The sequence below is a fragment of the Pseudochaenichthys georgianus genome, chromosome 15 (genome assembly GCF_902827115.2).
Source record: "Pseudochaenichthys georgianus chromosome 15, fPseGeo1.2, whole genome shotgun sequence".
Taxonomy (NCBI): Eukaryota; Metazoa; Chordata; class Actinopteri; order Perciformes; family Channichthyidae; genus Pseudochaenichthys; species Pseudochaenichthys georgianus.
Genome location: NC_047517.1, coordinates 9302609 through 9554193, shown reverse-complemented (window position 1 = coordinate 9554193; position 251585 = coordinate 9302609). Strand labels below are relative to the sequence as shown.

The 251585-nt window shown below is 41.5% G+C and overlaps 6 protein-coding genes and 1 long non-coding RNA gene across 9 annotated transcripts in view; 3 read left to right on the top strand and 4 right to left on the bottom strand.

The window, feature by feature from the left end:
- The window catches only part of LOC117459638 (neutral amino acid transporter A-like), a 39618-nt gene extending 37317 nt beyond the window's left edge, over positions 1-2301 (bottom strand). Inside the window, exon 1 of the mRNA XM_034100658.2 lies at positions 1682-2301. Coding sequence (XP_033956549.1) covers positions 1682-2205 — 524 coding nt within the window. The 5' untranslated portion in view covers positions 2206-2301. The remainder of the gene's footprint in view (positions 1-1681) is intronic.
- Positions 2302-9596: 7295 nt separating this feature from the next.
- Positions 9597-75829, bottom strand: sertad2b (SERTA domain containing 2b). 3 transcript variants are annotated; one of them, XM_034101460.2, is made up of 2 exons: positions 75588-75829; positions 9597-11298 (listed from the first exon to the last, which is right to left on the bottom strand). In XM_034101460.2, the coding sequence occupies exon 2, from the start codon at positions 11292-11294 to the stop codon at positions 10035-10037; it is 1260 nt and encodes a 419-aa protein (XP_033957351.1). In that variant the 5' UTR covers positions 11295-11298; positions 75588-75829; the 3' UTR covers positions 9597-10034. The 3 variants fall into 3 exon arrangements, with proteins under 3 accessions (XP_033957351.1, XP_033957350.1, XP_071061756.1); XM_034101459.2 differs by lacking the exon at positions 75588-75829 and adding an exon at positions 23848-23938; XM_071205655.1 differs by lacking the exon at positions 75588-75829 and adding an exon at positions 16998-17202.
- Positions 75830-80921: 5092 nt separating this feature from the next.
- LOC117459847 (DNA-directed RNA polymerase I subunit RPA2-like) lies at positions 80922-112105 on the top strand. The gene is given in 19 exon segments (XM_034100997.1): positions 80922-81161; positions 81974-82141; positions 89746-89892; positions 89978-90110; positions 90227-90363; positions 93551-93774; positions 96049-96220; positions 97107-97278; positions 101861-102142; positions 103564-103697; positions 104242-104412; positions 107596-107752; positions 109000-109196; positions 109269-109287; positions 109290-109396; positions 109398-109445; positions 109447-109553; positions 110971-111085; positions 111087-112105. Coding segments are annotated over 19 exon segments (3432 nt in total). The 5' UTR covers positions 80922-80984; the 3' UTR covers positions 111852-112105.
- Positions 112106-115702: 3597 nt separating this feature from the next.
- On the top strand, positions 115703-120359 carry LOC117459986 (DNA-directed RNA polymerase I subunit RPA2-like). Its single transcript, XM_034101175.2, is given in 9 exon segments — positions 115703-115762; positions 116101-116148; positions 116150-116258; positions 117511-117707; positions 117780-118030; positions 119474-119852; positions 119854-120111; positions 120113-120292; positions 120294-120359. Coding segments are annotated over 9 exon segments (1548 nt in total).
- A 5454-nt stretch (positions 120360-125813) lies between these two features.
- Positions 125814-129107, bottom strand: nanp (N-acetylneuraminic acid phosphatase). The gene is made up of 2 exons (XM_034101240.2): positions 128987-129107; positions 125814-127726 (listed from the first exon to the last, which is right to left on the bottom strand). Exons 1-2 carry the CDS (start codon positions 129074-129076, stop codon positions 127088-127090), a joined length of 729 nt encoding a protein of 242 aa, XP_033957131.1. The 5' UTR covers positions 129077-129107; the 3' UTR covers positions 125814-127087.
- A 1987-nt stretch (positions 129108-131094) lies between these two features.
- Positions 131095-131894, bottom strand: LOC139435259 (uncharacterized). The gene is made up of 3 exons (XR_011644552.1): positions 131755-131894; positions 131304-131364; positions 131095-131189 (listed from the first exon to the last, which is right to left on the bottom strand). It is a non-coding gene; the product is annotated as an uncharacterized lncRNA (long non-coding RNA).
- A 71194-nt stretch (positions 131895-203088) lies between these two features.
- Positions 203089-211979, top strand: cyp1b1 (cytochrome P450, family 1, subfamily B, polypeptide 1). Its single transcript, XM_034099992.2, has 3 exons — positions 203089-203368; positions 203477-204484; positions 210891-211979. The coding sequence occupies exons 1-3, from the start codon at positions 203352-203354 to the stop codon at positions 211504-211506; spliced, it is 1641 nt and encodes a 546-aa protein (XP_033955883.1). The 5' UTR covers positions 203089-203351; the 3' UTR covers positions 211507-211979.
- The last annotated feature ends 39606 nt before the right edge of the window (positions 211980-251585 follow it).

The following is a 251585-nucleotide window of genomic DNA, read 5'->3' as shown; positions in this document are numbered from 1 at the left end:
GAGCAGGAGGAGCGGGAGGAGCAGGAGGAGCAGGAGGAGCAGGAGGAGCAGGAGGAGCAGGAGGAGCAGGAGCGGGAGGAGCAGGAGGAGCAGGAGCAGGAGGAGCAGGAGCAGAAGGAGCGGGAGGAGCAGGAGGAGCAGGAGCAGGAGCAGGAGCAGAGGCAGGAGGAGCAGGAGGAGCAGGAGGAGCAGCAGGAGGAGCAGGAGGAGCAGGAGGAGCAGGAGCAGAAGGAGCGGGAGGAGCAGGAGGAGCAGGAGGAGCAGGAGCAGAAGGAGCGGGAGGAGCAGGAGGAGCAGGAGGAGCAGGAGGAGCAGGAGGAGCAGGAGGAGCAGGAGGAGCAGGAGCAGGAGGAGCAGGAGGAGGAGGAGGAGCGCTGTGTGTGAAGCGAACACATCTCACGTGACTCAAACCAACAGCACGGGCTAGGAAGCACCCGTCAGGCGAGCTCCATACTGTCAGGCAGTGCCACACATGCAGCGTTCTCTCCGCGTCTGCCCCGTAAAGTGGAGTTTTCCAATTTCCAATTTCCATTTTATGCTACGCTGTACTTCTACTGTACTTCACAGATCTGGATGAATGATGTGAAATCTAACCAAGTGTTGAATCAGACTTTAGTTCCACCTGGAGTAAATCCACCAGCTACCCTGCAGTCTACAAAGTACTTCAGACTAGCTGCACCTTCACCAGCTTTGAGAACACTTTCATGATCAATCATTATAAAACACATCATATATATTATTCTGAAATGGACCAATCTGCACAACGACTACTTTTACTGTCGCTACTTTCACTATATTTAGATGATGATATTATTTAGAATATGTTTCTACTTTGACTTGAGTAACATTTTAAATGCAAGACTTTAACTTGCAACAGAGTATTCCTACACTCTGGTACTTCTACTTTTACTTATGTACAAGATCTAAGTACTTCTTCCACTCTGAGTTTCTAAAATGTATCCTTTTACAGTTACATAAATAAAACCCTAATCAAATTACTGTTACATTTCTAAAGACTGGGGATAACGAGCGGGATTATACTTGTAGGGGTATATAGTTATTGTAACAGAATATAGTTTGAAAAAAAACCTGCCTGTTGAATATGTTGAAGAAGTTTTTAAGTGCAGTGTTGCGTTCACAGTACCATGGCAACGTACTGTGAACGGATTACATGTAACGGGATTACATGTAACGGGATTACGAAATTAGATACAAAAAAAAGTATTGAGAATTTTCTTAATTATTTACTAAATATCTTGGTTTCTTCTTGATTTAAGTTTCATTGTTCTGTTGTTTTACATGATACACTTAAGTAAAAACCTGTTTGTATTTATTTCTCTTGTATTTATTTGCATTGTATTTGATATTGAGGTAATCCAAAAGTAGGATTACATTACTTTTATATTGTCATACTCAGATTGAGTTACGGATTACATTTTCTTACAGGTACACGCGAACTATTTATTGTAACGATATACATTTTGAAAGTTACCCTTTCAACCTCGCATGCCTCTGATACATGGATGTAGCCTATTGGTGTGTAAAATAGTAAAGCAACAAATCATTTACCGATTACACTTTTTTACAGGTAACAAATTATTGTAACGAATCACACACTGAAAGTACTGAGCCTGTTGAACACTGACGGAACACAAGCTGTTGCGTGGTGAGTTCACGGTACCTCGCCAGGTCCAAGAAGGAGTCGGTGGTCTCCTTGTTGTTGCTGATGCTCTCCAGCCCCAGCTCGTTGGTGTTCAGGGCTCCAGCTCCCACCCCGGGTTTGATGATGAAAGCCAGGGTCACCCCGATCCCCGAGGCGATCAGCGTGGTCACCAGGAAGTAGGCGACCGCGATGCCCCCCAGTTTGCCCAGGGAGCGCGTGTCCAGGCTGGCGGCGCCGGACACCAGGCTGCACACCACCAGGGGCAGGATGATCATCTTCAGCATCCGGAGGAGCATCTCTCCGGGGAAGGCGAAGTAGGTCATCTGCGCCTTGGTGAGGTCCATGTTGCGGACCATCATCCCGAGCCCGACGCCCACCAGCACCCCGGACACCGTCAGGATCACCTGCAGGTTCTTCCGCAGGAACCCAATCAGCTTCTCCTTGAAACTCTTCTTCATCTTCGGGCTTTTCTCCACGATCATATCGGTGGATGCGGAGCTGGGCAGTGCGTGCCCGTTGATCTCGCTCTTTCTCTCCATCATTTCTCCCCTCTAAGAAGCTGCGTGGGAAGCGGTGTCTGGATCCTGGCAGCGTGGGTAAGGGTGCACACTCTCGTTCGGCGCACGTACTGTGCTGTGGGGGGGGGGGGGGGGGAGCGTGGACAGTGAGAGCCAATGGAGAAGGAGCAACGACACAGAGAGGCAGTGGATCATGCGCACAGCAGCCCGGCTTTATAGTAGCAGCAGCATGATGCAAGAGCATTGTGAGATTGCCGGGCTTTCTGGCAATGGGGCACTGGCACACTTGCCTTTATTTGGGCAATGTTATGTAATGGGACTGGAACAGCAGGTTATTCATTAAAATGGGTCTGGCAGAAAGATGGTAGTCATATATTTACAATGGCATAATGATTGCAGGTTTCACTGTAACGAGTACATTTAAAATGGAATGGTAAATGGAACAATATAATTTAAAAATGAGTTATAGATATCTACTGAAATGCTATAATGCATTTTCCAGCAATAGCACTTACCTTTACTAATCAAAAAGGTCTCTTGCCCACTTTTTGAGTATTTTCTTGACCTTTATCCTGTCTTTTATATAAAACATTATTTTCAATATGTATAGTATGCTACACTCTCCCATTGACCAAGTGCACGTGAAAGGATGCCTCCAGTCGTCGTATCTCCTGTACAACTCCATATATCCCTATAGCTTGCAGCCCTTTCAAAATTAAAGTGTTCGATTATGAAGATTTATTAAACATTGAATCTGATCTGTTGATTTATTCGTGCATATGTGCAATAGGTTTTAACTGAGGAATCATGATGATGACGTCATGGAAGAGAAATGATCATGATGAGACGCAGAACCAGTTGGGGGTCCATTCATCAGTTTGATTCGTGTGTCATTGTGTCTCTGTGTAATACTCCATGTGAGATGAGAGCTGGCCCTGTGAGCAGCAGCCTGTGTGATGGATGAGGGAGGGGTGTCAGCACCAAGGCCAGCGCTCCGCCGCCTAGAGGGCGCTGCTGCTGCTCTGAGGGAAACACCGTTACATGGAAGCTGATGGGATTCAGTTTCGGACACATTTACTCACTGCACCTCTGCTAGTGAACCACCAGATGGCAGTCTAATAAAGCTAGTTTACATACACACATCAGACGAAGTGTTTCATGAATGTAGAAAAGCCAAGTTGCAATATGTAAACTTCTGGTAATGTGTCTTTGTATTTGTTATTTAGCCTTTTGTAAAGCATATTGCATTGCTTTTTTTTGTATTGGACTATTTTTTTTACATTATGATTATTATTTGCAGATTTAAAGGTGGGGTAGGTACTTTTGGAGAAACCAGCTCGAGTGCGCTAGAATTTGAAAATACACAACCGGAAAAAATCTGCCACTTCCTTACAGAGCCCCTCCTCCGACACACACGAACGCGCACATGACCAATGAGGGCACGAGATAAATGTGTGCACAGATGGAAGGCTGACAGGCAGGTAGGCCATCCAGTCATTTTAGCTGGGCCGGCTCAGATGATTGGTCGTGATTTTTACGTACTATGGCTTCCACTGATGACGTTTTTTGTATGGATTTGTTGTCGCATTCCATGGAATATAACAAAAAGTGTTTCTGAAATAAATTACATATGCCACCTTTAAGCTAATGTTCAGAAAATTATCTTAAATGTCCAATAAAAGATCAAATCAATTTAAATAGAATACAAATATTTATATAAACACAAGAAATGTAAGTAAAACGTCAAATAAAAGATCAAATCTGCCATAAACTTTTGATGAACTTTAGATAAACAAAGAATGTACAATTGTATTGTATTGATATCAGCAGCACTTGTAACTAACGTTTGTTGTTACCCTGAAACGTGTAATATTTCTTTTTAAATACATTTTCAAAATGTATCATAAAGTTTGTAGTAAATCTGATATAGGGTTTGAGGTCTGGATAATTCACAGAAAGACGGTTTTTATGAGATATGCTTTTTGTTATGTGTCTTTTTTGTACATTCATTAGTTGAACCAACAACAACATTTATAAATGGTAATAAGTTATATTTTAAAATGTCTGATTATCTTAGACTACTTTCTGTAGCATCTAAATATTTGTTAAATGTAATTTCAATATTGGCTTGACATGTTGCCAAAGCACATTTACCATCGTAAAAGCCAAAGGTAAATAAATATAGGAGAAAAATAAAATAGTATATATGAGTCATCAAGTTAGTATTGGTAAAACTTCAATATAACAATATAACTTACAGACGAACAAAACACTAAATTAGTATTGCGGTGTGATTAAAGAGGAGTACAAAACAAACTTTTAAAATATAAATATAAATATGGAAATCTTCTGATAAAGCATTATTTTGAGGAATAATCAAGATACTATGTTTTAGACATCGACCTGCCATAAAGCAATGTGTTAGTATAATAAAATAAGAAGCATGATATTGATGCCAGCGGACAGAGAAGCAGCCTCTGTCTCTGAGTTGTCCTCACTGACCTCAGATCTGCTGTGTCTAAGTTGAGCTAACTCTCCCTCCTCCAGCCGAGACAGATTGTTCCCTCTCCCCTCACAGCTGTGCGGCCTGAACGCTGTAAATAACCACCGGCCTACAGATCAGGAGTCATGGCTGTTTAACAGTGGCAAATGCTGGCTGTGCTGCTAAAATAGATTACAAAAAATACAGGGAGCTGTTACCCAGAGGCATCAATATCCAACTCAGAGAGGATCCAGTGGGGAACCAATACTATGCCCAGCCCTTCTGAAACAACAGCTGCTAAATGACTCTTTCTTTAAGCAACAGAAGGCTTGAATTCAATTAGATTGACATGCTTTCCATGCAAATCAGCCTGTTGAGAATGTGTCCTTCATTTGTGTATCATATTTTAGCCAACGAAACCTTTGGATTTTAGCCTTTGCAGACCATTGACATGCACACAAACCTATAGCACACACTACAGGGAAGGGAAACCCTGAAATCATAATAGGGCCCCTTTATATAGCCCATACACACATGTTTACCGATAGCACACACTGGTCAGCTTATTATACATATACATGTCACTGTGTATTATGTGCATGCAAATAAAAAAACTGTACACAATATCAAAAAAATAAGGAGACAAATCAGGCTCTTTTTACAGTTTATTGTATATATATATATTTATATATATAACTAAAAAAGTAAGACTGTTTCAAATTCATTGACAGCTGTCCATTCATCTCATAAACTTTATATATATATTTGTATATATACACATACAAATATATACCATCTTCAGTCCACGTTGGATCCCTATACAGTGATCAGCTGTCTCTTTGTGTGTGTGTACTATTGCATAGAAAAAGGCACAGCTCTGAGGTCTGTGTGAAATACAGCCTTCGTGGAGAAAAACGAGTGTTTCTCCGCGATGTGACCCAACTCGTGGTCCGACAGCGCTAAAACAGATCGGTAACAAACACTGATGGACCAAGTCTCTGGAGCTCGTGTGTTGTTCCTACTATTTACATTACTTTTGGCATTGAAGCGTCTGACAGGCTTTGGAGTCTTGACATCGGAAGGTTGGAGACGGCTGTGTGTATTGCTGCATGAACGGTTCAACTTCAACTGGAAACAAAATCAAGTACAAAAGATGTAAAAAGTTGTGGCCGCAAACCCACAATAACAACAACAACATAAAAGCAGATAATAGGAACTACCTATGTGTATAAAAAATGGCTTCCACCCATAATTCCACGCTCAGATACATTCCTATCTGAAATACATTCCCGCCACACATTCTGTACACACATTTACAATCCAAATGTTCACTTCACATCAAAAATAAATATATTTACATTGAAAAGAAAAACAAGAAGAATAAATAACTTCATGGACAAAAGAAAAAACAAGCACTCCAAAATGCAAACATGGTGAGAGAAGCGTCGTCTGATCGGTGCTGCTCACACTCCGCTTTGAATTCAGTTCAACGCAGCTCATTTACATATTAAGTGTCAGATGCATGATGGGAAACTAATGATGATCCACCAGAACAAGTTAAACATCACCAACACCTCACTGCGGCCAGACACAAGGGTTTAGGGGTATTTGTTACTGAACTTCATTTGAAGGGAAACAGTTCAACGTGTTGGTGATGTGCATCTCTGTGGTGTCTTTGTGATATTGCTCCACACATGTAGATGACATTCATTCCAACAACTGAGATTCTCAGGGGTCGATAGGGACTTGGCGTGGGAAGCGTAGGTTGCTGGTTCAATTCTCAGAACAGACCAAGTGAGTGTGGACTGGTCCTTTGAGAACTAAAAGTCACTGTGTGTGCCGTGCCGTGTACACCTTTTACGATTGAGAGATTTCATTCGAATGATCCACCTTCATTCAAGCTGCGGGACACATAGTTATGCATAAGGTTGTAATGATGAAATGACAGTTTTCACAAAACTCCTCACAATTCTATGAAGCGTTTTAGCTTCTTTAAACAATGTCTCACTGTGCGCCATCACAAGTGACAATGTGTAGCATTCAACGTTCAAGTTAATAATGTCATGGTGTGTTTTAGGCTTGTTGCAAAAGGGGCTCGAATAAGTGATGAACACAAGAGGCGCTTTCACACCGCAGTACTTTTCCCACAAAGGTTCATGAGCACTAAAGAGTTCTCATGAACTAAATACCGATCGCGTTCACACCGGAATAAATTCCTGGGGGAGGTAACGGCCCATCCACACAGCGGCGTGCGCTGACGCTTGCCGGCGGGCGTGTCTGAAACTCGACCAACAACCAATCACATGAATCTCCCGCCCCTGACACACAAGCAGCGGTTTGATTGGCTAGAGCTTGTACTGGCATATGATTCGATTGGCTGACGCTTCTGCCGAGGCGTCAAAAGTTGAACATTGCTCAACTTTTGCAGCGAGCCACGCCAGCTACGCTCCACGTCGCTTCCCACGATGCATTTCGGCTAAAAGTGACGTCACCCCATTCAAAGTGAATGGGGAAGCGTCAACGCACGCCGCTGTGTGGACGGGCCGTCAGGCAAATTAAGACGCTGACGTCACTTCTTCTTCTGCTTTGGGTTTACTGGCAGGCCGCAAACAACTTCACGCGTACACTGCCACCCGAAGTCCCCGGAGTTGGGGAAGGCTTCAGTAGAAGCTGCTGGGACTCCCAGCAGCTTCTACTGAAGCCTTCAGAGTAAATCGCCAGAACCTCCTCGTCTCCACCGCTCCCATGTTTTCTTTTGTGTTGCCATAAGTTAGTCTCTCTGCGTTTCTGCGTTGGGCAATTGCTAATGCTAATAATGCTAATGCGAGGATAATAAAATGGCGGCTTCACAAAACTTTTTGGGAGTTTTACGGGGCGTGGTTTGCAATCCGCCCAGCCAATCAGACATAGGAACCTTTTTCTCCCACGAAAGTACCTGCTCTCTAGCAGGGACGGAAAAGGGGGTAAAAAGGTTCTCATTAACTCATTTTAGTTTCGGCTCTTTTTGGTGTGAACGCGACATTTCGGAACTATATCGGAACTAAAGTGTGAAAAGTACTGCGGTGTGAACGCGGCTAAGGTTTAACTTTAACTGAGGGCTTTTTTTTTACTTGAGACATTGTGCCCTGATATCCTGATATATTATCCAATTTCACCAAATGTAGCCTCAAGAAGATTGTGACACGTCACCACCTCTATGGTCACCACACAGCAAGTTTTGAAATACATTAATAAAAGATCATGTTTTAAAGAATTGCAGGGAAGACTACTTTTAAAATATCATTACATTGTAAGACTTTCGGAGGAACAAGCAAGAAAAAGCATTTTGCAACTTTTTCTTTTTTTTGTATCAACTGAGCAGCTTGAAAATGATTCAATCCAATAATCCAGTTATTAGTAGGACTGCTGCATAAATGCCTGTGTTCTACTGGCCTCATCTTCCAATCAAAATACAAATATCTGGGTGGTCTGAGTGCAGTTAATGGATTCCTAGTATGGCTGTGGATCTGTATCTGAATGTGTTTGGAATCCTCATGTGACCGTGTTTTAGATGCTGCACTTCGCCTACACACTGTGTGTCTGCATAGTAGCCTCTGTTTGGAGTATGTTGCCCCGTTGCATGATCAGGTTAACATTGTTGTTGTACTCATTGGAAATCAACATTCAAATAATTCATGAGTCAGATCTGGCCCGTCTGCTGGTGTGTGGTTAAAGAATCCATACGCTGAGGGTGAACAGTGAACAGCACAAAGCACAGACGTGAGCAGCACCCTGCCATTTGGCATATAGGGCTCTTATTCTAAACACAGGTAAACATACTTTAATACTTTATACTGTGTGTCATAATGTTGCTAATTCTGTAGGTATCAAACCAAGAAAATGCATTTCTAATTAAATATATTTGTGTCCAATGCAGCCAAATGAGTATGCTTTAAAGGTGGAATCCTCTGCATGTGACTGAGTTGATGGTGGCGCGGCGATGTAAACACGTGGGGCGGTCCTGCGGTGCAGCTCATTCGAATTCTGCTGGAACTGAAGCACGATAACTAGCCCGTAGACGGAGCTCGTGTAAAATAGCATCCAGCAGTTATGCGTGCCTGCCAATGAGGAAGAGAAAAGAAGCCCTGAACTGAATTCATGATGTGTACAAGAACAGACATTTTCCTCTTCCAAACAAATGTAACAAATAACCCGGCGCTGTGTTTCAGAGTCATCCCAAAGCGTGATTATAGCCGAGCTAACATAAAACAACACATTCCTCCTAAAACCTCATTAGACTTGCTTTACAAGAAGCCAAAACATCTGTAATAAGATAAAGATAACATTATTATTATTTGATCATGAAAAATTACCTTACTTAATAATAGTTTTAACACGATACAATACATTAAATTAAAAAACAAACATCGAAGAGTTACCTCTCTCTAGGCTGTTAAAGCGAAAATAACTAGAAAAAAGAATACTGTAAAAACAGGAATTGAAGAAGTGGTCATTTTGAAAGGCACTCATCTGCTAAAAAGTCATTGATTCAGTGTGTGTGTGTGTGTGTGTGTGTGTGTGTGTGTGTGTGTGTGTGTGTGTGTGTGTGTGTGTGTGTGTGTGGCCTAGCATTACTATACTTGTGGGGACCTAAATCTGTTTACACAGTCACGTGTGGGGACTCGCCTCCTTTATGGGGACAAAATGGAGGTCCCCATGAGGGGGATCATTCATTTTAGGGTGAAGACTTGGTTAGGTGTAGGGTAAGGGTAAGTTTAAGGATAAGGGTTAGGCATGTGTTGGTTAAGGTTAGGATAAGTCTCCAGGAAATGCATATAAGTCAATGTAATGTCCCCTGAAGTGATGTATACATGGTGTGTGTGTGTGTGTGTGTGTGTGTGTGTGTGTGTGTGTGTGTGTGTGTGTGTGTGTGTGTGTGTGTGTGTGTGTGTGTGTGTGTGTGTGTGTGTGTGTGTGTGTGTGTGTCCACTTGTATTACTATACCTGTGAGGTCAAATAAAAGGACAGCATGACTGCAAAGATCCCCCATGAAGAGAACGATCTGCCGGTCCTCGATAAAGTTAACATCAGGATTAGGGAATGAATGGAGTCAATAGAGGTCCTCACAAGTATTGAAATACAAACGTATGTATGTCTTTGTTATGTCCCGGTTACTTCATTTCCATATTTGGAAAGGCGAGCACAGTACATGCACAGTAATGTGTAGGAGTAGTTGTCATAGTAGTACTAATTGACATCACAATCGATGTTTACAATTACCGACCCTATTAAAAAAAACATAAAAACAACAAACAGGAATACGCCAAAATCATTCCAGTCTGTTGTCTGTATGAAACTGTCTGAGTGTTTCCGTGGTGACGGAGTCCGTCAGTCACGACCCCACCAACACCTCCATGATGTGGTCCAGTTCTGTCAGATCAATTTTGAAAGGCTGATTGGCTGAAACCTGGGGGGCGGGGCCACTGTACGGCAAAGCCAGCGATTTGAGGAGGTCGTCCGCCGTCACCACCGCCGACAGTTTGGTGATGCCGCCTGCCGCCACGCCCACAGCCCCCCCCGTCGTACAGGGGTCAAAGTCATACATGGACGTGTCGATGTCGGCAAACAGGACGTCGTCCAGTGCCAAGTCTGAGAGGAACCCCGAGGGGGAGGAAGAGGAGGAGGAAATATCTGCCAGGCCAGCAGGGGGCAGTGTGGGCAGAGTGTCCATCGGCCGCAGCTCGGCACAACGGGCATCAGCTAGCAAGACGCTATCTGCCTCTGGTTTAACTCCCACAGTCCTGCAGTCTCTTGGTAGGCCTGTGTGAGCAGGGGAGAGCGTTTCTAAGGGGGAGGGCTGGGTGAGTGGCGTGGGAGCCAGGGAGGTAGTCTCGGTATTAGTATTAGCTGCTGCTGTCCTTGTTATGGCTGTGGGAGGAGCCAACTCCATGTCACTCAGAGCGGAGGGTAAACAGTCGTTGGACGAGGCCGGCGCAGGGACCCGGGGGGCCGTCTGGCTCAGAAGTGCCGAAGGTAACGGGGGAGGCTGCAGCGTGGGCGGCGACATTGGAGGAGTGGGTGGGGTGGGAGTACAAAAGGCGGAATCTGTACCATCCTCCTCTAGTAAAGAGGCTGGTGTGAGGCAGGCTTCCAGAGGGGCGAGGCAGACCCCTCCATGGTTGGGGCAGGCCTGGGATGCCTGGCAGTTGGGAGGCACCATTGGGTGGGGGGAAGGCGGTGGAACGATCGCCGGCATCAGCAGCGCAGAAGGCTGGGATACCTGCACTGACAGAACACCAAAGGAAGATGGCGCCTCACGGAAGCCCTCGTCCATGGGGTCGTCGGGCGGTGGAGAGGGGGGGAGCAGCAGGGGCCGCAGGGACCCCTCCTGCTTCAGCTCGTCCTGGATGCGGCGCAGCATGTTGTTGATGAGGACACGGCGCTCCAGGCTGGGCTCCCCGAGGGGCCGATGGCTGTACAGCTTCATGAGGGAGATGTTGAAGATGGTCTGCCGCTGCAGGGTGTACGACACCTTGGACAGGCCCTCTGGACAGAAGCCGAAGCCCCCCCCCGCCAGCGACCCCTCCAGCGTTTTGCCTTCCAACCCCTCTTCATCCTCGCCCAGCTTCCGCTTCGCACCTTTACCGAACATATATCTAGAAAACACAAAATCAGAGAGACTTTAGTTACACCAGAAACATAACAAGGCAATTCAAGCACACAATCAAATGTGTTCTATATTAATGATTTTGTTCTATCAGTTAAAGATTGACTTTCAACATTTCCAAAATATATGCAAATGTTTGTCCTTTTTGCATAAAAAACTATTTAAGCATTATCAAAAGTAATTTCCATTCAGCATCCTGTTGATTGGACATAAAGTAATCAACTCATCCTGTAAGCTCTCGCGTCAAACAAAATGAATGATGTCATTCTGTAACCACAAACCCCTGTGGCATGGGGACATTTAACATACTTGTCTGTTCATGAACTATTCTGTTATTAAAAAAAGATACACCTGGCCATTGGGGTACATTATGACACATCCATTAGCCCTCCTGGTTCTCAGCATTAGATCAGAATTGTTATACAACATCTCTCGCCCAACTGAAATGTGACATGTTTACCACCAGAGAAGTGTATATACTGCAACCCAGCAGCTTAACCATGGTGATTTAAAAAGCTGCTTAAACACAACAAGCTTACTGCAATGGGAGATACAAAAAAAACATACGTTGAAACCAAGGGCAGCTGCACAGTAAGGCTCACGGCTGCATACTGTCGCCGGCACGTCACACACACTGGTTATGTAATAGCAGCGTTACCCGCTGTACCACATGGACATAGGCAATATTCAAGCCCCACCCCCTCCACCCTCCTGCCATATCGGAATTGCACATTGTGTCACTTATACCACTTTCAGATAGCACGCTGTTTGACCCACATTGGAGTCAACCTGATTCTCACTCCGGAATGCCTGATAAAGCACATTATTGTATCCATAATGTACTATAAAATAAATGTTGTTTCAGGTTCAACTGTTGGGCTGTCCATCTCTCTTTGTAACCCACACTTTATATGAATTCCCCTCAACTTTTGTCCATAAATTGGTTAAAAGACATCAAAGGTCGGTGTCAGTATTTCCATTCATGTTTTCTGTACGCCAGTTCTCCAAAGCAGGGCAGCGCCTGCCGGGTCGGGAGAGGGTGGTGAAGGACGGTCAGCTGATGCAGTTAATACAGATAGACCCATGACCCGCGCACAGAGTCTGTCTAAATGGTATATTATTGGGGGGGCTGGGAAGGGTGGTGGCACGAGACATACAGTGCATTAGCAAAGCCTTTACATAACATAGCATTTGTATTGCTTTAGCAGATCCCTTTGTTGAATCCAACGCTCTGACGGTGTCACTATTAGTGCAAAGCAAGAAAGGCAGCAAAAAGAACGTTAAATAGAAGGAAGGAGTCGCTGCAGTGTGTTTGACTCTAATCCAGGCCGACAGGCTCATGCAGCCAGTTGCTGTCTACACACGCATGCGCAGTGTGCGTCTCCTCACACACACACACACACACACACATACAACCACACACACAGGAAGTGTGAGCTGCAGGCCCAGTCACCACGACTGGTTGGTTGCCATGACAAACCGAGTCAGCTGGGAATTCACCCGGAGAGATGACAAAGAATGGGATGGGGACACTGGAGGGGGTGTTCTCGGGGGGCAGGAAAGAGGAAGGCGAGGAGCAGGAAGAGGAGGAAGTACAGGAGGAGGAGGAGGAGGAGGTGAGAGATTGGTCCGTAAAAGGTGGGAGGGCATTGAGCAACTTTGAATCCTCCTCCTTTAAAACTACTGCTCAGGGCCTTTGAGCAAAGCACTCTTCACCTAAAATGATGACGGTCGGCTAAACAAAATGACATTTGACTGATGTTTGTCGAACTCTTAGACGATCTCCTGTCTTTGCCTTGGACACAACAATGACAGTTTTTTTTCCAATGCTAGCAGGTTAGCTTTGAAGTATATTACGCTTGGGATTTGTATTTGTATCCATGGAAATGGTCACATACCAGATGCTGGTCGGACTGCTGACTGCTGAGATGATTTACAACATGAGAATGTCTATGATATTAACATGAAAAGTGTAACGGGGTATATTTGTTAGTTAATGAGGTGTTTCTTTTTTAACAGAGCCAGGCTAGCTGTTTCCCCTACTTCAAGCTATATGCTAAGCTAGGCTAACCATCTCCTGGCATCCATTGCTGACACACAGATATGAGACTGCATTTCTGATTAAACTCTCACTCTCAAAGCTAACATAATCCCCAAAATGAACTTTTACTTTAACAATCAATCCATTAGGCTTAATTAGCTAAATAAGAGCTCCTAAACATAAGACTATCTAGCAGTGTTATATTTTATTAGACACTACAACTCAGTATATTACAGAGACAGCCAACCTGGCTCAGCAGACAAAACTAAAATGATTTTCTATAGTGCTTTCACTTTATTGAGCTAAACTATAAACTAGCTAGGACGAAGGCTATCAGCTCACTGCCTATTAGCGGCAATGTCTTTCTGTCTAGATACCTGAAATAAGGTCTGTGGTTAACATATGACCTAAGATGGCTCAGTAAATCCCCCACTGGTGAATGTCGGAAGCTTCTGTGAGTCATAAAAACGGCAGTTGCTAACAAGTGTATAAATGGGACTACACAATGTCATAAAGCTGAACATTAGCAGCTTTTAGCTTAGCAGTGGTGAAGTCATGTGACCGTGATGTAGTTCTTTGTAGAGCTTATTTTCGGCAATATACCGAAATCCAATGGAAAGCTCTTTTTTTATAGGTAGCCCTGGGAACTTCTAAAAAATCTGCAGTCTTTTTCTAAATAAGGGCAAAATGAAAATACTTATGTAACAGTAGTTCTTTTGGATGTTCCTGACTTTTACCCATGCACTACTTGAGTATCTGCATTCATTGGAGCTGCTTTTGAGGAAAATGGCCAATCACAGAGTGTCAAAGAACAAAAACAGAGAGAGCAACAGAGAGAGTTTCAAAGCAGTCTGCTGCTGTGTGATTGAGAGCTGAAGCAGCTGCACATGTCTTACTGACTGACTCATGGCATGGTGTTTATACACACACACACACACCATGTATACATCACTTCTGGGGACATTACATTGACTTACATGCATTTCCTGGAGACTTATCCTAACCATAACCAACACATGCCTAACCCTAACCGAGTCTTCACCCTAAAATTAATGATTCCCCCCGTGGGGACCTCCATGTTGTCCCCATGGCGAGTCCCCACATGTGACTGTGTAAACAGATGTAGGTCCCCACAAGTATAGTAATGCTAGGACACACACACCCCCACACGCGCGCACACACACACCCCCACAGTGCAGGGCTGACATACCAGAGGTGCCCCACCCCTTACATTCCACTTCATTATCCTCCTCTTCCCTTCCCTTTTCAGTCACTATATAACCTCCTTTATATATATATATATATATATATATATATTGTGAGCTATGTGGGAATATGAACACACCAGACAAACAAACAACAGATCGTATATGAGTAGAGCAGGTACAGCATAGCTGTGGGGGAGTACTGTGCTCTGAAATGGAGCAACAGTCTTCATTAAAGGTCACTGTGACTGTAACGCGTCCAGTCCACTGTTGTCTGTCTCGCAAAGAACTGTCCTAAAAAAGGTTTTTCCAGGAAGTAAAAATAGCTCAAGGTCTCTTGAGAGCGTCTAGGCAGAGAAGCAAGCAGCTATGACTAGAAATCAACAAGCCTACATTTTTGAAGGTCAGAACTATTGCTCATATTCTTGGACTGAAGCTCACAATGGATATATTTTCAATTGTAAGTCATTACTTTTGAATTGGAATGCTACAAATATTACAAGTGAATGTATATGTTAAATGTAACTATATTTACTTCTATGAGATCTAATAAAAATGTATTTAGGAAAATGTCTGCCAGAGTGCAATATCAAAAGGATTATGTAATTATAAATATGTAACAGGGCTGAACGATTAATAGATTTTCAATCGCGATTTGAAATGATGCAATTATCAAATCGCAAAGCTTGCAATTTATTTTTATTTTTTTTTATTTTTTGTGTGTCAGTCATCCACACCAATCAGATGTGCTGTGCTCCACATGTACCAGTCATTGTTAACCAATCAGAAGTGGCCCATGACAGAAGGTGATAGACAGATTGATCCAATCACTTGCCAAGTATTTTTGAAATACTTTTCCAAATGGCTTCCAATGGAGCTTTCCTAGATGGTTTGGTGAAACAAACCATCTGAGTCAGGTTTGAGTCAGGTTCTGAGTAATGCTTCATCACATGTTTTCATCTACAGGGTGAATCTTAAACTGAAGCTTGACTTTAAAGCAACCCAACGGAAGTTTCATGTAAGTTTAGTTCTTTCACTCGTAGCTTGGGCTGCGGGGGGCTCGAGACGGGAGCATGTTGATGCGACCTTCCTAGCCGGAGATATGGCCGCATTTTACAATAAACTTCCGTTGGGTCGCTTAAAAATAAATATCGCAAATCGAATCGCAATATCTGTCAGAAAAATTGCAATTAGATTATTTCCAAAAATCGTGCAGCCCTAATATGCAATAAATCAAACCACATCATATCAGATCATAAACACATTAACTCATCACTTACGTTTAATAACTACCTATTACTTCATCAATTTATGTAATAAAAAGGTCACATGAAATATTTTCCATTTGCAGAACTTCCTCCTTTTCTCGACCTACTAAGAACGAATACCAAAGAAATTCGTTATCAATATATAAATGGCTGTTTCCAGCAGAGCGATCTGATCAAATCATTTAGTCAAATATGTCTATCATTTTGCGTCCAGCCCAAAATATCACCAATTATCCTGACCCACAGACTGGGCTGAACAATTTCTATTTGTTCTGAAAAACCATTGCTGATGATTATCTATCATTGTTTAGGACATCCACAACCTGAAATCTAACCTACAAATAAAAGGCTTACTTGTGTGTGTGTGTTTGCCAAGATCACATGAAAGGTTTATGATGCCTTCAGGGAAGGTGGCCTTGGTAGTAAAACTGTAATATCAAGCACCGAAAAAAAGAGTTGAAATATGTATGCATAAATAGAAAAGTATAAATCTAATCACAACTATACAGCAAATAAGAGTGCTTTATTCATTTAGAACAGAGGTCAGGTGTGTGTGTAAGCATGAGAGTGTGTGTCAGCGAACTGTGCACACATCAGACATGTGGGCCGAGCATATGATTCAAAGAGCTGGCTGGGGTGAGTGTGTGTGTAATGTGGGGTAGTGCGGTGCTACTGGACGGACTGCAGTGATATTATGATCCTGTAACCGGATACGCTGGTTTCCATGCCTAAACTGCACATCCACCCCTCCCCCCACCTCCACATCGGGCTATTTCAGGTTCTCTGGATGCATGGAGTATGGACATGTGGTGCACACTACGTTGCTGCTGCTGCAGGTGGAATAATGTAGCACTGTGCTGGGTGCTCAGTGTGACATGGATTCATCTCAGCATACGCATGTGCATTAAGGCGTACAGGAGCACATTAATACGGCTTCCTCCTGTCTGTAATGCACCGAGCTCTGCACATGAGGAGGACTCTGTCCAACTCACAGTGTGTGTGTGTGTGTGTGTGTGTGTGTGTGTGTGTGTGTGTGTGTGTGTGTGTGTGTGTGTGTGTGTGTGTGTGTGTGTGTGTGTGTGTGTGTGTGTGTGTGTGTGTGTGTGTGTGTGGTTGTGTGTGTGTGTGTGTGTGTGTGTGTGTGTGTGTGTGTGTGTGTGTGTGTGTGTGTTACCTCATTCACACCAACGCAACTCCGGTTCAAGCTTGAAGATAAAACGTGGCTGGGTCTTTCAGCATGACAATGATCCCAAACACACCGCCCGGGCAATGAAGGAGTGGCTTCGTAAGAAGCATTTCAAGGTCCTGGAGTGGCCTAGCCAGTCTCCAGACCTCAACCCCACAGAAAATCTTTGGAGGGAGTTGAAAGTCCATGTTGCCCAGCGACAGCCCCAAAACATCACTGCTCTAGAGGAGATCTGCATGGAGGAATGGGCCAAAATACCAGCAACAGTGTGTGAAAACCTTTGTCATTGCCAACAAAGGGTATATAACAAAGTATTGAGATGAACTTTTGTTATCGACCAAATACTTATTTTCCACCATAATTTGCAAATAAATTCTTTAAAAATCAGACAATGTGATTTTCTGGATTTTTTTTCCTCATAGTTGAGGTATACCTAGGATGAAAATTACAGGCATCTCTCATCTTTTTAAGTGGGAGAACTTGCACAATTGGTGGCTGACTAAATACTTTTTTGCCCCACTGTATGTGTCCCCGGTGCTGCCAAACTGACGTCAAATCGGCAGCGGACCCACAGAAAGTTGCTATCAGAGACAATGCCTGACGTGTTTTGGACGTAATCTCGTCTTTGTTTACATTAGCAAGCCTCGCTAACACTCAGAGTTAACCTGTAATGTGTTTAAAAAGCAGGAAATAAAAAAAGAACTCGCCTTGTGGTAAACCCGCAAGAGAAAAAACATTTGAGCTCCATACTGTTTCAGAAATAATCCTTGACTTGGTTTAAACAGGATGGCGTTTTATCACCGCAGAATTTAACTTTATCTCCGGGTAGAATTCTGATCAGGCATTAGCTCCGCCTCCTCTTCTTCTTTTTTTCAAGCTAAGGACCCATGATCCGTGTTTCTCTAACAGGGCTTCAAAAGAGGGGTTTGAGCAGTATGAGGCATGGCTACAATGGGTGATCCGTTTGGTATTTTGAAAAAAAACTTCACAGACATATTTTGTATTGATATGGCCCTACAATATAGGTTTCAAATATAGCATGATAGGTCCACTTTAAGTAAAGTGTTCATACTGGGTAGTTGATTAACTTTAACAAAAATGTTACAAACAAAACAAACATGTTATTTTATATAGTATTTCATTTTGTTGTCTTTTCCCTATAAAAACATATTTTCTTAAAATATATATATAATATAACTTACACTGGTACTAGACTTGGTTACAGTAAGTGGTCAAATACCCTAAGAATGAGCTGAAATTTATCTTAAAGTGGAACAACTACAAGGGACAACAGGCATTAGTGACGACCAAAGACCAAAACACATAAATCAATCATGTGGCTGAAAACAATGTGTGTGTGTGTGTGTGTGTGTGTGTGTGTGTGTGTGTGTGTGTGTGTGTGTGTGTGTGTGTGTGTATATCTTCTCTTGTTGTGATCATAAATGCTCACATGACAGAGGTCAGCTGGGTACAGGGAATACACTACGATCTCTTACGCAATGGCAGACCTGGTTACAAAACACCAGAGCTCCTGCTGCGCCACACGCAGCATCCCAGTAATGAAGACTCAGTGGTGCAGGATTCAACCACTACACTCAAGTAGATGAGATATAGTTAGTGTCTGCATCTTCTAGATTTTGAAGTTAGTTAGCAGATGTTGCTTTTAATTCATTTTGTGATCAATACATGTTTATTATTGAGTGCAATCCCATGTAAATTACCTATATGAATGGCTTTCTGTGTTTGATTTGCAGTATTGAAAGTTTGTAGTAGCGCTATATCTAACTATTTTCACCATCTGCTGATTATTACAAAAACATTATATTTAAAGAGGCTCCATTATGTTTATCGGGGTTTCCCCTTTCCTGTAGTGTGTTATATAGGTTTATGTGCATGTAAATTACATTACATTTAGCTGACGCTTTTATCCAAAGCGACTTACAATAAGTGCGTTCGTCCAACAAGATACAAACTTGAAGAAAACAGAATCATAGTACATCAGTACATCAGGTTTCATAGAGCTAAAACATTTCAAGTGCTACTCAACTAGCTTTAGATAAGCCAGCCCTTTATTAGTATATAAGTGCTCTGTTAATAGTTCTATCGCTCGAGGTGGAGTCGAAAGAGATGAGTTTTCAGTCTGCGCCGGAAGATGTGAAAGCTTTCTGCTGTCCTGATGTCAATGGGGAGCTCATTCCACCATTTTGGAGCCAGGATAGCAAACCCACGTGTTTTTGCTGATGGGAACTTGGGTCCCCCTCGCAGCGAGGGTGCAGCGAGTCGTTTGGTTGATGCAGAGCGGAGTGCACGTGCTGGGGTGTACAGTTTAACCATGTCCTGGATGTAGGAAGGGCCAGATCCATTCGCAGCATGGTACGCAAGTACCAGTGTCTTGAAGTGGATTCTAGCAGTTACCAGAAGCCAGTGGAGGGAGCGGAGGAGCGGCGTGGTGTGGGAACATTTAGGAAGGTTGAAGACCAGACGAGCCGCTGCATTCTGGATGAGCTGCAGAGGTCGGATGGCACATGCAGGTAGACCAGCCAGGAGGGAGTTGCAGTAGTCTAGGCGTGAGATCGACCAGAAGTTAAATGGTCTGCAAAGGTAAAATCCCTGAGTTTCTCTTGCACACACTCCCCCCCAGGATGGAGGGGGGGTGGGGCTTAAATATTGCCTATGTTCATGTGGTACAGCGTGTAACATAGTGACATAACATTGTAACACGTGCCTTTCTATTGGCAAGTCCTCCAACACATTGTACAAGATAGGCTAAGGGTCAGGACTTGCTAAGCATTGACCAATCACCACAGAGCTGGTCAGCTAACCAATCAGAGCAAACTGGGCTCTGGTTTCAGACAGAGGGTGGAAAGAGGTGCTGCAGCACAGGCAGTATGAGAAAAAGAAAGAGCTTTTCGAACATTAAATCACGGAGAGAGACATGTCACAGTAGAGACACTACATACAAACATGACCCTGAAAATTAGTACAATATGTCCTCTTTAATGTAAAATGACATTGTATGGAGCCCGGAGTAGATATTCCTTTGGGAACGTAACAAACTACACCACACACCTTCTCGGTACCATGTTAGTTAATGGACAATCCACTGTTTTACAAAAAGTCAACACCATGCATCACTTTCACAGAAGTGTGTAGTAAATCATGATGATCAACACATGCACTTCTCAAAGTAAGTGTGTGTATCTCAAATATCTGGTCACACACACACACACACACACACACACACACACACACACACACACACACACACACACACACACACACACACACACACACACACACACACACACACACACACACACACACACACACACACACACACACACACACACACACACACACACACACACACACACACACACACACACACACACACACACACACACAAGTCTATAAATAAAAAGCAGCAGAAGAGAGCAGATTTAGGTCAGCAGACGTGTGTTGATGCCGCTGAGCGCTCCACTCTTTCCACCAAGCCTCTTCAGGAGAAGGGACATAAAGCTTGACACTGACGAAGCCTCAGAAGCTACACAAATCTCCAGCATCAATGCATCTGGTCACTGGGTGTACAGTATGCATGGTAGTATCCACGGTTTCTGCTGCAGCATGTGCCTTATTACTGCAGCATGCACTACCCCAGCAGTATCTGCCTGACATTACCACGCTGCCCACCTTGTTACAGCAGCAGCTTCTTCAGTGCTGCAAGTGTCATCATTTTTGACTGCAGGCAGCACGCTTACTACTTAAGCATAATCCTTGTGAATGCAGTACAAGCCTTATTACTGCACATGAAGCTTCAATGCTGCACCGTGAGCTTTATTACTGTTACTAGTGATAGGTATTCAGCTACTATGCAATATAGAGTCCCTCATAGCATGTGCAAGACACCTGCTTATCCCGGTCAGTTGAAGCCTGCATTTTTCATATAAAAGGTCTGGTGGAAAATGATTTCTTGATTGTGCCTGCCCCAAAATGTACCCCCCAGATATTCTTGTATTGAGTTTGAAGAAACAGCAGCAAGCAAGGCAGAAAGGTAGGGGATTTGGAGAGACGACTGCGTGATCACAACAAAATCAGGCTTCTGCTTTTAGGGGTTCCCCGCTCCTGTAGTGTGCTCTATAGGAGTGTGTGCATGTAAATGGTCTGCAAAGGCTAAAGTCCCCTAGAGGGAGTTTCTCTCCCACACACTCCCCCCATTGAAGTCCTTTGTTTACTTCTGTGACATAATGACATCACTATGGAACACTTGACATTTCAGACACATTTCTATCACAATCACAACAGAGATTTTTAGAGCAGACTGGGCTCTGGTTTCAGACAGAGGGTGAGAACAATAAAGAGCTTTTTGAACATGAAAGCATGGAGACATGTCACAGGAGAGACACTATGCATATGAACCTGAACATGAGAAATGCATGTCCTCTTTAAAGGTTCACTATATGTGGATAGTTATGTAAATTATAAACCCTGTAATGATGCTGTCCTTTTTGTTGTTCTGTTTATGTTTCATGTGGAACCTACTTGAGCAGGTCTCCCTGTAAAAAGAGATCAATGATCTCAATGGGATACACCTGGATAAATAAAGGTTTGAAATGAAATGAAAAATGTCTGTTTGTGAAGCTTTAATACTAAAGTGTAAAGGGTAGGTTGATCAAAATCTAGCAATTGATATAGTCTCTTCCTTGAAATATTTCTGTAAATGAATTTGTTGATATATACCCTGGAGTAGGGCTGCACAAATAATTACATGGTATTAAAATTGCAATAGACTGGTGCAATCTTCAAATCGCAAGCACAATATTTAGTCAAATATTTCAAATATCTGAATGAAGTATTGTGGAGCTGCAGAGAAGATCCAGCATACAAACTGTATTTTACAGATGTATTACAAAATCGTGGTTTATACAGAGCTGGTTCCAAAAATCACACCACGGTCATATCAATTATTTCTTTCAATGAAATTGTGATCGATCTTTCAAAAATGGCCATTCCCCAATCCCCTTATATCCGAAATCATGGAGCAATATCAGTGAAAATAATTGCAATTCTTCCATATTGTGCAACCATGACACGTCCTGAGGGGTTCTGAACTCACCAAAGACTTTCCTCTACCCACCATCTACAGTTTGGTCTGAAGTTAGCCTTTATTGTGGGTGTTTCTCCAGATAAAGCATCAGCTGACCTGTGATCAGCTTGTGGACCATGGCACAGGAGGGACAAAGTGAAGAAGAAGAAGAGATGATCATGATGATGATCAGTCATGGTGAGAGCACACTGCTGTGTTGTGGTGCACGTTACGAAACAGAGCCCCCCCCCCCCCCTACTAAAGCTACACCTACTGAGACAGTCTCAAACACTGGAGCAGAAATCACTTCCACCACATCTCACTACTTCAGAGCAGGTGTACAGACTACAAGAAGTTGTCAATGAAGACATAATGCACCTTTAAAGTGTGCTTGCCAATGACTTCTGTGTAAACATTAAGTATATAAATGTTTTCTTTATGTAACTGCTCACAGCATATGATTAAATATGTATTAAGTTGTAGTTGGTCTATTACACTTAATTCCAACAGATGATGTATATTCTATACTGTGTATTTCAAAGTGGTGTACAGTAACTAAGTACAGTTACTCAAGTACTGTACTTAAGTACAATTTCAAGAGACTTGTTATTACAAGTACATACTGAAGTATGTCAATGTTTTGCTTCTTTCTACTTCTACCCCAATACAATTCAGAGATAGATATTGTACTTTTACTCCACTACATGTATTTAATACCTTTAGTTACTTCACAGATGTGGATGAATGATGTGAAATATAATCAAGTGTTAAATCAGGCTTTAGTTCCACCTGGAGTAAATTCACAAGCTACCCTGCAGTCTACAAAGTCATTACAACTAGCTGCACCTTTACCAGCGTTGAGAACACTTTCATGATCAATCATTATAATCAAAACATTCAATATATATATATTATATGAAATGTGGCCAATCTGCATAATGAGTACTTTTACTTTCGGTACACTAAGAATACGTTGATGCTAATACTTTTGTAATTTTACTTGAGTAAAATGTTGTACATTTTAGTACATAACATAACATAACAGAGTGTGTATTCCTACACACTCTGTTACTTTTACTTTCACTCAAGTACACGAACAGAGTAGTCCTCCCACCTCTGATATTACATGTTATTACATCATATTTACTGTTCAGATCTATTTGAATTTGAACCTATTTTATTATATGTTTAGTAATGTCCAATGCCTTGTAAACACGTTGCTGCAACACAAAAAACTTCCCATATATGGGATAAATAAATCAGTTAGTATATATGGCTCAAATAAATAAAAGTCGATTACATGTACAAATACAGGTCATTTGATATAGTTGTGACATTTAATTTGTAAAAAATACAGCGTAATATACGTGCAATTATCAATGTATCTATCGTTATTCATTAAAGCAGTAGGCCTATGTGACAAGGAGTGGGTGTATTTGGGAAATCCACTCAGTATTTAAAGGGAAAAGTTGACTAAGCAGACTTTTCTCAATAGTAATAAAGAGCAAGTGAAAGCCTCAGCTCTGTTAACTGGAAATAGTTGTTGCCAGATAGCGATAGAAGGTCACTGAAGTAGCCACACGTATTGCCACATTACCATTTAATACGAAAACTTTTTTTCAAGCAGACCCCGCTAACCACACAACACTACCCATACACCTTCACCGTATCTATTATTCATGCAGTTACACTGCTTCGCCGTAATGCATGTCCACGGATTTACTTTGCTTTTTGAAAACTCAAACGGTTTCTTACCACGTCCAGGTCCGCCGGAGTTTGAAGGAGAAACATGGAGGGTATTTAAACGGTCCCGTCGGCTACAGAAGAACAAGCCGTCCCCGCTCCCCGAGACTCTGACACACAATGGCGCTGATAGGAGGAGATAACTGAAGTGAACCGCTCACAGGAATGCTGCTGCCTTCACGCGCCGTCGGACATACTCGCGAGGTAAACTGCACGTGCGTTTATGTCCCGTACTTAGTGTCATTTGAAGCAAATACGTGACAGGATATTAGTTAATGACATGATTTGTCATCCAAATACACACAGTGTTCGATCGATGCTTCGAAGATTTATTAAAAACTATGTCAACATTGACTTCAAACGTTATTATGTAAGACAAGATAGTTTATGGTGAAAATGCACTTAAATTAAGAAAACAGTCAAATGTGTCTGTACCAAAAGGTGACATTTAAGGACAGCCAAATGCTGTGACAATTAGAGGTCAGGTCAATAAGGTGCATTTCGCCAACTATTCAACTGTTTTTATACTGATACATATATTTATTTTTCTAGTATGCAATACATTTTTCAGATGGTACATTCATTTCTGCAAAATGCAAAAATGTTCCACTTATTGTATAAAACACATTTTTAATTGGGAAATATTCAACAGGGATTAATTAAAGCGAGATTATTTCCTAAATCGGCTACTCGTACTTTTGACAGTAACTTTGCTTAAAGCATCAACTTTACTTCTGAGATCATTCTTACATGTGTAACAATGGCTTAGTAACTGCTGCTACGACAGAATCCATTTTGTCAAGGCAGGTACGTTTCCGAGGAGCACGTGAAGGCAGCAGGAGAAGCTGAAACCGAGCAGCTGCCCGGAGAAGTGGTGTCGTCAACTTTGCTCCGCCCACACGCACGCGCAGACACACACGCGCGTACACATACTCGAACACACGCTCGCGCACGCACATGCTTGATGTTCTGTCATAGTGTATTTTTCTATTCGTTTCAGTGTTAATATATATTTAAATGGTAGCAACATTTTACATCTGAATCCCTGTGTAATGCACTTTGACATGTAGGCCTACTAAGAATTTGAATTCATTGATTTGTTCTTTTATTGACATAAGAATGGTGAAATGAGTTCTTGACTGATGGTGCTGTTTGGCCATTAGAGATGCCTGTCCTACCCGCCTGGCAGCAGATGGCAGAATGCTGCCCGGTAAACTAAAAAAAAAAACAGCAGAGTCTGCTTCAAACTGACAAAAGCACCAGTGGAGCAGGGCAGAAAATGGGCATCTCAGACCATTTGTGACCGTGATGCCCCCTGCTGCACACACCCACCCAGTTGTGCTCTGAAACGTTCACAATCACAATACAACGATACAGGCGGCCAGTTCTTAGAGTCAGGCTTTGATCACTGGCTGTCACAAATAAATGGAAATACTTGTATTTCCTAGAGTCCAGGACTGAATTGTTAGCAGCGGTATCATACAAACCGTTGTATGAGGAAAATGGTTCAAATACGGCATACTGGAGAGGTGCTGGTTCAGCTCCTGGGCACTACCGAGGTAACCCGAAACTGCAAAAAATAAAGGGTCTTATCTGATTTTCGCAAAATATTTTCCTCTAGAACATTATGGAAGCATAACTCTTGTCAGTCTAAATCGGTCCCTATGTCTTTTTGTTTCCTTGACCTGTGTTGTTTACTCCGCTTTGGGACACTTTAGGCAGGTGTGGTCAAACTAAACTAAACTAGCTCGCTAACTGTGAGCTTGGTCGCTAACGGGACACTAATTTCCGAGACCATCACAAAGGAACAGCAGCTGAAGCTAAGTTCCTGGGGTGGATGCTCAGATACAAAATAAATAAACTTGGTATTCTGATGAAGGAACAAAATAAATTGCACAGGCACTTCAAGAGAGCGCCCCCTGGAGGCCATGCACGGCAAAGTAGTCGCAATTGCGCTACATTTTTTATTCCAAAGTTGGATTTGTACGACCCAGCATGTCTCAAATATGCATTTAGTTATGCAGTTTATTTTCAGACTGAAAGTGAATGTTGCAAAACAGCTAATATGCCATTTAAAGTCTTTGGCTCTCAACTCTAAAATGTCAGCACTGTCAACGCCGCTTTCTATTGGTCAATTGTGCAGAATTGCTGATCAAAGGTCACGGAAGTTCAACATGACACGAAATAACTGTGCTGATTTATTTTGGCTTTTTCAATAGATCTATTACATAAAGCAATTGTAGTGAAGATAACAGATTTAAACTGTATTTCTACCTCTAAACCACATGTGTCAAACTCAAGGCCCGGGGGCCAAATCAGACCCTTGGTGGATTTGATTTCGGCCCGCAGGATCATTTCTAATTACTATTAGATCTGGCCCGCCGGTATGTTGCACGCACACCTTCACTCCATCCTGAGGGTTTCCTCAGCTCAGAGCCTGATCCCAAACATTGATGAACTTGGACCCAAGATGAGATGCCAAGTATCTGGCTTGAACTAGCATCACAGAGCAGCAAACTGAGTTTAATGGATGTTTCCTTCTGCACTTTCTCTCACGACAACAGGGCATGTTTGGTTTTTTCTTTGAGGGAAATTGTTTTTTTGAAGCTGTTGTTGGCCTGTGGGAAAATGTAATCATAAGAAATAACTCTGGAAAAGCTGCAGATAGAGCCATAAGAAATGAATGCAACTGATTATTTAATGTTTAATGTTGTTTTTATAGGCAATCATTTAAGCTTTGTTAGTTCCAGGTTTAATATGTGCAATAAGTTCATTTCAATAAGTTTTGCATTAAACACCAGTACCCATTTTTTTATTTTGGCCCACTGTGTATTTGAGTTTGACACCCCTGCTCTAAAGAAGTAACCTGTCCTTAAGCAATCATTGGTTGAAGGTTGCAAGAGACAAACGTTTCCATCAATGGACAATAAGAGGTTTTTAATAAAAAAAAGACTAAAGTGCAATCAGTCAAAAAAAAAGACTAAAGTGCAATCAGTCAATCACAAGAGCTTATAGAAAAAATGCTGGTCAAACAACAGGGATTTTCAATATACTGGTATCATGCCAACAGCCTGAAGGGGGCGGGTTAGCTCTGTCTGTGCATTCATACACAGCTTTTTTTTGGTGAATGGAGATCTGATTTTAGTTCTGTGTTCATCTCTCTGGACTCTGAGTTGACTCATGAATGCTGAGCAGTGAGGAGGGATGGCTCTAAATAAAGATTTCAGGTCAAAAACAGGAAATGGTTCAATAAGCAGGGAAGGCAGGGCCATAGCAACACCAACTGGAGAGCTGCACCGACAACATCCCTCCCTCCCTCTATCTTTATTTATTCCTGCCCCACTTTTCTCTTATGTTGCCTTCTTGCTGTTGCTTTATCCTTATTGGCCCTATTCTTCATTTCTCTTTGCCTCATTTTCTGTATTTTTCTTCCATTCTGTCTATTCATTTAATTCATTCAGAGGTTTTGATTTTAATGAAACAACCACAACAAATAACTGTTCATTCAAACTGTATACTGTAACAGAGAACACGCCATGACACAAAATGTGTGTTTCTCCGTGCACGTATCAGGTTGTGTGACACTACCAGTGTGAACCTGACTCATGGTGGTTCACTGGTCCCAGTCATTACTCAGGCTCGGTACATGCGGCTACATGTTGCTTCTATCCATCAGCTATTGCACCTTCAGGTGGTAACACACAGGATTACTACTGTAGCCAGAATTAGTTTGCCAACCGTCATGTTACAATTATACTCACAGTGACAACACACATGCATTTTTATATCATCATGACACACACACACACACACACACACACACACACACACACACACACACACACACACACACACACACACACACACACACACACACACACACACACACACACACACACACACACACACACACACACACACACACACACACACACACACACACACACACACACACACACACACACACACACACACACACACACACAGGGCCCGTCCCCATCGCTATATTACGTACAGGGTACCCCTTGCCCGTCAGGCTTCTACAGGCAGGGCGTCCCATAGACCTTCATTGCAGACAGCGGACCCCTTGACCGTCAGGCTTCTACGGGCAGGGCGTCCCATAGACCTTCATAGACCACGTGATCAACAACGATGGCCGACCTTCGTGTTATTCTCGGTGGAAAATGCCTATTTTAAGGTTCATGTGGCCATTAAAATGCGTTTTGATGTCATTTTATGCGAGTAATGAGTTTTTATTTCTGATTATTTGTGCAGTACATGTACATGATGTTTAGTTTGCTAGTTATGATGAAGATTACTTCATGAATGTGTACACATGGTTGCTAACGTTTTTTTGGTGGAAATGTGTTTTTCACAGCAAAGTCACCCTCTGTACTTGGACTTATTGGGAGAATCGAAAGGCAAGAACATCCCAAATATTCATTTAGGTCTTTATTTTAGACCTTTAGTGTTGCCGTCTGTGAGGAAAATGCATGGGGCTCAGAGCCTCGTATTTTTAAAATCTTTTTTTCCTTCTAATTTGTTATTCTTTTCAAAATAACACACTGTTATTTACTCACCAATAACACACAATTATCCTTGCTTTTATTTATTGGTTTAATTCCATAATCTCGGTCTTTTTTGGCGTTCGTCAGGAACTGAATTTCAAAATAAAAATAACCGGAAACAGACGTAGGCATTTCGAGCGATTACCCAAGATCCTCAGCTACGCTGATTGGATGTTTTAGCCGCAAAGCATGCTGGGATTTGGTGTTTATATTATATGAAATCCGGAAAACATTTTTAAAAGAATAAAATAATACTTAATTCCGAGTGCTCTTGCTTTTCTCTTTGAAAGTCATCACATAACGGCATTGTAATACACGGTTCGGCTGCATTAAATATTACAGATCTGCCGTAGTTATTTATTTATAGAGCCCTGATGAGAAGACCTTTGGAAAAACTGAAGAAATGCCGCCGAAACTGAATACTTGACGTGGATCATACATTTATCAACAATTAAAAAACATCTTCAATTTCTCTTCACACAATACGTCTCCTTGCAGTATCAACACTAATTCGGCTGACTTTTACATTTGATATAATTCATAGATAGGTTATATTTACACCATAACGGTGCACAGCTGATATAAAAGGACTGTAGTTTTTAAAGATATTACTGATTTGAATTTGATTGAATTTTGAATGTAAGAATGTAAATACTGAGTCTGAAATAGTATAGCAATATGCTGTAAAATTATGTGAAAGCATGAATAAAACTACACATCTTCAGATGTTGTACATAGTGTCCTACACTAATAATACAAAGTTATTATGGCTGTGTGTACCTTGTGTGCACCGCCTAGTGGTTAAAGCATGTTATTGAATTATTGTTTTTATGTGTTATATTATATTTGATTAAAAAAATATTAAGAGTACATACTTTCATAGGGGGAAAGTAGAAGGTCTGTGATAGAATTATAGAATATAAAAAATCAAGAAGATACTATAAGTGATCTCTTCAATAAAACAGTTTAGTGCAGGATGTACAAAGATATTAATAGGAGGAGGTGCAAAACAGAAAAACGAATTAACCTTTATTTAAACATTAAATAACAGATTAAGGTCTTCTTTTAAATAAGAAAAAACTTTGGGGCATCTTTCTACAGATAAATATTAAGCCTGACAAAGTACTTAACGTCTAATATATTGCTTTCCTGCAATGTTAACTATGTTGAAGCACTTATTTTAACTGATATTATACACATTAATTATACTCTTATGTATGTAGATAGAATAAGAAATGTGCAGAATATGACAGTTTAATGGTGGAGGTACACACATATTGATAGATGTCTTGTAATGCACTATTGAGGAACCTGTGACCCAAGTTTTTCATTCATTGCATAACTACACCGTAGTTGTGTATATGATATGTCAATAAACCTTTAAAATCTTGAAATCTTGAAAGGGATGTGCAAAATAGCCATAATATATAGTCTTTAATTAACTATTAGTAGAGAATAACGAGTAATGAATATACTTTATTACTTGTTTCCATTCATGTCAATTGCAGATACATGTTTAGTCTTCTCAAGCACCAACTTTCAAATATCTCTCCTGATTGTTGGCATTTGACAATCACCTTCCCTGAATTTTACTCAGGTGTAACTAAAGTCTGATTTAAGGGTTGTTTATATTTCACATCATTAATCAGAATCTGCAAAGTAACTCAAATAAGTGTAGTGGAGTAAAAATACCAGGTTAACCTCTGAATTGTAGTGGAGTAGAATTACAAAGTAGCAATGAGCTGTCATGTGGGTATATATTGATGCTGCGCATTATGGACAGCGATTTTCACCCATTTATTAATTATATGTTTTACATTTGATAACACCAATGTGTTTAATACTGGCAACTTCTAATTGTGGGAAAAACGAAAACGTTCAGCAGAGACGTCCCATAGAACATTTTGCGAAACACAATAGTGTAGTGTGTAGTTCTGGGGGGGCGTTCGATTCCAGTTTTGGATAGTCTGGCGTGGTTTCGTTCCATTTCAAACAGCTGTTTGACGCTCTGCGTAACCTTGGCGCACTGCCACTCCAACATTCAATCCCAGACCTTGAAGAGTAATCACGGGGACTGTAGTCCTAAACGATAGCTGGGGATTATGGGTAGTGTAGTGTCTTCGGCCATCCTAAACTCAAAAATGTTGACAATCGCAATGATGCTCAAAATGTCCCTTATAGGCCTACGTCTGTTTCCAGTTATTTTTATTTTGAAATTCAGTTCCTGACGAACGCCAAAAAAACCCGAGATTATGGAATTAAACCAATAAATAAAAGCAAGGATAATTGTGTGTTATTGGCGAGTAAATAACAGTGTGTTATTTTGAAAAGAATAACAAATTAGAGGGAAAAAAAGATTTTAAAAATACGAGGCTCTGAGCCCCATGTATTTTCCTCACAGACGGCAACACGAAAGGTCTAAAATAAAGACCTAAATGAATATTTGGGACGTTCTTGCCTTTAGATTCTCCCAATAAGTCCAAGTACAGAGGGCGACTTTGCTGTGAAAAACACATTTCCACCAAAAAAACCTTAGCAACCATGTGTACACATTCATGAAGTAATCTTCGTCATAACTAGCAAACTAAACATCATGTACATGTACTGCACAAATAATCAGAAATAAAAACATAAAATGTCATAAAATGACATCAAAACGCATTTTAATGGCCAAATGAACCTTAAAATAGGCATTTTCCACCGAGAATAACACGAAGGTCGGCCATTGTTGTTGATCACGTGGTCTATGAAGGTCTACGGGACGCCCTGCCCGTCGAAGCCTGACGGTCAAGGGGTCCGCTGTCCGCAATGAAGGTCTATGGGACGCCCTGCCCGTAGAAGCCTCACTCTTGTGAGGGAACGTGACTTTTTGATCAAACTGAACAAATTGTATAATGTTTCCTGTGTTGAAAAATCAGAAACAGATTTGTTTGAAGAGGAGTTCGAAAGAAAAGTCTTCATTACATTTGGAAACTATAAGCCCGAAGTGAGGTGCACAACCAGAGCAATTTAACCTTTCATTATATATCTTTCATTATATCCAAATTGGAAATTTCAAACACTTGATACTCAAAAAACACTTAAAATAGACCAAAATCTGAGAAAACATCCATGTGCTGGTAGATTTGGGGAGGGTGTGTGAACAGGACAAGAGAATATTATTAATTATATTAGATATGGGTGTGGCGCCAAAGCTAACATGGAGAGAGAGGGGCAGAAAGAGGGGGAGATAGGAAGGGAGGGAGGAGGGAGGGGAAGGACTCCCCACCAAAAGCACCCATCTGTTTTCTTTCCCATTATCTTCACTTTCTCTTTGTCTCTACGTCCTCCCGTTCTTTCATTGTCTCTTTACCAGTCTTTATATCAGTGCCCTTCTCCCCCTCTCTGCCCCAAACCCATACACAGGAAGAATGGTTTATCATTACTCTACACTATTTTAATTGATAGAAATACTGGTAGAAGTGTTGGTAGAATATTTCTGTTTGCTTTCCCACAATTATTCTTTCTTCTTGTTCATTGAGGTTTCAAAAACGTGTCATGCACTTCCAAGCGGGAAGTCTCTCCTGCGGTGCTGCCATTTGAGTGAAATATGCTCCAAAAATGTCATGCCACCTTGACTCAGTGACTTAACAGTATAGTTGTTATATCTCACAGGCTCCACCCTCTACTGGACTCTATGGGTACTACCCCTTGACCTTACTATGCGAGCGTTCACCTACTGAGATATCTTTAAACGTAGCCGGCCCTCGGGCGGGTCTACCCGAGTGCGCGCGCAAGCCCACCCTATATAAGTCGGCCTCGCCTCCTGACTGTCATAATTTTCTCTTCAGCGAGCAGGATGAACAACTGAGAGAGCGAAAGAGAGAGAGAAGAAGATCGAGCAAAGAATGGAAAACTCACCAGTCCTCCAGCACCGACCCTGTCCTACGTGCACTGGCCAAATCGCAGGTGCCGATCCCCACCGCCTGTGTTTCGAGTGTCTGGGGCCTGAACACGCCAGGGACGGCTTGCAGTCTCCCTCCTGTAATGCCTGCCGGATGCTACCACAACTTAGCACAGCATCGCATGGAGCATTTTCAGGCCTACTATGTGTCACCGGAGGAAACGGAGGACCACTTGGACCTCGAGGTGATGGAGGAACAGGATGCGGCTGGGGGGGGGGGGCATTCGTTTTCGGCTTCCCGGCCGGCCCAGTTCGTAGAGGAGGAAGACGACGAGAGTCCTCTCGATGTCGGGTACGGCCCGACTTCTCCGGCGCAGCCGGCCTTCATTTTGCCCCCGTTCTGCGGGTACAGGGACATTGTGGCTGGCGTGTTATTGTCCGGAGGCACACAGCACTTAGCGTAATGCATTTCTCCGTCTGGGTGAGGATTGCATTATGGCGGACGTTCAGGGACCTCAGTAGAAAATCGGCCCTTTTTGTGTCAGCCCCCCATGGGCCGAATTTCCTTTCATGGGGAGCCTACGAGTACAACAGACTGCCGTTCAGCAAATGTGTGGCCACGGCACTTCAGCCGCTTCGCGACCATGGTATGAGGGTTTTCTTTTATCTGGACGACCTCATAGTCATGGCCAGGTCCAGGGAATGGGCAATGTTTCACACAGCCCAATTGATCCTACACCTAACCAAGTTGGGTTTAGCAATCTCATACCTCATCAGCAGGTGCAGTATCTAGTAGGGGTGTAACGGTTCACAGAAGTCACGGTTCGGTTCATACCTCGGTTTGGGGGTCACGGTTCGGTACGGGTTCGGTACAACAAGGAAAAGCAAAAAAAAGTCCCAAATGCATAATTTTTTTTGCTGTTATTTATTTGTAACAGTAGTGCAAGTTTTGGTATGAAAATAAGGAACTCTAACATTTGGAATCATTAACTGTATTACACAGTTAAAACAAACCACAAACAGTAACACACACACTCAGATGGCCATATTATTTAACAAAAAGGTTAAATAAGCTGTATAACTAAAAAGAATGTCTTGAAAATATTAAAATACATAATAAGAAAGTGTTCACAATCAATAAAAGGTATTACAGAACTGAATAACATCTCCTGATGTCAAAATATAAAATAAATACAATGATAAATATAAAACTAAATAAAATCTGTACCTTTAGGAGCAATGTCTAACATGTGTAATTAACTTGTGAGTGTGTGAGGCCATTATGCCTAGATAAAGGTACTCAAGCTTTACTCTATTTTCAAGTTTTTCTTCAAAAAGATGAGTTAGTCTACGTTGTCAGTAGTGAGGGCAGATCTGTTGGCGGTAACTATGTCACCTGCCGTCGAGAAAACCCTCTCGCTGGGGACTGAGACTGACTCGGATGTGATTGAGCATGTTTGACGTGTTACCACCTTATATATATATATATATTAGGGATCGACCGATATGGCTTTTTCAAGGCCGATACCGATTATTAGTAATCAAGGAGACCGATAACCGATATTTGGAACCGATATACATTTGCAGTAAAATCAGAAAATCTTGGTGTCAAAATGTAGAATAACACAAACTCCAACACAACTCAACACAACTTCTTTGAAATGCATGTAAGCATATATTATGTTTAATGAACTTTTAAACATCTTACAACTGGTTTCCTCTCATCTGCTATGAGTTAGAGAGAGACAAGAAGTGGGGCTGCAGGCTGACATGCTTAACTAACAATAATGCTTAATTTATTATATCAAACCAATGCCTGTCTATCTAGCATAACATCCCAATAAGCTGCTAGCAACTGCAAAACACTAGTGCTAGCTAATGTTTTGCAAACTATTTAAAGTGAGGCTATTACAGTAGAACTAACGTTAGTCTAGTAGCCTCACTTCTAATATTTTGCTAAACATTTGCTAGATACATGTTGATTAGCTAATGAGCTTCACATATCAACCTGAACAACGGCGAGGCTCCACTCGCAGCCCCCCCTCCGCACCACAGTTACTCCTCTGAGAGACGCTGCACGCACCCCCAACTCTGACTGACTTCCCGCGTCCCTGTGTAACTGGGAAGCTGATAGAATTGGATCAATAGATCGTGGTGTTTTTGCAACTTCAGCATAGGGGATTGGGATGTTTATTGAACTTTGGCTTTCAACTGATTTACCTTTGAAACACATGTATGGCTCTGCCGCTCAGCGCTGCTGCTTGCCTCTGTCTGTGTCTGCGTTCTTCGCACCTGCCTGTAATCTGAGAAGGTCCCGCCTCTCTGGCTGGCTCCCGCCCGGAAAATCTTCAGTGTTGATTGACACTTCAGTAATAGCCTATCAGATAGCGCTGTGGGCGGGACATTGCTCGTGTACAGAGAGTGGTGACTGCAGCCAGAGAAACGGCCGCATCAGAGCCAAAGCGTTATCGGCCGATACAGATAATCGGTCAAATGCGGAATATCGGCCCCGATAATCGGCCAGGTCGACCCCTAATATATATACAGTCTATGGTTACCACTAGCATACCGCACCGCTGTCGAACAACGCCGACACACCGCCCTCGTCCGATCCACAACTTGCATTGTTGTAGTCCACAGGGAACACCTGATTTAAAAGAAGCAGGTGGGTCTTGTAGCTCCTGTGTGTTGTGTGAACCAGCCATAGCTACTAACTTTTCTTCTTCATGTATTGTGTTTGTTTTGTTGTGTTTTGTTCTTGTTCTTCATTTGTTATTTATGGGCGGCTGGCTTTTAGGCGCAATACCGCCCCCTGGATTATATATAGTGTAATACTGAGTGACAGACTTTTTTCCCACTCGTAAAAAAAGGCGTATTCGCCGTGTGACTGCATGTGCCGAACCGTGACGTCCGAACCGTGACGTCCGAACCGTGACGTCCGAACCGTGACGGTACGGGACGAATACGGATACCGTTACACCCCTAGTATCTAGGGATGGTGCTCGATGCAGGCAGGCTACGCGCCACCCTGAAAGCAGACGGGCGTCCCTGCTGCGGGCTGTTTGCAGACTGCGACAGGGGGCAACGTTAACAGCTTTGACCATCATGCAGACTCTGGGTCTCATGGCGGTTGCTCACTCCATGGTGCCGCTGGGGTTGCTGCATATGCGCCGCCTGCAAAGGTGGTTTGCCGGCCTTCGTTTAAATCCCAAGAGGCACAAACGACGTCTGGTGACTATCCCCCCCTCAGTGGTGGGCAACCTCCAATACTGGTGGTCCCCAGTATATCTCCGGAGGAGAGCTCCGCTGGGGCGAGTGACCTCCTACATCACGGTGTTAACAGACGCATCCGTGACAGGAAGGGGGGGACTTGCCTAGAGAGAGCTATAAGTGGTCACTGGGCTCTGACGGAGACTCAACACAGCAACATCCTAGAGCTGCGGGCAGTAGGGTTGGTCCTCCAGCACTTAAAACCCGTAATACATGCACAACATGTGCTGGTGAGGAGCGACAACCGCACCACAGTGGTGTACATCAACAGGCAAGGCGGAGTCCGCTCCGCCGTCTTGTTGACCACAGCAGAGAACCTGTGGTTATGGGCCTCAGAGATTGTGTTGTCTCTGAGAGCCCTCCACATCCCGGGACTGGAGAACGGGGAGCCCCTGCCAGACGAGTGGGTGCTTCACCCGGAGGTGGTGAAGCAGATCTGGGCCCGGTTCGAGAGAGCGGAGGTGGACCTGTTCGCCAACCGGCGAAACAGCCACTGTACTCTGTGGTTTTCCATGGCTCGGCGGGACAATCTGCCCTTGGGGGTGGATGCGTTTGCATACGAGCCATGGCCAAGAAAGCTGCTCTACGCCTTTCCACCGCTGAGCCTCATTCTCCCCCTCCTGGAGAGGTTGAGAAGAGAACATCTGTCAGTCATCCTAGTAGCCTCAGACCGCCGCGTGGCGCCGTGGTTCGCGGAGGTGACACAGATGATGGTGGGCCATAGGGGCGTTACCCTCTCTGGGCCAACCTCTCCAGGCCAACCTCTCCAGGCTTGGCTCCTGAGAGGGACAGGCTGAGACAGGGGGGATTGTCTGACAAAGTTATCCAGACTATCCAGGCAGCAAGAGCAGGATCCACCACAGCCTGTTACAGGCCAAAGTGGTTGGGATTCCAGCGATGGTGTGAAGAGGGAGGTCTAGAGCCCTCAGCTTGTACGCAGGGCTCTATTCTGTCCTACTTACAGATACTGGTGGACAGGGGCTTGCTTATTCCACAGTTAAAGTGTATGCAGCAGCCATTTCATCCTGTCATGAGGGATTTGGCAGCAGGTCAGCCTTCAGTCAGCCGCTTATGTCGCGGTTTTTGCAGGGGGTCAGGAGGCAGCGCCCAGTAGTGCACGCCTCCGCTCTGCAATGGGACCTGCCGTTGGTGCTCGAGGCTCTGGTCACAGAACCATTTGAGCCTCTGGAGCTCTCCTCCCTGAAAGAGCTGTCATTAAAAACAGCGTTGCTGCTGGCCCTGACTTTGGCCAAGAGAGTGTCTGAACTGACCGCTCTGTCGGTACACCGAAGTTGCCTGTGGATCCAGGGTGACCATAGCGGGGCGACACTCAGGCCGAACCCCTCCTTTGTTCCCAAGAACTTAAGGAGTTTGTTCAGGTCAAGGGCTATACAGCTGGGCGGCTTTAGTCTTCCACCCCATATTGGGGACAGGGAGGCTAAACTGCACCTCCTCTGCCCAGTACGTGCACTGGCATGATATGTTGAGCGCACGGCTGTCATTAGGCGCCCTGAACAGCTGTTCGTGTGCTTCAGGGTGGGTGTGGCCGGTAAAGCTCTGTCCAAGAAACGCCTGGCAGGATGGCTCTGTGAGTGCATTGCACATGGCTACGGTCAGGCGGGGAGAGCCTTCCCCATGGGGGTCCGTGCGCACTCTACACGGGCTATGGCTATGGCTATGGCAGCCACTGCGGCGTCTTGGTCCACGCCAGGCCCCTTCATAAGGTTTTATCTCTTGGACATGTCTGGCTCCTTCTCATCGTCTGTGCTTGCTGGGGCAACACAGGACTGGTGAGGGGGGGGAGAAGGGCTGTGGGTCAGTAGGTATCTGGACATAATGCACTTATGGTTTCCCATGCTCCTTAGGGACCTGGGAAACATGGTGCGCAGTGAGCCCCATACAGGGCGGAAGGATTCTTTTTCCATGCACACTCTTTACGAGGTAAGCGTGTCTGAGTGTGCTCTATCAGCCAAGTAAACTGCGGCCCAGACTCCTCCACGGTCATGGCCGAGGGAGGAGAGGTTGCGGTGCAGTGGCTGCTAACCAAAAAGCCGGTCAGGGGCAGTGTGATGTGTTGTTGGACGACAGGGCGTGTATCCATTAGGGCTCCACCCACTGTACCCATAGAGTCCAGTAGAGGGCGGAGCCTGTGAGATATAACGATGGGTTACGTATTGTAACCCTAGTAGATAAGCACAGACGGAGCCCTCTACTAGGGGCCCTGTCTGTCCTATGCTGCTCGCTGAAGAGGGTGTAGGATGACAGTCAGGAGGCGAGGCCACCTTATATAGGGTGGGCTTGCGCGCACACTCAGGTAGGCCCGCCCCGAGGGCCGGCTACGTTTAAAGATATCTCAGTAGGTAAACGCTTGCATAGTAAGGTCAAGGCGTAGTACCAATAGAGTCCGGTAGAGGGCTCCGCCTGTGCTTATATGCCTAGGGTTACAATACGTAACCCATCGTTTCTTCTGATGCTGGTGATATAAGCATCTATCCTAATGTAACACTCAATAGCTACTCTGCCGAATTGTTATGTAATATTTAAGTTATTGAGCATTCTAAATCATGGTACACTCAAAAGGTGTTTATTATATTTGTACGTCACCAAGGGGTTTGTGGACTAGACATTTGTGTGTGACCAAAATGTTTCAACTAACTTTCATAAACTGTAAAAACAGACTCAAATGTGAATGGTCTAAGACTCAGACACTGAAAACACCAACACCCAACAATGCCATAGTAATGAATAACAATGTTACCCTGCCCTGAACCATAGTCTGTTTTACCCTATTTTTTACTCTAAATGGTTCCATCATTTTAGAAATGTACGTCATGCTGTATTAAAGACTTGGAGCAAAAGATTAAGATTAAGAAAAAATGATTCGCAAAGTAAAACATCAAGTGAGAGGTAAAGATGGGTATAGAATTGGATCTTTTTTTTTTACACGAGTTGAGCGACACCTACTGGCTGTTGGATAGAATGCAAGTTTAAGTCAACTTCACATTGGCTTCTCTTCTTTTGGCTTGGTTTTCTTTAAAACCACAACAGATCACAGGGTAGTCCTGGAACTATGGAAGACCTTCCTTTTCAAAACTAAGCCAAAACAAAATGTACTAACTGGGCAGGGTTCCATGTAACCAAACACACATTATGTTTCATTATCAATTGTGTCAGTACATGTATGGCAAGATGACCAAATTAGTTTTAGGCTGTTCTTTTAAGCATGTAACAACAATATTGATTGTGTCATTATCACGCGATAGTGGACTCGTGTAAGTAATGACCTATCTAGGCTAGTTTCATCGTTGAGTCATTCCTACTATCCTTGCAATTTTTTTGTATGTTTGTTATCTAAACACAATTTGACAATAAAGTTAGGATTCCAAACCAACCCTAACCCTACTTTAAGAATATGGCCGTTGGATACAACTGAATATGCTTTGTAAAGTTGTGCAAATGTGTCCAAGTTCATGCTCAGTTGTTATTGAACAGCTTAGGGTCTCCTAGTTAACCTTAAAATTGTACAGCTTCCCCATTTGGAACGCAGTGTCATTAACTCATCAGGTTGCTATAAATCATGATGGCTACTTGGCAGCACATCAGCAGCTTTGTATTTTCTTTCTGTCAAAATGCATCCTTAAAGGTCATTGAGATTTTAATGAGTGGGGAAAACCCAGACACATTTTGGCTAGGTTCTAGCCCTATGTATGTATCAATCCACAGCTAAAAATGGTGCCCAACAAATGTGCTATGTCCTACTGTTTGAATAACATTTATTAAATAAGTAACTTTAAAATAAATGTAGTTCTTCGTTGGAGGCAATTTGAGGCAATGAAGTCTGAAATTATTTGAAGACTTTCTTAAACATTGTTGGTTTTGGTCTTGGACCTTTGGTGTTGGATTTATCAACAAAATGGCAATTATATAATAATACCTGTGTTATACTTCAGGATCATTTAGATTTACAATAATATGACAACTCCTCAACCAAAGAGCCCTCCTTCAGTGCAAAAAAGAATTTAGGGAGATAGGTCTATATCAGGGTTTCCGCTAGGATTTTTTCTCGCCGGTCAAATGTCCGGGCAGCATTTATTTTACCGGACTAATTTGAAACTTACCGGTCATATTTCAATAATAATAATAGTTGTGTAGCAGAGTTTCCGTTAGCAGGTAATTACCGGACTATGAGCAGATATGCTTCAGTTTAAAACTCAGTTCACGGGGCTCATTTTTATATTGCTTCAGTTTATAATCGTAACAGATCGAAAAATTCAGATTCATTTTTCAATAAATGATTCAACAAACAACATAATTATTACATTCAAACAAACTACTTGTAGTAGATAACGTACATTATTCAGAAGTTTACATCAACTTTGAATAATAACACGGGAGAAACGGATCCTCTCCCTCCCTCTCTCTCTCCTGACAGCCCGTCAGTGTCTCATGCAGCTCCTGCAGCTCGCTAAACAGAGGGCGGGGCTTCAGGTGATCCTGCAGAGCTGCGTGTCTCGGTCAGACTCAGCAGCTGATCTGATCTCTCTCTCGCTCCGGTTACACTTCACTCGCGTTTATGTCCATATCGATCAGATCCAGCTCTCCTGATCGGCCTTTATAGAGAGCACCGATCAAACTATTAAGAGTGAATATCGGCCGATAATGACCGGCGGCCGATCGATCGGAGCCTCCCTAATTATTACCAGACATTTTGACCGTCAGGTTTTGAATTTACTGGTTTTTTATAAATTTTACCAGCTAAAAACCGGTAATTACCGGCTAACGGAAACCCTGGTCTATATATAGAAACTAGTAAGGGAGCTCCAAACAAAACATAGAATCAAGAAGAGGGCTTGTGCCTGGACTAAGAACATGGGTGACCGAGACAGAGAGAGAAAGGGAGGTGTGTTTACTCATGGCTGTGTGACGCCTCCAGTGTCAGGTGACTTACAGGAAATAAGTTGTTGTTCTATTCTCTTTCTCGACTCCGTCTCTGTCATTTGAGTAACTCTTTCCTTGTTTTTTTAACTTCCGGGATAATTTTTTCTCTCTATTTGCCAACTTTACTGGCATGTCGTTTATCAGACAACCCAATCAGAGTGTAAAATGTAAAATACAAGCAAGAGGTAATGCGCCCAAATCATATTAAATGATAAGTTATTTGATTTGAAAGAAACCAAAAACAAGTTTTTGAGGTTGAGTACATGATGTTGCAAATAACTCAAGCCAGCCAAGACATTATGGGACACGGTAATAACCACCTTAGACATAGAATACAGTGCTCTGTTGTATGTTTTAATGGCTTTTGGCTTGAGGCTATGTGAAAAAAGGTTTACTCTAACCTTTTACTGTGTGTGTGTGTGTGTGTGTGTGTGTGTGTGTGTGTGTGTGTGTGTGTGTGTGTGTGTGTGTGTGTGTGTGTGTGTGTGTGTGTGTGAGCTCATCCGTAGCAAACTGGTGAGCGTGACACATTCCAGGAGGACAACTCACCAATAGTCCAGCGGTAGATGGGACACAGATACCTCTGTCCAGTTGGAAAACTCAACAAAAACACATTGATGACGGAGAATTCAGTTCCCACAATTTTCTTCTTTATGGTCACAAGTTAGCTACATTCGGAGCAGCTTAAATGGGAGCAGAGGCAGTGATGGGGGAATTTGTGATACTGGGAGTGATGGTTTACAGTAAAGGTAACAGTCATTGAAGTAGATAAAGTAGTTGACTTCTTACATGTATATGTGCATTTTCCCTCCCTAATACCTTCACTGTTTTGCCCCTGATAATACATTATGCAAGTTTTTTGTGTGCACTTCAGGTCAAACTGAACTGCACTTAGAAGTCTGTGGCGGGAGTTCCTGTAGATGAAAACAGGAAGGTCATTAATCTTCGAGAGAAAGCGAGCCGACTCGCAAGTCACAGCACGAGGAAGCGACAATAGCGTTTCAGCTTTAGCTGGTTGTCCATCTTTTTTTCCCCAGCAGCCTTTTTTACAAACTCTTTCAGCATAGACAGACATCAATTGCAGTGTTGGATGTTCTGTTTTGATCAGGGATACAGTCAGAACAATGTGCTAATAGAAGGAAATGGTAGACAAAAGTAAAGAAAATAGATAAATATCATCATAGGTCAGCTTTGATTGGAAGGTAGGGGTACACCAACCTTTTATGATGTGATTAACAGATTCACATTGGATCACCTGACTGGAGAGCTCACAGCTACAAAGAAATTGTGCCCGAACCCTAAAAATACCAGCAACCGAACCTGCTTATAGTTTGAAAACTGGGATCCAGACCCATTAATGACCGAGAAAAGTCGGTCCAAAAATTGGGGAAACAGACCCGATCGGCAACACACAGCTGATTGCTATCAACATGTAAACATTAATTTACAAACAGTCAAAAAACAACATTGTGTCATAACCAATGTTCTTAGTGTTAAAAATGAAAGTTGGTAAGTATAGGGGTTTCAGGTTATTCCACTCTTTGTGATAGCATGGTGTATTCACTGTTGTGTCTCGTCAAATGTGTTCATTTCATTTCATTTCAAACCTTTATTTAACCAGATTGGTCCCATTGAGATCATAGATCTCTTTTTCAAGGGAGACCTGCAGCATATATAGGTTCCACATGTTTATGTGTTATGTCTGTCTTTTCATGTTATTTCACATCATGTCTGTCTATTTATGTCATTTCATCTCTAGTCAAGTCCCCGTGTTTCATGTCATGTCTCGTTTTCCATCTCCTGTTTTATTTTGTACTTACCTCTTGTCTCTCATTTCAGGCCCTGTTACTTCCTCCCTTTGTGTGTTTTCCCGCCCTCGTCAGCGTCTGCCGCGCCCCTGATTGTTTCCACCGGTACCCACTCACCTCATGTTTAAATAGTCCTGTCTCCCCCTGTCCTGTGTCAGTTTGTCTTGTTTGTTTCCATGGATGGTCGTGCCAGGCTTCAACAAAGAGAGGATCATTTCCAGTCTAGTCAGGTTTTGTTATTTTGTTATTTTTGTAAACTTAAAGGGGACATATCATGCTATATTTGAACAATATATTGTAGGGCCATACCTATATAAAGTATCTAAATATATATATTTTTTCAAAATACCAAACAGATCCTGCATTTTAGCCATGCCTCATTTCGCTCTATTTGCTCTTTCCAGCACTGTTTTTGCAGGGGGCTGATTCTGTGAGCTGCAGCTGACCACGCCCCCCCTGCGGGAGAGGGGAGTGTGCTTTGAGATCAGCTGCTGGGCTGTCGGAAGAGGGGGAGAAAAAAAGATCTCCGTCCTCCGTGTTTTATTCTTATAGAAGTAAGAAGAGAAGTAACGGGGCAGAAACCCTCCTTTTTACACAGCGGTCCAGACATAGACATCATACGGCGACACATATTCAGTTGCCAGTTACTTTGGCATTAGGGCAGGGATATCTAGATACTTTCCAAGGTTTGACATCATGAATTGTGCTACTTTTGAAGCAAGCAACGATGTTTTCAAATCTGTAATCAAAAAGCTTCTCAAAAACGCTATCGAAGCAGTTCCTGCCGTTGCTACGTTAGTTCAAACAGTAACAACGGACTATTTTTCTTAGCGGATGCATGTCAATTTAAATCAATACAACTAATTTTTAAATCAATAAAATCATTTTCTAAAGCCATAAAAGCATTTCAATTAATATTGGGAGTCATATCGTTACTTTTTTGAGAATGTGGCCATGTAATAAGCGGGATAATGTGCAGCGACTTGGTCATGCTTCGCGTCGGGCTCCTGATCTGCCTGTCGGTGTTCTTTTCCCCATAATGACTGCGTCGCTGCCCATTATCCCTTACATATGATTATATAGAGTCATTATTCATTTGTTTTAAAGCAGGAGGCGCAAACGCTTGCCTCGGGGAGGGAGAAAAAGAGCCACAGCGGAGAATAAACAGAAGGGCAACCATGGAAGTCTTCTTCGCTGCTTTTGTGGCAGACTACAGCGCCACTTACAGGCCTGGCATATGTACTACAGCGTCTCCAGCGCTTTCGAGCGGCAATGGCCCAACCTCTCATTCCCCTGATAGGTGGAGAATTGACCACTAAGCGGAGCACCCCTTTTGTGACGTAGAAAAGAATTCAAATCTGGATCAGTCTGTATCAGATCTGTTACATCCCCTTTCTTTTTTTAAAGATTTGGGTATAGAGGAAAAGAGAGAGGGTTGTATTTTCTGACACTTGGTGAGTTCCCTGACACACCGGGGACACATATTCATGTATAAAAGATTTACAAGAGTTCATTTTGCATGATAGGTCCCCTTTAAGTTCATCTTAAATTCTTTGTGCTACGCTTGTTTTTTCCTCCTTGTGAGTGCTTTTTGTTAAATCCAGTACCTACTCTGTTAAGAGGGAGTATCCGTTTTCTTGAAATGACATTTTTTCGTTTTGCTACATTCAAGACTGTCTCTGGGTCGTGCATTTGGGTTCTCCTTTTGTGTTAAGGTTGTGACATTTACTGTATATTTCAGCGTTTAAGTCCTCTGTCGAAGTCATGACAAACACTGTACGATCACAGCTGGGTATTCTCAGATCCATTCTTGTCTAACACATTATGTTAACAGACTGAGGCAAGGCATTGATAAATACTAACCCCATTAAGCCCCAATTAAAGATCCAAACTGGATCCAAACCTGTGCAGATCCCCGGTTAGGACGTTCACACCATGACTGATTTAAAAATGCACTCTTGTCTGCTTTGGCCTTCCAATCAGGATGTATGAGTGGACAGAAGCATTCAAGATTATTGAGAACTGACCTCAGCGCAACACAGGGTCGGCGTCATGGGGGGTCATTCGCGGGCAATGCCCCCCCAAATGAGTCACTGTGCCCCCCCCAACGCAGGGTGGGCAAGCCTTGCCACTTTGCCGTTTTTTTTTTTATTAATCATATAAGTGAAAACGTTTCCACTAAAGGTTTTTTGTGTGAAATACATCAGAAATAAAGAATACAAATGTAAAACACAGCCAGAGGTGTGCTCACTGCTGCTCTCTGATTGGTGTGTTGCTTGACCAATGACCCCCGACTTTTGTTTTGTTATCATTACGTGGCTGTGTGTTTAGATGAAAGCCGGTGGCAATCTGTTCATCTGTTACACTGATTATACAGTAAAGCCATCGAAAATAATATGATGTACAGTACAGTACAAGTAGCCTACTTCTGGGTCTCTCTGTTTCATTCAAGCTCGGCTCTGTGTGTGTGTGGCACGATCGCATTTTGTGAGTGCCCGAGCGGTAACGTGGAATGTTGTTGTTAGCATCTGGTTAGCTAGCTATGCTAACGGGTATAAAGAGCTGTTTCTACACCAAGGTGGAGGAGAGTCCTCTCCTGTCAGACTGAGAGGATCGTATAACCTCAGCTCAGTGAGGTAAGCACTCTCTCAGGCTGAAGTCGAATAGTCCATTTAGCTTAGGAACCTTCCTAAAGGAGTGAAATGACCCGGAAGTCCCTCAGTGGCAGCCATGATAAGTGCCGTTCGAATTCTCTAGAATGATGAGAATGATAGGAAAGGAGGTTTCAAACTTCCTTTATAACCTCCTTTAGCTTAGGAACCACTGGACCTCCCTAACCGACAGGAGAAGCGAAAATGCTGCCCCACAATGCCTTGCAGCCGCAGCATTTGCCGTCACTCAACAGTCGGCCGTTCACGGAAACAACCGATTATGACCGAGAAATTATATCATGAAAGTTACGGTGCTTATTAAGCATTTTAAAACATAGGTGGTAAGTTGCCAAAGTGCTTTGTTTTGAACGTTCATCAGTATTATAATCAAAAAGAGAAATATGAACGTTAGTTTTGACTGAAATTATCAAATAAAGTCAACATTTCACAGTCTTTACTGAGCTGTGTGGAGTTTGTTCAACTTTTAAAAGATGTTTGAATGGTGATATACACAGTGATAGATGTTAAGGACTAACGTTTATAATAAATACATTTGTATTGATTTTAAGATCTTTAGTTCATCTTTAGTTCATACGTATTGGGATCATTGGTATTAATGTGGACCGGAGGGAAATGGGTGACGAGCATAAGTTTCACTTTCCTTTTTTATTTCAATTCCAACTTTGGTCATGAAGAATATGTTTCTCTGTTGTCCACGTTCATAAAGCATAAAGCAACAGCATCAGAGCACGGTGCAGAGTCTCTTGATGAATCCCTCGTTCTTATTATACATCCATGTTGTAGTCCGTTGTATAGAAAACTGTAGTTTCCATGGTTCCCCCACAGCAGCAGACGCACACAATGAAGTCCGCTGGCGCATCATAAACACGTCGGATAGTGAAAGTGCATTCGGATTCTCTAAAGTACCGCAGTCTCTTCTCCTAAGTCCTTTTGAATTCTCCTATCCACTATCCCTTAACCCCGTGACGTTTCACTCAGAGGTCAAGGAATAGACGATAGGGTTAGAACTTAGGAGCTGATTTTTAAACTATCCGACTGCAGCCTCAGTGTTTAGATAGTTCACTTTAGTGTAAGTTATCTCACTGGGTCTCAAACGGTTTGGTCACCATTTATGTAAATAAGTATTTGCGAGGAACACATTTATATGATCATTAGCCTATAGTTATTAAAAAAAATAAGAGAATAAATGAAAAACGGGTATGATTAGCACTAATTACTAATAGTGATTAGTAAAATATCCATAAAGAAAAAGTAAATCTATGTACAGTTCTGTTTCATATGGATGCTGAGAGATGTAGGCTATCCATAGATCCAACAGCTTCAGCTTTGGAAAAAATGTAGAAACCACTCCAAATTGTTCTTAAATCTCAATCTCTACATGTATGGCAGCCATTAGATTCCAGTGTCTGTTGAATTTAAACGCAGAGAAATGTCAGTAGTTCATAGAATTTAAGAATTTTCAGAGCTGTATGTTGTTTCTAGGGCTGTCCCAAATACCATTTTTCGGGCTCCGGATATTCGGTAGTAATCAGTAGCGAATATTCGGGGGGGGGGGGGGGGGGGGGCGTAGTAATCAGCAGCGAACCGCTTCAATACACGTATTTCGGTGTATTCATGGCATTCATTTTGCTATTCTACTGTATTGTTGTTTTATAGTTATTTGTTAATGTAACTCAATTTGTGTTCTTTGAAATTGATAAGGATATCGCATTGTGTTTGTTACTTTCGTTGCAGTTGTATATGTCTTAAGTGTAATTTGGCTTGGCTTCCTATTTATGGACTTGCTTTTATTTTGAAGGAGAGTTAGCGCAGTTGACAGGAAGTTGTTGTTGCTATGGAAACAATGTGACGGAGATTAACGGAGAAAAGTAATATCTACATATAAAGACGGAAAAAGTAAACAATAACATTTATGGTTAAGTGTTAGCACCCCCCGAAGAGGCACAAGCTCTTACGTTGATATTGGAGATTTCAATAAATTCAATTTGAAAAAAAAAACGGGGAAAAAACAAACAAAACGAATATCCGGATAACGAAATTGAAACGCGAATAGTACTCCAACGAACAAATATTCGGATATTCGGGTACAGCCCTAGTTGTTTCATCAGCCATATTGAAACATGAAAAAGTCAGGTCACGAAACGAAGGGTCACCCTGAAACAAATAATTGGAGTAGACGTGTAGAGCAGAATACTTCCTTTGGTACCTTTGGTAATATCCTTTAAGAGTACATGAAGTCATGGTTAAGCTGCCCGTCCGATATGTGCGGAAAAACAAATAAGCTCCCCCTTTACCAACTACATTAATCAGTCAAATAAATAAGGTATATTTTGTAATGATTGCTAGTAAGACTTTGAATGCAGATCTTTCTTCTTCCACCACTTGGAAAACCCTCATCTGATTAGAGTAGGTTACATTGTAGCAGGACAGGGGAAAAACTAAACACACTCCTACAGATTCCCTGAGAAAAAGAGGAGTGGCTAATCAAGCCACCCCTGAGAGAAGCTGGAGGAAACTAATCAAGGAAATGATTGGCACCTGTGTGCTGTTAAAAGGAGGACAGCTTGTCAACAGAAAGAGAAAGAACCAAGAGGAAGTTGGATCCAGCAAGGAAGAAAGTGGATTCTTATGGACTTCATCAGAGAAATCAGGCTAATTTTGGGAGTTTTGCCACTGAACCCAGGAGCTGTTGGGAAAACATTTAACTTTCCCCTTCTCAGTTAAAACCTGCAATCCAGTGATCTACTCTGGCCTGTCACCCTCAGATAAATTATTCTCACTACACCAATATAATTTCCCCTCCTCTTGCACTCTACACCCACACACCACACTCTGGACTGGAAAAACAGAACTTTACAACTTTACTTTCACACATCCCTATCCCCTGAACTACACTCTTACTCTGATTGACAAAGGACAAAAAAGACTTCTCCCCCCCCCCCCCCCCCCACACACTCACTCACAGTCAATCCATATGATCTAAACAATCGTAGGCTCTCGAAGTCACACAAGTGATTGACTTATTTGTGAGTTAATTTGACTTATTTGTTTGTGTTTTTGTATCTATTGGATTTAATTTGTTCTGGTAAATGGTCTGTGACATGAGTTGTTTGTTTAATGTACCGATTATTATTTGGGGTTAAAAATACAGACATTTTATGTTGAAAGTGACTTGGTTGAATATTATTTTTTCTTTGTAAACTTCAGTATCTAGGTCACCGGGCTATCCCTCTGTTTCTGCGTGTTTAAGCATATACTTTTCTGACAGCTGGCTATATTAAATATTCCTCTGTCTGGCGCCCAAATTAAATGTATTTGTTCAGGGATAACACCTACGCTACAACATGAACAGTAATCTATTACTTCTTCCCGCCTGCTGCCCTCCTACACCGGAGCAGACTGGCTGAGTCAGCGCCGCTGCTCTATCACGATTCAGCCTGACAAACTTTCCCTCCCTCACCCACCCCCCCACTTTCCTTCATGAATCTCTTCATTCACTCTGAGCTGCATTCAAAACGTTCCTCGCCCCTCTGCTCTCGCTGTCAAATATATATAAACACCCCTCTCCCCACCATCTCTATTTTCTCCCCTTTTTTCGTTCTATCGACCCCCCCCCCCCCCCTCCCTTTATTTCTCCCTCCCTCCCGCCCTGCCTTCAGGGTAGCAGAAGGGAAGTGAATGGCTTCAGCCCTCCCAGCTGGTCCCATCACCTGGCAACCCAGTGCAAAACAAAAAAAACACACACACACAAAGGAGTGCATGCATGTTCTTAGACACATGCAGACAGATATATGCAGATTAATGCACCCCCCCCCCCCCCCACACACACACACATCCCCACTTTTGCTCCCTCCAAAACTCACATCCCAAAAAACAGCCAGTCAGCCATCCCGTGCAGACTCCTACCCATCTTCCCTTCCTCCAGTCCCCCACCCATCGTGCCCTTCTCCCCCTCCCCCCTCCCCATGACCCCCTCCAGACACCCAGTCCTTTGTCCACACTCTGCTTGGCGCAAAAAACATATTTGGGGAAAAAAAAACAGATCAACATGTGTTGGTCCAAAAACGAATTGGGCACAAAGCAGAGAGAAAATGCAACGCTATAGTGTTTGTGGTGCTCCCAGGCCCGGTTCTACGGGGGTGCATTGCACCCTCAGTTGAGTTGTTATGCACCCTCATTTGAATTAAAAGTGAAAAAAAAAATATTAATAAAAAGTGAAAAATATTACATATCAAATTATAATAATAATTAAAGCTGCAAGCAGCGTTGAGCGGGTCTTCGTCGTTCCGCAGGCTGTTGTCCGCACGTCGACGTGTGTGTCTAGGTGTCTCGAGGACTTGGCCGTTCGGACAAAATATTTAGGAGTTACGGCAGTAACACAATAATAACAGAATCACCCGTTTGATGGTGGGTGATCTGTCGCCATGGCAACGGCATATGATGACATCCCATGAGATGCTTAGATGTGTTGAGGGCTGCATCGTTATCAAACCTGTGAAGTGTTGGGCCGTTTGGAGCATGTTAACTGGAGTTATGAGAAAACCGTGTTTCACGGCGGCCATTTTGTTACCAGAGCAACGACATTTGACGAAATCTCAAAACTGACACATCTATGTGTCGAGGGCTTGGCGGTTAGCACACGTGTGACTTTTGAACACTTTTTCACCATTTACACAGCAGTTATAGCAATATTGTGCTTAACAGCAAGGAATGCGTTGCCATGGCAACAGCTTTTGAGGAAAAGTCACTATTGTCATATTGAGGGGTTCAGGGCCAGACCATTAACTGTCATCTGAAGTGTGGTGGCGTTTAGACCAGTTTCATAGGAGTAACAGCGACACCGTGTTTCATGGCGAGGGATCTGTTGCCATGGAAACGGCATATGATGACATCCCATAATTGACATAGAGCTGTTGAGGGCCGGACCATTAGTCAACATCTGAAGTCTGGTGCCGTTTGGAACCTTTTCCATTGAATTAGGGCAACACCGTGTTTCACGGCGAGGGAGGCGTTGCCATGGAAACGGCATACAGTGAGATTTCAGATTTCACTTGGAGCTGTTGAGGCATGGACTGGTGATATAAAAGTGAAGATTGGGGGACGATGGGACCGTGTCCATTGGATTTACAGCGACACCGTCGTTTATGGCGAGGGAAGCGTTGCCATGGAAACGGCATACATTGAGATTTCCGATGTCACGTAGAGCTGTTGAGGGCCGGACCATTGATGATAGTCTGAAGTCTGGTGCTGTTTGGATGATTTTCCATTGAATTACGCCAACATGATGTTTGACGGCGAGGGATGCGTGAGTTACCATGGCAACGGCATACATTGAGATTTCCGATGTCACGTAGAGCTGTTGAGGGCCGGACCATTGATGATAGTCTGAAGTCTGGTGGTGTTTGGATGATTTTCCATTGAATTACGACAACAAGATGTTTGACGGCGTTACCATGGCAACGGCATACATTGAGATTTCCGATTTCACGTAGAGCTGTTGAGGGCCGGACCATTGATGATAGTCTGAAGTCTGGTGGTGTTTGGATGATTTTCCATTGAATTACGACGACATGATGTTTGACGGCGAGGGATGCGTTTCCATGGAAACGGCATACGTTGAGATTTCAGATTTCACGTAGAGCTGTTGAGGCATGGACCAGTGATATAAAAGTGAAGATTGGGGGACGATGGGACCGTGTCCATTGGATTTACAGCGACACCGTTGTTTATGGCGAAGGATCCGTTGCCATGGTAACGCCAAATTAAGTAACATCAGATTTGACCTAGAGCTGTTCAGGGCTGTGGTGCTAAACGTCATGTGAAGTTTGGTGGCGTTCTGAGAATGTCAGTTTGAGTTATGACATCATCGGGTTCCATGGCGAGGGACCGCCAAAAATCGTACGAACGCGAACTTTGGCGGAAGATAACGGCTACGCCGTACGAATCAAAGAAATTCTCGTGATAACTTAAGCTCTCCCATGTGTCGCGAAGCTACCCGACGAATTTTGAGTCGTACGATAAAAGTCCCTAGGAGGAGATAGATTTCGTAGGTACGCGAAATAGGGCAAAAAACGCGATAAAATCGCGTTTTTTCGACACCAAATTCAAAATGGCCGACTTCCTGTATGTTATTTTTTACCCCTCCAAGAGGCTTTTTGGTTCGTCTCCGCACCCTAGATATGCGTGGCGAGTTTCGTTCGTTTACGTGAAAGTTAAAATAGGGGGAGTTAACGTCAAAAACGGAAGTGGGCGTGGCCTACGCAATTTGAGACGTTAAGTTCCGGGACCAATGACATACTTCAAGTTGCCGCACTTTTGACGCGACTGCAACATTTGGTGAGTTTTCACATATGCTGCGGGGGTCAAAAGTGCGTTATAATAATAATCATAACAAATAATCCGTCCAGTTTCAATCATGTTCGATTTAACATTGAGGTGGATGGGACCACCTCACTGTAGGCCGTCCGGCCTACCCACTGGGACATGTCTAATGGGCTTTTGCCCCTTTTTTACCCTGTTTTGAGGGGGTTTTGCATGGTTATCGCTCGCTTCGCGAGCGACTACGATGATTGTTACGATATCAATTATGCGATTTGCGCTCACGCGGTCTATCAGCCGACATTATTTACGAACATTTTCGGTGCTTTTGTCGGTGGTTTTCCCTGTTTTTGGCAGGTTTATCTTTTCCAATTTCAATAGGGTCTTCGCCGACCTAGGTCTCAGACCCTAATAATAAGAATATAGTTGAAATAAAATAAGTTGTAATTGTGGTTAAATAACATTGTCTGCTGCATTTATTTGTTCAATTTTAAACGGTAAGTAACGTTATTATGTCAGGTGTGCGTGACCTGTGCCGCTGCGCGTTCATCATCTGCAAGGTGCTTACACAGCAGTCAGTGATGGACATCAGAAAATGGTTAAAACAACCAGCCCTTATCGCCAGCAGTAACACTGCATCTACTGCAGGTAATAATAGTTCAGATCATGGGGACATTACTTTACCCGCGGCCACTGTCGTGGACAGTCCTCCCGCCCGACTTGCCGGCTTTGCCCGCCTCGCCCACGGAGGCGGAGCAGCCACAGCCGTCTTCGTTGCCCCAAACACCGCCACCCCTCGGCGGCCCGCAAGTGCCAGAGGACCTCGGCAAAACAGAGTCTGCCCAGGTATATTTTAAAAAGTTCCCAACTCGGGAACCTTACCCCACTGTACAGTGGGGTAAGGCACTCATTTTACAGCTCATGGTTTCAAAACAGAGATTGGCTGGAATATTCCTGTAAAAAAGATGCCATCTTCTGCTATGCATGTAGACATTTCGGTCTTGAAAGGGGAGTGATTTGTAAAATATCCATAAAGAAAAAGTAAATCTGTTTACAGTTCTGTTGCATATGGGTGTTGAGATGTATCCATAGATCTCTTCATTTTGCTCTCAAAGTGCACCAGGTTGATGCTTTTAACTTCAATATTTAAAAAAAAAAAAATCTTCCCGGGGGAGCATGCCCCCGGACCTCCCTAGAGGAGGTGAGGACCCCCCTAGAGGAGGTGAGGACCCCAGAGGGTTTCCACTCCCCACTTATAAAAATAGCACTTTACCACTGCACCCTCTCTAATCTCAGATGCACCCTGAGTCATTTTGTTCTGGAACCGGGCCTGGCTCACACGCAAAAAAAGTGGCAAGCGAGCACCAAAACAGACCTCCATTGTTATATCACATTCTGTGTGTGTGTGTGTGTGTGTGTGTGTGTGTGTGTGTGTGTGTGTGTGTGTGTGTGTGTGTGTGTGTGTGTGTGTGTGTGTGTGTGTGTGTGTGTGTGTGTGTGTGTGTGTGTGTGTGTGTGTGTGTGTGTGTGTGTGTGTGTGTGTGTGTGTGTGTGTGTGTGTGTGTGTGTGTGTGTGTGTGGTGTGTGTGTGTGTGTGTGTGTGTGTGTGTGTGTGTGTGTGTGTGTGTGTGTGTGTGTGTGTGTGTGTGTGTGTGTGTGAGCTCATCCGTAGCAAACTGGTGTGTTATAACATCAGTGTGTGATTGTCAGGCCATTCCAAACTTCTTCCCTTGTTGCAGTCAGCTGGGTGGTGATAATAAAATAGTTGTTTGAATTGTATCACATAAATGTCCCTCTGCTGAAACCACTGAAAGGTCTTTCGAAAATAAAAGTCACATAGTAATCTGTAGGTTCCCATTATCCACTTAAAGAGGATGTATTCTGCTCATTTTCAGGTTCATATTTGTATGTTGTGTCTGTGACATGTCTCCATGCTTTAATGTTCAACAAGCTCTTTATTTTTCTCATACTGCCTGTGCTGCAGCACCTCTTTCCACCCCCTGTCTGAAACCAGTGCCCAGTCTGTTCTGATTGGTTAGCTGGCTGGCTCCGTTGTGATTGGTTGACCGCTTACAGATGTCCTGCCAATCACATGTGGTGTAAAGTAAGCATTTTGAGATACTTGTACTTTACTTGAGTATTTAGATGTTTTGCTACTTTGTACTTCTACTCCACTACAGTTCAGAGGTAAATGGTGTACTTTTACTCCACTACATGTATTCAATACCTTTAGTTACTTCAAAGATTTGGATTAATGATATGAAATATAATCAAGTGTTAAATCAGACTTTAGTTCCACCTGGAGTAAATTCACAAGCTACCCTGCAGTAGTGTTGCACGGTGTACCGATACTTGAAAGGTACCGCGATACCCTGCCGTTAAAAACGTTACGATTCCTTCGTTTCATTAGTATCGGTACTTTAAGAATTACGGGGAAAAGTACTCCGGTGAGAAAGCACTGTTTTTATAAGAGCCGTGTGTATTCAGCGCTCTGCTTCCACTCCCTGCACTGCAGCCGTGCCTGCAGTCCCTCCCCTCTTAAGCACGCTCTAAGTGCCTCCCCTCTCTCGTGCACGCGCTAGCTGCCAGAGAATGTGAGAAGACGAGAAGCATGGCTGCAAGTGGGAGTGCAACTGCCGCTGCGCCTCGGCTTGTTGACAAAAAAGACGCCAGAAGCGAAATTTGGAAGTATTTTAGCTATATCTCTGACAGTGAGGGCAAGCCTACGCTACGGACACCATGAGGCCTGTCTGTAAGAAATGTATTAATTTAATACGAATTCTTGTCATTTATTTTATTTATTGTTCTCATTGTTTAAAAGTGTGTGTTATGGTTATGGTTCTGGTGTGAAATAAGGCACAATAATTACATTTAAGACTGTTTCCCTTTTTTTTAAGAAAAGTATCGAAAAAGAATCGGAATCGCAATTTTTGACTTGGTATCGGTATCGAAACCAAAATGTTGGTATCGTGACAACACTACCCTGCAGTATACAAAGTCATTCAAACTAGCTGCACCTTTACCAGCTTTGAGAACACTTTAATGATAAATCATTAGAAAACATATCATATATATATTATTCTGAAACAATTATTTTTGATTAAAAACTCCAAATCTCCACCCTCCATAATTGCACTTGCTTCAGTTGCTTGCTACTTTCAAACGGCGGTGAGAGTGATAGAGTGATCGAGTGACGCTATCTATCTTCTATCGATTAGATTTATGATTCGAAAATTATAAAAGTAGGGTAGACATGTGGATATTATCCGACTGAACAAAACGTGCATTTATCTAACAGGTTCGTTTTCCACTGACCTTATTTCGAGCTATTTTCCAAAATCCTATGGAGAAATCCCCTTGCTTTTTTGTCGAGGGAAACCGAGCGCAGCATACTTCCGGGTTTTAGGATGCGTCACTGCCACACTAAGTTGATGCGATTTGATTGGATTGTGAGGCAAGGGAAGACAGCCGCCTCTGGCTTCCCTTGGCATGGCCCTGACTAATCACAGGTTGGCAGGGGCATGACGTGAGCCTTGTCTGATTGGTCAATCCCTCCATTCTTTTTCACCAAGGGAAGCCAATTTCGGCTGGCCTCCTCTCGCAACAGAGAGTGCAATCTACTGTTTCACCATAACATCTAGAGGGGCGCTGTTTCACTATTTGTAAAATACTCAATGAGAATGGAGGAGAGACGGGCCGGCAGCAACACACAACAAAGAATTTCCGAAACTAAACAAAGTGTTTTTATTTATTTATTAAAATAACTACAATCCGAAAAAACAGGGGAAGCCTGGCTTCCCTTGGCCTCCAGAAGAAAACGCCACTGGTCGTCACCCTCTCCTTCCGGTCCACATTAATACAAATGATCCCAATACGTATGATTGTATGAAAAGATCTTAAAATAAATACAAATGTATTTATTATAAACATAAGTCCTTAGCATCTATCACTGTGTATATCACCATTCAAACATCTTTTTTAAAAAGTTGAACAAACCCCACACAGCTCAGTGAAGACTGTGAGATGTTGACTTTATTTGATAATCTCAGTAAAAACTAACGTTCATATTTCTCTTTTTGATTATAATACTGATGAACGTTCAGAACAAAGCACTTTGGCAACTTACCACATACGTTTTAAAATGCTTAATAAGCACCGTAACTTTCATGATATAATTTAATTCGTGAATGGCCGAATGTTGGGTCACGGCAAATGCTGCGGCCGCAAGGCATTGTGGGGCAGCATTTTCTCCTTTCCGCAAAGGAAGGTCCAGTGTTGCCTAAAGGAGGTTATAAAGGAAGTTTTAAACCTCCTTTCCTATCATCTAGAGCAGTGGTTCCCAACCTTTTTTCCCCAAGAGCCCCCCCAAATGACTCCTGTTGGAAGTTGCGCCCCCCCCCCCACACACACACACACAAGGGGGGGCAACAGCGGTAATTAAAGTTTAAAAGTCTCAAAAAAGCTACAACTACTGTCACAAACTGGATGAATGTGAAGTATTTTGTTAAAGGAGGATGAAAGTGTAATTAAGGAGCACTATTGGAGTGACTTTGATGGTTATTGGACTCAGGATTAATTTATTTGGATTCCCGCTGTATGAAGAAATTAAAGGACGGCGGAAGTGGAAACAATTCACAAAGGGATCATTAAACTGTTTAAAACACATGCTCAAAGTAAGCCGGATTTTGCCGATGTGTTTATGTGGATTCAAAAGTCGTAAATAATCTACAAAATGGAGGAGACCGATCTGATTGGAGCAACTGTGACAAATAATCCAACTGAAACCGGCATGGACAATGACTGTTTTAAAAATGCGCTTATCCAGACAAGCCTGGTTTGGACACTTTATGGGCAGATGAAACATTTATATTAAAGAAAGAATTATACATTTCTGTTTCTAAATATGATATTTGGCCTCAAATCATCTGAGGCCTGGCGCCCCCCCTGCGATCTTTGGTCAAGGGGGGCGCGCCCCCCAGGTTGGGAACCACTGATCTAGAGCAGTGGTCACAAATCTTTTTAAGCCCAAGATCCCCGACTTCGGCCTTGGTGAAAGGCGAGATCTACCTATTGCAGAATTGAGTGAAAAAGACGGCCCAGACAGTACTTCCAATTTGAGGCCTTTTATGTAGGCTAATTGCATCTGAATTACATCAAATCATTTAGTTTCAATTTCCAATTTGATTCAACCAAGAACACAACATAACTAACATGTCAAAAAGGAGAAATATATATATATTGACATCATACCTATCATTTTAAGTTTAATTCATTCCTTCATTACAATCTTAAATATAAATGTATGTAGCTTATTTCCCATTTGTTTGAGTGAATGAGTACATTATTTTGTTGACAGAAACAACAACGACAAAAATAACATCTTGCAGTGAGCAGATAACATAAAGTGCCATTTTAACTGTGAGGCTTATCCACTGAAGCTTCATGCAAGTGCAACATTTAACATTAACATTAAAATGAGTTATTTTCAACACAATTCTTACAAATTCTAGCATTCTTTATCCGTGAATAGACCATTGGTGCGTTCACACCGGACGGGATGCGATGTTTGGGGACGGCGCGATTACATGTAAAGTCAATGCAAAGACGCAGACAGACGCAAATGATGCGTTCGCGCGATAGCCAATCAGCGGTGAGGATCTCAGCCTGCCGTCACTGACGTTGAATCAGACAACCAAAACATCAGCCGTCAGCTGTTAGCACACAGAACTCACAGCTCCTCATATCTGTTCAGAAACTGGACAAAAGTTAAACATCAACAAAACGCAGACTGTCTGTCATGGCGAATACAGTCGCTGTCGTATCTGTGTCTGTAACATGTTGTGAGTCCGGACGAAGCAGCTACAACGTTAGTTTAGCCTGATCGATCCGATCTCCATTCAGAACACACGCATTTTTCTCTGCCTGCCGTCTTGTCTGCACACTTGTCAAAGCATTAATTCATGGTTTTTACTAACCAGTATCAGTATGTAGTTATTCCGGCATCATTTTGAAAGGTGTATTACAATTAAATCACAGTAAAATATGTTCATTTCGTTGTAGTTGGTGCAGTGAGTTAAAAAATATGCAGCATCACTTGAAGTCAGTCTATTATTTTCGGAACGACAAGGATTGTCCTAAAGAAACGTCAATCAAGTGGCACCTGCTAACGGGGTGGTGGATGATAGGCTTACATCTAAAAACTCAGTGGTTGATCACGATCGACTGGTGGGTGACCACTGATCTAGAGAATTTGAACGGCTCTTACCATGGCGGCCACTGAGGTACTTCCGGGTCATTTTACTCTGGTTCCTAAGATAAACTGACAATTCGACTGCAGCCCGGGACTTTAGCCATTGCAGACCATTTACATGCAAGTAGTCATAAAAACATACAAGTAGCATAAATATATTTCTGGGACGCTCACATGTGAATCTGCACATCCTGTACAAAGCATTACAAAATCAATACATGCTACACACCACAGCTAGAAAGTTCTATCATACATGGATGTCAATACACATTGGTATATTCTCATTGATTCTACTCTTTGTTGCATTTATATGCGTTTGTTCCATTTGTAGCTGTTCAAGGCATGACAAACCTAACCCTAGGAACCTACAGCAGCTGTAAGAAAAGGAATCAAATGGAGGAGCTATTTGGCCAAAACATAACAATGTGTCTTTATAAAAGCAGTCAGAGCAGGGCTGGAGGGGAAAAAAACAGATGGGGTGACAACATATTTAGTTTCTCCATCAGCACAGTAATTGTGAGCCAAACCAAACCTATAAGAAAAACACCGTACTCCGAGAAAGTTCAGCCCAAACGGCTCAAACAAACAAATAGAGAGAAAGTTAAATGGAGTGAGACTTTCTGGGAACAACACAATGTGGAAAACCTGAGAATGGGAACTACTTCCAGCGGGATTTGGATATGTAAAAACAAAAAGGATGGAACATCGCTAGTCCAGACTCATTTGGTATGTTGCTTGTCCAAAATGGTTTAGTTTGGTGTCATTCAAAGCTAAACCAATGTTGTCCAGTGTAATCAGGCACACTCAATTATTCAAGTATTCTCGTGCCAGTTTTGTGTCCGGTCACAGGTTGTTCTAACAACAAAAGACGGTGGAAGATCCAACGAAAGTTTGATAAAGTTATTACAACAATATATGTTGTGATGTTTTTGGTGTCCTCCACATTAATTAAGAAAAAATCTGTAAAACAACGCAAATCCAAATTTCTAAGAAGGACGTATAATCCTAATTTTCGGGTTCATGTTTGTATTTAGTGCCTCTACTGTGACATGTCTCCATGCTTTAAAGTTAAAAAAGCTCTTTTCACCCTCTGTCTGAAACCAGAGGCCAGTCTGCTCTGATTGGTTAGCTAGATAGATGTCCTGCCCCTTAGCCTATCATGTACAATGTGTTGGAGCGCTAGCCAATATAAGCCAGTACGTAGTGATGTCATTATGTTGCAGAAGTAAACAAAGGAGTCCAATGTAGGCGGTTCGGCAGGAAAGAGACTATAGGAAATGGAGAACCCCAAAAAGCATGATAGGGACCCGTTAACTGTCAGAATTGTAATAAATAGACTCAAATCAATCATAAAAATGATAGAATAAATGTTTTTGGGACCCCTAGGCTGGGTGCCACTACAACGCACAGGCTCTTTTTACCCTCATGTAACATAAAGCAGATTGTAACCACTTCCTCAAAGATCAGCCTTTCAGTACGTTTCAACTTTTTCAACTGGGTACAACATGTGTTCCCTGTGCATGCATGAGCAGCTGTGTGTGACATGGTGTGTGTGTTTATTTGTCACTCCAAGCACACAACCTTCTTCCACACGAAGCCCAAATAACGGTGCTACACACATCTTCATTGAGGGAGACACCCAAACAGTCATCTCCACAAATGCTACTCTGTGCTATTGACACATATCAGCCACTTGAATGGCTGCCAAGCTGACACAGCCCTGTATAACAAAGTATACATTTATTAATCTATAAATCACACAGCGGCTGCAAGCCAAATATCCCGATATCAGCACCGGGCTGTTAGCACTCTCTTGCCTTTTGGCTGGATGTTTTCCGTGGTGGCACTATGTTCCTTAATGTTATCGACAGCACACTGTACTGTATATAATGCTGTACAGTCTACTGGGAGCACAGACCTTCATGCATATACGTGGATATAGTACACACTTTCACACATGTTCACCAGTTTACATTTTTAGTGTCTGATGTTTAAGCAAGCAATTCATTTTTTAAATCGTAGTAAACATTATTATTTCATAGAACATTTCTCTGCAGAAAGGCACCAGTAATAATTATTAAGACATTGAGCACAGTGTAGTCGGACGCAACCTTAACTACACTTCAAAACAATTAAATTAACTCAAAACTTATGACATACATTGGCTTGGGTACCAAAGGGCTGCCGGTTCAAGTCCCGATCGTCTAGAATGTGGACTGGAAGCTGGAGAGGTGCCAGTTTGCCTCCTGGGCACTGCCGGTGTGTGTGTGCATTAATGTACTTGCTGGCCTATGTGTGTGGTGTAATGTAAATAACACCATAGTGAACATTGAATTTACCCTCAGGGATTAATAAAATAGGTCTCACTTTGTGTTACTGATAATTAGCCAAAGTTAGCATACAAACATTCATAGCTAAGATGATGACGAGCACGGTACATATATTCAGATATCATTATGACAGCTTGGTGGTTTAAATTTGATGACTCCATGAAGCTTTTCGAACACTGATTTTGATTACCATGACTTTTTCTTTCATTTGCTCAAAATCCTTTGAATAAGTAGGTATTGCATTCAATACATGTGATCAAATACAAATCATCTTGACTCTAGAAAGAAATATAGAAGTTGACTCTTTCCAAGTGTTGGTCAAACTCAAACTTTTTGTTAAAGTTATGCTTTAAATCAATTAAGGGCATTCTAAATACTGCCTTAGCTGGGCCCGGTGCTCAAAGTAAACCCAGGCTTCTCTTTTTCTTGAACAGTTTCACTTCAACACCCTCGCATATACTAAATATACTCTTTGCATGTAACATTTCAATATATTGTGCAGCGCACTTAATGCAGAAGAAACGTGCTGCTAATGATGCAGCATAGTGATGATTTGTTCTGGTTATACATGCAGCATGATGTTAAAAACTGAGCAGCATATTCTTACAGTCAAATGCACACTCACAGAGGAGAGGAAGAGTGTGTGGGCGGGGGTATTCCAACAGAGTGATGATGTAACATGGACTACTACACAGGTGGAGCAATGAGTCACTCTGCAGAGGGAGGTCACATGATAACAACTCAACATCTGTGTGAGCTTGGCTTCATGTATCTATACAAAGTGCTCAGAGGATGTCCTTTTCTCAACAAGGTCTGCAAAGAGTCCAGTTTAACAATGGATTTAGATTGTAATAATCGGAAATGATGGTAACCCTTTCGTTACATCTATCTATCCTTCTGTCAATCCATCCATCCATTCATCTTGTATATCCATCTATCTCTCCATCCATACATTCATTTATTCATCCATCGATCTGTCCAATAATCCACCCCATATTTTATCAATCCATCCATCTGTTCATTCATCCATCAATCCATTCATCAATACACCTTATAAATCAATCCATCCATCCATTTATCCATCAATCCCTCTATCTTATCCATCTTATCAATCCATTGATGTGTCCCTTCATCCACCCATCCTCTCTGATTCCAAGATTATCTATTAAAGGTCACCTACTGTATCATGCTATTTTTAGGCAATAGCATAGGTCTCAGATATATAAAAATATATAAAAAACACGTCTATGAAGTGTCACAGATCACCCATTCTAGCCATGCCTCATATCCCTCTATTTCACTTCCTGTTCCAAAAGTGCTGATTCTTGATATAAGCAGGTCTCTCTTGAGAATGAGACCCTGTGTCTCAATGAGAGTTTCACATGTATAAATAAAAAAAATAAAAGATTTTTTTTTTTTAAACTGACAAAAATAAAAAACAAGAGGGGGCGGAGTTTATGCCGGCTCATGCGGAACCTGGCAGATACTGTCTAAAATGCTGAGGTGATGAAACGCAAGGATTATTAGATTAAGGATTCTCTCTGAAACAGTATGGAGCTTAAAGGCTGTCTCTTTTGCCGGTTATACCACAAGGTGAGTTCCTTTTTATTTCCTGCTTCTTCACACACATGCTCTCTGCAGTACAGGTTAGCTCTGAGTGTTAGCAATGCTAATGTAAACACTGATCATATTACGTCCAAAACAGTCGGGCATTGTTTCTGATAGCAACGTTTCTTATAGTGCTGTGGGTTCCGCCGCCGATATGACGTCATATCGGCCGCAAATCTGGATCAGCTCCGTTGTATCCCCGTTTTTAGAGATTTGAGTACGGAGGAAAAGAGAGAGGGTTTTATTTTCTGACGCTGCGTGAGTTCCCTGACGCACCGGGGACACATATGTATAAAAGACATCAAAAAGTGCATTTTGCATGATAGGGCCCCTTTAATACTTTTCTCTTTTGCCTCTCTTTAAGAGACCTGCTCTTCTGACATCTGATCCATTTGTTCATATGTTCTTCACTGTGTGTGTGTACTGCATGTTCACTATATGAACCTCAACTCTAGACCTCTCCTGTCTGCTCGGGATCTCTGAATGCAGAACAACACTACCACAGTCATAAAGTAGCCTACTAAGGTCATTATGATGCACATAATAAACATACTTTAAGTACAGCGGAAAATAACATGCACAATATTGTAAGGAATCATGATTAATATTAGGAAATATATCGACATTCGTGGATGAAAATGTCTTCTGTTCCACTCTTGTTTTAGTGCATGACAGTTAATTGTTTAAAGGGGACCAATCATGCAAAATGCACTTTGTGATGTCTTTTATACATACATATGTGTCCCCGGTGCGTTGGGGAACTCATGCAGCGTCAGAAAATAAAACCCTCTCTATTTTCCTCCGTACCCAAATCTTTTAAAAACGGGTGTACAACGAGCGGATACAGATTTCATCCGAACTAACGTCAAATCGGCAGCGGGCCTACAGAAATGTACTATCAGAAACAATGCCCGACGTGTTTTGGGCGTCTTTGTTTACATTAGCAAGCCTCGCTAACACTCAGAGCTAACCTGTACTGAAGAGCACATGTGTTTAAAAAGCAGGAAATAACTAAATAACTCACCTTGTGATAAACCTGCAAGAGAAAAATCATTTGCGACAACAAGCTCACACAACAGGAAAGAATGAAACAGAGAGGAGACAATATAACACAAACACAGACATAGCTGATATAGCCACTGCAATGAACACACACACATTTTCCCTAAACATGTTTAACGCACACACATTTAAAGCTATACTTGTATATGTTTAAACGTCATCATCTCATGACATCTTTAGGATTAGTTAACTAACAAAGGTTAATTGTTTTTATAACCTGAGGCCTTCTCTGAACTTCATCTAACCTCGGCGTCAGCTCACTTAAAATGAATACATCTATTGATAATTCAGAACAACCATTGTCTCTCTAACTGTGTGACCCAACTCAGTAACACACATCATATGGAATACCATGTGATCTTTAATGAACATCAGAAATATGCTGTATTAAACATTCTGCTTTAACAAGCTCCATACTATTTCTGAAATAATCCTTGACGTGGTTTAAACAGGATGGCGTTTTATCACAACCGAATTTAACTTTATCTCCGGTAGAATTCTGATCAGGCATTAGCTCCGCCTCCTCTTCTTTCTTTTTTTCAAGCGAAAGACCCATGATCCGCGTTTCTCTAACAGGGCTGCAAAAGAGGGGTTTGAGCAGTATGAGGGATGGCTACAAAGGGTGATTTGTTTGGTATTTTGAAAGAAAAACTTCACAGACATGTTTTATATAGGTATGGCCCTACAATATATGTTTCAAATAGTTTCTACTTAAGCAATAGCTCACGACAGGCCGTGGTATATGCTCATTATATCACAGCTAAGGGGCGTGGTTCGGCCCGACGCGAAGCGGAGGGTCGACAACCCCCTTTGCTGTGATATAATGAGCATATACCACGGCCTGAAGTGAGCTATTGCTTTTATAAAACGGTTACCAAGTGTGGCAATATGAAAAAAAAATACACACTCTAATTTAAATAGTTTTTATTAGTAAATAATGATGTTCAAAATAAAATAGTCCCTCCGTTGCCTTCTGCGCGAAACATAGTGCGAGGTGGTTGCTATGCAACAACACTAAAAGCTAGCGAACATATTAGACAGAGAGCGTTGATCCATTATTTGGCTATTTATTTACATTCATTTGTATGTTGCCGTTTATTGTGCAGCCACTGAAAAACTGTCCAGCATCAGTAGCATGGCTTACGTGGTTACTTGTTGAGGTTGTTCTAGGTTGCTGCTCGGCGTGGTGAGAATATTGCTCCACTTTCTCCGGTCCCCGAGATTGGGCTTCCAGTAGCTCTAGAGAGAGCTTTCGCACCTGTGGCCACAAACGGTCATAATTTCTCAGCTTTGTTTCAAGACCCGCATCAGAAAGCTTTTGAATGGTGGTACTTTTCCAGTTGGTCTACCTGCTCTTCACGCAGCTCTGCATGTCGTCGTTTAGGTGCTTTTTTTTTTCTGGAGATAGGCACTACTCAATACACTCCTCGATAGTAAGACCCCCGGAGGTCGAAGTTAATCTTAAATGTTTCCATTTTATGCTTTGTAAGTTTGTTTCGTAACGGAAGAAATGTAAATATATTTATAAAACTGACAAGTCAAATCAAGCAATCTGATTGGCAGATAGTGTTTTTGCGGACCTCTTTGATTACAGATTTGAAAACATCGTTGCTTGCTTTAAAAGTAGCTCAATTCATGATGTCAGACCTTGGAAAGTATCTAGATATCCCTGCCCTTATGCCAAAGGAACTGCACACTGAATATGTTTTGCCGTTTGATGTGTATGTCTGGACCGCTGCGTAAAAAGGAGGGTTTCTGCCCCGTTACTTCTCCGCTGCTTTCTTGTTCCAGTATGAAAAGCAAACTGCAGGCAGTTTGCTTTTCAGCCTAACGGTATACTGTTTTTCTCAGACGCGGAGGGATACTGACTTGTTGTGAAAAGTAACTTACAATTCTACCCGTGGTATACGCTCAGTATATCACGGCTAAGAACCAATCAGATTGCTTGATTTGACTTGTCCGTTTTATAATGTTTCAATATATGTTTGAAACAGTAGAGCTTTAACTAAAGCTTTACCGTCTAAAATTGTCAATGACACCAAATGTGTCTGCTCAGTTTCAAGAGCAATATATCTGGGGATGATAATGATAGCTGAAGGGAGCAACAGTGAGGGTCCAGCAATACTTTCAACAAATGGCAGGTAAAGCCCACAACATTGCAGGAACATGATCTGCCCCCCCACCTGCTGTCTCACTAACCCGCATGACCATGTACATGACACATTTAAAAGGATTACTCTGAAGTTGGACTGTTCAGTCTGGAGTGAAACATGGGCTCTTTCTCTCATTCTGTTCAAGGATATTTGGAGCAGTGATGTGACTGGAGCATGGACCTGACATGTTTGTGGATAGCCTTTCCCACCTATAGCCAAAGGTCACCTTATAAGATGGTAATTTCATTGAGATTTCCACTACATTAATGGAGTGCTTTATTTGAACTATGGAACATCGAGTTCAGTTCATTTGGTTCTCTGTGAACTCATGTCTATAAACATATACTGATTATGAATGCAGAATCCGTAGGCAACAGGACAATATTTGGTATCTGAAGTGTTCTGGTTTCCCATGCCACCCCCGAACACACAGAGTGGTGCAGTGATGATGTACTTTTGTAGGCAAGCCCAGAAGTTAGCATTGCAAGGACTCCCTCGACAAAAAGCCATGGCATTTCTTTCATTGGATTTTGTTGCTATTGCATAAGCTCTGTTGCAAACAGACTTTTATAATGCTGACTATGGTTTGTTCCGTAAGGATATTCTCCACATTTAAAAAAACGGTTGTGATTGTTGAAGCGTATATCGTTAGGCTATAAACAAACTACATCAGCGTATTAGTCTAAAGTTTTTAGACACAAAGAAGCTTAGATTAACTGGGTTATTTTATGTCGTAGGTCAATACATGGAAATCTCTTAAGATTGTGTTAACCACATACCTTATTTCAGGCATATAACAACAGACATGTTAAAAAAAGTTGACTTCAAGACAAGCGAACTGGAAGAGGTAGTGCAAACTAATTTTCGGGTTTTAGGACTTATTTCTTCACCACTCAACTGGCTAATGTTTGACAAGGGTTTACCTCGATAGTAACTCAAAATTAGCTTACCAGGTCATAGACATACTGTATTTTCTCTACTCAAATTAGCATAAAATAGAAGAGGATGTCTTATTCAAGATATCTGTACCGGAACCCGGACAAAAATCCAATGGGTGTCAACTTTGGGTGAGAACAAATGTACTCATGCTTAACCTTGAGCACCAGCTGCTCTATCTTGTGGAACAACAGTTTCGAATGGCAGGCTGTAAATGAGTTGAATGGAAGAACAAGATAGTACCTGTTTTCTACTGACAAGTTTACAAAATGTGGACAGGTTTACTTTGCTCATTAGGAGAGTTAGAACTCTACCAGCAGTTTTGAGATGTACCATAGGGAGCTAGTTCTGGGTCATGAATGTATCGTCATGTGAACTCTGGATGGCAGCAGAGTTTATCTGCCAGACGGGCCGCCGTGTCTGAGCTCTAGGCAGAAACTCAGACGAACTACGGCACCTTAATCTGGATTATCTGATGAATTAGAAGCCGGGTCGCTTGTGTAATCCCGTTGACAAAGTTGTGGCAGCTTTTCAGCCATTTGATGGTAGCCAAATTATCCAGGCCAGGCATCCCAACATGGGCCAGACTGACTGAACCAGTACCATTTTTTTTTAATTACCGTTTTTTGTTAGTTTTAGGTTTTCTGTGATTTGTCCACACTTTGGTGGAACTAAGGTCTAGGGGAAACTACACACTTTAAAGTCAAAATGATACCAATTATTTTTTTATTTCATAAAGTTCACAAGGTTTTTTTATTTTTCCATCTCAAACCCTAATATGAGAGTAACTATTAAAGCTGTCAAATAAATATTGAAAAAACAGTACTTCCATCTAAAAATCGTAGTTTAAAGTAACATAAATGACTATACGTTTTTGTAGGCCTTGGAGTACCTCTAATGCCCCTTTCACACCAAGGCTTTTCCCGTTCTAGCTCCGTGCTAGAGCTTTTCTGGTTCGGAACCGGTTCTTCGGTTCAGCTCCCGCTTTGTTCACACTGCTCAGAGCCCGACTGGTGCTGCGTCATCGTTTGCGTCATGACGTAACCGTTTGCTTGCCTGCTTCTTAAAGCCAAACTGCGCGAAACCCCCTCACATCGACAACAATGGCCGATTGTATTGAAGCGCTACTCGTTTTGCTCTGTCGAAACGAAATGGAAGAAATATGACGACTTTAATACCAACTTTACAGTCGTTACATGACATTCAAACGTTTTTTTACAATCATCATCAACTTCAACGATGATTCCATAGGAGAAAGAAGGTAAATATATACGTCCTATTCGATGGTGTTAGAGCTAGCTGTTGTTAGCCTCTGCATGCGCCAAGCTCAAAATACCCAGCTTTGCAGCATTAATTACTATGGTATAGGGTTGGGTATCGTTTGAATTTCCACGATTCTGATTCCGATTCTACTTTTCGATTCCGGTTCTTAAAGGTTCTCAATTCCGATTCTTTGAGGGGCAGGGTAAAAAAAATGATAAATGCTTCTTCCACCAAAAAAATTACATTTATTCGAGAAACTTTTACACAGGTTAGTTTACAGTAATATTCACATTAATCAGTCTGTTTATATTCACTGCTATGTAACTGTAACCTGAGTACCACTGAAGCTACAACAGTGCAACAGTCCAACTTTTAAAGGAAACCCACCCCCCATTTAAAAACAGTTCTTGTTGAGAAAAACAAGCATATCTGCCTTTTCAGGCAACATTTTGAAGTAAAATTCTTCAATCTGGTGCACTTTAAGCAGAATTACTAGAGACTAGATCTAGGGGGTACAACTCTAAACTAGGGGTCGACCGATTATCGGCTTGGCCGATTATCGGGGCCGATATTCCGCATTTGACCGATTATCGGTATCGGCCTTTTTTTTATCAAATTGCCGATAAAACGTTGGCTCTGATGCGGCCGTTTCTCTGGCTGCAGTCACCACTCTGTGTACACGAGCAATGTCCCGCCCACAGCGCTATCTGATAGGCTATTACTGAAGATTTTTCGGGCGGGAGCCAGCCAGAGAGGCGGGACCTTCTCAGATTACAGGCAGGTGCGAAAGAACGCAGACACAGACTGAAGCAAGCAGCAGCGCTAAGCGGCAGAGCCATACATGTGTTAAACCGAAGTTCAATAAACATCCCCATCCCCTATGCTGAAGTTGCAAAAACACCACGATCCATTGATCCAATTCTATCAGCTTCCCAGTTACACAGGGACGCGGGAAGTCAGTCAGAGTTGGGGGTGCGTGCAGAGTCTCGCAGCGGAGTAACTGTGGGGGGGGGGGAGGGGCTGCAAGTGGAGCCTCGCAGTTTTTCAGGTTGATATGTGAAGCTCATTAGCTAGCCAACATGTATCTAGCAAATGTTTAGCAAAATATTAGAAGTGAGGCTACTAGTCTAACGTTAGGTCTACTGTAATAGCCTCACTTTTAATAGTTTGCAAAACATTAGCTAGCACTAGTGTTTTGCAGTTGCTAGCAGCTTATTGGGATTTTATACTAGATAGACAGATATAATAAATTAAGCATTATTGTTAGTTAAGCATGTCAGCCTGCAGCCCCACTTCTTGTCTCTCTAACTCATTGCAGATGGCTGCACTAAAGAAAAGGGCACAGAGAGGAAACCAGTTGTAAGATGTTTAAAAGTTAATTAAACATAATATAGGCTATGCTTAAATGCATTTCAAAGAAGTTGTGTTGAGTTTGTGTTATTCTACATTTTGACACCAAGATTTTTTTTTTACTGCAAATGTATATCGGTTCCAAATATCGGTTATCGGTCTCCTTGATTACTAATAATCGGTATCGGTATCGGCCTTGAAAAAGCCATATCGGTCGATCCCTACTCTAAACACCCATATGAAAAAGATCGGTTTACATTTTAATAATCAAATAAGTATGTGAACATAACCAATAACCTACCATAGCCAATAACAAATACATGTAACGTATTTTATTTTTGTTGTTCATTCATATCCTATTTTACTATTTTATTTATGCATATTTTTGTATCTCTCCAGTTTAAAACGATATGTCTGGTTTACTGTCCTATAGTATACATTGGAATGATTTCAAACCTGTTTTATCCCAATAATTATAAAGGAGTACCTTGGAAATATGTGTTTACATAAATTGTGATCAAAACGTTTGAGACCCACTGAGATAACTTAGACTAAAGTGAACTATCTAAACACTCAGTCCTTTACCTCACTGAGCCTCAGTCTGACTGGAGAGGACTCTCCCTCCACATCATTGCAGAAACATCTTCTTCTTCCGTTAGAGCAGCTAGCACCAGATGCTAATAACAACAGCGCCCTCCCTTTCTCCCTCGCTCGCACTTTGGCTGTGAGCTGCGGGCGCCAGATAAGCCAACATCCCCCATTTTCATCACTTACAGCGCCCATCGTACAGGGCGAATGAAAAGTGTAACCGGGATGAAAAGGGTGTTACATTTACTTAATTATGAATGTTGTTACACCAAGGCCGAAAATTAGGATGAGCACCAGCGGTCAACACTTTTTTTTCCCTTCCCAGAGCTGTCAGCGCAGCGCCTCCACAGATTTGGCGCCCTAGGCGAACATCTATAACGCCAGTGCGATGGGCCGGCCCTTATTATACATCCATGGCCGGCCCTGGTCCCAGGTTACGCTGTAGGAAGTGTAGGTACAACGCTACATTTCCCGCCCCGCCGCAGTCATACAGTAGGCTACGGCGAGCGGCGAGAAACATTTCCTCAGGCATCGAAAAGCGGAACCGAAATTCACATGTCTAAATGATGCCGTTGGAATCTAAATGTTGGAACCGGTTCTCGGTACCCAACCCTACTATGGTATAACATTAAAACTGATTCTCAATGTTATTTCCACAGATCATGTTGAAGCTGGCGGAAAGGCGTATGTCGCGTGTTATTTGGACACAGCCCAGATCCGACGTAAGCGTGACGTATGCGGTGCTTGCTTTCTAGACCGACAACTTTTTTGGTGCTTGAAACTAATCGGATTCCGGAGCTTAGAGGCGGCTCCGCTGCGGTGTGAACATGAAAAACCGGTGCTGTTCAAGCTCCAGCTCCGAACCGGCCCTGGAACCACGTTGGTGTGAAAGGGGTAAAAGTTGTAATACAGTGGGTCACTGGGCTTATTGCACTTTTCCTCATTAGGCACGTTCACACCGCAGTACTTTTCCCATTTTAGTTCATGAGAACTCTTTAGTTCTCATGAACTGTACTAATGTCATAGTCTGCTCCATCATTCACCAGTAGTTTTCCATTCACCTGTCTCACCTGTTTTCCACACCCACTCGTTAGCTCACTCTCTTTCTCTTCTGCACCCATTAGCTTCTGCCAGTATTTAAAACCGCACCTGACACACACTCTTTGCCAGATTGTACTTTGCCTCATGCTTGTCTTTCCCGTGTTTGATACCAGATTGCCTACCCGGTTCCGACCCTGCCTGTCCTCGATCTGCCTGCTCTGCCTGTTTCCTGATCCTGCCTGTCCCTCGACTATCCTGTCTGGCCTGTTATCCGACCCTGCCTGTATCTACGCTGACCGCCTCGCTTACTCCCTGACTCTCTGCCTGTCCCTGACTCACCTTCTGCCCGCTGTCCTCCGGTGCGTTAAACTGCTCGGTTGGTATTCCTCAGATCCAGTGGAATCTCCAATAAAGTCTATTACCAATTCTCCTTGGTTTCTCGAGTGCTGCATTTGGGTTCTCCTTAAGATTGTGACAACTAACTAAGTACAGATCGCGTTCACACCGGAATAAGTTCCTGGGGAAGGATTAGGCAAATGAAGCCGCTGACGTCACTTCTTGTTCTTCTGCTTTGGGTTTACTGGCAGGCCGCTAACAACTTCACGGCGTATACTGCCACCCGAAGTCCCCGGCCGGAAGTCCCCGGGGTTAGGGACTGGTTCCAGTAGAAGCTGCTGGGACTCCCAGCAGCTTCTACTGAAGCCTTCCGAGTAAATCGCCAGAACGCCGACACCTCCTCGTCTCCACCGCTCCCATGTTTTCTTTTGTGTTAAGTTAGTCTCTCTGCGTTCGATGCTAATGCTAATAATACTAATGCAAGGATAATAAAATGGCGGCTTCACAAAACTTTTGTTTTGTTTTACGGGGCGTAGTTTGCATTCCGCCCAGCCAATCAGATATAGGAACCTTTTTATCCCACGAAAGTACCTGCTCTCTAGCAGGGACGGAAAAGGGGGTAAAAAAGGTTCTGATTAACTCATTTTAGTTCCGGCTCTTTTTGGTGTGAATGCGACATTTCGGAACTATATCGGAACTAAAGTGGGAAAAGTACTGCAGTGTGTACGCGGCTAATGTGACAACCGGAAACGGAGACATAAAAGAGACGACAAAAACATTTATAATTATAAAAGTAAGATGACACTATCGTTGGCAATATGATATTCTCATAATTAATAATAATAATAGAAATACATTTAAAAATAAATAATAATAATTACATCAATCAGAATAATCCATGCAATAATTACGTTATAATCAATTAAAAACATGTATTATCCTACAAATATAATTTTCCTAAAAATTAACTTGATCACACACACACACACACACACACACGTTCTCACTCCCATCCCGTCATATATTGACGGAAGGTCAGGGCCCCTCCCCGTCGCTAGATTACGTACAGGGTACCCCTTGACCGTCAGGCTTCTACGGGCAGGGCGTCCCATAGACCTTCAAAATGCCTATTTTAAGGTTCATTTGGCCATTAAAATGCGTTTTGATGTCATTTTATGCGAGTAATGAGTTTTTATTTCTGATTATTTGTGCAGTACATGTACATGTACATGATGTTTAGTTTGCTAGTTATGACGAAGATTACTTCATGAATGTGTACACATTCATGGTTGCTAAGGTGGTTGCTATGGACGCTGCAACAGCTCCCAGACCACGTGATCAACAACAATGGCCGACCTTTGTGTTATTCTCGGTGGAAAATGCCTATTTTAAGGTTCATTTGGCCATTAAAATGCGTTTTGATCTCATTTTATGCGAGTAATGAGTTTTTATTTCTGATTATTTGTGCAGTACATGTACATGATGTTTAGTTTGCTAGTTATGACGAAGATTACTTCATGAATGTGTACACATGGTTGCTAACGTTTATTTGGTGGAAATGTGTTTTTTCACAGCAAAGTCACCCTCTGTACTTGGACTTATTGGGAGAATCTAAAGGCAAGAACGTCCCAAATATTCATTTAGGTCTTTATTTTAGACCTTTCGTGTTGCCGTCTGTGAGGAAAATGCATGGGGCTCAGAGCCTCGTATTTTTAAAATCTTTTTTTCCTTCTAATTTGTTATTCTTTTCAAAATAACACACTGTTATTTACTCACCAATAACACACAATTATCCTTGTTTTATTTATTGGTTTAATTCTATAATCTAGGTCTTTTTTGGCGTTCGTCAGGAACTGAATTTCAAAATAAAAATAACCGGAAACAGACGTAGGCCTATAAGGGACATTTCGAGCATCATTGCGATTGTCAACATTTTTCAGTTTAGGATGGCCGAAGACACTACACTACCCATAATCCCCAGCTATCGTTTAGGACTACAGTCCCCGTGATTACTCTTCAAGGTCTGGGATTGGATGTTGGAGTGGCAGTGCGCCAAGGTTACGCCGAGGGTCAAACAGCTGTTTGAAAGGGAACGAAACCACGCCAGACTATCCAAAACTGGAATCGAACGCCCCCCAGAACTACACACTACACTATTGTGTTTCGCAAAATGTTCTATGGGAAGTCTCTACTGAACGTTTTCGTTTTTCTCACAATTAGAAGTTGCCACTATTAAACACATTGGTGTTATCAAATGTAAAACATATAATTAATAAATGGGTGAAAATCGCTGTCCATAATGCGCAGCATTAATATATAGCATTAATATATACCCACATGACAGCTCATTGATACTTTTTAATTCTACTCCACTACAATTCAGAGGTTAACCTGGTATTTTTACTCCACTACATTACTTTGCAGATTCTGATTAATGATGTGAAATATAAACAACCCTTAAATCAGACTTTAGTTACACCTGAGTAAAATTCAGGGAAGGTGATTGTCAAGTGCCAACAATCAGAAGAGATATTTGATAGTTGGTGCTTGAGAAGACTAAACATGTATCTGCAATTGACATTAATGGAAACGAGTAATAAAGTATATTAATTACTCGTTATTCTCTACTAATAGTTAATTAAAGACTATATATTATGGCTATTTTGCACATCCCTTTCAAGATTTCAAGATTTTAAAGGTTTATTGACATATCATTTACACAACTGCGGTGTAGTTATGCAATGAATGAAACACTTGGGTCACAGGTTCCTCAACAGTGCATTACAAGACATCTATCAATATGTGTGTACCTCCACCATTAAACTGTCATATTCTGCACATTTCTTATTCTATCTACATACATAAGAGTATAATCCATATGTATAATATCAGTTAAAATAAGTGCTTCAACATAGTTAACATTGCAGGAAAGCAATATATTAGACATCAAGTACTTTGTCAGGCTTAATATTTATCTGTAGATAGATACCCCCAAAGTTTTTTTCTTATTTAAAAGACCTTAATCTGTTATTTAATGTTTAAATAAAGGTTAATTCGTGTTTCTGTTTTGCACCTCCTCCTATTCATATCGTTGTACATCCTGCACTAAACTGTTTTATTGTAGAGATCACTTACAGTATCTTCTTGATTTTTTATATTCTATATTTCTATCACAGACCTTCTACTTTCCCCCTATGAAAGTATGTACTCTTAATATTTTTGTAATCAAATATAACACAAATCAAATATAAACAATAATTCAATAACGTGCTTTAACCACTAGGCGGTGCACACAAGGTACACACAGCCATAATAACTTTGTATTATTAGTGTAGTACAACATCTGAAGATGTGTAGTTTTATTCATGCTTTCACATAATTTTACAGCATATTGCTATACTATTTCAGACTCAGTATTTACATTCTTACATTCAAAATTCAATCTAATTCAAATCAGTAATATCTTTAAAAACTACTAGTCCTTTTATATCAGCTGTGCACCGTTATGGTGTAAATATAACCTATCTATGAATTAGATCAAATGTAAAAGTCAGCCGAATTAGTGTTGATACTGCAAGGAGACGTATTGTGTGAAGAGAAATTGAAGATGTTTTTTAATTGTTGATAAATGTATGATCCACGTCAAGTATTCAGTTTCGGCGGCATTTCTTCAGTTTTTCCAAAGGTCTTCTCATCAGGGCTCTATAAATAAATAACTACGGCAGATCTGTAATATTTAATGCAGCCGAACCGTGTATTACAATGCCGTTATGTGATGACTTTCAAAGAGAAAAGCAAGAGCACTCGGAATTAAGTATTATTTTATTCTTTTAAAATGTTTTCCGGATTTCATATAATATAAAAACCAAATCCCAGCATGCTTTGCGGCTAAAACATCCAATCAGCGTAGCTGAGGATCTTGGGTAATCGCTCGAAATGCCTACGTCTGTTTCCGGTTATTTTTATTTTGAAATTCAGTTCCTGACGAACGCCAAAAAAGACCGAGATTATGGAATTAAACCAATAAATAAAAGCAAGGATAATTGTGTGTTATTGGTGAGTAAATAACAGTGTGTTATTTTGAAAAGAATAACAAATTAGAAGGAAAAAAAGATTTTAAAAATACGAGGCTCTGAGCCCCATGCATTTTCCTCACAGACGGCAACACTAAAGGTCTAAAATAAAGACCTAAATGAATATTTGGGATGTTCTTGCCTTTAGATTCTCCCAATAAGTCCAAGTACAGAGGGTGACTTTGCTGTGAAAAAACACATTTCCACCAAAAAAACGTTAGCAACCATGTGTACACATTCATGAAGTAATCTTCGTCATAACTAGCAAACTAAACATCATGTACATGTACTGCACAAATAATCAGAAATAAAAACTCATTACTCGCATAAAATGACATCAAAACGCATTTTAATGGCCAAATGAACCTTAAAATAGATATTTTCCACCGAGAATAACAAGAAGGTTGGCCATCGTTGTTGATCACGTGGTCTATTAAGGTCTATGGGACGCCCTGCCCGTCGAAGCCTGAAGGTCAAGGGGTACCCTGTACGTAATATAGCGACGCGCGCACACACACACACACACACACACACACACACACACACACACACACACACACACACACACACACACACACGAAGAGCAGCACATCACTGACGGTGTGAGCTTTACCATAACCTGCTTATATAATGCAGCACAACTGTAGTTCCTGAATATTGCCTTTTGGAAAATACACATTCAAAGTAAATATATGGATGTTTTAAATTTGACAGTAATTTACAAAATGTGGCATAGCCTACATATAAAAATATGACCATATAATGTAAACCACCTGTGTTCTACGGCAGTCCCACTGCCTGTCAATAGAAGGAGGATGTCGGTACAATTTCCAAAATATAAGTCAATACATTTATTTATAAATCCAATTAATATAATTATTTGGTGTGTCATATGTATCCCGATTTAAAGCACTGCTTCAATAAATACGAAACATATAACTGAAAGCTCATTCTGTCATGTATCAGATTTAATAAATAGGCGAGATCAAATAATCCAGCATTTCCCTAGTGCAGTTTGGCGGTAAAGGCAATGCGTAAGGGGATTCCACGATGCGCGTTTCGACTTGTGGAAGTGTTGACTAATTAAGACAGACAAGACTACCTGTCCGTTCATTTGACCCGTAGCCTATTATGTGTTAACGCTACCAATTAAGGAATCATTTTTGAACAATGTTTAAGGTGCTGAAACAAGGATGCGTTACATTCAATGCCAAGAAGTTAAAGGGGAACATAACAAGAAACAACCAGGAGCCCCAAACAGCAGTAAACACTACAAGAGTTAAAGGTAAAACTCTAGACACTCACCTTCAATGACACAGCCGTCCAGCACGGTGCTTAAGTAGAACAAATATTTGACAAAGATGGCTTTGGAGATGTTGTTGTTACAGCAGAAAGCTCACTCCGCTGCTGTTGAGAGGTCTACTTTTCCTTAAACTGTCCAACGCCTCCAATGTATCAAAAAGCGGCCAATGCGAAGTCATGTAAAGCAGCCAGTCTGGTGATGCATTTAGGTACTATGACACGGACAGAAAATAAGCTACGATCAACCCACTCCTCTGTCCACGGGTCTTTAAAACAGCCTACTCGGTAATATCCGGATCACTTTGGAGTGTAACTGCTGAATACGATTATAATTAAGGCTACCGCTACTTTAGCCTTAACAATATGCAGGGAATATGTAGTTTAATTCAACTTTTATCAATGGGTGCGGGAGAGTGTGTAGAAACTTTACTGCATGAACGAACAATAATAATGTATATAATGTAGACATATGCGTATAGGTTTACACTGCTTAGATTAGAAGACTTGTTTGTTTCCCTTCCAGTAGCGATATTTTTCTGACACGAGTTAAAAATGTCATTCCCCCCCCCCCCATGGTACATGAACGCAGCAGTATGTGACAGACAGGTCGTGTAGTGACTCAGAGCTGAGTCACAGCGTCGTGTCCCGCCCACACCGCGGTGGCGGCCAATAGAGATGTATGCGGAAGCGGGTACAGTTACGCAGCCCCCACACTTATTATACATCCATGCCCCACACCTGCTCTGTGTGTTTGGTTTATATCCAGCTAAATGGATACTGGCAACTAAATAGTTATATGTGTATTCATTATACAAACATGTTTGAGGCAGGGTTGGGAGGGTTACAATAAAAATGTATTCCGTTACAATCACTACGTGATAAAGATGTAATCAGAACCTAATCTAAAAATCAAAATACTAGTAACCTTATTACTCTCTATTACGTTAAAGCCAGGCAATAGGAGAGCTTCTGAATGCAGGCCACATTGTATTATGTTAGCTTAAAGTAAAAATATTAAGTTCTACATTTTTGCTTTAAAAAATGTATGTTAATGTTGTCAGTGACACCTGTGCTGTTTCTACCAAGACCACTCAACGTGTGTGCTTATCAGAAAAGTGTAAATAACAAGATCATGGTCAAATTAAAGGGTTCTTCAACTGAAATCCTTCATCATGTATTCCTCTGCCCCTCAAACATCTTCTGATTTTAAGGTTGTCTTTTTTCATTAGACACTATTACTGACATGTGTTGTCCCGCTGCGCCCCCAGGTGGTGGAGGTTGGTGTGTTCTCACTTGTACGGTTTAGTGGGATTGTTTCTTTTCCTACTTAGATTTGTTTCCAGTTGCTAACACACTAAAATGAGACATAAAGCACAATTATTTAAACTCACACTCAAAGAGCAACACCTCAGCTCAGATCTCCAAAACAAAGGAGACTTCCTACATTGGAGTAGCGTCAACAAGGGTAAAGTGTCTTGTACTATAAAGGAAGTCAAGTGTGTGCCATTTGTTTTGTATTGGTAAGTGTTTATGTAGTTCTGAGTGCAGTGCTTCAGTTTGCAAGATGTATGAGGTATTTTGTACTTACAAACATAGTAAAATACTAATAATGTAGTTGCAGTTACCAGTAATCCACTACTAATAGTATCTCCTGGGTAAAAACTGTCCTCCAGATGACACATGTAAGAACACTTTTAATAATGAAATAAAAGAACAAATAAAACAGATAACATCAAAGTATTGCTCAACATTGGCAGAGCAACAGCCGCTCAGGGCCCTGAACATCCTTACGAAGAACCTCCTGACCCTTTTCCCCTGACTGTTTCTGGCTGAGACTCCACCAGAGCCGATGTGGGCGTCAGCGGTCGAGGGTGGAGAAGAACCTTCATCAGTGGAGGGACTTTTGAGTGCAGCTCTTGTCATGGCTGGAGCAGATTTATCAGCTGCGGCTGTGCCTCTGTCAGCTGTAACAGCGTCATAAAGGACAGTCGTTGCTCTGTTTGAGTCTCCACCACCAAGTAACCTTTGGACAGTGAAGCAACGGGGAGCTGAGACCTCCTTATTTGGAACAACTGTCATGGTGTCATCTGTAGAAACAGGGGCACCAACTGAGGCCTCATCAATGGAGAAAACAACAGCTACGTTTTCTACACCCACGAATGAATCCACAGTGGCAGCACAGGCTACGTCTATTGAGCTCATGTCGGATGAAGCGCCCTCTGATGTGTCCACTGCAGGAGAATCACCATCACCAGCATAACCGTTATCTTCCTCAGATGATTCCTCTACCAGAGAGTCAACAGCATCCAGTCCAGTTATGAATGGGTCGAGCAGAGCGTCACTGGGTGTGGTTCTCCTCCGAAGATTCAGGTGCAGCATCTTACGCAGGAGGAGGACAAACCTTTGCTCATTGGTAGAGTAAACTACCATGCAGCTGGGTTCAGCTGCATGTGGAAATGAAGTCAAACATTATTTAAATTTAGAGGTAAAAACGAAAAATGGCTGAGATCTAAACCAAACCATGGGTATTCCAAACTTGTTAATCATTTACTTGTACATTAAGAGAAGGACCCTATACCTTCTGCAGGTCCTCCAGACGTCTGACACTGGTTGAACTCCCTCTGTGTTTTTGTGGAGGGAAGCCAGTCGGTACATGGTTGCCAAAACACCACCCAAAGACCAGATGTCCACTGCCTCTGTGATGGGAAGGCCCATAATAACTTCAGGAGACCTGAGGGTGGAAGACAAGCGTTTTAATTGTTGAATGTTTTACATACCATGCAGTGATGTGATTCGATTGAAAAAAAAAACTGGAACACAAACACCCACCGGTACGCAGCAGGCTGCATGATGACACCACGCTTGACTTCAGCAGATATGAACCAAAGTCAATCACTTTGACTCTGAGTTGGTTGTTTTCCATCAGCAGCATGAGGTTCTGAGGTTTGATATCAGCGTGATCACACCAACAGTCTTCAGAGACTTCAGGGCACTGAGCAGCTGCAGAGACAGAAGATACATAAAGTTGCTGCAGCTGAAAATGGACAATTTAAAACTGGTTGGTGTAAACAACTCATCATGGTACGTTAGATCACATCCACATACCTGTTGTGTGATGGGTTTGATGTCCTGCAGAGAGAGCGGGTTGCCAGGGCTGTCATTGAGCAGCTGGTGCAGATGCATGTCCAACCTTTCAAAGGCCAGACATGAGTACCATTTGTGTTCAAAGCTCTCCAAGAACCAAACGAGGTTGATTGGATCGAGACCACGGATGATTTTCAGCATGGCCAGCTGGAGAGAAAACATTAGGCATCTAAGAAACAGTTATTAATAGATGGCATTAAATGAAATGGGCTATTTAGAGTCTCAGATGATGTACCCCTGTGTGGTGCTTCTGGGACCCCTTCTGAAAGTGTCTTTGGTTTCCGTGTTGTTGCACTCAGCGACTGAACTGACGGTGCCGGTGAACGTGAAGTCCTGAAGCTGGTACACACTGCTGGATCTCAGCCTCAGATCCTGAGACAGACACATGGAGAGAACATGTGTTAAGCCACAACATTAAGTCAACATGAAGCAACACAGATGATTTTCAGATCATTTAAATGAGGGGAATTCAACAAAACGATATCAACTCAAAGGATATGATGGATACAGGTCTGCTATTCTCATTCATTTTGTTAAAAGAACGTTTTTCATGATTTTCTTCTCCTTGTGTGTGTGTGCATACTGTCTTCCTAATCTCACTGTTTTCCTGTTATTCACCTAATTTAATGAACTAATCCTTCTCTAGTACTGGAGAGATGCAGACCTTTCATTTGACCCACTACTTTCCAAAAGCCTTAAGTTTGTTAACCAAAAGTAATAATAACTCCATCACAAACAAATATATATGTGACATGTTTCAAAATCTTCAGTAAGATTAGGATTTTTGTTGCAGATGTATTCAGATTACACATGAGTTAGAAAGTGTTGTGTGCCTCACCTGTCGAGGTCCCTGGGAGCCGCATGTTTTTCTCTTTCAGAGTTGAAACTGCCATGTTTGTTATGTCACCGTTTTTGAAAATGAACACACTTTTTCTGTGTGTCCTGTCTGAGCAGTTTACACTCATATTTGTTTATCATGGTTTAACATTTTTGGTGTTTTTTGACATATAGAGACAGAGTTAGGGTATAAAGTTATATCACCACTGCCTTTTGAGGAGCACGTTTTTGTTTTTAAATAGTTTGTTATTTGTTTGTTAAATAGTTTTTATAACAACTAATAAACCCTGCAGAAATGAATGCCCAGAAACCAATGGGGGAGGGAAACAAGTGAGTTCTTCATTTGAACCATGCGTTAATGACACCACAGTTTACTAATCTGGTCCTAAACACAGTTGGGAGGGTTACCTTAACAATGTAGCTGTTGCAATTACCACTTATATGTAAAACAATGTAATCAGAAAACCAGTGCCCCCCTAACACTGATTTTGGACCCCCTGTGGCCTGGCCCCCCTGAAAATGAAAAAAATAAAATAGTTTATGATTAAATGATTTCCTGACTGACGGAATAGACGGAACTAACGCTATTTGTCATTCTAGTCGGACCCATTAAAGTGTAGAAACTGTAACTATAAGTATCTGAAATAAATATGTGTACTGAAACAAATACCAATAACTGTATTGCATTTTTCTCTTATGCGCAATTACTTCATACTGTCTTTGTCTTTTTCGTCCTGCATTTATTGTGCCCCCCTCAGAAAATAACTGGCCCCAGCCTGGCCCCCCAGTCAAATTGGTCTAGAACCGGGCACTGCAGGGAATACAGTTACTTTACATGTCCTGAATACGTAATCCGGTTACATGTAATCCGTTACTCCCCAAGCCTGGGCAGAGGGTTTTATTACATAGTTCACCCCTGCCTATTAAGTGGCTACATCTATTTAGGCTATGCAAAAGTCAATCCTCCCTTGTTAGAATAAATAATAATATCACACATAATAAATAAATCACACACACACGCGCGTGCGCGCACGCACGCGCGCACGCACACACACACACACACACACACACACACACACACACACACACACACACACACACACACACACACACACACACACCCATACACCCATAAAGCCTAAATCCAATGGTTTGATTTAATCGTTTAATATATCCCAACAGAAAACCAACCATCACAAAATACAGTTATTATTGCAAAAAACGGGCCCCTGGAATAAAAAGCTCAGAGAACCAGACATTGAAGGAAATATGTTACACCACACGGGGGCAGTAAACCAACAACAAATATGTCCTCTGCCACCTAGAAGAAGAACACATATTCCGGTGTCACGGGGATGTACTTCCTGTGTCGCCATGCACATGTGGTAAACAAGCATATTTATCCCTGGGACTGCAAGCATGGACTCTTCAACAAAGTGGAATAATTTGCCTAAAGCTCCGAGTCTAAAGAACCTGACAGAGAGGGGCTTCGGGATCCTGAACGAGACTCAGCATGCCGCGGTGCAGGACCTGACCAAAGCCCACATCGAGTCCTTCGACCAGGCTCTGACTGATGGACTGAGCCGCGTCGTGCAGGTCACTTTAACATGCTGTAAACTCAGCAGTATTCAGAGGCTTCACCTGCATAAAAGTAGCAGTACATTATTGTCACAATACTTCATTACAAGTAAAAGTCCTGCATGATATATTACTGAAGTAAAAGTACAAAAGTATTATCAACAGTACCTAAAGTATAAAAAGTAACCATTGTGAAGATAAATGGCTTTTATGTCTGTATATAACTATATTTATAAATGTGACATTTCTAGATAATATTGTTGCATAATGTAGCATTTAACTGTTGTGGACAGACAAAGTTCTGATTGACTTTTTGTAAAATACTTAAATGTATTAGAGTAGAAGTATACATTTGCAGAAAATGGAAATACTCAATTAAAGTTAAACATTGTACTGAAGCACTGTACAGTAGGCCTACTTGAGTAAATGTTCTAGAGACTTTGGTGCTTTTGCTTTAAAATATTTTTGAAATGTAGTAATAGAGTATTATTACTCCTCATACGTTACATTTTCTCAACCATACTTAAATACTTTTACTTACCATTACTTGAGTATTTCTACAGTGTGGTTACCGTATGAGTACTTTTCTTGAGTAAAACTTCTGAATATTTTTTCCACTGTATATAATAAAACATTTGTTGACAAAATGTGTTTAGCTAGGTTTCTAGCATCAATACTGTGAAAGCTAGCACCAAGTAGATTAGTTATTTCCCCACAAACGTTGCCCCTATTATAGTCTGTTTTAGTGACTGTGTTTGTTGCTTTGGAAACCCTTCAGTATTTTTCAAGGATTGTTTCTCATGTGTTTTGGGATGTGTCATATCTCTCAGGCCATCCCTCCCTTGGAGTTCACGTTCAGGAATGACAGGATCAGCTTGGCGTTTGTGGAGGCCACTCTCTACAGCCCGGTGGTCGCCAAGGGCAACATCTGCAGGGAGATGAAGGTGTTTCCTGCTGAGTGCAGGGGGAGGAGATGCACATACAAAGGGAAGCTAGTGGTGAGTCTGACACGTGTGTTAACACATGCTAACAATGATATTATCTAAACTGCTTGTGAGGTTCAGGTCAATGTGTCTCAGAAGATTTGAATGGCCTGGACAAATGGGAGACATTCTTGTCAAATATAAGAGTGACTTCACATCATCAAGTCATTTTGTATTCTGTATTTAAAAGTAGGCTATTTTAAATTAAACAAAAAAGTCATATTTAAGCAAGCCTACATTGCTACTCTTAACAAAGTATATCCCTCAGCTTTAGGCATACCAATTCTAAGATAAAATACATGTAGGACTGTCTGGCTCATAACATGACAGGGTCTTATAACTGATCTATTCCAGTACTTCTAATGTACTTCTCTTCTGTTTAACCCTCTGGAGTCTAAGGGTATTTTCCCGATTCTTAGATGTTTCCTTAAATCACCTTTTTAAATGTACTTCTTATAACATGGCACCCCATGTGTTACATATCAAAATGTTCAGGACAATCTCTGGTCTTGCTATAAGTGCAAATGACTCTCCTTAGAGCACTGTGTGATGAGATAAGTAGCTCTAAAGCTTAACATTTGACATCCGATCTTCGGAAAATCTTCAAAACTCTTGTGAAAACACAAATGTGACCTGCTCCATCGAAATCAGTCGCATTGACCCGAAGACACATTTTGAGTTGTATACACGGTTGGAAAGAGGAGATTCCTAGCTTTCTAATGATATCAGGATTGTTTTTGTACTCCAAATATTAAGCGAAATATGTCACATTATATAATGACTGTCACAGAGTCCTCATTTTGAGAAAAAGGCCTTTAAAGTTTCCTCTTCTCTGGAATCCATCGATCTGATTGATTATTAGTGGAGCAAATGATCAAAATACTACCGAGGGAAGATATTTTCGTTTGGAGGGGAAGCTCGCGAGTGTGTGTGTATACGTGTGTGCGTGTGTGTGTTTGTGTGTATTGTGTTTTTTTCCCGGGGAAAACCCTCACGAGAAACACCGGCTGTTGTTGTGCCTGCTGTGGCGTTAAATGACTCCGTTCCCCGCTTGTAATTATGCCGTTACAAGCTTCAAAGTTATATTTATCATCTGAATTTGCCGAAACAAGTTTAATATTCTGAAAGCCAAGACTCTGTTTAATTTAAATCAGATGAAAACAAACTGTAAAGGATCCTGCCGTGTTATCTATGATTACTTTACTCTTACGTTCATAATGTCAGCCGGAGGGAGGGGGGGCGGCGCTGCTGGAAGAGCAGAGTGCGAGTGAGAGGTGCCTGTCTTCGTCCCTTCACAAGCTTCAAAAATGTACTTATCGTGTGATTTTGGAGATAAAAGTTTCATATTCTGAAAGCCAAGACTTGGTTTGTTTAAAATCAAACAAAACACCCGAACCCTGAAAAAATAGTTTTTTACGTAAATCCACGTTTATTCTGGAATGAGCCGTTGCGACTTCCGACTGATTTCGATAGAGCGGGTCACAAATGTACTCATGTTATCCAATTTTTGGGTGTTTTAGATTTGGTTACAAAAGTCTTAGATGAGTCTTACAAAAGTAGTGAAATATTTGAATTACACTGTATATAAATGTGTAATTCTTGTCTAAAATGAAACTAGGTGTTTATCACTCTACTTTCACCACAGCAGGGACTTCATATTACATACCAAGGTTGTATGACGTGTACAAATACAAATTGAGCATTCAAACTTTTTTTTTCAACCAACAATTTATTATAAATATGTGTTTTTTAACCAACTGGAAAATATCACTATTTACAATCTTGAACATAAGAACTTTCAACCAACTATTCATTATAAAATTAGGGCTGTACCCGAATATCCGAATATTTGTTCGTTGGAGTACTATTCGGGTTTCAATTTCGTTATTTGTTTTGTTTGTTTTCCCCCCGTTTTTTTCTCCAAATTGAATTGATTGAAATCTCCAATATCAAGAGCTTGTGCCTCTTCGGGGGGTGCTAACACTTAACCATAAACGTTATTGTTTACTTTCTCCGTCTATATGTAGATATTACTTTTCTCCGTTAATGTCCGTCACATTGTTTCCATAGCAACAACAACTTCCTGTCAACAGTGCTAGCTCTCCTTCAAAATAAAAGCATGTCCATACAAAATAGGAAGCCAAGCCAAATTACACTTAAGACATATACAACTGCAACGAAAGTAACAAACACAATGCTAAATTATTTTCAATTTCAAAGAACACAAATTGGGTTACATTAACAAATAACTGTAAAACAACAATACTGTAGAATAACAAAATGAATGCCGTGAATAAACCGAAATACACATCTTGAAGCGGTTCGCTGCTGATTACTTGTGCCGTGTGTATCTTGACCTGGTGGCAGCCGCAGATGGAAGCCGCTGTAGTGATGCTGGTCCTTGAGCCACGGTAGATCTTGACCTGGGGGCAGGCACAGATGGATGTTCTGGCTGCTGGATATACGCCGCCTGTGGGCCACTAGGCCCAGGCAGCTGTGAAACATCTCTGTAAAACAAATTAAAATGTAGGACAATAATTACTATATAAATAAAATGTTGCTCAAGCACAAATAACAATGCCTAACAAAGTCTCATCTGTACAGAATAGTATGGTAAAATAATCGATGGCAAAAACATGTCACATATAGCCACTGTAAATGTCTCTGTTGTGGGACGAATAAATGATTATTTAAATCATCTACACCAAAATAACGTTTACACATAAAACACGTTAACACAGAGTAAATTTGCTAATGGAGAGTTTTGTCCCAAGAAAAAGTTCATGACTGTCGATAAAAAAAATACATCAATAAACCTGTTGTTCATTTTCGTGGTATTCCCCACACATTGCCAGTACACTATTACTGTAATAAAAACATCTCTAGTGAAGTCGGCAACTGTAACGTTTTTTTAGCCATTTGCTCTGTCTCTCTCTTTCTCTTCCTCACAGACGTAAACTGATCGGAGACACGGTTTTTGAACTGCTGTGAAGCCAGTTCGGCTACAATTCTTGTAATAGGTGCTATACAAATATAAAGCTTATTATTATTATTATATTTTCCCATGGTAAAGTTTTCGTTATGCACTTTTATTTTGATAGTAATAAGATCGGGACACTTATTTCGGTTTACTGATAAAGATTTAGCCCCAGAAAGCACATGACTACTTGGCATGCAAAATGACCTCATTCTGCATGTTAAGTAGCCATGTGCTTTTGTGTTAATATTAGATCATGTTACTTTGATGAGTGTTCAAGACAGCCTATATGTCTGAACTCGATCCTTAGAGTAATGTGTTACGGAGCCTTCTCTTCAATATTGTTTCCACATAACGAGCATTTTGCGCTGCTCTTTTCCAATGTGGAAGCAGAATGTGTGAAAGCATACAGCATGATGCGGGGTGTGTCTCTAGACATCTCTAGACTGGAATAGGGGCGCCCAGTACGTGAACTCGCCTCGCAGGTGCACACGCCAGCATGGGTGCGGGAAGGGGGGTGCAGCGGAGCTCCCCTGTCTGAATTATTATTTGACGGTTATTGCTGCTCCTGCTGTGCATAATCTGTGTAATATATGTAGCCAATCAATTCCACATTGTCGGTAAAATAATATTTTACATCTTTGTAGTGTGTGTGCTCGCCAGTGGCGTCGCTTGGCCTGCCCGAATGTTTTTTCTGTTGCCCCGGACAATTCTACCTCAATAATATAATACATTAACCGTGCTTTACGTGAACCTCATCATGACACGAGAGGATGGCAGGACTGTAATTTCCCGTGTTCAGTGAATGCAACAGAGGCAAGACACCAGACCAATCAGAGTTGCATGGAAATAAAAGTGTGTGTGTGTGTGTGTGTGTGGCGTAGACAGCTGATAGAACAGGGGAGAGCATATATAGAGGGGTTAACAGGTGCGATGATTAGCCTTGTAAATGGAGGGGCGTGATAGGTTTAGCTGAGGAGAGGCGCTCCCTGTCATTTAGATGCAGGGAGCAAGTATTGCCATGACGCGCAATACGGAGTGTTAGGTCTTCCTGTCTGAACTTGCGCTAAGCTTCATTTCAATCAGGAGAGACATGATGTATGGAATACATATTTATTATCGGTCACATTATATCAATGAAACATAATGATGACAGTTCATCACGAATGAATGAATGTTGTTTTGGCGATTAGGCCCAGGTTTTAGTAGGATATCAATCGGGAAGGGAAGAACCATTTCCGATGAACCCCCAAAAGAATGATGGATGAAGTACTGAATGTGAATCTTACCTTGCGGGATGCAGCGGAAATCTATGGATGAAAAGGAGAGGTTAATACGTGTGAGGATTTAAGCGACTGATGCCTCCCGGGCATCCTTCCTGGACGTACAGGGCTTCCCGGCCGTACGGGGCATCCCGGAGGGGGCATCCTGGCCGTACAGGGCGTCCCGGACGTACGGGGCATCCCGGGTGAGCGGGGACTACCCGGACGCACCGAGCGACCCGACCAGTGCCCCGGGTGCCCGGAACGTGCGAGGCTTCCCGAATGTGCGGGGTAACCTGACTTTAGCAGGGAAACATAATACGGACCGGAGGTTTCACGACCCGGACATACGGGGCTTCCCGGACGTACGGGGCATCCTGGACATACAGGGCAACCCGGACATACGGGGCATCCTGGCCGTACAGGGCATCCTGGATCGTACAGGGCATCCACACAGGGCTTCCCGGACGTACGGGGCATCCCGGAGGGGGCATCCTGGCCGTACAGGGTGTCCCGGACGTACGGGGCATCCCGGGTGAGCGGGGACTACCCGGACGCACCGAGCGACCCGACCAGTGCCCCGGGTGCCCAGAACGTGCGAGGCTTCCCGAACATTTTTGCGGGGCAACCTGCTTTAGCAGGGACACGTTATACAGACCCGAAGGTTTTACAGCCTGGACATGCAGGTTTAAATATGCAGAATTGAACATGAGCCGTGGGGCGACATACGTGCTGACATGCTAAGAACCACCACCAGTTATATGCATACGTACCAATTTGTTTAAGGTTGGAGAGACCTTTGGATAGCCAGCACGGCATTGAGGTCAGGGCGAATGTAGGATGAGAAAGCGGAGGAGGACCACCGTCCGAGTTGTTGCAGGGATGAGGACGAGACACCTTGATTGGCAGCGGAAGTAGCTGCGCCTATTCTGAAGGAGTGCCCCGTGTGTAGAAGGGGTGATAACCCGGATTTAATGAGGACTTGTTTTAAGTAGACGTTGAACTGTCGTTGTGTTAAAGGAAAATTCCCTGAGATGAGGAATAATGCGTAGCGTAGCGTAGCGTAGCGGGAGTTTATAAACCAAAGAGTAACCGCCCTTACGGGACGCTGTAATAAGTAAAGCGAACGCACCCGCAAGGACACCTGGCCTCCTATTGGTTGAGGGATTTTGACAGGATTGTTGCACAAAAGTTTCGAGCGCGCACAGAATAATTCTGAGAGCAGAAAAAGTTTCGAGCGTGCACAGAATAATTCTGAGCAGCAATATATCTGAGTGCAAGCGTACAGTTTGAGCACAAGCAGAGCACATCTAAGTGCAAGCAGGCACTATTTGAGTGCGAGGGCACTATTTGAGTGCGAGGACAGAGTTTGAGGGAAATAAATACATAAAGTATGCTCTCAAATTTAAATACCACGCTCTTGTATAAAGATAGGGAATAACCCCCATACTTATCGAGCCTTCATTGTAACAGTCGCGGGTGTACTGTGTGTTTTATTTGGGGTTAAGTACATTGTCAGAATAAGTGAGAAATGGATTTAACTACATTTACATTTTTGCATACATTAACAGTAAATATGTATTCAGTATGATAGCTGTCTAACAGAAGTTAAATCCATTTCTCACTTATTCTGACAATGCTGTTACTGCCGGGCCGCGAAATAGCTGTGAATTTATCGTAATATTTGCAGTATTATAAATAAAAAATATTTTATCATAATAATTTTTCGCATCTATACCAGTCATATTATTTCATCCAGTAGCCTAGTTAAACTTTCACCAGAAAACCGTTCAAAATGGCTTTTATGATGTTCCGAGGGATTCGGCGGCTCAGCCTGGTCTCACTCAGCCTTTTGTGCGAACGAGAAAGTTACCGTTGCGCCAAGTAGGAAGAGGAGCGTATAGGAGACAACCGTTTAATTGCAGACTGTTATGTTGATGTGGGGAAATGGCAGTGCATACATTATTTGAGATATATTTCGAACTCTGACTTCATTTTAAGGACATGTCGGCCAGGGGTGTAGAGCTATTTGTTTAAGCACCGGATTGGCAAAACAGGAGAGTAAACCAGTCTGCCTTGATCTATGAATTCATGTCCGGGACTCTCACGGTATCTGCTGCCCGCAGCTGTTTTATAGAAGGAAAGCCTCCTTCACTTCATGAAATGGCTGCAGCATCAGGAGGCAGCGGGACGTATACTCCGCCTCTGAGAAGTGCAGCACCAGCGGGTAAAGATGTGCCTTTTTACGCACCGCCTTCGCTGTGTTTACCTTCATCAGAACAGCTTAAGAGTGACTGCAGGCTACGTGTTAACCACACACACCCTCTACACACATCGAACTGCCCGATTACTCCCCCTTTTATTAGTTTTATGAAGGAGATGTCCAGTCACCAAGGCGCATGATGTGTGTGTGAACATGTAAATATGTTACTTTGTTACATTTGTTATCACCAACAATGTGTTTCGTGAAAGTAAAGCAAGTTCATAATTAGATAGACATCGTGAGGTGGGCCTATTTATTTTCGGTACAGTTTATGTTGAAACCGTTTCCATTCTTGTTCGTTTTCCGAAGCCGTGGCTTGGAAACATACTTGCTTCGTTTCTGAAGGAAGTGACTTGGAAGTACGCGACTACCAAGCCAGCATCCTCGTGATTGAGAAACCCACACACACACACACCCTGGCGACTGGACATCTCCTTCATCTCCTCCTAATGCGCCTTCTCCTCGTTTTCCCAGCATTCACTGGATTATCCGTAAATCATACAAACAAAACCAAAACGTTGATTTATCTGTTTTCCCATTTTGGTTTAAAAACTGAATAACGTCGTTTTTTTTGGTTTTCCGTTTTTCCGAAAAAACGACACTGGTTCTTTTTTAAACGTTGTTAATGTTTTGGATGCATATTGTTCTAGTATTTGTTCAGGCTGTTACATACAATTAGACTCTGTTGCTGCTGGTGGTGAGTAAATATTAAAATCAGTTAAAATTGACAACCGGTCCGCGATTTTTTTTTTAATGGATCTGCCGGTCCTTGGCACAATAAAGGTTGGGAACCCCTGGTTTAGTTCACGGAAGAGGTCTCGGATTGTGTTCACACCGACCCAAATGAACCGCACCAAGCGGCTAAACGCACCAGGGTTTGATTCAACTGGACTATACAAGGCAGGTGTGAACGCACCCTGAGGTAACGCTGGAAAGCTACACTTCCAGTTATCTGAATCATATTTCTACTCCTTATAATCGAAAATATATGATTAATTACGTAGATGATGCGCACCTCGACGCGCCGGCGGGTTAACTACAATTTTGATGGTGTTTGTTTAGGACACAAACACTTTGGACTGTTCTTTAATCCCGTTTGTGGTTTGCATAATCTCAGGCGGACGTCAGCTGGTCAATCAACGGAATCCCCAAAGGCATCATCAAACAGTCCATGGGTCAGGTGCCCATCATGGTGAAGTCCAAGCTGTGCAACCTGCACGGCTTGTCCCCCAAAAAGCTGGTGGAGCACCATGAAGAATCAGAGGTGATTCCCAACTGTTTCATCGTTTGAGGGATAATAAGGAAAGCAGGCCCATTTTATGAATCAAGTCCCTCATTTATTTTAACAGGAAATGGGAGGCTATTTCATTGTAAATGGAAATGAGAAGGTTATCCGTATGCTGATCATGCCGAGGAGGAACTATCCCATCGCCATGTCGAGACCCAAGTGGAAGAGCAGGGGGCAGGGATACACTCAGTATGGTAAATATCACCTGAGAGATGATGCTCAGTCAAATGAGAAGGGTTATAATAGTGCAGGTTCAACATTACAGCCTCATATTATTTAAAAATGTAATTGAAATCCCCCCCCACCACAGGTATTTCAATGCGCTGCGTGAAGGAAGAGCACACGGCCGTCAACATGAACCTTCACTATCTGGAAAACGGGACGGTGATGCTGAACTTCATCTACCAGAAAGAGCTCTTCTTCCTCCCACTAGGCTTTGCTCTTAAGGTAATAAAAAAGGGTTAATAAAGGTTTAAGGCTGCACGAAGAATCTAAATGTTTACCAAATCGCAATAAGGACTAGTGCAATATTCACATTTTTGAGAAAATAATATTTGTTAACGGCTAAATATGTAAAACAAATAATTAGAATAGAAATAATTTGACTACAAATTGTTCAACAAAACATTTTATTTTGGTACAGATCCTCTTTAAGAATCACACCATGATCATATTGATTTGTATTTTACATAGTCAATAGTCATACGGTGGCCGACAAGTGCAAACGCACTACAACGGCCAAAGACATTTCCGATTAGGGGAAACATGTGCAGCTTCCAAAACGATGCAAATAAAAAAACACAAATGTGTCAAAACACATACAAATAAAGAACATCTTCACCAACTTGACAACACATGCGTAGCATTTACAAAAAGTGCGGCAAAAGCTGCAAATAAAAACGCTGCAAGAACCTCACAAACCAACAGATGCTTGTTGGTATTCTGGGATAATTCTGTTGGCCAACTGTCAATGTAAATGTGCCTAAAATGTAAGTTTCATTGGCTTATTTTAACAATGTGATCACATGATTCCTTCAGATCTGCAGATTTGTTATTAGCCAGCTGGCTAACCTAGTCAACAGCAGTTGTGCGCTTTTTGCACCGCTTCAATTATTAAGCGCTTTTCCTAAATGTTGCACATGTGTTGTCAAGTTGGTGAAGATGTTTCTTTATTTGCATTTTCTTTAATTGCATGTGCTTTCATATTTGCATAATTTCTGAATGTGCAGCGTGAATCTCCCTATTGAAATGTGTTGGGCCTTTGTAGCTAATTTCTAGGCCACCATATAAATCCCTCCTATCCTGAATCATGATAATATTGTGATATTGGTCCAATTAATCAACATTTCTGTGTTCTTTAAGAAAATCGTTCAGCGCTTAACAAGATACATTTTTCAGGAAAAAGAGAAATGTTAAATATCTACATTAGGGATCGACCGATATGGCTTTTTCAAGGCCGATACCGATTATTAGTAATCAAGGAGACCGATAACCGATATTTGGGACCGATATACATTTGCAGTAAAATCAGAAAATCTTGGTGTCAAAATGTAGAATAACACAAACTCCAACACAAACTCAACACAACTTCTTTGAAATGCATTTAAGCATATATTATGTTTAATTAACTTTTAAACATCTTACAACTGGTTTCCTCTCTGTGCCCTTTTCTTTAGTGCAGTCATCTGCAATGAGTTAGAGAGAGAGAGACAAGAAGTGGGGCTGCAGGCTGACATGCTTAACTAACAATAATGCTTAATTTGTTATATCTGTCAATCTAGCATACAATCCCAATAAGCTGCTAGCAACTGCAAAACACTAGTGCTAGGTAATGTTTTGCAAACTATGAAAAGTGAGGCTATTACAGTAGACCTAACGTTAGTCTAGTAGCCTCACTTCTAATATTTTGCTAAACATTTGCTAGATACATGTTGGCTAGCTAATGAGCTTCACATATCAACCTGAAAAACTGCGAGGCTCCACTCGCAGCCCCTCCCCCCCCCTCCGCACTACAGTTACTCCGCTGCAAGACGCTGAACGCACCCCCAACTCTGACTGACTTCCCGCGTCCCTGTGTAACTGGGAAACTGATAGAATTGGATCATAAGATCGTGGTGTTTTTGCAACTTCAACATAGGGGATAGTGATGTTTATTGAACTTCGGTTTAACACATGTAGGGCTCTGCCGCTCAGCGCTGCTGCTTGCTTCAGTCTGTGTCTGCGTTCTTTCGCACCTGCCTAGAGATGGGCGAGTCATGATTCATCCGGATCATTAACCCGGATCCTAGTAATGAGCCGGTCGTGACGAGTCTCCCTCTCGATTAACCCGAGTCCTTTGAGTCCTACACCTGATGTGACGTAACAATTAAAACTATAAATTGCGTCACTCTTTAATCTCTTTATAACGTGTACAATCACATTACAACGTTGTTGTATCCAGAGATCCAGCAGACTCGTCGCCATGCACGAATCAACAGCAAATTCAGCCCCCTCCGGCTCCCGCGAGAGTCCCGTGAGCCGTGAGTCGTTGGACTCGCGGGAGCCGTGAGTGAGCCGTGAGTGAGCCGTGAGTCCGCAAATCTCTGAGTCTGCTGCGACTCGTCGAGGGAGCCGTGGGACTCGCGGGAGCCGTGGGACTCGCGGGAGCCGTGCGAGCCGGAGGAGGGGCTGAGTCTGCTGTAGATTCGTGCATGGGGACGAGTCTGCTGGATCTCTGGATCTGCTGCCTGCTATATGTTACGGCTCTGAGTCCTCGTAGGCTACTGGTCTCTCTCGATCATTGACCTGGATTCACGGATCCCGCGATTTTTCCGGCTCTAAATTAAGTTTCAGTGTAGACTTCTAACAAAATGGTCATGTTGTGCAACAGTCTCCTGTAATAATATCTGCATTTCCAATAAGGATCTTACTTGGAAACTCGTTTATTTTGAACATGGCACACAAAAAGAAACAAATGATAGAAAATTGCAAAACGGTTAGAATATATAAAATGTTATTATTATTATTATTATTAAATGAAAACACAATTGTGCAAAATTAGCTTAAGTACAGGAACATATTAAAATAACTATATACATATAATGCAAAACACTTTTTAAAATGCACACACACACACATGTTTTATTAAAGCAAAAGACACTGTGTAGCGGAGGTTAATGTAACGTTAGTTTAATATGCTGGTTAAATGCAACAACTTTTCGGTTTCACCGGTAGGATTTCTACGGTCTTGGTCATGCTGACTGACTCATATGACTCGTATGATCCGGATCTCTTCAATGATTGACTCAGAAGACTCCGAGTCCATAAAATGATCCGGATTTGCCATCTCTACACCTGCCTGTAATCTGAGAAGGTCCCGCCTCTCTGACTGGCCCCCGTCCGGAAAATCTTCAGTAATAGCCTATCAGATAGCGCTGTGGGCGGCACATTGCTCGTGTACACAGTGGTGACTGCAGCCAGAGAAACGGCCGCATCAGAGCCGAAGTTTTATCGGCAATTTGATAAAAAAAAAGGCCGATACCGATAATCGGTCAAATGCGGAATGTCGGCCAAGCCGATTATCGGTCGACCCCTAATCTACATAACATTATCTACTAAAATATGAAGGTATAGACTCTCTGTGTTTCTCCTCCAGGCCCTGGTGGACTTCACTGACTTTCAGATATACCAGGAGCTGATCAAGAGCCGCGAGGACAATTCATTTTACAAAAGCTGTGCGTCGGAGATGCTGCGCATGGTCATGGAGGAGGGGTGCACCACCCGCAGCAAGGTGCTGAACTACCTGGGGGAGCGCTTCAGGGTGAAGATGAACCTGCCGGAGTGGTACACAAACGACCAGTGTGCCAACTACCTGCTGGAGTAAGTGTTTTTATATCATCAACAGCCTAATGGGGACAATACCAGGCATGAAAATCACTCACCTTTCGGCGAAATTCGCCGTTTTGAATACAAAATAGGTCGTTTGTGTGATTCATGTAGATCTGCAATAAAAATATTTTTGGGTTTTGGGGGGGGTTCTGGGACCCGGAGTAATCTGCGGCCGCGAGCTGTTATGTGCCATCATGACACGCATGGTGTTCTTTTTTTATATATTATAATGCAGCGCGAGTTGTGTGCTCGAGTCTTCCTGCCTGTCGGCTCTGCTGCTCCGCGATGATGGTCTAGCTTCAGCTGCCACATTACCTAGGGGTGCGTTCGTTAATATTAACTGTGCGGTCCGGAGTCACTGTGGTACAGACTGGACCGCTGGTGAACAGCTGTTAGAACGGGCCATTCAGGTGTTCAGAGCAGAGCTCCCTGTCGGAGCGCAGAGCGTGATGTGCACTGAAAAGTTTTTCTGTCGCAATATTATCATTGAGCTTGCTAGCTAGCATACATTGTCACTATCTGCTAACGTTAGCTTTAGCCTTCGTTTTCTAATAGTTTTTTTTTCATAGGCTATAAACGGAGGTGGTATAAGTATAGATCTTGTACTTGAGTAAAAGTAGAAGTACTCAGATCTTGTACTTGATTAAAAGCAGAAATACTCAGATCTTGTACTTGAGTAAAAGTAGAAGTACTCAGATCTTGTACTTGATTAAAAGTAGAAGTACTCAGATCTTGTACTTGATTAAAAGCAGAAATACTCAGATCTTGTACTTGAGTAAAAGTAGAAGTACACTACTCAGGTCTTGTACTTGAGTAAAAGTAGAAGTACCAGAGTGTAGGAATACAGAATGCAGTACTTTTAGTAAAAGTACTGCATTCAAAATATTCCTCAAGTAAAAGTAGAAAAGTATTCTCATCAAAATACAGTGAAAGTAGTGACAGTAAAAGTACTCGTTGTGCAGATTGGTCCATTTCAGAATAATATATATATGTTTTATAATGATTGATCATGAAAGTGTTCTCAAAGCTGGTAAATGTGCAGCTAGTTTGAATGACTTTGTAGACTGCAGGGTAGCTTGTGGATTTACTCCAGGTGGAACTAAAGTCTGATTCAACACTTGATTAGATTTCACATCATTCATCCACATCCGTAAAGTAACTAAAGGTATTAATACATGTAGTGGAGTCAAAGTACACCATGTACCTCTGAACTGTAGAGAAGAAGAACAAAGTAGCAAAACATTGAAATACTTAAATAAAGTACAAGTATCTCAAAATTGTACCCATGTATAGTACTTAAGTTTATGAATTTAGTTACTTTACACCAGATGCCATAAAGATAGAAAGACTAAGCCTTGCACAGAGGCATGACAATAGATTTTCAAAATGCTCAACAGTGCTGCCAAAATTATAAACTGACTGCTACACAATTAAAATAAATGCTTTTATATATTTCTATTAGATGTGACCCTTTAGCGTTTCTGTTATTATTAACAGTGCTGCTTTAGTTGTTTTGACTGCTAAAATCCTCTGTTATTCCTCATTTTAAAGCCGATATTCCGTGGGGTCGGGGGGCTCGGGTCCTTGTCACCTTTTCCATACCTGATGAGTTTGCATCCCTGATAATACTTAGTAAGGAGGCCATAATATTTTTGACTCAAGGCTGAAGTTAAGTTTCTCCAGCTCTCCCCAGGTTGGCAAAAAAATGCATCTCAAAATGCATCAGATTGATGTTTTAAAATATGGAATATTCAACATTTTCTTCCGGGTGAGCATGCCCCCGGACCCCCCTAGAGGGATAATATCCTTCTCACCTTTTTCACCCCTGACCCGTTTTCATGCCTGCAATACTGTTATCAGGGTTGAGAAATGTAAAAATCATGAACATTTTTCCGCTGAAACACACAACACAAACACTAAGTTTGTATAATTGCATTGTTTGTATTTCATCATATCAAAAGCAAATGATCTGTACATAAACACCTACATTAATCTGCTTTGTGTGACATGAAAGCTGACCGCATGGTTGTGTTAATTCTCTCCATGCCCTCAAAAATGCATGATCTATTAGCTTTTTATGTAGGTTATTTATTAAAACCTAAAAATGGTCAATGAGATGTTATAAAGAATATAATGTAGGCAGCTTTAAAAACTGAAAAACAACAGATTATGATGCAAAATGTACAACCCCAAAAGTCTGTGTAATTCTTTTTGCGTACATTAAAAAAATGTAAAATGAAGAACCTTTTCTTCTGTTGTGACCAGCGAGAGCATCTGTATCCACCTGAAGTCGGGCATGGAGAAGTTCTACCTGCTGTGTCTGATGACCAGGAAGCTCTTCACGTTCGCCAAGCAGGAGTGCATGGAGGAGAACCCCGACAGCATCATGTGTCAGGAGGTGCTCACCCCTGGGCAGCTCTACCTCATGTTCATGAAGGTATGCTCACTGAGGAATGCAGAAGCAAAGTATATGTTTTTACATCTCGCATATAGGACAGGGGTGCCCAACCTTTTTTGAACCAAGAGCTACTTTTATAGTTGCCAGTCTGCCGAGATCTACCAGTCCAAATAGAGAGGGGGGATGGGGTGCTAGAGAAAATGATGCCATTTAAAAAACATAAACGGCCGCCAGCGAATCGAGCCGGCCCTTGACGACCGGCTGTTCTGTGATTCTCCAGATGGCCAGTAAAGCCACGCTCGCATTGCAGATGAGACAGATGGACTTTGAATTGGAATAAACAAAAAAATAATCATCCTCCCACTCGGAGTGAAAATGATATATTTTGGGCTTTTTTGCTTCTGCCATAATAGCGGTCTTGTGTGTGTGTGTGCGGACTGGCACTCCTGTTGACACGGACAACGTCAGCGAACTACTGCCCACTGCCCACCAGCCACGCCCCGACACATGGGGTCACACCAATCACAAAGCTTTGATGCGTTCATGTGCATTATTCTGGCACAGGAAGATTATGTTATAGGACATTAACGATAAAACAGAATATTTTTGTTCTATTTTTAGACACATCTCGCGATCGACTGGTTGGGCACCCCTGATATAGGACAATACTTGGGTTGTCATCCTTATAAGAGTTTTCCACATCTTGTAAAAGATGTGTTTTTGGAATAGGGTTATAGAAATTGCAGTAATCATATACATAAGATTGTTTCTGTTGAGATTTGAAAGTTATTTGTGTTTTCCCAATTCTACAACGGATATCAAATTTAAATGAGATGGACACATGAAGGCTCCGACAAACAGCTAGATCGTATTCCTACAGTTACATCTCTGGTTATGGATTGAACCCCTGCATTGTTCCCAACAGGAGAAGATGTCTGCCTGGTTGCTGTCTGTGAAGCTCTCCTTTGAGAAGAGAGGCAGCCGACTGAGCGCAGTGTGGACCGCTGAAAACGTGATCAAGATATTCAACATGGGCACGGACTTGACCAAACCCTTTGAGTATCTGCTGGCCACTGGGAACCTGAGCTCCAAGACAGGTATAGTGATATGAGTTCTGTTTGAGTAGGGGCTGTACCAAACGTCTTTACATTGAATGTTTCTATTGAGGGTTTCTAAAGCTTTTAATACCTGCTGTCACCATACAGCATTTTTAAATTGCCACTGAGACAGTCGTCCTTTTTTCCGATAAATTGAAAAAAGAGAAAACGGTTTCCTTTGATTGCACTTATATAAATGTAATTAATGGTATTGTTGCTGTTAGTCGGCCCTTCTAATAGACCCGTGCAGGAATAATGGATGTATAAAGAGAACTGGATACCCTGTTCATTCTCATAAAGTTGCTCAGTGGCGCATGAAGCCCGAAATGGTTTGACTGTAGGTACAAAAAGTATCCGACATAAAACACGGTGGGGTAGGTAAGTTTGAGAAACCGCCTCGAGATACACTTTTTGTTATATTCCATGGAATGCTCTTTACATCCCGATGGCAATGAATATCTTAAGTGCATTGACAAAAAATCCATAAAATAATGTCATCTGTGGAAGCCGTGGTACTGTAAAAAGCACGACCAATAATTTTAGGCGGCCCGGCTAAAATAACTGGATGGCCTACCTGCCTGTCAACCTTCCACCTGTGCACAAACTTATCTCGTGCCCTCATTGGTCATGTGCGCGTTCGTGTGTTGGAGGAGGGGCTCTGTAAGGAATTAGCAGATTTCTTCCGGCTGTGTATTTTCAAATTCTAGCACACTCGAGCTGGTTTCTCCAAAATTACCTACCCCACCTTTAAGTTAATATCCCGCTAGTGAATTTCTGAGGCTTTTTATAGCTTACAAATGGTGGTTGCTAACTAGTAGCCAAATAAGACTTAATTTCATCACGCTGACATTAGCTATGGGCTCAGAACAGTCTCATAATACACACATCAGGGTGTCTTAAAAAGTATTAAAAGTTGATAAATCAATGGGGGGTTTATCTGCTGGTGGACTACCTGAGAGATATACAGCAGGAGAACACGCCATCCACCGCGGAGAATAAACAGGACAACCATGCTCCGGGGTCTTCTTCGCTGCTTTTGGTGTATTTTGTGGCGGCAGCAGCGCCACTTACAGGCCTGGCATATGTACTACAGCGTTTCCAGCATTTCCAGCGGTCTTGTGTGAACAGACACGTTAATGAATCGAATGCGTGTGAACGGAAGACTTTTTTGCGTATTCGTTTTACTCGTGGGGCCGGAGTCTAAGCCAAACTATATCCAGTCACAGAGATCTGCTATTTTAAAGTAAGGTCAACACATATCGACCCTAAATATAGTCTACATTAAGAATGAGAAAAGTCTTAACATATATATTGTTTTTTGTAAACATGACAAATGTGTGAGGGTGATGACGTCAGAGCATCGTCCTATGTGCCGGGCTTAGCCCCGGACAGCCCCAGCCCAATTTAACCCCTGGGTATTTGTGAGGGAGCTCCTATATGGCATTACCCCGCTGAAGCTCACCAAAGTTTAATATATTTCAAAGTTTTGTCAATTGTTTAGTTTATTGGTCAAATACTGGTTTCTAATGGTTTCTGAGGAGTTTTACTGGAATGAAAGAGCACCGAGTACAGAAGCAACAAAACAGCATACTGCATTAAACCTGACCTACACAGAGAGGTTGCAGTTCATGTGGAGAGGAGGCTTCAGTAGTCTGTCTGCACTCTGTTTAGTTGTGCTATCTTACAGTCAATATAGTAAATGTGAGGTAAAGTGTGTCGCCAATGTAACCGGTTAGAACTCGAAGTTGCGATGAGGTCTTAAAATGTATGGAAAGGGTCTTAAAAGGTATTAAATTTGACTTCAGGATTCCTGCATATACCCTGACACATGCACGCAAAAGGATTCACACTTGTATTTCCGGATCCACATTTGTGTTTTTCAATACACACACAAATGTGTTCCGTTTCATATACATGTAAATAAAATCCAAATACAGAAAAAAGTTTTACATGTGTATTTTTGATTCACACATTTTTGTTTTCCGTTTAAAACCGCTGCACCTGCTAACACAAACCGCTTTCTGTGCACGGATCGCTGTGCATTCGTGTGTGGGGTTTTTGAGACTCCCCTGACGGTCAGCCGATTCGTACTTGTAATTTTTTCTATCTATAGCCAATCAGATGTCTCCTCAATTCTCAGCCAATCACATGAGCGCGCCCCCACGAGGGTAGATTTCTTGCGTTCATGACGTAGCGCTTCATGTACGCATTTTGCGCTGTCCGGAGCTGACAGGTGCTAATCTCAGGACACCTCCACTCTCAGTACAGCGCCACTTTCCGAACAGGAAATGCACGCAAATACAAACCTATATATATTATTACGGTACAGCGCCACTTTCCGAACCATTGATGAATGTTTGTGTACACACAAACGGCAGGCAAAACCGTTTTAAATGTGTGTTTCCTGTGTGGTGAATACAGCTGCTTTATTTATGTCTGTATGAAGTTGTTGTGAGTGTGGAGGGAGTAGCTACAGGTTCGCTTAGCCTAATCGATCAGTGCACTGCGAAGTCAGTGCTAGACAGTGAACTGTCAACGGGGGGAGCCCCGCCGGTCATTATCGGCCGATATTCACTCTTAATAGTTTGATCGGTGCTCTCTATAAAGACCGATCAGGAGAGCTGGATCTGATCGATATGGACATAAACGCGAGTGAAGTATAACCGGACGCAAGAGAGAGATAAGATCAGCTGCTGAGTCTGACGGAGACACGCAGCTCAGCATGATCACCTGATGCTCCGCCCTCTGTTTAGCGAGCTGACCGGACAGCGCAAAATGCGTATATGAAGTGTCATGAACGCAATAAATCATACCCTCGTGGGGGCGCGCTCATGTGATTAGCTTAGAATGAAGGAGACATCTGATTGGCTATAGATAGAAAAAATTACAAGTACGAATCGGCTGACCGTCAGGGGAGTCCAGGCCCGGTTCCAGAACATAAGTTGTAGTAGCCAGTTGTGGTGAAGGCATCTGACTTACTTAAACCGAAATGTCTACATGCATAGCAGAAGATGGCATCTTTTTTTACATGAATATTCCAGCCAATCTCTGTTTTGAAACCATGAGCTGCAAAATGAGCGCTGTAAGGGAAACTTCTGTATTAATGGAGAGTCAGGACTCAGAGAGACACGGGACGAGCAGGAGTTCTGATGTCAAACACTGAGATTTAATACAAGTATCGGCCGGAGAAATTCACATCACAAGTCACACAGTCAAAAGTTCTGACTGCTCCGGTGGGTTGCCATGTTTTTTTATCTCAAGGGGCTTCACCTGGTTAAATAAAGGCTACAAACATGTCAATTCTGAATCCGCCTCTCATCCTAATAGACCTTTTAACCAGCTTACAGGGAGTCAACCCCCACATTGGGGAAGGCATCTGTGTCCACCGGGAAGCACTGAATTATCTTTATCTGACTCTAGGGCTCTTGTGACCGAGAGTTGACCGGTCATTAAACTGGTAAGGTCAGCCACAGCTGACCGTTCCCATTCCTTAAGACAGATAACAGACTTCGGCTTGGTCGTAAAACGTCAACAGGCCGAAAGGTCAAATATCTTAGGAGTAAGGAGAATTATTCTTTGACACTTAGGACTAAAGACAAAATTAATCCCTCACAAGCGCCTTATCCTACTGTACAGGCGAGTTGGGTACTTTTTTAAATATACCTGGGCAGGCTCTGTTTTGCCGAGGTCCTATGGCACTTGTGGGCCGCTGAGGGGTGGCGGTGTTTGGGGCAACGAAGGCGGCTGCTCCGCCTCCGTGGGCGAGGCGAGCAAAGCCGGCGAGTCGGGCGTTAGTGTCCACGACAGTGGCCGCGGGTAACATTACTTACCGTTTAAATTGACCAAATAAATGCAGCAGACAATGTTATTTAACCACAATTACAATTTATTTTATATATCTATATTCTTCTTATTACTACTATTATTATTGTACATGTAATATTTTTCACATTTCATTTTTCAAATGATGGTGCATAACGACTCAACTGAGGGTGCAATGCACCCTTAGGCACCCCCGTAGAACCGGGCCTGGGGGAGTCTCAAAAAACCCACACACGAATGCACAGCGATCCGTGCACAGAAAGCGGTTTGTGTTTGCAGGTTCAGAGGTTTAAAACGGAAAACAAATATGCGAGGATCAAAAATACATATGTAAAACCTTTTTCTGTATTTGGATTTTATTTACATATATATGAAACGGAACACATTTGTGTGTGCATTGAAAAACACAAGTGTGGATCCGGAAATACAAGTGTGAATCCTTTTGTGTGCATGTGTGTATTATGAGACTGTTCTGAGCCCATAATTAGCCGCCCTTATCTTAGCTTACTGTGGTAATGCGCAGTCATGCGACCATGATGTAGTTTGATAAAAGTTAGATTTTAGTTCTAAAAATTGCATTGACGCTGATAAATCCCAGTTAGTTAATTTGTAGAGATTACCCCAAAGCAGTGGATTTAAACATGTTGATTAAATAAAAGAAAGTGTACTTTTCGACGTATGTTCCAACAACTGAAATCTAAGTAGTGGTATAAAGTCTATGGTTCCCATATTAAACCAACATCCCTTCCCCCTGTCACAGGTCTGGGCATGATGCAGAACACAGGCCTGTGCGTTGTAGCTGACAAACTTAACTTCATCCGCTACCTGTCCCACTTCCGCTGCGTGCACAGAGGAGCAGCCTTCGCCAAGATGAGGACCACTTCAGTCCGAAAGCTGCTCCCCGAGTCCTGGGGCTTCCTGTGTCCCGTGCACACTCCGGATGGGGAGCCCTGCGGACTCATGAACCACATGACGGCCATCTGTGAGATCGTGGCGCCGACCTTACCCACCACATCCCTCCCTGCCCTGCTCTGCTCCCTCGGTGAGGAAAACTCATCTGCTAAATCTGAATTCCTTTATTCACACAGAGGCGGGACATTTACTTTGTTACAGCAAAGGGGAGGCTGCAGATAAAAAACACAAAGTGCTTCACATACCAACATACCAATAGGGATGCTCCGATCGAGATCGGCCGATACTCAATCTCTACCGATCGATCGGTGCTCTCTAAACATGGCGATCGCAAGAGCCGATCGCATGACGTAAAATACATGACACTTTTCTCTGTGTGCGGCAGAACAAGCTCGCCAAAATGGCTTCACCGGTCTGGCAGTATTTTAAGGTGTCCGAAAAAGACAATAAAATAGCGGTATGCAACGTGTGTGAAGCAGAAATCCTGCAGCTCCGCCTGCTGTGACGGACCGCTGAGCGGAGCAATACACACCAAGAGTTAGACCTAACACAATTAGCTATTTTATCTACCTCTGGAACAAGCTAAACTCGTTATACATATATTTATTCTTCACTGTCGGGTCACTCATTACTGGATCAGTGAGCTGCATGAGACGATACTGACAGGCTGTCAGGAGAGAGGAAAAGAGAGCGCTTCCACTAATTTCTCCCGTGTTACTATCCAAAGTGAATGTAAACTTGAATAATGTACATAATTTGAATGTAATAATTAAGTTGATTGTTGTTTGTGGAAGCTCCAGTGGATGAGCCCCGTTAACTGAGTTTTAAACATCACTTTAAATGGAAGATTAAAATGATGTTTAAATCTTCCATTTAGGCCGATTCCGGTGATCGGCCCCAAAATTGGCAATCGGAGCATCTCTACATACCAACCAATACTACCCCCCCCCAGTCTTGCCAGCCAATAAATAGCAGGTTACACGTAACCTTTGATTTAAATAGTATTAAAAGTTGATTAATCAATTTAGCGAAAATATAAGGCTATTAAAAAGTATTAAAGGGCATTTTCCAAGGTATTACATTTTGTAGCTTGTTTTCAATAAGTATATAAATTGTCCAAAGAGGTTGTATTCTACAGTCTGCCTGAATGTAATCACTGCGTAGGTGTGTAGTGTGATTCTGTGTAGTTTATTTATGGCATCCCGTTGGATTTGACGTCATCTGAGCAGGACGTCGCACGCTCACTGCTTGATAGCGTGCGAAGGTCAGTTTATGCCGGTTGTTAAACAACATCGTTATGGAGAAATGCAAGTCTGCGTCCAAATGGTTGGAAGATAAGGAGGAAGGACAATCAATACTGTATATAGTAAATGTGAGGTAAAGTGTGTTGCCAAGGTAACCGGTTAGAACTCAAAGTGGAGATGAGGTCTTAACATTTATGGAAAGGGTCTTAAAAAAGGTCTTAAAAGGTGCATATACCCTGTGAATGAGATTCTGTACTTTTACTTTGTTTGACATATTTGAATGTGTATTTCATATTTGTTGTCTCAGGTGTGACTCCGGTGGATGGGACCCCGGGCAAGGCATACGCAGACTGCTACCCCGTGCTGCTGGATGGAGCTGTGGTAGGCTGGGTGGAGGCAGAGCTCGCCCCGGTGGTGGTGGACTCTCTGCGCATGTTCAAGGTACGTCAACTGTACAAGTTAAACAGTGTCTGTGCCAATCATTCGCCGGGGCGTAAATATTTATTATATATAATACAATAATAGTTTTCCGCTGTCACAAAGACTGATACAGGAAATGTTTCTGACCAAAATCAACAACCCTCTGGCTACATTTTTACAGATGAATTATTTACTTTGTAACCAGATTTCACTGTTTTCCCCGTCAATACCCTTGAACAAATTGTACCCAAAATCAACTCGCCAACTAATATGATCTATGTATATAGTATCCTATCTTTATTTGTTTGAAAATTGTGCCGTTTCATACCTTATTCTATTAATTTGATATTGTGTATATGTTAAATAAATATTTTTATATATAATACATTTCTATATGTACTCTTTAGATATTTACCCTTTTACTCTTCATTTCTATATATATTTAATTGATATATTTTTTATTTGACTTCTAACTCATATTCAACGTCTTGTAAACATGCTGCTGCAACAAAACTGCTTCCCAATCTGGGATCAATCTTCATCTATTTAAAACAAATTCCTCCAGGTGCTGAAAGAGAAGAAGATCCCTCCCTGGACTGAGATCGTTCTGGTTCCTAAAACAGGAAAGGCCAGCATGTACCCGGGCGTGTTCCTCTTCACCACCCCCTGCCGGATGGTACGACCCGTACGCAACTTAGCTCTGGGCAAGCAGGAGCTGATCGGCACCTTTGAACAAGTATGTGTTTTTTTTGTCATTACAAGCTGATAGAGAAGAGAAGTTTATCCGTGGCGGTGGGCCCGTTCTCATCACATAGCACTCCCCTATCCTGCGGCTTGCCCCAGGGTTCTGTTTTAGCCCCCCTTCTTTTCGCCCTGTACATGCTCCCATTGGGCCGCTTAATTAGCCAATTTGAGGGCGTCTCGTATCATTGCTATGCGGATGATATCCAGATATACTTCTCCTTCAAACCTGTCAAAATGAAAAAGTAAACACCCTCATCACATGTCTGTCTGCAATTGAGGAGTGAATGTCAAGCAACTTCCTACAGCTCAATGCATCGAAAACAGAAGTCTTGATCTTAGCGGCTGATAACACAACACGTTCTCACTCCCATCCCGTCACATATTGACGGACGGTCAGGGCCCCTCCGCGTCGCTATATTACGTACAGGGTAGGGCTGCACGATTTTGGGAAAAAATCTAATTGCGATTTTTCTGACAAATATTGCGATTTCGATTCGAATTGCGATATTTGTTTTTAAGCGACCCAATGGAAGTTTATTGTGAAATGCGGCCATAACTCCGGCTAGGAAGGTCGTATCAACATACTCCTGTCTCTAGCACCCCCGCAGCCCGAGCTACGAGTGAAAGAACTAAACTTACATGAAACTTCCGTTGGGTTGCTTTAAAGAGCTGCAACAAGAGGAGACTGCGTTGTTCCATTAAGGAAGAGTTCATTCAGACAATCTTCTTTTTCTTTTAAAGCTGCACATCAGTGGAACTCAATCCCAGTAAAGATTAGAGAACTAAACACCTGCAGTTTATTTAAATCTAACTTAAAAACATGGTTAGTGGAAAGTCAGCTCTGTCAACACTGACACAATCTGTACATGACAACGCTCTGTTTATATGCCTTGACCTGTATCTGTCTGCTTTGTGAATATGTATTTTAGTTTAGTTTTTATGTATATGCTTGTATTTTTTAGTACAGACGAAAAATAGCCTGTTGGCTAACTCTGGCGCATTTACAGAAATGTCAATTAATGTGCACTGTCCCTGTCAAATAAATATATTGGAGAAAAAAAAGGAAAAGAAAAAGGTGAAGCTTCAGTTAAAGATTCACCCTGTAATAGATGTAGAACATGTGATGGAGCATCACTAACCTGACTCAGATGGTTTGTTTCACCAAACTATCTAAAGCTCCATTGGAAGCCATTTGGAAAAGGCAGGCACTTTCAAAAGCACTTGGCAGGTGATTGGATCAATCTGTCTATCACCTTCTATCATGGGCCACTTCTGATTGATTAGCAATGGATGGTACATGTGGAGCACAGCACTTCTGATTGGTGTGGATGACTGACACACAAGAAGAAGAAAAAAAAAATTGTAAAAAAAAATAGTTACAAAAAATCGCAGGCTTTGCGATTTGATAATCGCATCATCTCGAATCGCGATTTCGATTTAAAATCGATTAATCGTTCAGCCCTAGTACAGGGTACCCCTTGCCCGTCAGGCTTCTACGGGCAGGGCGTCCCATAGACCTTCATAGACCACGTGATCAACAACAATGGCCGACCTTCGTGTTATTCTCGGTGGAAAATGCCTATTTTAAGGTTCATGTGGCCATTAAAATGCGTTTTGATGTCATTTCATGCGAGTAATGTCCGTTACTGCCCGTAGCATTACTCACATAAAATGACATCAAAACGCATTTTAATGGCCAAATGAACCTTAAAATAGGCATTTGCCACCGAGAATAACACGAAGATCGGCCATTGTTGTTGTTCACGTGGTCTGGGAGCTGTTGCAGCATCCATAGCAACCATGAATGTGTACACATTCATGAAGTAATCTTCGTCATAACTAGCAAACTAAACATCATGTACATGTACTGCACAAATAATCAGAAATAAAAACTCATTACTCGCATAAAATGAGATCAAAACGCATTTTAATGGCCAAATGAACCTTAAAATAGGCATTATGAAGGTCTATGGGACGCCCTGCCCGTAGAAGCCTGACGGGCAAGGGGTCCGCTGTGTCCGCAATGAAGGTCTATGGGACGCCCTGCCCGTAGAAGCCTGACGGGCAAGGGGTACCCTGTACGTAATATAGCGATGGGGAGGGGCCCTGACCGTCCGTCAATATGTGACGGGATGGGAGTGAGAACGTGTTGGATAACATCGCCTCTAAGGTGGCAAGCCACCTGGGTTCATTCAGTGGTAACATAAGGGCAAACATAAAAAACCTTGGTGTAATTTTCGATCAGTCTATACTACTAGACAAACACATAAAACTTCTGACCTATACCTGTTTTTTCCATCTCAGGAACATTGCCAAGATCAGGGGGGTTCTATCTAACGCAGAAATAGAGATGGCTATCCATGCCTTTATTTCATCCCGGCTTGATTATTGCAATGCTCTGTTCTCCTGCCTCAACAAAACATCAATAAACCGGTTACAACAGGTCCAAAATGCTGCAGCCAGATTACTCACTCGGTCCAAAAGAACATGCCACATCACTCCGTTTATTTCTGCCCTGCACTGGCTCCCTGTCCATCTCAGAACCCAATTCAAAGTATTGGTCTTCACATATAGAGCTGTCCATGGCCAAGCCCCAGCCTACATCAATGACCTGATCCACCCTCACATCACAACCCGGGCCCTGAGGTCCTCTGAGCAAGGCCTCCTAAGGGTGCCCCGAACCAGGCTAAAGACTAAGGGTGACCGTTCCTTTGAGGTGGTGGCCCCAAGGCTTTGGAACAAACTCCCCCAGATAATAAAAACCTCTGCCTCAATAGAGATGTTTAAGGGGCAGTTAAAGACCCACCTTTTCCGACAGGCCTTTGGGTCGTCGGGGGAGGTGAGTTAGTAGCTGTCTTTTATTGGTGTTTTATCGTATGTTTTATCCTATGTATTACCTGCTGCTGTTTTATGCCTTTTATTCTACATGTTATAGTTGTACTTTGAATTGTGTCCTGTGTACTGTACTGTAAAGCACTTTGTACATCCATGTTGAGAAGGGTGCTATATAAATACAGTTTGACTTACTTACTGATCCATATTAGTGTATATTTACATATATAATGTATACATGCATTCATATTTTCAGCAGCTTTGTCCATTTGTTTTTGAAAAATTCCATATTGTGTTGTCTCTGGAACTGTAATGTATTCCTCTTTTCTCTATGTTGCCCCAGCTTTACATCAATGTGGGCATCATGGAGGATGAGATAGAGCCGGGGGTGACCACGCACCAGGAGCTCTTCCCTCACAGCATGCTCAGCGTGGTGGCCAGCTTCATCCCATACTCCGACCACAACCAGAGCCCCAGGAACATGTACCAGTGTCAGATGGGTACGTCAGCGTTGGGAGGGCTACTTAAAAATGGAATCTTTTACAATTACTAATTACCAATAACCGAACATCTGGATATCAAAAAAGAAAGGCGGTTTATGTTTTGATTTTAGATTGTTTTTTTAAGAACTTTGCGTAAAAGGGTAGCATTTTAGCATTTTTGACTGTTTTAGTCCCTTTTGGACCAGATTCAAATATTTTAAAACATTTTAAATTATTCAGATATTTTGCATGTACAGTTGCAAGAAAAAGTATGTGAACCCTTGGAATGACCTGGATTTCTGCACAAGTTGGTCATAAAATGTGTTCTGATCTTCATCTAAGTCACAACAATAGACACACACAGTCTGCTTAAACTAATACCACACAAACAATTATATGTTTTCATGTTTTTATTGAACGCACCATGTAAACATTCACAGCGCAGGGTGGAACAAGTATGTGAACCCCGAGGCTAAAGACTTCTTCAAGAGCTACTTGGAGTCAGGAGTCAGCCCACCTGGAGTCCAATCAATGAGACGAGATTGGAGGTGTTGGTTGAAGCTGCCCTGCCCTATAAAAAATACACACCAGTTTTGAATTTGCTATTCTTAAGAAGCATTGCCAGATGTGAACTGTTGACTTGCATAAAGCTGGAAAGGGTTACACAAGTATCTCTAAAAGCCTTGATGGTCATCAGTCCACGGTGAGACAAGTTGTCTATACATGGAGAAAGCTCAGCACTGTTGCGACTCTCCCTAGGAGTGGCCGTCCTGTAAAGATGACTGCAAGAGCACAGTGCAGAATGCTCAATGAGGTGAAGAAGAGTCCTAGAAAGTCAGCTAGAGACTTAAAGAAATCTCTGGCACATGCTAACATCTCTGTTGACGAATCTACGATACGTAAAACACTGAACAAGAATGGAGTTCATGGAGGACACCACGGAGGAAGCCACTGCTGTCCAGAGAAAACATTGCTGCACATTTGAAGTTTGCAAAAGAGCCCCTGGATGTTCCACAGCACGACTGGCAACATATTCTGTGGACAGATGAAACCAAAGCTGAGTTGTTTGGAAGGAACACACGACGCTATGTGTGGAGAATCTAAAGGGTTCACTTTTCTTGCAACTGTATATTTCTCCCCATAACAATTTAGCCAGATTAACTTCATATCATATGGATAAAGGACCAGGTTGATAGGAGGTTTTGATAATGGAACCGTCATCCATGTAATGTTCTCAATTCTCATCTGTTAATTTCTTTTTTCAGGTAAGCAGACGATGGGTTTCCCCCTGCACTCCTTCCTGGATCGCTCCGACAACAAGCTGTACCGGCTGCAGACCCCCCAGAGCCCCATGGTGCGGCCCTGCATGTACGACCACTACAACCTGGACAACTACCCGAGCGGTACCAACGCCATTGTGGCCGTTATCTCCTACACAGGCTACGACATGGAGGACGCCATGGTGAGTACAACACAAACGTTACTTTACCATAGTAGAAAAATAGTAAATCCTGACACAGTTTGATCGTATCAGATCATTAACAAGTCGTCCTGGAGAGAGGCTTCGCCCACGGGAGCATCTACAAGACTGAGCTGGTGGACCTGGCAGAAAAAGTGCGGGGAGAAGACAGCGTGGTGTTCGGGGTCAAGCCCGGAGACCCTAAAGGTCAATGACAAACTGGACGCTGATGGACTGCCATTCATTGGATCCCACTCTACAATACGGAGACCCGTTCTACGGCTACATCAACCTGAACACCGGCCAGACCTCCGTCAACTTCTACACAGTAGGTTTCAATGGTTTGATTATTTGGCAAAAGTGATTTAGGTTCTTCCATTTTTATAGTTCTACAAGTTATATTATGTGGCACATCTAGAATCTAAACATACACATGTGCCGTCATCCCTCAGAGTGAAATCTGGTTTAAAAAAACAAACGGGCCAGGGTTGTGATCGAACTGTCCAATTTGCTTAGGAAGGTTCCATATTGGATTCTTAGATCAGCGGTTTTAAAGTGTGAGGCGCGCCCTCCCTGGGGGGGCGCCAGAGAGCTTCAGGGGAGGCGCAGCGTGAGAAAAGAATTACGAGAAACAGTGAAATCTAGCTAACTTCCGCTAACTTTATGCGATTATTTTTAGTGAAGTTACCTAAAGTGAGAGAGGAGACAGCGTCTGGTAGAAAACGGAGGAAGTATGACCACCAAGTCTCATGACCACGATTATTCGAAGCTAGGATGTTCATGGACCGGTCCCGGCAGGGCCATCTGTGTTTTCCGGAGAATCACAGAACGGCCGGTCGCCAGCGGGCCGTTGACGGCCGGCTCGGTTCGCTGACGGCTGGCACCGCCCTTTATTTTCATTTTAATAATACTTACCTTGATCAAAAGCAAGTACCGGTCAAGGCTGCAGCCAGAGGATGATCTGCGTTTATTCCTGTCTACATTGCATCCCCGCATCATCCGCCTGTGCGCATCAAACACGCAGACTCATTGTTCCCACTAAAGTAGGGGTGAGTGTAATAATGAGGCAAAGTTGACGTTTAGTGTGTTGCCGGGAGCATATTAGGATTTATCAACCATGTTGAAAATGTAAAAAATGTTTAAAACATAAAGATAAAAAGGTTTAAAAAAGTTATTGTTTAATGTTTTAAGGAGGTGGCGCTACTCAGCCAATCAAATTGGTGCAGTCAGTGAGTCAGCGCGATAGATTGAAACATAGAGACGAGACAAGAAGAGAGAAACAGTCGGAGTAATTTCAAATGGCGTGCTCAAAAAATAGAAAGCTAGACAGCGAAAACAGAGCATTTAATGACATTTTCTCTTACTGGACCTCTTTGAAATGCAATTGAATACCCCTGCATTATAGCAACAACAATAACAATAATAATAATAGCAATAATAATTGGGAGGGGGGGCGCGGCTGTTCTTATGTTCTCTGAGGGGAGACTCACCTTCCCACACTTTGAAAACCCCTGCTTTAGATGATAGGAAAGGAGCTTCAATACTTCCTTTATTATCCTAGTGTAAGTGCGTTTGGATTTTCTAAGCAGCCTCTTTTTCTAAGTCCTGATGGATTCTCCTATCATCTTTCCTTAACCCCGTTAAGTTATGAACTTCACGTCATTTTTGTGATTTAGAGTCCCCTTGTGGCAGGAAATGACATATCATACATTTGAATTCTTCACCGTTTCATTTTGCCGCTTAACTTTAATAAACTGTGAATGTGTTTTTGTCTTAGGAGCCAGGAGGCGTGTGTGGTGGACAACATAAAGGTCTGCAGCAACGACACGGGCACGGGCCGCCTCAGCGCATCTGCATCAATGCGGGTGCCACGAAACCCGACCATCGGCGACAAAGTTCGCCAGCCGCCACGGTCAGAAGGGCATCCTGAGCCGTCTGTGGCCCGCCGAGGACATGCCCTTCACGGAGAGCGGCATGGCCCCCGACATCCTGTTCAACCCGCACGGCTTCCCCTCCCGCATGACCATCGGGATGCTCATCGAGAGCATGGCGGGCAAGTCGGGCGCCCTGCACGGCCTGAGCCACGACGCCACGCCCTTCACCTTCTCCGAGGAGAGCTCCGCACTGGAGTACTTCGGGGAGATGCTCCGAGCGGGCGGGTACAACTACTACGGCACCGAGCGGCTCTACAGCGGTGTGAGCGGGCTGGAGCTGGAGGCGGACATCTTCATCGGGGTGGTCTACTACCAGCGGCTGCGTCACATGGTCTCAGACAAGTTCCAGGTGAGGACGACGGGAGCGCGAGACAAGGTGACCAACCAGCCGGTGGGGGGGAGGAACATTCAGGGAGGCATCCGGTTCGGGGAGATGGAGCGAGACGCCCTGCTGGCCCACGGCTCGTCCTTCCTGCTGCACGACCGCCTCTTCAACTGCTCCGACCGCTCGGTGGCGCAGGTGTGTGTCGACTGCGGCAGCCTGCTCTCCCCCCTCCTAGAGAAACCTCCCCCCTACTGGTCGTCCATGCGTAACCGCAAGACTGTCTGCACCCTGTGCGGGAAAAGTGACTCCATCGACTCGGTGTCGGTTCCATACGTCTTCCGCTACTTTGTCGCCGAGCTAGCAGCGATGAACATCAAAGTCAAGTTGGATATTAAGTGAATTTTGCCGGACAACCAGAAATATGCCTAAATGCGTCAAATCAAAGGAAATTATCTTATGTGTTTTATTAACATGGCTCTTAATATAAGTTGCTGCAATAAATCGTATCCAAAAAACAAACTGTAAAGCCGTGCATCAGAACAGTCAGGTTTAACTAGTTTTAGAAAATGAAAAAGTAGCAGCATTTATGATGGATATGTTGACTTTGATTATGGTGTGTAAAAAAAAATAAAAAAATGTCTTTTTTATATTCACACCGAGTGTTAAATAAAGATGCTGGACCAAGAATTTAGATTCTTTACTCGGGTGAAAGCACCAACTGCACTCCATTACAAACAGTCCTGTTTAAAAATGGTTATTATCAGGGGCCATATTCACAAACATTTAACAACAGTCAAATTGTAGCTTGGAGAACCACAGAGTGAATCATTTCTTAGAGTAACTAAGACATGGCACCCTTGTTGTATATATTGCAGCCCGTATTCAGTACTTCTTGCACAGTTGCCAAGTAACAAGCAGCTGATAATCATGTGTTTTTCTTTTACCATGCTGGAAATTAATCCAGCTAAATACTTAATCTATTTAATATAAATAGGAAAATGTACAGGGCTTTCATCATTTTCAGTTTATAGAAGTAGCTGTGTTGGTCGGTTTGATGGGGAATTTTGAGTGCATCCTTAAAAAGTCCTCCTTCCCAACAGTGTGTTTCCTGAGGAGCTAAAGGACTAATTGCTCTGTGAATAGTACATTCATCAGGATATACTCTTAACTATTGGGAGGTATTATTAGAAACATCTTAATTCCAAAAATGTTTCACATTGAGTAACTCTTTGTAGGAGGAATCTTTATGAATACAGCATCAGAAGTATTATAACCCTAACCTATATGAAAGAAAAGTGATCATTCTGCGGGAAAACTGTTCCTGTGACACGTATATTACCTCGTTTTTAGTCTTACGCATCCGACCTGGAAAACTTTGCAGCCAATCTTATTTGTTACAGTGTATCGTGCACCAGGTCCTTATTCAGAATTCTTATCAGAATTCTCTGAGTTTTTATCAACTTTGGTTCTTAAAACAGATAAAGTAATTATCGTAGGTGACTTTAATATTCATGTTGACGATGATAAAAATAGCCTTACTGTTTCATTTAACTCTATATTAGAATATGTTGGTTTCTGTCAGAGTGTAAATAAACCAACCCACTGCTATAATCACACTCTCGACCTTGTTCTGACTTATGGTATTGAAATTGAGCAACTATTAGTCGAACCGCATAATCCTGCTTTATCCGACCATTTCTTAGTAACTTTTGAAGTACTATTACGAGACTACAAAGCATTAGTCAAAAGCTCTTGCAGCAGAAACCTATCTGTTAGTGCTATAGCCACATTTAAGGAAGAGATTCCACCAATACTTAACTCGATAAGCATGTCTGCATGTAGGGGAGGAAACTTATACAAAATGTACACCACCCCAAATTGATCATGTTGTTGATAGTGCTACAGATGCGCTGCGAATAAAATTAGACTCTGTTGCTCTTTTGAAAAAGAAGAAAATAAAACAACATAGATTAGCTCCATGGCATAATGCCGAAACCCGCAAAATAAAGCAAAAGTCTAGACAACTTGAAAGGATATGGCGTTCCACTAAACTTGAAGAATCTCGTTTAATTTGGCATATTACTCTCAATGAATATAAGAAAGCACTGCGTAAAGCGAGAGCAGCCTACTACTCTTCATTAATAGATGAGAATAAGAATAATGCAAGATTTCTTTTCAGCACTGTAGCCAGGCTGACAGAGAGCCGCAGCTCGATTGAGCCTTCTATTCCCATAGCACTCAATAGTAAAGATTTTATGTGCTTTTTTAACGATAAAATTGTTACTCTTAGAAACAAAATTAATGACCCTTGCCTTTGACCAGTAGAGTGTTATCAACAGCTCCCGGAAACGTAAGTTTAATATTACACTAGATAGTAAACTAGAATGCTTTTCAGCCATAACCTTGAACAATTACATTCAATGATTTCTCTCTTCAAACCATCACGTGCATGTTAGACCCAATTCCAACTAGCTGTTGAAGGAAGTTTTTCCATTAATTAGCACTTCTTTATTAAATATTATGAATATGTCTTTATTATCAGGCTATCTTCCACAATCATTTAAAGTTGCAGTAATAAAACCGCTTCTTAAAAAGCACAACCTCGATCCAGAGGTTTTAGCCAACTATAGACCTATTTCTAATCTTCCGTTCCCCTCAAACATTCTTGAGAAGCGTCGGCAAAACAGTTGTGTGATTACTTAAAAAACAATGATTTATTTGAAGGTTTTCAGTCTGGCTTTAGAACACATCATAGCACAGAGACAGCCCTGGTTAAAGTCACAAATGAGGTGTGGATGACTGACACACAAGAAGAAGAAAAAAAAAATTGTAAAAAAAAATAGTTACAAAAAATCGCAGGCTTTGCGATTTGATAATCGCATCATCTCGAATCGCGATTTCGATTTAAAATCGATTAATCGTTCAGCCCTAGTATAGGGTACCCCTTGCCCGTCAGGCTTCTACGGGCAGGGCGTCCCATAGACCTTCATAGACCACGTGATCAACAACAATGGCCGACCTTCGTGTTATTCTCGGTGGAAAATGCCTATTTTAAGGTTCATGTGGCCATTAAAATGCGTTTTGATGTCATTTCATGCGAGTAATGTCCGTTACTGCCCGTAGCATTACTCACATAAAATGACATCAAAACGCATTTTAATGGCCAAATGAACCTTAAAATAGGCATTTGCCACCGAGAATAACACGAAGATCGGCCATTGTTGTTGTTCACGTGGTCTGGGAGCTGTTGCAGCATCCATAGCAACCATGAATGTGTACACATTCATGAAGTAATCTTCGTCATAACTAGCAAACTAAACATCATGTACATGTACTGCACAAATAATCAGAAATAAAAACTCATTACTCGCATAAAATGAGATCAAAACGCATTTTAATGGCCAAATGAACCTTAAAATAGGCATTATGAAGGTCTATGGGACGCCCTGCCCGTAGAAGCCTGACGGGCAAGGGGTCCGCTGTGTCCGCAATGAAGGTCTATGGGACGCCCTGCCCGTAGAAGCCTGACGGGCAAGGGGTACCCTGTACGTATATAGCGATGGGGAGGGGCCCTGACCGTCCGTCAATATGTGACGGGATGGGAGTGAGAACGTGTTGGATAACATCGCCTCTAAGGTGGGCAAGCCACCTGGGTTCATTCAGTGGTAACATAAGGGCAAACATAAAAAACCTTGGTGTAATTTCGATCAGTCTATACTACTAGACAAACACATAAAACTTCTGACCTATACCTGTTTTTTTCCATCTCAGGAACATTGCCAAGATCAGGGGGGTTCTATCTAACGCAGAAATAGAGATGGCTATCCATGCCTTTATTTCATCCCGGCTTGATTATTGCAATGCTCTGTTCTCCTGCCTCAACAAAACATCAATAAACCGGTTACAAACAGGTCCAAAATGCTGCAGCCAGATTAGCTCACTCGGTCCAAAAGAACATGCCACATCACTCCGTTTATTTCTGCCCTGCACTGGCTCCCTGTCCATCTCAGAACCCAATTCAAAGTATTGGTCTTCACATATAGAGCTGTCCATGGCCAAGCCCCATCCTACATCAATGACCTGATCCACCCTCACATCACAACCCGGGCCCCTGAGGTCCTCTGAGCAAGGCCTCCTAAGGGTGCCCCGAACCAGGCTAAAGACTAAGGTTGACCGTTCCTTTGAGGTGGTGGGCCCCAAGGCTTTGGAACAACTCCCCCCAGATAATAAAAACCTCTGCCTCAATAGAGATGTTTAAGGGGCAGTTAAAGACCCACCTTTTCCGACAGGCCTTGGGGTCGTCGGGGGAGGTGAGTTAGTAGCTGTCTTTTATTGGTGTTTTATCGTATGTTTTATCCTATGTATTACCTGCTGCTGTTTTATATGCCTTTATTCTACATGTTATAGTTGTACTTTGAATTGTGTCCCTGTGTACTGTACTGTAAAGCACTTTGTACATCCATGTTGAGAAGGGTGCTATATAAATACAGTTTGACTTACTTACTGATCCATATTAGTGTATATTTACATATATAATGTATACATGCATTCATATTTTCAGCAGCTTTGTCCATTTGTTTTTGAAAAATTCCATATTGTGTTGTCTCTGGAACTGTAATGTATTCCTCTTTTCTCTATGTTGCCCCAGCTTTACATCAATGTGGGCATCATGGAGGATGAGATAGAGCCGGGGGTGGACCACGCACCAGGAGCTCTTCCCTCACAGCATGCTCAGCGTGGTGGCCAGCTTCATCCCATACTCCGACCACAACCAGAGCCCCAGGAACATGTACCAGTGTCAGATGGGTACGTCAGCGTTGGGAGGGCTACTTAAAAATGGAATCTTTTACAATTACTAATTACCAATAACCGAACATCTGGATATCAAAAAAAGAAAGGCGTTTATGTTTTGATTTTAGATTGTTTTTTTAAGAACTTTTGCGTAAAAGGGTAGCATTTTAGCATTTTTGACTGTTTTAGTCCCTTTTGGACCAGATTCCAAATATTTTAAAACATTTTAAATTATTCAGATATTTTGCATGTACAGTTGCAAGAAAAAGTATGTGAAACCCTTTGGAATGACCTGGATTTCTGCCACAAGTTGGTCATAAAATGTGTTCTGATCTTCATCTAAGTCACAACAATAGACCACACACTCTGCTTAAACTAATACACACACAAACAATTATATGTTTTCATGTTTTTATTGAACGCACCATGTAAACATTCACAGCGCAGGGTGGAACAAGTATGTGAACCCCGAGGCTAAGACTTCTTCAAGAGCTACTTGGAGTCAGGAGTCAGCCCACCTGGAGTCCAATCAATGAGACGAGATTGGAGGTGTTGGTTGAAGCTGCCCTGCCCTATAAAAAATACACACCAGTTTTGAATTTGCTATTCTTAAGAAGCATTGCCAGATGTGAACTGTTGACTTGCATAAAGCTGGAAAGGGTTACACAAGTATCTCTAAAAGCCTTGATGGTCATCAGTCCACGGTGAGACAAGTTGTCTATACATGGAGAAAGCTCAGCACTGTTGCGACTCTCCCTAGGAGTGGCCGTCCTGTAAAGATGACTGCAAGAGCACAGTGCAGAATGCTCAATGAGGTGAAGAAGAGTCCTAGAAAGTCAGCTAGAGACTTAAAGAAATCTCTGGCACATGCTAACATCTCTGTTGACGAATCTACGATACGTAAAACACTGAACAAGAATGGAGTTCATGGAGGACACCACGGAGGGAAGCCACTGCTGTCCAGAGAAAACATTGCTGCACGTTTGAAGTTTGCAAAAGAGCACCTGGATGTTCCACAGCACGACTGGCAACATATTCTGTGGACAGATGAAACCAAAGCTGAGTTGTTTGGAAGGAACACACGACGCTATGTGTGGAGAATCTAAAGGGTTCACTTTTCTTGGCAACTGTATATTTCTCCCCATAACAATTTAGCCAGATTAACTTCATATCATATGGATAAAGGACCAGGTTGATAGGAGGTTTTGATAATGGAACCGTCATCCATGTAATGTTCTCATTCTCATCTGTTAATTTCTTTTTTCAGGTAAGCAGACGATGGGTTTCCCCCTGCACTCCTTCCTGGATCGCTCCGACAACAAGCTGTACCGGCTGCAGACCCCCCAGAGCCCCATGGTGCGGCCCTGCATGTACGACCACTACAACCTGGACAACTACCCGAGCGGTACCAACGCCATTGTGGCCGTTATCTCCTACACAGGCTACGACATGGAGGACGCCATGGTGAGTACAACACAAACGTTACTTTACCATAGTAGAAAAATAGTAAATCCTGACACAGTTTGATCGTATCAGATCATTAACAAGTCGTCCTGGGAGAGAGGCTTCGCCCACGGGAGCATCTACAAGACTGAGCTGGTGGACCTGGCAGAAAAAGTGCGGGGAGAAGACAGCGTGGTGTTCGGGGTCAAGCCCGGAGACCCTAAAGTCAATGACAAACTGGACGCTGATGGACTGCCATTCATTGGATCCACTCTACAATACGGAGACCCGTTCTACGGCTACATCAACCTGAACACCGGCCAGACCTCCGTCAACTTCTACAAGTAGGTTTCAATGTTTGATTATTTGGCAAAAGTGATTTAGGTTCTTCCATTTTTATAGTTCTACAAGTTATATTATGTGCACATCTAGAATCTAAACATACACATGTGCCGTCATCCCTCAGAGTGAAATCTGGTTTAAAAAAACAAACGGGCCAGGGTTGTGATCGAACTGTCAATTTTGCTTAGGAAGGTTCCTATTGGATTCTTTAGATCAGCGGTTTTTAAAGTGTGAGGCGCGCCTCCCTGGGGGGGCGCCAGAGAGCTTCAGGGGAGGCGCAGCGTGAGAAAAGAATTACGAGAAACAGTGAAATCTAGCTAACTTCCGCTAACTTTATGCGATATTTTTAGTGAAGTTACCTAAAGTGAGAGAGGAGACAGCGTCTGGTAGAAAACGGAGGAAGTATGACCACCAAGTCTCATGACCACGATTATTCGAAGCTAGGATGTTCATGGACCGGTCCCGGCAGGGCCATCTGTGTTTTCCGGAGAATCACAGAACGGCCGGTCGCCAGCGGGCCGTTGACGGCCGGCTCGGTTCGCTGACGGCTGGCACCGCCCTTTATTTTCATTTTAATAATACTTACCTTGATCAAAAGCAAGTACCGGTCAAGGCTGCAGCCAGAGGATGATCTGCGTTTATTCCTGTCTACATTGCATCCCCGCATCATCCGCCTGTGCGCATCAAACACGCAGACTCATTGTTCCCACTAAAGTAGGGGTGAGTGTAATAATGAGGCAAAGTTGACGTTTAGTGTGTTGCCGGGAGCATATTAGGATTTATCAACCATGTTGAAAATGTAAAAAATGTTTAAAACATAAAGATAAAAAGGTTTAAAAAAGTTATTGTTTAATGTTTTAAGGAGGTGGCGCTACTCAGCCAATCAAATTGGTGCAGTCAGTGAGTCAGCGCGATAGATTGAACATAGAGACGAGACAAGAAGAGAGAAACAGTCGGAGTAATTTCAAATGGCGTGCTCAAAAAATAGAAAGCTAGACAGCGAAAACAGAGCATTTAATGACATTTTCTCTTACTGGACCTCTTTGAAATGCAATTGAATACCCCTGCATTATAGCAACAACAATAACAATAATAATAATAGCAATAATAATTGGGAGGTGGGGCGCGGCTGTTCTTATGTTCTCTGAGGGGAGACTCACCTTCCCACACTTTGAAAACCCCTGCTTAGATGATAGGAAAGGAGCTTCAATACTTCCTTTATTATCCTAGTGTAAGTGCGTTTGGATTTTCTAAGCAGCCTCTTTTCTAAGTCCTGATGGATTCTCCTATCATCTTTCCTTAACCCCGTTAAGTTATGAACTTCACGTCATTTTTGTGATTTAGAGTCCCCTTGTGGCAGGAAATGACATATCATACATTTGAATTCTTCACCGTTTCATTTTGCCGCTTAACTTTAATAAACTGTGAATGTGTTTTTGTCTTAGGAGCCAGGAGGCGTGTGTGGTGGACAACATAAAGGTCTGCAGCAACGACACGGGCACGGGCCGCCTCAAGCGCATCTGCATCACCATGCGGGTGCCACGAAACCCGACCATCGGCGACAAGTTCGCCAGCCGCCACGGTCAGAAGGGCATCCTGAGCCGTCTGTGGCCCGCCGAGGACATGCCCTTCACGGAGAGCGGCATGGCCCCCGACATCCTGTTCAACCCGCACGGCTTCCCCTCCCGCATGACCATCGGGATGCTCATCGAGAGCATGGCGGGCAAGTCGGGCGCCCTGCACGGCCTGAGCCACGACGCCACGCCCTTCACCTTCTCCGAGGAGAGCTCCGCACTGGAGTACTTCGGGGAGATGCTCCGAGCGGGCGGGGTACAACTACTACGGCACCGAGCGGCTCTACAGCGGTGTGAGCGGGCTGGAGCTGGAGGCGGACATCTTCATCGGGGTGGTCTACTACCAGCGGCTGCGTCACATGGTCTCAGACAAGTTCCAGGTGAGGACGACGGGAGCGCGAGACAAGGTGACCAACCAGCCGGTGGGGGGGAGGAACATTCAGGGAGGCATCCGGTTCGGGGAGATGGAGCGAGACGCCCTGCTGGCCCACGGCTCGTCCTTCCTGCTGCCACGACCGCCTCTTCAACTGCTCCGACCGCTCGGTGGCGCAGGTGTGTGTCGACTGCGGCAGCCTGCTCTCCCCCCTCCTAGAGAAACCTCCCCCCTACTGGTCGTCCATGCGTAACCGCAAGACTGTCTGCACCCTGTGCGGGAAAAGTGACTCCATCGACTCGGTGTCGGTTCCATACGGTCTTCCGCTACTTTGTCGCCGAGCTAGCAGCGATGAACATCAAAGTCAAGTTGGATATTAAGTGAATTTTGCCGGACAACCAGAAAATATGCCTAAATGCGTCAAATCAAAGGAAATTATCTTATGTGTTTTATTAACATGGCTCTTAATATAAGTTGCTGCAATAAATCGTATCCAAAAAACAAACTGTAAAGCCGTGCATCAGAACAGTCAGGTTTAACTAGTTTTAGAAAATGAAAAAGTAGCAGCATTTATGATGGATATGTTGACTTTGATTATGGTGTGTAAAAAAAAATAAAAAAATGTCTTTTTTATATTCACACCGAGTGTTAAATAAAGATGCTGGACCAAGAATTTAGATTCTTTACTCGGGTGAAAGCACCAACTGCACTCCATTACAAACAGTCCTGTTTAAAAATGGTTATTATCAGGGGCCATATTCACAAACATTTAACAACAGTCAAATTGTAGCTTGGAGAACCACAGAGTGAATCATTTCTTAGAGTAACTAAGACATGGCACCCTTGTTGTATATATTGCAGCCCGTATTCAGTACTTCTTGCACAGTTGCCAAGTAACAAGCAGCTGATAATCATGTGTTTTTCTTTTACCATGCTGGAAATTAATCCAGCTAAATACTTAATCTATTTAATATAAATAGGAAAATGTACAGGGCTTTCATCATTTTCAGTTTATAGAAGTAGCTGTGTTGGTCGGTTTGATGGGGAATTTTGAGTGCATCCTTAAAAAGTCCTCCTTCCCAACAGTGTGTTTCCTGAGGAGCTAAAGGACTAATTGCTCTGTGAATAGTACATTCATCAGGATATACTCTTAACTATTGGGAGGTATTATTAGAAACATCTTAATTCCAAAAATGTTTCACATTGAGTAACTCTTTGTAGGAGGAATCTTTATGAATACAGCATCAGAAGTATTATAACCCTAACCTATATGAAAGAAAAGTGATCATTCTGCGGGAAAAACTGTTCCTGTGACACGTATATTACCTCGTTTTAGTCTTACGCATCCGACCTGGAAAACTTTGCAGCCAATCTTATTTGTTACAGTGTATCGTGCACCAGGTCCTTATTCAGAATTCTTATCAGAATTCTCTGAGTTTTTATCAACTTTGGTTCTTAAAACAGATAAAGTAATTATCGTAGGTGACTTTAATATTCATGTTGACGATGATAAAAATAGCCTTACTGTTGCATTTAACTCTATATTATATTCTGTTGGTTTCTGTCAGAGTGTAAATAAACCAACCCACTGCTATAATCACACTCTCGACCTTGTTCTGACTTATGGTATTGAAATTGAGCAACTATTAGTCGAACCGCATAATCCTGCTTTATCCGACCATTTCTTAGTAACTTTTGAAGTACTATTACGAGACTACAAAGCATTAGTCAAAAGCTCTTGCAGCAGAAACCTATCTGTTAGTGCTATAGCCACATTTAAGGAAGAGATTCCACCAATACTTAACTCGATAAGCATGTCTGCATGTAGGGGAGGAAACTTATACAAAATGTACACCACCCCAAATTGATCATGTTGTTGATAGTGCTACAGATGCGCTGCGAATAAAATTAGACTCTGTTGCTCTTTTGAAAAAGAAGAAAATAAAACAACATAGATTAGCTCCATGGCATAATGCCGAAACCCGCAAAATAAAGCAAAAGTCTAGACAACTTGAAAGGATATGGCGTTCCACTAAACTTGAAGAATCTCGTTTAATTTGGCATATTACTCTCAATGAATATAAGAAAGCACTGCGTAAAGCGAGAGCAGCCTACTACTCTTCATTAATAGATGAGAATAAGAATAATGCAAGATTTCTTTTCAGCACTGTAGCCAGGCTGACAGAGAGCCGCAGCTCGATTGAGCCTTCTATTCCCATAGCACTCAGTAGTAATGATTTTATGTGCTTTTTTAACGATAAAATTGTTACTCTTAGAAACAAAATTAATGACCTCTTGCCTTTGACCAGTATAGTGTTATCAACAGCTCCCGGAAACGTAAGTTCTAATATTACACTAGATAGTAAACTAGAATGCTTTTCAGCCATAAACCTTGAACAATTAAATTCAATGATTCTCTCTTCTAAACCATCAACGTGCATGTTAGACCCAATTCCAACTAAGCTGTTGAAGGAAGTTTTTCCATTAATTAGCACTTCTTTATTAAATATTATGAATATGTCTTTATTATCAGGCTATCTTCCACAATCATTTAAAGTTGCAGTAATAAAACCGCTTCTTAAAAAGCACAACCTCGATCCAGAGGTTTTAGCCAACTATAGACCTATTTCTAATCTTCCGTTCCCCTCAAACATTCTTGAGAAAGCGGTCGCAAAACAGTTGTGTGATTACTTAAAAAACAATGATTTATTTGAAGGTTTTCAGTCTGGCTTTAGAACACATCATAGCACAGAGACAGCCCTGGTTAAAGTCACAAATGACATTCTAATAGCCTCAGACAAGGGACTTGTCTCTATTCTTGTTTTGCTCAATCTCAGTGCTGCACTTGATACTATCGACCATGATATCCTATTGCAAAGACTAGAGCACTTAGTTGGCATAAAGGGAACTGCTTTAGGCTGGTTTAGGTCCTATCTATCTGAACGCTCTCAGTTTGTACGTGTTAACGATGAATCTTCCACGCAAACCAAAGTCAGCCATGGAGAGCCACAGGGCTCAGTGCTCGGACCTATTTTGTTCACATTATATATGCTTCCGTTAGGCAATATTATAAGGAATCATTCTGTAAACTTTCATTGTTATGCGGATGATACTCAACTATATTTATCAATCAAGCCTGATGAAATTAATCATCTAAATAAAATTCAAGACTGCCTTAAGGACTTAAAAACGTGGATGACCTTAAACTTTTTGATGTTAAACACGACCAACACTGAAGTTATTGTACGAAGAATCTACGAAACAAATTATCTAAAGATATACTAACTATGGATGGCATTAATTTGGCCTCCAGTGAGACTGTAAGGAACCTTGGTGTTATATTTGATCAGGATGTATCAGTGGCGAGCCGTGACTTTTATACCTAGGCCCTCTGACCCCCCCTTCCCTCGAAAAAAAAGAAGAGATATTACGTCTCAACGTATACTTCAGCGGAATATCAAAACAGTGGTCCGGGGTGCAAAACGCATCAATGACAGCGACCCTCTACCACACAAAACAACACCATTTATATAAACACCTATCATGACAGGGCACCCACAGCCAAGTAACAATTACAAATGAATTAAGTCGGCACAGCGGCCCGCATTGAAAATGACTTGGGCCTACCTTTGATGATCAAATCACTGAAACACAAAGTCCATCCTGTCCTTTTGGATGAAGCACTTGCGGGTCATGCAGCTGATCCTTTGCCACTCCAGTTTATCATTGTAACTCAATCTTGAAAATGACTCGGTTAATAATTTCGCAACGATGTCATCACTATCACTGAAGTGAGCCATCATGAACGAACTTATGCTAATCATAAATCTATCGATCATAAATCTATCGATTAGATTTATGAATCAAAAAAAGTAGGATAGACATGTGGATATTATCCGGCTGAACACAACGTGCATTTATCTAACAGGTTCGTTTTCCACAGACCTTATTTCGAGCTATTTTCCAAAAATCCTGTGGAGAAATCCCACTGCTTTCTGTCGAGGGAATCCGAGCGAAGCTTACTTCTGGGTTTTAGGACGCGTCACTGCACCACTTGCATAGACCTCACAGCGGGCGGAACCTGTCATAAAGTCCGTGAAAATAAAGCCCGCCCATTTAGAGGGAAGATATGATTGGTCAATTGTACTGTCATTTGACATTACTCTCTCGTTGAGTTACTATAGCTGGCCCTCTGTGAATGTAGAGGGACCAAGCTCTCCCGTCTTCACAGTAACTCGCAGAGACGGCATTTAACCCTTCACATTCCAACAGAAACTGAACAGGCAGATTCGAAAGATTTATTTCTTTGGAAATATTATTTTAAATACAATTAAATCAAGTTATTTTGGTAAAATTAATGAAAAATGTAACAACAACAAAATATAAAAAATAATATTTAAAAAACAAATGTTTTTTTTTTAATGTTTTCAAATATTATTTTTTAGAATATCTTAGGCCCTCACAGAGGGCCTAGAGGGCCCTGACGGCTCGCCACTGGGATGTATCCTTTAACGCCCACATAAAATCAATTTCAAGGAAGAAACTAGTCCATGCATTTGTTACTTCTAGGCTGGATTATTGTAACTCTTTATTATCAGGGAGTACCAAGAAGTCAGTCAAGTCGCTTCAGCTGATTCAAAATGCTGCGGCTCGTGTACTAACCAGAGTTAGGAAAAGGGACCACATTACTCCTGTTCTGGCTGCCTTACACTGGCTCCCTATAGAACACAGGATAGAATTTTAAATTCTTCTTCTCGCCTACAAAGCCCTTAATGGGCAGGCGCCATCTTACCTTAAAGAACTCATTATACCCTACTGTCCTACTAGGGCATTGCGTTCCAAGAATGCAGGGTTGTTGGTTGTTCCGAGAGTCTCTAAAAGTACAATGGGAGCCAGAGCCTTTTCTTATCAAACTCCACATTTGTGGAATCAGCTTCCAGTTTGTGTTCGGGCGGCAGACACCCTATCCGTTTTTAAGAGTGCGCTTAAGACCTTCCTTTTTGATAAAGCTTATAGTTAGGGCTGATTAGATTCAGCCCCTAGTTTTGCTGATATAGGCTTAGTTTGTCGGGGGACATCTTACTTCTTCCTTCTCTCTGTCTATACCTGTGTACTCTCGTGTTCCGATTAACCCAGCTTCCCCATATTTATTTCTTTTGGTGTCTATATACGCCGGGATCCGGAGTCATGGATGATCCTGCGGTCCTGTGTCCTGGATCGGGAGCACTGGATCGCGAGTCGTGGCTCTGGATCATAGGTCCTGGATGGATATCCTCGTGGATTCATCTTCCTATTATACACACATGCATTTCCAAACATTTGGACTACCTATGTTGCAAATGTATTATTTATCTTTTCAATTTACACACGGCATCTATTGCACGTCTGTCCGTCCTGGGAGAGGGATCCCTCCTCTGTTGCTCTCCCTGAGGTTTCTCCCATGTTTCCCTTTAAACTGGGTTTTCTCCGGAAGTTTTTCCTTGTACGATGTGAGGGTCTAAGGACAGAGGGTGTCGTATTGTCATACTGATATTCTGTACACACTGTGAAGACCACTGAGACAAATGTAACATTTGTGATATTGGGCTATATAAATAAACATTGATTGATCATCTGATTATTGATGGGTCACAAACCTAGTTTGAATTCATGTTGACAAGTTAAGTAACCACTGGTTTAATATTACAAATCTGATGAATTGCATACGTGCATAAAGTTATTTTTGATGTATATTCCTCATCCGAACTAGGACTGTGAAAATCAGAATTTAATACATAAATAAAACAATTCACTAAATATATTACAATACCTAAAGAAAATGTTAAAGGGAAAAAATGCTATCAGTTGAAACTCTCGTTTATTGAGCATTTGTTTGGCGTAAAATAAGAACACTTAAACTAATTAACAGTAAAGAGGAAACCAGATTAACATATACATATCAATCATGCCCAACATCATATAACCACATGTATATTCTTTAATATCAGGATTATTGGTTCTCTTTTTAGCAGGCTAGATCTCCATGGTAACTTATGCTTAGCGGCTAACCTGGTCGGGTCCAGGTTAGGTTGCAGGCTAAGAGCTCAACTCAGTGAAAGCACTGCCTGCTGACCAATCAGAGCTCAGTGTGCGGAGTTTAAAGCGATCAAGTCATATTACAGGAGAAAGGAAATACAGTAAAGCTGCCGATGCAGGAAAGACGGCCGGCAAACATCACCGACTGTGTGAACGTGAACATTAATAGAATATCACCTCCCATCTTCAGAGCAATCTGACTATTATAACATTAGCGTTAAGAAAGCTTACTTAAATATCTGCCACAACATAACCGGATCAGAGTACATTAAGTACAGTCCGCGGCATATCACTTCATAATGTATCATATCTCCTGATCTGAGTCAGCTGAGCCGTATCTGGCCGTGCAACACTCAGTGTCACATACTGTATGCAGAAGTATTATTTTAAGCAACACATTAAAGTCAGATCCACTCGTGTTTTAGACGGGCAGTGATATCATAAACCTGTTAATGTGCGCATTCAAACACTTGTTCTGTTCCCAGCTGTATTCACCTTGCAGGTGCAGCTATGAGGCTTTGATCCTGGATAAAGTGTTTAAGTCATGGATGTTTAAAGTTTAACTTCTTCATATGTCTAATATTATAGTTTTCATTCAGGAAGTAGCCTATGACGCTGCGCTGTCAGTATGCTTCTCCATGTTTGTGATTGGTCGAATGCTCCAAATACCACCCCTTTCATGTGAACGCGCACCTAACTAGATAGGACACGGCTGGCTTGAGCGATCCACTTGATAACCCGCGTCGTAGTACCGTTTAGCGAGAGCGCGTATGTTTTGGATTAGGCCAACCGGCTAACTCAAACATATCCAGGTTAGGTTGAACCAGCTTCGTAGTACAGGCCCCTGGTCTGACCACCACAGTAAACATAGCTGTGAGATGAATTCAGTGGAGTAAACGGAGCCGTACTTCCTCTGATACACAATAACTCACATTGATCTCTCGTACAGTGCTTGAGTAAATGTATAAAAATGCATTAGACGAGGGGAAAAAAGCACCTTGTTGAAAAAATCCTTTAACGTGTATCATCAGTTGTTTTCATTTGAGTTGCTGCAGAATATGTGGCAGCTCGAGCACAGTAGGGATGGTGAAGTCTGCTTTCACTGCACCATCATCAGCACCCCCCTCACTGCTGATCCAGACTGTAGCCCGCACCCCAGCGAATACCCCCCCCTCAATATCTGTGTCCAGAGAGTCTCCCACCATCACACAGTCCTGAGCCTCCACCTGCAGCATCCTGAAACACAGCGTGAAGATGGAGAGGAACGGCTTTTGCTCTGCATGTTCCCCCCCGACCACGACGGCGTCGAAGAACTCCTCGCACCCGGTCGCCTCCACCTTCTCTCTCTGAGTCTGGGCCTCCCCGTTGGTGAGTAGCAGCAGCTTGTGTGTGCGGCGCAGCTCCTTCAACAGGCTGCAGATTTCAGGGGACAGATTGAGGAGCTCCAGACGGCTGCTTTTCCACAGGAAGTAGCACTGAGCCGCCAGTGACGGAGTGGATCTGCTGCCCACAGCGTCCTGGAGGCTCTCCTCCCAGTGCCCCGTCCGCACCTCATCGATGGATCTGCCGGCTGATGGGTCGAAGCTCTCCTGAGAAAGCTTCAGCTTGAACTTGTCACAGATGCTGCTGACGGTGTCGTCATCCAGGCCCAGAGAGCTCTTCAGAAGTTCACTGGTCTGTGAGAAACAAAACAGATAGGCTATCAAATATAAAGACTGTTGGTGATAGAAGCACATTTACTCAAGTACTGTGCTTAAGTAAAACTTAAACTTTAATTTATTGAGTATTTTCACATTATGCAAATTCATATTATATTTATTTTACAGTATTAGTCACCTTGCAGGTTTTATATAACATAAATCAACTAATATTATATATTAAACTACCCAGCCAGCAGTGTAAAAAGTAATTACAATAAAAACATGAATAAAATAAAAATGTTGTTCAAAAAACATAACTTTAAAAATCCATATCCCTGTAAAACAATCGTGAAATATTATACTACAAATTATCATTCTTTACTATATTAAAGGTGACATTCTGCCAATGTTGTCTTTGGAGCATGTGACCAGGCATTAGACGCTGCACCTTTGTTTACTCACACTCACACTAAAGCTAATACTTTATGTCAAAATACTCCATTACAAGTAAAAGTCCTACATTTAAAATTATCCTGAAAAAGGTCAGTGTGTAGTACAAAGAAAAATATGAAAAAAGTCATCATATTGTGTCTGAAAAATGTGTAATATAGTATGTTGAAAATGTGTAAAAAGTGATGGTAAATTATTTAGAAAAATATGAAAATAGTATAGTATGTTAAAAAATATGAGGAAGGTAAAAGTTTATAATGTCATAGTTATATACTCATATCATATCGTATCGTATCTAGAAATATTATAAAAAGTCATAGTATAGTTTGTCAAAATATAAAAGAAGAAAAAGAATACTATAATAATAATATAACGAAAAAGTAGGAAAGAAAGTAATTAACTAATAAAGTATGTCTTAAATATCAGGAAACAAATTATAGAATGGTTTGTCGAACAAGTCTAATATGTATGTTTTAAATATCAAGAAAAAGTCATCGTAAATCATTTCTAAAAATATTAATAAGACCGGTATTCGGAAATATATTAAAAAGAAAAACACTATTAAAAAAATACAGTTTTGAGAATATAGTATGTCAAAAAATATGAAAACAATTCATAGTATAGTATGTTGAGTACATTCAAGTTGTACTACACCCGGGGGGGGAACATTACATATTCAGTTAACCCCTGGTGGTATGCACATTAACATGACGCAACCTAGCACCTACATCACCTGTTCGTGAGGAAGTCCCTTTCACCTGAGTTCAATTGACACTAACGTTAGCCTCAGTTAACCAACATGTATGTTAAAATGCTAATGATTCACGAACAGCAGAGTAGCTTTACCTTCTGTATCGCCACTGCTCCTGCCCGACTTGTTTCTATCAGAGTGTTGTCCAAGTCAAACAGTATCGCCTTTACAGTTTGCCCCTCCATTGCCACAGCACACTGTTCATTCTACGCTTCATTGCGGAAGTGCTGCCGGGTACACTGCATGATGGGAGTTGTCGTTCTGATAAACAGCAGTAGCTTACTTGCGAGCTTCTTCCCCAAGAGGGCGCCAGATAATCACAAAACAAATCGATTTACATGGTGACAAAGCATTGACTTTAGCTGCTTCACTTAAAACAGGGTTGCCAACTCTCACGCATCTGGCGTGTGACACACGCTTTCAATCTCACGCTCTCACGCTGCCCAAACTATTCTCACGCCAAAACAAGAATACCAAAGACTAGAAACGGTTTTGAAAACTGTTGTCACGTAGTGATCATCTTCTCAATAGAACATCTTTGATAATGTTTTCTGGCCAATCAGAATAAAAAAAACGGCGTAGTGTTGTTGCAGGAAGTCCCGACGGAGAATACTTTTTCTGTAGTACATCTCTATATAGGCCTACATCGATACAACATTACGTGTTGATAATGAAATAATGAAATAAGACCCCACGGTTTGATGATTGATAAGTGTATGGGCTGTCTTTCATTTTAACACACAGAACAATGGGGGCTATCCACCCTTATACACAATGTAAAGTAATTCACAGCCTCTTCCCTCTTCTCTCTGTGAGGAGCAGCAGGTTCAGCTTTCAGAACAAAGTAACACAAAACTAAAATGGCAGTAATTATTTTTTTAAATATGTCGTGGAGTAATATATTTATTTATTTTTCTTCTCAAGAGAGTACCAGAATGTGTGCAGGGGTTGGGTTTTCAGCATGTCAACTCTTTCACCTGTGGGGAAGTTGCAGGATTGGCTCCAGGGGGGTATACTGCGAAGCAGGATTTTCGCTTAGCCGGCTAAATTCAGGGAAAACTCCGGCTTTCCGGTCATCCGAAGCTGGTTCTCTTTTAGCAGGCTAGATCTCCATGGTAATATATGCTAAGCAGCTAACCTGGTCGGGACCAGGTTAGGTTGCAGCAGCGCCATATAGATAGAAGAGTTACGACACCGGAAGTCCAAAAACGGTTATCGTCACGTGGTTCATGTAGACGAGGATCGTTCCCGGGAAGTTCATGGCGGGCAATGTGAATGCATTGATAACAGGAGATAAAACTACGATTTTTGTTAATTATTAGTGAATAAAGGTTTTGATTTGCAATATTTATACAACAAATCGATATGTGTATGTATTTACATCAATATGTTTTAAAAAATAAAATCGAATTTGCTAATATTAAGTGATACTATTAGGATTAGTGTGAACAACTAGTTTACATGTTACTAACAGTGCCTTGTTAAAGAGTCTGTTGCTGTTTATTTATAGCTTTGAATTCTTTCAAACCAATATTATCTTCTTAAACTTGTATGGTAGTCAGGAGCATCACTTTCTAATGTTTGATACATTTAGAGGGAGGGGATCTAAAGTAATGCTTTAAAATTCAGATTAGATTCATTTCTACCATTTTCTTAAATTCATGGTAGTTTCAGTAATCCCCTGGTAATTGAGGACACAAGTTATCTAAATGACTAATGTCATCTTTATGGCTTTCAGAAAGGACAGGAGACCGACAGGTGACTATCAAAGGACTAGCAGCAGCAGCAGGACTAGCAGCATATGATGATAATGATGATGTTAAATGTGTTGTTTTAGGAACATCCATTGCAAATACATGGAATTCAATAAACATTGAATAGCATATCATGCAGTTTGTCGGTGCCTTTTCCTCCGTGTTGTCCTGGTTTGCTGTGCTGCCTCCTAGTAGCCACCATGGTTTGCTGTGCTGCCTGGGGATGCTCAAATCGCTCAGAAAAAGGAGTACGAATGTACGGCTTCCCCACTGACACAGAGCGGAGGAAAAAATGTCTGGCTCAAGTCAGCAGGAGCAATTTCACGACAAACAGCAACAAAATATGTGATGTAATTATATACAAACACTGCATTTGCACTTTTTCACAAAACGAAAACCACACCATTGGGAAAACTTAATGTTTTGTTTAATACAAAAAAACAGGGAAAGGCTTGAAAAACACTGAGAGTTGAGACTCATGGTGCAGGGTGAGGGTCTCAGTGCAGGTATTCAGACTCCATTGAATCCCCCTCTGGTTCTTGTGCTGAAAGAGGGAGCAACAGACAGGAGAAAGGGTTATACACACAGCACACCTATTGGATGGGAAATGCCTTGGGGAGATAAGGTGTTTACTTATATAAAACAGTATTAAACTTACCTTGTGTTTTCACTCTCACTTAAGTCCCTCTCCCTTTGCCACCAATCCAGAATCAGCTGAGCTGCAACATAATACAGACAGGTAATAATCAACAGAATCACAAGGACACAATATGGCTCTGCTAAAAACACTCACTCTTACACGCACCAAAGTTATATTGATCTAATATTTAACTCCCTCCACCCCCCCGCATACAATCCCGTTTAGAAGCCCCTCTTCTCTAATTCAACATGTTGGACGAAATGACATTAAGAGAACGGAATTTACAATTAAAAGGCTGTCAACGTGTGTTGCTAACTTGCTTCGGTATGCTAGCTTGATCTGTTATCTGTAAACGTTCCCTAAATCTACTAATTTAGGGATAATCCACTGACATCCTTTAATACACATGTTCATTTGAATCAGATGTACTGATAATATCCGCAATATAAATCTTTAAACTTCTTCTTACCTTTAAAAGTCCGTCACGAACGGTCTATTATGCTGCAACTCCACAGCTCTGCCAGCCTTGGCGCTAACTTCCGGGGAACGATTGAGAGGCTCCACGATCCGCCATTGCTGTAAAAAAGTGGTCCATTGGAGTGAACGGAGATGTCGTAACTCTTCTATTAAATAGCTCTGGGTTGCAGGCTAAGAGCTCAACTCAGTGAAAGCACCGCCTGCTGACCAATCAGAGCTCAGTGTGCGGAGTTTAAAGCGATCAAGTCATATTACAGGAGAAAGGAAATACAGAAAAGCTGCCGTCGCAGGAAAGACGGCCGGCAAAAATCACCGACTGTGTGAACGTGAACATTAATAGAATATCACCTCCATCTTCAGAGCAATCTGACTATTATAACATTAGCGTTAAGAAAGCTTACTTAAATATCTGCCACAACATAAGTAACCGGATCAGAGTACATTAAGTACAGTCCGCGGCATATCACTTCATAATGTATCATATCTCTCCTTATCTGAGTCAGCTGAGCCGTATCTGGCCGTGCAACACTCACTGTGTCACATACTGTATGCAGAAGTATTATTTTAAGCAACACATAAGTTGACGAAACACTCGAGACAAATGTAATTGAAGTCAGATCGTGTTTTAGACGGGGCAGTGATATCATAAACCTGTTAATGTACGCATTCAAACACTCTTTCTTTTACCAGCTGTATTCACCTTGCAGGTGCAGCTATGTGGCTTTGATCCTGGATAAAGTGTTTAAGTCATGGATGTTTAAAGTTTAACTTCTTCATTTTTGACTAGTATTAAAGTTCACTTTTCATTCAGGAAGTATGACGCTGCGCTGTCAGTGCGCTTCTCTATGTTTGTGATTGGTCGAATGCTCCAGATACCACCCATTTTATGTGAACGCGCACCTAACTAGATAGGACACGGCTGGCTTGAGAGATCCACTTGATAACCAGCGTCGTAGGACAGTTTAGCGAGAGCGCGTATGTTTTGGATTAAGCCAACCGGCTAACTCAAACATATCCAGGTTAGGTTGAACCAGGTTCGCAGTATAGGCCCCAGGTCGCCCTTTTTGGATACAAACTGTGTTGTCTCATTCTATATCCTGTGAGAAAATGATATACATTTAGCATTAAAAACTCGACATACTATTCCTAGCCTGAGGAAGATATGAATAATCAACAGATTTGAATGGAATCTCTAACATTTTCATGTAGAATGAAGACAAAAGAGTGATTATACATTACATTTATTGAAATTTGAACCAATAAGAAAGAAAGAAATTCTCAAAGAACAAAAATACTCTGGCGCCGCCACTGCTTGACTCCGTTTTTTTTTTCTTTTAAACTCATAGTTTTTCTTTATTCTGAGAAAGCGTTGCTTTATCTTTATGATAAAAAACTAATCCCATATTATTTTTGGCATACTTGTACTTACTTGAAATTGGTTAAACATGTACAAACTTAAACTCAATGCATGTATTTGTTGTTAAAAAACAAAATAATACAATTCTATAATAGGCTACGGTGAAACATAGCCTTTTTTGCATACTGGTTACTATAATGTAGGCTACTTAAAGTACATTCTAATGATAATACTTCTGTACTTGTGATGGGGTATTTTAGAATCATAGTATTTCAACTTTAAGTGGTTCCTAGTACAACTCTTGTAATACTACTATAGTCTACAAATATTACTATGTTAAAAATACTTCTTAGCTACTGGAACGTTTATATAAATACATGACTGTAAAAGTACAATTAAGCAATTAGATGTTACAAAAAAATGACAACAAAATGACTTAAGACAGATGACACACTAACAAACACTATAGGAGTGACTTATTTGTCGAAAATGAAATGTCCATAATGATTCCATTTGGTGATGAATGATGCAGCCAGCTTATATTACACTCTGAAATTATTTATAGAAAGGAATAATCAAAATAAGAAGGAAGAAAATCAGCATCATTATATGTCTTTGATGCCCTGCCATGTGACTCTTGAGCTTGCATATTGCCAATCTAAACTCATATTCCGTGACAGATACTCTTTCTAAATCAAAACATAACTCCATTCTTATGCAACCTGTCCTTTAACTCGCTCTCAGCTGGCGACGGGCCAGAGGTTCACACGCAGCCGTGTGTTTCACAACCAACCTAATCCTTTCTCACATTATACCTCAGAGCATTGTGATTGCATGTGCCTGTGTCTTTAAGAAGAACCTGACCTTATTCTTCCTATTACCTGGGACACAAACTGCAAAATATGAGAACAGACAACACGTAGCATTGCGCCTGCGTGCAAAGCAGTGATATGCTTTGACATTTTCTGAGTATAACTCACATGTGTGAAGATGGAATTTCCCTTTTGGTGTAGAGGTGGGGGAAAAGAAGCAAATTACTTCCTTAATAGCCCGCCAGTGACTCTTCCAAAGAAAGCGCTGAAGGACCGGTGAGGCCTGGTGTCTTTGTCTGCACGACACCTTCCTCTTTTAGCTGTGTGGGTGGCCGTGGCTGCACACAGTCACACGCTATCTCTCAGCTGGGCACCAATCCCCCCCAGCAAAGGTTGATTATCCAGGGTGTCATTCCACCTAACAGCTCATGTCCTCTGCAGAGCAGGAGGGTTACACTGCTGGAGAATGTTTGATCTGCTTCATTTTCCTATTTGTTAGAACATTATATGTGTACAGGGCGCAGGTTTATATTGTACCTGACATATTCTGGTTAGGAAGAAGTTTCAGTCAGAGGTTCAGGTGGCCATCGGAGTGAGGACTTCATATGTGGGATACAAAGGATGCTTAAATTAATTCAGGTTATCTGAAGATAATGGGAACCTTGATTTGATTGACCTTGAGCCTCATTAAAGACAAAATATCTGCCTGTCCTATCTTGACTTTCAATGTTAAGAAAAATCCTATTTTTACAAAACAGAAGCACAATTTATGCTGTGTCCTGTCCCTTCTCAGACCTCTTGTCCTTAAGAGGCTCTGTTATACTTGTTTTCCCTTTCCGGTAGTGTGTTATATAGGTTTGTGTGCATGTAAATGGTCTGCAAAGGCTAATATCCCATGTACCCCACAGAGGGAGTTTCATTGGACTCCTTTGAAGAAGAAGAAGAAGAAGAAGAAGAAGAAGAAGAACCTTTTTTAATCCCCCGAGGGGGAAATTCAGTTTCCACTCTGTCATACATGTGTTTTTATACAGGTACATACACACACTTTTTACATCATACATACACAGTTATATGCACACATGCATATGCAGTTGAGAGATCAGAGCGGAGGCAGCCAGTCTAGCCGGCGCCAGTGAGCATTTGGGGGTTCGGTGCCTTGCTCAAGGGCACTTTGGCAGTGGCCCAGGAGGTGAACTGGCCCCTCTTCAGTACCAGTCAACACTCCATATTTTTTGGTCTGATCGGGACGTGAACCGGGGACCCTTCGGTCCAAAGCCCAATCCCCTACAGACTGAACCACTGCCGCCCCAGTTCTCTGCATTAGACCCATCCTAGTATTAGGAGCAGTGAGCAGCCATTAGGTCGGCGCTCGGGGAGCAGTGTAGGGACAGCGCCTTGCTCAGGGGCACCTCGGCAGTAACTTGGTCATTCCGGGACTCGAACCGGTAAACTTCCGGATCCCAAGCCGAGTCCCTACGGACTGAGCCACCACAGCCCTACCTCCATAACATAGTGACATCATTTTGTGACACTCCCTCGTCTATTGGCTAGCGCTCCAACACATTGTACATTCATTTAATTTCAAACCTTTATTTATACAGATAAATCCCATTGAGATCATTGATCTCTTTTTCAAGGGAGACCTGCTCAAGTAGTTCCACATGAAACATAAAAACATAAACAGAACAACAAAATGACATCATACAGCATCATTTACATAATCATCCACATAAACAGGTACCAACAGCTTCCGATTGAGTAGCATCCAACCGAGCTTTAAAAACATTTAGTGGCACCAGATTGTTCAGTTTCCATTTAATTTGCCGACTATTCCAAGACAGAGGAGCTGCATCTAAAAGCTGTCTTCCCTAAGACAGTCCTAGCAGTTGGCACATTTAATAAAACCACAGCATTCGATCTCAGGCAGTAGCCACTTACAATTCTCCGTGAGATCAGGGAGCAGATATAAGATGGAAGTTTCCCTAACATGGCTTTGTATATAAAAATGTACCAGTGACTGAGCCTCCGTGCAGTTAGTGAAAGCAAACCAGCCCTTGCATACAGGGTACAGTGATGGGTTAATGCTTTACAGTTTGTCACACATCTCAGTGCACTGTGATACGCAGCATCTAACTTGACCAGGCAATTGGCAGGTGCATTCATATAGACCAGATCCCCATAGTCCAGCACAGGTCAAAGGTCACAGAGCCTTTTCCTGGCCTCAAGCGAGAAACAGGACTTGTTTCTGAAAAAGAAACCTAGCCTAACCCTCAGTTTTCTAAGCAGGTTATTGACATGAAGTTTAAAAGAGAGACAATCATCAAGCCAGATACCAAGGTATTTGTAACAGGCAACCACTTCAAGTTTTATTCCTTGCGTAGTTACAATATCTAAAACAGGCTCTGGTGTCTTTTTAGCTTTTGAAAAGAGCATTACCTTGGTTTTCTCAACATGTAAAGGTAATGCTCTTTTCGAAAGCAAAAAAACACCAGAGCCTGTTTTAGATATTGTAACTACGCAAGGAATAAAACTTGAAGTGGTTACCTGTACATGACAGGGTTAAGACGAGACATCTATAAGCGGTTGAACAATCACAACAGAGCTGGCCAGCTAACCAATCAGAGCAGACTGGGCTCTGGTTTGAGACAGAGGGTGAAAAGAGGTGCTGCAGCACAGGCAGTATGAGAACAATAAAGAGCTTTTTGAACATTGAAGCGTGGAGACATGTCACGGTAGAGACACTACATATAAATATGAACCTGAAGATGAGCTAAATATGTCCTCTTGAAGACATCCAACCCACAGTGACATTTATTTTTATTATTTCGGCCCACAATAGTGAAACATCCTCCCAGAAGACCTGAGGGCAGCAGAGAGTGTTTTTAATGTAAGAGCCAACTCAAAAACCACCTTTTTAAATGGGCTTTGAATTGATATGTGTGTATATAATTTTTTGTAAAACTTTGATTGATTTATTGATTTTAATTTGGTCTCTTATGTTTGTATGTTTATATATTGTTTTATACATTTTTGTATTGCACATTCTTACTTTAACTTCTTGTGTTCACATTAATATTTGTATTTTGTATTTTAATTAACATTTTCAACAGAGCTATTGTCACAAACCCCACTTTCCCCTGGGGTAAAGAAGGTATTCTGATAACTGTAAATGTGATTTATCCAGTGACGATCTTCAAAGCTATAGCTTAATTCATATCTTAGAAATTATATGATATTTTTACTAAATTAAGTGTGTAAACATAGAAACAATTAAGATATTAGACTGAGGAAGCTTGAGCTCCACGGGAAAGCACACATGTTCAACCAACACGTTGTCACTCCCAACCCGTCACAAGTTGACGGTCGGTCAGGGCCCCTCCCCGTCACTCTATTACGGACAGGGTACCTCTTGAGAGTCACTTTTCAACGGGCAGGGCGTCCCATTGACTTGCATAGAGCTCCCTGAACGTTGGTAATAGACGAGTTGAGATCGCGGCGAAATGCTCTCCGCAGATCCATTCTCACAGCGTTTATCAACCTTTTTCTTACTCAATATCAAGCCACACTTATTGTTTTTACTTCTTTATTTTAATTGAATAATGTAGGACTTTTGTTGCCGTCAGTTAGGGGGAGAGTAGGGGCTCAGAAAACTGACATCTGTATTGTTTCATCGTTTTTTCCTTCTAATTTTGTATTATTTTCTAAACCACACACTGTTATTTACTCAACAATAACACATCATTATCTTTGTGTTTATTTATTTGTTTGATTAATAAACACAAGTTGGAGTCGTCAGGACCGAGGGTCGGAGCAGCTCATAGTTGCTTTAGAGAATTTTACACCCGGAAGTATTCTCTCCGCTTCGCTTGACAAACCCTCTATGGACAAACCCTGTGATAGTCCTCAAGCTCTGTGATTGGATGTTTGAGTGTGCGCCGAGGGTTACGCCGAGCGTCGAACAGCACTTGAAATGGGATGGAACCACGGCAGACTGTCCAAAACTGGTTTTGAACGGGTCCACCCCGTCCCCCCCCTCCCCCACCCCGTCCCCAGAACTACACATGCTGGCTATTGTGTGTTTCGCAACATGTTTAACTTCTATGGCACGTCTCTACTGGGAATTGTAGTTTTAAAAGACGTTTTCGTATTTCCCATAATAAGAAGTTGCCAGTATTAAACTGTGTACATCCCTGGAGGTTTAGGGGACAGGAAACACTCAAATTTAAAACATATAATTAATAAATGGGTGAAAATTGCTTGTGCCCATAATGGGCAGCATTAATATATACCCACATGCCAGCTAAGGTCAGAAGAGCTTTATTTAACAGCTGGTCATTGATAAGCCTGAAACATGCACTTGTCAAGGTTCAGAGGTACATTGTGCAAATATGGCAGTAGCCATCGATCAGCTTAAGATAAGATGTACTTTATTGATCCCAAGTTGGACACATTTGCGTTACATCAGCATGTGTAACAGTTGTAAATATGCAGTGGTGTTTATGTGTAAATCATTTAGTATAATCACACAAATTCTGTGTTTTATATTTAATAATTCTGTGTTCTTTATTTATTGATTGTTCAATACCTGACAAGGTCGGAGATGAAACACTTGGGTCGCAGGTTCCTCAACAGTGCATTACAAGACATCTATCAATTGTGTATACCTCCACCATTAAATTCTGCACATTTCTTATACTATCTACATACATCTTATAAGAGTATACTACATATGTATAATATCAGTTAAAATAAGTGCTTAAACATACAGTAGTTAATATTGCAGGAAAGCAATATATTAGTACTTTGTCAGGCTTAATATTTATACCCCCAAAGCTTTTTTCTTATTCAAAATAAGACCTTAACCTAAAGTTTCTTTAATGTTTAAATAAAGCCTTATTAGTTTGTCTGTCTGTTTTTATTTTTATTAATATCTAATAATAAAAATAATACATTTCAATAACGTGCTTTAACCACCAGGAGTCCCTTTCTATCAGCTTTGCACCGTTATGGTGTAAATTTACCAATATACCGATTGGATCAAATATAAAAGTCAGCCGAATTAATGTTGATACTGCAAGGAGACTTATACTGTGAAGAGAAATTGAAGATTTTGTTTAATTGCTGATATATTTATGATCCACGTCACATATTCAGTTTCGGCGGCAGTTGTTCCTGTTTGTCTAGAAGTCTTCTCATCAGGGCTCTATAAATAGCAAACTATATGTAATATTTAATGCAGCCGAACCGTGTATTACAATGCCAAAGAGAAAAGCAAGCAAACTCGGAATAAAGTATTATTTAAAAAAAATATATCGGATTTCACATCAACAGGAAGTCCGGTTAATTAAAATGTCCGCGCGGAACAATACCCCAACCCATAGATCCGTGGGTGAATAATGTCAATCACCACATTACACACAACTCTTCACATTTAAATTGTAATTTACCTTAAAGTATTTCATGAGGCCTTCTAAAATGTGTTTAAATATAATTAGGGTTGTAGTTGAAGAGTTTGTAAATGATTGACGGCACGTCCATTACTTCCACAACCACACACATGAATTAACATTGATGTAATACATTAATGTAGCCTTTGTTTCTGCTAAAAGAGCTGTCGACCAGCTGGGGCAACAAGAAAATCGGCGAAATCGAGTGTGACTATTAAAAAATAAATAATTATTATTTTAATATTGACAATAACAATCGACCGTCGGGGAGCGTTCTCATGGCGTCTATTATCAACGCTATGGGAGGTCTATGAAGGTCTATGGGACGCCCTGCCCGTTGAAAACTGACTCTCAAGAGGTACCCTGTCCGTAATAGAGTGACGGGGAGGGGCCCTGACCGACCATCAACATGTGACGGGTTGGGAGTGAGAACGTGTTGGTTCAACAGGAAGTAAGGAAGTCACCTACAAACCAAGTATTCCATCATAGAGATAGAGCTCATCGTCATCGGTGAAAAACCTAATTCATTATCTACAATCCTTGCGTATCGAACATTCTTCAGATGTGAAAGATGTGGATGCTTACAGTGATACTGCGTCAGGAAACAGAGTGATAACCGAGGATCAGCAGTTCTGTCTTTGTCAAGGTGCTTCCTTCTAGGCGGGGAGGCCATCTACGGTCACAAACACACGTATGTGAGATTTTATCGAAGGCTAGGGGAATGTATGAACTACGGTCTAAAGAGAGAAACACTGGTGTGTCTAATGGCACTTGTCATGGTAACAAGGGGCGTCTGGCAACCTGCATGTACACACAAACACAAACAACATGATGTGGGGCAGGATGGAGCCTCTTCAGCCGCTATGCAAGGCACTCAGTGATCCAGGCGATACGCTTTCCTGCAGAGTAAAGTGTGTGTTGGGCAGAGGTGGAAGAAGTAGTCCGATTATGTACTCAATTAAAAGTCCTGCATTCAAAATTGTACTTCACCATTAAAATATACATTAAGTACCAAAAGTAGAAGTATTCAGTATGCAGACAATTCCATTCAAGCACCAGATATTCAAAATAGCTGCATTATATTAGATTGGATAAGATCATATGTATTTTATTGATCCCAATTTTGGAAAAATATGTTGCAATGCATTGCACATGAATTTAAAGAATATTACATGTAATTAAAGAGAAAATAAACACACAGAAATACATTTCAACTACTTTTTTAAAGTATAAATATTGTGTATTATAATTATTGATGCAATAATGAGTTCATCACTTGATAAAAGTTGAGTTTATTTAAATGAATTGTGCCTATAATAATATATGATAATGTATTCAGTTGTTCATATTTTGTATTGGTAATCAAAATCTGCGAAGTAACTATATGCAGTATGTTAAATAAATGTAGTGGGGTAAAAAGTATAGGATAATAAGTAGCATGTGAAAAAACTCAAGTAAAGTACTTTTTACTTACGTAGCCTAGCAACATACATTTGATCAAGTTGAATTTCTTAGTGGGCTTTTGTGGACAAATGTGCTTTTTTTGCAATATAAACTTTTTTCAATGTATTCATTTTGTGACCTCATCACTGATATATGTTTACATGCTCTTAATATACTTATTTGATTTGTTTTATATATGTTCCTCCGCTCATCTTCTTTTTGCCTATCTGTCCCTTTGCTGTGACAATGTAAATGTTTTGTGGGAGGAATAAAGGATTTCTGATTCTGATGTAACTTTACATTACATGTTACTTATATCATCTGAAGTGTTCCTTGTGAAAAGACAGGACCTCCCAGAGTTTTGTGGCAGCTCGCCAGGGCTTTCAGAGCCCCTTCCCCCGTCTGGGTGCCGATACACCTGAGTTCTCCTGACCGGCTCCTGAACCAGCGCTGCATGGGGGGGCTACTTGTGGGCACTGGAGTATAGCTCTGAGAGCCTTGGGAGATCATCCAATCTCAATCCAGTTCTGGCTGGGACACAGCAATGTCAATAACCAGAGGAGGGGGGCGGGTGTATTCTACTACACTGGTACTAACATCTTTTCAGAGTTGGGAGGGTGACTTTACAAATAGATTCTGTTATAATTACTAGGTACCTTTTAATATCAAAGACAATGCAAATAATTCAAAGAGTAAATACACATTAATAAGACCCATCTATGTGTATTATGTAAGACGACAGAACAATGTGACCTTAGAAAAGAAGAAACGAAGATATTTAGGATAGAAAATATGTCTTCCATTGATAGGAAAAGCTGCCGTTCATTAAGAATGAAACACATGAGCACATCCTAGAGTTAAAAAAAGCAGAAATTAAATCTGAGTTGACAGAAAATGCTCTGTTTTAGTTTAATTCTAATCCTGGTAGTAATCCCCAATTTCTAGAAATGTAACAGTTATCTGATTACTTTTTGTATCCTGATCAGGTTATCCCATTACACGTAATCCATTACTCCACAAGCCTGCTTCTCACACACGCAGTATGGGAAACATCTCTAATTTAGGAAAGTAAAGATGGTTTCGATGTGTTATAATCTGCTGAATTATTATTTAAAAAATCATGTGTTGTTCATGCATCGAATTATTATATTTCCTTTTCTTTACTCAGAGCAAGAATGAGCTTATATATTGACTTATAATAACACTTTAATGCATACTAACAGTGCATTATAATATGCATTATTAGAAGGGTGCAATGCATTACAACTGTAGAAATGATAAAACACTGTAATCCTTTAAGAAATTACCTCAGTGAGGTAGTAAAATCTATGAATTATTACCATACTAGAGCTTATAAGTAGTTATGAAATGCTTTAATGATAATTGTTATAAAGCATTGCCAATATGTTTTAGTGCATTTTCAAACTATAATTATATAGTTCCATAAGCACATTAAAACACATGTTTAATATGAATTCCAGACGTCATAAAAACGTTTTTAAAACACCAACCAATAAATAAATCAGTTTTATGAAACGTTGTGTCTCTCCTGATTCTCATAACTAACACTCCTGAAAGATCACTACCTTTATTATATCTTCAGTTTCTGTTTATATAAATCACATAAACACACTTACCAAACGCTGCGTAATTGAGCAACAAGTCGCAACAACCGGTTTTCTGGCACCGCTCTGTTGGCATGTCCCTGACACTAGGGAATAACGTAAACAACCAAGTATGTGATTTGAATGTCTTTAAAGATACCATAACAATTTATTTAAATGTTATACTGTTTGAAAAAAGTGTATTTATCTTATCTTACTTATTTAACTAACTTATCAACACACAACTTTTAATTTTGGCCAGAGAGGTTTTTTAACTTAACTTTGTCCTTTTTATATTTATTGCTTGGTTAAGAAAGATGTAAATAACAAGGATAAGGGCTTAGGGTTAATAATCAGTAACCCTAAGCCAAGCACTGACTCTAATCCTAACCTCTCCATAGTGAAACTAGTACCCCTTTTTTACAGAAATGAGTTCTGTTGCCTGCTGGTGCTAGTTTGGTGAGCAATTGGTTCCCAAGTTGAACCAACTGCAAACCAGTTCGCGTTCCCACTGACCAGAGCCCCGTAGAAGCCACATCATGATGTCACAATAACGTGCCTGCATTTCTCAGCAACGCCAGAGAAAAAAACAACAACAATGGCGGTCGACTTCTCTAGTTTTACTCCAGAGTGTTGTGGCTAATTGTTTGCCAATATAAATCAGCGGAATAGCATAAAGAGTATGTCATAGATGGGCCTGTTAATGTTGTGTGACATAAATACATGTGTGTGGTCATGATCTAGTAAATCTGCGCTCTCGGCTTGACTGCTTCTGTATAAACTTTATTCTCTTCGTCGTACTCGCCATTCACTTGCTAAGGTTCATCCCCCAGCTTATGATGTTAACCGCTTACGCAGGGCCGGACTGGGACAATAAGTCAGGCCGGGAATTATACACCCAGCCAGGCCAATACCAGTTTTTTGTGACATTTTACTGGATTTATTTGTCAATATTTACATATTTACAGCGTTGCTGCCTGTAGTGATAGCCCTCTAAATCTACTACCCAAAAAACAATAAACATATGGACATGGGTTACTATTTAAAAAAATGTGCAAATCTATTAGGAACCTATGTGAACATATTTTAAGTGGGGGTGGACCTCAAATCCTATAGGGGGGTCCGGGGCATGCTTCCCCGGTAAGATTTGTTTTTAAATGTTGGACTGAAATGCATCAATCTGGTGCACTTTGAGGGGGAAATAAAGAGACTACACCCATATGAAACATACCTGTATACGTTTAAATAATCATAAAATCATAAGAACATGGCCATAACCAATAACATACCATATCCAATATGAAAAAACATTGAAACTTGTTTATTTATTTGTTTTTGGTTCATTTATAGTTGTGAGTGTGTCTGTGCTCCTGAACCAGCCTCTCCTGTCTCCCTCCTCTGCCCCTGCTCCTCTTTGAGGCAGAAGCAAAGACTAGTTTTAGCTCTCAACAAGTTTTAATAGTTTATCTTACCTTTTTTCACCTAGTTAACGTTTTTTTTATTATTATTCATGCATATTTTACTAATCACTCCCCCCTCAAATGGAAATATGTGTTCACATAAATGGTGACCAAACCGTTTGAGACCCACTGGGATAACTTAGACTAAGTTAATTATCTAAACACTCAGAGAGTCCTTTGCCTCACCTGAGCTGAGGTTATCAGTCTCTCAGTCTGACAGGAGAGGACTCTCCCTCCACCTTGTTGTTGAAAAAGCTCCTTATATCCGTTAGCGCAGCTAGCTAGCACCAGATGCTAACAACAACAATACACGTAACCGGTGCGCGTGCTTTATCTCACTCGCTCGCGCCACACATAACACACACCCTCCCGAGCTTGAAAGACACACAGAGACCAATCGAGGGCATTAGTATGATCTGTATGAAAGTGGCCATGTCGGCAGGCCACATCATGTAGACAGCCAGTCACCCTCTGTGAGGCAGAGTCAGACCCACATTTGCGCAGCGTTGCATTCACAATACATACATAAAAAAAAGGCCTCAGGCCAGCAGGCCTCTTAACAGGCCAGGCCATCGGGAAACCTCCCGGTCCTCCCGATGGCTAGTCCGGGCCTGCTCTTACGTATGCGGTTCTTGGTTCTAGCCCAGCAGATGGTTGGTCCCAAATGCAAACACGTTTTTTGGGGCCGAGCCTGCACCGCAGGGGTGAAAACATGACAAACGTGTTCGCAATAGGGCACCGGCTCCAACCCAGTCCTGGAACCGCTTGGTTGGAAAAGAGGTCAAGGAGAATCACCACTAATATAACAGTCTGTTTGAAGATGACTTTCATCTTTGAGATGACTCGTCACAAGGTATGAGTAGCCTGAAGTAAATCAATATGTGTGTGTGTTTGTATGTGTGTGTGACGGAGCTCTGCTAACCCAGAGGAGTTTTACTACAGATTCCACATCACTGTTTTCCAAAGGTGCAATTTTCCGGCAGACTGGGCGAGGACAGGCTGAGGCAGGTGGCTGAACAACGTGTAACAGAGGCTTTGATGCTCCTCTGACACACGCAAGGCTAAACCACAACACAGACAAAACGTGCTGTTACCAAGTTGAGAACACTGTGGACTTTAAACAGCAATTTAATCTCTAATCAAAACACAGGACATGCATGTCAGGTTTTGGAGATCCAGCATGAGTATATTAACTGCAAAAGGTTTACTTGAATGCACATTATTTAATGTTCTGCATCTACAAGTCTCTGAGTTAAAATAATAACCAAACATGGAGTTTGGTGTCATGTATCATGCCAGTTTTTGTCTTTACAACTATTGCTGTCATTGCAATAAGCTTTTCCTGGTTAGAATTACCGTAAGGTTCATGGTTCAGGAGGTTTTTACAGAAAGCTGAATCTTCCAAAGATGTTTCCTCCTCTGAAATCAAACAGAACAAATCATTCAAAATGGTAATTCACTATATCCAGTAGTTTCATGTAAAAATCTGTGTGTCGAAAAGACAAAGGGGCTGCGAGAGCTGATCTCTAGACAAAGTGAATTAAGTCTATGCTATCTGAGCATTCCCTTTCTTGCCAAAAGTTAGGATGACATGATCAACACCATTGTGTTGTGCTTAATATGAATCTACTGCAAGCCATTAGCTTAGCTTACATAGACCAATCTCCGTGTTTATAGCTCACTTGCTAAGCTAACTTCAATAGCTTTGTAGGCTACTGGGAGAATAATCCAAGGTCAGAGCTTTAGAAAAAAAGGTAAAGAGCACAAATTCCATTCAGACAGGTCTATCCAGACATACAAAGGTCTAATTTATCAGTGGCCTACTGCTAGATCCAACAAGCACTTTCTTAGGAAGAAAAAGAGCTAACCATTGCAACACATATTCCAAATTAGAAAAAGTGAAGACATAAACAGCATAGAGAAGATTATTCTGATAACCAACACCTCTAAAGCTCGCTTAAATAACATATTTTCTTTTTCAATTCAGCAGACTAGCTATTTACAGTCTTTATGCTAAAATAAGCTAAGCTAAGCTAACCAGCTGCCCACTGTGGCTGCTTATTTACTTAATGGGTTTGAAACATACTGAACTTCTCATCTTACTTTAATTTTGTAACTATGTATTTAGAAGTGTATCAACAGAAAAAAATCTATATTTGACTAATTAGTGCCACCTATAGTTCTTTATAGGGAAGGTTTTATGAAAGTTATTGGATACGATTTGGAATTTATGGATCTATTACTGTACATAAATAATTCCTTTTAAACTTTTAAATTAAACAAGAATCAAAGAAAGGAAAAATTAGTTGCTTAATACATACTGTCAATATATTTTTCTTCTTTAAGATCTCTCTTGCAACCTACTTCCCTTGTGTATACCCTGCCATCTGCCCATGGTTTACATTAGATATGTCTGCAGGGTTCTGCTCAAGGATGAAAAAACAAACCCAATCAGGCCCCCCTTTCCTTGCACTGCACTCCCTTATTAAATCACGATGTGTGATGCAGACACACAGGGAGTGGAGAGAACAGATGGTGTATAGCTGCTTGACTCTGACTGCAACGGGTGCTGAACACTTTCCAGTTGAAGGTTTTTCCCTTCATTGGGGAGAGTGTTGATGACATGTCATGTCCAGTGTCAATGGCCGAGGTTTATAAGAGGCTCCAGATGGAAGGTCTGGTGTTGACGTGAAGGAGACATGACTCCATACGGATTCTGTGTGTCATTCCTGCCTATCCTTGTATATGGGTTCACTATGAGATCATGCATCTATGACTGGCATATAAATGAAAGAGTACGTCACAACAGACGTTTAAATGATTCGTGTGTGAAACACTGCTAATAAAACAAGTTCAAATTATATTCCATCAATATATGGAAAGGTACCCTGCCCAAGCCTCACATTTGGTAACATAAATCTGTGCAGGTACAGCTGGTGATGCAGTTGCCCAATGAGTGGTGCAGTGATGACATAATTTTGTAGAATGACTTGGAAGTAAGTAGCACATGGGCTACCTCGACAAAAACCAATGGGATTTTTATATTGGGCTTTAGTTTGTTGCAGAATATAACACCTAACACATATTAACACCACTTTTATAATTTTTTAAGGGTAAATGAAATCGCCAGAAGAGTTAGGCTAACTTTACGCTATAAATTGGCTACGCATCACCGCTAAGCTAAAGGTTGCTAATGTTTCGGCTTGATTATGTTAAGTAGTTTCATTTTTAAAACATGTAAAAGATTTAGACAACTAACAGTCTGGTATTAACTGACGTATCTTATGTCTTAGAGCAAAACGTGAACATTTCTTAAGCTTGTGTTAAGCAAGAACATTAGAAAGCTGCACACAAAAACACAAAGTGTATTTAACGGCAAATGCACAAACTTAAGAGATTTTCAAGTTTTGTTAGTTGGCATGATATCTATGATATTAAATACCCCATTCGTCAATTTGAAGCTTTTTTTCTGTTTAAAAAAAGCGAATTGCTAAGATAAATTCGAAACAAGCCTACTAAATGTCATCCAGACAACAGAGGTGGCAAAAGTACACACTCTCTTTACTCAAGTAGAAGTACAGATACTTGTGTAACAAAATGCTTTGGTAAAAGTAGAAGTACTGATTCAACTTTTTACTTAAGTAAAAGTACAAAAGTACAGTCTCTGAAATGTACTCACAGTAAAAAGTGCAAAGCTAACCTAACCTTACATCATATTAATATAATATAATATTAATATAAGTGAAAAGGAGCTTCATTTCAACTCATTACTGCCATTCTGAATGTATTCAGCGTGAACAACAAAAACAAAGTAGCCTACCTGTATTTGCTGTCGCCAACATTGTAGATGGGTTACTTTGCCTTAATATAGGCCAAACAAATCAAACAACAATTATTATAGTGCATTCACCACGAATAATGTTTTGCGCCCACAACTTCAAACATCTCCCTCAAATAAGGCCATGGATGTGGGATGTCTTAATGGTGGTCTGATGAATCGCCTCCGTCGATTTTATCTTCAGTCATGTCGCTGACTGTACTAGCGTTACTCATGGACATTATGCCGTTAGACCTTTCTCCCTTAACGTCTCTGCCTAGTCATACGTCTTTTACAGTACGTTGTTTTCGTCTGTCGGGCATGATCTGCACACCATGGCTCGTCTTTTCTACGTGTTATTGTCACATCCATTTAGTTTTAAATCAGTCTTGATGTCAGGGAAGGCCCGATAAAAATAATTGGTAATTCACCTCACATGCATTAAAATGAAAGTAACGAGCCTGTTTTGAAAATGTAAAAGTAGAAAGTACAGATATTTGTGTTAAAATGTAGGGAGTAAAACTAAAAAGTCGTCAGAAAAATAAATACTTACATAAATATGTGTCCCCGGTGTGTAAGGAGAAACATTTTCAGAAAATACAACCCTGTCTTTTTTCCTCCTTACCCACATCATTAAAAAAGAAAATGGGAGTGCAAACGAACAGATCCAGGATTTGGCTCCAATGACGTCATTGGTGAAATGTGGCACACGTGACACGTCCCAACCTATCGTCTCCGTATACAGTCATCTAGCTGAATCCCCTCTCACAGCTGTGTGTCTGTGTATTCAGTAGGATGTCTGCAGGAGGCACTTAGAGTAAAGTTGTTATATATAATACATAATGGCACTGTTCTAGCGGTAAACACTTAAGAAAGAACATGTGAAGCTATGTGCTGCATCAGAAACAATGTGCGGCGTGTTTTGGGAGTAATATGGTCTGTGTTTACATTAGCAAGCATGCTAACACTCAGAGCTAACGCTGTACTGGAGAGAATATGTGTAACGTAATGTCTTGCGGTAAACCCTGAGAGAGAGAAAGGTTTGAGCTCCATACTGTTTCTGAAATAATGCTTGAAGTGGTTCCGAACATAATATGGCATTTAATCACGGCAGCGTTTAGCTGCGTTTCTCCCGTTAGCATTTTCCGTTAGCAGGGGAAAGCGGCGTGATGCTACAAAGGGGCGTGGCTAGCAGCAGCTGTTCCATTTAAAGCTACAGTCAAAGAATCAGACCTTTTTGGAACAGGGCTGGAATAGAGGAGAATAGAGGGGTATGAGGCATGGCTACAATGGGTGATCTGTTTGGTATTTGAAGCATAAAACTTCACAGACATGTTTTGTATAGGTATGGCCCTACAATATATTTTTCAAATATAGCATAATAGGTCCCCTTTAAGTAAAGTACAGATACCTGAAAAATCTACTTAAGTACAGTAACAAAGTATTTCTACTTTGTTACTTTCCACCTCTGCCAGACAAATACTAGCCCCAACCCACTCTTTTGCTAGCTTAGTGGTGATGATGTGATTGTGAAGTCATGAGACCGTGGTGTTGTTGTATTATATAAGTGCTGTTCATTTGTAAAGAGTATCTTGCTGAACCAAGCGCTGAGGGGTCATAAGGGTTTGTTGTAGAGAAATAATACAAACTTTCAGTAAAAATCCAATTGGCTTTTTTTGAGGGAACCAGGGCGATGCTAAATTCCGGGTTAGCATTCAAAAATATGATCACTGCATTCCTCTATATTAGAATGATGAAAATAAAAGGTTATGATAATTTAGAGTATGCATGGAATCATGTTCCTCATGCAACTTTAGCCCCATGGTTGGAGTTGAAAAAGTCTGTAAAGATTTTTTCTTTTAGCAGTGACTTTACAGTATGGCTTATGTCATTACATAATTGGATCAAGTGGGTTTTGTTTCCATGGCAAAAACAGCAAGCATGCTACAAACTATACCAACCGGTTCCTAATAACACACCGCTACACACACTGCACAGTATATACACTGAGAATATATAAATTACATTTTGATCTACAGGGAGAAAACAACAATGTTGTACTGCAATTTTAAGGATATTCTTACATCTAATGACTTCGGGGTAAATAATCAAATCCGTTTAGGGGTGAACTACATTCCACATTCTATCCTGGAGGTCTTTGTGAGGCGTCCCTCATGAAGTAGGATCTTGGCTGCTGATAAGAGGCGGTGACAGACTGACCCCAGGGAGACTGATAACCGGACCCTTCTTTTATCTCAGCTGGCTCAGAGGAACAGGACCTCCGACCCGGCCCGCTGAGGCTCAAGGGAACCTTTGTTGTCAACATGGCAACACCGATGGACAACAAAGAGGCCTTCTCTGTCGGGCAACAACCTTCTCTTCTCATCACTTATCTGTGCTCTCAGGACAGGTATACCTGTGTCTTTGTAGAGTCTGTCCAATGATGTGGGTAGAGCTGCACTTTAGCGGTTTTTAATGGCTGAGATGTCTTGAATAATCAGCCATGCTATGGAGTTTGCTTATGATAATGATAATATACTATTAGAGTGGGTAGCTTTCGAAGGGAGTGTAAAACAGGTCATATTGGAAAGTAGCGGGAGATAATATTAATAGGAAATTAAAGACATTTGAGCCTCCTCTTTGAGCGTTTTAGTGTCTTTCAGCTCTTTTTTTTGTGTGATTGTTTTGGTTGTTTCCAGCCCAGGGGGAAAGCAGTTTTAAGCCTAAAGGCAATAAACTACGTTCAATATAATATAACAGCACTGTCAATTACCTTTAGAAGGACATATTTATTGCAGATTAGATTTGTTTTTGACGTATTAAATGTGCCTTTTTCAATTGTAGCATACAATACGTCTACTCAAAGAGGAAGTCAGGGAGGATTAAGGACTCTTATTCAGGAGGCCTTCGTTTTTGTCCCGTGTTAAACCAAAAATGGACACATTGACTTATTTAAAATCCCTTTAACATTTGTTATATCAAAAATGTGTATAAGATCTAGCCCCAGAACCTGGCTCTACCCAACAGTATCACACACCGCTTATTCCGTAGAGGTAAGGATCATAAATGACTTACATACATAGTTTCCAATAAGCCAATTTCTGTTGTTGGGCCACTGATATTATATACAGTACATTACAAAACATGTTCTCATTAAGTGACAAGGTTTAATCCTATGATGATAGAAGTGTATACAAATATGAAGAAATTGTCCTGTGAATGAAACACTGCTATCCAGCCATGACCCACGGTATCAATGACTGTGCTTCTTGGGAATTCCTGCCTGTGTTGTTGTGAATGGTATAACCTGAGGGTGCATAAAGGACCATTTTCCGTGACTAAGGAAATGTGAGTAAGCTGGTAATGATGTGTTGGGACGTGGTTTTGTGAGGGCTGGTATGGTGTGTTAAGGATGACCCAGACTGTGGTTACATTCCTGGAAAGAGGTTGGTGACTCAAACTGGCTTGCAGGGGGGGTGTGCGTGTTTCTTCCACAGATAATTGTTGCCTAATCCTGACACATTATCTTTCTCATGACATGTGTGTGTTATGCTGTAAATATGTATGCTGGATTATCACAGCTTTCTTGCTATATTACACATGCAGGAATGAAAAGACAGTTTCAACACAAGAACAAAGTCATTGCACGATAACCACTTATTCCTGATCACTGATGGAAAGTAACTAAGTATGTTTTCTCAAGTACTGTACCTAAGTACACATTTGAGGTACTTGTGCTTTAGCTGAGTATGTTCATTGTATACTACTTTATACTTCTACTCTAGGCAAGGCAAGGCAAGGCAAGGCAAGGCAAGGCAAGGCAAGGCAAGGCAAGGCAAGGCAAGGCAAGGCAAGGCAAGGCAAGGCAAGGCAAGGCAAGGCAAGTTTATTTATATAGCACTTTTCAACACAAGGCAATTCAAAGTGCTTTACAAAAAATGAAAGACATTAAGCATTAAAAAAGAAAAGCTAATAAAATAAACATTAAAAGAAAAAATACATCGATAAAAGTTACAGTGCAGTTTAAGATATAAATAGTACAATTAAAAGCAGCGACAAAAAGAAAAGTCTTCAGCCTGGATTTAAAAGTAGTAAGAGTTGTAGCGGACCTGCAGGTTTCTGGGAGTTTGTTCCAGATATTTGGAGCATAATAACTGAACGCTGCTTTACCATGTTTAGTTCTGACTCTGGGGACAGAAAGCTGACCAGTCCCTGAAGACCTGAGAGATCTGGATGGTTCATAATTTAGCAGGAGGTCAGAAATGTATTTTGGGCCTAAACCATTCAGTGCTTTATAAACCAGCAGCAGTATTTTGAAATCTATTCGTTGACACACAAGAAGCCAGTGTAAAGACTTCAGAGCAGGAGTGATGTGATCCACTTTCTTAGTGTTAGTGAGGACTCGAGCAGCGGCGTTCTGAATCAGCTGCAGCTTTCTAATAGATTTTTTAGTGAGACCTGTGAAGACACCATTGCAGTAGTCGAGTCTAGTCAAGATAAAGGCATGGACAAGTTTTTCCAAATCCTGCTGTAACATTAGTCTTTTAATCCTAGATATATTCTTTAGGTGATAGTAGGCTGATTTAGTAACTGTTTTAATGTGACTGTTGAAACTCAGGTCAGAGTCCATGACTACACCTAGATTTCTGGCTTTATCTGTTGGTTTGAACATTGCACACTGAAGATCAGCGCTAACTTTTATACGTTCTGACTTGGCTCCAAAAACCATTACCTCAGTTTTATCTTTGTTTAATTGGAGAAAGTTCTGACACATCCAGTCATTGATTTGTTCAATGCACTTACTCAGTGTTTGAATTGGAGCATAGTCTCCTGGTGAAATTGTTACGTACATTTGTGTGTCATCTGCATAGTTATGGTAACTTATTTTGTTGTTCTTCATTATCTGAGCCAGTGGTAGCATGTAGATGTTAAAGAGAAGAGGCCCCAAGATGGAGCCTTGAGGAACCCCACATGTCATATTTGTCAACTCAGATGTGTATTTACCTATAGAAACAAAGTTGTTTCTGTCCTTTAAGTAGGATTCAAACCAATTTAGAACTGTTTCCGAAAGTCCCACCCAGTTTTCCAGTCGGTCTAGTAATATGCTGTGGTCAACAGTGTCAAACGCAGCACTGAGATCTAATAATACTAACACTGAAGTTCTGCCACTGTCTGTGTTTAAGTGGATGTCATTAAAGACCTTTACAAGAGCAGTCTCAGTGCTGTGGTTTGGACGAAAGCCTGACTGGAACACATCGAAACAGTTATTTAAATGCAAGAAATTACTCAACTGTTGAAAAACAACTTTTTCAATGATTTTACCTAGAAATGGGAGGTTTGATATGGGCCTGTAATTGTTCATTACTGAAGCATCTAGATTATTCTTTTTTAAGAGCGGTTTCATGACTGCAGTTTTCAGGGCCTGTGGAAAAATACCTGAGTGAAGAGATTTGTTTACTATATGAAGTAGTTCTGAGGCCATGCAAGGCAAAACATCTTTGAAAAATCCTGTTGGAATAATATCAAGGCAGAAGGATTTCAGAAGTTGTATAATGTCCTCTAGGTTTTTATCATTAATCTGATGGAATTATGTCATGATGTCTGAATTGATGTTAAGTGGACACAGAGACAACACATTTGCTGTACCTGATGCAGAGGCACTGACTGCTTGTCTGATTTTCTGAATGTTGTCAGCGAAGAAGGAGGAAAAATCATTGCACGCCCTGGTGGATAGAAATTCAGAGGCTACTGACACTGGGGGGTTAGTTAGTCTGTCAACGGTAGCAAACGAGGCACGTGCGTTGTTTTTGTTTTTGGTAATGATGTCAGAGAAGAACGATTGTCGTGCGTTTTTCAATTCCAAATTATAAAGGCCAAGTCTCTCTTTATAGATTTCAAAGTGAACCTGGAGATTTGTTTTTCGCCACCTGCGTTCAGCTTTTCGACATTCTCTTTTTTCTGTTTTCACGGTCATGGCCTTTCTCCATGGAGATATTTTCTTCCCAGTCACTTCCTTTACCTTAATTGGAGCAATGGCATCTATAACATTTTGAATTTTTGAATTAAAATGATCTACTAGCTCATTTACTGAGGTGTTAGCAGGGGCAAGTGTGGTAGAACAATTCTGAGTAAACATTTCCCTAGTATTTTCAGTTAAATATCGCTGTGTGGTTACCTCTTTTTGAACATTTTTGTGAACAGAAATAGAGCTCTCAAAGAAAACACAGGAATGGTCAGAGAGCGCAACATCAGTCACCACAACCTTAGAGATATTCAGACCCTTTGAGATCATTAAGTCCAGAGTGTGCCCCTTATTGTGCGTGGGCTCCGTCACATGTGTTAGGAGATATGTGCTTAAATCTCCTCGCGTTCCTACAAGCTGTTATCTTACATGAAGGGAATCCAGAGCATACACTTAACCGTTTAACAATAATCCACTTTAATGGTAATATACAATGCAATACAATCAAATACATTACCATACACAATCATATCGTATTATGTGTAATGTCAGGAGTTAGGCCTACTCCTGGCTCCTGCCCACAGGCCACCAGACCTCCTGTCCCAGCGACGCGTGAAGAGAGAGACAGAACAGCAAGCTGGATAGGCTTTCATACCAAATGATACAGGAGGGGGTGGAGTTTAAGGACAACTGGTCCAGTCATCTCATACAAACACCTCTGACCCTCACTGTCTCCTATTTCTGCAGCCTCTGCACCGACACACATCCCCCATCACATTCCGAGACCACAGTGGGGTCTCGGTCCAGCTCCCCCACAGCAATAAAACCCTTACCAGCCCTTGGTCTACCGCCATTTTGGTCCTCACATTTATGAAAGGATGAAACAGATAACTCAATATAAAACACACTTCTTAAATATCAGATGCTGCAATCCCTCTTTTGCACTCTCCTAAAAGAGTGCAACTTACACAAGGCACTTGAAACATAACTATTGTCATTCCTCTCCAATATCATCAGAAACTGAGATCCAAAATATTTGAAATCGTGAAGGAACAGAACGTCACTTCCCATGGCAGTGAAGGAACCATGAGGGGGCAGCTGAGTGCTAAGAAGCGGTCTCCTGGTGGTGAATCATCAGCCCGCCCCCCCCCAAAGGAATAGCCCACAACGACAGCTGATAGGGAGGGGGAGATGCGGCTTTCCCTTCACGGGTGGAACTGATCAGAGAGAAGTAGACTCCTCTGCTGCTCGACAAGTCCCCCAGCCCACTGCCAGCCGCTTCCAAGTCGTCTGCTGCCTGGATGTCCTTAACGTCCTTTCCCGGTCCGATGATGATGCCTCCTGGGACGACTGCTGGATGGATGTCCTCGAGGTCCTTCCCCGGTCCGATGATGATGCCTCCTGGGACGACTGCTGGATGGATGATGGATCTCCTCGAGGTCCTTCTCCTCCAATCCGCTGATGACAGCCTCCGAGTCGACCTCCCTGATGAGAGCCCGATCCGTCCTGATGTCGTCTAGGGTCCTCGCAGGTGTTTTCCCCCGCCGCACACTGGCTCCGCACAGTGGTACCAGTTGTCCCCCTTTCCTTGTAGGCGGACGGCACGGGATGTCCTCTGGGTCACTTGGTCGGAGCCGGAGAGCCTGGGGTTGACAGTCAGCCTCCTGCGTCTCGGGTCCCCCTTTTGGCATCCACAACCTGTGTGGAGAAATCTGATACAAATCCCTCAAGCCTACGCTCCGGGCTCTGGGGCCCTCGGCTGTTTGACCCACCAGTGCCTGGCCACTTGGAGCCTGTTGGTGGGGTGTCTTAAAACAACAGACGTCGGTGCACAGGTTTTCTAAATTAATTGTGCAGCTTCAGAATCTTAATACTTGGACTGTGCCAACTAAATAAGAACCCCAACATCTTTAGGTAAACTAAATAACATATTTCAATAGCTCTGAATTTCTGACAAGCATCTGTATTTATTTTTAAATGAAATCCCTGAGATCCCATTAAAAATCTAAAAATATGATTTGAACTGCCAATGTTTCTGGTAAAGAAACACACTAATCTTATGGATTCAAAAACAACCAAAATCACAATACTAACAAAGTGAATGGCTTCCTGGTGATACTGCTTCTACCCGTCAGTGCTTAGATATTATCCCGCTGAAAAAATGAATACAGAATTCCAACAAACTGTCCTCAAATGTCTTTCTATTATGTATTTAGATTAAATGTATATCCCCATAATGACCTCAACAATAAAGTCTATGGCTTTTACTTCTTTACCAGACTAGTTACATGATGTTGTCCAAATTACATTGTGTCTCATTACATTACTATGTTTTAGCTTAACTGTAAATATGTTCTTTCTACATTTCAAACCTCAGTTACTTTAATACCTGTTGAAACATTAGTTGACACATTACTCACCGGTCAGCCTCTCCAGTATTTCATTCTGGACTTACATCTCTCCCAGCAGCCCCTTGGCCACTGATTCTCTACCTGTGCTACCTGCTATAACTCAATCAATACTAGAGACATGTCAACATTCATCAAACAGCCTCTTATCCCCAAATATGGAGCAGGTCAATTCTAAAACTGTCAATCAATGGTCAGATTGAACAATGGAGTTGGGCAGCAGGTTCCTTTCCGTCCCTAAATGAAAAATGTACATTGTAAAGTTTACACTCCCCCTTTTTTACACATTCTCTCATGTGTAAACAAAAACCTGTATGGGAAGAAAACCTTCAGGTCATAATGGATTATAAGACAATACCAAACATTTTTCCCAGTAAACACTTGAGAGTGTTTCTCTCCATCATTCAGTCCTAAAAGAAACAGAATTCCAAATTTCCTAGTTTGAGTTTCACATTCTGCAAACAGCCACCTCGTGTGGGAGTGAAACATCATCAACCAGATTAGATACGGTTTCCCCTTTTGTGCAATGTTAGGAAAGCTCTCATTTCACACATTATTATCACACAAAAATAATGTGTTAGTCCAAAACATGCTTGATTAGTCATCGTTTTAAATCATGCAGTTGCACTGATCAGGTGCAGACATACACACACTCACACTCACACTGTCAGGTTGTAAAGTCAGGTTTGGTCAGGTTCACCGCAGAGTCAGTCATTGACAGTGCCTTCCCAAGTTACCCTGTCGGTCAGTTGGTCTCAGTCTTTTTGGCCATGTGTTGTGCTCTGCAGAGACTTTGATGTTCCAGCACAGGCCAACATCCTCCGTCTATACAAATCTGTATATATGGAGCGCCATCATTTATTAATTCACAATTACAACTATAATGTTCAAGATATCTCCAACCCCTCCTTGCTGTTTCCCACATTCCCTGAAAAGTGTCTAGCCAAAAAAATGTCACTTCCTTATTGTACTATTACTATTACTGCAATTCATTTACACCTAATTAGTATTAAAATGACTAATAGATCTATTTCAGAAACATGTGTACATCACTATCTTGTGTCAAAACATTACTAGGATCTGTAAAGCTCTGCTATTTATTCCATAACTCATTCTATCAATTTATCTTCAATTCTGGTGCACTTAAAGAACAATGTTACCCTCTTTCACAGTGCGTGGAACTCTGGGTGTCTGAACATGAAACCAGTACCTCAAATTGAAATACTATATTTTGTTTAGAACCAGCTTTCCCTTCAACATGACCTATATAAATAAATATTTATCTGATCTTATAGAGCTGTTACTAAAACTCTCCCTTTGAACTGATCAATACTGTAACAAATTAAAACACTACCAAATTCACACACGAATAAAAAATCCAGTGCATACTTCCTTCATGCTCCCCCCCTTTTTTTTTTTTTGTGTGTATTAGACTGATTTTCCACTTCCCTTTAATAGTCCCCCTCTTTTCCGCTATTTTTATTTACCAATTGACTAATTTATGGTCCATAGATCTTCTTATCTTACTTATTTATCAAGTCAATTCAAGTTCTTTACAATACATTAGTAGATACCTTGTGGAGTCTTCACAATAACTAATCCCCTCTAGGATATGAAATCCATTCATCTTCAAGCAGATACTATGTCCTTATTTATGTTTAGTTCACGATAACAATGGTATAACAACCACATGTCATCCATTCTGGTCCACCTAAAAACCAATGTTAAACTCTTTAGCAGTGTGTGGAACCCTGGATGTCCGAACATGCAACCATTCCTCCCTCCTTTATCAAGGATTTAAAAACAGAAGTCATTTCATATTTCCTATGGTAATAACTATGCTACAATGGTGAAATCAATTATTTAGATTGGAATACTATATCTGGCTTGGCACCAGCTCTCCCTTTAACATTATCCATACAGATAAAGATTTGTCTTATAGAGTGGTTCCCAAAACTATCCCACTACTTTATTCACACGTGAATAAAAATGTCAAAGAATATTCTGTTAACCTGATGAAAAGATTGAAGAATATGGTTGTACTTTGTCATGTGGCCCCCTTTAACCCTCAGCGTGTTCTCATTTTACTCTAATAGTTTACTGCTATTTTTAATTTAATAAATCTTTCTGTCTTTACGTATTTATGCTTTAAAAGTGCGTTTTGTGAATAAGTGTGTTTATGTGTAAACTCACTCATTCCCGTTTTCCTTTTCTCCTCCTCTGGTTTTCTCAAGCCGTGACCCCGGCCTCCTCACTTCTAATCGACCATACCAACTCCTCTGATTCTGTGTTCTCTTCAGTCCATCCGCTGTAACTTCATCCGCTGTCAGCCATTGGCCCAGTTACATCTGCATGCACCCTCATGCCAATGTTCTTGCACTGCTTTACATTTCATCTCCTCCTTTACAGTCTCTCTGCTGTTTTTATGGAGGGCAGATTCTGCTCTCATCTCCCACACTTTGCTTTTGTGCTCAGCTTGGAACTTCATGGTCCCGTCTGAGGGACTGATGAGCGTAGATTTCTGCCCGTCAGCATGCTGTCTGGTTCTGGATGCCACAGGCGGAGATAGTTCTGGCTGCAGTCTTGTTGTTGTCGTTTCAGCTCTGGTTCTCTGTCTGTTCGATGGAGAAGGAGGAGTTTCCTGTTGGGTTAGGTCTTTTGTCTGCTTGGAGGGTCGGGATCTTAGCCTTTTCTAACTCAGAGGGGGAGTCCAGGTCTCGGGACGCATTACCTATAAAAAATCTAGCACACTGAGGTTAAATAAATCCAACCCTTTCCACTCTGACTCTTTGTAATCATACTATCTGTCTTAATTGTTAAATGCCATCTAAACAACCTAATTGATGTCTACAAATGATATTACAAAAACTCACTCTAAAAATTGTTTCATCCATTGCTACATATGTACCCAACATAACTCTTTCAGGAAAACATTTTCTCCTATACATTGAAAAACGTACATGTTTCCAGCATCACATATTCCACACACCACGAAAGAACATCTACATATTTACTCCAATATTTTAAGCTAGTTCCTATAGCAAGATTATCATGTGTGACATAATAATCAGATGTCTTGTTTGCTAACCAAGAATATTAAACTTCAAAATGTCTTTTGGCCAGTTGAAGTCCTGCTTACTTCATCCTTAAACTCTACTTTAATTATTTGAAACCAAAAAAAGGTCTTCCTTCTCCACCATGATCCTATCTCTATATCAAAGTTCAGACAAACTGATGATTTATCTTCAGAAACCATGAGGAATGACTCATAAAACACTATTTTCCCTTACTTCAGTTCTAAATCAAATGAGCCAAACAGGAAACCCCCTTTAACCACTTGCTTATCCTATTATTTTGATCAAAGTTGTGTTACAAGCAGGTTAGATCTGTAATGAATTAAAATCAATATTTAAAGACGCAATATAAGTTAAATATATTGTTAAGGTAATTACTGTTTTATTGTGAAGGCATCTCTGGCGGACAGCGGCCTTTGGCTTTTATTTTGAAAGGCCGTTCCGGAACAGCCGTGTTCCTAGAAACACGGCAACTTGACAATCGTTCCAATGCATTAACTATAGTCGTGAAAGAGACAAGAGAGGCTTCTCAATACTCAAATTTCCCCTCCTCGACTCCTCGACTCCTCGGTCCTCCGGTAGTGACCCGGAAATGAATTTCAGCGCGCCATTTTGAAGGACGTCTCATTTCTCTAAATGCACACCGAGGACCGAGGATCGAGCATCGAGGAGGCTCTCTGGAGGAGCTATAACCGAGGATACACTGATGGTTCCTCCACGGCTCCTCCGCGGATGCATTTCCGGGAACGGTGGAGGCGTGACGCACGGCCGGACTTATCTCAGCCAATGACAGCTCTGCATGCATCCCCTGGATATTATTTGAGAACCTGCTCTCATCGCAACGCGATGTTTACAGTGAGAACAGCTGTGAGGTCCTGCAGAAAGCAGAGCAGTGTGTAAAATATATATCACTCAGTATAACAGGCCTACTCTCTTTATTTGCTTTAGTTTAGTAGATATCTACAAAGAGTCCATATTTTTCTAAAACCATTTAGTGCTTCACATAATAAAATACACAACGGCTGTAGCCTGATTATGCTTTAGCAGCTGTAGGTGTGTGTGGTACAGTATGTAGGTGTGTGTTGTACAGTGTGTAGGTGTGTGTTGTACAGTGTGTAGGTGTGTGTTGTACAGTGTGTAGGTGCGTGTGTTGTACAGTGTGTTGTACAGTGTGTAGGTGCGTGTGTTGTACAGTGTGTAGGTGTGTGTGTTGTACAGTGTGTAGGTGTGTGTTGTACAGTGCGCAGATGCCGTGGACAGACGGGTCTCAGTTGGTTTGATGTCCTTACTTTTAATACTTGCAAATACAACTTTTGGCCCGTAATTTCAATTCCCCATTTCAGCGACCAGAGAGAGAGGGGGGGGGGGGGGGGGGGGGGGGGGCGTATATCCAGTCTCTGACTGTGTTACGTTATTATGAGAGTGCTCTCATACTTTAAATTGTATATATTTATATAAATATATTTGTGTGTGTGTGTCCGCATCTGTAGCCTGTTATTGTCTCATTATACCGCACTCTCAATGAATTCAAATAAAATATGTGGGGGAACAATGTTCAGCTGATCTAACAGAGATTATAAAATATGACAAAACACTCGACAGCTGATGCAGCTGTTGCCACGTCATAATGAACGGACGTCGCTTTAATATGACCGCTCAGAGGAGAGGAGTTCTCATTTCTTTAAACGTCTGCTGCTTCCCCTCCTCTCTCCTCGGTTCCCCTCCTCGGTCCTCCGCTCGCATCTCCTGTGGGCGGGTCTAAGTCTCGAGGAGGGGAGTCGAGGAGGGGAAATTTGAGTATTGAGAAGCCTCTAAGGAGGGGGAAGGCGTGTGGAAGTAAGCAATGAACTGAAAATGCCACCAATCCTGTTCTAACGTGATGGCGCACATTGAAAACCTAAACGGGCATAAGTACCCCTGTCTTTTGTACCATTACATTTACCAACATAAAACAAGGTCTTTACTAATCAACAATGACAACCTACAGACAGCTTATTTATTTAAATATACACAATATATTGACTTCGCTTTTATTTATCTGACTTAATTAAACGTGCTTCCCCCCCTTTCAGCCACTAGATGGCAGCAGCAGAGCACAAATGAGCTTCACTCTTCTGAGCGAATGCCTGATTACCACAGACAATCGCTCACACAGATTATTTAGGTAAAAATCACACAGATTTATTCCCCGTACAGTTTGTCCGGCCTGATAACGTGTTACATATGTCGTCACGCAGGACTCTCTGCCTACCTTGCGATCAACGTTATGTTTACGTCAGCCTTTCAAATTAATTTTACAGACAAGGGAAACGGGAGCCGGTCTCGTCACAATGTAGGTGACGTTAGCGCTCTCTCCCAAGGATTTAACAGAATAGCAGTCCATTGATACTTTCGCTTATTCGATCTCAGACTGCTATTTTACCCCCAGTTATAAACGGCGGACCGATCTCAAATATCGACCATCCAGGTTTCGCCGTCTGGGACTTGCACCCAAAACTCACGAACTGCACCGCTCCTACGCCACTTCAGGACTAAACTACCTGAAGATCCACGCAAACTGCTCTAATTTCTTGTTACGCAGGACTCTCTATACCTGACGATCAACGTTCACGTGTTATATATAACTTTCCTAACATGGTATAAAATATGCATTGTATACTCCATTCAAACTTCAAAAACACTCTGAAACCTTCCACAGCCCTGTCTACACGGAAACGTCGGGTCACCATTTGGTAGGAGATATGTGCTTAAATCTCCTCGCGTTCCTACAAGCTGTTATCTTACATGAAGGGAATCCAGAGCATACACTTAACCGTTTAACAATAATCCACTTTAATGGTAATATACAATGCAATACAATCAAATACATTACCATACACAATCATATCGTATTATGTGTAATGTCAGGAGTTAGGCCTACTCCTGGCTCCTGCCCACAGGCCACCAGACCTCCTGTCCCAGCGACGCGTGAAGAGAGAGACAGAACAGCAAGCTGGATAGGCTTTCATACCAAATGATACAGGAGGGGGTGGAGTTTAAGGACAACTGGTCCAGTCATCTCATACAAACACCTCTGACCCTCACTGTCTCCTATTTCTGCAGCCTCTGCACCGACACACATCCCCCATCACATTCCGAGACCACAGTGGGGTCTCGGTCCAGCTCCCCCACAGCAATAAAACCCTTACCAGCCCTTGGTCTACCGCCATTTTGGTCCTCACATTTATGAAAGGATGAAACAGATAACTCAATATAAAACACACTTCTTAAATATCAGATGCTGCACATGCTGAGTCAGTCCATAGCTATCAAGAACACAAAACAGTTCTTTAGCCCCTCTGTCCTGGGGGTTGTCAACATGGATGTTAAAATGACCAACAATGACTAGACGGTCAAAGTCAATACACACTATAGACAGCAGTTCAGTAAAGTCATCAAACAAGCTTGCACAGTATTTGGGTGGTCTATAGATATTTAGGAACAGAGCTCGAGAGGAGCATTTCAGCTGAAGGGCCACATATTCAAAAGAATCAAAGTTTCCATACGATGTCTTCCTGCATTGAAGGGAATCATTGAACAGAATAGCAACTCCACCCCCTTTCTTATGCATTCTTTCCTGACTCATAAAACTAAAGTTGGGAGGGGTTGATTCGATAAGAACAGCTGCACTGTTATTTTGTTCAATCCAAGTTTCTGTTAAAAACATAAAATCGAGATTGTGCTCAGTGATAACATCATTGATTAAAAATGTTTTTCCTGCCAAAGACCTGACATTTAATAAAGCTAGTTTAAGTTTGTTAAACACACTATCAGTCATGTTTTTTGTAACAAGCTGTGGCTGACATGGAATCACTGCTAAATTAGATAAACTCACACAAACGTTTGGGCGCTTCCTGTTTCTAAGATGATTCACCGCTCTTAATCTATTACCTATCAACACAGATATCGGTAAAGCTACTGGCAGGCAGGGCCCCGACATGTCCTGGAAAGAGTTGAGAGTGCCATACGCCCTTGAGCCTGGACCCCACACATATCAGTAAGAGTTTGTTGTGTTTTGTACACACACATTCTTATCAGGCTTCGGAGACTGCAGATGCTTTCTTGAAGGGAGGGGAGGTGGTTGACGTAGGCACGGTGATGGAGACGGGGGAGATGGTGCGCATCTCCGCGGTGATTTTGGTGGGCGTCGTTGAGGAGCGGGGGTAAAGGACATGGTGCCAGCCCTGCGTATCGCCTTAGTTTGGTCTTTGAACTCCAGGAAGTTACATCTACTACATTTTGGACGCAAATGTGTTTTTTTTCTCACTCAGACATATTTATTTACTAGTGACTTAATACATTCAGATTTGAACACACAATACATACAGATTATTTAATCCAACATTATATTTGAGTGACGTAAACCATGAGTGGTTTAACAGCAAATGAATTGGGAGCATTGGTGCTGTACATTTCTATTGCTTAAAATAGATTTTTCTGCAATGAGTGCTGAGACTTGAAATACATGTTCCTAACTTCCTACTGTTACTTAAGTACCATTCTACATTCACATACACACAATAATTATAATTAAAACATATAATATATTCTATCCTGAAATGGACCAATTCGCATTTTAAGCACTTTTACTTTAGATACTTTAAGTACACTTTGATGCTAATACTTTTGTACTTTTACTTGAGTAACATTTTAAATGTAGGACTTTTACTTGTAACAGAGTATTCCTACACTCTTGTACTTGTACTTGTACTTTAACTTCAGCACTTTCCCTACTCTGGTATTTCTACAGTGTGGTATTACTACCTTTACTCAAGTAAAGAAGCAGAATACTTTTTCACTGTTCCTTATCCGTGGATGGATCTTCAACCACAAAAGAACTAGACACAAGGTTTCATCATCTCTTATATTTATATTCCAGGGATTAGCTTCTATATATTGCAGCCTTCAAATCAATTACAGCCTGATAATAACACCACAGTGTTTAAACACCCATGTGCACACACTCCCTTTGTGCGTTTGACTTCAACAGAATTGGAAACTGTGAGAAAGACCAGTTGGAAGGTAGGTTCAAAGTTCCCATCCCCCTGAATCCAAAACCAGGAAGCTGATAAAAAGAGGGAGCCAAAATGGCACCACATTGTTGTTAAATATACCTAGGCTGACGGTTATTTTCCAACAAAATGCGAAAGCCAACTGTGCAAACACAATGGCAGCCACCATCGGATGCATCAGCGATACAAATAGAAACGTGGAACATCACGTACTGCTGAAGGTAGACAATTACTTTTTGTGGGCGGGGTATGCAGACCGTGACACACTTTGATTTTGATTTTTTTTGTATCACTGTTACCCAGTAGGTTTCTTTTCTATCTTCTCATCTCATCAGGTTCCAGCTGAGGTGCTTTGCTCTATGTCCTAGGGCGGGATGGAGTTTAAATGAATACACCTTGAATGCTTGTGAAAACACAACATTCATGGTGATGACATTGTTGTATGAGCGAAGAGTCACGTATTACTACAGTGAGCGCTCTTTGAACTTATTTTTACCAGGATTAAGCTTTAAAGTAACAAAAAAGTACAGCATGTAAAATGTAACTTTATGGTGCTTTTATAAGATAAGAGATAGAGCTTTATTGTCTCCCTTAGGAGAAATTTGTCTTGGGCATCGAGATAATACACATAAAACATTCAGGTCAATCAGTCATAGATACAGAACAGAGATCACATATCACATGGCAAAGAAACAAACAAGAAACATACAGGTACAGCACTTTCCCTATTGCACATACATAATCAAATATTGCACTTTCCCCTATTGTATTCATACACAAATCAATATTGCACTTTCCCTATTGCACCTATGCATAGTGTCTGTCAAATTGCACATATCCCTATTGTGTCCCTATTTACACATAATTCACTTCCCCTATTTAACCTTCTCGATTGCACAAACTACACTGTAAACATTGCACCTCCCAACAACTCCTAACAGCATAATCACAAATGTTTCTGACTGTTCAGCAGCTTGATTGACAGCGGAACAAAGGAAAACTTATACCTGTTAAATTTACAGTTTGGTAATCTATACCTTCTGCCGGCAGCAACTCAAACTCTATATAGGATGTGTTTGGGGTCGCATGTGATTTTACGGCCTTGCTTTCTCACCATCTCCTCAAATAACTCCTGAAGAGAGGATGGTGAAAGCATGCCAATTCTTTTTCCAGCCCTTTTTATCAAGCTCTGGAGTTGTGATTTAGATTTAACTGACAAGTTACCAAACCATGTTGTGATGCCATAACGAATAATAGACTCAATTGCTGCCCTGTAGAACATTAACATGATACATTTATCCACTCCATGAACCCTGAGCCGACGCAGAAAATGCAGGCGCTGGCTTATCTTTGAGCATGCCTGATCCACCTGATGGGCCCAGCCTAACTGAGCATCAAAATAAATCCCCAAATATTTAAAACGTGAAACCTGCTCAACTCCCTCCCTGTTGATAAGGACTGGGCTGTGATCACCTACACTCTAAAAACAAATGCCTTGGCTCAACAAAGAAAATCAACGCAACAGTTTGCATCGATGATTATTGAGTTAAGACAACTTCTAATGAAATTGTCTTAAAGCAACAAAGTTATTTGAGTTAGGGGAGAAGGCTTTTCTTCTACAATCAGAGGTGTTTTTAATTACCACTTACTTAATAATTAGTATTATAAACACAAGTTTTGAAGTTGATTACTCAAAAGATTAAGTTGTTCCAACTAGTTTTACCACATGATTTAAAATGAATTTTAAGTTGTATGTACTTAATTACCCTCATTCGGGATACATGTTTTGAAGTTGATTGCTCCAAAAATTAAGTTGCTCCAACTTGTTTTACCGTATGATTTAAAAGGAATTTTAAGTTGTATGTACTTAATTACCATCATTGTGAACACACGTTTTTAAGTTGACAACCATTTATAAATTAAGTTGCTCCAAATATATTGTATTCAATAGTTTTTTTTTCTTAGCTTTTTCATGTTTTTGCCTTTAAAGAAATAAATTAATTGATTCCACAACAAAAATATTAGGCAATTCACTTTTTATTTTGAACTGCAGTTGTTTATTTCAACACATGATGTTTCAATCAGGAGATAATTCATTTTGTTTGAACATGTATTGACACATGCCATATAACTTCGTTGTGATGGCAGCATTTATTTACTGTGTCCCCATTTCCCTTGGTAATATGGCTAATGTGTTTATTTATTATTTGTGGGGCAATTTAAATTTGTGTTATTTATCTTTTTTTTCAAGATTTAAATGAAGCTCAGTACAAGTTCTTTCAGGAAGACTGGGTGTGTACCCATTCACTCCGCAGCTGCATCAGCTCATCACAGGCGTTCTCTTTAACCTATTACATTTCACCTCATTCTCCAGCAGCCAATCAACGTGCTGCAGTCAAACTATAACATGGTTCTCCTCTCTCCTGCAGTCAGCTGTGATTTCAGGTGTTCATGCACCTTATCATATGGCATGTGTCAATACATGTTCAAACAAAATGAATTATCTCCGGATTGAAACATCATGTGTTGAAATAAACAACTGCAGTTCAAAATAAAAAGTGAATTGCCTAATATTTTTGTTGTGGAATCAATTAATTTATTTCTTTAAAGGCAAAAACATGAAAAAGCTAAGAAAAAAAACGATTGAATACAATATATTTGGAGCAACTTAATTTATAAATGGTTGTCAACTTAAAAACGTGTGTTCACAATGATGGTAATTAATTACATACAACTTAAAATTCCTTTTAAATCATACGGTAAAACAAGTTGGAGCAACTTAATTTTTGGAGTAATCAACTTCAAAACTTGTATCCCGAATAAGGGTAATTAAGTACATACAACTTAAAATTCATTTTAAATCATGTGGTAAAACTAGTTGGAACAACTTAATATTTTGAGTAATCAACTTCAAAACTTGTGTTTATAATACCAATTATTAAGTAAGTGGTAATTAAAAACACCTCTGATTGTAGAGGAAAAGCCTTAACTCAAATAACTTTGTTGCTTTAAGACCATTTCATTAGAAGTTGTCTTAACTCAATACACATTGATGCAAACTGTTGCGTTGATTTTCTTTGTTGAGCCAAGGCATTTGTTTTTAGAGTGCACTTTGTATCCTCTCACAGAACTATTCACAGTTCAAAGGCTGCCAATTTTGGTCAAACAGCAATCTGCCTATACAGTGCAACTACAAGGCTATCAATCAATCAATCAATCAATCAATCAATCAATCAATCAATCAATCAATCAATCAATCAATCAACCAATCAACCAATCAATCAATCAATCAATCAATCAATCAATCAATCAATGTTTATTTATATAGCCCAATATCACAAATGTTACATTTGTCTCAGTGGTCTTCACAGTGTGTACAGAATATCAGTATGACAATACGACACCCTCTGTCCTTATTCCCTCACATCGTACAAGGAAAAACTTCCGGAGAAAACCCACAGTTTAAAGGGAAACATGGGAGAAACCTCAGGGAGAGCAACAGAGGAGGGATCCCTCTCCCAGGACGGACAGACGTGCAATAGATGCCGTGTGTAAATTGAAAAGATAATACATTTGCAATGCTATCTACTGTATTTGCATGACAAAAGATGACACTCACCTTAAAATGTCCTTTGTATATTTCTATTTGTCTTAACTCTCGGAACTTGTCAAGGCCTGTTAAGTGGGAGTGGACTTGAAATCCTTAACTCAAGGTGTAGAACAATTAAGTTATCAAGCCAATTGCATTACTTACTACAACTTGAATTTTGTTTTAAGTCAATTAACACAGAAATCAGAGTTAAAATTGCACACAATATTAAGTTGATGTAATTACCAACATTATTACGTCCACACAACTTATAAATTAATGTTTGCAACTTAAAATGTTTATCTAAATCAATTAACTCACATTTTTATCTTGCAACCATGCATTTAATTAAGTGGAGGTGAAAGGTCGCCTGAATTCGTTTTTAGAGTGTACTGACTTGGGGTCAAAGATCATTTCCTTTGTTTTTTAACATTTAACACCAGGTTGTGCGCCTCACACCACTTCACGACCTCTTCAATCTCCAGTTTATATATAGAAATGTCTGAGTCTCTAGTCAGTTGACTAAGTATGGCTGTGTCATCAGAACACTTTATAATGTGGTTGTGTGTGTGCTGACTCCTACACTCATTTGTGTAGAGTGTGAAGAGAAGAGGAGGGCTACTGTAACGCAGCCTTGTGGTGCCCCTGTGCTTATGACCTGTGTGTCAGAGAGGGTCGAGTTTACTTTCACCTGCTGCTGTCTTTCAGTTAGGAAGGAGTGATACCATCTGATCAAGTAAGGGTTCACATCCATCTGTTTGAGCTTCTTTAACATCATTTGGGGAAGAATAGTATTAAAAGCTGAGCTAAAGTCCATAAACATTAATCTAGCATAAGCTAAATGATTTTCCAGGTGTTTTAGAATAAAGTGAGTAGTAGAGGTCAGAGCATCATCTGTACCTCTACCTTCGCTGCACGCAAACTGGTAGGGGTCCAAGAGGTGTTGCACCTCAGTTCGCAAGTTCCCTACAATAATCCGTTCTAGTGACTTCATAACTATTGAGGTCAAAGCCACTGGTCTGAAGTCGTTGTTGTCATGTGGGCATGGTTTTTTTGCAACTGGTATGATGATAGCTTTCTTCCATATTTGAGGGATGCTTCCCGAGTCAGCAGAGAGCTGGAATAATGGACTCCAGGCAGGGGTGAGCTCGTCTGCAAACGTTTTCAGCAGGAGTGCCGAAATACCGTCTGGCCCACTGGCCTTCTTAGTATGCAGTTGTTTGAAAACCCTGGCCACAGCACTATCATCAATTATTATTATTCTATTGTGTATTGGGTCACAGGTTAAGGAGGTTGACAAGTTATTACATGTATCAATGTTGGAAGCAGAATTAATATCAAAACGTTTGTAGAAGTTGTTAAGTTCATTTGCTTTGTTAAGCTCATCCAGAACATGCATCTCCCTCTTGCCGGAGTTCAGATTTGTAATTTCTTAAACAGAGTCCCACAGTTCTTTTGAGTTCTTGGTTGAGAAAGCCTCGGACACTCAGACTATGTTGCTCTCGGGCTTCTTTAAGTTTCCCCTTATCTTAATTTAATGCTGTATATTTGTGAATTCAGGAGAAATCTACACTCAAATAGACACAATTAATAAAATAAACACAGTATTGTGTACTTGACATGCTTTGTTTCAAAGAGTGTGAAATAGGACGTTATTATTTAACAACATTATAGAAGCAAAAAATACCAACATCTTAAAATAGTGTGAAGTCTCTGCCTGCAATATCTCTCATTTCTTCTGCATTTATGACTTTTTACCTTTTGTATTCTATGTTTTTTTTATTAGCACAACTACCCTGTGGTGTGTTGAAGAAGCAAAGAAGCAGATGTTGACATCAATTAGCAACGAGTAAACATATGAAAACTATAGGTTACTTACGTAACCCCAGGCCTCAGAGTAACATGAAGTGAGTTGTCTCACTATGGGATGCGCCTCATCGCAGAGCAAACAGAAGCATCAATCTCATTACGCCAATCCTGATTGGCTGGTGATCTTGACGTCAGCGTCAGGGGAAATCACCCCCTATAAGTAGCTTGCGCCACAACGCATGCGTCATTCAAAATAAGCACCTCTTCTCGCTTCACCATAGCAAGGAGGGCCGTCTGGTGAGACATCTCACTTCATGTTACTCTGAACGCCACCAGCGGTTCCATGGGCGGTATGCGGAGCAGGCCGAGCCTCTCCATTCCATCGCAGTCCAGGGAGGAGGCACCCTGGAAAAACCGGGAGGAGTTGCCTCCCTTTGCCCGCTGTTTGGGGAAGATGCTTCCCCTCGTAGCGGGACCTGGAGGTCTCCTTGGCCATTTCAGGCAACGGAACATTGAGTCTGACCGCAGCGCGTTTGCACACGGCCTGCAGGTCCATGCTCAGACCGGGCGAAGCTGGTGTGCTGTCGCCCGGGAGAGCAGCCCTCGCTCCAGGCTTTGCAGCCTGGGCCGATGACATGAAGGTGTCCTCTTCTTGTTCATCTGACTCGGACAGGAGGAACGCCAGGGCGTCCCCCTCCTCGTCCTCCTCATAGTCCAACTCGAGGACATCCTCCGCGGGTGAGACCATGGTGAGGTCTAACCGGGAGCCCCAGCTTGGTAAAGCGCGGGAATCCGTTCCCGCGTGTCTTGTCGTCACCGGGTCCCGGCCTGCCAGGGCGCGGGATTCCGGTTCTGAGGCCATCGCTGATAATGAGCCCCAGACCGACACGGAGAGGGGTTCGCTCTCTGTGGCGGACGCCCCCGTGTCTTGACTGCCGGCCGGCGGGTCCATGGACATGGGGGGGGTCCTGTTCCGACAGGCTAGCTTGTCTCGCTAGCCGTCGGCGGAGGCTCTTGACTGTGAAGCGGACACAATGTCCGCATGAGCCGGGGTTGTCGATAGCACCTCGGGCGTGTTCCAGCCCGAGGCAGGACGAACAGACCTGGTGTGTGTCTGTGCCCAAGATCTTCAACCTGCAGCCGCAGAGTCGAGCCACCGAGTCCCTGACTCCTCTGGTATGAGGGAGAGGGGCGTCCATCTTTGTCGCCTCATGGCGTGGAGAGGGCACGCTCTCGACAGGTGGGACGGGAAAAAAGGTATTACCACCTTGTCCTTAATCCGGAGAAAAAAGGACGGTGTGGGTCTTTTATTCCCGGAGAATACTGACTGGTGTGGCAGTATGCTCCTCTTTTAATCCTTTTCCCCTCCGTGAGGAAGAGAAAAGAAAAACTTCCTCGCTACCGTGGTGTCGGTAGAGAGGGAGCGAGCTAGCAACAGGTGTGCTGCTAGCTTGAAAAAATCGGACCTACCTTACTTTCTCGTAGAGAAGGGCGAGGTCAATTTCTAAGTACTAACGGCGTTAGTACTACCGTCTTCCTGCGAAGCAGAAGAAGTAGCCGGCTAGCGCCCGTCGACCGAAATGGTATTTTGGGTTCAGTCTATGGTCAGTGAAGCTTGCCCGGCTACTGTGAGATGTGCTCTGAAGCGAGAAGAGGTGTTTGAATGACGCATGCGTTGTGGCGCAAGCTACTTCTAGGGGGTGATTTCCCCTGACGCTGACGTCAAGATCACCAGCCAATCAGGATTGGCGTAATGAGATTGATGCTTCTGTTTGCTCCGCGATGAGGCGCATACCATAGTGAGACATCGAACGGAGTGTTATGAATGAGAACAAAGGTCTGTCACTAAGATCTGTGCAAGTGTTACATTCAGCACACACATGTAAACAGTGAGGAGGACGGGCAGGGCTTACACCACACAATGAGAAGCTGTCAGTTCCACAATCAGCACTCCGGTAATTACTGTACACTTTTTAACGTTCTACTGTAGGAGTCGAGTATCGCTGAAAAGGTCCTCGATCAAAGAGATTATATTTAAGTGGCGGCTCTCAACAAAGCAGCACACATCTTAGTATTTGGAAATGAAATGAGGTAGGATTATGGTTGAGAATGAAGTAAAGAGAAATAACAGGAGTCAACTAATAATGTTTTCTGTGAAGACTAGTAACAGCAGGAACTGTCTCCCAGAGGCTTCATCAATTACGTTGGTTTTGGCTGATTCTGCAGCTCAATTCCATTCAGAAAACCCAAGTTTGCATCCTGTCAAAGACCTACAATTAAAGTGTGTTTGTATTGAGCTTAGCCACTATTCTGTATTTTTGCAGTGTGTCTCATTTCCATATTGTAGAAGGGTCTTCTTATATATTTATCTATCTATTTCCCTCAATTTCAATAACTTGCAGTAATGATGACCAGTGTTGGAAGAAATACTCTACATTTTACTTCAGTAACTTAAGATGTAAAATAAATGTAGTTGATTAAAAAGTACATTGGCTTCCAAAATGTAGTGGCGTAGAAGTAGTGTACAATGGAAATACTCTCATAAAGTACACATATCTTGAAAAGTACAGCAAATGACTACAATACAAACAAGACATTTCATTTTGAGGAATCTCCAACAAGTCTGGTCTCTGGTTTTGGCACTGATAGGCAGCGGAAAAACTGAATCGCCAGCCTCCTAGGCTAAGCAAAAGGCCAATGTGAAAGCACAAACATGTGCAGTTCATCGAATGGCCGCTTGGGAATGACAGGAGTCTATCGCCATAGACCCCACATTTCAAATTTGCCTAACATAATACAAAAAAAAAAAACCTGAACCATTGTTTAACCGTAGTTCAATTTTCTAAAAGAAAACTGAAATCTTCCCTTAAAGGTGGGGTAGGTAAGTTTGAGAAACCGGCTCGAGATACACTTGTTGTTATATTCCATGGAATGCTCTTAACATCCCGATAGCAATGAATATCGTAAGTGCTTTGAGAAAAAATCCATTAAAAAATGTCATCTGTGGAAGCTGTAGTACTGTAAAAAGCACGACCAATCATCTGAGCCGGCCCGGCTAAAATAACTGGATGGCCTACCTGCCTGTCAGCCTTCCATCTGTGCACAAACTTATCTTGTGCCCTCATTGGTCATCTGCACGTTCGTGTGTGTTGGAGGAGGGGCTCTGTAAGGAAGTAGCAGATTTCTTCCGGCTGTGTTTTTTCAAATTCTCGCGCACTCAAGCTGGTTTCTCCAAAATGACCTACCCCACCTTTAACCATCTTTCTAATGTACATATATTGTAGAAATTGGGACATGTTGTTTTGGTTATAAAGAAAGTTTTCATAGCACGTTATTTTGGGATTCAAAAAATCTCGAAATGCAAATGTCTGGTGATACAGTCGGATTCTTTCATCTATTATCTATCTGTACCATCAGTTGTTTAATGCCAGCACACCATTCTGCACATTCAGATGAAAGAAATTGCTTGTCTTGTATTTTAGTCTATTTTCGTCCTGTCATGCTCTCTAGGAAACTACAACATCAAGGTATGGCAAGATTCGATCCAGGTATATCAATATAGTACCTTAAATGTAAATGTCATTTTGCGTCTGTGGCTCATGGGATAAATGGGCGTCTACAAAATAACTTCAATACAAAAATTCAATTAACACATTTTCTACTAAATATTCCGATTTTTAATCAGAGGGTCAACTAGTCAATCACGTTTATATTATGTCACATTTGTTGTCGCAGGGAAATTGGATGATAAACATGCTTCAAAATGGGTACATTATTGACAAATGTTAAGAACCAGTCATCTAGGTCGTAATGAGAATCATAGAAATGCTTTTCTTTTTTTTATTAGCCAAGATAGAACTATAGTTTTGGATAGGAAAAGCATGGTCAACAGTATTAAAGGTCCCATGACTGCATTTCAACTGATCATAATTCCATTGTTGAGGTCTACTAAAATAGATTTATACTGTGCAATTTTCCAAACTCACATTGGTTTCTCATACAGCATCTCTGTATAGTATGTGTATTCACTCGCTGATGCGAGGAGCTGACAGTGTGAGCTGGCTTACTGGTGTGGTTTCCTGCTTGCTGCGAGACAGCGAGACATCGTGAATGGACGCGGGAAGTGTAAGCGTGCCACAGTTTTGCCGCGCTGCGAGACTCCACTAGCACCCCCCCCCCCTCCCCAGCGCGTCACATTTTCGCCGCTAAAAGAGTGTGTGTGTGTGTGTGTGAGGAGCTCCACGGATTGTTCCATTTGGTAAACCAAGTAAACCCAGGAAGTATACAATGGAAGTTCTGGGGCAGCATAGACAGGTCTTTCATTTCATTTCAAACCTTTGGTTATGCAGGTGAATCCCATTGAGATCATTGATCTCTTTTTCAAGGGAGACCTGCTGCAAGTAGGTTCCACATGAAATACATATAAACATAACAGAAAAACAAAAAGGACATCATACAGCATATTTACCATAGATATATATAAACACTAGATGGCTCATGGGAGATTTTCCAGCGTAGCTGACCGGCCGCCATCTTGCTACAGTCAACAGTTACTCTGATTCGCGTTATGGTAGCTGTTGTAAGGTGAGTGATCTGCACAAAAATACTCTTAACTCGCTGAAATCTTGACTGATTTACAAAAGGTTTGGTTTATTATAAACATTATTAGCATGGCTATGATACAGGATGCTTGGACATGTTGAAATTGCAGCTTTTCTTTGTGTATGTGGTTGTATTTATTAGCTGGCAAATAACAAGAGGCTGTGAGTGAGACCTAGTATTACAAAGTTCACCCAGCAACTTTACACCAGTGGGAGAGGCAGAACTGCTCTTTCTTTTCAACATAACTTAAGTTACACATGATTTCTTCCAAGTGGTTTGGCTTGTTAAAAACATCTTGCATTATGATACAGGAATTTGCTGGCTTTGCTCCCGGGCTACCCGACAGTTTCCTGTTTTTGAGGCCTTTAGGACGCTGAAAAAGTTGTATAATTTTGCACGGACGCCATAACTGGTGAAAACTACCTTATTCTGGAGTCAATTGTCCAACTTGCTCGCCAGAGCCACCTATAAAAATCCCAATTCGGAATACATTTACAAAGTCGCACCGTAACTCCAAATGACCTGAAATTTTGCACACATATCCGGGTGGACCTGCTCTACATATAATCTCCTTGAACTCCTAAACTCCGCCTACTTTATATTTTTTTAAATTAGCATAATTTACAAAACAGTTAAATATTCACTTAAATTTCAAATTTTTGTTTTACAACACCAAACTCAGTATACCTTATCGCTGGAGGGTCAGACACATTATCGTAGGAAATGAGCATGTTCAGTCGATAAAAGTGGCCGTCATTACTAGGGGTGTAACGGTTCACAAACATTTCGGTTCGGTACGTACCTCTGTTTTTAGGTCACGGTTCGGTTCGGTACGTTTTCGGTACAGCAGAAAAAATTATCACAAAACATAACATATATTTTTTTAATTATTATTAAACTGTGAATAATGTATTCACTCAAATAAATGCAAAATATAATAAAATAAACATTAAGGTGCAGCATTTCGATGAACTGAAATAATCTGTATTTGAACTTTACTGTACTAGTACTCACAAAACATAAACTAGTAGTTTTGGGTTTTTAATTATTATTAAACTATGAATATTCACTCAAATAAATATAAAATATAATAAAATAAACATTAAGGTGCAGCTTTTCGATGAACTGAAATAATCTGTATTTGAACTTTACTGTACTAGTACCTAAGCAGCCAGCTTGACATTATGACTTGCTTGTCATTGTATTTTCATGTTTTTTTAAAGAAAAATGTACTTGTCCACATTGCTTGCCGAAAGGGCAGATCTGCTGGCACTAGCAATGTCTCCTGCTGTGGAAAACACCCTCTCGCTAGGGACAGAGGTAGCAGATACAGCCAGGTAGCGCTTTGCTAACATGGCAACATAAGGATATTTGCCGTTTGTAATAGCTTTGGCTCGGTCTGAAGTTTTTGCGAGTGGTGGAGGCTTAAATGCTAGCGGGAGTTGGGTTTGCACTTCAGTCGTTTGGTACCGGTGATATTCACGTTCGGGTGATGCCTTTTCAAATGAGTGTGCAAGTTTGATCTATTGCCAGCCGCGTAACCAATTTTAGTTGAACAATGCCGACAAACAGCTTTGGTTCGGTCCACCTGTCTTTGTCCGTCATCCTTGTTCGTAACTGCGAAACCAAAATGTTCCCAAACCGGAGACTTCAATGATGCTGGAGGATTTTCGAGCTCAACTTTATCTGCGTTGGCCATTTCGACAGTTCCTCAAATTACTGACTACATTTGAACGCATCCCTCTGACCAGCTCGTCCAATGAATTGACTTGCTCGCTCTATGCGTTGAACACAATGGGAGCAAATTACTCTGAATGCTGCGACGCAGCACCTGAGATTACTTCCAAGAAGTTGTTCACGTTCTCAATTTTTTACGTTTACCGTTATATTCGTTCGGTACACGTGTACCGAACCGAAGGGCCCGTACCGAATAATTTCGGTACGGGTACGTGTACCGTTACACCCCTAGTCATTACTCTAAACATGTTTGCAAAAAGGCGGGGCTTAGATAGAAATGCTCATAAGTCATCAACAATGTACCAAAAAAACACACATTTTGTTGGTAAGGTTCAGTCTGTATTGGGGAATAGGCACCAAAAGTAATTTCCATTTTGGACCATAGGGGGCGCCAAAAACATGACAAATGTATAACTCATGAACCGATGGACGAAATCTTTTTTTTTTTTTTTAGACATACTCTAGGGATGAGTATGAACTTATATTTAAAGTGTCACAACGAATGACAATTGTGGGTGTGGCCTGTACTTTTTTTTTTTTATGACGATGTGCTAAAATATGTTTCGGTACGCAAAACTTGGGACACGCGTCACCTTTTGAAGAATGTAAAAAAAAAACTTAATTTTTCCAAAAAACTGCTCACTAGCGCCCCCTATTGTGTGGTAGTCACATAGTTTCTCAGAACTTCACGCATTTTGGCACAGACATTCCTCATGGAATTGTGGACATATTTGTACATACATTCCATTAGCCCCGCCCCCCAACAAGTTGGCCATTTTGAACTATGTGCGTTTTTCAGCCATTTTACGCACGTTCTTGCGAACTCCTCCTAGGGGAATGATGATATGATACTTAATTGAGGAGCACATTTTTGAAAAATTACTCGTGGAGGTCGTAAGCTAACAGCGAATACACCATTTTTGACGATTTACATGTCGCAAATTACTCCAAACTACTCAGATATAGTTATTCCGATATTCACGAAACGCTGTATACATATTGCTACTATGATTGCACACATATTTCAAATTGCCTTCCATTAGCCCCGCCCCCCAGAAAGTCGGCCATTTTGAAAAATGTGCGTTTTTCAGCCATTTTACGCACGTTCTTACGAACTCCTCCTAGGGGAATGATCGGAAAAATTCCAATGCAGGACAGGTTCAGCCCCTATCCAATATGATACTTAATTGACGAGCACATTTTTGAAAAATTACTCGTGGAGGTCGTAAGCTAACAGCGAATACACCATTTTTGACGATTTACATGTCACAAATTCATCCAAACTACTACATTTCCATTTTTGGAAACCTTTACAAAGTGGCACCGTAACTCCGAATGACCTGAAATTTTGCCCAGTTATTCGGGTGGACCTACTCTACATATTATGTCCCGGAACCCCAAAGCTCCACCTACTTCATTTTTTTTAAATTACCATAATGTTAAAAACAGTGAAATATTACCTTAAATGTCCATGTTTTCTTTTTCAACGCCAAACTTAGTATACAGCATCAGTGGAGGGTCAGACACATTACTGTAGAAAATGAGCATGTTCAGTCGATAAATATGCCCGTCATTAATCTAAATGCGGGGCTTAGAAAGAAATGCTCATAACTCCTAAACCACACACACACACACACCGGCTCTGCTGGCGGCAAAATCAATTACAACAGACACCTATACACTCCACAACAGACACCTACTGAATGTAAAACACACACATACAGCTCCTAAAGCATATAATGTATATCAGGCTACAGCCCTTGTATATTTTATTATGTGAAGCACCATATGGTTTCATGACAAATATCTACTGTTTATTTCTACATATCTCCTAAAGCCTACAAATAAACACCCCCCCCCCCTCCCACACACACACAAACACTTTATCTGTCTATAAGGCTTACAGTTACATTGTTCAATCATGCTTTAGCAACCATGTCTTTATTATGATCTCTTGTTTTCTCTGTGATTACCAGAATTCTGGAGAAATGGATCTGCTGGGGAACGACCCCTACTTTGAAAAGTGCACGGTAAATCAGGACAAAGCTGCCACCTGAGTTGCTGGATAAAGCAAGCCTGAACAGCGCACAGTTGCAGCAGATTCCTGTGTAGCTTCAGATCTGAGTTGTCTTATTAGTAAGCCTAATTTATACTTTTGTAGCAACACTATTTTTATATAATGGCAAACAAAGGGTTCAGAGTCTTTTCTTTTTTTCCTGTGTCATATGTGGCAGCACTGTTCAATGCTTCTTGAAAACATTACCCACTGTAGTGTGACGTGTGAATAAACTCTATAAACTGTGTAACTTCAGTTAAATACTTGTATGTGTGTAGATTAGAAAGAGGTAAGATAAAGGATCTGCAGTATTTTATTAAGTATAAATCGTACAAAGGTCAGTTTTATACAAGTAGAAGTGTGTGTGTATTTACCTGGTAGTAGGCTGTCAATAATGGCTACGCCTCTCTATTTGGACTGGTAGATCTCGGCAGACTGGCAACTTTAAAAGTAGCTCTCGGTTCAAAAAAGGTTGGCCACCCCTGCTCTATGGTGTAGACGTGTATAGCTCATCAATGCTGTCACTTCATATAGTACTTGTCATTTTGCATATACTGTATATACTTACATTGTCTTTATTTGAAATACTGTCTACACTTAATCTACAACTTCTCTCATATTATTGAATCTACATTGTGGTTGTTATATATTTATCTGTTATCTTGCACTTCTTTGCGTCTTAGGTTTACATTTTAATTTTTGCTGTGACGGACTGCGGAGCTGAGCAAAACACACACTAACAGTTAGACCAAACACACGTAGCTATTCCATCTACGTCTGGAACTAGCTAAACTAGTTATACATATGTTTATTCTTCACTGTCTGCATATCGCTACCTGGTTGATGCAGGAAAAATGGTACCAACACAACTGGCGCACATGCCTAAGATTTCCTGGTCAGAAACAAAGGAACGCAAAGTCAGGTAAACAATTTAGAGGGATGACAAACGGCTCGTTTCGGAGGACTGGGGGGGGGGGGCAGCAACCCTCCCCGACAGGCGCACGGACGCGAGGGCCCGCTCATCACTGCGCGCACAAGTGCGACCGCAGTTTTAATTGATTTTGTGTTATACTGTATTTTATTGTGTGCAGCTGGTCCTTATCTCCAAGACACATTTAAAACAAATAACCTTGAACCTTGAAGCCCCATCTCTCCCCACCTGCTCCTACTTCCTACATCCCCTCCACAACACACCAAGTTGTTCTTCTTAATAATAATAATACATTTATGTTGGGGGGCCGCCTTTCATAACACCCAAGGACACCTTACAGGGGCATAGGGGCAATATAGGGAACAATTTAAACAGTGGATTTTGTGATATATCAGCCGGGGTGAGACAAAACAAACCACAAATGGACTACAGAAGGACACAAAAGGACACATGGTACAGTTTATATTATTCTTGGTCTTTTTTCAATAACATATTTCAAAGGTTCTGGATTTGTTTACAAATCTAGAAACTAAATACAAAACTAGGATGATATGAAGATCTCATGTCAAAAATAATTGTGATAAATTGGACAGAACTGACCTGTCTGTGAGCACATTTTATGTTGGTTTGGTTCTTCTGATAAAGGTGTGAATATCTAAATAATATACCAACATATGCTATTGTCATTAGTTGTGTCCCTGTTCTTCAAGCTAAGGCATTGCTAAATTAACAACTCTTGGCTTACAGAGTGGTAACATGAGACCGATTTTTATATATAAAATATAAATGTATTTTAATTTTATAATTTATTTATAATTTAATTTCAATATTAACAATATAATAAAATAAATGGAAATATATACACCGGCAAATATTTAATATAAATACCTTCTGTGTGTGTGTATAGCTATTGCTTTATCTGATTAATGTTATTTTCATATGAAAGTCCATGATTATAAGTATGCAGTATCATAACTACATCTTTGATGTTTATAAAAAACCAAACCGTTTGAAAATTGGTTGAAAATTGAGCAAGCTATGGTTATTTAAATAGTAAACCATAATGTTATGAATGAGAGAACTGCCTGTGGCAAGATGGCGGCCAAGTGGCAACGTCGGTCTCCATTGGCCAGCAGCGCGGGTGAGTCATCTAGTGTTTATATATATCTATGATATTTACAGCGACTACAGTTTACATAGCTAGTCATATTTACAGGTTCCAACAGTTTCCGATTGGATAGCATCTATCCTTGCTTTAAAAACATTTAGTGGAACCAAATTGCTCAGCTTCCATTCCTTTTGTAGACTATTCCAAGACAGAGGAGCTGCGCATCGAAAAGCTATCTTCCCTAAGACAGTCCTAGCAGTTGGCACATTTAATAAAACCACAGCATTCGATCTCAGGCAGTAGCCACTTACAATTCGCCGTGAGATCAGGGAGCAGATGTAGGATGGAAGTTTCCCTAACATGGCTTTGTATAGAAAAATGTACCAGTGACTGAGCCTCCGTACAGTTAGCGAAGGCAAACCTGCCCTTGCATACAGGGTACAGTGATGGGTTAATACTTTACAGTTAGTCACAAATCTCAGTGCACTATGATAGGCGGCATCTAACTTTATCAGGTAATGGGCAGGTGAACTCATATAAATCAGATCACCATAGTCCAGTACAGGTAAAAAGGTCACAGTGACTAGCCTTTTCCTGGCCTCAAGTGAGAAACAGGACTTGTTCCTGTAGAAGAAACCTAGCCTAACCCTCAGTTTTCTAAGCAGGTTATTGACATGAAGTTTAAAAGTGAGACAATCATCAAGCCAGATACCAAGGTATTTGTAACAGGTAACCACTTGAAGTTTTATTCCTTGCGTAGTTACAATATCTAAAACAGGCTCTGGTGTCTTTTTAGCTTTTGAAAAGAGCATTACCTTGGTTTTCTCATCATTTAAAAGAAGCTTTAGTTGAGAGAGCTGAGTCTGAATAATGTTAAAAACAGCCTGTAATTTAACACCAGCCTCCTTAATGGAGGGACCTGTACACAGTACATCACGGTATCGTCCGCATAAAAATGTAAGGTTGCTCCATCGACATTTTCACCTAAACTATTGATATAGATGGAGAATAAAAGTGGACCTAAAACAGAACCTTGTGGTTTTATCTGTTCACTCACTAGGCTTTCAAGAACCTTAGCCAGAACTGACAATTTAGAGATGGGCCTATAATTATTTAATAAGGTGGCCTCCCTTCCTTTTAGTAAAGGCCGGACATAAGCTGACTTCCATATTTTTGGAATTGTGTGTGTGCTGAGGTAGAGGCCTTTCTGTGTTAGAGTTTTACTCGCTACAGGGTGTACTTTGAGGGTTTGTGACTCTGCAGACCGTTTACATGCAGAAAAAGCTACATAACACAAGGGGACGGGTAATAACCGGAAAAGCATGACATGGGACCTTTAAAGTAATATAAGTTGCTTTGGATAATGTACTGTAATGTCATCATGCTTTGTGTTTTAGTTGTCGTCTAACAGACAGAAGGAGGTGCATTAAGCTGCTTGTGTGGGCTTTTTTAGACACAGTGTCAGTGCCTAGAACAGCTGTTGATAAATTAGTCAAGTTTAGAATTGTTGGAATTGGCGTTCATACTAAGCACATCATCAGGTAGCAGGATGTGTGGCTCAACGGTTGAGTAATCATATTTAATAATTGACAGTCATCAACAAGGTGTGTTGCCTTGTCTAACCTGCAAGTGACATAGCTTTAATCTAGACAGAAGTGTCCTGTGAGTCTTTTAATCAAATCTCCTCTTCAGCACATAAATGCTTTACTGCACATTTACTTTGATGTGTGATGCTGCCTTGACTGAATGAAACATGTTAGCATTCATCTCATTTTTCTTTTGGATTATCACCCTTCTGAGGAACCCCCCTCCAGCTCTTTCCCACCGCGCTGAGCTCGTCTGGAGCTTTCAGCACAATCTTGATATCCATGTATCTGATGCAACAGACTCTAATTCTACTTCTGAGAGATCTTTCATTAGATATTGCACTGCGCTGCGAATTATCCCTTCCCTCCCTCGATCTTTTCGTGAGAAGAGAGTTGTCAGGGCAGAGCCGCCGCACGTGATGGTTGCGCAGTAACAATAACTCGTCAACAGCTCATCTTACCTCTGAACACCCTCATCTACTGTCTACTGAGCCTGGTGTCCATAAATCAACTAAGGATAGAAAAGGAAACCTAAAGTCAATTGAATTGTCAATCTTTAAAAACAAGAAAATCCAACCCTAAATCTAGACGGATTTTATAGTATTTTATCACTGTCACTTTTATCCACATTAACCTTTACTGCAATCAGCAAAGAGAATACCACTTCAGAACATGCAATAATCCTGCAAGTGCATTAGCTTCAAATAAGCCTAATACATATAATTGAAGCTGCAGAGCAAATATCGTAGCAGACATGTTTGCGTGCACACATGCGTGCCTGCAGGAGTCTGAACGTGAGAGCATTGCGTGTTTCTGCCGCATCAACCTGGTCCATCCAGTTTGGTGTGTTCCATTCAGGCTGACACACACACTTGTACCTGGTTACAAACAGGAATGTATAAATAAAAAAATAAAAAAAGACAACCAGACACACAGGGCAGAACACTTTTATGAATGGAAGACTTTATCGAATACCATTCATAAATCCACATGAATGTATATGCATTGTCAGCAAAGCGCCTTCAGAAAGGGGATAACAACAAAATGCAATATAATTAACATAATGTTGATTGTTTAGCCAGGTGTATCTCTAAGGCTAAATCACAAGCACTTGTCTCTTTCCTGGAAAAGTACAAAGCCAATGCACTGGAAATGCATTTGCCAGTTGAATATGTTTTTCTGTCCATGGGAGCCAATCCAAACACAGAGAGGAAGCGCACGTTCCTCCAGCTTGTAAAAGTTATCTGCAGCTGTCAGTGTACATCAAAGCCGTACTGAGACAGAAGTAATCCAGAGTGACAGGCCAGCCTCTCACCTCTCTGCCAGAGTACCAAAGCCATGACAGCACTGCTTTTTCCCCCCAATCTTAAGTCAGAAAAACAAAACAATCCCACACGGTCCTGGCAGTGCTTTGTGTACCTCGTTGGCGCCTTGGCAACAACGGCGCCTGTCATTACCACTGTGAGAAGTTATAAAGTTTTGGTATCATGGGAAAGCCCCAGATGACCTCAAAAAGACGGAGTCTATGTTTGAAGGCCTCAGTGGATTGGCCGTGATGCATCAGAGGTCAAACCAGACAAGAGGGATGGGACTGAATCCAACCCAATAGAGACGTACCAATGCCAGGATCTAATTAGAGTTCAGTCTGAGTTATTAGAGCATGTCTGTCTTTGTGCCGTCGACCGTTAGACACACCCAAACAGTGGCTGAGGAACGGCACCTACATACGTTTGACCTCAATTAGAACTGTCAACATTTGTACCGGAGTTTAGTCGTGATCAGTGTTAGTCAAATTGACATGTTGGAATACTGTGGGGGGCTTTTTTAAGTGTTATTCCTTTAATAATCATACAATAATAACTACAATTAAATAATGAAATTAAACCCATTTAAAACTAAATTTTCCAATTTTTGTATCTGATTGCCAACTGTCACAACATGTCAAACATGTTTACATCATATTTTGGGATGTCTCAGGGATTTTGTTTTGAATTAGCCGAAGATAGAACCATTGTTTCAGATAGCTAAGGATTGTACAGTTTTTACAAACACAATCTTGATTATAGTCTTATAGTGTTTTCTAACAATAAGCAATGTATGGTCCTGTTTCTGGTCACTTGAATCCCATTTAAGCTCTATTTTGGTCCAACCAGCTTGTATGAAAAATATATAGGTATATCGTATGTAGCTGCTAAATGCTAATGTGCTACCAGCTAGCTTTCTAGTAGCTAATTTTGTTTGTCTGCCGTTAGCCGAAAAGTTTTGTTTTTGCCAAAGTTTCTCCATAAAAACTGCTGCCTGCTGTTGCTGAAAACAAAGCGGATAAGAGCGTAAAAGTAAAGCACAACATTTTGGTAAGGTCTGTTAACCAAAACAATGTGCTAAAAGACACTAACACAGATCATAAGCTCAGGGGAACTGCTGTCAGGTGCAACACATTCTCACTCCATAATCGTCCAGGAGCGACGTTTGGTCAGGGTCCCGTGGCGTGCAGTTGTGACGCTCCTAGGCTCCCTCAGCTTCATAAAGGGACGCAAATAGCTTTCAACTGATTGCAATGTATTCCCATCTGCGGCGGGATTTGACGCTCATGGAAGCACGGCATTCGTTTGTGTCGGCTGCCCTTAAAGGCAATGTGAGCGTCCATTCTCATTGGATAATGGAGAATTGTACACCCGGAAGTAAGTATTCCCCTTACTGTCGATTGATTTTACAGTGATATCTGCACTACTCATCGACTAAAAAACACCAGATTATCCTTGTTAATTACACAACATTGATTGGTTTAAATTGTGTGCAATGCTTTTGTATTTTTCCCCTTCGATTTGGAGAAACAAATATTTTTTCGGAGTAAAGGATGGCAGAAGACACTACACTACCCAGAATCCCCAGCTATCGTTTGGACAACACCATGTGCTCTGTTTGACAAACCCCGTCATAGTCCTCAAGCTCTGTGATTGGAGAATGTGCTCCGAGGGTTACGCCGAGCCTCGAACAGCACTTGAATGGGATGGAACCAAGGCAGACTGTTCAAAACTGGATTTGAACGGGTCCACCTGCGACCCAAGTTTTTCATTCAATGCATAACTACACCATAGTTGTGTAGGCCTATATGATATGTCAATAAACCTTAGAAAATCTTGAAATCTTGAAAGGGATGTGCAAAATAGTCATTATATACAGTCTTTTATGAACTATTAGTAGAGAATAACGAGTAATGAATATACTTTATAGGGATCCTATTAATATCTAATAATAAAAATAATGAAATTCAATAACATGCTTTAACCACTAGGTGTCCCTTTATATCAGCTGTGCACCTTTATGGTGTAAATACAGCCTATCTACCAATTGGATCAAATATAAAAGTCAGCCGAATTAGTGTTGATACTGCAAGGAGACATATTGTGTGAAAAGACATGTAAGATGTTGTTTAATGGCTGATATATTTATGATCCACGTCACGTTTTCAGTTCCTCATGTTTGTCTAGAAGTCTTCTCATCAGGGCTCTATAAATACAGAACTACGGCAGATATGTAATATTTAATGCAGCCGAACCGTGTATTACAATGCCGTTATGTGATGACTTTCAAAGAGAAAAGCAAGCACACTCGGAATAAAGTATTATTTTAAAAAAATGTTTTCGGTCTGTTTCCGGTATTTGTTAATGACGATGTGCTCTGAGATGTGAGACTGGAATTGCACAGGGGAAAATAACGTAGGCTATCTTTAGATGCGGATTTTGTTAAACTAATATGTTTGCGCTGTGGACCAACACTATACATTGACGGGGAAGGGGGTAGCAATAAAGATAACACCATTAAACAGTTACACAACATAACAGAAATAATATCGATAGCAGCGTCCCTAGCAACCACCTTGGTAACAATGAAAACGTTGAATGGACGCAATTTCCTGAAGTAATCTTCGTAATAACTAGCAAACTAAAGATCATGTACATCCACTGCACACATCTGAAGTAACATCTCATATTTCTCGCATCAAATGACATCAAAACTTATTTTAATGGCCAAACTAACTTTAAAATAGGCATTTTCCACCGAGAATAAAACGAAGTTCGGCCATGTTTTTTTTTTCTGCAGGGAGAAATTTGAAGATCACGATGCCAGCAATGGTGAAAAAAAACGGGGTTTGTCAAACAGAGCACATGGTGTAGTCCAAACGATAGCTGGGGATTCTGGGTAGTGTAGTGTCTTCTGCCATCCTTTACTCCGAAAAAATATTTGTTTCTCCGAATCGAAGGGGAAAAATACAAAAGCATTGCACACAATTTAAACCAATCAATGTTGTGTAATTAACAAGGATAATCTGGTGTTTTTTAGTCGATGAGTAGTGCAGATATCACTGTAAAATCAATCGACAGTAAGGGGAATACTTACTTCCGGGTGTACAATTCTCCGTTATCCAATGGGAATGGACGCTCACATTGCCGTTAAGGGCAGCCGACACAAACGAATGCCGTGCTTCCATGAGCGTCAAATCCCGCCGCAGATGGGAATACATTGCAATCAGTTGAAAGCTATTTGCGTCCCTTTATGACGCTGAAGGAGCCTAGGAGAGTCACAACTGCACGCCACGGACACTGACCAAACGTCGCTCCTGGACGATTATGGAGTGAGAGTGTGTTGTCAGGTGATATATCTCTGTCCTTATATATTACATTGTAAGTTGATTGATTGTTATTATGAAAGTTATAAAAGGTTTTAATGTTTAAATAAAGTTATGTCTCTTTCAATTGACAGTTCATACAGTGTAGAAATCCTTTGTTAGGCGACCACACCACTGCAGTTGACAAAATGGTTCACTGTTCAACCCTCCCATGCCCTCAAAATCCCTTTGCCGCTTTTCAGATTGATTGTCCAAGTGTGCCCGGACCCTCAGTGCCACCTTTATCTGAAACATGTTGAGCAGCTGTGAGTGTGACATTCTTACCATGTTGTGGCAACATGATGAGAACGTTCTGCTTCAGAGAGCTATGGCCGCTGTCTCGCAGTCAGTTTGGAGTGTTTTTGTTGTGTGTGCGAGTGTTTCCTCCCGACACAACAGGGGACCGCTACGCTTTGTGAGTTATTTATTTAGCGGGGGTCCTTTTGTTGTAAAGGGGCCAAATCACTACTATCCCACAGCCATCTGGAGCCTTGCATCCAAGCTTTAGCTCTTCGTTGATGCTGAAATCAAATTGTAATCAGAAGGACTGAAGCTTGTGTTATTTAAGTCTCAAATAATGAGTGGAAAGACAAAGAAGGTGGAGGTGCTCCAGTCATGGTTGTTGAACTCCTAACCTGTATGTGAAGCTAACAAGTCACACAGCAAACACTGCACCTTGTTCTGTATCTTTTAGGCAGATCATTTCACAATAATGAGAGAAAGCAAGTCATACATGATGTCTGTACCTCTCAATGTGATACATATACAAAGCCAGTAGCTTCACATGGTGTTTTTAACTAACACACATCCCAGTAACATGAGAACAGGAATATTAAACTGACAAAATAAATACGGACAGTTTTTTGTAAAGAAAGTTTAAGTTGTATATAATAATATCTGTCTGAAACATATATATATCTAACTGTCGAAAAGAACATTAAAATGTGTTCAAGGTTAATTTCAAGGGGTTGTTTCATTATCTACATTTAAATTATTTAAATTCAAGTATATGATGTCTCTTTATTCCTAATTGTCCTGCAGCATTCATATATATATATATGTTTTGTTTAAATCACGTTAAGCAACGAAACAGAATGTATGTGCATGTTTTTTGTTTAGCTCAGATGATAAGGTATGTTTTGCTGTGTTGCTCTGTCTGTATTCCTCCACCCTTCCTACTCTCAATAGAATCAGATCTGCCGGGACTCGTGGGATTTAATTTCTGTACGGAAATGAGTCTTTAGGGGGAAAGCGGGATGTGGGTGGAGAGGAAGTCGTTTGTTTCCACTGCAGGTTAAAGCAACATATTACACACTGGTGTTTATTTCTCTTAATAGCTCTTTTTTTATTTCAAGACTTACTGCAGGACCATCCATCATTTTCTCTCATTCCTCTTTATAAGTTAATTTACGTTATTTCCCTCTTGACTACAGTATTTTGATTAAGCCTAATAAAGAATCCTAAAAGCATTGGTATGTGAAATGTAAATGTTGAACCGTACCACTTGTAACTTAAAAAAGTGAAATGTGTTAAACACCTATTCCAATTACTATTTTTTAATATGGCTTCATCTCTGATATTCACAATTGTATAGACATTTTACATTTCAAATATTTGTATTTAGCTCATTAAAATATTGCACTGGAGCACGATTTGTAAGTCATGATTCCTCAATGTTTTAACCCATAATCCAACATAGCAGAAAAAAGGAAAAATAAACTCTTGAAGTGGGTTTACCTCATATAAGTAACAATGAAACAACTAACATGACCTCATAGGCGTCTCTATGACACTTTCTGGCAGACTGTAAATGCTGTATCAGCAACAGCAGGCCCAAAGGAAATACCAATCCCACTGTGAAACAATAAACTGAGGACACACAGTTCAGAGGCTGAGTACACTCTCCTCTGGGACTGAGGGAGGGATCTCATGCGGCTTCCTCACTGCCAGACGGTGCCCTTAAAACATTGCACACAGACACGTTTGGTATGAATAAAAATGACAGAATCTTCTGCTAAGATTCTTGTATTCTGACGTGTCGTTACCAAAGGTTTCGCCCCATCGTCTACAAATCATAAATGACAGCTTACTATTTTGCATTTGAATTTTTTTTATTTGTATACTTCCATGCATTGGTTTACATTAAGTTGAACCCATCTCAGGCTAACAAAATATAACAGAAAGTTAACACAGGGAGTTTGAAAGGATTGGAAATGTATGAGGCAGCTTTATAGAGGTAAGAACCTTCAGGTGGACTTATTTCGGAAACATTTAATGGATAGAACACAGAATGTAAAATACATTTGTGCATGATCTTAGCGTTGTAACCAAGCTACCTAGCAAGCTAAGCTAACATCCCAACCCAGTCTCATGGCATTTCGTGTTCACCAACACGATTTTAATCCATTGATTCGTGTTCACCAACACGGTTTGCCCCTTTTTTTCGTGTTGCACAGCACGATTTTAAAAACACTGGTAATGTGTTTCGTGCCTGCAGCACGTCTTTTTCTCCGGTCGGGTCGTGGAAGACCGGAAGCTGTGTGGTTCATAAAAACATGTTCTTACTCAATATCAAGCCACAGTTATTGCTTTTATTTTTAAATCGTATAATTTCAGACTTTTGTTGCCGTCTGTGAGGAAAATAAATGGGGCTCAGAGCCTCAGGATACTGAAATCTGTATTTTTTAAATCTTATTTTCCTTCTAATTTGTTATTCTTTTCAAAATAACACACTGTTATTTACTCACCAATAACACACAATCATCCTTGCTTTTATTTATTGGTTTAATTCCATAATCTCGGGCTCCGTCAGGAACGCCCGAGAACGCCAAAAGACTGCTGTGCAACACGAAAAAAGGGGCAAATCGTGTTGGTGAACACGAATCAATAGATTAAAAATCGTGTTGGTGAACACGAAATGCTGTGAGACTGGGTTGAACATCCATAGTAGTGATGTACTGTATTACTGTATCCGGTAAAAGAGTCAGCTAAAAAACATGTACCTTAACAAATCTATGAAAGTGCTACTTCCGTGACTTGCACACTTTATTTGAAACTGAATGAATAAGTGTTAAGCTAAAACGTGCAAAAAACCATGGAAAGGTTGTTTAAAAAAGCTATTTTAAGCTTATGTTCTACTTCATGATGATGGAAAGTGGTTTCTCTATAGTTTTCCCACACCACGCCGCTCCTACGCTCCCTTCATTGGCTTCCGGTAACTGCTAGAATTCACTTCAAGACACTGGTACTTGCGTACCATGCTGTGAATGGATCTGGCCCTTCCTACATCCAGGACATGGTTAAACCGTACACCCCAGCGCGTGCTCTACGCTCTGCATCAGCCAAACGACTCGGTGCACCTTCGCTGCGAGGGGGACCCAAGTTCCCATCAACAAAAACACGTGGGTTTGCTATCCTGGCTCCAAAATGGAGAACTGCTAACAAAGCACTTATATACTAACAAAGGACTGGCTTATCTATAGCCAGTTGAGTAGCACTTGAAATGTGTGGCTCTATGAAACCTGATGTACTTATATGATTCTGTTTTCTTCAAGGTTGTGTCTTCCTGGTCGAATGTACTTATTGTAAGTCGCTTTGGATAAAAGCGTCAGCTAAATGCAATGTAATGTAATGTAATAATGTTTAAATCACAAACCTTGAACTAATGCACCGATTCATCACGTAGTCCTAATCAAGTCCAATCTTGCTTCCGTAGTTGTTTGTCCAGTGTTCTGGTATTTAAATGTGTTGTCCGTTCCGAAGTGTTTAGAAAAGACAACATTGACTGTAACAATTATCATTTTTCTTCTTCCTGACTGCATGGCCATGTTAATCCAAATCCCAGAGGATAGTTCCATTTACTTTGTAAGTTTTTTCAAATTTTTGAAAGGAATTTCCGGTGAATATCACACAATACCTTTATGTTAACCCCCTGTAAAACACTCCTCTTGAAGATCTCCTTCTAAAACCCCAAAGAAAAAGTAAAAAAATAACAATCATCTCCATGCAAACGGATGCGCCCCATGCATCATTCACTTTCTTGGGCGCTTGAATGAGATCACCCCACAGTTGGGCATTTTATACACACTTTGTTTTCACATGACTGGCAAAATATGTCACAGTTTAATGCTTCAGAGGACTGATGCTTGTTTGTTTGGGCTTCTCCAGCCATGAAGACACAAACATAAGACAACCATTTGTAATGTGATACAAGGACCGAGAGCTTCTGCATAACTAGGACAATTACGTTCCTTTGTTTTGGTCCTGCTCTATTATCGCCTTCATCATTGTAACCCCAGCATTCATGTCCTCTACTGAACTGAAAGATAACCTTCACTAGATTTTACACACTAGTCAGTTTTCTTCTGAAAGTGTCATAATGTAATCGGGATAATGTTTGATCTGGCTTTGATACACCTACAAAAAGGGAAGGGAGTTTTAAAGTATTAGACATTAATGCGACAACTATAGAGGCAGATTCCCTTCAGCTGGACCATCATGGGACTTATTCGAAAGAATTGCTGGATAAAACACGGCAGGAAAAAATACATTTGCGTGGGGCTTAGCATCTTTACCAAGCTAGCTAGCAAGCTAAGCTAACGGCTGTGTTTGTGATATATTTTAGGGAAGACACTTAGCAACAAATTGCTCCCATATGCATGTCTACCGTATAGAAATGTTTGTAAATTGCTTTTGATAAAAGTGTCTGCTAAATCACATGTAACTTAACAAATCTATGACACAGAGTGACTTCCGTGACTTGGGAATCTTGATTTGAAACTGATTCACAGCATAATTGAAACATCAAAAACATAATAGACTCTTGCTGTTGACAATGACAGATACGTTTTCAAAAGGTGGTTCTGGAGGGCGGGGACTTTGCCTTTCTAAAACAAAACTGCTATTGATTTGCATTATGGGAAATGTAGGATCCAGTATTTTTGGAGATTGCCCATTAAGATTCGTGCAGATAGGATTCCAAGACCTGGAGATTACCTAGCCTTTCACCACTTCCTGTTCCCTCATCCCGAAGTCAACGTTTTTTTAAAAGCATTCAAGGTGAGAAGCCTGAAATAAAGTCTGTGTTAAAGATATTTATATACGTTTTGTTCTCCGAAATAAATATGTCAGTAAATACCGCGTAAAAACAGTTGTTGTTAACAAATGACTAAATGAGACCAATAACGAAACGGCCTTTAGCTTGGCGGTGGGGATGCGCAGCCGTGTGACTGTTGGGCTATAAATGACTTCATTTATAGCCCAGCATTAGCTTCTTATTTCTGCCTATTGCAATTACGCTTAAAAATGCACTAAGTGCCATTAATGTGTGAAGATTATCCTGTTGAACAAAACTTGTTGATTATCATAAACGTGTTTGCCATAAAGATTATTTAGTGCAATATACTGAAATTCAATGGGAAAGTCCCATGGCTTTTTTTCATCTCTGCACCACTCTATTAGGGACTAACGTTTGGATCTTGGCCTCCGCTGCTTTGATTTGAATTATTCAAATTTGGTTTTGTCTATGATTCTTGTCCAACTAATATAATGTAGTACATCTTTAAAGCAGTTCAAAATGTGTTTTTTTCTGAAGTTTTTACCTGAAGACAAGGATTGTTTTACTGCGTGTTACAAGACAAACAGGTTGTGTAATGTGAGTAGTTGAGCTCTCTTCTGGGCTAATCACTTCTCATCACGCCTAGCTTTACTTTCCATTTCTCCGCCTCATAAGCTCTGCCTGCGACAAGACACGGCACCTCGCGTGACTTCCACCTCCGCAGGCCGCAGCCCATCGTGCATGACTGTCCGTCATCATTACTTTCTTGTAAAAACACCAAAGACAGGCCCGGGGAGGGGGTCCAGGAGGAGAGGCCTCGCCTCCCTTTGAGCGCTGCTTCACCTTTGACCTCTCACAGGGTGAAAGAGATAAACACAAGGGGGGAGACAACTAAGCTTCAGTGACTTTTAATGACAGACCTGGTTTGGGTTAGAATAGCAACACGGTCATCATGCAGAGAGGAGATGAGATTAGGCTCCATCAGGCAAGGGAAGGAGAAGTGACGAGGAGAGAAAGGTGGCATTTTCTGCTGCTTTAATCTGTTTAGTGAGTACAAATGTGAATTGCGTGTGAAGTGGATCCTGAAGCGAGATATGCACAGTATGCACTAACAGATCACTATCTGATGTGAATTGTGTCTCTGCAGGTCACTCAGCTTCCTGCAGGAAGCAAACTTTTTCAAGGGTTCTTGGAGCAGTTGGCTTGAGAGTTGAGACATAACTCACAAAGAGCAAAAGTGTGTCCTGATCAAACCTGTCATCAACATTCATTTCCACATAATCCTCAATTCATTCGTCTAACAGAGTAATCCACAACAACAAAACATTAACATTCATTAAAAGCTATTCACATTCTATTCACTTGTTTTTTCCATGGGCTCCTTGTCAGTCTCCTCAATTAGGCCAATAAAAACAAAGACCGATGACAACAGTTACATGGATAGAAGCTTTTTCTAGTTGGCGTGGATTTGAAAAGCGCAGTCATGCGATTGCACACGTAATAACCCTCCCATTATTTCCAAAGAAGCACAAACAGTTCAACTAGAATCCACAGACCCCTGAAGAGGTTCTCCTCCAGTGGGACAAAAAAATCCGACATGCCCGCCGATCCAGAATTCAGGGGGAAAATGCCCTTTTAGTGTGAGAATGGAGGGGAGACGCCTTCACGGGCTGCTGACTACGCTTTGGCAAGGGCCTCCGTAGCACTTGGCCGGACAAAAAAAGACCCTACAGATAGAGGTACCTCAATGAGCGCTCAGTTCATCTGCAAGGTCATTAGGATACTTGAAACACTCATTAGCATAATTCTCATGAATTCGATTGAGGGATTCTTTTTTCATCGTTGGTAAAGAAAGGAAAAATACAGGATTCGAGGACTTCTGGGAAATATCGGGGTGAGTCGAAGGGGGAGTTGTTGTGGGTCGGTTTTGACATTTGGAGTCACTGGGGTCATTCAGTCGTAATGAGGCGCTCGCTGGCGGACCAAAGTAAAAAGGGTTTGCCCCGGCGCTCAACTCTCCCTGATTCACCGCCAAGCCGGAGGACAGTTGGGTTTGCTGGAAATCAGACCAATCACACGGCGGGAGGTTGATTCATCTCTCATGGAAGTAATTAACAAGACAGTCCTGATATGCTCCACTGGCGACATATTTGCTTACTGTGATGATATTTCTTGGACAATCTTCAAATTCTTCTTATTCCTAAAATCTTCAACTACAGTATGTAAGTCGATGAACCCTCATCCTTGATGAAAATATTGAAACAATGTTATATAGAAAGTAACACATTTTGCATTTAATGCATCGACAACAACTGTTTGTTGGCAGCGGAACAATTGGCTTACGAAACATTGGCTTATTGTGTACTGTATAAAGCCATTATGGCTAATGTGTTAGCAACTAATTATCACACAACCGGCAATAGATGGCGCAGTGATGAAGCACTTTTCTAGCTAACCCTGGATCCCGATGCTAAGCTAAAGGCAGACTGTTTGAAGTAATGACATTAAGACGTCTCATTTAACCACCGTTTTTAACCCACATAGTAGTTTTGGATATTCATTAGTGGGGTATCAACTGGCACATTTTATGTCGGAGAGTGTTTTTTTCTGTCCATCAAACACGTTTTTTTGTCTGTATATTAAATCTCCGGCTCTTAAGATTTGAAACCTCCTCTAGGTTCAGTAGCTACTGAGATGTCCGATGAGAGCTGTCTGTATTCGTTGTAAATATGAGCGTTGTGACTGAACAAACATAGAACTGATGGTAACACCGGGCTTGGGGAGTAATGGATTACATGTCACGGTATTCCATCATCAGGACACAAGGAAAAAGTAACTGTATCCCCTTATATTCAAATGAAAAGACAGCATAATCAGATTACTAGCAGGATTACAATGTTGCAATACGTCAATATATTATAGGTAGAAGTTCTGCCTGAATTTTCTTTTTGGTTTTAATTTCTTCTTCCATTTTTCTTTATTTTAGATATCTTTTAAATTCAGTAGGTAGAGACCTGATTTATCAAACAAAAAGACTGTTTGCTTTTAATTCATGTATTAAAGTAAAATTGCATTTGTAAACACATTTTTTATTGTAAATATCTTGGTAAAATCTTTTCTAGGGTCACATTGTTCTGTTGTCTTAAGTAAAAAAACATCTTATTGATATTTCTTATTTTATATTTGCATTGCATTTGATATTGAGGTAATCCAAAAGTAATGGAAAGTAATCAAGTTACATTACTTTTATATTGTGATACTCGGATCAGGATAGTACAGTTTTGAAATGTAACTAATGGTTTTGTGTCTGTTTCTACAAGGAATGCCTCTATAACGTTGCCCCACCTCCACAGAGATCATGTTTAAGATTATAAAAGTGTCTTTGTACCACCATATAATTACAGTGGACACATTTACACAAAGACTCACTTTAAGTGTCAAATAAAGGTTCAAGTTCAATTGGAAATACATTTCTCAAGCTATTTTATCAGCTCTGTTTTATTACCAAACGTCTCCTAACATTTTCTCCTCATACTTAAATGGCTGTTGAATTGCATGCCGTTTGAAAAGATGTCCTGTCAAACAGCACGCCTCACAACGAGCCTCGCGAGGTTGACCTGTGGTGTTTATTTTAATTGTCAGGCTTTCCCCTCAGCTGTCACCCATATGATGAAGCACATGTGCGTGACTGCTCAGCACCTTTAGAACAGCCCGGGGCAGCCCCCCCCCCTCTGCTACTCTGTTTCCCCCGGATGTTAGCATTGATTCAGAGAATGAGATAAGCCCATGCTGTCGAGGGCGCGCAGCTCCTCACAGATCCCGTGTTTGCTTCCACTTACTACCCACATAAATCAAAGTAATGGCTCCTTTCCTGTTTGCGGATGATGTAACTTTCTTTATTCAGATTTCCCTCCGCACGAAACTATGCTCTGAATGTGAGAAATGTCCTTGGAGTCAGACCCGATCCCTGCCCCGGTTCAATGTTTTCTGTCCTGGCCAATGGTTACCTGCACACACCTTCCGGAGCTCCGCCCTGACCTCCATGCTCACTCACACGCGATGAGCAATTCAGCTGTCACTCAAGTGGGAAACTGCTGCTGAAACTGAACGTGCCAACAATAAGGAGCTTCAGGGTTCTTCTAACACTAAAGCAGAGGCCACTGTGGGGGTTTATCCAATGCAAAAAACAAATGTGGCTTTAAGGGAGTCTTAACAAATAAAAGAAATGGCAGGAAACTAAAATAATTGTATTTGCTGGATTTCTGAAAGAAGAAAGGTTGTATACACTATTAAGTTTCATACGGCAATTAAAAATTACATATTATGCTAATTTGTAGGTTAATATTTGTATTTCTGCCTCTACTGTGACATGTCTCCTAGCTTTAATGTTCAAAAAGCTCTTTATTTTTCTCATACTGCCTGTGTTGCAGCACCCTCTGTCTGAAACCAGAGCCCAGTCTGCTCTGATTGGTTAGCTGCCCTGCTCTGTTGTGATTGGTCAACCGCTTAGAGATGTGTCCAAAATGTCCCGTTATACCCTATCACGTTCAATGCGTTGCAGCACTATCCAATAAAGGCACGAGGGATAATAGAGCCTCTTTAATTGAAGACGTGATACTTATAGCATAGCACTTTGACCTAATAATTATCCCCATGACATTACTCAATACAAATATATAGATTATGAAAAAAAAGTTTTGTATAACACATTTGCAAAAATATTTGGTTTAAATGTGAAAATAAGGTGTTATTTTAAGTAAAAACATTGCATAAATCCGGCAATAAATGATATGTAAACAAACCCAATTCTAAAACCTTCAGCATTTGGACAGGAATGAAACTTGAACATTTGGTGAAAAAAAACACATTTTTAAGATAACGGCCTTTCCAGAAAAAAAACCCATTATGTAAATATTGCAATAATTCATAGCCAAATTGGGTACAACTATGAAATGATATCTCCAGGAAACTCTCCCAGTAGATTACTTACATTAAGACAATAGTATGTGTATCACAAGTCTTCTCAATATGTTTAGATATATATCATACATGTGTAAATTAGGCATTAACTTTGGGTGTATTTTGGATATTGTCATGCAAAATATCCTAAACTTTAAAATTATACCAGTGCATGAAAATGATTTTGCCTTCAGTATCTTGCCAGTAAGTGTGTTTTCGCCTCAGACACCGTGTGTGTGCTCTTCAACAAAAATGAGTTAAACCAAAGACTTACTTAGTAACAAAGGTTGTTGACCCAATGACCACACACACACACACACACACACACACACACACACACACACACACACACACACACACACACACACACACACACACACACACACACACACACACACACACACACACACACACACACACACACACACACACACACACACACACACACACACACACACACACACACACACACACACACACACACACACACACACACACACACACACACACACACACACGCGTTGAAGCAGGGCTGCCAACATTTGAGTTCAGCTTGGAGTGAGATTTTTCTTACCATGTATACATCACTTCAGGGGACATTACATTGACTTACATTCATTTCCTGGAGACTTATCCTAACCTTAACCCTAACCAACACATGCCTAACCCTTACCCTAACCCTAACCCTAATCCTAACCCTAACCAAGTCTTCACCCTAAAACTAATGATTCCCCTCATGGGGACCTCCAATGTGTCCCCATAAGGGAGGCGAGTCCCCACACGCGACTGTGTAAACAGATTTAGGTCCCCACAAGTATAGTAATGCTAGGCCACACACACACACACACACACACACACACACACACACACACACACACACACACACGCACGCACGCACGCACGCACGCACGCACACACACACACACACACACACACACACACACACACACACACACACACACACATAGGTCAGTGAGTCTGCGAGCCGTTATATATCTACATTCTGATTTATGATTTTAATAATCTAAAACTTCATTTTGAATAGTGTCAGAACGGAAACTGTATTCCCTTGCAGTTACATGTTACTATTTAAAACATTGGGAATCACTAGCAGGATTACAATGTTACTAAAAACCTAGAAAGAGCATATAGTGTTTGTTGTAAAGGATCAGATGTTGTCTCTTCTCTGTCAGCTGTTCTGTTCTGTAGGCTAACACTCTAAGAGTGAATCTATACGCCTACTGCCTGAATCTGCTTTATGGTTTTCACTTTCTTTGCTTCATTTGTTCTGTTTTTAATTCAGCAGGTGATCCTGTATGTTCATAAAATAGTGTGTGTGAGCCTAACTGTGTGTATTAAACTAAAACGGAGCGTTTCCTATCAGCTCAGATTTAATTTCTGCTTTTTCAAACTGTATATGTGCTCATGTGTTTCAGTGTTGGTGTACAGGCTGCTGCCTGAATATGCTGAATGAAAGGCAGCTTTACTATAAATAAAATCTCTGAGCAGACCACACATTTCTGATCCTCAATATCTTGATTTCTTCTTTTTAAGGTCACATTGTTCTGGTGTCTTACATTATACACTTTAAACATCTGATTTAATTGTATTTTCTCTTATAGTTATCAGAATCAGAATCAGAATACATTTTTTCGTCCCATAGGGGACATTTACATTTGTTACAGAAGAGAAGACAACTTAATGTTAACTAAGAAGCATGCAAGATAAAAAAAAAGGATGTACACAATTTACAAAATATACATTCTGTAACAGTTCTGAAGATGTAGCAGGTATATATTTATGCAATAGCTCACGACAGGCCGTGGTATATGCTCATTATATCATAGCTAAGGGGCGTGGTTCGGTATACCAACGGTATACTGTTTTTCTCAGACGCGGAGGGATACTGACTTGTTGTGAAAAGTAACTTACAATTCTACCCGTGGTATACGCTCAGTATATCACGGCTAAGAACCAATCAGATTGCTTGATTTGACTTGTCCGTTTTATAAAGCACAGTTATTAACGGCATAGCCTATATATATATATATGTTTAAAAAAAATCCACGTTATGAACTCCATTGCTGCAGTATGTTCAGACAGTGTGTGCAGCTGCAGCTCAGAGAGGCTGAGGGTCAGAGCAGATCTCCGGGACTCTGTGAGCCGCTGTCCGCGGTGCTGAACCTGGAGCCCCGAATCACATCCAGACCTGAGGGAGGCCAGAGCAGGGGGGAGCCAGAGACCCGGGAGGGGAGCCAGAGACCCGGGAGGGGAGCCAGAGACCCGGGAGGGAATCCAAGACAAACAGGGGAAAGCAGAGAAACGCTAATGCACGGGTTCTTAAATGACGACACAGATCTGAACCCTGATACAGCCGAGAGAGGAGAGGACTTTATTCATTAATTAATTCTTTTTTTTGGGACGCTTTTTTATTATTATTTTTTTAATTCAATTAATGCAATGTTAATAACCTACAACGAAGGAACGAGAAAACGAAGTTATTTGGAGAGGGAGGGCAGAAAGCAAAGCTTATAAAAAAGAAAACAGCCCTGAGTAAGCAAAGTATATCGTTTCGTTTTTTGTCCAATACCTCAATTATTATAGCGAAATAACAAATAACGTTATAATAAATGCTTTTAAATACCGATTAAAAATAAACAATAAAATCAAGTTTCATTGTAATACATTAACGATGTCACGTGGGGCCGAAATAATTGCAGAAAATTAGAGAAAGACAAAAAAAACGTCATACAAATACATATCAAAATACAATTTATTGTAACCATCATTATTTTTGTATATTAACCAAAAAGCTTGTAATTCAGTTTTTAGTTGTAAAATGTATGGTTAATTGAACTATGCAAGTGCATTTTTTTTCAAGCAACGTAAAGCAGTGTTTCACAGAATGAGAATGAATTAATTGAGATGTGTTTGATGTTTAAAATATATATTAATTACGGAGGAATTAATGAGTGAGCACGCGGGGTTCGCCTCCTCCTTGTGGCATGATGGGAAAGCGCACCCACAATTATTCATTCAACATTAACACTATCAGCAAATTGCTTAATATGAAAGAGTAATACAAATGCTGCTCTGATGAGAGGGTTACTGTTTTCTGTCATTTTTAACGAAGATTAAGTCCTTTATTTATCTATAGGCTATATTTGTTGTCACACATTTGGAGCAACACAATAGATCATAGAGGCACAACGAGGCTTGTGTGTGCAATGCAATGTAAAAATCCGAAAACGTCTAGAGAAAAATAATATGTACTTTTTAATTGGCTATCTTGAATGAGGCTAAATTGCGCTGCGTAAAAACGTCAGACTTGCGTCAAACAGAAGTCATAAGTGGATGTTTATGTTGGTTGGAGGTGTATCATTTATCTGAAACACTTTGAACTCCTCTGACTTGTGTCGGTGCGCCTCGGGCTGCGGCGCACCTTCCCCCTGACTGCAGCTCTCTGCAGAATCACAGCACGGCACTCTGCGTGTTGATATAACGCTTTAGAAACCACCATTGTTAATTATACATGTCTGTGTAAAAAGAACTACTGCACATGTCATATATACCACCAAGACAAGGACATCCAAGAACAACAACAACATTAATGAGGATAAAAGCAATAACAAGGAGATTTAACTGTTAATAGTTCCAGTCCACACATTGGACATTCTTACTTTATTATAATAAATATGATAATAATTGTATGACAACAATATATAAAAGTATATTATACATGTCTGTATAAAAGGTATAACATTGTTGTTATTCCCCAACAACAACAACAACAACAACAACAACAACAACAACAACAACAACAACACCACCACCACCAACAACAACAAGAATATGTGTGTATAATAATAATTAAAATTCTTAAAACAAATAAATGATGTCATAAGTGATGCACCACAACCACCAATAATTACAATTCCTTCCAAAAACAACCACAACAATAATAATAATGATACTAAAAATAATAGCAAATAATAATATTAATAAGCTATTTAATTTTTACAAACCATAAATAAAATATCGCTTGAATATGTCTACTTTATTATTCTCTTACAATAATAAAGTGAATCCCTTCAGTTAACTTTCTCTAGCCTACTTTAAACAACGCCGTTCACAGTCAGACAAAACAGGGACGATGGAGGGGGCCGGAGAGAGAGAGAAACCAAAAGAAAAGATGTGGTCACTACGACATGGTGACACTGAGACAGAGATGCACTTCCTCCTAAAGTGTGAAACATTCAACGAAATAAGGAACATTTACTGTAAGTATAGTTGAACTCTGTAATCCCAGATTTCAAGGTTAATGACCTCTCAAGACTGAACATACTCTATAGGAGGAGAAGAAGAAGAAGAAGAAGAAGAAGAAGAAGAAGAAGAAGAAGAAGAAGAAGAAGAGAAGAAGAAGAAGAAGAAGAAGAAGAAGAAGAAGAAGAAGAAGAAGAAGAAGAAGAAGAAGAAGAAGAAGAAGAAGAAGAAGAAGAAGAAGAAGAAGAAGAAGAAGAAGAAGAAGAAGAAGAAGAAGAAGAAGAAGAAGAAGAAGAAGAAGAAGAAGAAGAAGAACCTTTATTAATCCCCCGAGGGGGACATTCAGTTTCCACTCTGTCATACACACACATGCGTTTTTTTATACAACACACAGTACACACTTTTTACATCATTCACATACATATACAAATACACACACAGTTATATGCACACATGCACATGCAGTTGAGAGGTCAGAGCGGAGGCAGCCAGTCTAGCCGGCGCCAGTGAGCATTTGGGGGTTGGGGGCCTTGCTCAAGGGCACTTCAGCAGACACGGCACATCTTGCTGCCCAATATAATATATACACATGCCACAACCTGAGGGACAGTGAATGGGACACACACACACACACACACACACACACACACACACACACACACACACACACACACACACACACACACACACACACACACACACACACACACACACACACACACACACACACACACACACACACACACACACACACACACACGTGTGTTGAAGCAGGGCTGGCAACATTTGAGTTCAGCTTGGAGTGAGATTTTTCTTGTGGTGAACCGAAAAAATAAGCGTTCATGTGTACAGTGTTACAAATGTATTGAACATGTACAAACTAGGGTTTCCTATTAATGTACCAGGCGCTACAGTGGAATACGCACATACACAGTGTACCCCGCAACTCTTACAATGAAGGCTCGATAATCAGCTCACAGCATACAGTATAACATGGCTTATTGGTGTAAGCAGAGGTAAAGTGCTATTTTATAAGTGTGGGGGGGGGGGGGGGTCCGGGGCATGCTCCCCCGGGAAGATTTTCTTTTTAAATATTGAAGTTAAATGCATCAACCTGGTGCACTTTGAATTTATGGTAAACAGATTTTCTTTTTCTTTATGGATATTTTTACAAATCACTCACCTTTTAAACTGTATTCTTGTTTTACTGTCATATAGTATTTCAACTGTTTTTCATTTATTCTCATAAATGGTGACCAAAACGTTGAGACCCACTGAGATAACTAGACTAAAGTTAACTATCTAATCAGAGAGTCCCTTACCTCACTGAGCTGTAGTTATCTCTCTCAATCTGAAAGGACAGAGCTCTCCCTTTCCTTGTTTTAGAAACAGCTTTTAATATCCGTTAAGCTAACCAGATGCTAACAACAACAGCAATGCAAATAGTGAGTTTGGTAGAAATATACTGTATAATAAGATAAGATAAGATAGAGCTTTATTGTCTCCCTTAGGAGAAATTTGTCTTGGGCATCGAGATAATACACATAAAACATTCAGGTCAATCAGTCATAGGCCTACAGAACAGAGATCACATATCACATGGCAAAGAAACAAACATACAGGTACAGAACTTTCCCTATTGCACATACATAATCAAATATAACATAGTAAAGTTATTGAAGATGATGCCATATTTATTGAAGAAACTCCTTGCTGTAGTATGACACACAGGAGACTATTGATGTGTGTAGTGATTGAATATGATTGTATTCTCTTTTTTCGGAGTTGCACTTTGCAGACGGTCCCTGAGCACTCGTTTCTTCTCCGGCTGCGGATAGAGACCAATGTAATGTGTCCAGCTCGGAGGACGGCGCGTATTGGCTTTTTTTTTTTAAATCAAAATGTGATTGTAGTTCGTTGTCAACCTTACCACTGTACTTAGGAGACGTCATCTGTGTCTGAATAACGTTTTGTTCATGAGTTATTGATCCGTGAAATCAGAATCTCCCAATATCGTTCCAACTGTACTGAACTAAGCCAGAAGACCGTCTCATTTCGTAGACCGCTCGGTGTTCCTTCACTATATTTTTATATTTATATACATTTATTTTGGACGAAAATTTAGCGTGAGGAAAGGCAAGTGTGGCGTGAGTACGTGAGATATGGGTTAATTGCGTGACTCTCACGCTCAATGCGTGAGTGTTGGCAGCCCTGGTTGAAGTGTAATTGTATCATTGTATGTATATATCAATAATATGTAAACATTTGAAATGTTTGTTAATGTTGTTAATTATTTTATATGTTGATGCTTTGAAAACATTGTTTCGTTTAACTTGCATGCCAATAAAGCCACTTTGAATTGAATTGAGAGAGAGAGAGAGAGAGAGAGAGAGAGAGAGAGATGGAGAGAGAGGGAGAGAGAGAGAGGGAGAGAGAGGGAGAGAGAAAAAGAGAGAGGTGGGTGGGTGGAGGAGGAGGAGGTGATGGGAGGAGGTGATGGGAGGAGGTTGGGGTGACACCCTTTGCAACAAACCTGCCCACAGTAACAAAGCACGGAGGGGCCGTGATGCTGCGCTGTTTGCGGATAAATGACTTCACTGCGCGGCAGGTTTTCACAGCATGGACAGGCTGCGGACACACACTCTCGCACACACCGTGGATGTGCTGCAGGCTCAGTCTGTGCTTTGGATTGTTTTCAGTATAATTAGAAAATATTCTGAGGTTGAAAATGTAGTTTCCCCCTTCAGGGAAACACGTTTAATATTCTGGAAACATCCGATGTTTTTTCGATGAGCCAAGGACATAAGTAGGTATCACCTCCTGATTCAGCAGAATGTCATATTTGTTTACATATAAATTGGCCCATCCTATTTCAATTGTTAAATAAATGTGCTTTTATCATATTGTCCTGCAGGACCCCAAAAATGGATTTTACTTTGGAGGGGATTAACCCGGTGAATGCACGAGCCCTGCTGGTGGGGTGTCTAACCCTGCTGTTCTCCCTCCACCTGTGGCGCTGGCTCCGGCAGCCCTCGGCCCCTGCCCCCCCCGGCCCTTTCGCCTGGCCGGTCATCGGGAACGCTCCGCAGCTAGGCAAAGCCCCGCACCTGTACTTTGCGCGGATGGCGGAGAAATACGGCAACGTGTTCCAGATCAAACTGGGCTCTCGCGCGGTGGTGGTGCTGAACGGGGACTCTATCAGGCAGGCGCTGGTGAAGCAGGGATTCGACTTTGCTGGAAGACCGGACTTCACCTCCTTCCAGTACATCTCCAACGGGGACAGCCTGGCGTTCAACACCATCACGGACTGGTGGAAGGTGCACCGCAGGGTGGCTCAGTCCACCGTGCGCATGTTCTCCACGGGGAACCCAGACACCAAAAGGATTTTTAAGCACCACGTCCTGTGCGAGTTCAAAGTGCTGCTGCAGCTGTTTGTGAAAAAGACACAGGAGCTGCAGTACTTCCAGCCCCTGAACAACCTGGTGGTGTGCACGGCCAACATCATGAGCGCGGTGTGCTTCGGGAAGAGGTACTCTCACGATGACGAGGAGTTCCAGCAGGTGGTGGGCAGGAACGACCAGTTTACCGAGACCGTGGGGGCCGGCAGCATCGTGGACGTGATGCCCTGGCTGCAGTACTTCCCCAACCCCATCAAAACCATGTTTGATAACTTCAAGGAGCTCAACCTGGAGTTTAACAGGTTCATCGGAGACAAAGTTATCGAGCACCGGAAAACCATCCAGTCGAGCACCATCAGGGACATGACGGATGCCTTTATTGTGGCGATGGAGCAGATAAGAGAAAAATCAAGGGTCTTATCCGGCGGGAAGGACTACGTGCCCTCCACTCTGGGGGATATTTTTGGGGCGAGTCAAGACACTTTGTCAACGGCACTGCAGTGGATCATCCTCATTCTGGTCAAGTAAGCACTCTTTATTATCATAGGCTATAGATAATATTAAGGTTGTGAACTTTTAGGTGACATTCTCCTTGGTTACTAAATGTCAATTACATTTCAATGAATTAAAGAGTGCTAGCAATGATGTGTTTTTGTCGGCAAAACCAAAATGTAGCATCACCTTCATCCAGGGGCGGATCTAGAAAAATATTCATGGGGTGGCAAGAGGGTGGCAGGAGAATTTTTGAGGGGTGGCATCCCCTGAAAGAAATATATGCTGATTTAATCGCAGTCATATCAATTAATGTTAACTTGGAAAGCCACAATATTGATATTTTACCTCAATAACATAGGTGACATTATTGTGGCACATCAGTAAAGCCTTAAATATAAATACACTGAACAAAAATATAAATGCAACACTTTTGTTTTTGCTCCCATTTTTCATGAGATGAACTCAAAGATCTAAAACATTTTCGATATACACAAAATAACCATTTCTCTCAAATATTGTTCACAAATCTGAAAAAATGTGTGATAGTGAGCACTTCTCCTTTGCCGAGATAATCCATCTCACCTCACAGGTGTGGCATATCAAGATGCTGATTAGACGGCATGATTACTGCACAGGTGTGCCTTAGGCTGGCCACAATAAAAGGCCACTCTAAAATATTCTAAAAGGTTTATTATTCTCATCGACTCATCCGTGAGCAGAGCATCAAGTTGGCATGCCTATGACAGCTGAATGTGGCAATTACCATCTTGATCAGCAAAACGCCTCACAAACTTATTAAGATTTAAAGCTATGGTACATTTTGATTCAATGCTGAGTACAGCCAAACTTGACAGGCTCTTCTCTGTCATTGTAGACTGCAAACAGTGGCGGCGCCAGAGTATTTGTGTTGGATAATCTTTGGTAGGGCTAGCCCACAGTGATGGGGCTCAAGTCAGTATTTGCAATGTAATTACATACACGCTCCCCTTGACAGTGAAACGCCACGCGTGAGGTTTAGATTATTTCCCTGTCTCAATCCAAATTGAACTATATGAAATAAAAAGGCACATTTGTCTTGTAGTAAATAAAAAGGGCGACCTGGAGCCAATCCTGCAATTTCCCCACAAGTGAAAGAGTTGAGATGCTGAAAACCCAACACCTGCAGGGGGGTCTGGGAGGATTCTCCCCCAGGAGATTTTTTAAAATACTAACATAAAATACACATTCTGGTACTCTCTTGAGAAGAAAAATAAATAAATCTATTACTCCACGACATATTTAAAAAAATGAATGCCATTTTAGTTTTTTGTTACTTTGTTCTGAAAGCTGAATCTGCTGCTCCTCACAGAGAGAAGAGGAAATAGGCTGTGTGAATGACTTTACATTGTGGATAAGGGTGGATAGCCGCCATTGTTCTGTGTGTCAAAAAGAAAGACAGCCCACACACCTATCAATCATCAAACCGTGGGGTCTTATTTCATTACGTGTTGATTTCTATCAACACGTAATGTTGTATCGATGTATATAGAGATGTACTACAAACAATATAGCAAACGTATTCTCCGTCGGGACTTCCTGCAACAACACCACGCCGTTATCGTGATTCTGATTGGCCAGAAGACATTATCGAAGATGTTCTATTGAGAAGACAATCACTACGTGACAAAAGTCTTCAAAACCGTTTCTAGGATGCACGATATTGGTTTTTTGAAACCGATACCGATACCGATAACTTCCTGCTTCTCAAGACCGATACCGATAACTGATAATACTAGACAATGCATTTCCTGCAGAAAATGCATGCGAATGCTGTAAACTGTGAACATTTATGGCTGAATTTAGCTGAAAATGCAGAAAAAGCTGAATATGTTATTAGCTGAATGGTAGTTGCTTTTAGCTAAACAAATGCAGAAAAAGCTTAATATTTAAAAGAAAGGTTTTAAAAAAGGTATAAACAACAACATGTATAGCCTGGATGTCCTGAAATAGCTGAATAATGTAATAGTTGAATGGGTTCTGCAGCTGAAAATAGGCTGAAGGAGTTAAATATCATATGTAAGTAGTAGTGAATGAATTTGTATTAAGATGAGAAAAGAAAGCAAAAAGGCTTGGGAAACTTTTGAACTAACTTGATGGTGCATGATCTGTCGCCATGGCAATGGCATTTGATGACATCCCATAATACTCTTAGATGTGTTGATGGCTGCATTGTTACCAAACGTGTGAAGTTTTGGGCCATTTCGAGTATTTTCACTGAAGTTATGAGAAAACCGTGTTTCATGGTGAGCATTGTGTTGCCGTGGCAACGGCATTTGAAGAAATCTCAAAACTGTCACGTAGATGTCTTCACGGCTGGACTGTTAGCACACATGTGAAGTTTGAGCACTCTTTGAACATTTGCATAGGAGTTATAGTGACATCATATTTTATGGCGAGGGATGCATTTCCATGGAAACGGCATATGGTGAGATCTCAGATTTGGCGTAGAGCTGTTGAGGCATGGACCGGTGATATACAAGTGAAGATTGGGGGACGATTGGACCGTGTCCATTGGACTTATAGCGACATCATGTTTTATGGCGAGGGATGTGTTTCCATGGAAACGGCATATGGTGAGATCTCAGATTTGCCGTAGAGCTCTTGAGGCATGGACCGGTGATATACAAATGAAGATTGGGGGACGATTGGACCGTGTCCATTGGACTTACAGCCTCATCGTGTTTCATGGCAAGTGGTCTGTCGCCATGGCAACGACATTTGATGACACCCCATACTACGCTTAGATGCATTGATGGCTGCATCGTTATCAAACCTGTGAAGTTCTGGGCTGTTTGGAGTATTTTCACTGAAGCTATGAGAAAACCGTGTTTCAAGGCGAGCATTGTGTTGCCATGGCAACGGCATTTGAAGACATCTCAAAACTGTCCCGAAGATGTCTTCACAGCTGGACTGTTGAAGTCTGCTGCATGTCAGTTGGAGTGATGACATCATCGTGTTCCATTACACAGGTGTTTATAGTTGAGCTAACGAGCTCTGTTGAGATCACAGGTTTCCATTGTTCTGAATGAGAGATAAACCTCTTACATGTGAACGTTTTGTGGAAGAACCGTAACAGGTATCTGTTACATTTCAAAACGTGAAGCATGTCAAGGAAGTTGAGTATCTGAAGTTTAATTTTTGTGTAGTTTCGGGTTAATAATGTGGCCTTTTTGGCAGTTTAACTAAAGGTGTGCGGCTGCTACCGTGAGGAAATATCTGCCTGAAATTACAATGGGCTTCAATGGAGGAATGTTGAACGTTTTATTTCTCAACCTAGGAGAGGTTTTCCTACGTTTTACATGAACAAATATGTCTGAGCAGTGTAGGGTTTGGGAATTATGGCAAGTTTAAAACATTTTTGGGGGAGAATTTCGAGCTGTCCTGCACTCTGTTTTGAGATCAAAGCACTAGACTTAACGAGCTGCTCCATCTAATGTTAAAATCTGAAAAAGGCCTCTCTGCTAAGCTCCAAACTAATTCCAATATCTCAAAAAGTTTAAAAGATATCAAAATTCTTTTATACAAGTTTTATAGCTGAAAGTATTGTGATCATTTGAAAGTTGGAATGAAGTGTCTGGCTGAAATTATGTGGAAGCAGATGCATTTGGCGCAAAGTGTAGGAAAAGTGGATTTGAAGGCATCTCCCATTGACTTCAATGTTAAAAAAAGAGTTTAAAAAGCTGAATATTTCAAAAACTATGAAATATTTTTAAAAAGTTGAAGGTTTCCCATCGATTTCTGAACAGGCTGAATAGTTTAATATTTGAATGGTTTCTGTAGCTGAAAATAAGCTGAAGTTATGGAGTGCCAAAGTATTGGCTGAAATAATACGTTTAAGCGGAATAAAGATTTGAAGCACTATAGTGGAATGCTGTAAACAGCATTCGCACTAAATATAATATATATATATTAGTGCTGTCAAAATTATCGCGTTAACGGCGGTAATTAATTTTTTGAATTAATTGCGTTAAAATATTTAACGCATTTAACGCATGTGCAGAATGGCCCGCCCCATACGTGCCACCAGTGGCAGCGCCAGGGTATGGCTGGGGTAGGCTACACCCATACCAATAAATGGCTTAGCCCCACCATGAAAAATGATGTTAAAGTAAGCAAAATAAAGTCTGCCAACTCGCGCGGAGTAAATTGCACAGACAGCAGTTAGTCAGATTGATTTCAGTAGCCACGGTTTTGAAAACTTTTGTCACATAGTGATCGTCTTCTCAATATAACATCTTTGATAACGGCGTGGTGTTGTTGCAGGAAGTCCCGACGGAGAATACTTTTGCTGTAGTACAGGGGTGCACATAACTGGTACGCAGGTTATGTGCGTAATCTGAAATGCGTACCGTCACTTGTGTCACAAAGTGCATTTGCGTACCGACGTACTTGTGAAGCTTTTCCAGAAGGCGGTTAGATCACCGGACGACAGAGTCGGTCTCCGTGTGCACAGACAGGGCTGCTGTTAACGTCGGTCTGTACAACGGACTTGTGCCAAAACTACGCCAACCGGCTGCAGAGGGAGACTCCCCCCCCCTTCACTGGAGAACTGCGCTAAAACAGCTGATCACAACGTTCACACTCTGTGGTCACGAAGTACTCCACGAGCCGCCGCCGTAGTGGTAGTGAGCAAATGACATGAGCATTACTACTATGAACAAAACAAAGCCAAGAACAGTTTTTACTCTTCAAAGTGACCATATTTATTTTCCCAAATAAAGTTCTTGCCTTTTTCAAAAGCCTCGTTGATTGGTAAAAGCCCCGGTGCCTTTGCAGCTGGCTTTGGATTCGCCGCTAGTTTAGCAGCGCAGGCGTCTTCGTACGCTTTTAACACACCATCGTAGCGATGGCGATGTTTCAGGTGACTAATCAGGTTGGAAGTATTATAGCTCGTTGCCTTCTTCCCTCCTCCTGGAACTTCTGCATTGCATTTGTTAATACAAATAGCAAGGGAACTATCTAACTCTGAAACTTTGAAATAGTCCCATACTACCGACGACATGTTTGTTTACTGTCCTGGGCCTGGCTTCACGGCCGCACACCATTTACGTCACAGCCAGGCATGAGTTAGGGAGCGCTGGATTTGTGAAAAACTTCCCTCTTCCTAAACCACTAATACCACAGTACTGGCAAAACGGGAGGAGCCGAGTGAAAAACAAGCGCCCCTCATCCCAATCCACCCACACCGGAGTATTTTTTTTCTTTTTTTTTACCCAAAAAATAAATTGTATATTATCGGGGCTATTAATACTTTTATCGGGTTTATCGAGATGACGTCATAATTCCTAATATCGGACCGATAATTATCGTGCACCACTAGTTTCTAGCCTTCGGTATTTCCAGTCAAGTGGCTACTGAAATCAATCCCTACTAACTGCTGTCTGTGCAATTTACTCCGCGCGAGTTGGCGGACTTTATTTTGCTTACTTTAACATCATTGTTCATGGTGGGGCTAAGGTGGGGCGAAGCCATTTCTTGGTATGGTTGTAGCCTACCCCAGCCATACCCTGACCGCAAATACCTCATTCCTTCCATCTACTTGGATCCGAATTGAAATGCTTCTCATTTTGCGCTGTCCCCCCGTTCAAAGGAAATCGCTGCCAATCATATTTCCAAACTCGCGCCAGGGGGGGAGGGGTTACAAGTCTCGCGTCTTGTGCTGCATTCACTTGCACTCGGACATTAGAGATTTTCTCTCATAAATGTCCGATGAGCCACAACTTTTCTTTCAAAACAAAGCTGGGGTGGCAAGGCATTTTTCTGAGGTGGCAGCTGCCACCCCGTGCCACCCCGTAAAACCGCCACTGCCTTCATCACAACATTTTTTTGTAGAAAATAAGATCTTTGGCAAACATACGTTTATGACACTTGCACATATTGTTCAGATGTATAACTTTCATAAATAAACATTACCTTTATGATTGTTTTAGCATATATGCAATCGGACAATAAACGCAGGCAATAAACGCAAAAAAAAACATGGTCACATGACCTAAATGTCTCTACCACAACACTTAAGTCTGTTTGTTTGCGTGTGTACATGTCATTGAGCCACTAGTTGGCATTGTGATAGACACTTAAAAGCTTCAAAATTCACAAGTGGGGTATATCCTAACATATTTTATATCCAACTAAACGTTATTATCCCTCTGGCGCGCACATTGCTCACCTGGCACTGTTGCTTCAGTTCTGCTGTGTGTTTCAGACCCAGGGACAACTTTGGCATACCATTTCCTTGGTCTCCCCCTTACCAAACATATTTCTAAAAATGATTTAAGTTAAGCATCCAACCAAACCCATTCCCTGGTTTTCAGACTCAGTCCTGCAGCCCTTTATGAGTGAACCCTCTATAACTGTGAATGTCACATTAAACACAGCTCTCCCCTGTGACTGCAGGTACCCTGAGATGCAGGTGCGTCTGCGGCAGGAAGTGGACCGGGTGGTGGACCGCAGCCGGCTGCCCTCCATCGAGGACCAGCCCCAGCTGCCCTACGTCATGGCCTTCATCTACGAGGTGATGCGCTTCACCAGCTTCGTGCCGCTCACCATCCCCCACTCCACCACCACGGACACCTCCATCATGGGCTACACCATACCAAAGAACACCGTGGTCTTCATCAACCAGTGGTCCATTAACCACGACCCGGAGCTGTGGTCCCACCCGGAGACCTTTGAACCCCAGCGCTTCCTGAAGGATGGGGTCCTGAATAAGGACCAGACCAGCAGCGTGCTCATCTTCTCGCTGGGGAAGAGGCGGTGCATCGGAGAGGAGCTGGCCAAGCTGCAGCTCTTCCTCTTCACTGTGCTGATCTCCCACCAGTGCCACATCACCGTGGACCCCGCCCGGCCCGTCAAACTGGACTACAGCTACGGGCTGACTCTGAAGCCCCACGCCTTCTTCATAGCTGTGACTCTGAGAGAAGATATGACTCTGCTGGAGGCCGCCACCATGCAGGAACCCACGGGCAAGGCTTATTCAGACTCCGAAAAAAAAAGTAAAAATGTATTGTAATCTGTTTACAGCATCAGAATCATAATACCTTATTTACATGGGGGCAAACAGGGATTTGCAACAGTTGCTCCATTTTTGAATAAAATAAAAATAAAATGATTTGACACTTTTTGTTATATTCCATGGAATGCTCTTAACATCCCAATAGCAATGAATATCTTAAGTGCTTTGACAAAAAATCCATAACAAATTGTCATCTGTGGAAGCCGTGGTACTCTAAAAAGCACGACCAATCATCTGAGCCGGCCCGGCTAAAATAACTGGATTGCCTACCTGCCTGTCAGCCTTCTCTGTGTGTTGGAGGAGGGGCTCTGTAAGGAAGTGGCAGATTTTTTCCGGCTGTACGTATTTTCAAATTCTAGCGCACTCGAGCTGGTTTCTCCAAATGTACCTACCCCACCTTTGAGTGAAAATGAGCGAGAAACAGATAACAATACAAAATACAAATAAAGATGTATCGGTACAAATTCTAACACGATAAAGCATTTAATGAATAACAAGGAAGACATACGATTACACAGTACTATAAGCAGATCATAACGCATAATGAATATGTTTCCAATGCCTTATAGACATGGGTGTCATAGAAAGTGTTACCAAATATATAAAACATATGAAGGCTGAAACACAAAAGACTTGTAAACCATAGCTCATGTTTCTGAAACCATAAGCTGAAATCTCAGGCTTTATTCTTATCACTGACTCATCTAAAGTATTATTGTGCCAGGGGGGGATTCTGATGTGGCATTGGTGTGCAAGGACACAAGGACAGAAGTGTGTACACGCCACAAGCAGCCATTTACAATCTGCGTTAGAACTTAGCAATTAGCATCTCTGTTTGATTCGTGGAGGTGGAGGACTGCAGTCAGCTGGAGATCAGCCTTAAAGACCTCAGACCTGTCATCACCGTGGTAACAGGAGACATCAGCTGCTCCGACACACGCTCTGTGACTTTAGTGTGAAAGGATTGAAAGAAACCATCATAGTGTTGTCATACGTTTTTGCTTTCGTATTAAAAGCAAATGTGCACCTCATGTAAATTTGGCCGACATCTTAAAGTTCTTCCTCTTTCAAACTCGCTCTAATTTGAAGGTAAACCATTGACACTGGAGATTTTTAACTTACACATTATATGCTACCTAAGATGAATGAGTCCTTGAACTTAAAAACAGTACGAACACAGTTTTTCATATGCAGTTTTAAAGCTTATAATAGTTACTCAGGAATAACGCCTTTGAATTGTCAATACTATTTGAATGATGAGAGTGATCTGATATGTTCTGCTGTAGATGCAAAGTATACAAAGATTAATATTAGCAGTGTTATGTCTTTTCTCTTCTATTTTCGTTACTCACAAAGGTTTTTGTTTAAGTTGTTTAGAACGCTGCTGTATGGAAAACCCCCGTCATTTATTCTCCATGCATAAGATGCCAGTAACCTTCATGTATCAATCCTCCTGCTGTATACATGGGAGTTGGGGCTGATTATTATTATTATCCTTTATTTGCTGCTCGCACTGACTGTAAGCAGTGGACACAAGCATTGTTTTTGGAAAAATGTCTTTTATTTTTTTAAATAGCAGATGGAATTAAGCAAGTGTTAAAGTCCTGATTATTGTACCCCTTAAAATAATAAAATATAAGAAATCACCGATAAATTATAACAAATCTATTGATGGCCATTTCACTTGCTTACCTCTAGTGCAAGCATTATATTTGTGAAATGACAAATGGCATAGTTTAGTGAGTGAAATCAGAAAGCATTCATGTTCCCTTTTCTCACATGGTCAAATGTTAACTTAATCAAGCCGGTTTAACAGGAACTAGCCTGGGTGAGGACTGTTGAAATTATATTTTGTACAATTAAATAACAATGTTTTTGACAATTGATTCATGTTAAAGTAATTTTTCATATACAAATGTCAGGAAATACTGTTTCAAGCCTCTTTAAAATAGAGATGTTCTATTATTGAAGTGAATATCTTTGGGTTTACACCTTGGACTTGAAGAACAGGGATGGAGATTTTTTACACAATTTTAAATACCAAACAATTCATTGATAATGGAAATAATTGTCAGTTGTTGCCCATAATTAACAAACAGTACCTTGTCGTACACTGCAGGAGAAGGTAACATGTTGGTGAAAAAAAACTGTTATATTGTCACCAAATAATGGATAAAAATATCCATTTGCTTTAAGGGGCGCTATAATGCTAATTTCTTGGTTTAGCCCTCTATTTAATGCCTCTACTGTGACATGTCTTCATGCTTTAATGTTCAAAAAGCTCTTTATTTCTCTCATACTGCCTGTGCTGCAGCACCTCTTTTCAGTCTCTGTCTGAAACCAGAGTTTTCAGACTGTTGTGAGCTGAGAGATGTGCCGCCCCTTAGACTATCACGTCCAATATGTTGTGCTAGCTAATAAAGGCGCAGGTGTTACATAGTGATGTCACGATGAGACAGCAGTAAACAAAGTGTTCAATGGAGGCGTTTCAGGCTTTTCTTTGTGCCTTCCAGACCATTTACATGCACAAAAACCTATACACCACCAACAGGAGAGGGAAAACCCCAAAAAGCATGATGGGGCCTAAAGTCAATCCATTCCTAACAGGGTTAGAAATATGACAATTGCAACAAGATATTTAATACTGCTCACAGTAGCAATTTATACAAATACATAATGTTACTGCTTGAAGTTATTCTCAGTTAAATTGTTCAGCCACATAATAAAAAACACTTTTTGTAGTTTCCTGATTTTGTTTTATGTCAACATAAGTGACATTTGCAAATTTAAATGACGCATTCCAACTATTCCCGTTTCAACTATGTTCAAAAATATTTGACAGCAATTAGCCTGCTAATCAACATTATTCAGTCAGTGCTACAGTTCACTGTAAACTTGTAAGGTAAAAAATGCAACGGCGTCCTGGCATGTTGCAAGGTCAGGTGGAAACAAAAGGGAAGTGTTATGGTGGGTGAAGCAAGCAGGACCCAAATGCAGATAACGCTGAAAATGCCTTTATTTCAAGGAAACGCATCACTAGGCCACCAGGGTGGGTGGAGGGGGTCAGGAGGACGGGATTTTGGGCTGACAGACCAGGAGCACAGCGGAGGACCCGGAAGGGATCTCGGGCGGACGGCCCGGGGGCAAGGCAGAAGCCGAGAAGGGGGACTCGGGCGGACGGCCCGGGGGCAAGGCAGAGTCCAAGGTGGGGGACTCGGGCGGACGGCCCGGGGGCAAGGCAGAGACCAAGGTGGGGGTCTCGGGCAGACGGCCCGGGGGCAAGGCAGAGTCCATGGTGGGGCGAAGGCCACAGCGGGCGAACTCAGAGGGCCGAGCATGAGGGCGATGGCAGCGGCAGAAGAGTCAGGGGGCCTAGGGGGTGAGTATCACGGCAGGAAGAGTCAGGGGGCCAGGCCCGAGGGCGAAGACCGCGGCACTCAGGGGGCCGGACTCGAGGGCGAAGACCGCGGCTCTCAGGGGGCCGGGCTCGAGGGCGAAGACCACGGCTCTCAGGGGGCCGGGCTCGAGGGCGAAGACCGCGGCTCTCAGGGGGCCGGGCTCGAGGGCGAAGACCAGACAGCTCCGGAGGCCGGGCAGGACCCGGTGTTGGCCGAACAGGAACCGGAGCAGGTGGGACAGGCTTCGGCAGGATCCCCCACGGAAGAGGACCAGGAGTTGGCAGGACCCCCGGCGAGACAGGTGATGGCGGGGCCTCCAACGGAACAGGACAAGGGGTTGGCAGGACCCCCGGCAGAAGAGTTGTCGGCGGGACCCCCAGAGGAACAGGACATAGGATTGGCAGGACCCCCGGCAGAAGAGTAGTCGGCGGGACCCCCAACGGGACAGGACATGGGATTGGCAGGACCCCCGGCAGGAGAGTAGTCGGCGGGACCTCCAACGGGACTGGACATGGAGCTGGCACTTCAGTAAGGACTCGAGTTGGGACTTGAGTAGGAACTCGAGTAGGGACTGGAGAGGGGACTGGAGAGGGGACTTGAGAGGGGACTTGAGAGGTGACTCGAGAGGTAACTCGAGAGGGAACTCGAGAGATTACTTGAGAGGGAACTCGAGAGGGGACTCGAGAGGGGACTTGAGAGGGGACTTGAGAGGGGACTTGAGAGGAAACTGGAGAGGGAACTTGAGAAGAAACTGGAGAGGGGACTCGAGAGGGAACTTGAGATGGGACTAGAGTTGGGACTTGAGAAGTGACTAAAGGAGGGAGAAGGGACTAGAGATGGGACTAGAGGAGGGACTTGAGAAAGGACTTGAGAAAGGACTTGAGAAAGGAATTGAGTAAGGACTTGAGTAAGGACTTGAGGAAGGACTTGAGGAAGGACTTGAGTAGGGACTAGAGAAGGGACTTGAGAAGGGACTTGAGATGGGACTAGAGTTGGTACTTGAGAAGTGACTAGAGGTGAGACTGGAGAAGGGACTATGGAAGTGACCTGAGGAGGGACTATGGAAGTGACTAGAAAAGGGACTTGAGTTAGGACTCGAGAAGAGACTAGAGAATGGACCAGAGATGGGACTAGAGATGGGACTATGGCAGCTGGGGCCAGAGCTGGGTCTGGAACCATGGCCGCTGGGGCCGGGACCATGGCTGCCGGGGCCAGAACTGGGTCTGTAGCCATGGCTGCTGGGGCCAGAACTTGGGCCGGAACCATGGCTCTTGGGGCTCGGGCTGCTAGCCTGGCCTTGCGACTCCTTCTTTTAGGAGCCGTTTGGAAGCTTCGTGGACCTCCAAAAGCCAGACGAGTTCCAGAGAACGGCTCCTGGACAGGAGCAGGACATGGGGAAGAAGCAGGGGTTGACTCCGGACGGAACACACAGAGACGTTTGTAGTCAGCAGGCTGGAAATCACACCCAGAGAATTTCACCAAGCCTGGTTTCTCCATAGCCAACCGGTGCGCCTCTACCAGAGCGGCTTCCTTCTGCAGAACACTGGACGCTCCCTTCCACCAATCATAGCAGCAAGCCAAATAAAAGGAAACATTTTGTAATTCCACCTGAAATGGATCATCTGCTGGGTCCATTTCTTGGTTGGTTGGTTCTGTTACGGTGGGTGACGCAAGCAGGACCCAAATGCAGATAACGCTGAAAATGCCTTTATTTCAAGGATAACGAAAAAATACTCGGACAAAACAGAACATTCACCGGTGAACTCAGTCACAAACAAAAGACGAACCAACACTGAACACAGGAAGGGACAAGACTAAATACAGGGAGGGGTAATCACAAGACGAGAAACAGCCGGACAGGGGAGGAGAAACACAAGGGCCACAGGTGAACACAATCAGACAACTAGACACACCAGGGAAACTAACGACAGGGGAAAAAACACAGGAAGAAGGACCAGACAATATACAAGGGAGAAAACATGACAGGGAGAACAGCAAAACACCCAAAACAAGACATACAAAACGCAGGGTTGCCAACTTTGGGTACCTGGCTGGAGTGAGATTTTGATATCATGGGTTTAATTACACATATGCGCACGAAATGACTGCTATCGTGTTAGTAGCGGGACCTTAGCATATAGGACAGGGGTAGCCAACACGGTGCCCGCGGGCACTTAGTCGCCCGCAGGGGCAACGTGAGTCGCCCGCCGGGCATGTTCTAAAAATAGCTCGCCAAGCAATCCAAAATGTATAAAATACACAAAACAAAAAAGGAAATGTAATTAAAATAATCTACCCTATGCATAAACGAAACCTAAATCATAGCGAACTCTATCTACTTACTACAACTCTATAACACCCCTCCCCCCACCCCCACAATGAATATCGACCAATCACGTTCTTGCTTGATTTGCGGGACCAGCGTTGCAGTCGGGAAGAAAACCAATGTGGCACCTCCCCGCTGATTTTCCTTCTGGCAGAATCTACACTACACATCAGCCCCATTGAACAGCCTATCATGCCAGCATATACAACACATGAGGGGCAGAGTTTTACTCTGTGTGTTGTAACTTATATATTTATTGTACTTGACGCACGGCGTAATTTCCACTGGGGACATGTCCCCCGCACTTTTCGAAATCACCTTTGTGTCCCCACTTTACAAATATGTTTATTTTATTTTTTTAACGCAAGCCATCATCGCCACGGAGGAGCACACAGCCTTTGTGAGCGAGCGAGACAGAGAGAGAGAGTGAGCGAGCTAGGGAGGGAGGGAGAGAGAGAGACAGACGGAGAGAGAAACGGAGAGAAAGAGAGCTAGGGAGAGCACACCTTTATCTATTTAATATAGATAAAGTAAGAAATAATTCCAATGTGTACTATAGGACAGTAAAAAAAACTGTTTAAAAGGGGAGTGGTTAGTAAAATATGCATAAAGAAAAATAAAGAATGCTAATAACATAAGATAAGAATAAACAAGTTTAAATGATTTGTTATTGGTTGTGATCATATTCTAAAGATGTTTGGATTATTGAAAATACAGCTCCCTTTCATATGAGTATTGAGAGCTGTATCCATCAATTCATGTTGTGCTCAAAGTGCACCAGATTGATGCATTTCACTTCAACATTTAAAAAAAAATCTTCCCTGCATGCTCATGAGGCGGTGAGGACCCCCCTAGAGGAGGTGAGATCAACCCCCAAATAAAGCAGGTTAAATTAATTAAATTGCAAACATTTTCTTTTAGTAAACACTGCAAACGGGTCCCACAGACCCAAACAGCACACAAAGGTTAAAGGTCGGCATATAATAATGTTAAAATGTGCTAAATATATACACTGCAAAAAACAAAAAAAAGAGGAGCAAAAGTAGCCCCGACTTGTTTTATTTTTTTAAAGTAGCCCTCACCCTAAAAACGGTTGGTGACCCCTGATATAGGATATACAATATATACAAATACACAATATTGGACACAGACTATAAAGGGCACACAGTTTCCTTCACTAATGAAAGTCAAACACATGTTTGTTTCCACTGTTTTATTGTGTGCCTGTCGCGATAAGCAATTCATTGACTTATCGGCTCCGGAGTATTTTTGTTGGGTAATCTATGGTAGGGCTAACCCATACAGGGCTCAAGTCAGTATTTGCAATGTAATTACATACACGCTGTATCGCCCCCTTGACAGTGAAACGCCACGCGTGAGGTTTAGATTATTTTCCTGTCTCAATCCAAATTGAACTGTATGAAACAAAAAGGCACATTTGTCTTGTAGTAAATAAAAAGGGCGACCTGGAGCCAATCCTGCAATTTACCCACAGGTGAAAGAGTTGACATGCTGAAAACCCAACCCCTGCACACATTCTGGTACTCTCTTGAGAAGAAAAATAATAAATATATTACTCCACGACATATTTAAAAAAAAATTAATGCCATTTTAGTTTTGTGTTACTTTGTTCTGAAAGCTGAAACCTGCTGCTTCCTCACAGAGAGAAGAGGGAAGAGGCTGTGTGGAATTACTTTACATTATGTATAAGAGTGGATAGCCCCCATTGTTCTGTGTGTTAAAATGAAAGACAGCCCACACACTTATCAATCATCAAACCGTGGGCTCTTATTTCATTATCAACACGTAATGTTGTATCGATGTAGGCCTATATAGAGATGTACTACAGAAAAAGTATTCTCCGTCGGGACTTCCTGCAACAACACCACGCCGTTTTTTTTATTCTGATTGGCCAGAAGACATTATCAAAGATGTTCTATTGAGAAGACAATCACTACGTGACAACAGTTTTCAAAACCGTTTCTAGTCTTCGGTATTCGTGAGAGCGTGAGATTGAGAGTGAAAGCGTGTGTCACACGCCAGATGCGTGAGAGTGGGCAACCCTGCAAAACGTGACATAACACAATAATCGTAATAGGAAGTATTTAGGAGAACCTTTTCCCAGCACAGCGTTTTATCTCGCCCTGCCAGAACATCCTGTACTCGATCAGAGAGCGGCTTGCAGCCAGACAACTTTTCAGAGTGCGTGACAAATTCAGATAAACGACAGTAGATGATTAGATCACTCCATGCTCCACTTCTCAAAATTGAACGTGAAAACTAAGCAGTGCCAACAAAGTCGTGTGGCAGCGTGCCAAGAATAATTTCTATGAATCGGAAGCAAAAACCTTTTGTTGCTGAGTTAAGGAGTTGACAGATCATCAAACACAAATGAGCTGACAATGAGTAATTTCCCTGAATCAGTGGCAGATTGACTCCAGTTATAACAGACATTTGCATCACAGGATGCTGCTTTAAAAGGACAAAAACACAAATCTGATATTCTCCAAAATGATGGAAATATAATGGGGTACGTGCTGACATAAAACTCTGCTGAGGAAGATGAAATATCACATGGAATGGCCCTAAAACGCATCCTGTGTCACAACAGTTTACACCTGTCAAGACTGCATTAACAGATTAAGGTGAATCTATCTGTAAACTCGTATCCTGCATCGCCGCCGATAAAACGTGCGGATCATTCCGCCATCAACTAAGAGTTCAGTCAATATCACTATAAAGTAACTTTGGTGTCCCCATCAGAATCACTCATTCATCATGAAAATGTAGCAGAATAATGAAACTCTGCAGGTCTTATTATAAAAGGCCAAACATTTACACACATATCAGTACAATGATAAGTCTCTTGAAATGTGTTTCCTTCATTTTATACCTTATTTTTTCATTGGATGTACGTGATTTTGGCATGTCCCACACACTGCTCTGCTGACTACAGTGTGTGTAATAAGTGATTAAATGATACTACATTTTTTAAATAAGTATATGGTTTTATTGTCGAGTTATTCGATACAACGAGTCATTTTGATCATGTACATTCTATTTTCATAATAATATTGAGCCTTTTGCATGTGTCCCTGACATTGCTGTCCACCCTGTCATTATGGGGTAACTTCCCCATAAAAAAACATCTGATGTTTTCAGTGACATTACTACCACCATTTTGTTTTTCCTCAATGGAGGCTGAGACATTGGCTAGTTGCAGAGTAAGTATTTAAACTTATATTTCGTAATTGTAATCATATTATGTGTGTAGTTGGATGTTGTCAAGCTTAACATGTCCACTCTGTCATAGTGAAATGTCAATTAATATAAAAAACCTTTCAGAAATTCGAAGTATATTTGTTAAACATACACAGTCACCTTGCTAACTGAATCATGTTGCTAACTGAAGGTCCACCATGTGCTCATTAAATGCTAATATTAGCCAAAAATGTCCACCCTGTCAGCAAGACTACATGGTAAAAATAGTTAGCCATCATTTCATTATTATCCAAATACTTTTTCCATTAAAGGTGGGGTAGGTAAGTTTCAGAAACCGGCTTCGAGATACACTTTTTGTATATTCCATGGCATGCTCTTAACATCCCGATAGCAATGAATATCTTAAGTGCTTGACAAAAAATCCATAAAAAAATGTCATCTGTAGAAGCCGTAATACTGTAAAAAGTACAACCAATCCATTTAACCGTTAAATGGATTGGATGGCCTACTGCCTGTCAGCCTCCCATCTGGGCACAAACTTATCCTCGTGCCCTCATTGGTCATGTGCGCGTTCGTGTGTGTTGGAGGAGGGGCTCTGTAAGGAAGTGGCATATTTCTCCGGTTTGTTAATGTTCAAATTCTAGCGATCCTCCGAGCCGGTTTCTCAAACTTACCTACCCCACCTTTAACTGAAATATATTGTGTGAGAAATTGACTAAATAGCTTTCTGAAAATGTACATTTATAATACTATGTAATTACAATGTATTTACTCTACACTGAATTTGTCCCAGACAGGGTGGATAAATTGGCTTGTTTGCATGTCTGCCTGCCATTAATTTATAAAAAGTGTGGGAGCTTGACCACATCCATTTCTAACAGCATAACATATACTTAATACAATGAATATGAAGTTCAGTGGAAAATCTCAGCTTTCTTTTTTGAAATGGGGAAGTCTGAAAGGCACCGTATGGTGATATGGACTCAGTTGTGTAACTTGCATAGCTGAGTTTAAGATTATGAATAGAGGGGTTTATGGAGATCTGAATGATGTTTACAAGATTGTGTCAGATGTTTCAGAGAGGTCCACTGGCTGATAGCAGCTCAGGAATGAAGACACCACAATCAGCACTATCAGCTCCGTCCTGAGCAGGGTCAGCACAGGTGAGTTTCGGTCAAGATCAGAGCAGAAAATTGAGACATGAACAGAAAACATTACATTACCTTCCTCCATGTGATTATACATGTGTAGACTAACCAGGCAAATGACCTATGGCCAGTGGAGGAATGTTAATAGGTAAATGAAGCCAAGTGCTGCACTCAAACCTGTGTCCGGCTGAGCCCAAGAACATTGGCCTCGCTCTACCATGTGAGCTATTCTATTTTTGGGCCAGTCTGGCTAGATTTGAAAGGGGGAGTTAGAGGGGTTGACAGGTGCAAAGGGTAAAGAGGCCGGATTGAAACCTGCGTCCGGCCCAGAAGTGACTGAGCCCGAGGACGTTGGCCTCAATCTCTTCCAAGTGAGCTACGCTGTGGACCTTAAATACACACTTGAGCTACTTTGTTTTCCTTTTGTCCCAGTTTAGCCTTTATAGAGAGATAGATTTAAAGGGGGTGATAGAGGGGATGACACAAGTAAGGGCGGGATTTGAACCTGTGTCCACACAGTGAGGACTGAGCCTCTGAAAGCTGGCCGGCCCGCGTTTTTTCTTTTATGTGTTAAACAAGAAACTACAAGACACTTTGCACAATAATTTGAAACAAGACTGTTAGATTGACAGGAAATTCATTGACGACTATTTTCATAGTTGTACGTCGTTGTTCATGTAAAATCATTGCATGCTCTCTCAAATAATGACAACTATTTTTTTTTTTTAAAGTTGTCCGTGTAATTGCTTAAAATTGCATTATTTTCACGAACAAAATCAATGGATTTATCAAGAAAATATTATATAACCGCATAATCCATAATAACATTAACAGTTCAAAAGGAGCCAACATCAACCAACTACAGCCTGAATCCTGCTTTGACATATATGCATAAGTGATTATCTAATTATATATTATAGTCTCACACTCACAGGACCCATTTTTATGATTATACCTGCATACTTTTACTTTAAGCAGAGTATTTTGAGAGTATTAGTACTTTAAATAAAGGATCTGAGATTTTCCTCCACTATTGCCAAAAAGGTTCACTGCAGCAATTAGTTTGTGCTAATTTGATTCAGTGCATTCTTTTTGTGGTAGAATTACTGTTGGAAAGAGGAGTGATAGAGTGGCGAAGTCTAGACCATCTACTTCCGCCCCATGGGACCTTATTTCTGAAAAATTATGTATTGAAGTCAATGGAGAGAGAAAACTTATCTTTCGATCCCGTTTGAATTGTGCCATGAATTACACATATGATGTTTGTCAATCTTAAAAAATCATTTCCATGTCAAAAAAGTCACAGTTTGTCTTAAAACTGTTGAAATATAAGACTATGAATAATACGCAACTAGAAAGACTGCAAATCCCAGAGTACATTAACGTTACACATACACTGGTGTTACTCACCAAAACCTTGTAAAGCCGGTCCCGCATGCTGGCTCTTACGGAACCGACTAACTCCCCTTGTGTGTACAGTTCTAAACATGGCCAGACTTGGAGTGATTTTCACCTCTTTTAATACTTTTCACTTCATTCTGAAAGAAAGAGGTGAAATATGCCAACGTGACTGCCATCTTGGTGTTGGTGACGTATGCAAGACCAGAGTTGTAGTTCATTGAGCGCTTCACACAAACAAATGTGTTACGACATTTTTTTATTTTTTCTTTCCGGGAGCCTCCATGGGACCCCGGAAGCGTAAAATTATACATTGAAGTCAATGGAGAGAGAAAGGTTATCTTTTGATCCCGTTTAAATTGTGCCACGAATGACACATATGATGTTTGTCAATTTAAAAGAATATTTTGCAAATCAAAAAAATAAAAATGTGTCGTAAAACTGTGAAGTTACACATTTTTTTGTGTGAAACCGCTGAGTGAACTACAGGTCTCTCGTCTCGCACAATACGCGTCACCATCACAAAGACGGCCGCCACGTTAGCACATTTCACCTGTTTCTTTCAGAATGAGAATAAAAGTATAAAACGAGGTGAACATCACTACAAGTCTGGACACGTTGAGAGCTGTACATACACGAAAGGGGAGTTAGTCGGTTCTGTAAGAGCAGCGGGACCGGCTTTACAAGGTTTCGGTGAGTAATATGAGTGCAATGTGTAACGTTAATGTCAGCTAGCTAACATTAGCTAACAAGGTACACTAACGTGTTTTGTTTTAGCAACTAGTTTTCTCCTTAAGAACTTCGTGGTCTCTGTGTATGCTGTGGATAACATTAGTGTTCACAAGAACAAGGTAAACTCCCGTGTTTTGTTTTAGTTGCTCTTCAGATTGAAGCGGCCAGTTTTATATCGACTATACAGTATAGTCTATACTGTATGTGTGATCTCCTTTTACATCTCGTTGTGTCATTTGAGTTTATTTGCTGTGTGTAGATTCAAGGATTTTGGTGACATGAACATGACCATCGCGGAGGCAGTCCAGTTACCATCCTTCTGTCTCCGTGAGGAGGGTGGGTCATATATCACCCATACTGGCACCAGTCCAAGGGCAGCTGCACATCACAGACCGTCAGTCTCTACTTTGTTGTGTGGACCACGAAGGAGGCGATCATCATCCTCATCCCCAAAGACCCTGCATGGCATGGAAATCTCCTCCTCCTGGAACAATTCTACAGCCAGCATATGCTCCCTGTGTTGGCCAGTAGAGAGGAGGACATTTAAATAAACATACTCTTAACACCCTCAGACTCTGCGTTGTGTTCCGTATGTGTGATGGGGTGTTATGCAGAGGGGGAGGAAAACAGGACACAGCAGATTGGGATTGTGGTGGAGACGCTGAGCAGTTATTTAATTGTTGCATGTAATTATTATTATACTGCGTGCTTCTTAGTTATTCCATCTTTTGCTGTAACATGGATCTGTATGTAACTCTATATTCACTTGTTATCTACCACACTCCATTCTACATCATACACCATTATACATGATGGTGTATATAGGATATATATTTGTATACATATCTGTAAATTGTATAATTTTATTTAAACGTCTTTTTGATCTCTCTGTCTATAAACACAAACTGAGTAAGATTGACAATAAAGTTGACTTTGAAAAATATATATATTCTTTATGAAAATAGTTGCCTGTTGTCAAATGAATCCAAATGAAATGTTGGACTGAACTACAACTACGCCTTTAAATCTCTACGGACTGTTCTTCAGTGGGATGGCAAGTTCCTATCTTTAAACATTTATTAGTTTTTTCTCAGAACAGATTGATTTTCTGAAGTTAATTTAACTTAACCATGTAAGGTCATTATTAAAAAGGTACAATCAATTGTTTAGGGTTGAATAAAATAATGAAAAACATTTCATTTGGATAATTTACTGACAGAATAAGAAACTCAATAATGCTCTACTCACCTGTCCTTTTTATAAAGTGAAACAGTTTGAAACGATAGATTTTTAGTAAACTTAAAAACAACCTTCTCCAAAAGCTATCAAGGAATATACCGAATACTTATTTTAGAACTTTATTACATATTTTATTAAATAGTTTGAATGATCCATAATTGACAGAAGCTTGTGTTTACACTGACCTGTTACTCATATATTAATGTCTTTGTAACTTCTTTAAACCACTACCTCACTAATTTCTTTCATTCATCACGGTTCAGTAAACTAAGTGACACATGAACCAGTTTAATAATTATAATAACGTAGGATTGCAACTCTTTGAAACTGTAGGTGGCTCTTAAAAGAGCCGTTGTGTTTGGGTGTGCTGGTCTCGGGTCAGTTTAAGCCCTCTCTCCGCGGATGCAGCTGGATGTCCTTGGGCATGATGGTGACCCTCTTTGCTTGGTTCATCTTACTGGGGGCAGCTACATGGATGTCGGTGCAGTCCACAGTCATTGTGCAGTTGAAGGCAGAGATGGATGAAGGCAGAATGAATGTATTATTGACTCCGAATGAAGCACAACTTCATGTCATACAATACATTGACTTTATTTGTAATTGTGTAAAAAAATATGAGCATTGATTAGCAAGCAGGACCTGCAGGAACAGAGCACGGTGATGGATTGAGCTGGGAAGAGAGAAGAATAAAGAAAACAGATCAACTTCATTATCGGATATTAAAAATTCAATTTCAAAACAAGTTGCCGCTCCTACAGTTTTCTAGTATGTAAAGATGATTTCACTTGACCTATGCAAAATATCACACTCAATACATGTTGTCTCTGGGGGGTGCATTGTGCCTTGATGTATATAAATAATATACCATAACCAAATACTATTACGTACAGTGGAAATCAGGTTGCCAGAGCAGGTCAGTGTGCATGTTCCTCAGGGTCTCAGCAGTTACAGGTGAGGGAAATAAAATAAAAGAGAAAAAGGTCAGTAACACAGGGTTGCCAACTCTCACGCATCTGGCGTGTGACACGCTTTCACCCTCAATCTCACGCTCTCACTCTGCCCAAACTATTCTAACGCCAAAAACAAGAATACCGAAGACTAGAAACGGTTTTGAAAACTTTTGTCAGGTAGTGATCGTCTTCTCAATAGAACATCTTTGATAATGTCTTCTGGCCAATCAGAATCAAGATAACGGCGTGTTGTTGTTGCACGAAGTCCTGACGGAGAATACTTTTGCTGTAGTACATCTCTACATCGATACAACATTACGTGTTGATAGAAATCAACACGTAATGAAATAAGACCCCACGGTTTGATGATTGATAGGTGTGTGGGCTGTTCATGTTGACACACAGAACAATGGGGGCTATCAACCCTTATCCACAATGTAAAGTCATTCACACAGCTTCTTCCCTCTTCTCTCTGTGAGGAGCAGCAGGTTCAGCTTTCAGAAGAAAGTAACAAAAAACTAAAATGGCATTCATTTTTTTAAATATGTCGTGTAGTAATAGATGTATTTATTTTTCTTCTCAAGAGAGAACCAGAATGTGTATTTTATGTTAGTATTTAAAAAAATCTCCTGGGGGAGAATCCCCCAGACCCCCCTGCAGGGGTTGGCTTTCAGCATGTCAGCTCATTCAGCTGTGGGGAAATTGCAGGATTGGCTCCAGGTCGCCCTTTTTATTTACTACAAGACAAATGTGCCTTTTTATTTCATACAGTTCAATTTAGATTGAGACAGGGAAATAATCTAAACCTCAAGCGTGGCGTTTCACTGTCAAGGGGAGCGTGTATGTAATACATTGCAAATACTGACTTCACTCCACCGCTGTATGGGTTAGCCCTACCAGAGATTACCCAACACAAATACTCTCTGGCAACTGCCGACCTGTATTGCGCAAGCGCAGATCTAAGATCCAGTAGAAATGATGAAAAAGTAAAAGTCTGCTGCTTATTGTTCTACTAGGCCAAAATAGAGTGTGTTAATTAATATTTGGCAGTTTGGAGTAAGTCTGTAAATTTGTTTGTGTGTGCGTGTCATGTATAGGCCTCTCACGATAATGAATTTTGTTGGATACATTTTCCAGGAAATTATTGCGATAAACAATAATATTGTCGGCACCGTTGTATGACCATTTTAGACCCCTGACATAATGATAATATATAATAATAATTGAAGTACATCCTTTCGAACTGCTAGTCACATCCTCATGTAAATGGAAATTTATCGAGTTCATTTTTATTTATCGTCCGATAAGTCAATGAATTGCTTATCGGACACACAATGAAACAGTGGAATCAAACATGTGTGTGACTTTCATTAGTGAAGGAAACTGTGTGCCCTTTATAGTCTGTGTCCAATTGTGTGTATTTGTATATATTGTATATATATATATATATATATATAAGCTACGGTCTCGATGCTGACACGATAGCAGTCATTTAGTGCGCATGTGTGTAATCAACCCCATGATATCAACATCTCACTCCAGCCAGGTACCCACAGTTGGCAACCCTGCAGTAACAACACTTTAAAGTAACAACACTTTGAATAATTATCTCTTTTAATAATGTTCTATCAGTAATCACTCAACTACTGTCTTTCCAACAAACAGATTGACTCACTATCATCACAATGAAACACGTCCAGAAGAATGGACCACAGATGGAAATGAGCTATTAGCTATAATCTGGCATATTGCATCTCTTCTCTTTGCTGAGATTAATGTTTTTGTATGCATGGTCCTTCTATAAATAAATAAATAAATGCCATGCAAAGCTGCCTGCCTGCCTTCGACTCTCCCTGAACTGCCTGATCTTTTAATGTTCAATGTTAATCATTTGAGCAGATAGCATTAAGTAGAAAAGATCGCAGATGCTAATGTGCCGGTGTTACCGTTTAACTGGTTACACCGGGGAAGTCGTTACGTTACGTTAACCGTAGGAATGGGGCGTGTACTTTGAGGAGCCATTGTCGAATAGCCAGGAAATACACATTTCGATCGCTTCTTTTGTTGTTTACATTTATCTTTTGGTATATTTGGCTCCATAGGAACACTTTGATGCACATTCAGTATCAGTGTGTGAGGTTGTGGTTGCGATGCCGATATCCGGACGCGTACAGCGAGGACTACAAAATGACAATGAGGTGACTGGGGATGTCTGTTCAAAACATTGCAAACGTGAATAAATCATTTCAAATATGTATTTGTCTCCGACTGTCATTTGTACATCGTTGTTAATGTGATGTTTAGTAGCTTTGATAGCTGTCCATACCTCCAGACAGCCTAAAGTAAGACACAAGTTGTTTACTCACAGCCCGAATTCAACATCGAGATCCGTGGCCAGCTGTGATCCTCTCGATTAACTTGTGACAGGACTTCTGTGTAGCTATTCTCCAGCGAGCAAGGTTTTTATTAAATACCTCCATCCCTCTCGTCACAACACGACTCTACACTGTGCAGAAAAAAACAACATAAATGAAAATAACTTGCTGGATAGCTTAGAATGAAACAAAACAAACTATCTTCCATGGCCAGTTGGGACTAACGCGTTACAAGTAACGCGTTACTGTAACGCGTTATTTTGGCAGTAACTAGTACTCTAACGCATTACTTTTTCAATCAGTACTCAGTTACCGTTAACATGGTGCGTTACTCCGTTAGTTTTTTTATATAGTCAACAGCCAGTGAACAGAGATGAGAACTGTACTTAAGTACAGTATTGAGTAAATGTACTTAAATACTTCCTGTGTCACATGCGGAGACGGGCTGTGGGCGTGGTGTGTTGTTTACTAACAGATGATGCCTGGCGGCGGCGGCGGAGCTCAAGTCTAGTTTCTCCACCTGGAGATATTCTCACTATTTCACTTTTGTCGAGCACAAAGAAAAGCACGTTTAGTTAAATGTAAGTCGTGTCCTGGCGGGTCAAAGAGCCTATCTACTGCCCAAACCAGTCATTCAAATCTCTTAAAACATCTGCAAAAACAACATGCTGGGACGAAGCTAGTAGCTAAGACCACAGAGACTCAGCCGACGCCACTCCACCTCCACCTGCACCGAAGCAACAGCGGCTGGATTTTAACAAGGGATGCTAGCCGGGGGAAAGTCGATAAAGCTATTGCACGGTATGTGTTGTAGAACACATGCAGGCTATTGCTACAGTGGAGTCACCCGCTTCAGGGAGCTAGTTAGCATGATAGCATGTCCGGCGGCACACTGCATATGGGACGGAAAAACTTTTTCCAACTACCTGGAGAAAAGAATATACAAAAATGTAAAGCCAGCTAATATCGATGCTATCCAGATTGCATATAATGCATGTCAAGTGATCAACAGATTGTATTATTTTCCAACAAATCTATTGATGGCCATTTCACTTGCTTACCTCTAGTGCAAGCATTATATTTGTGAAATGACAAATGGCATAGTTTAGTGAGTGAAATCAGAAAGCATTCATGTTCCCTTTTCTCACATGGTCAAATGTTAACTTAATCAAGCCGGTTTAACAGGAACTAGCCTGGGTGAGGACTGTTGAAATTATATTTTGTACAATTAAATAACAATGTTTTTGACAATTGATTCATGTTAAAGTAATTTTTCATATACAAATGTCAGGAAATACTGTTTCAAGCCTCTTTAAAATAGAGATGTTCTATTATTGAAGTGAATATCTTTGGGTTTACACCTTGGACTTGAAGAACAGGGATGGAGATTTTTTACACAATTTTAAATACCAAACAATTCATTGATAATGGAAATAATTGTCAGTTGTTGCCCATAATTAACAAACAGTACCTTGTCGTACACTGCAGGAGAAGGTAACATGTTGGTGAAAAAAAACTGTTATATTGTCACCAAATAATGGAAAAATATCCATTTGCTTTAAGGGGCGCTATAATGCTAATTTCTTGGTTTAGCCCTCTATTTAATGCCTCTACTGTGACATGTCTTCATGCTTTAATGTTCAAAAAGCTCTTTATTTCTCTCATACTGCCTGTGCTGCAGCACCTCTTTTCAGTCTCTGTCTGAAACCAGAGTTTTCAGACTGTTGTGAGCTGAGAGATGTGCCGCCCCTTAGACTATCACGTCCAATATGTTGTGCTAGCTAATAAAGGCGCAGGTGTTACATAGTGATGTCACGATGAGACAGCAGTAAACAAAGTGTTCAATGGAGGCGTTTCAGGCTTTTCTTTGTGCCTTCCAGACCATTTACATGCACAAAAACCTATACACCACCAACAGGAGAGGGAAAACCCCAAAAAGCATGATGGGGCCTAAAGTCAATCCATTCCTAACAGGGTTAGAAATATGACAATTGCAACAAGATATTTAATACTGCTCACAGTAGCAATTTATACAAATACATAATGTTACTGCTTGAAGTTATTCTCAGTTAAATTGTTCAGCCACATAATAAAAAACACTTTTTGTAGTTTCCTGATTTGTGTTTTATGTCAACATAAGTGACATTTGCAAATTTAAATGACGCATTCCAACTATTCCCGTTTCAACTATGTTCAAAAATATTTGACAGCAATTAGCCTGCTAATCAACATTATTCAGTCAGTGCTACAGTTCACTGTAAACTTGTAAGGTAAAAAATGCAACGGCGTCCTGGCATGTTGCAAGGTCAGGTGGAAACAAAAGGGAAGTGTTATGGTGGGTGAAGCAAGCAGGACCCAAATGCAGATAACGCTGAAAATGCCTTTATTTCAAGGAAACGCATCACTAGGCCACCAGGGTGGGTGGAGGGGGTCAGGAGGACGGGATTTTGGGCTGACAGACCAGGAGCACAGCGGAGGACCCGGAAGGGATCTCGGGCGGACGGCCGGGGGCAAGGCAGAAGCCGAGAAGGGGGACTCGGGCGGACGGCCCGGGGGCAAGGCAGAGTCCAAGGTGGGGGACTCGGGCGGACGGCCCGGGGGCAAGGCAGAGACCAAGGTGGGGGTCTCGGGCAGACGGCCCGGGGGCAAGGCAGAGTCCATGGTGGGGCGAAGGCCACAGCGGGCGAACTCAGAGGGCCGAGCATGAGGGCGATGGCAGCGGCAGAAGAGTCAGGGGGCCTGGGGGTGAGTATCACGGCAGGAAGAGTCAGGGGGCCAGGCCCGAGGGCGAAGACCGCGGCACTCAGGGGGCCGGACTCGAGGGCGAAGACCGCGGCTCTCAGGGGGCCGGGCTCGAGGGCGAAGACCGCGGCTCTCAGGGGGCCGGGCTCGAGGGCGAAGACCGCGGCTCTCAGGGGGCCGGGCTCGAGGGCGAAGACCAGACAGCTCCGGAGGCCGGGCAGGACCCGGTGTTGGCCGAACAGGAACCGGAGCAGGTGGGACAGGCTTCGGCAGGATCCCCCACGGAAGAGGACCAGGAGTTGGCAGGACCCCCGGCGAGACAGGTGATGGCGGGACCTACAACGGAACAGGACAAGGGGTTGGCAGGACCCCCGGCAGAAGAGCTGTCGGCGGGACCCCCAGAGGAACAGGACATAGGATTGGCAGGACCCCACGGCAGAAGAGTAGTCGGCGGGACCCCCAACGGGACAGGACATGGGATTGGCAGGACCCCCGGCAGGAGAGTAGTCGGCGGGACCTCCAACGGGACTGGACATGGAGCTGGCACTTCAGTAAGGACTCGAGTTGGGACTTGAGTAGGAACTCGAGTAGGGACTGGAGAGGGGACTGGAGAGGGGACTTGAGAGGGGACTTGAGAGGTGACTCGAGAGGTAACTCGAGAGGGAACTCGAGAGATTACTTGAGAGGGAACTCGAGAGGGGACTCGAGAGGGGACTTGAGAGGGGACTTGAGAGGGGACTTGAGAGGAAACTGGAGAGGAAACTTGAGAAGAAACTGGAGAGGGGACTCGAGAGGGAACTTGAGATGGGACTAGAGTTGGGACTTGAGAAGTGACTAAAGGAGGGAGAAGGGACTAGAGATGGGACTAGAGGAGGGACTTGAGAAAGGACTTGAGAAAGGACTTGAGAAAGGAATTGAGTAAGGACTTGAGTAAGGACTTGAGGAAGGACTTGAGGAAGGACTTGAGTAGGGACTAGAGAAGGGACTTGAGAAGGGACTTGAGATGGGACTAGAGTTGGTACTTGAGAAGTGACTAGAGGTGAGACTGGAGAAGGGACTATGGAAGTGACCTGAGGAGGGACTATGGAAGTGACTAGAAAAGGGACTTGAGTTAGGACTCGAGAAGAGACTAGAGAATGGACCAGAGATGGGACTAGAGATGGGACTATGGCAGCTGGGGCCAGAGCTGGGTCTGGAACCATGGCCGCTGGGGCCGGGACCATGGCTGCCGGGGCCAGAACTGGGTCTGTAGCCATGGGCTGGGGCCAGAACTTGGGCCGGAACCATGGCTCTTGGGGCTCGGGCTGCTAGCCTGGCCTTGCGACTCCTTCTTTTAGGAGCCGTTTGGAAGCTTCGTGGACCTCCAAAAGCCAGACGAGTTCCAGAGAACGGCTCCTGGACAGGAGCAGGACATGGGGAAGAAGCAGGGGTTGACTCCGGACGGAACACACAGAGACGTTTGTAGTCAGCAGGCTGGAAATCACACCCAGAGAATTTCACCAAGCCTGGTTTCTCCATAGCCAACCGGTGCGCCTCTACCAGAGCGGCTTCCTTCTGCAGAACACTGGACGCTCCCTTCCACCAATCATAGCAGCAAGCCAAATAAAAAGGAAACATTTTGTAATTCCACCTGAAATGGATCATCTGCTGGGTCCATTTCTTGGTTGGTTGGTTCTGTTACGGTGGGTGACGCAAGCAGGACCCAAATGCAGATAACGCTGAAAATGCCTTTATTTCAAGGATAACGAAAAAATACTCGGACAAAACAGAACATTCACCGGTGAACTCAGTCACAAACAAAAGACGAACCAACACTGAACACAGGAAGGGACAAGACTAAATACAGGGAGGGGTAATCACAAGACGAGAAACAGCCGGACAGGGGAGGAGAAACACAAGGGCCACAGGTGAACACAATCAGACAACTAGACACACCAGGGAAACTAACGACAGGGGAAAAACACAGGAAGAAGGACCAGACAATATACAAGGGAGAAAACATGACAGGGAGAACAGCAAAACACCCAAAACAAGACATACAAAACGCAGGGTTGCCAACTTTGGGTACCTGGCTGGAGTGAGATTTTGATATCATGGGTTTAATTACACATATGCGCACGAAATGACTGCTATCGTGTTAGTAGCGGGACCTTAGCATATAGGACAGGGGTAGCCAACACGGTGCCCGCGGGCACTTAGTCGCCCGCAGGGGCAACGTGAGTCGCCCGCCGGGCATGTTCTAAAAATAGCTCGCCAAGCAAATCCAAAATGTATAAAATACACAAAACAAAAAAGGAAATGTAATTAAAATAATCTACCCCTATGCATAAACGAAACCTAAATCATAGCGAACTCTATCTACTTACTACAACTCTATAACACCCCTCCCCCCACCCCCACAATGAATATCGACCAATCACGTTCTTGCTTGATTTGCGGGACCAGCGTTGCAGTCGGGAAGAAAACCAATGTGGCACCTCCCCGCTGATTTTCCTTCTGGCAGAATCTACACTACACATCAGCCCCATTGAACAGCCTATCATGCCAGCATATACAACACATGAGGGGCAGAGTTTTTTACTCTGTGTGTTGTAACTTATATATTTATTGTACTTGACGCACGGCGTAATTCCACTGGGGACATGTCCCCCGCACTTTTCGAAATCACCTTTGTGTCCCCACTTACAAATATGTTTATTTTTTTTTTTTAACGCAAGCCATCATCGCCACGGAGGAGCACACAGCCTTTGTGAGCGAGCGAGACAGAGAGAGAGAGTGAGCGAGCTAGGGAGGGAGGGAGAGAGAGAGACGACGGGAGAGAGAAACGGAGAGAAAGAGAGCTAGGGAGAGCACACCTTTATCTATTTAATATAGATAAAGTAAGAAATAATTCCAATGTGTACTATAGGACAGTAAAAAAAAACTGTTTAAAAGGGGAGTGGTTAGTAAAATATGCATAAAGAAAATAAAAAATGCTAATAACATAAGATAAGAATAAACAAGTTTAAATGATTTGTTATTGGTTGTGATCATATTCTAAAGATGTTTGGATTATTGAAAATACAGCTCCCTTTCATATGAGTATTGAGAGCTGTATCCATCAATTCATGTTGTGCTCAAAGTGCACCAGATTGATGCATTTCACTTCAACATTTAAAAAAAAATCTTCCCTGCATGCTCATGAGGCGGTGAGGACCCCCCTAGAGGAGGTGAGATCAAACCCCCAAATAAAGCAGGTTAAATTAATTAAATTGCAAACATTTTCTTTAGTAAACACTGCAAACGGGGTCCCACAGACCCAAACAGCACACAAAGGTTAAAGGTCGGCATATAATAATGTTAAAATGTGCATAAATATATACACTGCAAAAAACAAAAAAAGAGGAGCAAAAGTAGCCCCGACTTGTTTTATTTTTTTAAAGTAGCCCTCACCCTAAAAACGGTTGGTGACCCCTGATATAGGATATACAATATATACAAATACACAATATTGGGACACAGACTATAAAGGGCACACAGTTTCCTTCACTAATGAAAGTCAAACACATGTTTGTTTCCACTGTTTTATTGTGTGCCTGTCGCGATAAGCAATTCATTGACTTATCGGCTCCGGAGTATTTTTGTTGGGTAATCTATGGTAGGGCTAACCCATACAGGGCTCAAGTCAGTATTTGCAATGTAATTACATACACGCTGTATCGCCCCCTTGACAGTGAAACGCCACGCGTGAGGTTTAGATTATTTTCCTGTCTCAATCCAAATTGAACTGTATGAAACAAAAAGGCACATTTGTCTTGTAGTAAATAAAAAGGGCGACCTGGAGCCAATCCTGCAATTTACCCACAGGTGAAAGAGTTGACATGCTGAAAACCCAACCCCTGCACACATTCTGGTACTCTCTTGAGAAGAAAAATAAATAAATATATTACTCCACGACATATTTAAAAAAAATTAATGCCATTTTAGTTTTGTGTTACTTTGTTCTGAAAGCTGAACCTGCTGCTCCTCACAGAGAGAAGAGGGAAGAGGCTGTGTGAATTACTTTACATTATGTATAAGAGTGGATAGCCCCCATTGTTCTGTGTGTTAAAATGAAAGACAGCCCACACACTTATCAATCATCAAACCGTGGGCTCTTATTTCATTATCAACACGTAATGTTGTATCGATGTAGGCCTATATAGAGATGTACTACAGAAAAAGTATTCTCCGTCGGGACTTCCTGCAACAACACCACGCCGTTTTTTTTATTCTGATTGGCCAGAAGACATTATCAAAGATGTTCTATTGAGAAGACGATCACTACGTGACAACAGTTTTCAAAACCGTTTCTAGTCTTCGGTATTCGTGAGAGCGTGAGATTGAGAGTGAAAGCGTGTGTCACACGCCAGATGCGTGAGAGTGGGCAAACCCTGCAAAACGTGACATAACACAATAATCGTAATAGGAAGTATTTAGGAGAACCTTTTCCCAGCCACAGCGTTTTATCTCGCCCTGCCAGAACATCCTGTACTCGATCAGAGAGCGGCTTGCAGCCAGACAACTTTTCAGAGTGCGTGACAATTCAGATAAACGACAGTAGATGATTAGATCACTCATGCTCCACTTCTCAAAATTGAACGTGAAAACTAAGCAGTGCCAACAAAGTCGTGTGGCAGCGTGCCAAGAATAATTTCTATGAATCGGAAGCAAAAACCTTTTGTTGCTGAGTTAAGGAGTTGACAGATCATCAACACAAATGAGCTGACAATGAGTAATTTCCCTGAATCAGTGGCAGATTGACTCCAGTTATAACAGACATTTGCAATCACAGGATGCTGCTTTAAAAGGACAAAAACACAAATCTGATATTCTCCAAAATGATGGAAATATAATGGGGTACGTGCTGACATAAAACTCTGCTGAGGAAGATGAAATATCACATGGAATGGCCCTAAAACGCATCCTGTGTCACAACAGTTTACACCTGTCAAGACTGCATTAACAGATTAAGGTGAATCTATCTGTAAAACTCGTATCCTGCATCGCCGCCGATAAAACGTGCGGATCATTCCGCCATCAACCTAAGAGTTCAGTCAATATCACTATAAAGTAACTTTGGTGTCCCCATCAGAATCACTCATTCATCATGAAAATGTAGCAGAATAATGAAACTCTGCAGGTCTTATTATAAAAGGCCAAACATTTACACACATATCAGTACAATGATAAGTCTCTTGAAATGTGTTTCCTTCATTTATACCTTATTTTTTCATTGGATGTACGTGATTTTGGCATGTCCCACACACTGCTCTGCTGACTACAGTGTGTGTAATAAGTGATTAAATGATACTACATTTTTTTAAATAAGTATATGGTTTTATTGTCGAGTTATTCGATACAACGAGTCATTTTGATCATGTACATTCTATTTTCATAATATATTGAGCCTTTTGCATGTGTCCCTGACATTGCTGTCCACCCTGTCATTATGGGGTAACTTCCCCATAAAAAAACATCTGATGTTTTCAGTGACATTACTACCACCATTTTGTTTTTCCTCAATGGAGGCTGAGACATTGGCTAGTTGCAGAGTAAGTATTTAAACTTATATTTCGTAATTGTAATCATATTATGTGTGTAGTTGGATGTTGTCAAGCTTAACATGTCCACTCTGTCATAGTGAAATGTCAATTAATATAAAAAACCTTTCAGAAATTCGAAGTATATTTGTTAAACATACACAGTCACCTTGCTAACTGAATCATGTTGCTAACTGAAGGTCCACCATGTGCTCATTAAATGCTAATATTAGCCAAAAATGTCCACCCTGTCAGCAAGACTACATGGTAAAAATAGTTAGCCATCATTTCATTATTATCCAAATACTTTTTCCATTAAAGGTGGGGTAGGTAAGTTTCAGAAACCGGCTCGAGATACACTTTTTGTTATATTCCATGGCATGCTCTTAACATCCCGATAGCAATGAATATCTTAAGTGCTTTGACAAAAAATCCATAAAAAAATGTCATCTGTAGAAGCCGTAATACTGTAAAAAGTACAACCAATCCATTTAACCGGTTAAATGGATTGGATGGCCTACCTGCCTGTCAGCCTCCCATCTGGGCACAAACTTATCTCGTGCCCTCATTGGTCATGTGCGCGTTCGTGTGTGTTGGAGGAGGGGCTCTGTAAGGAAGTGGCAGATTTTCTCCGGTTGTGTATTTTCAAATTCTAGCGATCTCGAGCCGGTTTCTCAAACTTACCTACCCCACCTTTAACTGAAATATATTGTTGAGAAATTGACTAAATAGCTTTCTGAAAATGTACATTTATAATACTATGTAATTACAATGTATTTACTCTACACTGAATTTGTCCCAGACAGGGTGGATAAATTTGGCTGTTTGCATGTCTGCCTGCCATTAATTTATAAAAAGTGTGGGAGCTTGACCAACATCCATTTCTAACAGCATAACATATACTTAATACAATGAATATGAAGTTCAGTGGAAAATCTCAGCTTTCTTTTTTGGAAATGGGGAAGTCTGAAATGCACCGTATGGTGATATTGACTCAGTTGTGTAACTTTGCATAGCTGAGTTTAAGATTATGAATAGAGGGTTATATGGAGATCTGAATGATGTTTACAAGATTGTGCAGATGTTTCAGAGAGGTCACTGGCTGATAGCAGCTCAGGAATGAAGACACCACAATCAGCACTATCAGCTCCGTCCTGAGCAGGGTCAGCACAGGTGAGTTTCGGTCAAGATCAGAGCAGAAAATTGAGACATGAACAGAAAACATTACATTACCTTCCTCCATGTGATTATACATGTGTAGACTAACCAGGCAAATGACCTATGGCCAGTGGAGGAATGTTAATAGGTAAATGAAGCCAAGTGCTGCACTCAAACCTGTGTCCGGCTGAGCCCAAGAACATTGGCCTCGCTCTACCATGTGAGCTATTCTATTTTTGGGCCAGTCTGGCTAGATTTGAAAGGGGGGAGTTAGAGGGGTTGACAGGTGCAAAGGGTAAAGAGGCCGGATTGAAACCTGCGTCCGGCCCAGAAGTGACTGAGCCCGAGGACGTTGGCCTCAATCTCTTCCAAGTGAGCTACGCTGTGGACCTTAAATACACACTTGAGCTACTTTGTTTTCCTTTTGTCCCAGTTTAGCCTTTATAAGAGAGATAGATTTAAAAGGGGGTGATAGAGGGGATGACACAAGTAAGGGCGGGATTTGAACCTGTGTCCACACAGTGAGGACTGAGCCTCTGAAAGCTGGCCGGCCCGCGTTTTTTCTTTTATGTGTTAAACAAGAAACTACAAGACACTTTGCACAATAATTTGAAACAAGACTGTTAGATTGACAGGAAATTCATTGACGACTATTTTCATAGTTGTACGTCGTTGTTCATGTAAAATCATTGCATGCTCTCTCAAATAATGACAACTATTTTTTTTTTTTTAAAGTTGTCCGTGTAATTGCTTAAAATTGCATTATTTTCACGAACAAAATCAATGGATTTATCAAGAAAATATTATATAACCGCATAATCCATAATAACATTAACAGTTCAAAAGGAGCCAACATCAACCAACTACAGCCTGAATCCTGCTTTGACATATATGCATAAGTGATTATCTAATTATATATTATAGTCTCACACTCACAGGACCCATTTTTATGATTATACCTGCATACTTTTACTTTAAGCAGAGTATTTTGAGAGTATTAGTACTTTAAATAAAGGATCTGAGATTTTCCTCCACTATTGCCAAAAAGGTTCACTGCAGCAATTAGTTTGTGCTAATTTGATTCAGTGCATTCTTTTTGTGGTAGAATTACTGTTGGAAAGAGGAGTGATAGAGTGGCGAAGTCTAGACCATCTACTTCCGCCCCATGGGACCTTATTTCTGAAAAATTATGTATTGAAGTCAATGGAGAGAGAAAACTTATCTTTCGATCCCGTTTGAATTGTGCCATGAATTACACATATGATGTTTGTCAATCTTAAAAAATCATTTCCATGTCAAAAAAGTCACAGTTTGTCTTAAAACTGTTGAAATATAAGACTATGAATAATACGCAACTAGAAAGACTGCAAATCCCAGAGTACATTAACGTTACACATACACTGGTGTTACTCACCAAAACCTTGTAAAGCCGGTCCCGCATGCTGGCTCTTACGGAACCGACTAACTCCCCTTGTGTGTACAGTTCTAAACATGGCCAGACTTGGAGTGATTTTCACCTCTTTTAATACTTTTCACTTCATTCTGAAAGAAAGAGGTGAAATATGCCAACGTGACTGCCATCTTGGTGTTGGTGACGTATGCAAGACCAGAGTTGTAGTTCATTGAGCGCTTCACACAAACAAATGTGTTACGACATTTTTTTATTTTTTCTTTCCGGGAGCCTCCATGGGACCCCGGAAGCGTAAAATTATACATTGAAGTCAATGGAGAGAGAAAGGTTATCTTTTGATCCCGTTTAAATTGTGCCACGAATGACACATATGATGTTTGTCAATTTAAAAGAATATTTTGCAAATCAAAAAATAAAAATGTGTCGTAAAACTGTGAAGTTACACATTTTTTTGTGTGAAACCGCTGAGTGAACTACCGGTCTCTCGTCTCGCACAATACGCGTCACCATCACAAAGACGGCCGCCACGTTAGCACATTTCACCTGTTTCTTTCAGAATGAGAATAAAAGTATAAAACGAGGTGAACATCACTACAAGTCTGGACACGTTGAGAGCTGTACATACACGAAAGGGGAGTTAGTCGGTTCTGTAAGAGCAGCGGGACCGGCTTTACAAGGTTTCGGTGAGTAATATGAGTGCAATGTGTAACGTTAATGTCAGCTAGCTAACATTAGCTAACAAGGTACACTAACGTGTTTTTGTTTTAGCAACTAGTTTTCTCCTTAAGAACTTCGTGGTCTCTGTGTATGCTGTGGATAACATTAGTGTTCACAAGAACAAGGTAAACTCCCGTGTTTTGTTTTAGTTGCTCTTCAGATTGAAGCGGCCAGTTTTATATCGACTATACAGTATAGTCTATACTGTATGTGTGATCTCCTTTTACATCTCGTTGTGTCATTTGAGTTTATTTGCTGTGTGTAGATTCAAGGATTTTGGTGACATGAACATGACCATCGCGGAGGCAGTCCAGTTACCATCCTTCTGTCTCCGTGAGGAGGGTGGGTCATATATCACCCATACTGGCACCAGTCCAAGGGCAGCTGCACATCACAGACCGGAGTCTCTGCTACTTTGTTGTGTGGACCACGAAGGAGGCGATCATCATCCTCATCCCCAAAGACCCTGCATGGCATGGAAATCTCCTCCTCCTGGAACAATTCTACAGCCAGCATATGCTCCCTGTGTTGGCCAGTAGAGAGGAGGACATTTAAATAAACATACTCTTAACACCCTCAGACTCTGCGTTGTGTTCCGTATGTGTGATGGGGTGTTATGCAGAGGGGAGGAAAACAGGACACAGCAGATTGGGATTGTGGTGGAGACGCTGAGCAGTTATTTAATTGTTGCATGTAATTATTATTATACTGCGTGCTTCTTAGTTATTCCATCTTTTGCTGTAACATGGATCTGTATGTAACTCTATATTCACTTGTTATCTACCACACTCCATTCTACATCATACACCATTATACATGATGGTGTATATAGGATATATATTTGTATACATATCTGTAAATTGTATAATTTTATTTAAACGTCTTTTTGATCTCTCTGTCTATAAACACAAACTGAGTAAGATTGACAATAAAGTTGACTTTGAAAAATATATATATTCTTTATGAAAATAGTTGCCTGTTGTCAAATGAATCCAAATGAAATGTTGGACTGAACTACAACTACGCCTTTAAATCTCTACGGACTGTTCTTCAGTGGGATGGCAAGTTCCTATCTTTAAACATTTATTAGTTTTTTCTCAGAACAGATTTGATTTTCTGAAGTTAATTTAACTTAACCATGTAAGGTCATTATTAAAAAGGTACAATCAATTTGTTTAGGGTTGAATAAAATAATGAAAAACATTTCATTTGGATAATTTACTGACAGAATAAGAAACTCAATAATGCTCTACTCACCTGTTCCTTTTTATAAAGTGAAACAGTTGAAACGATAGATTTTTAGTAAACTTAAAAACAACCTTCTCCAAAAGCTATCAAGGAATATACCGAATACTTATTTTAGAACTTTATTACATATTTTTATATAAATAGTTTGAATGATCCATAATTGACAGAAGCTTGTGTTTACACTGACCTGTTACTCATATATTAATGTCTTTGTAACTTCTTTAAACCACTACCTCACTAATTTCTTTCATTCATCACGGTTCAGTAAACTAAGTGACACATGAACCAGTTTAATAATTATAATAACGTAGGATTGCAACTCTTTGAAACTGTAGGTGGCTCTTAAAAGAGCCGTTGTGTTTGGGTGTGCTGGTCTCGGGTCAGTTTAAGCCCTCTCTCCGCGGATGCAGCTGGATGTCCTTGGGCATGATGGTGACCCTCTTTGCTTGGTTCATCTTACTGGGGGGCAGCTACATGGATGTCGGTGCAGTCCACAGTCATTGTGCAGTTGAAGGCAGAATGGATGAAGGCAGAATGAATGTATTATTGACTCCGAATGAAGCACAACTTCATGTCATACAATACATTGACTTTATTTGTAATTGTGTAAAAAAATATGAGCATTGATTAGCAAGCAGGACCTGCAGGAACAGAGCACGGTGATGGATTGAGCTGGGAAGAGAGAAGAATAAAGAAAACAGATCAACTTCATTATCGGATATTAAAAATTCAATTTCAAAACAAGTTGCCGCTCCTACAGTTTTCTAGTATGTAAAGATGATTTCACTTGACCTATGCAAAATATCACACTCAATACATGTGTGTCTCTGGGGGGTGCATTGTGCCTTTGATGTATATAAATAATATACCATAACCAAATACTATTACGTACAGTGGAAATCAGGTTGCCAGAGCAGGTCAGTGTGCATGTTCCTCAGGGTCTCAGCAGTTACAGGTGAGGGAAATAAAATAAAAGAGAAAAAGGTCAGTAACACAGGGTTGCCAACTCTCACGCATCTGGCGTGTGACACGCTTTCACCCTCAATCTCACGCTCTCACTCTGCCCAAACTATTCTAACGCCAAAAACAAGAATACCGAAGACTAGAAACGGTTTTTGAAAACTTTTGTCAGGTAGTGATCGTCTTCTCAATAGAACATCTTTGATAATGTCTTCTGGCCAATCAGAATCAAGATAACGGCGTGTTGTTGTTGCACGAAGTCCTGACGGAGAATACTTTTGCTGTAGTACATCTCTACATCGATACAACATTACGTGTTGATAGAAATCAACACGTAATGAAATAAGACCCCACGGTTTGATGATTGATAGGTGTGTGGGCTGTCTTTCATGTTGACACACAGAACAATGGGGGCTATCAACCCTTATCCACAATGTAAAGTCATTCACACAGCTTCTTCCCTCTTCTCTCTGTGAGGAGCAGCAGGTTCAGCTTTCAGAAGAAAGTAACAAAAAACTAAAATGGCATTCATTTGTTTAAATATGTCGTGTAGTAATAGATGTATTTATTTTTCTTCTCAAGAGAGTACCAGAATGTGTATTTTATGTTAGTATTTCAAAAAATCTCCTGGGGGAGAATCCCCCCAGACCCCCCTGCAGGGGTTGGCTTTCAGCATGTCAACTCTTTCACCTGTGGGGAAGTTGCAGGATTGGCTCCAGGTCGCCCTTTTTATTTACTACAAGACAAATGTGCCTTTTTATTTCATACAGTTCAATTTAGATTGAGACAGGGAAATAATCTAAACCTCAAGCGTGGCGTTTCACTGTCAAGGGGAGCGTGTATGTAATTACATTGCAAATACTGACTTCACTCCACCGCTGTATGGGTTAGCCCTACCAGAGATTACCCAACACAAATACTCTCTGGCAACTGCCGACCTGTATTGCGCAAGCGCAGATCTAAGATCCAGTAGAAATGATGAAAAAGTAAAAGTCTGCTGCTTATTGTTCTACTAGGCCAAAATAGAGTGTGTTAATTAATATATTTGGCAGTTTGGAGTAAGTCTGTAAATTTGTTTGTGTGTGCGTGTCATGTATAGGCCTCTCACGATAATGAATTTTGTTGGATACATTTTCCAGGAAATTATTGCGATAAACAATAATATTGTCGGCACCGTTGTATGACCATTTTAGACCCCTGACATAATGATAATATATAATAATAATTGAAGTACATCCTTTCGAACTGCTAGTCACATCCTCATGTAAATGGAAATTTATCGAGTTCATTTTTATTTATCGTACGATAAGTCAATGAATTGCTTATCGTGACAGGCACACAATAAAACAGTGGAAACAAACATGTGTTTGACTTTCATTAGTGAATGAAACTTTGTGCCCTTTATAGTCTGTGTCCAATTTTGTGTATTTGTATATATTGTATATATATCCTATATCCTATATATATGCTAAGGTCCCGCTGCTGACACGATAGCAGTCATTTAGTGCGCATGTGTGTAATTAAACCCATGATATCAACATCTCACTCCAGCCAGGTACCCACAGTTGGCAACCCTGCAGTAACAACACTTTAAAGTAACAACACTTTGAATAATTATCTCTTTTAATAATGTTCTATCAGTAATCACTCAACTACTGTCTTTCCAACAAACAGATTGACTCACTATCATCACAATGAAACACGTCCAGAAGAATGGACCACAGATGGAAATGAGCTATTAGCTATAATCTGGCATATTGCATCTCTTCTCTTTGCTGAGATTAATGTTTTGTATGCATGGTCCTTCTATAAATAAATAAATAAATGCCATGCAAAGCTGCCTGCCTGCCTTCGACTCTCCCTGAACTGCCTGATCTTTTAATGTTCAATGTTAATCATTTGAGCAGATAGCATTAAGTAGAAAAGATCGCAGATGCTAATGTGCCGGTGTTACCGTTTAACTGGTTACACCGGGGAAGTCGTTACGTTACGTTAACCGTAGGAATGGGGCGTGTACTTTGAGGAGCCATTGTCGAATAGCCAGGAAATACACATTTCGATCGCTTCTTTTGTTGTTTACATTTATCTTTTGGTATATTTGGCTCCATAGGAACACTTTGATGCACATTCAGTATCAGTGTGTGAGGTTGTGGTTGCGATGCCGATATCCGGACGCGTACAGCGAGGACTACAAAATGACAATGAGGTGACTGGGGATGTCTGTTCAAAACATTGCAAACGTGAATAAATCATTTCAAATATGTATTTGTCTCCGACTGTCATTTGTACATCGTTGTTAATGTGATGTTTAGTAGCTTTGATAGCTGTCCATACCTCCAGACAGCCTAAAGTAAGACACAAGTTGTTTACTCACAGCCCGAATTCAACATCGAGATCCGTGGCCAGCTGTGATCCTCTCGATTAACTTGTGACAGGACTTCTGTAGCTATTCTCCAGCGAGCAAGGTTTTTATTAAATACCTCCATCCCTCTCGTCACAACACGGACTCTACACTGTGCAGAAAAAAACAACATAAATGAAAATAACCTTGCTGGATAGCTTAGAATGAAACAAAACAAACTATCTTCCATGGCCAGTGTTGGGACTAACGCGTTACAAGTAACGCGTTACTGTAACGCCGTTATTTTGGCAGTAACTAGTACTCTAACGCATTACTTTTTCAATTCAGTAACTCAGTTACCGTTACTACATGGTGCGTTACTCCGTTAGTTTTTTTATATAGTCAACAGCCAGGTGAACAGAGATGAGAACTGTACTTAAGTACAGTACTTGAGTAAATGTACTTAAATACTTCCTGTGTCACATGCGGAGACGGGCTGTGGGCGTGTGTGTGTTGTTTACTAACAAGACTGTCATGGCGGCGGCGGCGGAGCTCAAGTCTAGTTTCTCCACCTGGAGATATTCTCACTATTTCACTTTTGTCGAGCACAAAGAAAAGCACGTTTTAGTTAAATGTAAGTCGTGTCCTGGCGGGTCAAAGAGCCTATCTACTGCCCAAACCAGTCATTCAAATCTCTTAAAACATCTGCAAAAACAACATGCTGGGACGAAGCTAGTAGCTAAGACCACAGAGACTCAGCCGACGCCACTCCACCTCCACCTGCACCGAAGCAACAGCGGCTGGATTTTAACCAAGGGACTGCTAGCCGGGGGAAAGTCGATAAAGCTATTGCACGGTATGTTGTAGAACACATGCAGGCTATTGCTACAGTGGAGTCACCCGCTTTCAGGGAGCTAGTTAGCATGATAGCATGTCCGGGCGGCACACTGCATATGGGACGGAAAACTTTTTCCAACTACCTGGAGAAAGAATATACAAAATGTAAAGCCAGCTAATATCGATGCTATCCAGATTGCATATAATGCATGTCAAGTTGATCAACAGATTGTATTATTTTCCAATGCAATAACAGTACTGAAATTAAGGCTATAAGGGCATTAATATAATGGGAGCCCTTTTTTAAGTAACTAAAACGTTACTTTTCACAGTAACGCATTACTTTCTGGTGTAAGTAATCAGTAAAGTAACTGAGTTACTTTTGAAATGAAGTAACTAGTAATGGTAACTAGTTACTGGTTTTCAGTAACTAGCACAAACACTGTCCATGGCTGATACTGATGTCACAGTGACGGGTAAACCACAGACTAGTCTGGGGGGGGGGGGGGGGCACACGTTGAATCCATATAATGAAATTGTTATTTTATATATGTATGTATATATACTATATATATATACATGCTATATATATATATAAATATATATTTATATTTATTTCTATCCTACATTGTCTAGGCTATATAAACTGGCGGAAGTGTCACAACTTTCTTTTGTGATTATAGAGAGAAATAGCGACAGAGATAGATAGCGAGACAGATAGAGATAGATAAAACTCAAATAAATGTTTTTCTTTTATGGAAAATGAGCAATATACCAGATATATTCATACAAGATAATAAAGGATAATTGTCAACAATTTTCTTTTTTCCAAGCCATCAGCATAAATATCGTGGATCATAAAATCCATCAGTTGTTTAACAACTTGAATCCATCCCTCTTGGTTAGCCCTACAGCTATTCTCTCCCCACACACACCACACACACACACACACACACACACACACAACACACACACAACACACACACACACCACACACACACACACCACACACACACACACACACACACACACACACAACGAGATCTTTCTCTATGTCTATCTCTACAGTATCTCGATCTATGGTCTCTATCTCTCTCTCTCTATAATCACAAACCAAGAAAGTTGTGACACTTCCGCCAGTTTATATAGCCTAGACAATGTAGGATACGAAATAAATATATATAGCATGTGTATATATATATATGTATATACCTATATAAAATAACAATTTCATTATATGGATTCCACGTGTGCCCCCCCCGCTAGACTAATCTGTGGTTTACCCGTCACTGTGACCATCAGTATCAGCCATGGAAGATAGTTTGTTCTTTTCATTCTAAGCTAATCCAGAAAGGTTATTTTCATTTATGTTGTTTTTTTCTGCACAGTGTAGAGTCGTGTTGTGACAGAGAGGGATGGAGGTATTTAATAAAAACCTTGCTCGCTGGAGAATAGCTACAGAAGTCCTGTCACAAGTTAATCGAGAGGATCACAGCTGGCCACGGATCTCGATGCTGCATTCGGGCTGTGAGTAAACAACTTGTGTCTTACTTTAGGCTGTCTGGAGGTATGGACAGCTATCAAAGCTACTAAACATCACATAACAACGATGTACAAATGACAGTCGGAGACAAATACATATTTGAAATGATTTATTCACGTTTGCAATGTTTTGAACAGACATCCCCAGTCACCTCATTGTCATTTTGTAGTCCTCGCTGTACGCGTCCGGATATCGGCATCGCAACCACAACCTCACACACTGATACTGAATGTGCATCTAAGTGTTCCTATGGAGCCAAATATACCAAAAGATAAATGTAAACAACAAAAGAAGCGATCGAATGTGTATTTCCTGGCTATTCGACAATGGCTCCTCAAAGTACACGCCCCATTCCTACGGTTAACGTAACGTAACGACTCTCCCCCGGTGTAACAGTTAAACGGTAACACCGTTAGCCTACCTCCCGCCCCCTTAGCACCTGGTGGAGGGGGCGATAGGCTCCTCTTCAAATGTTTTCACAAAATACTACCATCATGACTACTCTTACTGTTTAACATTTGGGTTCACTTCATGTTAAGGCTAATACAAATGACAAGGCTAAGTAATGTGATGCTAACTAACGCTCGCTACTAGCTATGTAGCTAACTTGACTATGTTCCATGCAAAACATGTGTATTACCTGATATGTCTGATCCAACGACTCCTGGTCCTTATCAGACGGGAAGCATAGAACGAGCAAAGTGGTATGATCACTTATGTGATTACAACCTGGTACAAAGCACACAGGCATCTTGTAAAAGTGAATTTATTGGAGCATCTCTTAATTATTGGAGGAATAAATCAGTTATTATGAGATCTTTCTTCGCTTTAATTACGAGTCGCAACCACTTGGAGCATTATCGCCTGTGACATCACTTACGCGAGCCAGAATGGGATTTGTAGTCTCTTTGTAGTCGCGTATTTTTCATAGTCTTATATTTCAACAGTTTTACGACAAAATGTGACTTTTTTGACATGGAACTTATTGTTTAAGATTGACAAACATCATATGTGTAGTTCGTGGCACAATTCAAACGGGATCAAAAGATACGTTTTCTCTCTCCATTGAATTCAATGTAAATCTTTCGCTTCCGGGGTCCCATGGGCCGGAAGTAGATGGGCGTGACTTCGCCTCTCTATACCCCCCTAATGTAATAACGCTACAATCAGCAAACGTTTAGCATAGCTTAGCATAAAGGCATTAGTTTAACTTGGTTGACTTTCAAATTCACTTAACACTGGCCCACAAACAAAAACAATTCTTAACAGATATTGAAAATCGGGAGAGATCACTAATGATGAATTTAAGTTTGGTTATTCTCGTGTGGACAGTCCTCGGGATCCACCCCTCACAACAGGATTTCAGATTGTAAATATTGTTTAATATATGCAATTTGAAATGGCTGCTACCGAGATGTTAACCGCAGATCAGGGGGTGTAGAACATACCTAACATGGAGAACCTCACAGCACAGGAACATCTTGGGCTTTGCTGAACATTGTCTGAAGGGGGGAATCCCCAAATTCTCTTTTTTTTCATTATTATTTGCAGCGTTTTGTTTATGCAGCTCTTTGAGTTAACCCTGCGCATGTTTTTTCAAGTTGGTGAAGATGTTTCTTCATTTGCATTTATTTTGGCACATTGTGTTTTTATGTTTGCATCCTTTCTGAAGCGAGTTTCTCCAAATGGAAATGTTTAAGGTCGTTGTAGCGCGTTTGCACCTGTCGGCCACCGTACAGGGAACTGGAAAAGTGCCATTGAAATAGACGGTAATTCAGGAAAGGTCCAGGAAAAGTGTAGATGATGAACTTGCGGATTGGACTCGAGAAAGAAAATGTAAATAAACCACAGCTTCTGAATTCTTATGCAACATTGGGTCCTGTCGTTTAGGACGGCATGAACAGACAACAAGATTAGATGTCATCTCAGACTCATGCTGTATGCCTGTGAAAACATATAAAACATCCAAATGTTCCTTTCGTATTTAGGGGAAAACAAGTTGTAAGTTAATTCTGGAGCTGTTCCAATGGAGGCTTTTAAGTGAAGTGCAATAGTAGGCTTATAAACTATTTGATGACTGTATAAAAAACCTGTGCAGTTAAGAATGGTTGCACCATGTAGGGAGAAAGGCTGAAACATGACTAGACAGGTGGCCTAAATCTGATCCAGTAACAGATTCACCCACAGAATGTACAGTCTGGGGAAAGGGAAGAGCTCCACATCATTAATAGTTATACAGGAGCCGGCTTGTCGACTTGTTATTTTTGGATTAGGATCAATATAGTTCACGGCCAAGGGATCACTGAACATTTGAGTCATAAGTTCCACATGTTTGCCACAGTGTTTCTGATGTGCAAAAAAGTAACGAGCACACAAACGAGTGACAAACTGACACCTCCAATCAGGATTGCACAGATTTAATTAGAGAGAACAGAACCATTGATCATTCAGACACTGCAGTATAATCTCTATGTAGTGTTTGTATGTCCCAATAAGTCTACTTGCTTTGACATTTGAAGAAAATCAATCGCCTACATTCGTACAGTAGCACTGGTAGAAAAAAATAAAATTATTTTAGGTCATTTTCACAATTCAAGTAACACAATTTAAATTCTAGAGTCTCAAGAGTAAACCTCAATCACACGTATCACAAGTGTAAAATCATTCAAATGACGTCTGGAATGCAGTTCACAGTATGCACATCACATCGTGTCCTCTGATAGGCTCATTAGAGGTCCAACACAGAGCAATCGCTCTATTATTCTTCTATTATACACAGAGAAACAAATCAAGCCCCCCCAGAAAGATAAACTGGAGTCTGGATGGAAAAGACTCCTGTACGCATGCTTTATAAAACTTGAGTTATAAAAGAGATTCTGTAATGAACCTTTTATTTACAGAAGAAATCGTGAAATCAGTGTTTTCTTTTTCTAATTCCTTCTGAGGACATCTGGCGATTAGCCTCAAATTGTAAATATCAAATGTCATGGATCAACTCAAACCCATGTTGTCCTGTGAAGAGTCCGACAGAGAGGCCCAGGTCAAAGTATGCAGTGAGGTAAAAAGACCCAGATCTTAACATCAAAACAACACTCTTAGAGAGCATCTGGTCCATTGAATACCTGCCGTTATGTGAGACTGAATTAGAGCAGTGCCGTGATGACGTCTTCAGTAGGACGACCCTGATGTTAGCATCCCAACGTGGCTCGACCAAAAGCTCATGGGATTATTCCATTGGCATTTAGTATTTTGCGAAAATAAAGTCTGTGGCAAACACACTTTTATGATACTAAGCGGTTTTGTTCAGCAGGATGATCTCCACATATCACCACTTTGTTTGTAGTGTAACTGAAATCACCAGAAGTAATTAGATCACCGCATGCTAGCCGCTATAAACAGATCACAGTGTGATGTTTCGTACTCTCACTTGTTAGCAACTCCTGTTTTTAAGAAACACAGAAGCTGTCGGACATTCACATGAGGGGTATTTACTGACATATTGAATGTCGTAGAACCAAACGTGAACATCTTTTCAGCTTGTGTTAACCAGACCATTGCATTAGAGGCAGGGGAAATGCTAACTCATTCCTTTTAGGGCAGAAGATAATTAACCAAATCAATCCTACGCAGGACGACTGGGGCCAAGACAGAGTTACGTTACGTCCAAATCAAACCAAATGAAGATCTAGACAGACATCTTTCATCCGAGGCATTTAACCACAAACACGGACTCCTTTCTGCACCACTCTATTAGAGCTGAGTATCAGGTGGTGTCTGAATAATACATGTGTTCTATGACCAGATGTCAAAGTAAACAAATACAAAACATAACCCTGCGCAGACTGCTGGATAGAATCACTGTGCAGTGTTTCCTGCAGTCACACTGGTGTGAGTGAGGCAGAGGGGACAGGTCGCCCAGGGGTCGTCCAGGGGTCACAGCATCCAACATCTTTCTTTGGGTGCGCCATTGTCTGAGGTGCTTCTGTTATTGCCTCTTGAATGCGAGGTGGGAGACACACAAACAAAACAAGACAGAACAGGAAGGAACAGCGAGTCCCTCTGTCACTTCCTAAAAAGCAACAGGTCTTTGTTGCCAAGGAAACTTAGTATCCTTGAGCTATGGCTGCTGTACACACAGACCCACTGAATATGTATTTATACACCCACAATCACAGACTTCACTACACGTGTGATGAAACCCACTTCTGATACAATGCTAATGATTCAAATGCACTTTAAAAACACGGGTTGATTACCGAGCTATGGAAAAGCTGTCTCACTGATTTAGTACAACCGAGTGAGAGTTCCTCCGTTTCCACTATTACAACATAATAAAAGATTAGAATCAGCATCTTGGTAACACTTTCTATGAAGTCTATATTACTTTATAAACACTTATAAAGCAGAATAATCTCCAAATAATTATCGCTACAAGCACTCGTAATCATAACACATTATAGAGAAGGTCCCTTAGTTGCAATCAATTATTAAATCAGTGTTTTGGTTTGAATGTATTATAATCATTACTCTAAGTGGTCATTGTTTGTTTTAATCAAGTAAAATATAATTAAAGTATTGTGTCCTTGCATAGAATGATTGATGTTTCTTTACGGAAAGCAAACAATGACTACTTGAAAGTGATTATAATATATATATATAATAACCTTCTGAAGTCATGGGACATATAATACACTACCATACTTGCAACAATACAAAAAATAGATCTGAAATAATGAAGTATATATTATTAAGTCATTATAAAATGCTTTA

Bases quoted from the DNA above. Each gene is read 5' to 3' on its own strand.
- nanp (XM_034101240.2), bottom strand. From the start codon at position 129,076: ATGGAGGGGCAAACTGTAAAGGCGATACTGTTTGACTTGGACAACACT. The intron at 127,727-128,986 runs GTAAAGCTACTC...TGTTTCTCACAG, and splicing joins GAGCAGTGGCGATACAGAAG to ACCAGTGAACTTCTGAAGAG.
- cyp1b1 (XM_034099992.2), top strand. The intron at 204,485-210,890 runs GTAAGCACTCTT...CTGTGACTGCAG, and splicing joins ATCATCCTCATTCTGGTCAA to GTACCCTGAGATGCAGGTGC.